Source organism: Salmo trutta, chromosome 3 (genome assembly GCF_901001165.1).
Source record: "Salmo trutta chromosome 3, fSalTru1.1, whole genome shotgun sequence".
NCBI classification, from domain to species: domain Eukaryota; kingdom Metazoa; phylum Chordata; class Actinopteri; order Salmoniformes; family Salmonidae; genus Salmo; species Salmo trutta.
The window spans coordinates 55,166,897-55,428,635 of NC_042959.1; the positions used below are offsets into that span (position 1 = coordinate 55,166,897).

The window sequence follows — 261,739 nt, forward strand, 5'->3', positions numbered from 1 at the left end:
CAGGACTTCTGGTGTCTGTGTTGGGTGAAGGTGCGGTGCTGAAGACGAGGCCCAGTCAGAAACTCCAGTAGAACAGCCAAGGAGTCGGACGTGCGACATCAAAGCCCTTCCCCTCCCTTCCTTCCAGTGGCAGCGTCTCGCAGTGGAACCCACAGCCCTGTGCGTCCTAACCACCCCGCTCTCGCCCCCTCGTGTGGCACCATGCCTTGCCAAAGCCACCCCCGCCTCAGGCTAAGAATAACCCCCGCGTTCCGTCCATCCCTCCGTATGTCCCCTCGGGTGAAACAAGGCCACTTTCGCCCCCCATCAACAGCTTTCAGCGCACAGAAGCAGGAAAACCATCAAACTGAGACAACAGCAGAGAAACGAAAAGGGGAGGGAATTCAAGCAGCCCTCATGATCGTTTGTGAGAACTTGCAGGAACATACTCAATCACGCACACCACAAACACAACAATAAAAACATGCACAACTATACATGCAAAAACACTAGCTAGCACCAGCACGTATTCTGCAACACACAGCCCTACATGCTCAGCAGTGTTTCCAGCCAGCCTCTGAGACGATAGGCCACCTTCTGTTAGAGGATTGCTGTGCCAGCCTGACCAATGGCAATCCAAACAGCTCTTTATGTCGCAATTGTACTGTACCCGTACGTCCTGTATGTGTGTGTTGTCTGTATGTGTCTGGAGGAATTTAGATGTGTATCGTTTCCTAACTCAGCTTAATGAATGTATTACAGCAAAGGTTTTGTACCATAATCAGCTATTTTGATGCACCAGGCACCTGTTCTCTGCCTGTTTTTATAGACAAAGCAGGGTGATTCAAGTTAGTGCTATGGAATTATTGTTTAATGTTTACTGTATCTCCTTAATCTCCCTCCGTATGTATGTCTTTAAGTCTGTCTCTTTTCACTCCTTGCTTACTGAGTATGTGGGACAGTGTATATGTTAGAGTATATAGGAATATTCACTGTTAAAATGGCTTTGTCCTTGGCCAGTGGCTTTAGGTTTGTTTTTTCCCTTACTATTGTGTAAACGGTCTGTGCAAATTTTCCTGAGCTCGGCACAAGGTCAATTTAAGATTGAGTAACTGTGAGACTCAGTGTTTAATTTGGCACGGGTCGTTTGTAGATGTTGCGTTAAAGTCACGTTGTGGAAGAAGATGGCGATGGACTCTGGCGGACTCTCCTCTCAGGTCTGTGTTATGTTATGTCTGTTTGACATCAGTGGGTTCTCTTTTTCGTACTATTCTCCTCAATAACTTGTGTCTTTGACTAAACACTTTGTGGCGCTCTGTGTTTCACAACATGAATGTTGTACAGGACAGGTTCAAGTGCAAAAAAATGATTGACATAGGACCAACATTGTTACATGCCCCACTGTGAAAAACGAACAGTGCCACACAGGTTTGAGAGAATGGAATAAAAAGCCCTTTGCATTAGCCTTTTACAAACAAATGGGTTGTCATTTTATTAGAGAAGCTGCCTTGTGAGAGGCTTAGGAGAAAATGTATATCTGATGTATATGCATGCTCTTGTCCAGAACAGTATGTAACGCTAATGTGTCTCTGAGAGGAGATGAACTGTTATCCCTACTTCCCTGTGAAAAGCTTGTAAAACGATGGAAAGTATTGAGTGTGATAGGTCCCAGCCGCAGACTAAATCTACAGCTCTCACGATGCTCTTTGATAAATGCCTCTCTTTTTCCTCTCCCCTGTCTTAAAGAGACACACTCACTTTCACTATGGATGTTTTTGTGCATGATAGTGTTTTCTGTGTCTGCGGTTCTATTCGAGTGTTCTGGTGTGTTTGTAGATGATGTGTGTCATTGTCTGTGTGTCTGTGTGTGTGTGTGTGTGTGTGTGTGTGTGTGTGTGTGTGTGTGTGTGTGTGTGTGTGTGTGTGTGTGTGTGCGTGCGTGCGTGCGTGTGTTTCTGTGAGCGAGTGTGTCGTCTCTGATCGGGGCCCAAATGAAGTCGCCTGTGAGTCGCCCGCTCACACAGCTGAAGCCCGCGGGTACCCGACCTCTCACCCTGCAGGGGTCAGAGTTCAGGCTCGTTTTAAGTTTGGATTGGAGCGAGGGTATCCCTGGGTCCACCATGGTGCTGCTGCCTGATCCAGGCTGGCGTGGGTCTGAGCCGGACGGAGGTCGCGCTCCAGTCTTGACACGACAGCTGAGTCTAACCCCTTACCCTCTGGACCCAGACCCACCGTCTGCCCGCAGTCTTAACCCTGGGCAGCTGAATCCCAGGGCTCTCTTAATGTCTGTGCAATGTCTACTCAACATCTGCCCCATGTCAATGAGATGTAGTAGTAGACACAATGCTCAAAAATGTTCTTCATACTGATTCCATACATACTGACTCAAGCAGGGACAGTGACACAAAAGCACAACACTATAATATATGATATAATAATATATACCATTTAGCAGATGCTTTTATCCAAATCGACTTAGTCATATTCACACAACAGCACAACACTATAACAAGGATGGACAACTCTTACCCCCTTTTGTAGGCCCGCGGACCAATTTCACCCCAAAATAATAGAATACACAAGGTGCATCTTCGAAATTTGGTTGTGCATCAGCAGCCACTCAATTAGCCCATGTCAGCTAAACCTTTTTTGGGTGGTAAATTAGTCTTGTGGCCAGCTATCTAAACATGTAGTAAGCATAACTAGTAGAAAGAGGAGGAAGGGAAGCGCTACTAAGGTACACAATAGTAAATGTTGGTAGACAGAAGGTGCTCTTTGGTAAAAGGGTTGAGTTGGTCTTCAAAAAGAAAGGAGGACCAAGGCACTCTTCATATAATTAATTAAAATGCCTTTATTAGTATGGCATGTTCAATAGAAACAATGTTTATAAAAAAACGACACGTTTCGGCTGCATGGCCTTCATCAGGGTGTACAAAGAAATAATATCATCAGGGTGTACAAAGAAATAATATCATCAGGGTGTACAAAGAAATAATATCATCAGGGTGTACAAAGAAATAATAATTATTTCTTTGTACACCCTGATGAAGGCCATGCAGCCGAAACGTGTCGTTTTTTTATAAACATTGTTTCTATTGAACATGCCATACTAATAAAGGCATTTTAATCAATTATATGAAGAGTGCCTTGGTCCTCCTTTCTTTTTGAAGACATGTAGTAAGCATGGTTGATCATCAGTTATCATATTAAAAATTTAATAGAAGGAAACAAATAATAGAAAATTGCAAAATCTTCTCTGTTCCCCATGGCAAAATGTGTAGAATTGCAGGAAACTTGTTTTAAATCTGCAACATTTTCTCTACACCCCATTGCAGAATTGCAGGAAATGTACTTTAAAACAAAAATATATATTCACTGTTACAGGGAGAGCCGCTTAAATGTTTTGTTTGCAAGGTGGGTATTCAGTGTGGGTATTCAGACCCACGAGCTACTGTAGCCCCTCTGATGAGTTCCGTTTTTTTGTGTCCCCCGCCACCATCAAAGTTGCCCATCCTTCCTTGCTCTATAATATAATAATACATGCCATTTAGCAGACGCTTTTTTTTGTACTTATGAGTCGTCCCGTGATTCAAACCCACTACCCTAGCATTACAAGCACCATGCGCTACCAACTGCGCTACAAAGGACCATACAATGGAATCTGAATTACGACAGCGCAATAGGGCTCTTTCGTTTTAGAGTGGAAGATGGTCATTTATGTCACAGTTAAATAAATAACTGTTCAAACTCGGCATCTGTAATAATCTTGCGACGAATTTGGGAATAGACACCTCTACTTTAAAAGGGGGCTCTTTGGCGCCATCAAGCGTTGAATATTAACACAATGTTCATCTGTACTGCTGAATGCACACACACTGTCGACACAAAGACAGTGACACACACTCCCTTTCTAACACACAGACACACACATTCCCTCGTGGCATGTTTACAATGCGAAGTAACAAGTGCAATGCAATTAGATAAAATAAAACATTGTTCCTTGACAGTTAAATGTTGTAAATACAGGGTTGGGTCATAATTGGTTCTTTGAAGAAATGCTTTTCCTTCCCATTTGAGGTTCTTCAGAAGCACAATGTTAAGGGTGCCAAACTGTTTTAAAAGTTGTAGATTTCTAAATCTGTTTCAAACAACAGTAACAGACACATCATGTCATGCAAGCTGGTTAATGTGGCCTAAACTAGATATGTGCCCTTATTATAGGCTATTGAAATGTTATAGATTATATACTGAATTGACACCATACCTTTGAAGTGGGGTCAAACAAAGAACATGCCTAATTTATGAAATAAGTGTTGCATTGAGGATATGACTGGAAAATGGAAAATGTATGATACTGAACAGACAGACATTGTGGTGCGCCCCGTCAATGCGGGTGGAAGGGGGGAAGATCAACAATTGTGGGATGACGCTTGATCCCCCAGCAGCTCGAGGGGCGCAGAAAACCCTCCTTGATACAAAGTGGACTGAATTAGGGATTTTTTGTTGTTTCATCCTGTTTTGCAGCGTGACAGTGTTGAGAGAGCGCAGCAGAGATTAACAGTAAGGACAGGTGGTACGCACGTTGTGTATCCAGGCTTGTTTGTAGTGAAACGAGATCCAGCCTCGAGATCCGATAGCAGTAGGTGGGTCTCTCCCGGCGCGGTATTGTACGGAGTGTTTCATTACCACAGCGGCAGCCAGCCAGGAGCAGCGGGCAAGATTGTACGTCAAATCACTCGGATTATTAAAACCCCCGGCAATTATTTAAATATTGAGGGGCCGTTCTCGTTTTGTTTGGAGGAGGTTCCTGCACCCTGCGGGGATGTTTAACTGGAGTAGTAGGGTTTCTATTACGCTGGCATCGCCGTGCGCCTCAGTAGGAGCAGTTTACTATAACTTTGGGCTGGAGGTGGTTCGCTTCTCGCGGAGCTCGGAGAGAGAGAGACCAGTGCCGGCTCGTGTAGCCTAACCTAAAGCCCGCTACTAAACCTGAGACAGTTGGACAGCATCTCGGCGCAAAACGGACCTACAATTCCGAACGCAACCGGTTTCTTTTAGCGCTTGACAACATCTGTATATTTTTGGTATTGCCAAACATGAGGATTTTTGAAGACATTTAATTGCGAGTATATCTTTAAGCTATTTGGGGAATTTATTTCCCAATAGTTTTATTTGTCATTTTTACTATACGCATCTGTTTTATTTTAATCTCTTATGAACTTTGTTTTTCACTTTTTTGGAAACATTGTCTACCCCTGCACTTGTTTTGGGAACACAAGAGCGCTCCTGGACGCGACATGAGGACTGTCGCCTGGCTGTCCGCACGGCATTGTCATTGTAATTTTCATGTGTCATGTCGATTGTCGGATGCCGGTGGACACGCGATGTCGTTTAGCATTTTGACAAACTGAAGGTTATGGGCTGGAAGAAAACTAATTGAGAGGGGCAATTATGCTGGAGTCCCATATATTCTAGGATTTTCAGTCGGACACCAACCCATGGGGATATAAATATATAAATATATATATATATATATTCTAGTATATCATTTTCTTTTTTTCGTTTTCCTTTTTTTTTTTACTGGACCAATCTTAGGATGATGTTGTATTGCTGCTCGAGCGCCTTGGAACTTTCTATTAAGTTCACCTGCAGCTTTTTATTCGTGTTTTTACTGTTCCAAATGCCACAGTCCTCCTCGCCTTTAATTACAGGTAAGATACATTGACTTGGCCTATTTAGTTTCAAAACATGTCCAGCAATTGTCAAAAACAAGAATATAGGCCAAAAGCTTTTCCCGTTATTTGCCACTGGGCACAGACGTCTGCTCAATGTCTAGTTTTGATTTACATTTGGTTGAACATAAATCAACAACAACTGTCACCATGTCATTGGATTGATGTTAAAAGTTGGGTGAAAAAAAATATGTTCTGTCGGGTAACTGGTACCCCCGGGCTCGTTTGAAACCTCATGACAGGCGCATTGGATCACCAGTATAATTTTCCCATCTACTGTTGTTTTGGAAACTCGAGTTGGGTCGTGCTGTCGAGGTCAGTCTCCAAGTCACCTGGCGCGTTATCGTTGTGCAAACATGATCATTTCTTTCAGGGGAAAGACAAACCTGCGTATCGGTATCAGCTGAGTAGGCTACCATTATAGTATAATCCCACCGGATCAAATTCCCATGGAGTGTCGCTACCTGGTATTCGAAATATGCGGTATATCATCTGTCTATTGTTTTCCCTGCAGGGCCGGGAGTTGAACACACCGTTTTCGTGGGAGAGGAAAGTTGTCTGGTTGTAGAAAGACAAATGCGCCCTGTCACTGTGCCCGGCTGCGAGAGGTGGATGAAGAGTAAACAACATTTCTAGGGCTATTCATTCATCTCTGCTTTATAAAAGAAGAAAAGCCTCATTGGATTGAGGCTAAAGTGTTGGGTTTCCCCACAATCACTTAAAGCTGTGTTGGTTTAATTACACGCGAAGGTGGTAGGGTACGCTACGGTCGTGGGGTAATTTCCCTGCTCCTGTAATTCTCACAGAAACCACTTTGTCACCAAATTCCCCCCCCAACACTTTTCCTGGCTGCCACTACTCTGCTCAACTTAAAATGTTATGTCTCATCTAAATTTAAATCACTGACAAAAATATTCTGATAAACTGATCTAATATTTCGTAATTTAGAAAAGGTTATAGGCTATAGCCTATGTAATCAAATTAAATTAGAAATATACATTTGTCGATAAAACTCAGACTATTAGGCCTACTTATTTTAACGTCTACAAAATATACCTCACCGTTATGGCATAGCCGGTGCAATTCCTGGTAAAGAAAAAGCACAATTCGAATATGGCGAGCCTGTCCATAACATAGGCGTCTTGTTTCGCTGTTTTATCACGTCAATGAAGATGAAAAGGCGCGAATTTATTGCCTCTCTCCTCGCGTCCTTCACAGGTACAGAAGCCATCTGCGAGAACGAAGGAGAGGTGCTCCACATACCCAACATAACGGACAACCCGTGCATCACCTGCGTCTGTCTGGTGAGAACAAATCCCAATTCTTGCTAAATAACTTTCAGATGGTGTTAGGGCAGGTAATTGTTAGTTGACATTGAGATTCCCTATTTGTTGTTGGCACGTAGGTTCCACAGAGGAGGAACAAAACGCAATTGTTGTGCGTAATTATTGCCTCTGCGCTTGACTGAATATTCTTAATATTCATATTGTGGCCTAATTATGTATTGTCTATAGCCGAGTTGTAGGCCTAACTGGGCAAATAGGCCTGTACTGTTTTTTCTAATAATCACAAAGAATTATGAATAATGTTGCTACCTTTTCAATAAGAGCAGTAGGCTAGCTATGTACTTATTTCCCTTCTAAGCCCACACTGGCTTTTAAACAAAATGGCATTGTTTGTTTAAAGACACCTTTGTCTTCGTGCTGTCTTTGCCCCGACTGCCTGTTAAATCCAGACTACAAATGTGAAAGGAGGTGTCTTTCCTGGAACATTTGCTCTTTGACCTCTGTCTCTCCTTGCTTTGAAGGTCATTGTTTTAGGGGTTGAGAACGCAAGTGAGAGGCTTTTCTGTCACCAGCAGCCTAATTCAATAATGCTCTCCCTCTCCTGTCTCTTTAGTCCCTCTTTAAAAGTGTCATGTGGTGAGGAAGTTTCTACAAATGTCGTGTTTGACTTGCAGGGTATTTGCCCTATGTGAAACAGAGAAACAGTGTGTGTGTGCAAGGTTATATATTTCTGTGTGCGCTGTGCACACTACTGGCCATGCTGCCTCGGCTGTCTCTAGCAGCTCTGATAGTCTCTTTGATATGTCTCCCTCTGCTAACCACCTCCTTATCGGGCTTCCATCACTAGGAGCCTCGCTGAATGCTATCAGTCATCAGAGGGCCACAGCTAGCCTTTCATCTTGGCCCATCCGTCATGTCACTGGCCCCAGAGTGCCTCGCAGGGGAGGGGGGCCAGCCTGAAAGACACTTGTGTCGCAATGCTGGCTTTTAGGGGGGGTTAGCAGATTTTAAAGGGTGGGGGGGGGCTGTCAGGGCTCTAGTGTCACTCACAGGCTCCCAGTTGCGGCGGAGTACCTGTTAATGGCCCTTCACTGGCGGAAACTGAGGCACACAGAGAAGCCATTATTTTCGCCAGCCGTCTCACAAGTCGCAGGAATCTGCCTCCCGCTCACTAAACATAATATACAGACAGCCAGGAGGCAGCTCTCGTTAACATGCTATCTACTATTCTCCCTATCTTTTTGCCCCCTCTCCTCTTTCTCGGTAGCAATGATTGATGAGCTCAGTGGGCTGACCAGTGATCTGCAAACATTTGGGAAGCCAAAGGTCCTTTCCTGTTCCAACCGCTCCACAAACATGGAGATCAATACTCACCATGTACCTTTATAGTCTTTACCTCTGCCACTGGCGTTGTCAGCAAACCACTAAACCAGCCAGCATGTCTGTCCAGGTACAGAGTAATAACATTGGATTTATGTGTGGAATTGGCATGTGAACGTCATTTTATGAAAAGGAGCAATAACTTGTACACCATTCTGTCTAAAGGGACAAGCAAACTCCAAAAAAGGAAAAGCATAAATGCTAGGATGAAATGAGAAACTTGGTATCTCTACACTCTTAGAAAAAAAGGTGCTATCTAAAACCTTAATGGGTTCTTCAGCTGTCCCCATAGGAGAACCTTAGAAGAAACCTTTTTGGTTCCAGGTAGAACCCTTTTGTGTTCCATGTAGAACCCTTTTTACAGAGGATTCTACATGGAACCCAAAAGGGTTTTACCTGGAACCAGAAAGGGTTCTCCTAAGAGTGTAGTCTAGAAGACTTAAAGAAGACAAAATCCTCCTTTATTTTCTGCTCTCTTTCTCCATCCCCCTCTTCCCCCCTTTCTGTCAGTGGACTGTGAGGCTAGTGGTACAGTTCTCCCAGTGGTCTATAGAGCAAATATGGTGTTAGAGAACCTTCAGGGCAGCATTGCTATTGGACCTCCCAGGATACTTCTAATGGAGGGGTAAAGACAAATATATGTATGGCCTCCCGAGTGGCGCAGCGGTCTAAGGCACTGTATCTCAGTGCTAGAGGGGTCACTACAGACCCTGGTTCGATCCCGGGCTGTATCATAACTGGCTGTGATTGGGAGTCCCTTTGGGAGGCACACAATTGGCCCAACGTTGTCCGGGTTAGGGGAGGGTTTGGCCGGGGTAGACCGTCATTGTAGAATAAGAATTTGTTCTTAACTGACTTGCCTAGTTAAATATAACAAATATACAGTACCAGTCAAAAGTTTGGACACACCTGTTAATTGAAATGCATTCCAGGTGACTACCTCATGAAGCTGGTTGAGAGAATGTCAACAGTGTGCAAAGCTGTCATCAAGGTGGCTACTTTGAAGAATCTAAAATCTAAATTATATTTTGATTTGTTTAACACTTTTTTTGTTACTACATGAATCCATTTGTGTTATTTCATAGTTTTGACGTCATCACTATTATTCTACAATGTAGAAAATTGTAAAAATAAAGAAAAACCCTGTATGAGTAGGTGTGTCCAAACTTTTGACTGGTACTGTATATATGTTTTATTGTCACACACCAGATAGGTGCAGTGAAATGTGTTATTTTACAGGGACAGCCATAGTAGTACGGCATAGGAGGTTGGTGGTACCTTAATTGGGGAGGATGGGCTCATGTTAATGGCTGGAGCGGAATCAGTGGAATGGTATACAAATACATCAAACACATGGTTTCTGTCCTCCCCTCAGCAGCCTCCACTGTAGTACAGCGCCCCTGGATTAAATTAGGGTTAAGTGCCTTGCTCAAGGGCACATCGACAGATTTTCACCTTATCAGATCATGTATTCCAACCGCTAGGCAACCTGCCAGGACATAAAGAAGGATAGGACAACAACCATCTGAATTCAGAGAAAAGTCATGGAGCTAATCTACCTACACATCGGAGCCAAAAGTTACATTCAGTTCATTCAGCTCCGTTCACTTTCTACCACTGGTGCAGGAATAGGCCTACTTCTTGGATAGGCTTGTGACTTCTCAGTGAAATGGAAATATTGTTGCCCTTATCTTTTTTCATCCAGTTTTAATCCACAACTGCTGCTCCTGTGGGGTCGTAACATGTTTGCTTTGGAGGGAGGTGAAGGGTCACAAGGGCAAGGAGTCCAGGTTTAAATAGGCCTTTGATTTGAGTGCTCCTCTGAAGAGCCTTTTAGTGATCTCTCCATCCTTCCATGAAAGACCGGCGGCACGGCGGCTGGCGGGTCTGGCAGCCTGTTTTGGCATGCCCTCTGAGGTCAGGCTGAGAGATAGATGGAGGAGAGAGAGGGATAGTGGAAACGATTGGGAGAGAGATTAGGAGGGAGGGAGAGAGAAATTATACATAGAAGATGGTTTGACTGAACACATTTTGATTCTCTGAAGTTGGCAAATGGAGATGGTGAAACTGACTGTGCTGTCGCCATCTAGTGGTCATCTTTCCACAGCACATGACCATCATGTCTGGATCACTACATCTTACATACTCTACATACTCACATTAACCTGTCAACATGTTATTACCCTTCAGGTCAAATATTTCTCTAGTTATTACACCAAAGACTAGCAGTAGTCCAATAACAATCCCCAGACCACCCGTTGGCCTATTAGAAGCCACGACATACCACCAGTAGACCAGTAAGAAGCCTCAGAAAGTGCACGGTATGTTGAGTGTTTATGAGGCGTGGTGACCTGATTTGACCCTTGACCATTGCTGAGAGAGGTCAAACCTCTTCACACCACTTAGTGTTAATGGCTGCCGAGTGGAATGGCTCCAAAGCCCAACTAGGAAAGCACAGGTGTGGAGAGACATAAAGATTCAAGGACAAATACGGGGCCTCTATGACACTACTGGAGATAACTGTGGTCGTCAGAAGACTAGACGCATAACTTATCACCACTATTTCTATTTCTCTCTCTTACTCTGTCATCCTCTCTCTGTCTACCTCTGTCTCTCTCTCGCTCTCTTTCTCTCTCTCTTTTTCTCTCTCTCTCTCCACCTGTCAGACTTTCCAGTCATCATGTCTGATGGTATCTGTCTGCCCTTCTCTCATTCCCTCAATCTCTTTTTCTCTCACTTTCAATCCATCTCTTTATCTATCTGGCATCCTATATCTCACTCTCAGACATATTTGTCTCAAACTGGCTGTTGAAAGTGCTCTGAAAACCTCTACGATTTAGGCCAGTGGTTTGGGGAGAGCTTTACAGAGATTATGTATGGATTCCATGTGCCTTCGCCTCTCGCCGCCTCTCCTCTCGCCTCCACTGATGACATCACCCAAACCAGCGTGGTTAGGGAACCAGTGAAGGCTCTCCGTAAATAAAACCGCCCAGTTTTATTTTAGTTATGTGGGCCACAGTCCGGCTTTGAAGTTGACTCATTATACAGTCCAGTTAGGTTGCACTGAGTAAATGGGGACTATATAAAGGGAGTGTATAAAGCTAGTGGCAAAGGGATCATGTTAAGCGAGTATATAAAGTGAGGTTGTATATAAATTGAGAAGAGAGAGAGAGTACGTCTGCGTAAAGTACATGTGTAACTCCAGTTCATTTTAGTCTGTAAAACGGGGAGTGTGTCGACAAAGAATGTGTCGGAGACTTTATAATCTTCTCTTTCTCTGCGTCCATCCCTCCGTCTCTCTCTTCCTCTCTCTCTTCCCCTCTCTTTCTCTCTCCTCCCCCTCTCTCTCTACCCTCCCTCCCTCCCCCATCCTCCCCCTCTCCATCAGGAGGGGAAGGCAGACTGTAAACAGGAGAAATGCCCCCTGGTGTCTGAGGACTGTGCTCTGGTGGTCAAACAGACGGGAGCCTGCTGTGAGAGATGCAAAGGTGAGCAGCACACACACTCTACTACTCTCATCACCGTGAAAACATGAGGTCAAAGGTTAGGGGATGCATGTACTGTTCTGTAGTCTCAGCGAGACCAATAGACTTGGAACTTTGTCTAGTGGAGTGAGTTAGGTCTATCTTTGGATCTCTTTAGTGTTGATGTATAGACCTTGCTGCAGCGACAGCTTGAGTCCCACAGTAGAAGATAGTCAGTCCAGCTGCACTGGTCAACCTACTTATTTAACCACTACTGCCTCCTTGTGGAGGAATGAGGAATAGTTGTTCTTCTAACAGCACAATAGTTACTGTGCGTGTGTAAGTGTACTGTATCAGACCAATAGATTCTGCTTGAGGGTAAATTGCTACATACACAAACACATATAGCTATTATTTTCCCTGCTTCTACTCACATACTCCCACAAACATGTGACAGGCCTACAGCGGTTCGTATTTAAGTCTTAATAACTATTCTTTCTCACACTGTTTGCCAGCATCTCTCTCTATCTCTCTCTCTCACACACACACACACACACACACACACACACACACACACACACACACACACACACACACACACACACACACACACACACACACACATACACATACACACACACACACACACACACACACACACACACACACACACACACACACACACACACACACACATACATACATACATACACAGCTGCAGTGGTGGACTTCTCCTCTCTGGGACGGGTTGGGACCCATTGGCGTTTGGGTTCAGCGTTCGGTTTACAGGGCACAGAAATAAACCTGGTTTACGAGCCACTGCGCCGCTCAGCCTCCCAGACTAGGACCGCACGCATTCGCCTCCCGGCCAGAACACACAGGGGTCGAGGATGGGGAGTGTTGGGGTCACCATGGACACGGTCCACAGCACTGACCACCTCATGGTCAGGGGCGCGGTCCTTTGTTTGCCGTCAAGATTATACGAGACTAGAGTTCATTCAAATGAGAAGAGGTGGAGCTCGCTTAAGTCGCCCATGGAAAGCCCCATGTTGTCATGGGGAACGGTATTAGTGCCTATTGTTCCTCCATTGTGGTTGACTTTGGGTTTTATTCATGACCATGTCTACATTTAGAACAGGAAGTTGCTCATGTCAGCATGAAAACCTCCCACTGTTCAAATACTTCATGCAGTGGTTTTATCATAGGAATGGTTGTGCTGTGTTTCCATAACCAGACAACCCTATATCTGCTGAAATTGAACAGCGTATTCATTTAGTCCCTTATTGACTGTGGGTGATGTATCTGGAGCGTTGTGATTGCTCATGGTGGATCTCAGGCCCATTTCACATGGTGTTTTTATCATGCCCTTGGATCTGGACAGTTCACAACAACATGTTCTGGTATCTTGATACATCTATATAATGGATTGGGATTGTCAGAGAGTTTGTGCATGCCTGTCTGTCTGTCTCCAGTGTCTGAATTACACATACACTACTGTTCAAAAGTTTGGAGTCACTTAGAAATGTCCTTGTTTTTGAAAGAAAAGCTAATTTCTTTGTCCATTAAAATAACAAAAAATGGATCACAAATACAGTGTAGACATTGCTAATGTTGTAAATGATTATTGTAGCTGGAAATGACAGATTTTTTATGGAATATCAACATAGGTGTACAGAGGCCCATTATCAGCAACCATCACTCCTGTGTTCCAATGGCACGTTGTGTTAGCTAATCCAAGTTTATAATTTTAAAAGGCTAATTGATCATTAGAAAACCCTTTTGCAATTATGTTAGCACAGCTGAAAACTGTTTTGCTGATTAAAGAAGCAATAAAAAACAAGGACATCTCTAAGTGACCCCAAACTTTTGAATGGTAGTGTATGTGGCAGTGTCGAGACTAGTAAACTTCACCATCACTATGCCAAATCAAGACAATGAAAGACAGGCCTTCCCTAGCCATAGGGGGCACTATAGCCAGCTGGCTCTGACGGTGGTGGCACACAGACTCCCTCCAGGCATCGCTTACAGTGGATTTGTAACCCTGTGTTCAATCTGTCTCAACACTTATGGTCTGGAGAGGCAAACAGCTCTATGTTCACACATGTAGTCCATTTAGTGCTCCCTGTAGACTATTAGTTTCCACGAACTAGTAAACATTCACATCCAGGTTTGGAGTGCCAACTCTCTCTCTCGCTCTCCCTCTCTCTCTATGTCTCTCTCTCTCCCCCACCCTCTCTCTCTATCCTCCCCTGTCTCTCTCTCCTTCTCTCTCCTCTAGGTTGTCAGCTGGATGGAGAGTCCTATAATAGTTCTGTGTCCTGGACCAGCTCCATCAAGCCCTGCATCTCTCGCCGCTGTCAGGTGAGTGTCTCACAGAGAAATGAAAGAGAGAAAGGGAGGGTAACAGACAGAGAGAGAGATGATGATGACAAAAGTAAGGAGAGGGAATGTAAAGTTAATGAAGGAGAGAGGGAGTACTAAGAGAGAGGCAGACAGGGAGAGGGAAAGAGAGAGGGAATCATAGAGGGGAGTGAGTGGAAAAGAGGCAAACCGACAGAGGAGTGAGTGAAAGAGAGAAGGGTGAAAAGGGAGAGATTTATGAAGAAAGGGAGAAATATAAATGAGGATCAAGAGAAAGATAGACATACTTTTAGAGTGGGAGGCTGAATGACGCAGACAGACACAGAGTTGGAGAGGGAACGAGAGATGTGAGGGAGAGAAAGAATGAGACAGTGGACAGATAGCCACGGGGTTGGAGGAAGAAGAGACATAAAGAGAAAGAAGGCAGATGAAGTTGGAGGGATGAGAGAGAGAGAGAGATAGAAAGATGAAGAGGGATGATATATGTCTCAATGTCTTTGGGAGAGGAGCCAGGTGAACTTGGCAGTACAGTCCACCCTTCTGGTTGCAAGCCTTCCCAACCCAGTGTCTACCTCACAAGACTAACCCCACACGTCTCCTCAAAACACACTCAAATCACACGTATACCCAACCTCATTTACTGTATACACACCACACACTCACATGGTCCCACAATACCACTTAAAATACAAAACACACGCACAGATCTGAACACTATAAGTCAATGGCAGTGGACACAGCTGTGTGAGGGAGTGTCAGCTCCAGCATTGGGGAGGTCCAGTCAAACTAGACTATGTGTTAGTCTGCGTGTTGAAGGGTGGCGTGCGAAAAAAGCAGAGCTCCACACACCACTCATTTACCCCAAGTTCTACTCCTAGTTCTAACACTTCTAGTTCTAACACTCCTAGTTCTAACACTCCTAGTTCTACTCCTAGTTCTAACACTCCTAGTTCTAACACTCCTAGTTCTAACACTCCTAGTTCTACTCCTAGTTCTAACACTTCTAGTTCTAACACTTCTAGTTCTAACACTCCTAGTTCTAACACTCCTAGTTCTAACACTTCTAGTTCTAACACTCCTAGTTCTACTCCTAGTTCTAACACTCCTAGTTCTAACACTCCTAGTTCTACTCCTAGTTCTAACACTTCTAGTTCTAACACTCCTAGTTCTAACACTCCTAGTTCTAACACTCCTAGTTCTAACACTCCTAGTTCTAACACTTCTAGTTCTAACACTCCTAGTTCTACTCCTAGTTCTAACACTCCTAGTTCTAACACTCCTAGTTCTACTCCTAGTTCTAACACTTCTAGTTCTAACACTCCTAGTTCTAACACTCCTAGTTCTAACACTTCTAGTTCTAACACTCCTAGTTCTAACACTCCTAGTTCTACTCCTAGTTCTAACACTTCTAGTTCTAACACTCCTAGTTCTAACACTTCTAGTTCTAACACTTCTAGTTCTAACACTCCTAGTTCTAACACTTCTAGTTCTAACACTTCTAGTTCTAACACTTCTAGTTCTAACACTCCTAGTTCTAACACTTCTAGTTCTAACACTCCTAGTTCTAACACTCCTAGTTCTAACACTCCTAGTTCTACTCCTAGTTCTAACACTTCTAGTTCTAACACTCCTAGTTCTAACACTCCTAGTTCTAACACTCCTAGTTCTAACACTTCTAGTTCTAACACTTCTAGTTCTAACACTTCTAGTTCTAACACTCCTAGTTCTAACACTCCTAGTTCTAACACTCCTAGTTCTACTCCTAGTTCTAACACTTCTGGTTCTAACACTCCTAGTTCTAACACTTCTAGTTCTAACACTTCTAGTTCTAACACTTCTAGTTCTAACACTTCTAGTTCTAACACTCCTAGTTCTAACACTCCTAGTTCTACTCCTAGTTCTAACACTCCTAGTTCTAACACTCCTAGTTCTAACACTCCTAGTTCTACTCCTAGTTCTAACACTTCTAGTTCTAACACTCCTAGTTCTAACACTCCTAGTTCTAACACTTCTAGTTCTAACACTCCTAGTTCTAACACTCCTAGTTCTAACACTCCTAGTTCTACTCCTAGTTCTAACACTTCTAGTTCTAACACTCCTAGTTCTAACACTTCTAGTTCTAACACTTCTAGTTCTAACACTCCTAGATCTAACACTTCTAGTTCTAACACTTCTAGTTCTAACACTCCTAGTTCTAACACTTCTAGTTCTAACACTTCTAGTTCTAACACTCCTAGTTCTAACACTTCTAGTTCTAACACTCCTGGTTCTAACACTCCTAGTTCTAACACTTCTAGTTCTAACACTTCTAGTTCTAACACTTCTAGTTCTAACACTCCTAGTTCTAACACTTCTAGTTCTAACACTCCTAGTTCTAACACTTCTAGTTCTAACACTCCTAGTTCTAACACTTCTAGTTCTAACACTTCTAGTTCTAACACTCCTAGTTCTAACACTTCTAGTTCTAACACTCCTAGTTCTAACACTCCTAGTTCTAACACTCCTAGTTCTAACACTAGGGACCACATATTTTTTTCAGGTACATTTTCAGTGAGTGATCAGGGGTGTCCCAGTGTGTAGAATAGATGCATGCATGTCTGAGATGCAGAATGGAATGTTACTATCTAATGGTATGTCCCTATCTAACGGTATGTCCCTATCTAATGGTATGTCCCTATCTAACGGTATGTCCCTATCTAATATCCTGCGTACATGGTACATGCCTTACATAACTGAAACGGGATTCGAATCGCTAAGCAACCGAGAGACAAGTTTGTTTAATACAGGAATGAGAGGTATGCAGCAGAATATTCACTAATGTACGTAGCCTAGGACTGGACAGGGATGCTCCCGAGAATTTGTCATTGTAAATTTGTTCGAACAATGATAAATAGATCACTGTTTTAATTGCTTCCTGGTTTTGACAGGAAGGTGTCGTAACTGAAGCGGAAGTACAATGTGTCGTCCACTGCAGGAACCCCAAGATTCACCCCAAGAAGTGCTGTCCAACGTGCCCGAGTGAGTGACTGTGTGTGTGTGTGTGAAGAAAGGAATACATCGATAATAAAGCTAACCTGTGTGTCTCTTCTGTCCCAGGCTGTATCTTGGAGGGCCGTCTGTACAAAGAGAGGGAAGAGTTTCACCCTGAGGGAAAACCCTGTATTAAATGCACCTGCACTGTGAGTATACACTGTATAGACATGCATGTCTCCAGTCCCCACAGTACAGTGACTGGCCCCTCTGTGGTCCAAATGAGTTTGTCTTGGCTCTCAGGGGACTCACAGTGGTAACGCTCCCCTTCCCCCCTCCTCCTCCCCTTAGTAAACAAGCAGGGGAGGTGAGTGAGTAAACACATTAATGTGAGTTGAGTCTGTCAACACATTAATGCCTCAGTGGGACTAGTGTACACTGTGCCCTGTACCAGACGTTAATGAGGGCACACTGCTACAAGGCCAGGGGGAACTGTTACAGCCGTCTGGCATCTAGAGTAGTTGTGTTTGTGAGCTGTTAAAGGTAGCAATCCGGGTTTCACAGGTGCAGACAAAGGGGCAAATGGTATTGTGTAATGGAAACAGTCATTAAGTGGAGATAAGTTGAGTAATGCATAAGAGAAGATGAATGCAGCATTGTTCTAACGTCTATGTATATAGCTTTCTTATTTTATTGTGGTATTTTGTTTAACTTTAGTTTATTTAGTAAATATTTTCTGAACTGTATTTTGTTAAAACTGCATTGTTGGTTAAGGGCTTGTAAGTAAGCATTTCACGGTAAGGTCTACACCTGCTGTATTCGGCGCGTGTGAGAAATAACATTTGGATTTGATTTGATATGCTGTGTTCTTCAGGGAGGGCGGACCCTCTGCGTCAGGGATGTGTGTCCTGTCCTCTCATGCCCCGCCCACCTGAGCCACACTCAGCCCGGACAGTGCTGTCCCAAGTGCCTCGGTAACACCCCACTCTCATCAAATACCTTATAGGACTCTCTGATAGACGTCTGGGGAACATATTCATATTTCATGAACTATCTTTAAAAAATCACACATCATTAAAACATCGTAACAGTCATAATAATTATCATCAAGCTGATCTCTTTTTTCTTTCTCTCTCCCTCCGTCAGGTCAGAGGAAAGTGTTTGACCTGTCGATGGGGAGTTGTCTGTTCCACAGTGAGGTCTATGAGAACGGCACCTCCTTCAAGCACGACAACTGCACCACCTGTACCTGCAAGGTAAGAACTGACCAGGGAACCAGACCCCAGAACTCTATTCAACTTATGTGCCATATCACCAAGTTACCATCAATAACTGACCCCTTCTCCTTCCCTCGTATCCCTCCACCTTCCCAGAATTCCACTGTGGTGTGCAGGAAGCGCTGCTCTCGGCCGGGCAGTTGCCATGGTGACCAGTGCTGTGGGGAGTGTCTATCCTTCGTGGAGGTAGCGGAAGTGAAGTACTGCCGGGTCAGGAACAAGATCTACCGGGTGAGACAGTCTGGGACAACAAGTCCTAATGCTGCATCCTTGATATCAACTGGGAAAATAGAACCTTACCATTGCCTCAACATTCAACACTGATACTTATCCACCGCAGTTGTCCTTATTCTGATATTTATATGCATATTTATACAGACATTAATACTTGTTTGATAAGCTGATTGATGTTGTGGTTGATTGGTTCTCTCTCTGCTTCTTCCTCCGCTCCAGGAGGGAGACATGTGGTCGTCTGTGAACTGCACCCTGTGTGCCTGTGTCAAGGGGGCCATCGAGTGCCAGCCAAAGCAGTGTGTGCCAATCACCAGCTGCCCCTCGGTGAGTGACAGGCTCAAGGCCCAATCACAAACTGTCTTGTGTTGCGCCTTTTCATTCCAGTAATCTTTCAATGAAGTGATGTGAATGACAACATCGATTAGAATAGACTTTAAAAAAGGTGCTCACTCACTTTACCTATCACCTTAAAGCTGGAATCCGTACTTGGTGAAACTGCCACATCCGTTTGCGATATTACAACAACAAAGAAGTTACTTCAAACCCAGTTTTGTTCTTCATTGGACCCGTGATAGAACAGCAGAGTATGTCCTGCAAATCATTTCTTACCACGATGCTGAATGCTCCTCTCCTCCGTTTCATCAACAAAATAAAAACTAGAACAAATGCGCTGGGGCGAACAGTGGCGCTGTTTCACCATATGCAGATTTCAGCTTTAAGCAATTTCCCATCTGCAACTTACATGCACTTATGTTATGAACACTGCCTATATCTATAGGACATAGCGCTGGGGTCCCTTTGTTCTCTCTGAATCATCAACATGAGACAGTCCCTTTCACACTTCATCACGTCCCCATCCATCTGGTCCCCCTCCCGCTGAGACAGACAGAGGCTGTCTACTGTCCAGAGTTACTGTCTGTGACTAACCGCCACATGTTAAATCCACATGCGTGACGTGTTGATGTCACAGCAGGCAGCTGGCTGGAAGCTGATTTAGCGGCGAGCGGTAAGGAGTCAAAACCCGGTTCACCTGGGCCAGAACAGTGTGAGTGGGCCAAGGCACAACCTTGGTAACTTACCACAGTAACCACACCTTCAGCGGTCAACTTTTCTGGGGCTGAGTCACGGTCCCAGGTCACACAGCGGTCACCTGTCTTGGGGTGATGTAGTAGATTCTTTGCATTCCAGCGACCAAATGATCAGTTACTTATTCACGCTGCCGGTGACCAGCGTTCACACGGTTACAATGGTTACCTAGCCTTCACCTGTTATGGTCACATAGCGGTTGCTTGTTGCGCGGTAATGTACTGGTCATCTGTTCTTTGATGCGTTCATATAGTCGACATTAATGGCTCGTTGTCGTTCTGTTTTAAGCTAGCACCCCACCACCATCACATATACACCACGCCCGTATGGTTATGGAGCAGATTATGGTCACATAGTAGCATAATGAACTGTCCTACGGTCATTAGTCAGACAGTACAATTACAGTCACATATGGCTGCCTCAGTTATGGATTCCTAGTGGTCACACAGCATTCACCTGTTATACAGTCATGTAGTATGTCCCCTAATGGCAATCTGTGTTTGTGTCTTGGTCACTGAGTCATGGTCATCTGTCGTAATAGTCACATAACAGCCAACTGAGACACGGTCACCTAGCGGTCAATTGTAATATAGATACGGTCACGTAGCGTTCACCTGTCATACAGTATCACAACATCCACTCATCATACCTTCCTGGTGGTCACGTAGCGTTCACCTGTCATACAGTATCACAACATCCACTCATCATACCTTCCTGGTGGTCACGTAACGTTCACCTGTCATACAGTATCACAACATCCACTCATCATACCTTCCTGGTGGTCACATAGCGTTCACCTGTCATACAGTATCACAACATCCACTCATCATACCTTCCTGGTGGTCACGTAGTGTTCACCTGTCATACAGTATCACAACATCCACTCATCATACCTTCCTGGTGGTCACGTAGCGTTCACCTGTCATACAGTATCACAACATCCACTCATCATACCTTCCTGGTGGTCACGTAGCGGTCACCTGTCATACAGTATCACAACATCCACTCATCATACCTTCCTGGTGGTCACGTAGCGGTCACCTGTCATACAGTATCACAACATCCACTCATCATACCTTCCTGGTGGTCACGTAGCGGTCACCTGTCATACAGTATCACAACATCCACTCATCATACCTTCCTGGTGGTCACGTAGCGTTCACCTGTCACGCGGTCACAGTGCGGTCACCCATGTGTCTGCCCCTCCGTCCCATAGGAGACACACAGTCTCCAGTCAGGTCTTTGGGTGATGTTTGAGTGACAGTAAAGAAGAGCTTCCCTATATTTAGACCCTGAAAGCCAATCTCTCCATCTCTCAAAGAGCTTCAAAGAGTGATGTGATGGGGGTCAGGTGGGACCAGGGTGTGTGTGTGTGTGTGTGTGTGTGTGTGTGTGTGTGTGTGTGTGTGTGTGTGTGTGTGTGTGTGTGTGTGTGTGTGTGTGTGTGTGTGTGTGTGTGTGTGTGTGTGTGAGAGAGAGAGGGAGAGAGAATCTGAAGTCAAATGTCTACTGTTTGCTGATGATCTGGTGCTTCTGTCACCTAGATCTTCTGCACAGATTCTGCCAGACCTGGGCCCTGACAGTAAAATAATGGTGTTCCAAAAAAAAGTCCAGTCGCCAGGACCACAAATACAAATTACATCTAGAAACCGTTGCACTAGAGCACACAAAAAACGAAACATACTTTGGCCTAAACATCAGCACCACAGGTAACTTCCACAAAGCTGTGAACGATCTGAGAGAAAAGGCAAGAAGGATATTCTATGCCATCAAAAGGAACATAAATTCAACATACCAATTAGGATCTGGCTAAAAATACTTGAATCAGTTATAGAACCCATTGCCCTTTATAGTTGTGAGGTCTGGAGTCCGCTCACTAACCAATAATTCACAGAATGGGACCATCACCAAATTGAGACTCTGCATGCAGAATTCTGCAATAATATCCTCTGTGTACAACGTAAAACACCAAATAATGCATGCAGATACCTGCTAGTTATCAAAATCCAGAAAAGAGCCATTAAATTCTACAAACATCTAAAATGAAGCGATTCCCAAACCTTCCATAACGAAGCCATCACCTACAGAGAGATGAACCTGGAGAAGAGTCCCCTAAGCAAGCTGGTCCTGGGGCTCTGTTCACAAACAAACCCCACAGACCCCACAGAGCCCCAGGACAGCAACACAATTAGACCCAACCAAATAATGAGAAAACAAAAAGATAATTACTCGACACATTGGAAAGAATTAACAAAAAAAAACTGAGCAAACTAGAATGCTATTTGGCCCTAAACAGAGAGTACACAGTGGCAGAATACCTGACCACTGTGACTGACCCAAACATAAGGAAAGCTTTGACTATGTACAGACTTCTGACTATGTACAGTGAGCATAGCCTTGCTATTGAGGTAGGCAGACCTGGCTCTCAAGAGAAGACAGGCTATGTGCACACTGCCCACAAAATGAGGTGGAAACTGAGCTGCACTTCCTAACCTCCTGCCAAATGTATGACCATATTAGAGACACATATTTCCCTCAGATTACACAGATCGGAGGGAAATTACACAGATCCACTAAGAATTCGAAAACAAACCCAATTTTGATAACCTCCCATATCTACTGGGTGAAATACCACAGTGTGCCATCACAGCAGCAAGATTTGTGACCTGTTGCTACAAGAAAAGGGCAACCAGTGAAGAACAAACACAATTGTAAATACAACCCATATTTATGTTTATTTATTTTCCCTTTTGTACTTTAACCATTTGCACATCGTTACAACACTGTATATAGACATAATATGACATTTGTAATGTCTTTATTCTTTTGGAACTTCTGCAAGTGTAATGTTTACTGTTCATTTTTATTGTTTATTTCACTTTTGTATATTATCTACTTCACTTGCTTTGGCAATGTTAACATATGTTTCCCATGCCAATAAAGCCCCTTGAATTGAATTGAATTGAAATTGAGAGAGAGAGAGAGAGAGAGAGTAAGGGATGAGGACTACCCTGGGGCAAAGGTAAGTGGGGGTTGAGGTGGATAGAGTTCTCAAATGTGCCCCTCTGATGGAAGTTGAAACGTCTCTCTAGCAAACACACACATACACCAGGCAGAGAGTAACAGTTGTCTGTAGCAGTGTCTGGCTGTCCACGTTTGACTGGTTGTATCTGTCTTTGTCTGTCTGTGTCTATGTGTGTGTATTAATGTGTAATGTGTCCAACTGTCCAGTTGACTGTCTGTCTCTTGCGCTCTGACTGGCTGCTGATCTCTCTCTATGTCTGTGTATCTAACGGTCTGTCTGTCTCTTGCGCTCTGACTGGCTGCTGATCTCTCTCTATGTCTGTGTATCTAACGGTCTGTCTGTCTCTTGCGCTCTGACTGGCTGCTGATCTCTCTCTATGTCTGTGTATCTAACGGTCTGTCTGTCTCTTGCGCTCTGACTGGCTGCTGATCTCTCTCTATGTCTGTGTATCTAACGGTCTGTCTGTCTCTTGCGCTCTGACTGGCTGCTGATCTCTCTCTATGTCTGTGTATCTAACGGTCTGTCTGTCTCTTGCGCTCTGACTGGCTGCTGATCTCTCTCTATGTCTGTGTATCTAACGGTCTGTCTGTCTCTTCTAGAATAAGATCCTGAACAGGACAGGCTGCTGCCCGGTTTGCACTGAAAGTGAGTAAGTTAATCCCCTCTTCCTCAGCTGGGTCCTCACACACCTTTGTGGGTTGCATTTTCCAGTTTTGTGGTGGTTGTTTCGTTCTTGGTCTTCTCTCAAATTGAAATGTAGTCATGTTGTATTAAGCACAGATTTCTCATGCAAAATACAGGAAAACAGGATGGATCAAATGAATGCCCATAATTAAACACACTCCCTCTTTCTCCTCCTTCCCTGCCTCTCTCTCTCTCTCCTATCACTCCTTCCAGAGCCAGGTGTGTGCACCGTATTCGGCGACCCCCACTACAACACCTTTGACGGGCGCACGTTTAACTTCCAAGGAACCTGCCAGTATGTTCTGACTCGAGACTGTGGTGGCGCCCCCTCTGGCGGGGGTGGAAACAGCGCCGGCTCTGACTCTGGCTTCACGGTTGTGGTGAGGAACGATGCGAGGCGAACCCGCTCCTACTCCTGGACCCAGTCAGTGGAGCTGAGGATAGGAGGGCTGAGTCTCAGCCTGCACCAGCACCTGACGGTGAGGAGGAACGGCACGCGCATCGCCCTGCCCTACCATGGCCCTGGGGTCCACATCGACCTGGATGGATACCTGCTCAAACTCACCACCATCGCAGGTTAGACAGGCTTCATGTTAACTTCATTGGAACCTAAAGAACACTGCTAAAGTGCATTTTAGCTCCTTTTTGAAGCATAACTCTCTGTCTCTTTCTCCCTCCTCCCTCAGGTCTGGAGATCACGTGGGACGGGGACAGCTTCGTGGAGGTGGTGGCTGCTCCTCACCTGCGCGGTCGTCTCTGCGGCCTCTGTGGGAACTACAATGGACACAAGCGGGATGACACCATGGGCAGCGACGGCCTCTTCAAGTTCGTGGTGGATGAGTTTGCAGATTCGTGGCGCGTGGAGGGGAACGAGGTTTGTGCCCAGCCCCTCAGAAGGCCCACCTCGTACCTCTGTCCCGGCAGTGTAAAGGTCAAGTTCCGCGCTCACAGGGAGTGTCAGAAGCTCAAGTCCTGGGAGTTCCAGAAGTGTCACCGGGTGGTGGACTTTGCCTCCTTCTATAGGTCAGTGGTTCTTGGGGTGTCTCAGGAACGTTGGGGAGCTTCATTTGTAATGAGATTTGTCCTAGAATCTGCAACATTTCCAACGCTCTTGTGACATTTTCTTCATATATCAAACGTGATATTTGATTGTCTCCGATGTGCATAGAATGTCCAATGTTGTTTTGGATATGGAACCCACTTAGTATGTAGATACATTCAACCCAGTCCATTCAATTTAATTCAACATTTATTTGTCTTATCTCTCTCTCTTTCTCCCTCTGTTTCTCTCAAGGTCCTGTGTAACAGACATGTGTGAGTGTCCGGTGCATAAGAACTGTTACTGTGAGTCCTTCATCGCCTACAGCCGGGCCTGTGAGAGGGAGGGAGCCCCCGTCTACTGGAAGCCAGAGGCTGCCTGCATGGGTGAGTGACAGTACACACAGCTTATCACTAAACTTCATGGAACAGGGGACTCCCCCCCCCCCCACATTAAATTTGCTCAACAGAATTGATCAACGTATCTCTGAAATCCATTCACGTTAGGCGATTTGCAGTTCTGTCTAACCAACCCCGTCTTCTCAGCGACCCAGTGTAAACACGGAGCGGTGTACAACACCTGTGGCCCGGGCTGCACCAAGACCTGTGACAACTGGAACGAGATCGGTCCCTGTCACAAGCCCTGCGTTGCCGGCTGCCACTGCCCAGCCAACCTGGTGCTGTTTCAGGGCCGCTGCATCAAGCCCACAGCCTGCCCTGGCCGGTGACCCTAGTGCCCCAGGGGAAGGGGGCTGAGAGGGCCAAACAACCAACACTGCCTAGCACTCAGGGTCCATACCTGGGGGAGTGAGGAGTGGGGGGAACATGGGGGTGAGTGTGGGGGGATGAATAGATGTGCAGACAGGCAACAATGGACTGAAGGGGTTCTTAGAAGACAGGTAGGTCAGGTAGAGGCCTCGTCCACTCTGAGGGAGATAGATACCGGCCATCACAGACTGGGGTTTGAAACTCCGCTGTCGGCTGCTCTTACTCGTCCAGCACTACCTTGTGTTTCCACAGGATGGCGCCCATGATGTCATTCAAATGGGATAGGAATCTGGAGGGAAACATCACCCTTGTAGATAAAAGAGGAAGAGACCCTTTGGGAAAGCCTTTGTGGCTACGCTTCTTTAGTTACTGGACCCTCAAGGGACATTCATCCAGACTGCCATGGACCTTCAGGAAAAGGGTGGGGCTGGCTCTGTGTTGAGCCAATATGGCCTCAGTGTTTCACTCTGTTGCAGCACACAGACATGAATAACCAGGAAACCAACCAATGCATCTTGAACAAGCATGTTCACCCTGCCAACATAAGGGATGAACTCTACAATGAACATATTGAACCCCCAGGTCTCACTTGCATAGGATTATTTTATACTGTAAACTAACAAGATTTGTATAAAAACAGATAGATTTTTGTATTATTATTATTGTTATTTGTTTGTTGTTGATATTGTTAATTTATATATCGATCAATTGATATGTTGTAGCAAGAGCCAGAATCATAAATCTAATTTCGTTATAAATGATTTAAAGGGAAAAAAAGCTATTTATGTATTTGTTGTTTAGTTTGTGTAATTGTGTCTTGTGTGAAGAGAAATGCCCAAATGTGACTTGGTTGTTGCACCATCGCAGGGAAGAAACGTACTGTATTTTGAAATGCTCAGTGTACAGGTTGCTGTATGTTGATTCTCAAACTGAAGGTGTTCCTGGAGACGTACATTTCACTTGACGTTGTAAGTTATTATTTAAGACCAGCAATATATCATTTCCATGAAACTCATCTCTGACTGTTTTCTTCCTTTATTTTGGTTGACTGATGTGAGGTCAACACATAAAAAAGTTAATTCAATTTAAATACATGTGCACACTTTAATACACCTCAAAGCATAAAACCTAGAGATAAACGCAATAAATCAACCACCTCGATAAATGTGGCAAGAGAGGTTGTACTGGAACAGTAACAGTATGGGTCAGAAATAACACTGGATGCCAGAGAGACACAAATTAGAAATAGCATCCAAGTACATGGTTCCAAACTGCAGTGAAAACAAAACATTATATTACATTTGTATACCCATCGCTTGCTTGATGTCCCAGACACACAACAGCACCAGTTAAATACCATTTAAGCACCTTATGAACACACATCCCACTGGGCACAAACTGGTTGAATCAACGTTGGTTCAACGTAAATTTGTCAATGTCTTGTGACATGGAATCTATGTGGAAAATATATTACATTTGAAAAAAGTAATCAAATGTAAACTTATTTTGAGGGTGAAATTTCAACCACAGGATTATGTCATTGTTGTAACCAATTTTCAACATAGACAAACCTTGTATAACATATGTTGAATTTGTACCTTTGAAACAACGCAGATCAACGACGTATCCACTATCAGAGAAAAACCAATAGGCTCAGCAGCACCTTCTGTTGGAGAGTTGATCTATATACAGCTATTCATTTGGTCTCCCATCCAGGGTTTTAACCAAGCCCAGCCCTGCTTAGCTTTGATATTTGTCACTGAGTAGCCTAGCACTAAGTTAATGAATAGGACTACATCAAAGTTTATGTAAAGTGCATTTAAAGTTTGACTAGATTTAGTACTATTCTTTAACTTAGATGTTTGATTGAGATGGAGACGCAAATCCAACATCAATTATTAATTTGTAGACAAACTGGATATTGAATTGTATTTGGTTGTCAACGCAACCAAATATCAACATTTGAAGGAGATGTATCTTCTGCTTGGATAGTTCCATCTGTCCCACTGAGTCTGGCTTTAATTCCAGTTTGTCTACAAATTAATTATTGATATGTTGGATTCATGTCTCCATCTCAACCAAAAACCTAAGTTAAAGAATAGGACTAATTCACATCTAACTTTAAATGCACTTAAACTTTTATTTAGTCATATTCTTTCATTTTGATTCTTGGTTGAGATGGAGACATTAATTCAACATATCAATTATTAATTTGTAGACAAATTGGAATTAAAGCCAGACTAAGTCAGTGGCACAGATGAAACCATCCAAGCGTTAGATATCCTTTAAAATGTTGATATTTGGCTGACTTTTGGAATACAGTAAATAGCCGAATGTTAAGGCTATTTTACAAACTAATGTAACAGTATTGATTCAACCTTAAAATGAGTAACACACATCCATGGCCACATGTTGAGGTTAGCCTACAGTAACTATACATGTCTTACGTAATAATAGAACGCGTGCATGTTCAAACACCGCAAGTCTGTGGAGATCTTCACAATTGCTATAATAATCTGCGCAGAATCTGGAACACTATTGATCACTTTGCACCATGTGATTTTAATGTAGTCTCAGTTGCAATCCAGGTCATTTGTTCGTGCTATTAAATTATGCAGTGATAGCACATCAAGTTGTTGTATAAATACTAATTATCTGACATTTTATTCCCATTTGAACCTTGTTGTGGTTTAAAATGGTTGAAAGCGCAGTGATAACATTTCGATTATAACTAAACTAGAAATCACCGTTTTTCGATTGGAATTTGATTATGCATTTAGATGGTTGAATGCATAGTGATAACACACCGGAAATTCAACAAACTTCTGGCTGTCTTTTTGAGTGGGTGAATAAAGGTTGAAATCTCATTGATCAACGTCTCAACCAAATATTACCCACATTTCCACGTTGAAATTACGTGGTGTGCCCACTGCGCAGTGGGATACTATGGCAGGGATACAGCCACGTCACATCTCTATGGGGGAAACATCAAGATATTTTGGATTAGGGATTGTTTTGTTATAGGGCACATGATATAGAGTATCAAATGATATTCACTGTCACAACCGTTGCTGAATTAAAAGATGTAATCCAACGTGACTGCTATCACTCCAAATCAGTTGAATCTATGGAACTGATTAAAAAAACATGTGGTCAATTTATATCAGCATTTACATTTGATGAATAACTCAAAATCTAGTGAAAATAGACTTTTATGTAAGTAAAAATAGAAGTTCGGTGTCTCTATTCTAAAAAACTGTTTTTGCTTCTTTGGTCCTTTTGAAAATGTCTACACTGGTCTGAAACTAGGCCACTGATATATGGTTGGGAACTTGAGACAGTGATATATGATTGGGATCTTGGGACACTGATATATGGTTGGGATCTTGGGACACTGATATACGGTTGGGAACTTGGGACACTGATATATGGTTGGGAATTTGGGACACTGATATACGGTTGGGAACTTGGGACACTGATATACGGTTGGGAACTTGGAACACTGATATATATGGTTGGGTATTTGGGACACTGATATACGGTTGGGCCAGTAACCAGGTTTCCATCCAACCTTTTTATGCGAGTAAAGTACATGTCGGATAAAACAATGCCACGACGGGCCTGGTGGAAACAGCACATTTTGTCGGTAAACTTTCCAAATTTCGACAAAACAAAACACAGTAGACAAGGTGGGATCTTTTTGTGTCTGTAAAATTAATTATGCGAGAAATGGCAGTGGAAACGCATTTATGTGCAAATATTGATATAATAACTATCATATAGCAGTAAATTGGGAGTCATGTGATGATATTGTGTGGTCCTCCCACTACGACTCGGGAAAGCATGCAGCTCATTAGGCTATATGAAATAAATGATAAACTTCACATGGTGGTGAAAGTGCACGGTGATGAGCTTGATGCGCCTTTCCAATAAATATCGAGGGTCTTATTCTGGTGACCTGATGATCGATGCTTGGCTGCCGCTTGACAAATAAAGAATAATCACGCTTTATCCATAATAATCTCATCATGTAGACTAGCCTACCTGCGAGCTGCTGGCTAGAGCGCACGTGCAAAGACCAGAGCTTCGCAATATAACGCAACATTAGTATAGTTTAAAATGCGTTGGAAACCCATTTAACTTGTATTTAATGGTAATTTAATCCCCAAAATTGTTTTTATATGCACTACGTCATCACGCACATACTGTTATCCGCAACAAGTCAATTTGATGGAAACATCTCTGGTGGGAATATGCACATGTTGTTTTAATGCGGATTTTAGAATGTTGGCATGAAAATCTGTCACCAATTGGATGGCAACCTAGTTATTGAGTGAGACAGAATCAGAAAGTCAAATGATAGATGTGGAAATAGTAGAATATTTGCTATAAAGGGTATGATGAACTGGTTGTTAGTTGCATTTAACTGTTAGGTCAGAAAGGTGCTGTTAAAAGCAATGCAACATATTTTAGGTGGAAACTGCTGAAAGTGATGATATTACAATTAAACTAAAGTGCTTTGACATGTAAAGGATTGACCCAGGCTCATTTACTACCATTTACCTGTTACTGATATTTACCTGTTCACCAGAACAGGTCAATATTCCAGCTAAAACCTTAAGTAAGTGGTCAATTGAAACTGATTTTACATGAAAAATATGAGTATGTCCTTTAGTATCCTCTATAGTTTAGATCGATGTGAGCTGTATCCTGGCCTCTTAAAAGACTGATTTTGAAAGTGTCATGATACTGATAAAAACATGGAATGGGTGAAATGCTTTCAGTGCCTTCTTGATTTCCAGATAAATAGGGAAGATGGGGGTGATATTGTCCAAATAAGCCCCTCCCCTTGTGATGAAACAAGAAAACAACAAAGACTTGTGATATAAGTTGATACAACTAGGAGCTCTAACTACAGAAAATATGTATATGCATTCTAATATATATTTTTTTGCATGTTTTCATATGTAAAAGGATTTAAAAATACAAAACAAAATATACAGCTAATCAAAAAATACACTATTAAATCTCTAGGTTGGCCGGTCTCTTAAGAGATATAACAAATACAATAAAACCAGACTTTACAGTTGGGTCGGTTACCACAGCAACAAAACAACGGAACCAGGCAAAGAGAAGAAAGAGGAGAGCAAGATGGTGTGATAATGAGAGGTAGATGGGGGCAGTTCAGTCGTCGTCACTGTCGCTGCCTGACTCGCTCAACTGGAGGTCATTCCCTGTGGAAACACCAACACACACATTGCTACATTGCAACCACCACCTACAGACTTCAATCGAGAGATAAATTATTAGTAGTCCCCCCAACGTAGAGTGCTACACTGGCCCTACCAGCCCTGGTACTCACTGAGCGTGTTCATCAGCTGGTTGCTGCCCTGTTGCCTGTCTGCTCCTCCGTTGGCCATGGGGTTACGGTTGGGGGAGGGCTGGATGTGGGGGAGAGGGAGTGGGACAGGTTGGGGGTGAGGGGCGTCATGCTCCCCATCACTGCTGGAGCTGTCATCCCCACTACCAGAGCCACTGGCCGAGTCAGATGAGCTGCTGCCGCTACTGCTGCTCATTTGTTCAATAACCTCCACCTCCGCTCGCAGCTCTGTGCCAGGCCAGGAGGGGGCGACAGAGGCAACAGAATCAGTACACAGACAAAGTCAATAGAGAAACAAGAATGATCACTTGGTAAAAGTGGTGGCAACACATGAAGAGGCTCACCTCTCTTGATGTCATCTAGTTGGGGCTCAGGGGAGGGATTGTCCTTGGAGGGGGAGGTCTTGGCCCCTGCACCAGGCTTAGTGGGGGCACGGAACTGCGCTGGAGGCTGGGTGGCAGTGGCACGCACCGACTGCTGCTCAATCCTGGCCTGGATCTTACTGCTGCCCTCCGCTCTGAAAAACAAAGTCAACAGCTGCACATCTACTGTCACAAATGATCTGCAAAACACATTTATCCTAAAGGTTCATTGTTACTATGCATTTTTGAGACAGTGTTTTGGTTAACCCCTCACCTGGTTTTCTTGACCTGGATACTGCTGCTCAACTTCTCCAGCATGTACTCCCCAGTGTCATGATTGATGATAAGAACACAGTCTTTCTGATATGGCCGCTTATTCCCTTTGAATACTGTCATGGGTGGTGTAGAGCCCTATGAACAACACAATAACAAGTATCATGATCAAGTACACCGTTTGCTTTCATCTTTCTGCAGTGGAGTTATCAGAAAAAACTTTTGTCATTGTACAGCACAGGCAAAAGACCACAGTTAACTAAAAAACACCCACTCTTACTGGAATGTGAGGTAATGTGATGGTGACTTCCTCTCCTTTACCGACTTGCAACTCTCCCTCGCAGCTTGTGTCAATTGAAGCTGGTTTGAAATCATCTACAAGTATGAAAGAGTGGGAAAGATAATTATAAGGTCAGAAATACTAATTACCTGTCCAAACTGTAATCAGTAACATAACTTTAAAATTACCCAAACTCAATAACGTAATCTGATTACTTTCCCCTTAAGAGGCATTAGAAGAAGTACAAAAAAAGGGCCCATCAAACGCATTTGGTGTGTCATCATAGTGGTCTCTGACTTGTGGTCAGACTAGTTCAGGTGGAACAACCTTAAACTTGCGCCTTTTTTCAGTACTGAATTGAATGTCATTGAGAAAACAGAAAGGTGTTAATGTATGTTTTTGCAAACATCCTTCCTGAATTTAAAAGTAATCACCTAGCTAATTTTACGCTACCTACGTTTTCAAAAGTATTTGTAATCTGATTACAATATTTTTGCTGGTAACGTACCGTACCTGATTACCGTTCGTTTTTTGTACTCAAGCTGGCTAACAGTAACAAGCTACATTGTTAGGTAACGTTAGCTAGCTGACGAAGATAGTTAGCTAACGTTATCGAACATTCCAACTTGTCAAAAGGCGTGATTTATACGTTAATCTCTAAAAATAGTCTGGCTACTAACATCTGATGGTGTGAAATGACGATTTTGGCCTCTTCTCAAAGCTCTCTCCGAGCTTCAAAACATGTTCTTCTTTGTCCAAAAGCGGATTTGTACTCCCATTCATGACTCTGCTGGAAGTTTAATATTCACATTTATTTAAATGATGCTGCGTTATAAAATGTAATGATGATTAGATACTTTAGCTAGCTATGCAGCTAGCTAAGATGTTTCGCGAAACAATCCATACGTCACATGACCACTCCTTTTCCTGTTTTGTTCCAGTGCTGAAATGTCACCGATAAGATCTGAGCACCCTAATTGGGTTGACCCCAAAATAAACACCCACAAATCAGCATATTTAGTACATTAGAATTAGTAACAATGTATTATTAGTAGTATAAGAATACGAATTTCCCTCATACGAATAAGTACAACGTTTTTACTGACTGATATAAACAGTCCGGAATCATCGTAACCAAACACTGTTCCCACACGGATGAAGAAGACTACATGCCACACAAGAAATCTTAAAACATTTCTGGAACGTTTGCGTTCATAAAAAATTTATGTGGAAATATTCCCTGCATTTTCATTAAGTCTATCACAATAATGTGTTAGTACCATCCATTAACATTAGCTGGATAATTGAATATGCATTGGTGAAATAATAGATTTGAGGATGTCAAGGAAGTGCTGCTATTAGCTACTACCGTTAACTACAGTAGTGCAAGTTATGGCACTATCAAAGCAAGACGACACCGCTGATGTTGTTCTCTCTGGAGAGGAACACAAAGACGGGTTGCCATGTCTTATCTCACCTGTCCAAAGAAAAACATCTACTGGCAGGACTTTGAATGAGAAAGAGATGGAGAAACTGACAGGTGACCAGACTTTGGTGTCTGACTTCAAGCAGATGAAGTTGGAAAAGGAGGCACAGAAAAACTGGGACTTGTTTTACAAAAGGAACACAACAAACTTTTTCAAGGATAGGCATTGGACCACCAGAGAGTTTGAAGAACTGAAAGTGTGCCTTGAGGTGAGAAGATGGCGTAGGAAGTTGTTGGGTTCCCTGCTAGGGGTGTAATCTCAATACATTTCTCTCCCTCAGTTTGAAGCCCGGAAGCTGGTCCTGCTTGAAGCTGGCTGTGGGGTTGGGAACTTCATCTTCCCACTACTGGAGGAAGACCTCAACATCTTTGTCTATGCCTGTGACTTCTCACCACGAGCTGTGGAGTTTGTGAAGGTAAGAAGATGTACCACTGATGACCAAGAGCCAGTGGGACTTTTAATAAAACAACACAGATATCTGGTGTCATTTTCATTTTGTCCTCAGGAACACTCCCTGTACTGCACTGAGCGCTGCAGTGTGACCTGACAAAGGATGACCTGAGGGGTAATGTCCCAGTGGGCAGTGTGGATGTGGCCACGCTCATATTTGTCCTCTCAGCCATCCACCCAGACAAGATGCAGCAGGCTCTGGACAACATTTACAGGGTGAGACAGGGCTGAGGAAAAGGATGAAACTGCAGTAAACACTTTAAACACCCTCAAAATAACTTGTGACTGAATTGACGTTCTCTGTGTCAGGTTCTGAAGCCAGGGGGCATCATTCTGTTCAGGGACTATGGCCTGTATGACCACGCCATGATGAGGTTTAAGGCGGGAAACAAACTGGGAGAGAACTTCTACGTCAGACAGGATGGCACCAGGTCTTATTTCTTTCCCTAAGGTCAGTCCATTCCTCTTTCTCTTTCCTCTCCTACATTTTCCCTCATAGTAGTTATTTTATCTTTTTTGTCTTTCTTTATTGTCTTTTTTGTCTTTTCGAATTACTCACAAGCAGTAAGCAGTCGGTCTGGTCTCTTCTATGGGACTCTTTCTCTGTTTATACATTTTTAATCTTGATTATTGTCTAATCTTGATTATTGTCCAGTCGTGTGGTCCAGTGCTGCAAGGAAAGACCTAGTTAAACAGCAGCTGGCCCAGAACAGAGCAGCATGTCTTGCTCTTACATTTACATTTACATTTAAGTCATTTAGCAGACGCTCTTATCCAGAGCGACTTACAAATTGGTGCATTCACCTTATGATATCCAGTGGAACAACCACTTTACAATAGTGCATCTAAATCTTGTAATCAGAGGGCTGATTATAAATACTATGCATGCCAGGCTCTCTTGGCTAAGAGTTGTGGAGAGACTGACTGCATCACTTCTTCTTTTTATAAGAAACATTAATGTATTGAAAATTCCAAATTATTTGCATAGTCAACTTACTCACAGCTCTGACACACACACTTACCCCACCAGACATGCCCCAAGGGGTCTTTTCACAGTCCCCAAATCCAGAACAAATTCAAGAAAGTGTACAGTATTATTAGAGCCATTATTGCATGGAACTCCGTTTCATCTCATATTGCTCAAATTAACAGCAAACCTGGTTTCAAAAAACAGATAAAGCAACCTTCCCCCTATTTGACTTAGTTTGTGTGTATGCGTTGATATGTAGGCTACTTGTGCCTTTAATTTTTTTTAATGTAGTTCTGTCCTTGAGTTGTTCTTGTCTATTAATGTTCTGTATTATGTTTCATGTTTTGTGTGAACCCCAGGAAGAGTAGCTGCTACTTTTGCAACAGCTAATGGGGATCCTAATAAAATAGCAAATCTGAACTGTCTGTTTCAGAGCTCCTAGCAGACCTGTTCAGAGTGGTGGGGTTCGAGAGTGTAACCAATGAGTACGTGCTACGAGAAACGGTCAATAAGAAGGAGGGGCTTTGTGTTCCCAGGGTGTTCCTTCAAAGCAAGTTCCGAAGGCCAGACCAATTACAGGGCTCCTGAAGTCCCTTTCCTCAACAAATGCTTGAAACCTTTAAAAGGCACAAATGGACTGAAACCTTCATATATAAATGGATATCATTGGACAAACGCCTACACTGCCGTATTGCTGATTAAGTGCCGTTTGTTTGATTATGCTTTTTTATCAATAAAAATGGTGGGAAAAGTACCCAATTGTCATACTTGAGTAAATGTAAAGATACCTTAATAGAAAATGACTCAAGTAACTGTCACCCACTAAAATACTACTTGAGTAAAAGTAAAAAATTGTGTGGATTTAAGTAGTAAAATCAAAAGTAAGTGTAATTGCTAAAATATACTTAAGTATCAAAAGTAAAAGTAAATGCTATACATAATTTCAAATACCTTATATTAAGCAAACCAGAAAGCACAATTTATGTTTTATTTACTGATAGCCAGGGACACACTCCAACACAGACATAATTTACAAACGAAGCATTTGTGTTTAGTGAAGTCTGCCAGATCAGAGGCAGTAGTGATGACTGTGTGTTCTCTTGATAAGTATGTAAATTTGACAATTTTCCTATCATGCCAAGCATTTGAAATGTAACAAGTACTTTTTCAGGGAAAATGTATAGGAGTAAAAAGTACATATTTTATTTAGCAATGTAAAAGTTGTAAAAAATTGAAGTTGGAAAGTACAAATACCCCAAAAAAACTACTTAAGTAGTACTTCAAAGTATTTGTACTTAGTTACTTTACACCAATGATACAACTATATGTGTATATGATGGAGAATTTCTTAGAGAGAATGGTTTGGTTGTGTAGTTTCAGAGTTGTTAAAGTTCCAATACTATTTTTTCCGCCATCTTTTCCAATCACGTAATACAATTATTTTATTTACCACAAGGGGGCAACAAAACCTGTAAAATAATATGTAACATCAAGTGCTCCTTGGTTACAGTCGAAATAAATATTGTCTCATATTTTTTACCCTGCTCAATTAGTTTTATATTTCCAGGTGATCATGTTTACCTAGCATTCATACACAATGTGCATAGTTGGCAAACCCATGTTGACCTCTAAAAATTTAAAAGTGATGTTTTAATGTAGATGTCATCCACCTATTCATTTCTTGTGGACAGATGCATGTAACATATCTGACACAATTATGCAAGATTGTAATTCTTGGTGTCCGAGATTATGCACCTAATGATTTTGAGTGGGCAGGATTTCTTTTAGTGCAACAGTAACAGTTCCTGATATTTTTAAGTTACCACTACATACGAGAATACCTCTGCTTTTATGTCTTTAGGCACTGAACAACGAGCATCTGGATTAGTTTTTGAGACCACCTCTTTTTTCTGTTCCCCCCCTCCAAATCCACCTTTCTGTGACACCACAAAGTGACCCTTGACCCTGTAGTAGGATGAGTCAGCAGCAAGCAACTGAAATTTTAATCACATGTAACCTTTTCAAAAACCTCTACAGGTGCTTGTCCTGTCTGGGTGTGTGTGTGTGTGTGCACGTTTCTGTGTATGTGCGTATGTGCAGGTGCACGTGCAGGTTTTTTGTGTGTATATTTGTTCATGAGGAACTGACCCCACCACGCGTTTGCCCTTTCCAGCAGTGGACTGGGTCAGTGTGGGTTTGTGCCATGTCACCTTTGGGAGATGAGACATGGGAACACGTGTCACTCCTCTCACACCATCAGGAACGTGAGGGAAGCTGGATCCACAGTACATGAGGAGTCTGACATTCAGTGAAATGCCACAACCCCACCAGACACTGTCTGCTGACACTTGGGGCTCAAAGGCCAGCTCCCTTCTGGCTTTTTATAGCCTGTTCTGGGTTTACTGATTCAGTCGATGATGGCAAAGCACTGCCGCTTTAAAAGGCTTCTTTATATCACCATGTAGGTTCACGTGGGTCTGGGCATCATTTCGGCAACCCAGAACCAAAATCTTGCATTTATTTAACTAGGCAAGTCAGTTAAGAACAAATTATTATTTACAATGACGGTCTACACCGGGCCAATTGTGCGCCGCCCTATGGGGCTCCCAATCACAGCCGGATGTGATTCAGCCTGGAATCAAACCAGGGACTGTAGTGACACCTTTTGCACTGAGATGCAGTGCCTTAGACCGCTGCGCTACTCGGGAGCCCATGTTAATATCTGTCCACAAGAGATTAGTCTGAGAAAGGCTTTGCACAGTTTCACTGACATTCATCTCTGACAGAGATCTATCATTTGTTTAGAAAAGGGGCTGATTAATAGATCAGATAATCAGTGCAGCGCCCATGTCAGACCGACCCTACCCACTGGGTACAGAACTTAATTCAACGTCTGTTCCACGTTCAATGAAATGACGTGGAAACAACGTTGGTTCAACCAGTGTGTGCCCAAGTGGATAGTGAATAAGCACAGTACCCGCCATTTCCATATCCTGTCAATAGGAAGTCTATAGCAACACAATGAGTTGTTGAGGGAGTACACAGGTGCTCCCAGTCCTATTCAAGGTCCCCATCATCACTCATTACTAATCACCTGTCACCATTATAACATTCGTGACACAGGTACACACCCTGATCCGGCCTGTACACACACACATAAACAAGTGGCGCCCGTCTTTCTATCGCGTGACCGAGTGGTCTTACTGATGGTCCAGGGGAATCATTATTGTGAGCCTCTACCCTCAACAATGTTCTCTTAATGTAACCCAGTCCACATTCACTCACTGCTATAACACTTAGCACTTTTCCCCTAAACATTTACAGCACTCTGATCCTTATCAGCCCTTAGGATCCTTTGTATATGAAGATGCTATAGGCACCTGGAATGTTTTGTGAAGTGGAGCCCCCATGAGTGTGATGATATTGCATAAGAGGAATGTTATAGGAGGGATTGCAGCGTATGATTACATATTTCTCCCCCCCCTCTCTTTTTCACTCTCTCCTTATTCAATTGGGAAGAATGTTCAGTGTGTCTCAGAGATCAAATATCGTACATATCTATCAGCGTTGTCCGTTCTACACAATCCATCTCTCTCCTCAATGTTCTGAACGTTCCGCCCTGCTAAACAGGACCATGCCAAGATCCTCCTCTCTTATATTGCTGTGTCTTTTCCTTTATAGAGAGGGCACTTCCTGTAGAAAAGACTCTCGCACAGGCTCAGGCTGAGGTCAGCTCTGCTCCACAAGAGCTCATAGCCTTCTAGTACTCTATATCTGGAGGGGTTTGACATATCCTGTTATTCAGACTAATTCCATTGGGTGGACAGGACATGCTGACTGCTGTAGATTACCTTGTGCTTTTGATAGTAGTTACAGTGATGTAATGTGGGAAGCTATAGGCTTGTGAGATAAGGCTAGTACACTGTTTCCTGTATAATTACCTAGGAAGGGATCCCTTCCTTAATGATATTGACTTATATTGATTTCAGTAAAATAAATAAATACATGTGTTTACAGTCCTAGATGTTGCTTTTTGGGGCTTATGGTTTTAAAAAAGCATTGGAGAAACACTGTAGTCTATGTAGTTATGAATGCCTATTGAAATACTAATCCTGATTTCACATTGATTGTTGATATACTGCATACTCCCGTTCCCCGCCTGATCACTGCCATCCTACATAAGAAGGCTGTATACAATATATTTGATTCTCCTCCTAAATGAGGCATGTTATTCTCTGTCTGTGAATGGGTAGTGGATGTATTCCAAGACGGTTTTCCAAACGCTACACGACCCAATCAGATTGGAGCCCTGTGGAAAAAGTCATTGAGGTTTTCCTGACTGGTTGATCTGCTTCCTCCCGTCGTCGTGTCTCATTATTGACACTGTCAGCGAACTGGGATTCTAACAGGCCCGCTCTAGCTGCTCTGTTCACTGGTTTTAAGGTGAGCAGCCAGACAGTCTGAGTTACATAACTGTCAAAACAATCACCCCCCCTCAATCTGCCTGTCTGCCTGCCAGCCATCCTCTGCTTCTCTCTTTTCCCCTCTGATGGGCGTGGGGAATGAAAACAAGGGTGTCTGGATGTGGGTATGAGAGAGGGAGAGAAAAAGAGAGAGCGAAAGAAGGAGTAAGTAAGCACCTGTGTTTGTGTTGACTGTACCTGTGTGAATACAAGTCCAAGTGGTGTGTGTTTGTATGTGTGGGAGAAAAAGAGGATGTAATACCTGGGTTTAGTCCCACACTGCAGAGATGCTATCCTCCTGTCCTAGCTATGGGAACAGCCCTAAAGGCAGCGCCGTGTCTGAGTACCCTGTACTTACGTACTGTAGCTCACCTTACTATCCGCGGCTGTCTAATCACAGACTGCAGCACCGATAAGGACCTCTTATATTCTGAGGTTAATGAACAAAAGGGTCTGTTGAACAGAACTGTGTCTGAGGATAAGGGTCCTTCACTGATGATGTGAATGTGCTATTTGCCTATCTAATCATAGGCAAATAGCAGATATAGCAGATATACTGTGACCCAGTATATCTGGGTCACATGGTGTCTGAATCAGGATGGGACAAACACAGCTAACAAGAAGTGAACCTAATGGAAGATTAGATTCTATGGGCTCAATAGCATTGATAGGTCTGTCTTGTCATCGTAGTGCACTGCAGTAAAATAACTGGAAATAAAACATTCTAAAGTTGAATGATAACCAAGCCTTATGTTCTAATGTCAAGCAATAGCACTTATAGGTGTCATTCAAAGCCTCTGTCGCTTCACAAACTCTTTATAACATTACCACCTACACATGACATTTACATACCAGGCACTCCATTACCTTAGATTGAAAGTGAGATTTAAAAAGATTTAGATCAAAAATGTCCATGAAAAAAGGGGACAGTTCCACTCAGATGTAAAAAGTCCCAAATGAGTCATGCCTAACATGATTGCTGTGTGTTTTACACAACAGCATCTCAACCTCTGAAACACAGATCGTATGGCTGGAAATAATGCATTTTTACATGATTTTTTAACATAAATGTGCCTCATTTTGGGTATAATTTCAACTTGAAGGAATTGTTATAAAAAGCTGGAAGCTATAAATCAATATAACAGAAGGTTTTGATTACATAGGCCATTTCCCATATTGATATTACTTGGGGTGAGTATTTATCTAATATAGGCCTACTGTACACTGGTGCATGATACCATAGAAATATAATTATATTTCTATGAACGATACATCCTCAGATTGTTCTTGAACTCTATTTCTTTGAATCCAGACCTAACAGACCAAAATAGCATGTTTAATCTATAGGATTTCCCCCATTCATTTACTGTATCATGCATTTCTTATGGTGTTACAATGCTCATTACTAGGCTACTTATGTTATGTTATGAGTATACAGTATATGGTATCTGATCATTGGAAAAGGTGAGTCTAGAATAGAGAGTATCTGGTATTTTGGAGTTGGCTAATAAAAAGAGGGTATCTGGTTGGGTATGGCTAACCTGCCTTTATGGAATGTAGGGGAAAATAATATCTGAGGGTATTCATTAAATACCAATTTCATTCATTATTATCTGAAATCTGGAACATTCTATTGTGGGAATAAATATATATTAAAGACATTTCTAAAAAGGTATTGAGTTTCCCCAATTGTATATTCAGCTTGTTATAACTGTTTTACCACACAGTAAGTAGTCTCTGATGGTACATAAATATATTAATGCATCCGTTTGGAGAGTAGAAGGGGCGTAACGTTACGCTGTAGAAACCCGTACACAAGTCATTTCATCATCACTGGCTCAGTGGCTCGGTATTGGACGCAGACAGAGCGCTGCTCTGTCAATTGACATATAAGACGAATATCAGTATTTTGTCTTTCAGTTTCCCGTATATATCGCTTTGATATACATATACATATTTCAAAAATCGTTTGTATCATTGCTAACGTTGCAGTGTGATTGAGAGTGTTCTAGAAATTCCCGTTTCGCCGTTAGAACGTCTCTTGGAAATTGGCTTTGTTCGCTCCGACAGCACACAGTCTGCTTTATCATCCAGAATGGACAATTTGGAGAAAGAAAATAGGTCTGACGAAGATTCGGAATACGAAGAAGAGGAGGTGGACCCAAGAATTCAGGTACGTTATAATAACAAGTGCTCTTTGTTTCAATTGAGACTAACTAATCAATTAATTTAACTGCATTTGATACATTCACTTTTCAATGGACATTTTACGAGTATGTATTATCACTGGCAGAAAGTCTATCTGATTTGGGGTATTTCATTTGTTTATTTTATTAATCTATTGATTTATCATGAGTGTCTGTCTACCTTGAACAAAATGTCTATATTGTACTTGACTTAGTTGCGATGTAGGCCAACTGGTTAAGTTTATGATGGGCTATGTTTTAGCCAAACTTGTTTCTGATTTAATGGAATGCTTGGGAGTAAAGGCCTGGCACTCAAATACTATGTTCATCTGTTCATACCTTCTGCTGTGTATTAGGCTATTCATTGGTTGAAAAATAACATTGTTTAACCTTAAAAACGATGTGCATTTAATATATCCATAAATCAAGAGAGTAGCTGATTCTTGTGTTTGTTCAAACCATCACTCTGGCTAACTTCTATTGTCCAGTCTAGTATTTCATACAAGTGTAACACATTCCAGATGTTGCAGACTTCCCAGATACTGTATCACATTCCTTTCTCTTGGTGTTGCTCAATATTGTCCTTTGCTCTCTTTCTTACAGGGAGAACTGGAGAAACTCAACCAGTCTACAGATGACATCAACAGATGTGAGACACAACTGGAGGTAAAACAGTACACACACACACACACACACACACACACACACACACACACACACACTTTCAAGTTTGACATACATTTTCCCTCCAAAGTGCACCACATGGCAGACACTGATTGACAATTACAAGGTGACCCACTATCAAAGAATTCCTTTCAAACGTTAGACATTGACCTCTGCATATGAAAGATGATTTGTTCAGGTCATTTGAGGTGGTTTATGTTGCAGGATGTTGATCTTTGGATGCTGTTAAATGTCAGTAAAGTAGTGGCACGCAGCTCTGTCAGTCATATACCTTTTTGGAACTGTATTAAGGTAAAAGTCTCTTTAGGACATCCGTTGGGGTCAAAGGAGGCATTCAGTCTATAAAATACCTGCCATTTCTAATGTTTACTGGATCCTCACTGACTTGAGCAGCATAAAGCTTAAAGAACTTAAAGTGCAATGTTTCCATTGATCTTGAGGTTCAATGAGTGCTTGTCGAATATTTACTTGTTTTTCGAGTTCAGATTTGCCCCCTCTGTGTTGTTGAGTCAGCGGATCATGGTCAAATCTGTTTATTTGTAGACCCAGTTTGATGTGGTCTCTCAGTGCACAGCTGTCTGCCGTTGGATTAAGTGGTGCGCCAATCGGTGAAGCGTGTCTATTTGACATGGACTTGAGTCCTTACCGATGGCTCCACCGATCTGTAAACAAAATTAATGTCTTAAAATATCAGATAAAGGCCTCTGTGGAAACCCTGCATCAGACACACACACAAACACAAACACAAACAAAATATTATCCACTATGGTTTTCTTCTGAGAGCAAGGATTGATGTCCAACTTTTTTAATGCATTTGACTTTAAAGGGGATAAACACACAGATGGACTGATTCACCATTTCTCTAACCACTTCTCAAGTACATACCCGAGGGACGTAGGGGTGCTGAGGGTGCTGCAGCACCCCCTAACTACTGCTCAGTGCAGATTTGGCAGACCTTCTGTTGTTGATGGAGTGATGGTAGTCAGCGGCAGAGCCCAGTGGATGAAGGCCTATTATAATGTCCTGGTAATGGACCATTGGCTGTAGTGTTTGTATTGATAAGATCAAGGAGCACGTGTGACTGCTTTTATGACAAGGGCAAAAGCAAAACAATAGCTGTAGTTCCATAACGTCTGTGAGCATTTTTTATTGAATTCCGAGGCCTTTCATTAATGCCAATATCAACATCCAAGCGGAATAAGCTGTATCTGGGTAAAGGGCAATACAGTTACACAAATGGATTGGATTGAATTTGAGTATTTTGAGGTATAGGACTGTGTGTTTGAGATGGTGTTCAGTGTATGAGGAGAATGTGACAGAGGAGATGAAATGCGTCACAAAAGCAACGCTCTGCTCGACCCTGAGGTGTGAGGGACAGAGAGACTGCACTGTACTGTAACCTCTGAGGTGTGAGGGACGGAGAGACTGCACTGTACTGTAACCTATGAGGTGTGAGGGACAGAGAGACTGCACTGTACTGTAACCTCTGAGGTGTGAGAGCCGGAGAGACTGCACTGTACTGTAACCTCTGAGGTGTGAGGGACAGAGAGACTGCACTGTACTGTAACCTCTGAGGTGTGAGGGACAGAGAGACTGCACTGTACTGTAACCTCTGAGGTGTGAGGGACAGAGAGACTGCACTGTACTGTAACCTCTGAGGTGTGAGAGCCAGAGAGACTGCACTGTACTGTAACCTCTGAGGTGTGAGGGACGGAGAGACTGCACTGTACTGTAACCTCTGAGGTGTGAGAGCCGGAGAGACTGCACTGTACTGTGACCTCTGAGGTGTGAGGGACGGAGAGACTGCACTGTACTGTAACCTCTGAGGTGTGAGGGACGGAGAGGCTGTACTGTACTGTAACCTCTGAGGTGTGAGGGACGGAGAGACTGTACTGTACTGTAACCTCTGAGGTGTGAGGGACGGAGAGACTGCACTGTACTGTAACCTCTGAGGTGTGAGGGACGGAGAGACTGGTACTGTACTGTAACCTCTGAGGTGTGAGGGACGGAGAGACTGCACTGTACTGTAACCTCTGAGGTGTGAGGGACAGAGAGACTGCACTGTACTGTAACCTCTGAGGTGTGAGGGACGGATAGACTGCACTGTACTGTAACCTCTGAGGTGTGAGGGACGGAGAGACTGCACTGTACTGTAACCTCTGAGGTGTGAGGGACGGAGAGACTGCAATGTACTGTAACCTCTGAGGTGTGAGGGACGGAGAGACTGCACTGTACTGTAACCTCTGAGGTGTGAGGGACGGAGAGACTGCAATGTACTGTAACCTCTGAGGTGTGAGGGACGGAGAGACTGCACTGTACTGTAACCTCTGAGGTGTGAGGGACGGAGAGACTGTACTGTAACCTCTGAGGTGTGAGGGATGGAGAGACTGCACTGTACTGTAACCTCTGCTGTATCAGCTAGAGGAGAAAAAGAGGGAGATGGTGGAAATGAGAACAGAAAAAAAGAGGAGGGAGTAGAGGGAGAGAGTGGGGGAGGAAATGCATTAGGAGGAGAGATGGAGCAAGGGGGGACCCCATCCTCTGAATTTTCTCTATTGAGAAATAGAGGGTTTACATGGCCTGTTCACACACGTTGTACAGTTTTCATACCCAACAACTCCCCCTTGTTGTTCTGAGACTGAAATAATGCATGGTGCCTCCCCGGCGGTGGCCTCTTGCTATGCAGGAGGTTGGGAGTTCATGTAAAGGCTGTTTTTCTCTCCAGGATGGCAGGTATCTGATAACCACGGCAGAATTCCAGTCTGACAGAGTACAGTAAACAACCATGTTGGGCCAGCAGAACAGCAAGTAACAAAGTGTAGCAAATGGCAAACAGCGGTGGTGGAGCCATCACTGTATTTGGTTCCTTGATCTGCATACACACTGAATATGAAGGAGCTAGGGTTCAGGGGCTAGGGGTTGCCTTCGGACATGGTGTTTGTCCTCAGATGCCAGCTTGTTGCAGGATGACTGATGATCTCACAGGAAGTGTGTGTCCCTGCCCTGTTCTCACAATAGGCCTTCTATCCCTCAGATTTGAAATGGTAACAGGAAGGACATCTTAGTCCAGAACACTGGTGCAGATTCATATAAAGTCTTTTTACATATTTAACCTTTCAAAGAATTGAAAACAATCCAATAAACTTATTGCATAAGTCCAATATATTTTTTCCACACTGACATCTCCAGGAATCTGTTTTAACGCTTGTTTTTGATTTCTGTCCACCATGATGTCTCCTTCTGGACGTCACACTTGACCCCACTTGCTTGTTCTCAGAAAAATCTCATCTGCCTTATCTAAAACGGTTTCAAGGCGAATTAATGTTTTGGACTAGATTAGATGAGGTTTGATATGATTGAATGGAGGCCTGTTATTGGCTTTATCAGCATGCTTAGCTGGGGGCTTTTACATCTGACCACCATGACCGATGCATAAACATTAACAGTAGCTGATGGTGTGTCGCATAAAAGGCTATTTCCTATGATAATTTTCAAATGGCCATTTATTTGTTAATTGCCTGTTTGCTTCTGTCTGAAGGTTACATTGACATAGCTGCCCATGTTAACTTGATAATAGACTAATGCAATTTTAGGACACTGGCCTTTTCAATTCTTAGAATCGAAGGAGGGGGGGCCCCGACTCGTACATCAAAATTAATTTAATGAATTTAATTACTTTCAGAGTCTGACTGAATACTCTGGTTTTGTGAAATCCTGTTGCGTCTAACTTAATATTTGCTGTCAATTGTTAACTGCGGTTGTAACGATCGTCAAAAGGAGTCGACCAAGGTGCAGCGTGGAATATGTTCATCTTGTGATTTATTAACTCAGAACACGATAAAAAGTAATGAACAAAGAAAATACGACCGTCACGTTCTGTAGGCACACAAAACAATACAAAAATAAGATCCCACAAACAGGTGGGAAAAAGGCTGCCTAAGTATGGTTCCTAATCAGAGACAACGATAGACAGCTGCCTCTGGTTAGGAACCATACCAGGCCCAACACAAAGAAATACAAAACATAGAATGCCCACCCCACACCCTGACCTAACCACATAGAGAAACAAACCCACTCTCTCAGGTCAGGGCGTGACAGCGGTTGGTTAAATGGTTAAGAACAATGACGTAATGATGTCATCGTCTTCTATTACCTTTGTGAATATTCATAGCAAACAAAGTGTTGGAAGTTCACTACAGTTCTAGTTAACCCTTTCTCCCGGTTTCTCTCCAGGATGCCAGGCAGAAGTTCCGCACGGTGCTGGTTGAGGCCACGGTGAAGCTGGATGAGCTGGTCAAGAAGATTGGGAAGGCGGTGGAGGAGTCCAAACCCTACTGGGAGGCCCGGAGAGTGGCCAGACAGGTGAGACATCACTGGGTGGACAGGGGGACTACGGGCTGGGGGTCTCTGCTCATATTGATCTAAGAAACAGTCCATAATCTTTTATATATTGGAACCGCTTTATTTGCCTAGTTCGCATTCTATTTGCCTAGTTTCTTTAGGATTCATTAAAACCAGCACCATTGCGTACTCTTTGATACCAGGTTGACCACCACAGCATTTCTAAATCACGGGGGTGGAGTGGCTCTGTGTGAAGCTGTGATCTTGGTTCCTTATTCTGCAAAGCCGTAGTTACTGTTAGAGGAGATCTGCTTCCACCTGCTCATCTAGATAAGAGCCCTGCAGCTGTAAACAGTCAGAGAGGAATCGCTGGGACCAAACCAGACGTGAAAAGGTTTTTAAAGGCCAACCGTTCTTCACTTCTTTTATTTTGTTCCCTGTGGTGTTCTTGGCTCTGCTTTGTTCCTCTCATTCAGGCAACCTCTATATGGCTTCTTAATGAGAATGCAGCTTTGTGAGGTTGTGATTTATGTTAATGCCCCTGACAACACAAATGAAGTTCCCTTATGGAAAAAGGAAGTTATTCTAAGTTTGAGGATATTGGATAGTATGAGTTCCTCTGTCTACCTTTCGCACATCTACTCAGGGGCGCAACTTTCACTGGGGACGGGGGGGACATAAACACCCCCCCCCCCCCCCCCCCCCCCCACACACACATATTGAAATATAAAAAAAACACAGAAGGGGACATATTTGCATATGTTATGATCTTGTAAAGGCTGGCTGAATTCTGGCAAAGAGTATGTTCTTTTATCTCAGCATGTCTACAGATTCTCCCTTCTCCCTGTTTTTGTTTGCTTGGAAATGTTGATACTGGAGACTGTTATCAGAAGAAACTGTGTAACCTAGCATTTGTAGCAGCTAAGAAATGCATTGCTATTAATTGGAAGTAGGGTTGCAAAGGGTCGGAATCTTTCCATGGGAAGTTAAGCCTGGGAATTTGGGAATTTTGCTTAATTTCATCAAAAAAGTTGGCTTATAACAGTGAACTTTTTTTGTGGGATACACATAAGACAATTCTAGGTCTTGTGGCATATTTTGGTTAAACTATCCCCAATTCAATAGAATTGCAACCCTCTGCATGCACAGTGCATTCTTCCATCACATGTGCAGTGCACTCTTCCATCACATGTACAGCTGATTCTCAAGATCTTGCACATTAATGAGATGCTATTGAGCCCACACTACTGCACTGTCTGAGCCAAGGACTACATGCTTTCTGGTAAGTTTTGATTACAATACTGGGTGGGGTGAATATATTTTATGACATACATGATTTTTTGTTAACTAGTAAGTAGTAGCCTACAGCAAAGTGTGTTTAAATCATTTCGAACTTGTTAACAATTTCTGCTAGTTAGTTTTTGCTACCATGTGGGTTTTAGCTTGCTTGAGCCTGCTAACTGAGGAGTGTTAATTCACCTGTTTCCATACATGTTTAATTTTAAAACATTTATCTTACAAAGGAGTTGTTTAATCTAACTGCTTAACTATTTATCTGTACATGGAATTGTATTTGTTTTTTGTTTTTTTTAAATTCCTAATCTTTACAGGAAAATGCCACAGGCACTATCTGACGTTTAGAGACATTTCACTGCAGCTAATGTAGAAAGAAAAGCTGTGTACATTTGCAAATATTGTGCCAAATCATATGTGAAGAATGCAACAAAGATGTGCATAAAGTTCCATCAGCGCTCACAACAAGCAACCTCTGACAAAAGTCCCTCTACTTCTATTCGAGGTGAAAATTATGAATCAGACACCTTATTGATAGCAACAGCTCATTATCCTCCTGGAATGAGAAGTCTTTTTGACTCAATGGAGGAATGTAGTCAGAGAAATGCTGATGAATGTCTTGTTCAAGCTGTGTATGCAACTGGTTCACCTCTGATGCTCACAGGCAATGTGTATTGGAAGAGATTTCTGAATGTTCTTCGTCCAGCATACACCCCTACCCCAGACATGCTTTATCTACTAATTTGCTGGATGCAGAGTTCAACAGAGTTCAATTGAAGGTCAAGCAAATCATAGAGAAAGCAGACTGAATTGCAATCATCTCTGATGGGTGGTCGGATTTGCGTGGGCAAGTAATAATTAACTACATCATCTCCACCCCTCAACCAGTATTCTACAAGAGCACAGACACAAGGGACAACAGACACACCAGTCTCTACATTGCAGAAGAGCTGAAGGCAGTCATCAATGACCTTGGACCACAGAAGGTATTTTCACTGGTGACAGACAATGCTGCGAACATGAAGGCTGCTTGGTCTAAAGTGGAGGAGTCCTACCCTCACATCACACCCATTGGCTGTGCTGCTCATGCATTAAATCTGCTCCTCAAGGACATCATCGCACTGAAAGCAATGGATACACTCTACAAGAGAGCCAAGGAAATGGTTTGGTATGTGAAGGGTCATCAAGTTATAGCAGCAATCTACCTGACCAAGCAAAGTGAGAAGAATAAGAGCACCACATTGAAGCTGCCCAGCAACACCCGTTGGGGTGGTGCTGTCATCAGAGTCTTTCCAAGAAATGGCCATATCACAGTCTGCCGATATGGAGCCAAGTAAGAGAAGAAATCCGTACTGCCCTGCCCACTTCATTGTTGCTCCAAGCAGAGGAAACTGCAGTTCTGAAATAAATCAAAAAGCGTAAAGACTTCTACCTGAAGCCCATACACGCCGCAGCATACATGTTGGACCCCAAGTATGCTGGCAAGAGCATCCTGTCTGGTACAGAGATCAACAAGGCCTATGGTGTCATCACTACCGTGTCTCGCCACCTTGGCCTGGATGAGGGCAAGGTTCTTGGCAGTCTAGCGAAGTACACTTCCAAGCAAGGGCTTTGGGAGGGAGATGCAATATGGCAGTTGTGCCAACATATCTCATCAGCCACCTGGTGGAAAGGACTTTGTGGATCTGAGGCTCTTTACTCTGTTGCCTCCATCATCCTCCAAATCCCACCAATATCAGCCGCCTCAGGTTGCAACTGGTCCTTGTTTGGGAACACACACACCAAAGCGCGCAACAGGCAGACCAATACATTTGTTGCCATCTGGGAAGATTTGAGGCTTTTTGAGCCTGACAACGAGCCATCCTCAACAAGGTTGGAAAGTGACAGTGAAGATGAGGCCTCAGTCTGATTTTCAAGAGGTGGTCCAGGGAGAAGCCTGAGAGGAAGACAACCAAAGCTTTAGTTTCTAGACTATAATTTTACAGATGTATGTTGAAAACGTTTTTGGGAGATGCGATGGATCATTGGGGATCATTCAATATTCCCTTTTGTTGTTCAGTGGAATCATCCCATGTGAAAAGTCAACTCATTTAATTAAAGTTAAATTCGTAACTAAATAGATTTTTTTATTTCTATTGGAAGGATTTAATCATTTGCAATTATGTCTACTTATGATAAGGTAAATATAACCAATGCAAAAAAATCTACATTTAAATGGTATTAATATTAATTTGCATATATTCCTGTAAATTCGCATATATTCCCGTTAATTCCCACGGAAAGTTTCCACCCCTGAATATTCCCCAAAATGTGCAACCCTAATTGGAAGGTTGGTTATCCTCCCAGAATGTCACAATGGATGGAAGAAATGTCAAGTTATGCATCACTAGATTTGATTTATTACAAGATTAAGGGTACACTGTGCAACTTTCATAAGGTTTGGGTGCCTTATATGGAATACTTTATGACAAAATGGGTCTGTATTGAAAACCCAAGATATTTTTTAGTCGAGCAGTTGCAAATAGATTATTTTTTTCATTGGCACACGAGACACCGGTCTGATTTGCGCCGGTCTCAGTGGACTAATCCATTGAGGAGGCCGCGGGGACGACACGGTCCAAGAATATGGGGATTGTGGCTCAGATGCACAAGGCACGTCTCTCTCCAGAATGCGCTCTCTTCCAGCCATTTCGTGGGTATTCATTGTTTCATAACTTCATTGTGTGCAATGTTTGCAGTGTCTATCGATTCCCCATTACATATATCACCAGTAGTAGACTACATTTACCGTTAATTCATATAATTTCTAATCTGCGATGTTTGTTTGTGGTAATTTCTGTTAAGGCATTGAATATATTTTAATTGCAGTCATTTATTGTTCTTATTTTCGGAGTGGATATGTGAACTCACAACCTTTGCTACACTTGTCAGAAACAAGTTTTTATTTCATTCCATTTACGAGTTTTGTCAATGTATTAATCGTCTTTCGTTTGAAACGCTCCTGTCAACTAAGGATGCACACCTGATTACGCATATAGAAGTAGGACTAATTTACCTGGCCTACACACAAATATAGGCTCATAAATGTTCCTATAATGAGCTGTGGAGCTTCTCCCAGTAATTATTCTTCACCTCAACAGCAAGTAAACAAAGTCTGTTTTTAGAATCAATTGAGAATGACAAAAGTTCCTCAAAGTATTTGAACAATATTTCCAGCTCTCTCCCATTCAATAAACACTTGACATGAAAGTGAAAAATGTAAAGCTTTGATCCAGTGGAAACGTCGTAAAATACCTGATTACTTGCACAAATGGCACAAATGGCCTACAGCTGTGTCTGTCCTGAGCTCACTGGTGCGGAAACTCTGAGGGCCCAGAATATTTTATACAGTGTTTCAAGTTTGCTAGCATGAGTTTCTGGGTGACCCAGTTGATAGTTGATACAATGTTTCAAGTTTGTTGCAGACAGGGCATGCATAGCCAATGTGATTTATAGGATATTTATTTTTATCAGGATATTTTCTACCTGCAGGCTGCAATGTTTTTATGTGTTGACTTTATGTACGCTATTTTTACATAGTTGGCAATGGCAATAAAAGTAACTTTTAGATTTGTATCATTTTCATTTAGATTTAGATAGAATGTAGATTAACCACAGACAAAGATTTTGACATTGAAAGACTTGTAAATGAAATTAAACTGTTCATAAGAAAATGTGCATATGAAAATCATAACTAGCACGCAGATTGGTAGAAAGGGTAAGATAAATTGGCCCTCCAAATGGAAAAGATTGCCGAGTGCTGGTGTAGCCTATTACCGGCAACTTCAGGAGCGTAATTCTGCGAAGCGGGAGCAGCAGGGAAAATAAATTGTTTCGTTTTTTTCTGGCTAGGCAATCTTGATCTCTGGCTCTCTCTTGAGTCATTTGTGTGTCTTAATTATTTAATCAAACAGTCTGCTTAAAGCATCAAACAAGTTCAGTACATATACAGTTGAAGTCAGAAGTTTACATACACTTAGTTGGTCATTAAAACTCGTTTTTCAACCACTCCACAAATTTCTTGTTAACAAACTATAGTTTTGGCAAGTTGGTTAGGACATCTACTTTGTGGATGACACAAGTAATTTTTCCAACAATTGTTTACAGAAAGATTATTTCACTTATCATTCACTGTATCATAATTCCAGTGGGTCAGAAGTTTAAATACACTAAATTGACTGTGCCTTTAAACAGCTTGGAAAATTACAGAAAATGATGTCATGGCTTTAGAAGCATCTGTTAGGCTAATTGACATCATTTGAGTCAATTGGAGGTGTACCTGTGGATGTATTTCAAGGCCTATCTTCAAACTCAGTGCCTCTTTGCTTGACATCATGGGGAAATCAAAAGAAATCAGCCAAGACCTCAGAAAAAAATTGTAGACCTCCACAAGTCTGGTTCATCCTTGGGAGCAATTTCCAAACGCCTGAAGGTACCATGTTCATCTGTACAAACAATAGTACGCAAGTATAAACACCATGGGACCACTTAGCCGTCATACCGCTCAGGAAGGAGACACGTTCTGTCTCCTAGAGATGAATGTACTTTGGTGTGAAAAGTGCAAATCAATCCCAGAACAACAGCAAAGAACCTTGTGAAGATGCTGGAGAAAACAGGTACAAAAGTATCTGTATCCACAATAAAACAAGTCCTATATCGACATAACCTGAAAGGCAGCTCAGCAAGGAAGAACCCACTGCTCCAAAACTGCCATAAAAAAAGCCATACTACGGTTTGCAACTGCACATAGTGACAAAGATCGTACTTTTTGGAGAAATGTCCTCTGGTCTGATGAAACAAAAATAGAACTATTTGACCATAATGACCATCGTTATGTTAGGAGGGAAAAGGGGGAGCCTTGCAAGCTGAAGAACACCATCCCAACCGTGAAGCACGGGGGTGGCAGCATCATGTTGTGGTGGTGTTTTGCTGCAGGAGGGACTGGTGCACTTCACAAAATAGATGGCATCATGTGGAAGGAAAAGTGCATGTATATATTGAAGCAACGTTTCGCAAATGGGTCTTCCAAATGGACAATGACCCCAAGCATACTTACAAAGTTGTGGCAAAATAGCTTAAGGACAACAAAGTCAAGGTATTGGAGTGGCCATCACAAAGCCCTGACCTCAATCCCATAGAAAATGTGTGGGCAGAACTGAAAAAGCATGAGGGAGCAAGGAGGCATACAAACCTGACTCAGTTACACCAGCTCTGTCAGGAGGAATGGGCCAACATTCACCCAACTTATTGTGGGAAGCTTGTGAAAGGCTACCCGAAACGTTTGACCCAAGTTAAACAATTTAAAGGCAATGCTACCGAATACTAATTAAGTGTATGAAAACTTCTGACCCACTGGGAATGTGATGAAAGAAATAAAAGCTGAAATAAATCCTTATCTCTACTATTATTCTGACATTTCACATTGTTAAAATAAAGTGGTGATCCTAACTGACCTAAGACAGGGAATTTTTACTAGGATTAAATGTCAGGAATTGTGAAAAACTGAGTTTAAATGTATTTGGCTAAGTTGTATGTAAACATAAGACTTCAACTGTAGCTGATTTTGTTAAAACACATAGGGTGTGTCTATATATAGAAAAATACAAATTTTAAAATGTCAACCAATCAATTGGTCGAAAGAAAAGACTACTCTCTACTCTTTTTTCTGTCGGTGACAGCCCTAGTAGAAATGCATAAAATTAGCTTCAGATGCCCAGGTTATGTCCCCCTCTCTAAAACCAAAGTTGCGCCCCTGCATCTACTGGCCCAGTTATTTCACTGAAAGCAATGGTATGAAGCCATGATGTGTTCAGGGGTTCAATAAGAGTTTGGCACATACTTGAAGGATTGTGACTTAACTCCGTGGCTCTTATTTCCAGACTAGGTTGGCAGGGATCTTAATTATGAAGAAGTGCAGGGCTCGCTTGTCTGTCATACTATGCTGAGCTCTGCAACAAGAAGTCAGTGGGACCTGACTGCATAGCGCGATTCTAGGGCACTGGTCTCACACACCACACACACACACACACACACACACACACACACACACATCACAGGTCTCATCGTTCGATGGTGTGGTTGGGAGCATTACAAAGCGGTTGAGGTTGAAATGAGTCAGTGGTACGGTAAATGGCTGCCTCTCTAACATGGTTGAGTTAATCAACCTCACAGTGGTGACTGGAGCAGAGCCCTTCTTAACACAGCAGTCCTGAATCAATTATGCAACATAAACACTCTTCCTCTCTTTCCCTATCTTCCGATTCCTCTGTACTCTATCTTCCTCTGTCTTCCTCCTCTTCTATTGAAATGCATCTCCACCTCCGTCTCTCCATTCTCTTTCAGTGGGTGAGCATGTACACAATGTTGAACTTGAATCATTGTTTGCCCAGAGGGGTGGAAATTCTCTATCTCTCTGTTTTGTTGAAGTAGCCTACATGAGCAATACATTATCATTTGCTTTAGATGGCTAATGATAAGGTACACAGGGAGGGGCGACGCTGTGGAAAAATGCTCTTGACCATAACTCAGGCTTTTGCATAACAAAACAATAGATGGTCACTTACCTTAGATGTTGAGAATACTTGCTAGTATATCCTGAGGTAGTAGGTGTCACAAGTTAATGGTTGACTGCGCTTGTAAGTGGATCAGAGACCGCTTGACTCGGCCAGAAAGTTTTTTACTGTATGTGTCCTGAGGGATCGCTTGGGCACCCTGCACTTTCTTTGACAGCTCCCATTTTTAAAGTGCTGAATCAGAGTGCCTCGATTGCTGCAGTCACCGGTAGTGTAAAATGATGAAAAGTGTTTTTCTTATACCTCATGAAATATGTATCGTTTCCTTCTCGTTAACCTCAGCTTTGAAGAGTGTGGCTTGACAAAAAGTATTCCAGTCAAAATTTGGAATTGGGATTTGGTTTACCTTCTGAATTAACTGGAATTGTTGGGGTCAAACATTGAAGTTAAACATTGAAGTCCTATTCCCCTTCCCCCTCAACTGCCCAATCTTGTCTAGAGAGTAGGTACAGCTTGTGGGAGGAAAGGTGGAACAATAGAGAGGAGGAGAGTGGTGATGTGTTGTGGCTGGTGCAAGGTTTGGGCACAGTCTACCTCCCCCCTCTATCTCGCCCCCCTCCCTCTCGCTCTCTCCTGCACGGCCCGTTACCGACAGTGATTACCACGCAGCTGAAGTGCACAGTCGAGATCGTCTCAGCCCCTGGCTGCCTCAGTTATCTAACCGCAGTGCGTCTGGAGGTGGGAAGAATGAAGGTGAGATGGATAATGAGAGAGAGGAGGGGAGATGCCTGAGGTCCAGAACAGAGGAGACAGACTGTGGATATGTCTGTGAGATTAGTTATGAACTGACCTCCATGATGGCCATAGATTGAACAGATGTGGGGCTTAGTGGTTGCTGGCTGGGGGAGGAAAGCAATGATAATCCTTCAGGCCTGGAGGAGATCATCCAGTAGATTGGTTAGATTTGAAACAGCTGGAATAGATTCAGACTGGGGGAGAGAGCTGTCTCTAGCTGATGTATGAGATTGTTCTCTGGCTCTGAGTCAAGGGCAGATGGATCACAGTTACAAAGGAGACTCTATAGGTCCCTGCACATCTTTGTCAGAGGCTGGGGCCTCTAATACATCAACCTGTCACCGTAGTGTCTGGGATAAAGAAAAAGGACTGGGAGAGAGTTTGTAGGAATTTATATGGTCTTGAGTTTTTGTCATACTGTAGTCATTGCATTTTATTACAATCCCAACATGCATTCTTGCCCTGGAAAGTTACTGGCTGTGGAAGAGTAGGGAACCTTGTCCCAGACAGTCTCCTTTACCGCCACAGTAACTCAGTTCCGTTTATTACAGAACAACTAGTATATCCCTGAGGGTATGGAGATTGGTTTAAGACGGTTAGTGTCATTTTGTAATCCTGAAAAGTCAAGAGACCATCTGTGGCCTGTCTCTTTCTCTGTCTCTTTCTCTCCTGTGGAGAGAGGTTTTGGCAGGCTTATAGCACAGAGAGGATGAGGGTCATGGGTAGAGGTCGACCGATTATGATTTTCCAACGCCGATACCGATTATTGGAGGGCCAAAAAAAGCCGATACCAACTAATCGGACGATTTATTTATATTTATTTATATATATATATATATGTAATAAGGACAATTTGCACAGTACTGAAAGAACACTTTTATTTTAACTTAATATAATACATAAATAACAATAAATTTAGTCTCAAATAAATAATGAAACATGTTCAATTTGGTTTAAATAATGCAAAAACACAGTGTTGGAGAAGAAAGTAAAATATGTGCCATGTAAGAAAGCTAATGTTTAAGTTCCTTGCTCAGAACATGAGAACATATGAAAGCTGGTGGTTCCTTTTAACATGAGTCTTCAATATTCCCAGGTAAGAAGTTTTAGGTTGTAGTTATTATAGGACTATTTCTCTCTATACCATTTGTATTTCATATACCTTTGACTATTGGATGTTCTTATAGGCACTATAGTATTGCCAGCCTAATCTCGGGAGTTGATAGGCTTGAAGTCATAAACAGCGCTGTGCTTCAAGCATTGTGAAGAGCTGCTGGATAACGCAGGAAAGTGCTGTTTGAATAAATGCTTACGAGCCTGCTGCTGCCTACCACCGCTCAGTCAGACTGCTCTATCAAATCATAGACTTGATTATAATATAATAACACACAGAAATACGAGCCTTAGGTCATTGATATGGTCAAATCCGGAAACGATCATTTCGAAAACAAAACGCTTATTTTTCTAACAACTTACCTCGCAGTCTCCTTGTGGAGTGCAATGTAATCGGCCATAATCGGCGTCCAAAAATGACTCAATATATCTCTCTCTCTCTCCGCCCCCTCTCTCTCTCTCTCTCCAGGATTAACTCTGACATATCTCACAATTTGTTTGAGTCTCACAGCAAAATGAACAGTCTCAATTGGGACACAATTAAGGCCAAGGCTAGCAAAGCGTGACTGACTGCAGAGATGCATGTTTACTATCTCATTGTAAATCATTGACCTCCAATTGAAAAGGCCCTTTTTACTCAATTTCACTCCCTTAACACCAAGATTAATTGCCCTGCTTAACTGAGGAGATAGATTAAATCAGTTAATTCTCGTGGAAAATAGCTGTGTCTGTGTTCTCTTTGAAGGCTGATACTTTTCCAGTGTTGATAGCCTGCTGAGAAATGTTTAGCTGAAACTCTCTGGTCTTTGAAGTCTTGGCACGTCTTGTCAAATGTATGCCGTGAAGATTATAGGAAAGCTTTATATTTCAAAGCTTCTCTTACATGCGTGCAGCCATGGAGGCAAGTGTGAATATGTAGCAAAGAGATGTTTATCTGAACATGTGCCGGTTAACCAAATTAATACTCTGTTAGGGCTCCGAAGAGCGCAAGCTCTGAATCATTTAAAGGCTGTGTAGAGCGGGATGCGATTTTCTTATGCACAAAGAGAAAGCGTGGTCTTATTATAAAGTTCTACTTTACTTACAGTTGAGTGTCCACGCGTTGGTGCTTGTTTGATTTAAAATATGAGTAGGGCTGTAATGGGAAATGATTTGATTCATTGTCGGGTATTTGAGTTACTGTGGATATGGATTGATATGTAATAAACATGATTGTATGTGGAGGATGAGGGCTGCAGTAGATTGTATGTGGAGGATGAGGGCTGCAGTAGATTGTATGTGGAGGATGAGGGCTGCAGTAGATTGTATGTGGAGGATGAGGGCTGCAGTAGATTGTATGTGGAGGATGAGGGCTGCAGTAGATTGTATGTGGAGGATGAGGGCTGCAGTAGATTGTATGTGGAGGATGAGGGCTGCAGTAGATTGTATGGGGAGGATGAGGGCTGCAGTAGATTGTATGTGGAGGATGAGGGCTGCAGTAGATTGTATGTGGAGGATGAGGGCTGCAGTAGATTGTATGTGGAGGATGAGGGCTGCAGTAGATTGTATGTGGAGGATGAGGGCTGCAGTAGATTGTATGGGGAGGATGAGGGCTGCAGTAGATTGTATGTGTGGGGAGACAGACAGAAGCATTCCCTTGGGGAAGGGAAAAAGGAGTTAACCATGAATGTTTAAGTACCATATTTAATGAAGTAGTTTGTCGCCTGTTACTCTATCATTAGCTGATGTAACTATGTACTGATGATCTTACCTTTTGACCACTATCAAACGTCTGCAATTGTTGAATGTTGCTTAAAGTTTGAGTCCAGACAGGATTCGAGGACACACTGATAATGGATCTGTGACACTGTGATTCTGTAGCATCCGATGTTGTGACTTCCTACAAGCCCCCTGGTGTTTACAGAACATTGGGTGCTGTGTGATTAATATAGTTAGACATTTTCTCTGCTCCTATTCTGGAGGTGTCTCCCTGATGCTACTTGTAATAAACCGGATTGATTTGATCAATGTCTGCTCTCCTTTTTGTTCACCTGGAGATTCCTGTTACAAGGACCTATGAAGTATCTGTGTGATGGAGAGAAGTAGTAGACCTTATGATCTAAAACAAATGTACACCATCACTGTGCAGCTGAAAATGAAGGGTAAAGATGGGATGAGTAAACTGAAAAGAATAGAATGATGGATAACGGTGGCAGCAGGACTGAACTGGTGATGGGGGAGAGGAGTAGGCAGAGGAGAGATGGATTAAGGAGAAGGGCTGGGTTGCCAATCATTTACAGTGGAGCAGGTGTACAGCAGTAGGCCTGCTGTGAGAAGTCTCTATTGGAATTCTATTAATCTGCAGTATACAGTAGGAACAGAACACTACTAAATACTAATACGTATATATTTATACAGTGCATTTGAAAAGTATTCAGATCCCTTGACTTTTTCCACATTTTGTTACGTTACAGCCTTATTCTAATATGTAATAACCCCCCCCCCCCATCCATCTATACTAGAGGTCGACCGATTATGATTTTTCGACGCCGATACCGATTATTGGCAGACCAAAAAAAGCGCTGCTGATTAATCGGCCGATTTAAAAAAATAATAAAAAAATAAATTAAAAAAATACATTTTTTATTTGTAATAATGACAATTACAACAATACTGAATGAACACTTATTTTAACTTAATATAAATACTATCGATTTAGCCTCAAATAAATAACGAAACATGTTCAATTTGGTTTAAATAATGCAAAAACAAAGTGTTGGAGAAGAAAGTAAAAGTGCAATATGTGCCATGTAAAAAAGCTAACGTTTAAGTTCCTTGCTCAGAACATGAGAACATATGAAAGCTGGTGGTTCCTTTTAACATGAGTCTTCAATATTCCCAGGTAAGACGTTTAAGGTTGTAGTTATTATAGGAATTATAGGACTATTTCTCTCTATACAATTTGTATTTCATATACCTTTGATTATTGGATGTTCTTATAGGCACTTTAGTATTGCCAGTGTAACAGTATAGCTTCCGTCCCTCTCCTCGCTCCTACCTGGGCTCGAACCAGGAACACATCGACAACAGCCACCCTCGAAGCAGCATTACCCATGCAGATTAAGGGGAACAACTACTCCAAGTCTCGAGTGACGTTTGAAACGCTATTAGCGCGCACCCCGCTAACTAGCTAGCAATTTCACATCGGTTACACCAGCCTAATCTTGAGAGTTGATAGGCTTGAAGTCATAAACAGCACAATGCTTGAAGCACAGCGAAGGGCTGCTGGCAAAACGCACGAAAGTGCTGTTTGAATGAATGCTTACGAGCCTGCTACTGCCTACCACCGCTCAGTCAGACTGCTCTATCAAATATCAAATCATAGACTTAATTATAATATAATAAACACACAGCAATACGAGCCTTAGGTCAATAATATGGTCGAATCCGGAAACTATCATCTCGAAAACAAAACGTTTATTTTTTCAGTGAAATACGGAACCGTTACGTATTTTATCTAACGGGTGGCATCCATAAGTCTAAATATTGCTGTTACATTGCACAACCTTCAATGTTATGTCATAATTACGTAAAATTCAGGCAAATTAGTTCGTAACGAGCCAGGCGGCCCAAACTGTTGCATATACCCTGACTCTGCGTGCAATGAACGCAAGAGAACTGACACAATTTCACCTGGTTAATATTGCCTGCTAACCTGGATTTCTTTTAGCTAAATATGCAGGTTTAAAAATATATACTTCTGTGTATTGATTTTAAGAAAGGCATTGATGTTTATGGTTAGGTACAGTCGTGCAACGATTGTGCTTTTTTCGCAAATGCGCTTTTGTTAAATCATCCCCCGTTTGGCGAAGTTGGCTGTCTTTGTTAGGAAGAAATAGTATTCACACAGTTCGCAACGAGCCAGGCGGCCCAAACTGCTGCATATACCCTGACTCTGTTGCAGAGGTGACACATTTTCCCTAGTTAAAAGAAATTCATGTTAGCAGGCAATAATAACTAAATATGCGGGTTTAAAAATATATACTTGTGTATTGATTTTAAGAAAGACATTGATGTTTATGGTTAGGTACACGTTAGAGCAACAACAGTCCTTTTTTGCGAATGCGCACCACATCGATTATATGCAACGCAGGACAGGCTAGATAAACTAGTAATATCATCAACCATGTGTAGTTAACTAGTGATTATGATTGATTGATTGCTTTTTATAAGATAAGTTTAATGCTAGCTAGCACCTTACCTTGGCTTCTTACTGCATTCGCGTAACAGGCAGGCTCCTCGAGGAGTGCAATGTAAAGCAGGTGGTTAGAGCGTTGGACTAGTTAACCGTAAGGTTGCAAGATTGAATCCCTGAGCTGACAAGGTAAAAATCTGTCGTTCTGCCCCTGAACAAGGCAGTTAACCCACCGTTCCTAGGCCGTCATTGAAAATAAGAATGTGTTCTTAACTGATTTGCCTAGTTAAAAAATATTATAAAAAATAAAAATCGGCAAATCGGTGGCCAAAAATACCGATTACAGATTATGAAAACTTGAAATCGGCCCTAATTAATCGGCCATTCCGAATAATCGGACGACCTCTAATCTATACACAATACCCCATAATGACAAAGCAAAAACAGACATCACATTTACCTAAGTATTCAGACCCTTTACTCAGCACTTTGTTGAAGCACCTTTGGGGATGTATTTGGGGAGTTTTTCCCATTCTTCTCTGCAGGTCCTCTCAAGCTTTGTCAGCTTGGATGGGGAGCGTTGCTGCACAGCTCTTTTCAGGTCTCTCCAGAGATATTCGATCAGGTACATGTCCGGGCTCTGGCTGGGCCACTCAAGGACATTCAGAGACTTGTTCCGAAACCACTCCTGTGTTGTCTTGGCTGTGTGCTTAGGGTCGTTGTCCTGTTGGAAGGTGAACCTTCACCCCAGTCTGAGGTCCTGAGCACTCTGGAGCAGGTTTTCATCAAGGATCTCTCTGTACTTTGCTCCATTCATCTTTCCCTCGATCCTGACTAGTCTCCCAGTCCCTGCCGCTGAAAAACATCCCCAAAGCATGATGCTGCCACCACCATGCTTCACCGTAGGGATGGTGCCAGGTTTCCTTCAGACGTGACGCTTGGCATTCAGTCCAAAGAGTTGGTTTCATCAGACCAGAGAATCTTGTTTCTCATGGTCTGAGAGTCGTTAGGTGCCTTTTAGCAAACTCCAAGCGGGCTGTCATTTGCCTTTTACTGAGGAGTGGCTTCTGTCTGGACACTCTACCATAAAGGCCTTGGTGGAGTGCTGCTGAGAAGGTTGTCCTTCTGGAAGGTTCTTCAATCTCCACAGAGGAACTCTAGAGCTCTGTCAAAGTGACCATTGGGTTCTTGGTCACCTCTCTGACTAAGGCCCTTCTCTCCCAATTGCTCAGTTTGGCCGGGCAGCCAGCTCTACGGACAATTCGTTCGACCTCATGGCTTGGTTTTTGCTCTGACATGCACTGTCAACTGTGGGACCTTATATAGACAGGTGTGTGCCTTTCCAAATCATGTCCAATCAATTTAATTTACCACAGGTGGACTGAAATCAAGTTGTAGAAACATCTTAAGGATGATCAATGGAAACAGGATGACTCTGAGCTCAATTTCAAGTCTCATAGCAAAGGGACTGAATACTTATGCAAATAAGGTATTTCTGTTTTTATTTTTAATACATTTGGAAACATCTCCCAAAAAAAGTTTTTTGCTTTAACATGGGGTATTGTGTGTAGATTGATGAGGGAAAACATGTATTTAATCCATTTTAGAATAAGGCAGTAAGTAACGTAACATTTTTGGGAAAAAGGGAAGGGGTCTGAATACTTTACGAATGCACTGTTAGTGTGCCACTAAATAGCCTCTGTATCTGCCAGTCTGCAGACTAGTCCTGTTGCCTTCCTTATGAATAGCCTGCTATCTAGGAGTGATTCCTGCTGTAGTAAATTAAAGACAGCGATAGATGCACAAAGAACATCGTGCTGTACAGTAGTATGCTTCAATGCAGTATTATTTCTATGAGCTGAGTCAGCCATTAGACTTTATCGTCTGGTGAACAATCCTTTTTCCTGAGATGATTCCTTCTGCATTAGATTAAGGGGACAACACTGGATGCACATAGTGTGTTCCTGGGAGTGGGACATGTTTTCTTAGCATGTAGTCTGCTTGTTGGGGTTAGTGGGAAAACCATGATGCAGAGTGATTTTAAAGTAGATCACTGAATGTGCTTACGGAGCGAGGGAGAAAGAGGGAGAGAGTTGTCCGAATGAGAGCATGCGTAGGTTGTAAGTCTTGTGAACAACATGCCAAACCATTTTGTGACAGAGAGGCCCCGGTTTAATTCCTAGGCATTCAAACTCATGACTCGTCCATACAGTGAAGTGATAGACATTGGTTAGCATGTGGTTGGACCCAACTCTCTATGTGCACGACATGCCCATCCATGTCATGACAAGGTCTGTGAAGGGGGTGTGTGATCACCACAAGGCAGAGGTTGTTTAGTTCGTGCTGAGTTGGCATTTGGAAGGCTAATCAAATTACCATAGAAGGTAATGGGATGTTGTTGTCTAAAAAATGGAATATCTTGGCTTGCAGATCCTTGTGCAGTAGGGTCTTGAGGCATACCACATAGGTCACGATCACTTCATTAAAGTTTGTTTTCTTTGTGGTGACTCAATGTGTTCCTCCCTTAAATTAGGTCAGAGGAATCCCTAGTCACATGAGATCCTGTTGGTCATTTGTCTCTGCTGTGACTTAATCATAAGTTGCTTGCAGCCAAGGAGACATGTCAGTGTATATCTACCTTCACTTCCTCCCAAACTAGTCAGACTACTTTAACTGAACAATAGTTCAGTTGGGATTTCGTTTTTGGCAGATCAGTAATGTTTTATCCTCCTTACTGTAAAACGTTGGAATGATATTTAACCTCTACAGGAAATGCACACACACTCGTGCCCACACAGATACAGTAAATCACCTTCCCTAGACACGCTATTGGTGGGTTTGGGGCAAAGTCTTGAGTTGACGCTTTACTAGTACCCACAGAGCAGAGAGGGGCTTAGGGTATTAGCGCTAGCTACAGGGGGTTTCTGTCAATTGCTATGACTGACAGATTAGAGAGGAAAAGTGGATAAATGAGAAAAGGATTAGCTTTGCAGCTATGGCAACAGAAACAAGAAGTCTAAGCTTCCGCTTTGTACTGTACCTTACCGTAACTGAGGCCGGATGAGGGAACTGTTTTGGAGTTTATCCGTTATTAAGTGACCCGGTTGGGCTAAAATATGCACCGAGAGTAAAGGGGTAATAATGTTCTCTCTGGCAGCAGTCTACGATGTTTTGGTTGACCTCAGAACAGAACATTCAGAGTGGGTAGGGAGGGATGTTTTAAAACAAATCTGGATGTTACTGATAGAACTAATAGATACCAATAGGAAAACAAGATGTGGAGCCTTGTTACACACCCACCCAAGCACAGACAGACCCACAGACACAGACAGACCCACAGACACAACCATACGTCATGACCTTTCTGTGTTTTCGCCGAAATTAGTCCTTTTGATGTTAGGAACATCTTATCTACAAGACAGTTTGGCGTGTTTCCATAGTCAGTCACAAGGACCTTTGGTGGCCTTGTTTGTTATTATGCCTAGTTGCTATTTTCCATGCTGATTCAACAGCTGATTTGGTTTATTCCTGTTAATGTTTGAGTTGAAGGTTTTGTGTGTCTCTTGTTTTTAAAAACAGCATTTTATGAGGAGAAGTGCTTACATTGTAGTTATATAGGGGCACTGGATATTGTCATTTCTTGACTAAAGAGCCCATCGTTAATTTCCTGCGAGAGGAAAGAGTTCTCTTGAGGTGTACAGATCAAGGATTTGGCCTAGTATGGGCATTGGCCAGCTGCCAGTAGGGGCAGGGGTTCAACCCCTATGGCCAGACATGGCCCGCATAATATTTTATGGTGACAGAGAACTTGGCTGGCGGCAGAGTGTCATGGCCTCTTCAGGTGCCCGTCTGGCAGGCTGTCACGCTACCCGTTGCACAGGCCCAGCTAGAGACCCAGTCATGAAGATTATTCTGCAGGAGACCCAGTGAAGGTCTGGTTCTGTGGCTGATCTCAGTGCATATCTGACATGTTGTCGCTCTACCCATTGTCCAGGCTCAGCTGGAGGCCCAGAGAGCCACCCAGGACTTCCAGAGGGCCACGGAGGTGCTGCGTGCGGCCAAGGAGACCATCGCCCTGGCAGAGCAGAGGCTCCTGGAGGAGGACACCAGGCAGTTTGACTCAGCCTGGCAGGAGATGCTCAACCACGCCACCCAGAGGGTGAGTACCGTACTGCATGGAGGGGGAGGAGGGAATGGGGTGCTGCGAATTGCATTAGTGCAACATGACTGTCTATCAAACCTACATTTGACACCTGAATGTTACTATTCAAAGGTTAAAGGCATAATGTGGATGGAAATTGATGCTTCGCAAGTCAGGAAGTCACGTTGTCACATTTCTGTGTAGCTGCCAGACTGAGTTCTGATTGGCTGTTGCAGGTGATGGAAGCGGAGCATACAAAGACGCGGAGTGAGCTGGTGCACAAGGAGACAGCAGCCAAGTACACGGCAGCCATGGGCCGCATGAAACAGCTGGAGAAGAAACTCAAACGCACCATCAACAAGTCCAAGTGAGTCCCATATGACTGTATTGCGACCACAACCCAACCGCACTGCAGTTAAAAGACTGAGAAGTCAAAGGGAATCTGATACGACCACTGCGTCAATTACCAAATGATCTGCGACTCACACATTCACACATCCATGTTTATTTGTCGACAGTGACCTTTTCCAAGACATTGATCTTTAATGACGTAGATTTTTCAGTAGCTTGAAAAAGGTCAATGAACAAAACAAATGAATATAAATCTGCAAAAGGTAAATGTGCGTGCACCAGTGGAGGCTGCTGAGGGGAGGACGACTCATAATAATGTCTGAAAAGAAACTAATGGAATGGCACCATGTTTTTAATGTATTTTTATACCATTCCACTGATTCTGCTCCAGACATTAACATGAGCTTGTCCTCCCCAATTAAGGTGCCACCAACCTCCTGTGGGTTGCAGGAGTCATTTTCGACCTTTGATGATGAAGTAGTGGCTGTTTTTATTCCGAGCATCACAAAGAGAGACAATGTGGTGGTGTGCTGGTTAGTATATGCTGTCAGGTTTTTACAAAACTCTATAGGCTGGAGGCCTGTTTTGGGGAGGGAGTGTAAGGTGTAGAGTAGGGTGGCTCCCCGCTGTGACTGAGATACTGAGGCTGTTGTGAATCCATACAGCCTTAAAAAGCTCCCTTGTCTCCTTTCGTGATATGTGTAATCAGTATGGTTGAAACCTAGCCGGTCCTCTTACCTATTAAGTGTCATGCAGATGAGATGAGAAAAGAGTTTGTTTTAGAGTGTTGGGGCTGAGCCTGTCTTGCTCTGTGTTGCCTCGGCTCTCTGTCTAATCCTTTCTCCACAGTTAGCTCATCTGTGATAGCTCTATATCGCACCCTGTTGCCTTGGTGATATGCACAGAGCTATTCCGAGTTGTTGTCATCGCCTCTAATCTTTCTCCTTCCCTCTTTTTCGCCCTCCTCCCTCCCGCAGACCTTACTTTGAGTTGAAGGCAAAGTACTACCTACAGCTTGAGGTATGTGTGCACTACACTACACTGTAAAGGTCTTTTAGATTTAAGGAGTCTTACTGTCTTGTTATTGTGGACTCTGCTCTGTGGTTAGATCTTTACTAATGTGACCTAGGTCAATAAACTTTGACCTTGAACATATTGCCATGTCATCTCAGGTCTAAACCATTTATGGCAATGATGGTTTCTTCTTCTGCCTTCGCGTGCGTGCGTGCGTGTACTTAACTGTGTATACCAAGCTAATGCTAACAATGACTCCCTTTCTGTTCGTCTGTAGCACCTAAAGAAGAACGTGGATGAGCTGCAGGCCAAGCTGAGCCAGGCTAAAGAAGGGTACAAGACGGCTCTGAGAAACCTGGAGGTGATCTCAGACGAGATCCACGAACGCCGACGCAACTCGGCCATGGGCCCCCGGGGGCGGGGCGTGGGCGCCGATGGCGACAGTGCCGCCGTGGATGACATCTCCAGCTTCAAGATGGAGTCGGATGGCATCTCCAGTGAGTACACTTACAGTGGCATGATGTTCTGGTCATTTCATTTCTGCGCTTGAAAACTGCAGAAACTGTTCTTGGATCAGCTGTCCTACATAGTGAGGCTAAACAGCCAGCCTTGCCTACTTTTCACCAGTAGTTGGGTACAGCACATAAACACCCTGTTGACTCCTTCTGACTTGTTCTTCAAAACCTTTGCAGGAATTCCTAGAAAACGTCATTATTGACATTGTGCAGGGAGGTCTTGATGTTTTTGAAGAAAAGTCATTAAGATTGTGTCCGGGTCCTGAGAGGGTTGCCTGTTTTCTTGGAATGTTTTCCTAGAGTTGGAACATTAAAGGTGCACAGAATGTTTGGAGTTTACTTTATTGCCCTGCGGTGGTGTCTAAATACAGTACAATACATGCTAAATGTGCTCTTTGAAAGAAGTCTGTTCATTCAATTTTCTTTCAAAGGAAATTCCAGTTTCATTTAAAATGCCTGTATTGACTTTGCAGAAGATCCCATGATCATTGGAAAGGCCATTGGAATCACAATGCTTCATTTGAAGGAGATACTTAACTCTTTCTTTATGCTGAAGGAATGGTTTTGGTCTTTCCTTCATGGCATCATTCATGGCACCCAAATTCTATGCATGCCTTAATAACAACTAGCCTAGAGACAGCTTTACTGTTTAAGCTCCTATGGTTAAGGTTAGGACTTGAGTAATGACAGCTGATCCCGAATCAGTTAAGTGCTGAAGATACACACTGTGATGAGATTGAGGCTCAACTGTAGTCAGATGAAAAGAGTGGATGTTCAGAGCAGTGCGTGTTACTCACTGATCCACTTCCCATTGTCCTGCGGGATGATGTTTCCATGGCAACCTCAGAGCCCTACTGCTGGCTGACCCACTCCGCCGCCATTGGCTAAGGTTATTGCTGTTGCGCGTTAACCCACATAAACAGCAATATGCAACAGTTGGTGATTTGTCTTTTAGTAGATATAAAGTGTGTCTGTTTCAAACTGTCCAATGGCAGTAAACAAAAGAATCAGCGATTGCCCATAGTTCAAGGTCATTAAAACATTCCTTAATTCGCCATCCATGTTGGAATTTGAGGACTTTGACCCCAACACAGAAAATGGATCTCATATTAGTCTTAAAGTACTGGTGTCTTTACACTCTCTCTTTCACTGTAAAGTACTGTGTCTTTACGCTCTCTCTCTCTTTCACTGTAAAGTACTGTGTCTTTACACTCTCTCTCTCTTTCACTGTAAAGTACTGTCTTTACACTCTCTCGCTCTCTTTCACTGTAAAGTACTGTCTTTACACTCTCTCTCTCTTTCACTGTAAAGTACTGTGTCTTTACACTCTCTCTCTCTCTCACTGTAAAGTACTGTGTCTTTACACTCTCTCACTGTAAAGTATGTGTCTGCAGTATTTCAAGCAGTCTCTCTCCCCTTTCTACCCACCGTCTGTCTCCCTCGTTTGCTTTTTCTTCCTACTCCCTTTCTCGGTCTCTCTCTCTCTCTGTGTATTTTTTTATTTTGTGGATGCCACATTGATGCTCTGCATGTACACTCCTCAGTTGTACAGTAAAGGCTTGTTACATTTCAACCACTCTTCCCCTCTCTCGGTCACTGCAGTGACGTCCGAGTCGTTTGAGGATGAGACCTGCAGCAGCAGTGCCATGTCAGAGGAGGACTCAGAGACCCGCTCCACCTGCAGCCTGGGCTCCTCCTCTCACTCCCCCAACAGCCCCCAGGACCTGCCCTCACCCTGCCCCTTTGCCAGCTCCTCTTCCCCTGCTCCCTCCTCCCGCCCCTGCAGTCTGGACCTTCCCAGCCCAGTCTCGCTGTCTGACTTTGGCCTTATCTCGCCTGTCCTGGGACCACGCAGCGAGTGTAGCGGGGCGTCATCACCTGAGTGTGACCTGGAGAGAGGTGTGTGTGTGTTCGGCCAAAAAAGTTAAAAAGGAGAGCTAGGTTTAGAGAGTGTGTTTGCATACTGTATGAGGTAGTGTTTAAATATGCAAACAAGTGAAACAGAAGAGAGATTGATGGTGTGTGTGTTTATTTTCAGTAAGACATATCGTCTTCTGCTTCCTGTCTGACTTGTACCTGAGCCAGATGAGAGACCTATTAGTCATAGTGACAGCTAGCCTAGTGTTTAGACCAGAGCAGGTGCAGAGGCATAGGTTAGCAGACCTGCTGGGGGATATATCCTAATCTCCACTGGGTCCCTAAGAGCCTGCAGAAAGTTTTGGACCAGTGAGAAAGGGTAACAGTGGGAACTTTTAGAAAAAGACTTGGGTATGACAGTCTACGGGTGTGTGTGCAGGGCTTCCTACACACAAAGGATATTCATGACTGGTTACGTGAGTTTTTTTTGAGGGGGGGGGCACTCCCAATATACTTTATCTATCTCAATCACCAGGCTCACACAGCATACCTCTCTGTGTGTTTCAGGTGACCGAGCAGAGGGAGCGGAGGGTGAGCTGGACAATACTGTAAACAACAACACCACCGTCCCAAACACCAACAAGACCACGGGCCTGGAGGTCCGCCTCAGCTTCCTGTCTCTTCGACGATCGCGCAACGACAGCACCAATAACACCAAGCGCGAACGTCAAAGCCGTTCCCAGACCCCCACCCAAACTGTGGTTCTGATCAACGGGCTGTGAAGTAGAAAGCTAATCCACACGCTAACCCCATCACTGGCTTTGTGTGCCAACATGCTCTGTTGCCAGTAACCACACACACATTCCATTCTACCCCATGAACTAATACTGGCTAAGTGAACAGAAAGTGGTTCAGTATGAGATACTATGAACTAAATGGTCAGTGTATATACAGTTCCTATGGATCATGATGATGAAGAGACTTAAGACCCAACCCAGGGTTGGTGATGTCATGAAACCACCACTTCCTATAGAAAGGACCTTTCACCTTTTGACCTCGCACCCATAGGTTCCTCAGTCAGATTGGCTTCCCATAATTCCCTACTGTACTCCACACACATTAAGGACAGTGCTGGCTAACGTCCTAAGGGTGGGGGCCCATGGTATGAGGGGAAATGGGACAAACAGTATTGTTTTTTTACTGTGATATACTCCCTGAGAGGGAGCTGCACTTCCAGACAAGACGTGATTCTGTTGTTTGTAAATGAAAGAATGCACTCCTAGCTTCGACTATTAGAAATGGGGGTTATTTATAAAACTTGATGTCACAGTGAATGTGCCACCTGTTTTACCAATACAGAAAATAGTAAAATACACATAAATTGACAGAAATCTGTGTTATGCTTTTGTAAACGAAGAGCACGCATGAGGCCAGGATTTAAAGTCAGGATTTCTAAAAAGGAACACGTACATTTACGGAGTTCAAGTTTTGTGAATAACCTTCATGACTTGTAATATTACTCTGCTATATCCTCTCACAGATAGTTGATTTTTTGAATACTCTCACTATTATGTAATGTAATGTGCACGGCATATAGAGCCTATGGCAACTGAGAACAAACACACACTACCAGCCCCTGGCTGGCATCTCTTCGGACCGCCCGTGCATTTGTCCAATAGGGGTCTTCAGAATTGGACTTAAAAGAACTGTTTTCTATTGCACAACTCATTTCCCAGTGATCCAACTGTGAATCCATCTCGCCGACAGTAGCATAAAACTGGACTTGGAATCTAGATTCCAAGAGTAGAATAATTGTGTGGGGTGAGGCTACAGTAGATATACCCTCCAGCCTAGCCCTCCTTCCATCCATCTCCCTGTCATGGCATCCCCAATGGCCCCGTACTGAGGGACAACGTCCACCCACGGACGGTAACACTAAGAACTGAGCAATAGCGCAAGGACAGAACAATATCTGCCCATGGACACTTTCACATAGAGTTCCCTGTAACGGAATGAAAATTGCCAGCCAGGTAATTCTCAGAATCTGAGGATGGTTTTGTCTTGGACCAATAGAGGAGAAAGTGAAACTGGATGAAACTGATGGTGAAGAATGATGAGGTCTTTTGTGGAAACTGACAGAATAATTGATAGTGTTGTGATTTCTGGTGGACAGTATCAGCTACTGTAAGTTGTAGATCCATATTGGCTAAAGTGGCACACAGTAGACTGTCGGGTGTTTGAGGTCTAGTCGTCCGTCTCAAATAGTGTTACATTGGCTTCCTCTCCTGGTCTCCTTATGCTCCATGGCCACATGGGAAAGATATTTGGTCACTGAGTTATGAGAAAAGCAAGCTATTGCACAAGACTATGCAGTCTATTTGTTATTGTGACCGCTCCAGTCCATGTATGTACTGTACCTGTACAAATGTAATGTTGTATCGATGTTTATCTGTCACCCTTCGCTGTGGAATATAAGGATATAACCATGACAGTCCGTCTCATAGCCGTCTTCCTCCAGTGGGTCTTGTTATGTTAGAGTCATTTTCCATTGTGTCTCCACAGTTTGTGCCTGTTTTCTGAAAAGAATCCATTAAAGTCCTGTTCAGTAAGCCTTTGGTCATTTCTTAAGATCTAACTGCAATGTAGATCAACTAACGTTTTGTCTTTTTCCCCTCACTAGCCTGAAATTAATCGGTCAACCAAACTCAAGATCTTATTTGGTAAGTGACCCATTGACCCAAATTCCAGGCAGAGATTTAAAAGTTATTCTACAAAAACAAGTCAAATAATTGTAGATGTCTGTCAGAACCCTATACGGTAATTGACTAGCCTGTAGCCATTCTGACTAACTGGGCTATACTGATATGTTCTTGGTCTAATCGCTGCAGATAGCCTATTGCAACAACAACAACAATCAGATCATTGCTTTCTTGCGGGTTGTTTACATCACCCTGGATCCTCATTGGCAAACCTTAACATGATTAACCACAGTAGAAAAGTACCATTCATCTGTGCTGGGATTCCCCATTGACGTATAAACTGTGTGCTGCAGACTGTAGGGCGACAGGATTCAGAATGTTAGCAGGTTTGACAGTCACGGCAGCACAGAACTAGATTATAGGATCTTGTTCACAATAACAAAAGTTGAACTGGTTTTCAGATTTCTCGTCATATTTGCTTTCCTCTCGTTTGTCAGACACTTGACTTAGCAGTATTTGTCAAATCTGCCTCTGGGGTTAAATTCCTGCCTTTCACCTAAACAATTGTTTTGTTCTCTCCCTCTACTGCACTTCTCTGTTTCTCCTCTACCTCTCCAGATCCCTCCTTCAGGCCTGGTAGTTTGTCTCTGCCCTGTGATTCTCCTTAGAGGTTGTGACCAGCTGCTGCAAACGCAACACGCTCTGTTTTCAAATGCTCTCAGACAGGAGAGAGGCCAGATCTTCACCAACACAGACAAAACATTTTCTGATTTCCATCAATGCTATGTTTGAATACATCATTCCACATTTAGTGCAAAATTTGAGCAAAATCATACCAGACTATTGCATTTGACATAAGTGGCAACAGCAGCAATAGTTGCCTTTTAACAGTCACTGGAAGAAAACCTAAATGTAATGTAAAGAATAATGAAACGACAAAGAGCAGCCATTTTGCTAATGCAAAATAAGTCTACATGGTACAGGTGACTCCGCTCTTCTAGCAAGTCCACACTTTCCTTAGTAAAAATAAAGTATGTTTGAGGAGTGGGTCTTGTCCACAAGACTGTATAGCATTGACACGTTACAGTAATTGTCCAGAAAATGACAAAGCCACTAGCAGTCTTGCCTCTGACAAAATGTTAACAGAGAAGAAAACCGCTGTGAAGCGTTCAAGTCCTTGCTGAAGCGTAAACAAGAGACTGAAGATTGCAGATACGTTTCAAATGTTGTTTTCCACATGAGTACCCACACACAGTTGCAAAATTCCAGGAACTTATAATAAATTCCTTGGTTTTCCCTAAATCCTGGTCAGATGATTCCAGGAATCTGGAAAACCAGGGAATTTATTGAAAGTTACTAGAATTTTGCAACCACACACACACACAGGTCCTGCATGCCTGTGTCACACATCCTTATAAATGCCAGAGATTAGTCTTCATTCCTGTGCAACAGAGAGATCCCTGTCGTGGTGCCGTCTCCTGAGAAAGACAGTTGCAGTTGAGAACGTCACCCTTCGTTCTTGGTAAATACCAGCACTGCCTCTTGAGTACCTAGACTGGCGGGGAACAAGCGCCAAGTAATTGAACATTGAAAATCAGAAGGGCCATAGGTTGTTGTGACATCATTTACTGTATCTGTCATTATGGCAAAGGAGGAAGGAAGCACCTCCAACATTAGCTCTGATAGTTATTACTCAGTCAGTTTACATTTTTTGGTACATGTTCTTGCACACCTCAGCACATAGAGGGCTATGTTCCATACCAAAAACATGTCCCTTTCCAAATAACCTTGATAATGATCAATAAAGTAATCAGTCTCTTTTGGGTCCTCCTGCAATCGTAACAAGTTCCACCCAAAGTTTAGGAAATAGTGAGTGTCCATGCTGTGTGCAAGTTATTCCTGGTGTCACCCCTGAATCCTTCCCCCCCCCTCTCCTTACTGGAGTTGGGAGACCTTTAGGGGCGTGGCACTGCTGAAGTCCAGGAAGAAGGGTCCTTCCTGTTTGGGCAGGAAGGTAGTGGGGATGACATTGTAGATGCCAGCAGGGACATGGTCTGCCTCCATGTAGCAGAAACCACACCTACAGAGAGAGAGGAAGGGGGTCACTATGGCTGTGTCTCAATAGTCTCAAATAGCACCCTTTCTAATCTCCATTCCTTCATAACATGTTACAATGCAGTCCACCACCATTCCTGGACATTTTCTGTTTCATAACCCACTAAAAATGCATACAATGTGTTCAATAGCAGAGCAGATTATCTGAATAATTTATAGAGATTATCTGTTATTAAATACAAATTTAACCTGCTTTAACCTCATCCACAGGATAATCTAAAATCATGGTCTAAATGTGAGGAAAATGTTATTAATATCTTTAGTTCAATCAATTATTTCTGAAAAATCATTTCAGACACACACGTTGTCAAAAGATCTAACTCAAAAGGCATTCCTTTATGCCAATTTCAGTACACCCTCAATCTTTGAACCAGGCTAACTCAATTAGCATAGACATCCCAGAGGTTAGAGACGAGGTCCTCAGATGTGACCTTTTGACCTATGGGGAATGTATAGAATGTTCCCTCAGTGTTGTGACTGTAGCCACCACATTTAGGCAGCATGTCATCAGGTCAAGGGCTTTGGCGAATCATGTGTCCCCAATATATGTTCCAACACTGAACTTTAACCTGTGCATAACATTTTATGATGGATGCATTCAAGTGGTCACCCCGTCTCTGTTTTAGTAAAAAGCTGAGGGATGGGCCTGGAGAAATGTAACCACTTTCAAATTCATAGACGGAAAGGGGATACCTAGTCAGTTGAGCCATGAATGCAACCATAGATATCAAAATAATCGTTTCAACCATGTTGAGGCTATATAGTGTTTGTTTACCAACATTGGAGTTAAACAAGCTCAGAGTTTCACAGTAGGAAAATTACACTCATACACGGGTTGAAAGTGGCCGATTTGGACACTGATAAGCGCCTATATTGGAACGCAGTAGCTGTACAGTAACATGAGGTCAGAGTCTCCGCTTCACAGCTCTGTATGGGTTTTGACTGAGCCGTTTGGACCTTGAGCCCCCGCACGCGACAAGAAGTTGCCCCCATTCTATCCGCTAATTGGGCAAAACATTTTGTTGTCGGAGTGAGGAAAGTGCTGTAAGTTAAGAGGACTTGATGTATTTTGAAAGATGAAACGTCGAGGATTATAATAAATACCGCTGATGTCATACAAGCCAAACACCCGCGAGCCCAAATGTGCACTTCTCATTACCATATGAAACTCATGTGATATACAGTGTCAACGTTTATGATCGCTATGTTTAATGTACAGTTACAAGATGTCATGGAGTTATACCTCGGGATGTCCTGAACAGAATGAGCTTGTTTGTTGTATTGTGATTTATTTTTTGGGGGGGGGGGGGGGGGGGGGGGGCTGCAGACCACACATTTGAATGCACTCATGCCTCCATTCTATGCGCACCAAAATTCCGATCTTCTCTGAATTGGCTTGTGAAAGCCTATTGTAAAATCCTATTTTATCATTTAATGATGTCCACCTGAGCCAGATTGGGATTTATAATGGACCGTTTTGGATTGTGTAAACAGTAATTTTGTGATGGCGGGGACGCAGGGCTGTGTTCCAAACAAAACAACTACCATCACGCTTGCTCGGCACAGCTAGGAGAGCTCAGAAAAAGCACCTTGTAGTTGAAGACTCGTCTTTTAGTCATAAAAGTGCATTGAAGTTACTTAGAGGTGTGGAGACAATTGGAGACACCAGTTTGACCTCGCACTCAAACCCTTCATTTTTTTGTCTTATGTTGGACCTACCCCAAATCCACTAATATTGTTATGTTACTGAATGAGTATTTTCAGATTTCGTTATCAACAAATATGGTAAAATTACAGTGAATGTAAAATGCACATCAAATCAACAGTATAATGTTTGAATTCAGTCGTGTCAGGTGAACTGTTATTACCTCACCTTTAGTCTAATCATTTCCCCATAATCTCCAAACTGGTCCCTTTTAATTGCTACCATTGCTATGCATATGCTTTCCATATCTCTTCTGTAATAAATATTTCAATTTAGCCTTATCTACATAGGCCAATTCCCACGAGTGTGAAGGGTTAATATTAGGATTGATTCTGAACTCATCTGGAACTCAACACCTCGATGAGCTGATCTCCTGTGTATCCTGGGTGAGTACCTGTAGTCTCCACTGTTCTTCTTCGGGACGCCTGCAGGTCCTGGCTCTACTACAGTGGACACGGTCACCATCTCAAAGCCCACACTGTACTGCCTAGAGAGGGTGAGACCGAGACACGATAACAACACAAGCAATCAGAACCTGCGCTATGCTGCCTACAGACAGACACAGAGAGACAGAGAGAGTATTTAGTTAGCGGTGCTAATGACTGCAGACTGTGGAGGGAGAGAGCGAGTCATCTCGTTTTAATTAGGAGCACCAGATGAACTATTAAAGATGACCCCTACAGGATGACGTAAGGGAGTGTATTAACACTGGAAACTGACTGTTAGTCTGTCTGGTCACATTTACACCTGGCAATCGTATTCTGTGACGGCTCAAATTTTCTGGACATTTCATGACAAAGTCTCATTGGAGTCAGACTGTCAGACAATGCAGACCATGCATACTATTTCAGTTTTGCATTGTCATCTTGTAGTCATTTTGCAGTCATTCTGTAGTCCCCTCGGATTAGAGAAGGTTTGACGGACAGGATGAACACTCAAGTATTAAAAGTGCTGTGTTACAAGAGGACATTCATTTCAATGGAACCCATTTTATATCCATCAATTGTGATTGGGCCATAAAGTGTCCCCACTGGGTGTAGTGCCCCCAGTGGTGTGGAGGGCCCATGCAGGCCTCAGTGAGTCTTACCTGGAGCCTCGTAGCTCTATGAGCATGGGTCCTGGGCGCTCCAGGTTAAACTGGTAGATTGGGTTGTGCTTGTACGAGTCCTTGTAGTTCCCACAACCCCCTGCACTCGGCCCCTTCCACTGGCCATTGATCTGCACAGGGAGAGAGAGGGGGCTTTCGCAATGTAAGATGGTGATTTTGTTATCATGCCAATAGAGAATGTGAACAAAGAGACAAGTGGAAGTAAATGTTACCCGTTTGGTATGAGTGAAGGGTGTTGGGATCTTGGTGAAGGAGAACTTGCATCCAGAGTACACCTGTTGGAGGGAAACGTCTATTACTCTGTTGGAACTGAATGAGCAGGGATGTGATCAGCACAACATAGAAACATCGGGAAGAAACTCAAGGAAGAATACTGGGCAGCTCTTATACAGATGGAAGAAATCATGTTCAATCCATACCTCACCAAAACTCTTCCGAGTATGAGACTGAACGTCAATTCGCTAATTCTCCAGATGATTTTTAAGGAAGTGAGAGTGCAGGAATTGATTTCACAGCCAGTTTGCTGCTTGCTAAGTCAAGGCTAGAGATATTCCTCTGGCGATTGGCTTTTCTCTTTCATTCTCAGAAAGACACACATGCAACTACTCTCAGGGTTTCTTCTCTTCTACGGAGGCCAAACATGTTTTTGTGAGGCTCCTCAAAGACTTCAGCTCAGTTGGTAAGGGGAGTTTATGAAATATAAATGACCAAAAAAAGGTTTGGGTCACATACTCACACACAAAACCTTTTACTCATTCATATACAAACCAACAAAGTCTCACTCTCTCCATCTCTCTTTCACACACAGCAATTCATTGCAGACAAACTCACAAGCTCTCTTTCAACTGATTTCACAATTCTGCAAGTGGGTTCTGATACAGAGCTGTTTCTAATTAAATAATTAGCACACTTCATTTAAGACTCAATCTGCATGGATATGAACACACAGTCAGAATACAGGACAAAGGAGGCTGCTTCATGTATATTTATACATTCTGAAACAACTCAGATCTAGTTTAATATACCTTGTGTGTACAGTATATGTACACCACCGTTTAGAAGTTTGGGGTCACTTAGAAATGTCCTTGTTTTTGAAAGAAAAGCTTTTTTGTCCATTAAAATAACATCAAATTGATCCGAAATACAGTGTAGACATTGCTAATGTTGTAAATGATTATTGTAGCTGGAAACGGCAGATTTTTAATGGAATATCTACATAGGCGTAAAGAGGCCCATTATCAGCAACCATCACTCCTGTGTTCCAATGGCACGTTGTGTTAGCTAATCCAAGTTTATCATTTTAAAAAGCTAATTGATCATTAGAAAACCCTTTCGCAATTATGTTAGCACAGCTGAAAACTGTTGTGCTCATTAAAGAAGCATTAAACTGGCCTTCTTTAGACTAGTTGAGCATCTGGATCATCAGCATTTGTGGGTTCGATTACAGGCAAAAAAATGTCCAGAAACAAATAACGTCTTCTGAAACACATCAGTCTATTCTTGTTCTGAGAATTGAAGGCTATTCCATGTGAGAAATTGCCAAGAAACTGAAGATCTTGTACAACGCTGTGTACTACTCCCTCACAGAACAGCACAAACTGGCTCGAACCAGAATAGAAAGAGGAGTGGGAGGCCCCGGTGCACAACTGAGCAAGAGGACAAGTAAATTAGAGTGTCTAGTTTGAGAAACAGACACCTCACAAGTACTCAACTGGCAGCTTCATTAAATAATACCCGCAAAACACCAGTCTCAACGTCAACAGTGAAGAGACGACTCCGGGAGGCTGGCCTTTTGAACTGTAGTGTATGTACACTTGACACTCATTAAGTGGAACAAGACTCTTCTCTCTTCTCCTCTTTCCTTCATCTCATGTGCCCTCACTCCATCTTCCCCCACTCCCTCTTCTTCTTCACCCCCACCATCCCACTCTCTTTTCTCACGCTCTATTGTGAGATGCTTGAGGCGTGCTATATGGTCACTTCTGCACCGCAGAACAACAGGATCGCAGTGTTTACCTGCCAGCGACAGATCTGACACTCAGGAGATGTATATGACACAATGTGTGTGTGTGTGTCTCACCCTCAGGGTGTAGTTGATGGTGTTCTGCTTCTCGTACTGTGACACCACCAGTGTGAAGGTGTGTGTTCCAGAGCTGGTTAGTCTCATCTTGGTCAGGTAGTGGGGGCTGTTGATCCTGATCCCATCTATGTAGGGGGGAGGGTCCGCTGAGGAGGAACATATGAGACAGTCAGAGGAAATGCACACAGATACACACAGATTTCCATGAGAAACTCACCAGGGTAGTAAACTTTCTTTCCCTCCGTCTTGTAAACCACCAAGGTGATGAACTCCCTGTTTTGTGCAAAGTCATCCTGAATATCAAAAGGACAAAAACAGAGTGATTATTGTTTCTATTGGAGAAAATGAGACATTGTCTGATACTGTGTGGTGGTGAACAGCCAGACAGATGGTGTGCACCTTGTCAGTGATGTGTCTGGTCAGCAGCACCCAGACAGCGGTGCCCCCTGCAGGACAGGTCACCTCCAGCCGGTACTGAGGGTTGTTGGCCAGGCTGTAGGCATCCTTCACCGGGCCCTGCTTCCCATCCCAGCTACTGCAGGGACACACACAACCAGAAATATACTTCACATATCAAATATATTCACATATATTTTTTATACACATACAGTGCATTCGGAAAGTATTCAGACCCCTTTTGACTTTAACATTTTGTTACGTTACAGCCTTATTCTAAAATGTAATAAATAAATAAAAAATCCTCAATCTACACACAATAGCCCATAATGACAAAGCAAAAACAGGTTTTTAGAACGTTTGGCAAAAAAAAATGAAATACCTTATTTACATAAGTATTTAGACCCTTTGCTGTGAGACTCGAAATTGAACTCAGGTCCATCCTGTTTCCATTGATCATCCTTGAGATTACAACTTGATTTCAGTCCACCTGTGGTAAATTCAATTGATTGGACATGATTTAGAAAGGCACACACCTGTCTATATAAGGTCCCACAGTTGACAGTGCATGTCAGAGAAAAAAACAAGTAATGAGGTCAAAGGAATTGTCCGTAGAGCGCCGAGACAGGATTGTGTTGAGGCACAGATCTGGGGAAGGCTAGCAAAAAAATTCTGCAGCATTGAAGGTCTCCAAGAACACAGTGGCCTCCATCATTCTTTAATGGAAGGAGTTTGGAAACACCAAGTCTCTTCCTAGAGCTCGCCGCCCAATCAAACTGGGCAATCGGGGGAGAAGGGCCTTCGTCAGGGAGGTGACCAAGAAGCTCCAGAGTTCTTTGTGTGGAGATGGGAGAACCTTCCAGAAGGACAACCATCTCTGCAGCACTCCACCAATCATGCCTTTATGGTAGAGTGGCCAGACAGAAGCCACTTCTCAGTAACAGGCACATTGACAGCCCGCTTGGAGTTTGCCAAAAGGCACCTAAAGTACTCTCAGACCATGAGAAACAAGATTCTCTTGTCTGATGAAACCAAGACTGAACTCTTTGGCCTGAATGCCAAGTGTCACGCCTAGAGGAAACCTGGCACCATCCTTACGGTGAAGCATGGTGGCTTCGGGACTGGTCAATGAATGTCCTTGACTGGCCCAGCCAGAGCCGGAACCTGATCAAACATCTCTGGAGAGTCCTGAAAATAGTTGTGCAGCAACGCTCCCCATCCAACCTGACAGAGCTTGAGAGGATCTGCAGAGAAGAATGGGAGAAATTCCCCAAATACAGGTGTGCCAACCTTGTAGCGTCATACCCAAGAAGACTCGAGGCTGTAATAGCTACCAAAGGTGCTTCAACAAAGTACTGAGTAAAGGATCTCAATTACTTCTGCAAATGTGATATCTGGTTTTTATTTGTATTAAATTTGCAAAAATGTCTAAAAACCTGTTTTTGCTTTGTCTTTATGGGATATTGTGTGTAGATTAAATCGTTTTTTTTTTCTCATCAATCACGTAACAAAACGTAACAAAATGTGGGAAAAGTGAAGTTGGTCTGAATACTTTCCGAGAGCCCTGTATCGTAGTTAGTTATAGGTATAGCAGACCCTTGTGGGAGATATAAGAGGGCTGTTGTTGACAGACCTGTGGATACAGGAAGACTCTCTAAACAGGGCGGGGCTCCAGCTCAGGTAGATGACATCATAGTACTGGCACAGGTCCTCAAATGTGATCCAGAACACGCCGTTATCAAACTTCTGTGCAGTCTTGGGGTCAAAGTTGAGGTATTTGAGAAGTTCTGGGGTCCAGTTTTTCTCGTCCCGTTCACTGAAGCGCCCTTTCCACCTCAGGTGGCTCCACGGGTTCTTCAGCTGCAGGAACCGCTTCCCCTGAGAGCCAGATCAAATGGCACAGAAGCTTAGCATGCAGGCAGAACACTACTAATGATGCGCAAAGTTACAAAGTTATAGTTTTGTCTTATCTTGATTATTGTCAAGTCGTGTGGTCGAGTGCTGCAAGGAAAGACCTAGTTAAACTGTAGCTTGCCCAGAACAGAGCAGCACGTCTTACTCTTCCTTGGGGGGCTGATATAAATACTATGCATGCCAGTCTCTCACGGCACAATGCCTCTCCTCTCTTTTGACCTAGATAGTTTGTGTGCATGTATTGATATGTAGGCTACATGTGCCTTTAAAAATATATATGTAGTTCTGTCCTTGAGCTGTTCTTGTCTATTAATGTTCTGTATTATGTTTCATGTTTCATGTTTTGTGTGGACCCCAGGAAGAGTAGCTGCTGCTTTTGCAACAGCTAATGGGGATCCTTATAAAATACCAAAGACATAAATGGAATTGACGAGATACAAATAAAACACAGCATGCTATACTATGAGTGGTTATGCTAACAAGCTACTGTAACAACCATGAGTGGTTATGCTAACCAAGCTACTGTAACAACCATGAGTGGTTATGCTAACCAAGCTACTGTAACAACCATGAGTGGTTATGCTAACCAAGCTACTGTAACAACTGAGTGGTTATGCTAACAAGCTACTGTAACAACCATGAGTGGTTATGCTAACAAGCTACTGTTATAACCATGAGTGGTTATGCTAACAAACTACTGTAACAACCATGAGTGGTTATGCTAACAAGCTACTTTAACAACCATGAGTGGTTATGCTAACAAGCTACTGTAACAACCATGAGTGGTTATGCTAACAAGCTACTGTAACAACCATGAGTGGTTATGCTAACAAGCTACTGTAACAGCTATGAGTGGTTATGCTAACAAGCTACTGTAACAGCTATGAGTGGTTATGCTAACAAGCTACTGTAACAGCTATGAGTGGTTATGCTAACAAGCTACTGTAACAACTATGAGTGGTTATGCTAACAAGCTACTGTAACAACTATGAGTGGTTATGCTAACAAGCTACTGTAACAACTATGAGTGGTTATGCTAAGTTAACGCTAACACTTACTTTGTGCTCCCGGATATCCAGGACAGCGTAGGCATGCGTTGGCACAAGGCCCCACCTCTCGCCTTCCTCCTCTGTCATCACCCCCGTTGCCGTGGTGATTAAGACGTCGCCCCGGTGAAACCTGTCATCAGAGGAGGGGGATGTGAGAGTAGTAGGTCAGCTATCTTGGCTAGGAGACAAATCTCTGTGGTATTGATAACCATGACTATTATCATCTGGCAGCAAAGGTAATCATGAAAAATCAATACCTGACTGGAGGATGGATTAGTGGCATTACTCAGTGTGTGTGTGTGTGTATATTTTTGCAGATGTAATATGATTTGTGGATTCAAATAAAGTATTTAAACTGTGTAAGAATCTGAATTCTATATCTCTTAGTGTGAATTCTACAGAACAGATGGATTATGTAGGCCCTTAAGTGTGTGCATGGGTGAATTAATGAGTGTGTGTTTGTGTCTGCGTGTCTCACCTCTGGTAGAGCATGCGGAAGGTGTCATCCTTGATGAATGACTGATTGTCTGAATGCATGGCGATACGCTCTGGGATCCAGCCAGTGAGTGCGTGCAGATCGATGTTCTACAATACAATAAGACAGAAAGAATAGACATCACACTTTAGAGAACAGCAATAACAAGGTGGCGAACAGAACCAACTGTCCAATCACGCACGATGGATGAAATGTGGAATTTAGCACACGGTGTGAATGAGGGAACTCGTTAGCTCTGAAACATTCTCCAAAGTGAAACCTTCGCTATTGGACAGAGCCCAGTACAGGGGGTAGTACTAGTACTTTCACAGGGGGAACTCCCTCACCGAGTTGGAGCCGGGGAAGTCGTAGCCTCCCATGACCTTCATGTAGGCCTTCTCTATGAGGGAGACCCACAGCTCGTTCCTGTTGCTGGAGTAGGAACACAGCAGCTCTCCATTCTGACCACATGGCAGGAAGTCATCTATAATGACCTGCAGGGAACAGGAGGGGGAGCACTTACAACAATACAACCCATTGGTAGACTCGGTCAGCGACATGGCAGCTTTACAGTGACAGTCTAGTCATTTAGAGAGTAAGGTTTGCTAGCTTATCTCACAATGACATTGAGCACCAGTGGACCCAGCTCCCAGGTTTTGCAGTGCGTTACCTTCCTGGGCACACCGTTGATGTGAAGCTTCACCATGTACTTCCCACAGGGGTTATACTCTGGCTCCCCGCGCCGGTTCTGGGGGTAGATGATGCTGGTGATGAGCTTCTTGTTGTAGCGTCGCTCATAGGCAGCGCTGATGGCTAACGACGCCACGAACGAGCAGTCAGACACCACCGTCTAACGGGAGAGAGTAGGTGATTAACAATAAAAGTATGAGACTGACATCCGACCACCAGGATGGGAGGTAAATCTGTCAGTTTTATCCATCACATTGAAAGGTATTCAGTTTAGAGCAGATAGGTTTTATCAGTCAAAACATACGTACAAGTGGCGCCATCTGATGATGAGTCAATTCCAATACACCTTAAATAATTCTGTATTTTACAGGGTACATTTGGGGACATTTTTGGTCTTGATTATTGATATTGAATATTGACGGCTGTGTGTGTGGCCTGACCTGTTTGATGCTGAAGCTGGATACAGATAAGATCATGGTGGGGTTATTGCAGATCTCGTCAGGGCGAACCCAGCGGGAGAAGATGGTTTTCTGCTTGGGAGACAGGGCCAGCTTGCCTAGTTTGTCCCTGGGAAACATCCACAGAGAATAAAAAGTCTGATGTTTATCACAAATTAAAAAGTAATGCAATCAAGTGGCACTCCATCTAGTACTATCTAGTCCATCTGCTTTCTGGTTGCAGGTAGAAATGTATTACGTGTGTATTCTACAATCCGCACACCCACTTACTAAGGAACAAGAATATCCTGACTTACGAGAATGGAACAGGAAAGGCAAATCTCTCCTTCAGGTCCACACTCATGAAGGGGACGAAGGGTATGCCGTTGATCTTGGACGTGCTCCTATGTGGAAAAGCAGAGAGGAGAATCAGGAGAAATGTAACGTGTGTACCTTACCCAGCAGGTGAAAATGTAGATGAGAGTCAAACCTGAACCTTTACCAAACAAAGGTGTGTTACTGCCTAACCTTTAGAAAAACCAGTCACACACTGGCATTATGCTCCTAGGGAAATGGGGATTATTATGGAACCACAGACAATTGCTTCTTGGGAGCCTAAACTCAATGTGTTGACTATGTTCTATGATTCTCCAGAGTCCAAATAGATCCCAGCCTGCTCACCTGAGCACCTCGATCTCTTCTGAGGTGTAGCGCTGGCCCTGAGGCTCACTGGACTGGACCGGCCTGACTGGCTGGGGCCGGTCCTGGAGAGAGAAGTCAGGCCCCAGGGGGAAGAACTGTCTGACAGGGCAAGGCCCCCCACTGGGTTTGGCCCCTGAGGGCCCCGGCCTGTCCTGTGGCGACTGGGCTAAGGGACTGGCGGACTGGGACTCCTTCAGCCCCTCCGCCCTGGAGAGAAACAAAGGGCTTGGTTGGTTGGTCGGTCGGGTTGGTGTTCCTTGATCAACAGTGCATTCGGAAAGTATACAGACCCCTTGACTTTTTCCAGATTTTGTTAAGATACAGCTTTATTCTAAAATTATATTTTTTGAAATCCTTATCAATCTACTCACAATACCCCATAAAGACAAAGCAAAAACAGGTTTAGACATTTTTGCAAATGTAATACAAATAAAAAACAGAAATTATCACATTTACATAAGTATTCAGACCCTTAACTCACTATTTTGTCAAAGCCCATTTGGCAGCGATTAGAGCCTCAAGTCTTCTTGGGTATGACGCTACAAGCTTGGCACATCTGTATTTGGGGAGTTTCTCCTATTCTTCTCTGCAGATCCTCTCAAGCTCTGTCAGGTTGGATGGGGAGAGTCGCTGCACAGCTATTTTCAGGTCTCTCCAGAGATGTTCGATCAAGGTTCAAGTCCGGGCTCTGGCTGGGCCAGTCAAGGACATTCAAAGATTTGTCCCGAAGCCACTCCTGTGTTGTCTTGGCTGTGTGCTTAGGGTCGTTGTCTTGTTGGAAGGTGAACCTTCGCCCCAGTCTGAAGTCATGAGCACTCTGGAGCAGGTTTTCATCAAGGACCTCTCTGTACTTTGATCCGTTCATCTTTCCCTCAATCCTGACCTGTCTCCCAGTCCCTGCCACTGAAAAACATCCCCACGGCATGATGCTGCCACCACCATGCTTCCCCGTAGGTGCCTTTTAGCAAATTCCAAGCTGGCTGTCATGTGCCTTTTACTGAGGAGTGGCTTCTGTCTGGCCATTCTACCATAAAGGCATGGTTGGTGGAGTGCTACAGAGATGGATGTTCTTCTGGAAGGTTCTCCCATCTCCACAGAGGAACTCTAGAGCTCTGTCAGCGTGACCATCGGGTTCTCGGTCACCTCCTAACCAAGGCCCTTCTCCCCCGATTGCTCAGTTTAGCCAGGCGGCCAGCTCTAGGAAGAGTCTTGGGGGTTCCAAATGTCTTCCATTTAAGAATGATGGAAGCCACTGTGTTCTTGGAGACCTTCAATGCTACAGAAATTTTTTGGTACCCTTACCCAGATCTGTGCCTCAACATAATCCTGTCTCGGAGCTCTACGGACAATTCCTTCGACCTCATGGCTTAGTTTTTGCTCTGACATGCACTAGCAACTGTGGGACCTTATATAGACAGGTGTGTGCCTTTCCAAATCATGTCCAATCAATTGAATTTACCACAGGTGGACTCCAATCAAGTTATAGAACCATCAAGGATTATCAATGGAAACAGGATGCACCTGAGCTCAATTTCAGGTCTCACAGCAAAGGTTCTGAATACTTATGTAAATAAGGTATTTCTGTTTTTTGTAATCCATTGGAAAAATCACTTTGTCATTATGGGGTATTGTGATGAGAATTTGTATTTATTTAATCCATTTAAAAATAAGGCTGTTACGTAACAAAATGTGGAAAAAGTCAAGGGGTCTGAATACTTTCCAAATGTATACAACACTAGAAATGTAGAAATATTACACTATAGACAGGGGGGGAGAGTGACCTCCTTACCTATCGAGGGCCTGACGAGCCAGCTGCTTCAGTTTGCCCTGCAGCCCCTGGTCTGTCGTATCATGAGACTATGAGAAAAGAAAGCCGGAGAAAAGGAGTGGGGGGGGGAGTTACACTTGACACCTGCCACACATTATGTACCCTAGAGACTAGGTCAAGAGGGATGTCAATAGATACAATGAAGACTAGTGGGGCATCAGTCTGTTCATGTCCTAATCCAAATAAACTGTTCTTATACTCATTCCTGACTACACCTCCATTGGACCTGGTGATGACCCAGGAATTGACATCCTGTATAATGTTTGATACAGTGGTCTGAATAGCAGAGAGTACAGCTCATTTTGTTGTTGTTGATTTGCTCAATACAAGAGCATTGGTGGTGAAAGTTGCCCCTGTAGTCACACAGCAGGCCTAAAAGAAGCCTGGGCCTTTCCTGAGCAGCCCCTACCGTCTGGATGCAGAGTTCCACGGCCTGTGTGTAGAGCTCGATAGCCTCGTCCCCATTGCCCTTCTCATCCTCCTCAAAGGCCTGGGTGACCAGGAAGTGGGCCCGCTCTAGATCCACCTGCTGCTTGCTCTTCAGAGGGTCGCTACTTTGAGCTTGAACTGTATGGGATAGGACACAATGGAACATTAAAAATATATATTTTCAAATACACTGGATAGGTGCAGTGAGATGTTGTTTTACAGCCATAGTAGTACGGTACCCCTGGAGCAAATAAGGGTTAAGTGCATTGCTCAAGGGCACCAACCATTTTTTCACCTTGCCAGCACAGGTATTCAAACCAGCAACCTTTCGGTTACCGGCCCAACGCTATAACCACTAGGCTATCCTCAATGAGAGGCTGACTATGAAAATAACAACTGGATGAGGGAAAAAATAGGTGTTATATATATTTGAGGTGATGTGGATATGTTAGGATAGCTACTGCCAACTACAGCATTGAGAAACGCTGGAAACAATGAAAGAGGTTTCCTTTCATTGTGCCTCATATCAACTTGAATACAGTAACATGACCCTCAACATCGACAGGGATATTAAAAGAGGCGAGGCACGATGCCATGTTGACACACTTCGAGGCCCGGGCCACCGTACAGTGTGAACCAGAGTCACACCCACTCTCCAACTTAACGGGACACACCCACAAACACTTTATTGCTTTTTCATATTTTGTTTTGTTGCTTTTTGTGCTATTGCTCTGTCTGCTATGTGTTGCTTGTCCTATGTTGCTCCGCATGTGCTCACTGCTCATTGTTTGTATTGTTATTGTAATTGTTTTTAATAACCTGCCCAGGAACTGTGGTTGAAAATTTGCAGGCTGGCTAAAACTGGCACTTTTACTGAAATGTTGATTAATGTGCACTGTCCCTATAAAAATAAACTCAAACTCATAAACACAAACGAAGGCCCTCAAATCTCGCACAAACATGTGAAGTGAACTATAAGCTGTTCCGTAGGTCATGGAAAGAATGACTCAGAAGGAAACTCGCTGTAAGTACTATGAACCAACATTAGACAGGCTAAGGACTAGATACACTGCATTCAGAAAGTATTCAGACCCCTTTACTTTTTCAACATTTTGTTACGTTACAGCCTTATTCAAAAATGTATTCAATTGTTTTTTCCCCTCAAATCGACACACAATACCCCATAAAGACGAAGCACAAATAGGTTTTTAGACATTTTTGCAAATGTATTAAAAATAAAAACTGAAATATGACATTTACATAAGTATCCAGATCCTTTACTCAGTACTTTGTCTTAGCACCTTTGGCAGCGATTACAGCCTCAAGTCTTCTTGGGACACCTGTATTTGGGGAGTTTCTCCCATTCTTCTCTGCAGATCCTCTCAAGCTCTGTCAGGTTGGATGGGGAGCGTCGCTGCACAGCTATTTTCAGGTGTCTCCAGAGATGGCTCTGGCTGGGCCACTTAAGGACATTCAGAGACTTGTCCCGAAGCCACTCCTGCGGCCAGCTCTATGAAGAGTCTTGGTGGTTACAAACTTCTTCCATTTCAGAATGATGGAGGCCACTGTGTTCTTGGGGACCTTCAATGCTGCAGAAATGTTTTAATACCCTTCCCCAGATCTGTGCCTCGACACAATCATGTCTGGTTTTTGCTCTGACATGCACTGTCAACTGTGGGACCTTATATAGTCAGGTGTGTGCCTTTCCAAATCATGTCCAATCAATTGAATTTACCACAGGTGGACTCCAAACAAGTTTTAGAAACATCTCAAGGATGATCAATGGAAACAGGATGCACCGGAGCTCAATTTCAAGTCTTATTGCGAAGGGACTGAATACTTACGTAAAGAAGCTATTTCTGTTGTTTTTTCAAATAAATTTGCAAACATTTCTAAAAACCTGTTTTTGCTTTGTCACTATAGGGTAGTGTGTAGATTGCTGAATTTTGTATTTTTTTTATTCATTTTAGAATAAGGCTGTACCGTAACAAAATGTGGAAAAAGTCAAGGGGTCTGAATACTTAAGGAATGCACTGTAGGCTACTCACTGCTATGCTTTATGAATATGGATCCACTCATTCTGGATGGAGTATGAGAGTGAATGAAGTTGGATCAGAAGTGGTTATGGAGGATCACCAGTTATCCTACGCTGTTGAGGTGGACTCACCAGCATTGTGCAGGGCCTGAACTCGGTCCAGGTACTCATTGACTTTATCCTGGATGCCCTCCAGTTTAGACCCTGCCATGCCGGCGTAGATCAGGGCTTGTGCCGCCTCCTAATATCACATACAACACCAACATTATTGCTTTCAAAATGACAAATGTATTTTTATGAAGCAAAATACAAGCGTGTCTTAACCATGGGTCAAGTACCTCTAAGATAGTAACCCTATATTATTTGAGATTCTGGATATCCCTTATTAAAGGCTGAATACATACCGTTTGTTACACAGGTGTAAACACTGGAATGCCACTTCTAAAGGCTAAAAGTGCATCAGTGATCAAGTAGTCTATTCCACAATGGTGACCATAAGATGCAGGTGAAAGTAAAAGCCAATTTGGAGTACGGCAAATTATTCCACAACATCCATTTCAGAGTCCTTAACGTTACCTTATAATAGAAGACAGCCTCGTTGTATTTTCCATTCTGATCGCAGATGACAGCAGTTTTAGCAAATTTAATTGCATCGTGCTCCAGTGCCGTGCAATCCATTTTGTTCTAGCGTTTTTTCATACGCCTTCATACAGCCCGGAAAATATGACTGTCCCTGTCATTCGTAACTAACGTTAACTAGCTAGCTGCGTTAGCTAGCAAGCCGAACTTGACAGAACGTCCGATAGCTAAATCAAAGCAATGAGTTACAGTTCCAAAATATGGGTTTTTAAAATAAGATTATCAAATGAATTAAATGCAAACAACCACCTTGACAATATCCGTATAACATTATGATATACAGCTAGCAAGTAGACGAGCTACTTTCTGCCCGATAACAACAACATAAGTCATTTCCATGATTTAGCTTCCGGGTAGCTCCAACGATGACGAGAGATTTTACCCTCCAATCCAGTTGGTGGCAGTATTGCGCCATTGATCGATGTAAATCTTCAGTCCACATTGAAGGGTATTCATGATCGAAGCGTAATACAAAACAACTCGACGTGCAACACATGTCCATCGTGAGTTTTACGCACATTGGCGTTGTTAACTAATGTTTTGACTGTGTCCTTCGTGAGATGGCGGTGTGTGGATTTGAAAGATTGTCCTTAATTAAATAGTTTGTCGAAGTTCAATTTCCTCCATGTGTGTGAAACGCATAGACTTGCATTTCCTATTCAATCAAACTGTGTGCATGCTTACTTTGTTGTTCCTTCAGTCAACACTTTTCTACCTAAATGTATCAGTCTTGTGAAAAGCTGTAGTTTTGACAGATTTTGACATAACCTAATCTGTTATTTTTCGGTCTGGTGAAAGACTTCAGGATGAAACAAGAATATCAGGACCTTATTCTGCAGGAGTGTGGTGCAAAGGCTCTGCGAGTTGGTGACAAAATCCAGACGCTGTGGAGCGGCTATGGCCAGATTGCCAGGGTCCATTTAGATGGCTGTGACCGCCCCTCTGTCGTTGTCAAACATGTCATGTTCCCAAAGGAGGCCGAGCACCCTGGAGGCTGGAACACAGACCTGTCTCACATGCGCAAGGTGAGGTCCTACCAAGTGGAGACGCACTGGTACCAGAACTACTCCACCAATGATGGCTGTCGAATGCCAGCCTGTCTGGCTGCTTGTTCATACGGGGACGAACAGCTGATAGTTCTGGAGGACCTGGATGTGGTGGGCTTCGACCAGAGAAGAACCAGCGTTAGGGATGCAGAGATGAGGGCCTGCCTCAGCTGGCTGGCCCACTTCCATGGCCTCTTCCTGGGGGTGGTGCCAGAGGGGCTGTGGCCCATAGGTACCTATTGGCACCTGGAAACACGCCCTGACGAGCTGAATGCCATGGACGACGCCCAGCTCAAAGCAGCTGCCGGGGAGATTGACAGGATCCTCAATGATTGCCGCTTCAAGACCATTGTTCACGGAGATGCCAAACTAGCCAACTTCTGCTTCTCTGGGAGTGGGCAGGGTGTGGCGGCAGTGGACTTTCAGTATGTGGGCGGAGGCTGTGGGATGAAGGATGTTGTCTACCTCCTGGAGGAAATAGAGGAGAAACAGCTTGAAAAGAGGGTTCCCGGCCTGCTGGACTACTACTTCACAGAACTGAGGGCATCAGTGACCAAGCAGGTGGACTTTGCTGCCCTGGAGAAAGAGTGGAGGGAGATGTTTGCCTTTGCCTGGACAGACTTCCATCGCTTTCTCCTGGGATGGATGCCAGGACACCGGAAGATCAACAGATACACTAAGCAGCTGACTAAAGAGGTGCTGAGGAAACTGAAACGGTGACTTAAGCCGCTGCCATTTAGGCTCATCAATCACCTGCTGATTGGACTGGGTTTTATTAAGGGATGTAGATCAGAAAAACTGATTTGCTGTGTGTTGTTGGGAGGAGAGCAGAAGATTGATTTATTAGGCAGACTTTGAGCCCAATTATTGGTATACAATCAATGCACTGAAAAAGTTTTCCTTACAAGCTAGAATGTTTTAAATTACATTTTAACTTACTTTAGCGGTTGTCTGTGCGACTGGTTCTTCAGCTGCTCGAAATTTTAGACAATATCCACTGGAAAGTTGTTTACCCGACTATTTAGAGCACAGGTACTGAAGTTGACATTTCTATCACCCATATACACAAAACCATGTAAACACCCGTTAGTATGCATAACGTGCATGTACTTAAATCGGTTTAATAATACTTTCCTGTGGATATGTACAACAAAAAATGACCAGTTGACGGACCAACACCACAGACAATCGGCAGTTCAAATATAGTTTTATTCAACATTTGTGACAGACAAGGGACGTTTAGTTTTTTTTCTGTTAGTGTGTATGGCGTTGCCTACACAATTTAAGGAATTGCCACGTTTTGTGACTAAGCTCCAATTTAATATCTGCAGATAGACTAATAAAGCACTTTTGATTCCCACCTTGCAGTGTTTTGGTTCTGCATAGCTTAAGATAATTTGACAACTTTTAACGATCTTTTCCATTGTATCCATATTATTTACCACAAAGAATGACCCATTCACTATGCTTTCTCTATGGGGACAAGTTAACGAAAACAGACAACCAAAATGTAGTACCACAGTGCATCAAGTGTGAAGTGTATTTCTCTTTCCTTTATCTGCACGGATGTAAAATAGGTGCTGGATAGTTGAAGGCAACTCAATGATAGCGACCCACAATAGTACTTTCATCTATTTGGAATTTTCACATCATAGCAGATGTGTTGGAGTCAGATCCAGCCAAAATAACTATAGTTAGCGACATATAGTAATCAGCTGATCCCCTAAAAACGCCACCTAGATACAGCTACGACCAAAAGTGACTTTTCGTAGCAGGTTAGGAGAGGATTTTCCCTAACCCTTTTCCTGACCTTAACCTAATTCTCCTAACCTAGTAAGTTTAGGGAAAGGGTTAAGGTTAGTGAGAATGCTCTCCTAACCTGCATCGAAAAGGCGTGTTTTTAGGGAGTCCCCAAGTGTATCCTACTGCAGAACAGTTTTGACATCTGCCACACCCCCTTTGGATCAGCTGTTGTAGAGCGCAATAGTAATGGCGTCTTTTTGTAGGCACTAACTCCGGCATGGCTCGTTGGCCAAAGCCTATGGGGAAATTAGTTTTTTTTTTAGATAAACTGTGAAAAAGTCTATGGTAAACACAAGCTTCGATTTTACACGTTTTATTCTATGAGATCATGTTCATCCGCTAACGTCACTTTTTGAACTTTGAAGCATTCATGTAATCGCAACAAGCACAAAAGGCATTCATAAAGGTCATTTTAACTGACTATCTCAGAACAAAAACGTATAAAATCTCCTTAGCCTGTGTTAATCTATATTCGAGTGACCACTAACAATGAAAATACATGTTCTCAAAGATGGAAGGCAGGTGGGAGGAGGCGAGATCAGGTGGGACCATTCTAGCCAATGAGAGGGCAGATGTGTGACAACAGGCCATAGAAAGAGGACTCATTTTTGTATCTGATATTAAAGAACCGCAGGTTGAGTCTTCATACCCATAAAACCTAGCGGTCAAACAAGGTTCCAATCTCGACTATGCATTTTTCCCCATAGGGGTTTTAGAAAATAATAAGGGCCGTGTTTCATGTAGGTTTATCCTGGAGTGACATTATTATAAACATGTACATTTCTCTAGTCTATGACAAGGTGGCTTTTATCAATGCATTCGCCTATATTTAACCGCTAGAAATTAAACGCTAATGTGGCCATCATAAAGAACTACAAATGCCACGATGATCTGAACGAGACTGCCGAATAGTGGCAAAGGTAAGAATCTCTGGATTAACTAATGTTAGCTAAATTTAGTAATGAATAAATGTCTTTACAATTGACACTTCTGTGAGCTGTCTTGTGCAAGTTTTAAATTGACACAATACCTGTTAGCAAATGTGTCAGCTAGCGATGACGTGCAGGATCTTGCAGGGATTTGTAGTCTTGCATGATGTCTAATTAGCATTTTAGAATCAGAGTAAATAGAGCCGAATATATTGATAAATCACCTTGCATGATATCAAAACGTACGACCAGGTTAAGGCTACACGAAACACAACCCTTATTTTAAGTGTTTCTAAAATTCCGTATGGGAAAATTGAATGGTGGACAAATGATTACCATTACCTTGTTTGACCACTAGGGTATTATGACACCTCCGCTGTGGGGCTAGAGCATCTGACTGCATGGGCAGCGCCATAGTGGCCATCTCCATTTTAAAGTAGTACATTTTTCTTCATTGGCGGAATGCTCCCAACTCAGGTATCCCACCCAGTTGACTACTTTAAAAATGGTGGTAGTCCTCAATGGCAATGTCCATGCTAAAACGGGTTATATCCATGATGAGTTCGCTCTGACAGGCTCAACTTCAAAAGTTGCTGAAATGCCATGTGCTTCCACTTATCAGTGCATTTGTAACAACCTAGCCATTATGAAACTTCTACTCGATCAAAATATATTATAGAATTACACTTACTTTACTTTTATGCTCTTTTAGAGTTAAGGCACTCACAACATACTATTTTTGTAATATCTTTATTTTTTATTAAAACATCACAAGATTGAAGCTAGACGAGTGGTAGAGATATGACTAATATACAGTTCTTTCTGGTTCCTCTATGGAACCACTCGAAATGAGGTGTCAATAACTGGCGTTGAAAAACCACATTACACAACCAGGCTACAGAAGCTGAAGGATGTTCATCCATTCCTTGCATTTACACTCCTACCCCAGTACTGAAGACGCTCTGGGTGAAGATTCCCCTAGGTACAGAACTAGGATCAGCTTCCCCTCCCCCAATCCTTCCTTCATACTGGATGCAGACATAAAAATGGTATCCATGAATGAGTTTCTCTGACTAGGGAAGTAGACAAAAGGCTTAATTGCCAAAATTCCAAAGTATTACTTTAACCATCAGTGGGGAAAATTGACCCAAGATCAGCATCTAGGGGCAATTTCACCCTACTCCACTGCAGCCCAACAGATTATGCTTAAACAGAGGATTATTCCATTCCATTGGTAGGCCGAAAAGTTATTACACTGGTCTTTAAGAGTCATATCAATTTAAAAATCAGTCATCCTGCGGCGCCCCTTTCAGACTGGACCTCTGACTCCTCTTCTCCTTCTGGCCCATCATACGGTAAAGCTTCTTCTTCGCCTCTTTCTGCCTCTTGAGCTTGTCCTCCTCCGCCTTGTCCCGCTGCCGCAGGAAGTCCTTGTGCTTAGCGTGCTGCGCCACGTGCGCTTTCTTGCTCTTGTAGTTGTGCACCGTGCTCAGTGCGTTGAGCAGCGCCGCCACCTGGTGAACAAGAGGGCACATGCTCAGATTTCAAATGCAGTGTCGTGTGTGTGTGTGTGTGTGTGTGTGTGTGTGTGTGTGTGTCAGAGGCAGTCATTGAAGCCACAAATGTTCAAGGCTGATTGCGGTACTGCAGGCATTGTTGGCAGAAAACAGAACCCTCCATCATAGTGAATGAAAAAATGTCAGTCTTCATCTTACTGTAAAAAAAAATAATTCTAAGACAATCATGGTACCAATAATTACTTCAATACACCAGTTGTATGTCCTTGAAACTATTTTAAAATATCACACAGAAGTTAAGGATAATTAGTTGCTAATGGCAGCCTGCAGTACCTGGGTCATCCTTCAACTGGAGTTACTCAATGAGGGAGCAGCACTGAGCCTGTAACGTCACCTAACTGACTTACATTTGGCGTCAATGTGCTATGGAGTCTTCACATAGGAATGAATGGCGTCCCGTGATCACTGGCTTTGTCCATTCAAATATACAGTTATTGGTGTGTGTGCGTGCCCACCACATTATGGGGAGGCGACAGTATGTAGGTTTTTGTTACAGCCCAGCTTTTACACAGATTTAGACCACCATTTCATGAATCAAATGTGTTAGTGCTGGGCTAGAACAAAATTCTGCAACTCGGCCAGTCCGGTTTCTGATAAAATAAGGTGATTTGTTTTTCGCTTTCACAGCATATTAGTACATCAGAGATAAAGAGAATGAGTAAATCTGACAAACATCATGGGATTTTTCATTATCGTTTCCGTAAGGAGACCCATACCTTCCTCTCGTGGGGCTCCCGTATGACAGCGGGCCTCTGAAGGTCCTTGGGTGTCTTGCCCTTGGGCTGGTCCTGTTTTGGCTTGCTCTTGAAGGGCAACGCCTTCTGCAGCTGCCTGGGGATGTGCAGCTTGTTGAAGTGGCGCTGCGCTCGCACAACCGGCTGCCAATGGGGGGAGAAAGGGTCAAGGGTTAGGTCAAAGGTTCAGAATCCAAATCAGGCCAGTAGTCTGGCTTCAGCAGATACCTTTTCATACTACAGACACTGTGACATTGGAGCTGAGGACAGATGTCAAATGGTGCCAGAGAAGATGGAGCGTAAACGCCACCAACAGCACGGGTGGTGAAATTAGATTTAGAAAAACTTTACTGTCCACGCAATGTGGAAAGTTGCCTTCGGTTTCACATTCGTAAAACAGACATTAAATGCTGGGCGCTAGTTAAAAGAGATGTTTATTCTAATGGGCGAGTGAGAAATAAACTTGTAATATTGGTCACCATGGATGTCACAGTGACATGCCTTGGGATGCACGATGACAAGCCTGTGCCGAATGACCGGTGTTGTATCGAGGTGCCTGCCAACCAGAGGTGCCTCCTACTGGGCAGCTGTATCACAGTGTTGCTGGTGTTAGCTAACGTAGCCAAATGTTTTGCTCCAAGTTTTTTTTTATTCCAAGTAGGATAGCAGCCTTTATGAGAAATAACTTATATTGGTAACCACCTGGATGTCACCGCGTGATAGTCTAGTGGGGAGAGCACGCAGGGCAAGCAGGTGTTTCACAACACCAGGACAGTGTCCTTCGCCCCCGCCTACCGAGCACAGCTTTCCCATAGATCCTTTAACCTTACAGCGAGGGAAGTAGTCAGCTAGCTAGCGTAGCCAATATATCAAGGTGGAAGCTAACGCACGAGCAACAGTGGTTGCTTGGTTGTACATTTTCGGTGAAAAATCACTACAAGTAGGAAATTAACATCGGCCACGATACGTAGTGGCTCAGATGATATGCGTGCGGCGCACTAACGTCCTGGACCAGAGCTAATGTGCAGACTGATGTGTGTGCAGTGCACTAACATCCTGGACCAGAGCTAGTGATATAGTATAGCTCTGGTCCAGGGTGTTAATGCACTGCGCACATGCCATCTGAGATGCAAAAACACCATCAGACGCACGCACATGACTTTTGCAGACCCGGCGCCTTCAGTGCCCAGCTGGATGCTTCTCGAATTGGCAGGAAGTAGGAAATGTACCCATAAATGAATCTGTGTGGTATGTTTTGCTATGCGCCATTTTTACTTACGAAATGGCTTACATTATTCACCCCAAATACCTAATAAAAACGCCCCTTTTGTGAACAATAAATGGTGGATAGTCTAACTGCCTCCATATTTAATAAATTGAGCTTCATCAAAAGATCAGGTCACACTATTTGGATAGTCCCCTATCGATCATCTACAGATGGTCAAACTATCTGTTGATATGCAACTGCTTGCTAGGGTTACGGTTAGGTTAAGAATTAGGGTCATGTTTGAGAGCAGCAAAACAGTGAGCGGACATTCCTTTATGTATTCTGGCTGCCACCTCGGTCTGGCCTTACCTTGTACAGTGAGTCTGTGTTGGGCTTGTTGCGGACCCCCAGGTCGTGTTTCAGCTGGCCCACCGTCCTCATGCCCGACCAACTGTCCTTCTGGCCCGCTGGCATCAGCAGGGAGGTCACGGGGTTGTAGAGCTGAGGGACTGACACCGGGTACCAGGAGCGCAGGAACACAATGTCTACACACATGAACAAGGGTAATTAATAACATTAGGCTGACCCCAATTATTTGACTGGTCGATTTTTTGTTGTTGTCGAACAGTAGCAAATATAGATATTTCTCAGTGAACTAATCCATTGGAGGCCGAGACTAATCATTGTCAGAGTGAACACTGTTTTCAGAACGCACAACCTTTGCTACACTTGAGAAACAAGTTTTGGTTTATTTCATTCCATTTATGAGTTTTGTCAATTTAGTCACTCTTTTGTTTGGAGCTCTCCTGTCAATGTTGAGTAAGGACACACACAAGTAGGCATATTGGCTACCTGGCCTGATCAAATGTTGACACATATAAATGTGCCCATTTGGGGATCTGATAGAATTTCTGATTGGCTTAACGCACCACCACCAATGAGCTGTGGAGCTTCTCAAAGTAATGTTTTGTTCACCTCAGTCTGTTTTTACATCCATTGAGAATGACAATTCCTGTGCAGAGCTCACTGGCGCAGGAAACTCTGGTCGTGTCTACACTTGACACGTACATGTGACTTCTGCTATCAGAATACAAAAGACCACATTGAAAAGACTGGTCTAGATGCACAAAAGTTGCTTTGTGGTCCCATTGTGTTCAGATCAAACTGACCACTTCAGAAGGTGGTCAGTCTGCGGATTTCTCCTCAGTCTGGACGCAATCAGGCAACGGAAAGCGTATACAGTGGGTACAGTCTCAAGAATACTTCTGTTCTGGGACCGAGGCACCTTTTCATTATAACGTTGGCGTTATGCTAACCCGTTTGCAATCCCTTTAGCGTTACTTGCTAGCTAGAGGTTAGCTGGCTACTTAGCAACAGTAGTTATCTACTGCCATCAGTTGTGGTGCTACCATATTTTGCCGATTCCACCGTTTGTAGAATGCATACGGGCATTTGAATATAGCGCGGGAATAGGGAATCCGGACACGTTTTAAATGTAGGCGTAGATGCACACGTACGGAATTCCGTTAACAGAACTCTGATCAGAATACGTCAACATCACAACGTCATTTAGCAACAAATCAACCTGCCTCTAGCAACTTACCCTGAAAATTAGTTGGCAACATTGGGCCGGACCTAAGTTAATACAATGCTTCAAGTTCGTTGCAGAAAGGCCACGCGTAGCCAATGTGATTTATAGGATATTTATTTTTAATCAGGATATTTTCTACCTGCAGGCTGCAAGGTTTTTATTTGTTAGCCTCATAGGCTATTTTTACATAATTGGCAATGGCAGAAGTTACTTTTTAGGTTCATCATTTTCATTTGGATAGAATTTTGATTAACCACATGACAATGATTTAGAGATACAAAGACATTATTATAAATAAAATGAAACTGTTCCACGAAAATGTACAAACGAAAAACATAACTGGCATGCAGATCAGTAGAAATGGTAAGATACATTTGCATTCCACATGAGAAAGTTTGCTAACTCCTCCTACAGCTTATTACCGGAAACTTCAGATGAGTAACAGCAGAATCTATAAAAGCCAGTAGGAGCGGGAGGAGGATGGTCAGGACAGGTTAAGGTTTTTTTCTTCTGGTTATCTTGATCTCTGGCTCCCTCAGTCATGTGTCTTATTTTAAAGCATCAGACAAGCTCAATGCATATATAGTTGATTTTATTAAAAGCACATAGGGTGTGTCTATATATGGAAAAATACACGGTTTCAAATTTTGACCAGTCGATTGGTGAAAAGAACAGACGACTTTCGGTCTACCAATATTTTTTTTTAGTCGGGGACAGCCCTAAATAACATATACCAGGAGCACAGGTAACCAATATCTACAAACACACAATTAAATATCTACACAAGAGTAATGAACAACATGTACCAGGAGCACAGGGACACAATGTGTAAACACCCCCAGAAGTACTAGCTAGGAATATAAAGGCAGTATTCCTTGCAAATTACTGTTACGTCCATAGAAGTTTCCATGAAATGTGCAACCAAAACAGTAGGAGCAATCTGCTGCAGGCAATACATTAATTTGTCAAATTGTGTAAATCCTACTACTCCTGGAATTTTCACCATATTACTTTCTCCTATCCAAGCCTTCAGATATCCACAAGCACATAGAGGGTAGGGTGAGGGGGCTAAGGGTTGTTTTTGGGACTATGAAATGCTCTAGACTGTGCCAGTTGCTCACCACTCATCAGCAGCCTGTCTTCAAACGTGGCTCTGTAGGCTCCAGCCGGCGTTGACAGGGCCTTCTTAATTTGACCTCTGACCCCACTGACAGTTCGGATGGAAGCCCCTTCGAATTTCGCCACCTCCAGCACGGTGTTGAACATCCCCTGGGAACAAAACAGGTGTAAAGCTCATGTTTTTCTTAATTTTTTGGGGTGGACCTGAGTCTCATTCATACTCAAGAGTAGTAGGGCTGATCTGACTTTATATTCACACAACTAATAAGGACATATACATAAGGTTTACATACCAAATTTCATGGCCCCATGTTCATCGGTTCAGTTATCACACCAGGGCTATAAGGGCCATCTAGTGGTGTAGTGTGGTCGACTTTGAATGCAGCAACTAATCATTCTCAAATTCATTAGAGGCTAATTCATTAGATAGTTTTCATGATGTTGTCAGCTAACCCATGTGCACGCATCAATGGGGCAGAAGCCTGAGTTGTGATTCTGGATGGCCAGATAGCTACCACAATGTCAAGAAACTGCCATGTGGGGAATCGTAAGTGACTCGTTTCAGCTAGTTTAATCTTGTTATTGATACCCTGTCTTGTTTTGAGGTGTTTGGACTGATTTCAAGTCAATACTAATATGGCTAAAATTGACTAGCTAGCTAACCAACAACTATAACAATGTTTTTGAGAGACTAAACATTGGAGAAGAAATATAGTTTACATGTTGTCGACAATCTAATCCAACCCAGTCTGTTTTGCCCCATAGCAGTGCATGTGTCAGTTTTGGTGCTAAACAACCAACCCGTCTATATACCAAATCTGGAGTCAATCTGATTTATGGTTCATAAGAAGATTTGTAAAGTATTTTTAGCATTAGCATATGTGCTAACGTGTGTTTATTGGTACAGTGCAGCCATATGAATGCAGCAACAAAAATTCTAACCCATTGAAGACTGATGTAATGAGTCGAAATACAAAATCTGGAGTGAATCTGATGCATGGTTCATGAGGAGAAGATGATTGCAGGGGATTAAGTATTAGCGTTACATATGCAAATAATAAGTAAATAGCTTCCTTGTTTTTTGAGATATCAATACCAAATACAGTGTGTTTAATCTTAGGGAAGTCCATGATAGCGATTACAAGTTTCAAGTTGATAGCCCACTGCGGAGTGGATTTACAGTGGTTAAAATGGACACGTAAAATGTCATTCATGAAAATAAAAAAAGTATTTTAGTATATTAGTGCTAATATGCATCTACTGGTATAGTGTGGCCATCTTTGAATGCATCAACATTATTTTCTCATTCTTTAGGGACTATTGTGATCGGTCCAAAGACCACATTTGGAGTGAATCTGATTTTAGTCCATTAAGATTTTTTCTGATTAAGCATAGTTAAAAAAGTTAATTGTTAAATGAGATCTTAAAAAAATAAGGAAACTAATTCCAAACATGGTTCATCATGGTAATGAACATAAAAGGTTTAAAGTATTTCCTAATTTATCAATAACCCAGCCATTTCTTAACCAATCCCTTAGCTTTTCTCAAACTAAGTTAAGAGATGTACTATGGGCATACATACATCGTTTGTTGTTATTTGGATTTAAGGTTTATGAGAATACGTTTTTCCAAAATGTCCAAGATGGAGGGAAATCTATCCCGACAGACCTTAATAATAATAATTATATATTAATACATTCATAAACCATTACTTACACACAGTTGGTCCATAGTGTTAGATTATTTCTGTTATCCTGTTCTACAACAAATTAACAAATGTCTACCACAAAAAGTAAATATATTGTCGCTGAACTACGGTATGTCAGTAGTGCTATGAGGTGCATCCTACCTTGATGAAGGATGTGTTCTTGTAGATCTTGTATGGGTAGCCAATCAGCTTGAGCTTTTTGACTATGGTCACAGATTTGTCCAGGTCAAGGACAACTCCTGTAGCTGCGATGCGGAAACTGGTCTGTAAGAGAGAATGGAAAACTTAAAGATCCTACTAGAAGTAACCCATACTGTGTACTGGTGCATTGTTGTAGGTTACTCTTGACAAATGCAAATGAGCCATCTTTGGTGTAACAGGTGTACGTACGTATTGTGCTAATAAATGAATACAAATATCCAGTTCACTATTTACCGGGTATTTACATAATATGGTAACATTTTAAAGAGGAGCTGAACTCAAAACAACTTCTCTGGTTGAAAAAGATATTGCATCGATATGAGTTGTAAACAATTGTACTAGATGCAAAATTGACTGAAGTGTAAGTGGTAGAAAGTCAATATTTTCCAAAACCGAGATTTCAGGCTGGCAGCACCCAAGTAATTATTGATTCGGAGCACAGCTACATGTGACCCGATCGTAGCGGCAGAATCAACCTACAACCCGCTCTTTTCTTTAGACAGCAGAGTTGACCAATTGAGGCATTAGCACACAGCGTCTCAGAATGAGACATGCAGTGCCTTTAGAAAGTATTCATACCCCTTGACTTATTAAAAAAAAAAAATTGTGTTACAGCCTGAACTCAAAATGGATTAAATATATTTATTTTCTACACACAATACCCTATAATGACAAAGTGAAAACATTTTTTGAAATTTCTGCAAATGCGATACAGAAATCTCTCATTTAGATAAGTATTCACATCCGAGTCAATACTTTGTAGAAGCACCTTTGGCAGCGATTACAGCTGTGAGTCTTTCTGGGTAAGCTTTCCACACATGGATAGTGCAACATTTGCCCATTATTCTTTTCAAAGTGCTGTCAAATTGGCTGTTGATCATTGCTAGACAACCATTTTCAGGTCTTGCAATAGATTCTAGTAGATTTAAGTCAAATATGTAACTCAGCCACTCAGGAACATTCCCAGTCTTCTTGGAAAGCAACTCCAGTATAGATTTTGACCTTGTGGTTTAGGTTATTGTCCTGCTGAAAGGTGAATTAATCTCCCAGTGTCTGGTGTAAAACAGACTGAACAAGGTTTTCTTGTAGGATTTTGCCTGTGCTTAGCTCTATTCAGTTAATTTTTTTATCCGGAAAAACTCCAGTCCTTAACAATGACAGGCATACAACACAGCATGATTCAGTCACCACCATGCTTGCAAAATGTGATGAATTGCTTTGCCACATTTTTTGCAGTATTACTTAAGTGCCAAGCTGCAAACAGGATGCATGTTTTGGAATATTTTGTTTTTCTTCTGTACAGGCTTCCTTTATTTTCACTCTGTCATTTAGTTTAGTAATGTGGAGTAACTACAATGTTGTTGATCCAGCCTCAGTTCTCATATCCCAACCATTACTCTTTCAAAATCACGATTGGGCTCATGATGAAATCCCTGAGCAGTTTCCTTCCTCTCCTGCAACCGAGTTAGGAGGACACCTGTATATTTGTAGTGACTGGGTGTATTGATACACCATCCAAATGATAATTAATAATTTCACCATACTCAAAGGGATATTTAGCATCTGCTTTTTGTACAGAGATTGGGTAGTCGTTCAAAAATCATGTTAACCCATGCAATTTATGAGATTTGTTACGCACGTTTCTACTCCTGAACTTATTTAGGCTTGTCATAAAAGGGTTTGAATACTTATTGACTCAAAACATTTCAGCTACAAAGATTCCACTTTGACATTATGGGGTATTGTGTGTAGATCAAATGACAAATCTAAATTTGATCAATTTTAAATTCAGGCTGTAACAACAAAATGTGGAAAAAGTAAAGGAGTGTGAATACTTTGAAGGCACTGTACATGTAAACAGGGCTGAAAAGTACCTGGTAGCAGGAATATATAAATACTTATGGTAATATACTAGTGGCAATATATACATGTAAACAAGAGTAATTGTAACCGGTAGCAGGATAAAATAGATAGATAAAAGGTAGTGGCAATCAATAATCAATGAACAGCGGGGAGGGGGGGGGTAGTTGTTCAGCCATTTAACAGTCTTATGGCCAGGATATAGAAGCTGTTAAGTCTGTTGGTCTGAGCCTTAATTCACCGATACTGTCTACCGGACGTGAGCATGGAGAACAGTCCATGTCTCGGGTGATTGGAGTCGTTTGCAATTTTTCAGGCCTTTCTCAGACACTGCCAGGCATGCATGTTCTTCCAGTGATGCGCTGGGCCTTTCGCACCACCCACTGTAGGGCCTTCCGGTCAAGGCCGGTGCAGTTGCCATACCAGAGTGATACAACCAGTCAGGATGCTCTCCATGGAACAGCTGTAAAAGGTAAGAATCTGAGGGGCCTTGCAAAATCATTTCTGCCTCCTGAGGGAGAAGAGGCAATGCTGTTCATTCTCCACTATTGTGCTGGTGTGAGAGGACCAAGTTAAGTCCTCAGTGATGTGGACACCGAGCTCTTGACCCTCTACTGCGGCTCCGTCAATGTGGATCTGCACCCACCCCTCCTTCCTGAAGTCCACGATCAGCCTCTTGGTCTTGCTGACGTTGACGGAGAGGTTCTTGTCCTGGTCCCACACGGACAGGTCTCTGACCACCTCCCTGTAGGCTGTCTCATCGCTTCATTGCAGAGGGGGGTGTTCAGTTCCAAGGTCCTGAGCTTGGAGGGCACTATGATGTTGAACGCTGAGCTGTAGTCAATGAACAGCGTCCTCACATAGTATGCATTCCTTTTTTCTAGGTGGGAGAGGGCAAAATGGAGTGCAATTGACATTGCGTTGTAAGTTGATCTGTTGTGGCACTATGCAAATTGTAATGCGTCCAGGGTGTCTGGGATGATTGAGTTAATGTGTGCAATGACCAGCCTTTCAAAGTACTTCATTACTACAGATGTGAGTGCTACAGGGCGGTAGTCATTGTGGTAGGATGCCTTAGAGTTTTTGGGAACAGGAATGATGGCAGTTGGTTTGAAACATGTGGGGATTACTGACTGGGACAAAGAGAGAATGAAAATGTTAGTGAAGACGCCTGCTAGCTGGTCTGCGCATGCCCTGAGGACATGCCCCGGAATACTGTCTGGCCCAGGGCCTTAAGAGTGTTGACCCGTTTAAAAACCTTACGTCAGCCCGAGAGAGAGATCACCCAGTCCTCTGGATTAGTGTGGGCTCTGTGTTGTTTTTGTTGAAGCCTGTATAAAATGCATTGAGTTTGTCTTGTAGAAAGACATCGTTGGATAGATCACGGCTAGGGCTTCCTTTGTAGTCTGTAATGTACTGTAGCCCCTGTCACATGTATTGGAGCTGGTATAATGGATTCCACCCTGTTCCCGATATTGTCCTTTTGCCAAGTTGATGGCTCTGCGGAGGTCGTAGCAGGACTACTTGTACGCGTTTGTGTCCTCAGCTGTAGCTTCGGGGTTGACTGCTGTTGTGCATCCAAGTCAGGGATGTTAACCCTCTACCCGTATATGGGTCATAAAATGTTAGATTTGGACACCGATAAGACTTAATTGTAACACAGTGGCTGTACAGTAATATGCTATACATGACGTCAGAGTTCAGGGTCTCCGCTTTAGGGGATTCACCTGACAGATGTTCAAAACTTGAGCACCACCTGAAACAAGATGCCCCTATCCCTGCAGCTAACTGGGCTACTTTTGCACACAAAATAATTGTCTGAGTGAGGATACTGTAAATGAAGGGGACTCTATCTGTTCTAAAAGACATTGAGGGTTATAATAAATACCACACTGATGTCATACAAGCCAATCACACTCCCGTGAGTCCAAATGTGCACTTCACATTCCCATATTATAAAACTCATATAATTTACATTACAAACGTCAATGATCGCCATCTTTGATGTACAGTTACAAGAATGACAAGGCATCAATACCATGAGTTGTTTGGAACAGAATGAGCCTGTTTGTCATATTGTGAAGAAAATTTGTCGCGGAACACGCACCCAACTCCATTATACTCACCAAAATGACTGCTTCTCTGAAGTGCCTTGTGAAAGCCTAAAACTGAGATCGTATCTTAGCCAGTCATGTTGGCAAGAGAAGAAGCTTTCAAATGATGCCCAGCAGACTCAGATTGGGATTTATAAAATGGACCATTTTTGGACTGCGTAAACAGTAATTGTGTGATGGTTAGGATCCAAGGCTGTGTTCCAAACAAAAAACTACAAGTGTGCTTACTTCACTTCCTCAACAGCACAGCTAGGAGAGCTCAAAAAAGCACCTAATAGTTTAACCTGTTTGGGATAGGGGGCAGTATTTTCACGGCCGGATAAAAAACGTACCCGATTTAATCTGGTTACTACTCCTGCCCAGTAACTAGAATATGCATATAATTAGTAGATTTGGATAGAAAACATTCTAAAGTTTCTAAAACTGTTTGAATGGTGTCTGAGTATAACAGAACTCATATGGCAGGCCAAAACCTGAGAAGATTCTATACGGGAAGTGCCCTGTCTGACCATTTCTTGTCCTTCTTTAGCCTCTTTATCGAAAACACAGCCTCTGTGCTGTAACGTGACATTTTCTAAGGCTTTCATTGGCTCTAGGAAGGCGTCAGAACGTGGAATGATAGCTCTGCAGTCTCTGGGTGAAAAACAGCAGGGGTTTTGGAGAGTGGTCCTTCTGAGGACAATGACACTGGCGCGTGCATGCATGTGACGACTCCATGTTTTTCTTTCTCTCTTTGAACGAATACGTCATCGCCCGGTTGGAATATTATCGCTATTTTACGAGAAAAATAGCATAAAAATTGATTTTAAACAGCGTTTGACATGCTTCGAAGTACGGTAATGGAATATTGACATTTTTTTGTCACGAAACGCGCCGGCGCGTCACCCTTCGGATAGTTACCTGAACGCACGAACAAAACGGAGCTATTTGGATATAACTATGGATTATTTCGAACCAAAACAATATTTGTTGTTGAAGTAGAAGTCTTGAGTGCATTCTGACGAAGAACAAAGGTAATCCAATTTTTCTTATAGTAAATCTGAGTTTGGTGAGGGCCAAACTTGGTGGGTGTCAAAATAGCTAGCCGTGATATCTACTCAGAATATTGCAAAATGTGCTTTCACCGAAAAGCTATTTTAAAATCGGACACCGCGATTGCATAAAGGAGTTCTGTATCTATAATTCTTAAAATAATTGTTTTTTGTCAGCGATTATCGTGAGTAATTTAGTAAATTCACCGGAGGTTTTCGGTGGGTATGCTAGTTCTGAACAAAACATGCTAATGTAAAAAGCTGGTTTTTGATATAAATATGAACTTGATTGAACAAAACAGGCATGTATTGTATAACATAATGTCCTAGGAGTGTCATCTGATGAAGATCATCAAAGGTTAGTGCTGCATTTAGCTGTGGTTTTGGTTTTTGTGACATATATGCTAGCTTGAAAAATGGGTGTGTGATTATTTCTGGCTGGGTCCTCTCCTGACATAATCTAATGTTTTGCTTTCGCTGTAAAGCCTTTTTGAAATCGGACAATGTGGTTAGATAAAGGAGAGTTATCTTTCAAATGGTGTAAAATAGTCATATGTTTGAGAAATTGAAATTATAGCATTAAGGTTTTTCGTATTTCGCGCCAGGCGCTACCATTGAATATTGGCGAGGCGTTCCGCTAAGGCTATTTCCTTGAGTAATGAAAGTGCATTGAAATTACTTAGGAACTGTGCACACTTTGGAGAGGTGTGTAGACACTTGGAGACACCAGTTACACCTCTCACTCAAACCCTCGTCATTGTTTTGACTAACAGTGCATTCAGAAAGTATTCAGACCCATTGACTTTTTCCAAATTTTGTTACATTACAGCCTCATTCTAAAATGGATTAAACAAAACATTACTCAATCTACATACAATAACCCATAATGACAAAGTGAACAGGTTATCGGAAATGTTTGCAAATGTATAAAAAAAAAACATCAATACCTTATTTACACAAGTATTCAGACCGTTTGCTATGAGACTCGAAATTGAGTTCAGGTGCATCCTGTTTCCATTGATCATCCTTGAGATGTTTCTCCAACTTGATAAGAGTCTACCTGTGGTAAATTCAATTGATTGGACATGATTTGGAAAGGCACACACCTGTCTATATAAGGTCCCACAGTTGACAGTGCATGTCAGAGCAAAAACCAAGCCATGAGGTTGACGGAATGGTCCATAGAGCCCAAAGACAGGATTGTGTCGAGGCACAGATCTGGAGAAGAGTACCAAAAAACAGTGGCCTCCATCATTCTTAAATGGAAGAAGTTTGGAACCACCAAGACTCTTCCTAGAGCTGGCCACCTGGCCAAACTGATCAATCGGGGAGAAGGGCTTTGGTCAGGGAGGTGATGGTACCGGTGAACCTGATGGTTACTCTGACAGAGCTCCAGAGTTCCTCTGTGGTGATGGGAGAACCTTCCAGAAGGACAACCATCTCTGCAGCACTCCACCAATCAGGCCTCTACTTAGTAAAAGGCACATGACAGCCGCTTGGACTCTGACCATGAGAAACAAGATTCTCTGGTCTGATGAAAGCAACACTTTGGCCTGAATGCCAAGAGTCACGTCTGGAGGAAACCTGGCACCATCCCTAAGGTGAAGCATGGTGGTGGCAGCATCATGCTGTGGGGATGTTTTTCAGTGGCAGGGACTGGAAGACTAGTCAGGATTGAGGAAAAGATTAACAGAGCAAAGTACAGATTGATCCTTGATGAAAACCTGCTCAGGATGTCAGACTGGGGTGAAGGTTCACCTTCCAACAGGACAACGACCCTAAGCACACAGCCAAGACAATGCAGGAGTGGTTTCGGGACAAGTCTCTGAATATCCTTGAGTGGCCCAGCCAGAGCCTAGACTTGAACCCGATCGAACATCTCTGGAGAAACCTGAAAATAGCTGTGCAGCAACGCTCCACATCCAACCTGACAGAGCTTGAGAGGATCTGCAGAGAAGAATGGGAGAAACTCCCCAAATACAGGTGTTCCAAGCTTGTAGCGTCATTTCCAAGAAGACTTGAGGCTGTAATCGCTGCTAAAGGTGCTTTAACAAAGTACTGAGTAAAGAGTCTGAATACTTATGTAATTGTGTCATTTCATTTATTTTTTTAAATGTCTAAAATAACGTTTTTTTTTGTCATTATGGGGTATTGTGTGTAGACTGATGGGCATTTTACATAATAATATGTGGAAAAAGTCAAAGGGCCTGAATACTTTCCGAATGCACTGTATGTGGCTGATAAGAGTATTCATGGTCAATTTGGGTTATTATGTTACTGAATGCATGCCGAGTATTTTCAGATTTCATTATCAACAAATGCTGTAAAAAGTACAGTACATGTAAAATGAACATAGTATTGATGGGTTCTGACTTCTAAACTTGAAAATATGAAATATCCTTAACCGTATCACAAGGAGAGAGGGGAATGTAGAGCGTTTACATTCTGTCAGGATATGTTATTGTTAGCCATCAGGGATCCTATGGGAGAAGAGCCACGGTCTGGTACAAGTCAACATGTCAGCCGTGAGTTGGGGAGGAGTGAGGAATTTGGGCAGAGGTCAGGTTAGATGAAGTGAGGAAGAATCTTCTGGATAGCAACAGAGGTGTATTGGCTGTTCATATGTGTAAGGAGGGGCTCAGCATAGGAGAAAAAGTTATATACCAGTGCGGTGTGAATGTTATTTGTCTTATGCAGCTGTATGACCCAGTGGGTGAATAAACTTGGTTTGAGCTTTACTAAGTGTCCGTGAATTTCTTTACTCTGTTTATTTAGAACCTAACAGTATCAACAAAGTAATGTTTGGATTCAGTCTTGTGTCAGGTAACTGTTGTTCTCACCTTTTGGTCTAATAAATTCCACAATCTCCAACCTGTTCCCTTTCAATTTCTACCATGGTTATGCATCTTATATTTCTTCTATAAGAAACATTTCAATTTAGCCCTATACATATAGCCCAATTCCCACAAATGTAAAAGGATTACATGTAATTATTTCCTTTGTGGCCTGCCTCTGTGATTCTTACCTTAGTTCCTGCGACTGACTGCACAGCCAGGAAGCCAGTGCCCTGAGGTGTGATGGGACCTGGGAACACAGCAGAGAAGGACCGGGTTCACATTTTATTCATTATTTGACAATATTCTAACAGGTAAGTTGATTTAGGATCCATGTAATTCTGACCAGGGGGACATGTCATTTAGTAAGTTAACTGAAATAACTTAATATTTCTGACTTCATAGAGATGTAGTTCTATAGGCATGGTATAACCGGATCAACGCTGTCAACATTTTACAACTTGTCTTCTTTAAGGAACCAGGTAATTAAGAGCTATATCTGAATGTGCATCAAATTTAGCTGGTTAACATAGCGATCCTGCTATGTGATACAGCCCTCTGATGAATAGTTGCAATGGAGGAAAAAGGTGCCACCTGAATCAAATAACTAACAGATACTAAAACTACAGCCGCATTACTGCTCTCACCCCAGATGGTGGCACCACAGTGCATGTGCTGCGGTGTGTACTTGAGCAGGCGGTGGCGCCCGTTGTGGTCCTCGATGTGGTACAGGGGGATGGTCTGGAAGCGACGCCAGCCCAGGGACAGGATGAGAGGGTCGCGCGTTTTTAGGATACGGTTGTGCCACCGATGTTTCTTTAACCGCATCTGGGACAAGAGAAAGATCACCTTGAGGCACTTGGAAAAGTTCTATACTCATTATCAATTAGTCTCAATGACACTTTCAGGGTTTTGAGCAATAGTTTGTCATTTGTTTCGATCTTCATTTATATGGGACAGATGCAAATAAATAAAAAATATCAATCAAATAAATCAACAATGGGATGTGTTGCACCATATTGCTTTCTGACAAATTCTGAACATAGGAAAGTTCAGTATGCATGACGAAGCGTGGTTCTTGGCCCATTACTTAGGCCCAGTCTGTTAAGCAGCTTAGCTGACCCCCAAAAAAATCTGAGGGGATTTACATCTACTATTCAACAAACAAGACCTTCCATTACATTTAGTGCTCTCAAAAGGACTGAATCACCATTTAAAGTGTTGGGGTCAAGTCCATTCAAATTCAGAAGACAATTACTTAAGTCAAAAGAGTTGGAAACAAGGGATGTGTCCGAAATGCACCTTATTCTAGGGATGGGAATTTTAAATAATTTCTCGATTCAAATATCATGACATTTCTTCAAATATCCGAAGACAAAATACATGTACACTTTTTTTTTATTTTTTATAATTGTTTCAACTTGGGAACTAGCTTGCTGCACGACTTAGGTGCCGCTTGATTGCAGCAGTATGATGGGCAGGAGTCTGAGTTTTACATGGGAGGGAGAGAGTGGCTATACAGACTGGTGCTAGTTAGATAAACTTGTAGATTCCATAGGTCATCTATCATCCCATCTGGTAGTGCCTGTCTTGACTGCATCAAATCGATGTAAAGAAGCTAGCTGAGATGGTCACCGTGGTTTCAGAAAATATTCATACCCCTTGACATATCCCCCCAAACAATTCTGCCTGAATGTAGCCCAGGTGCATCCAAATTCCTTTGATCATACTTGAGATATCACTACAACTTGGAGTCCACCTGTGGCCAATTGAATTGTTTGGACATGATTTAGAATCACAGCTGTCTATATAAGTTCCTACAGTTGACAGTGCATGTCAGAGCAGAAACTATACCATGAAGTCCAAGGAACTCTCCGTAGAGCTCCGTGATAAACTCAGCAAAAAAAGAAATGTCCTCTCACTGTCAACTGCGTTTATTTTCAGCAAACTTAACGTGTAAATATTTGTATGAACATAACAAGATTCATAAACTGAACAAGTTCCACAGACATGTGACTAACAAATGGAATAATGTGTCCCTGAACAAAGGAGGGGGTCAAAAATCACAATTAACACTCAGTATCTGGTGTAGCCACCAGCTGCATTAAGTACAGCAGTGCATCTCCTCCTCATGGACTGCACCATATTTGCCAGTCCTTGCTGTGAGATGTTACCCTACTCTTCCACCAAGGCACCTGCAAGTTCCCGGACATTTCTGTGAGGAATGGCCCTAGCCCTCACCCTCTGATCCAACAGGTCCCAGACGTGCTTAATAGGATTGAGATCTGGGCTCTTCACTGGCCATGGCAGAACACTGACATTCCTGTCTTGCAGGAAATCACGCACAGAACGAGCAGTATGGCTGGTGGCATTGTCATGCTGGAGGGTCATGTCAGGATGGCATGAGGGAGGAGGATGTCTTCCCTGTAACGCACAGCGTTGAGATTGCCTGCAATGACAACAAGCTCAGTCCGATGATGCTGTGACACACCGCCCCAGACCAAGACAGACCCTCCACCTCCAAATCGATCCTGCTCCAGAGTACAGGCCTCGGTGTAATGCTCATTCCTTCGACAATAAATGCAAATCCGATCATCACCCCTGGTGAGACAAAACCACGACTCGTCAGTGAAGAGCACTTTTTGCCAGTCCTTTCTGGTCCAGCAACGATGGGTTTGTGCCCATAGGCGACGTTGTTGCCGGTGATGTCTGGTGAGGACCTGCCTTACAACAGGCCTACAAGCCCTCAGTCCAGCCTCTCTCAGCCTATTGCGGACAGTCTGAGCACTGGAGGGATTGTGCGTTCCTGGTGTAACTCGGGCAGTTGTTGTTGCCATCCTGTACCTGTCCCGCAGGTGTGATGTTCAGATGTACCGATCCTGTGCAGGTGTTATTACACGTGGGCTGACACTGCGAGGACGATCAGCTGTCCTTCCTGTAGCGCTGTCTTAGGCGTCTCACTGTACGGACATTGCAATTTATTGCCCTGGCCACATCTGCAGTTCTCATGCCTCCTTGCAGCATGCCTAAGGCACATTCACGCAGATGAGCAGGGACCCTGTGCATCTTTCTTGTGGTGTTTTTCAGAGTCAGTAGAAAGGCCTCTTTAGTGGCCTTAATTGCCTACCGTCTGTAAGCTGTTAGTGTCTTAACGACTGTTCCACAGGTGCATGTTTATTAATTGTTTATGGTTCATTGAACAAGCATGGGAAACAGTGTTTAAACCCTTTACAATAAAGACCTGTAAAGTTATTTGGATTTTTACAAATTATCTTTGAAAGACAGGGTCCTGAAAATGGGATGTTTCTTTTTTTGCTGTGTTTAGAAGTGTGATGAGGCATATACAGTGCCTACGGAAAGTATTCAGACCCTTTTTTCAAATGTTACGTTACAGCCTTATTCTAAATTCAAAAGGCAGTCGCACATCTGAGCAATCATTTTTGCAGGTGCATGGCAACAGTTGAAAAAGGAAACCGCACACTGCTCTTGATAGTATCACTGATCTTTAATAAGCTTACGTATCGGCCTTCATCAGAGCTTTTGTGAATTTCTTAAAATTAGCACCCTTATGTAGACCTAGCCACATCCATTCCACGCATCGAAAGGGGTTGGAGGCGAAGAAAAAACAAATAAGTGCTACCAAATATAATAATATGCATTTCATAAATATTCGAATAAAGTGTGTAATAAAGACGTATAAAACACGTCTGTAGAACCACAATTAGGACATAGCAAGTTTTCATTAATCATTGGGTACATCGTACGAAAAATCTTAAATAGGGACATAATTCATGTTCAAATTCACAACATACATAGGCATGTCATCATTAAGTCCTTTAGGAAATAATGTCTGGAGGGTGAAAATCCAAAAACATTATCTTTTACTCAGAGTATTATTAATATCGCCTCCCCTGTCTGATATCTTAACTTTCTCTATGCCACAAAATCTAAAAAAGGTAGAAATGTCATGTTTTAGGTCATTAAAATGTACTGTGACTGGATAATCCCTGTCGTTTCTCCTGATTGAACTTTTATGTTCACTAATTCTCTGAGAGAACGAGAGGTTTTACCGACATAGCAGAGCCCACATGGACAATTTAATAATGTAAATAACATGGGTGATGGAACACGTAATAATGTCATTTATTTGGAACCGTTTTCCTGTGTGTGGGTGGCAGAAATATTCACACTTCATCATATTGTTGCACTGTGCGCATCCTCTGCATTTATAGCTACCATTTGGAAGAGGGAGTAAAATACCTCTTTTACGTAACATGTGGAAAAAGTAAAGGGGTCTGAATACTTTCCGAAGGCACTATATCTGGAGAAAGGTATAAAACTGTTAAATGTGTTTAATGTTTCCAGGAGCACAGCGGCCTCCATCATTGGGAAATTGAAAAAAATATGGAAATACTCTGCTTAGAGCTGAACGTTCAACCAAACTGAGCAACCAGACAAGAAAGACCTTTGTCAGAGTGGTGACCAAGACCCTAATATAAAACTATAATTATTACAAGTTATTTTTCATTTTAGTCGACAAAAATGTGACGAGACGAGAATTCCATGTGAGACTAAAGGACATTTTAATTTGACGTGAAGCTCCTTTTCATGTTTTTTGTCCAAACAGAAGGATGCTTGCAGAATATTTTATGCCATCTTCTCATTAGCAGAATTTACATCTTTCAGTTGCGCAATCTGACTGAGCTGATCTGTGCGGCTCTCCCACACAGCTCTTAGGTGGTCTCTTCAGTCACTCGTCAATCTTTTGAACTGATGCGAAGCCAGGACACTTCATTTGTCACTAACCTCAACTAGAAACAATGATGTTGATTCTCCCTCTTACTTCCATTTAGCTAGTTAGCTTCTTTACATCGATGTGATGCAGTAGAGGCACTATCAGAAGGGATGAGAAATTTAGAAGGAGGGGAGATCTAAAGATGCAACAACTAACAGGGGTTGCTAATATGACTAAGATAATGCTTTTGGCTGCAAAACAATGAAAGAAAGTTGATTTTAAAACCAATACCACAGGAGAGCGAAGTCTTTAAAATAATTGCCTCCACGTTTCTATAGTGGGTTTGGGGCTCCCGAGTGACACAGCAGTGTAAGGCACTGCATCTTAGTGCTAGAGGCATTACTACAGACACCCTGGTTCGAATCCAGGCTGTATCACAACCGGCCGTGATTGGTAGTCCCATAGGGCGGCGCACAATTGGCCCAACTCGTCCAGGTTTGGCCGTTGTAGGCCATCATTGTAAATAAGAATTTGTTCTTAACTGACTTGCCTAGTTAAATAAAGGCAAAAAATATTTTTTCAATGTTTTGGCTATACGCGACTTTGAAGCAAAGTACTTAATAAAACTTAAAGGTTTCAAACAATTAAGGAACAGGAAAAAGTTTGCGACCCTAATGATGGGCCTAACCATCTTCTGCTAGATGGAAAGGTTTTCCCAAAAACATTCAATTAAATGTTAACTAGCTACAAAGTAGCCTATGCCTACCCGGCAGAATAATATCATGATATCAATCCAGTGGCCATTTGTTTTGCAAACTCCATCTCATGTGCAATACAGAAACACCGCTAACCAAACAGTGCTAGATGCCTGCAGTTGAATTAAATGGTAACTACACTCAAAATGTAACATTTCTTAGATTTTTCCCCAGACCTCAAAAGTGGTCTCCTGATATGGTTTAAGCATTGTTGTGGACTTAAAACATTCTGTTTAAAAGAAAGTGTGAGGGCAAGTTTAGGCCTATGTACTCACTTCTCCAGGCACCACTATATCACTGATTTACAGCCAATACTATTCCCCCTGTACATAAACGATATTGGTTCCTTAGTGAAAACCTGTAAGCTACACTTATGCTGATGACATTGTGCTGTTCTCTGCCTCCTCTTCAAACCAGGCTATAGCTGATCTGCAGACTGCTTTAAAATGTCATACAAAAAGCACTTGTTGACCACGAACTGGTACTGAATGCAGATAAAACAAAGTATATTCTGTTCTCCAGAGCTCAGACATATCTGCACGCTGAATGGAGCAAGTCCACTCATAAATACCTTGGCATTTGGATCGATGACAAGTAGTCATTTAAAACATGTAGATGAGCTAACGAAGAAACAGAATTAAGATGGGCTTCTTCTACAGAAACAGATTGTGCCTTTCGCTTGATAGAATAAATAGTTCAGTTGACTTTCCGTCACTGTGATCTGTATCAGGAAGTAGGCTGGCCATCATTGGCAACGCAGAGAACATTGCCTTCTGTTAATTTATAAAGCGCTCGTGCAGAAACTACCATACTACATCGCTCCTGGCCTACAGACGTACAAATACCTTCCTCGCTCACAGTAATTCGTGAAATTCCTGTTCTCATTACTGATTTAGGTAAAACAGCCTTTAGTTTTTACATGCCACATACATGGAACACATTTCAGAATACCCTACAATTGGACGCACCATTGCCTTTCAGACATTTCAGGGTATTGGTAAATTACCTTTTTACAGAGGAATGCATGTGTTTTTCAAAATAGTATTTTTGTGTGTTTCATGCTCCCGTCTTGGATTGTTATAATTGTATCAGGCATTTTTGTGACTCAGGGCTCCCTTGCAAAAGAGACATTGGTCTCAATGAGACGTCCCTGTATTTAATAGGGTGATATTTCAGACCCAGCCAAGGAGTTTGTTCTTGAACTGAAAGTCCAATTCACTATTTCAATTTAAATGAAACGGAGTCTGACTCGTTAACCCTTCACTTACCTGCAGGTAGCCTACATTCCCCTCACTGGCACCTAGAGCCCCGAGGATGATGGGATAGTGGGGGTCAAAGTTGGTGACAAACTCGCAGGGCAGGAAGGGGATCTCCAGACGGACATACATGCCAGGCCGGAAGCCCTCGTACTGGACCCGTGTCTCGTCATCCACGTCCTCAAACTCAGCCCGGTTCAGCTAGGAAGAGGAGAAAGGTTTAGAGATTGTGGTGTAATGAAAGGCTCAGTGGGTTAGAACATGGTGCTGTCAACATCAGGGTTGTTGGTTTGAATCCCACACGGGCCACATACTGAATATACTTTGTCAGTGCCAAGGTTGACAGTCCTGTAAGTGGATAAAAAAAAAAAAGAGCATGCACAATTTTGTTTTGCATTTTAAGACTGATTTTCCCTCATTGTGCCTGATGAACATGACCCAATGTCTGATCGGAATGCCACTGACAACTTTGGTTTCCTTTTGGGTATAATAAGATGTTACCTTGACCCTGTTTGAATAATTTCCAAATACATCCTTCCTTGTTTCTTAAGACGTAAGCACAGATCTGGTGGTTGGGTAGGTGCAAGCAAGTTTACCACCCTGTTCACGCCCCAATCCAGTCAATTCAGATCTGTGATTACACGCAGTGGTTGAGTGGTAACACTCCCTCCCGCCATGTCACACATGCGAAGCTCCCCACTGGAAACAATACCTGGCATCCAATGTTCCCTCTAAGCTGTGTGTGTGCCCAGCCGCGCAGAAGAAATATGAGCGCGCTTCCAGAAGCTTGAGATTGAACGTCACTCAACTTTCTACAGTTGTCACCTTTAGTTAACACTATCAACGTTTCGCTCTACTGTGGCAATCATGAACGCATTAACGCAATACTAGCCACTTTCAATGTAATGTACCGAAACAAAACTAACTATGCAAGATTTTGTATGCAAAACTAAACGTGCAAGAGATTTTCTTGGAGTAGGATTCTATTGCATTGACAGGCATGACTCCGCAGTATTCAACACGGACCGGTGCGCCATAACCAATCAGAGCTGCAGTAGGCCTATATGCAAATAGCCATATGGATCTGTGCCATTCACTTTGAACTGGACAGTGTTTAGGCTACAGTATGAGCGGTCTTGAGTAGATGAGCTTGTTTTGAGATCAAAGTGAGAGCTGCATGTTGCCACGTGTTCACAGTTGTTCATATTCTTGGCTACTTAGTGAGATATTAGCCCAGTTATAGCTCATTTCTAGTCAACAATGGGGGAGGGGTTGCTTCCAACAAGAGCACAATGTGTACATTTCTAGCCATCTTTGAAAAGCAAGTCAGGTACTGAGCTTTTTAATCTCCTTAGGAGGAAGTGTATTTTGAGACGGTCTTGAATAAGTAGCCAATAAGCAGAGTGTAGCATAATTTGTCTGATTCTCTGTAATAATGGTATGGGAATAATAATTAATTTTGGTTTCTTGCATCAAACAACATTTTTCAGTCACCTCCTTGGATAAACAGGTTCATTTCAAGCCTGCATGTAAAAAAAAAATATATATATATAGAGTTGAAGTCGGAAGTTTACATACACTTAGGTTGGAGTCATTAAAACTCGTTTTTCAACCACTCCACAAATGTCTTGTTAACAAACTATAGTTTTGGCAAGTTGGTTATGACATCTACTTTGTGCATGACACAAGTAATTTTTCCAACAATTGTTTATAGATAGATTATTTCACTTATAATTCACTGTATCACAATTCCAGTGGGTCAGAAGTTTACATATACTAAGTTGATTGTACCTTTAAATAGCAAGGAAGAAGCCACTGCTCCAAAACCGCCATAAAAAAGCCAGACTACAGCTTGCAACGCACATGGGGACAAAGATCGTACTTTTTGGAGAAATGTCCTCTGGTCTGATGAAACAAAAATGGAACTGTTTGGCTATAATGACTATCGTTATGTTTGGAGGAAAAAGGGGGAGGCTTGCAAGCCGAAGAACACCATCCCAACTGTGAAGCACAGGGGTGGCAGCATCATGTTGTGGGGGTGCTTTGCTGCAGGAGGGACTGGTGCACTTCACAAAATAGATGGCATCATGAGAGAGGAAAATTCTGTGGATATATTGAAGCAACATCTCAAGACATCAGTCAGGAAGTTAAAGCTTGGTCGCAAATGGGTCTTCCAAATGGACAATGACCCCAAGCATACTTCCAAAGTTGTGGCAAAATGGCTTAAGGACAACAAAGTCAAGGTATTGGAGTGGCCATCACAAAGCCCTGACCTCAAAACTATAGAAAATGTGTGGGCAGAACTGAAAAAACGTGTGCGATCCAGGAGGCCTACAAACCTGACTCAGTTACACCAGCTCTGTCAGGAGGAATGGGCCAAAACTCACACAACTTATTGTGGGAAGCTTGTGGAAGGCTACCTGAAACATTTGACCCAAGATAAACAATTTAAAGGCAATGCTACCAAATACTAATTGAATGTATGTAAACTTCTGACCCACTGGGAATGTGATGAAAGAAGTACAAACTGAGAAATCATTATCTCTACTATTATTCTGACATTTCACATTCTTAAAATAAAGTGGTGATCCTAACTGACCTAAGACAGTGAATTTTTACTAGGATTAAATGTCAGGAATTGTGAAAAACTGAGTTTAAATGTATTTGGTTAAAGTGTATGTAAACTTCCGACTTCAAAAGTATTTTTTTTATAAAGTAATGGAATGTAGGCATGGAACACCACATATTGGCTGCTACTATAGGCTGAATGATAGAACAGCTATTTCCATGTTAAAATGTTCTGGGATGCGTTTTCTCCATTATTTTTATATGGCCTACATTATGATCAAATAGCCACAGTAGGCTACTTGGCCACTGTTAAAACAAACTTAAAGCGGGTACAGCTTCAGTGTGCACAGTAAACGTGTACCGGAAGTTCAAAGTTCAAGTTTGCGCTCAGTGACTACATTTGTTAGGGAACACTGCCTGCATCCACCCTTCACACTGTTTCTCCCACCTGACTGTAACCCCCACTCATTTCATAACTGTCAAAATAACCACAAAACAGATTTTTTAAAATCTGTAATTACGTCAAGAAAGGACAAAGGAGGCATTTCTGAAGTACTCGAACAGGGCCTATGACCCCATAACCCCTCACCTCTGCCTGTTTTTGCATCTCCTCCTTGAGGTCGTCAAAGTAGGTGGCGTCTCCGTCGTCGTACTCCGTGTCGAAACGCTCCTTCAGCCGCCGTTTCTTCTCCAAACGCTTGTTCTTCTGGGTTTCGTCGTCCACCTTCATCAGCTTCTCCTCCTCCTCCCCCTCATCTTCATCATCATCACTTTCTTCCTTGGCTTGGTCCTTTTGCTTGCCAGCTTTCCCCTTGTGCACTGCCCCCGTCTCCAAGTCCTCAAAGTCGCCATACAGCTCCTCTAAAAGAGAAAAGAAGAGCGAGCTAGCAAGGGGGTGATAATGAACAGTGGACTTGTGATATACAGTACATAGCCCTGATGGATTGGGACTACTCTGTTGGGAATATGAGCCCATATGAACATATGAACATGAAAATAATTAGAATTGGGGAAGATGAATTTCAATTGCTCTCTGTTTACCATATTCGATGTGAACACAGGAGTCGACCTTTACAGATTGCATTTAAAATAGGACAGATTGCAGTTATAAAGCACTTAAGGATAAGACCAAGAAAGTCATGAAAACAATCCCAACATTATTGAGCAACGAGCAGCAACTCCTTACCATCCTCTTTCAGCAATGTAGCAGCATCTTGATCGTCTTCCCATTTCCCCGTCACAAAACAGTCCCGTATCGAGTCCAGCATCTGAGGAAACAATATATGTCAATTAGTAAAGAATATTCTCAATAAGTTTAATTCATCTCTTGAATTGATGGAAACGAAATTGTATTGACCCCAACCCAGGTAAGAATATGAAATGTAAGGATGCCTCCATCTATAGCTCCTTCTAACGTCTTACTTAATGCCTTTCTTCCAACTGTTGGTCTTTCCACACTTTAAAATGTCCAGTACCAAATAAGGTGTGCTAGTGCTGGGTTAAAACAAAAATGTGTAACCCTTGGGGTCCCAGAGGAAGATAAACCCTGTAGTAAAAGAGATGGGACAAAGGAAAGGGGAGCTACAATATGGTTTTGTAGATTTATTTTACCTCTTCCAGGTCCCAATTGCGAGAGGCATCGGGGTCAAAACGGGAGCAGTCCACACCGTCCGCACGATGCTTCTTGCCCTTCTCAGGGCGGCTGACTCGAAACAGACCTCCCAGCTCCTCCTCATCCTCCTCCCCATCACCATCATCCTCTGCCACTGAAGGAGACAAGCGTAGTCAGTCAGAAATCAAGGCTAGGCACAAACAGAAGCAAATGGGGCAAAATAGTCCAATAACAAATTATCATTTTCATTGCCAAACGTTTTGCTATAGTGTGCATTAATGAATACACTAGTGCTCAACAAACAAGACCGCCATGACATTAAGATGAAAGGGAAAATGTCAGTAAAATTAATAGCAAAAATATTCCTTTAGAACAAAAAAGTATAATCTTGTTACTGAAACCCAGGAGGAGACATTACCTGTGCCGTACACCAGTTTACGCAGGTTGGGGGCGGCGCGCTGTTGCCGTAGAAATGCCTCTGACGCTTTCTGTTGCAGACCCTCCTTCCACCGCAGTGCCCCTGAGAAACATGAGGTGGGTTAGGGTCAAAGGTCATATTAATTATTGATTCCAACTTAAGTTCTTGTTCCATTTGACCACTTCCCCTCCCCATCAGTATTCACAAGGTGAAAGCAATATGGCAGACAGAAGCACGCATTCTGAATGCTAAATCGACCCTTAGCTCCTAGGCACTCCTGTAAATTTAATACGATTGGATAGGTCATTAGATGATCCTATCACAAGGCAAGAAACCTACCCAGTCCTGTCAGATCTACAGGAGTGCCTAGAGAGTAAGGGCTAGGTTGGTTTTGAATTCAACAGACAACAGTTGGGGTAAGGTGCATCCATCACAATATTGCTTACACCAGTGTGTGCAGGTTTTTGTTCCAGCCTGCCACTAACACACCTGATTCAAGTACTCAACTTGGTATTCAATTCAGAGCAGCATTATTGAACAAAAATCTGTGGACCCTGAAGAGGTATTATAGACAAGGGGGAGGGGCCACAATGGAACTGCGCTGAATAGACAGAATATTACCTGCACTTTCATAGCACAGCTCTCCTCCCTCCATCTCCTCATCTTCCTCTTCCATTTTGGAGGTGGCATTTGATTTCTCGCTTTCTTTGCCCGAGATATTGATTTCACAGTCGTCTTCTATTGAATCACTCGCATCCTCCTCCTCCGAGCAATGACCCGAGTCTATTGGTTTGAGATCACCCTTTTCCACTGCACCGTCTTCTTCATCTTCTTCCCCCTCCGAATCACTTTCCTCTCCTTCACTCTCACACTCTCCCTTCCCCCCTTCTCCTTCCTCCTCCCCACTCATTTCCAGCTCATCCTCACTGTCTGCAAAGGCAGGTACCTCCACCACTGGCTCTTTCTCCTCTTTCCTTTCCTCCATCTTCTGTCTCTTCACCGGAGGGACGGTCTTTATTCCTTGCTTCTCTTTTGGTTCCGTTTTGTCCTTTGCCTCTTTCTTCAAAACAGTTTCTTCTTCTTCCCCTTTGTTTCCCCCCTCATCCTCTTCTTCAGACTCTCCTTCCTCATCCCCCTCTTCGTCACTGCTACCCTCGCTGTCATCATCGTCATCATCTTCCTCTTCAGTGAAGATAGCCTTCCTCCTCTCTCTCTGTGTCTCAGGGTCCCAGACTCGGCTCTCCTGGGGTCCTGACGTCAGCCTGTAAGACAAGATGGAGACCAACACAAGTCAGAGGCAAAAATGTATATCATTTTCTTTATTCCTTTATTTAAGGGTCGACTTTTTATTTCATAAAAAGAACAAAACGGCAGCCACTTGGTTTGCTATAAAGCTGAGGATTAGGACTAGAGAAATGTAGCAACTCTCAAATTGCAAGGACTGACAGATTTTAGGGCTGCGACTCTTGACAATTAGTCTTTAACCAATTTTAACAATGAGGCTCTGTCTCAAATGATTCCATAGTGGCTTTCAAAAGTAGCGCACAATATATGGAATAGGGTATCATTTGAGATTTCCAAGACGTTGTTGCGTGAGCGTCACTCACCCGTTCTCCTCCTCCTCCACTTCCCCGGGGGTCAGGGCAGCCGCCCCTGTGAATAGTGACACTTTGCTGGCGGCCATCTTGGCATCCAGGGTGGTGTGTGTACCGATGAGGGATTGGACCAACTCTGTGGTGGGACGGACCTCCTCCTAGTGGACACGGGACAGAAATAACTGATTATAGGAGCGTGTGCACACATGACCAAAATCCTCTGGACATTATCTAGGTTCAGGGGAGAGGGAATTTTCAATGGCCCATGACACTTTTGGTTTAGTACACTCATTACAACAGTCTCAAGCCATTGTATATAACAGGAGTCAATTATATTCAGGAGGACTTCCATATCACATCCATCAACTATCTGACTTTGACCAATAAAAAGACAGTTTTTTTGTTAAATGTTTCAAAGCATTTTCCTTTTTTGTGTCTTACTGAACATGGCCCAGGGGTTGGAACTGACCTGTTCTTGATTGACGTGGCCGCCGGGCAGGTCGATGTACACTGCGTCCTTATCGTACACGACCCCCCCGACCCCCGCCATGGGAGCGTAGAGCAGCCGCTCCTTCTCGTTCAGCGCCCTCTTCTTCTGCGCTTCAGGCAGAGCGCACGGGTCTGGCAAGAAGCTGATGTCTGCCACCGCAAAGTCCCCCACACCTGCAGAGGGTGCCATCATGTGTTAGGTTTCAAACCAAATTGACCAATGTTAAGACAATATAGCTTTCAGAATCAATGTTTTCAAAACCCCACTTTTGTACAACTGTGTAGGAGTGAAACATTTCCCAAACACACCACCGCAGTAACCACATGCTATGTTTATTTGCAAAATACATTGGTGAATAGTGCATGTCAATATGTACTAGGTTTGAGAGTATTGATGCAGTATTAAATTATTCTCTTCTCTACAAGTTAATGTTCCTCAAAAGGGCTCAGATTCTTATTTGCTCTTAACCCAATGAGCATACTTACCAGGGATATGGACCTGGCCTTTATTCTTCAAGTATGTCCCCCTCAGGTAGCCATAGAGAGATACAGTACGATCACACTTGGGGTCCACCCTCACCATCTCGGGGTCCGTCAAATCCTCCATGCTGTGTAGATGGCGAGTGCGATCGAGGAACAGTGAAACAAGAACATTTGAAAACGGAAGCAGGGTGCTAAGATCCATCGTTCACAGGCACGCAAGTGTGCACAACACACACGCGCCCGCACAAACCATAAACATTCTTTCTATAAGAAAACAGCTCTGTTACACACAATAACCATACATGGCACCATTCAACAGCAGCATAGCATTTACAAAACAATAATAGCAACATACAGTACACACCATTTGCCCAAAGTCCAGGTACTGCTTCTCCCTGGTAGTTAATTGATTTGATCCATGTCACTTTCCCTACTCTGAATCAGTTCTGGCTACGTTCCATTGCAAACACATTGCTCTAAAAAGGTCTGGACACTCACCGGTCGGCCACGACGTAGGGATGAGATTGCTGCCACACCAGCGGGCGGAACTTCATGACGGAGATGAAGCGACCCAGGTTCTTGACCTCCTGGGTCTGGTACTCTCCGTACACCATACCGGACAGGTAGAAGAGTTTGGCACCCTGTGGGAACAAAGAGGGAACGTGGAACACTGTTCAGGAAAGGGACTTGTGTTGGATTAGGTTCAGAGAATAACCGTATGCCATGTTCATGAGATTGTTAGCCTTTATAACTATAACACATTTACAAGCTCTGCTAGATAGTGTACACTTTTTTAATCGTCTTATCAAGACAAACCTAAGAAAATCACAAGTCAACTTGTCACTTCGATAGCACAAGAGAACAAAGCTGAGTTGCAGGATGTATGAAGGGGACGTGCAGGGTTGGCACAGACTGGCCAACTCTCCTAATTTACCTCCAAGGTTTATCTAGCACATCAGAAATATCTCAGCTCTTGCCAAGAAATTAAATATGAAATGTGCTAGCTATAGATTGAATATATATTTAGTTATAGTATGGTGTTCAGTTGTTGTTGCTTTTGGTATTATCCATGCTCTGTACCGTTTGAATATACACTGCTCAAAAAAATAAAGGGAACACTAAAATAACACATCCTAGATCTGAATGAAATCATCTTATTAAATACTTTTTTCTTTACATAGTTGAATGTGCTGACAACAAAATCACACAAAAATAATCAATGGAAATCCAATTTATCAACCCATGGAGGTCGGGATTTGGAGTCACACTCAAAATGAAAGTGGAAAACCACACTACAGGCTGATCCAACTTTGATGTAATGTCCTTAAAACAAGTCAAAATGAGGCTCAGTAGTGTGTGTGGCCTCCACGTGCCTGTATGACCTCCCTACAATGTATGAAATGTATGCATTCACTACTGTAAGTCGCTCTGGATAAGAGCGTCTGCTAAATGACGTAAATGTGGCGGATGGTCTCCTGAGGGATCTCCTCCCAGACCTGGACTAAAGCATCTGCCAACTCCTGGACAGTCTGTGGTGCAACGTGGCGTTGGTGGATGGAGCGAGACATGATGTCCCAGATGTGTTCAATTGGATTCAGGTCTGGGGAACGGGCGGGCCAGTCCATAGCATCAATGCCTTCCTCTTGCAGGAACTGCTGACACACTCCAGCCACATGAGGTCTAGCATTGTCTTGCATTAGGAGGAACCCAGGGCCAACCGCACCAGCATATGGTCTCACAAGGAGTCTGAGGATCTCATCTCGGTACCTAATGGCAGTCAGGCTACCTCTGGCGAGCACATGGAGGGCTGTGCGGCCCCCCAAAGAAATGCCACCCCACACCATGACTGACCCACCGCCAAACCGGTCATGCAGGAGGATGTTGCAGGCAGCAGAACGTTCACCACGGCGTCTCCAGACTCTGTCACGTCTGTCACATGTGCTCAGTGTGAACCTGCTTTCATCTGTGAAGAGCACAGGGCGCCAGTGGCGAATTTGCCAATCTTGGTGTTCTCTGGCAAATGCCAAACGTCCTGCACGGTGTTGGGCTGTAAGCACAACCCCCACCTGTGGACGTCGGGCCCTCATACCACCCTCATGGAGTCTGTTTCTGACCGTTTGAGCATACACATTTGTGGCCTGCTAGAGGTCATTTTGCAGGGCTCTGGCAGTGCTCCTCCTGCTGCTCCTCCTTGCACAAAGGCGGAGGTAGCGGTCCTGCTGCTGGGTTGTTGCCCTCCTACGGCCTCCTCCACATCTCCTGATGTACTGGCCTGTCTCCTGGTAGCGCCTCTATGCTCTGGACACTACGCTGACAGACACAACAAAGCTTCTTGCCACAGCTCGCATTGATGTGCCATCCTCGATGAGCTGCACTACCTGCGCCACTTGTGTGGGTTGTAGACTCCATCTCATGCTACCACTAGAGTGAAAGCACCGCCAGCATTCAAAAGTGACCAAAACATCAGCCAGGAAGCATAGGAACTGAGAAGTGTCTATTCCATTTGCACAACAGCATGTGAAATTTATTGTCAATCAGTGTTGCTTCCTAAGTGGACAGTTTGATTTCACAGAAGTGTGATTGGCTTGGAGTTACATTGTGTTGTTTAAGTGTTCCCTTTATTTTTTTGAGCAGTGTATTTGTGAAAACCAATAAAAAATACTTCACAAAAAAACCTGCCAAACCAACTCCATCATCAAGTTTGCTGACGACACGACGATGATAGGGCTGATCACCGACAATGACGAGAAAGCCTACAGAAAGGTGGTTAGACCCCTGGCAAAGTGGTGCCAGGACAATAACCTCTCTCTCAACCTCAGAAAAACCAAGGAGATGATCGTAGACTACAGGACGGCTGAAGAGGTTTGGCTTGGCCCCTCAGATCCTCAGGGACCTTTACAGGTGCACCATTGAGAGCATTCTGTCTGGCTGCATCACCGCCTGGTACGGCAACTACCCGGCCTGAACCACAAGGCTCTACAGAGGGTGGTGAAGACTGCCCAGTCATTTAGGAAGCAGGACATCTACACCAGGTGGTCTCTGAGGAAGTTAGGAAGATCGCCAAGGATTCTAGCCACGGACTGCTCTCGGCGCTACCTTCCAGCAGGCGGTACCTGAGCATCAGGTCTCGGACTAACAGGTTCCGAGACAGATTCTACCTCTAGTCCATAAGACTGTTGAGCAGCTAACCCTAAGCTGTCTACCTGTACAGACCCATCTACCTGTACTCACCTGCATTTTAAGAGACTATTTGCACGGACTCACTCACTCTTACACACAATTGCTAATACGATTTATGGTGTGAAGCCAAAGATAAAACGTTTCTCATTCAAATTCGGTGCTGACCTGGTAGACCTCAGTCCAGAAGCGATGCTTGAGCCGCTTCTTGGTCTTGCGAAGGGCCTTGTTATTGCGGAACGAGTCCAGGTGGGTGAGCACACCCATGATGCGCGGGAAGCCGTGCACCTGGCAGATGTTGAGGAACTCAAAAGTCTCCATCTCAAAGCCGAAGCTGGCGTCAATGAGCATCAGCACCTGGTGGACCACAGGGATGTCAGTCTTTAGCTCATTGATAGCCTCACGTCAAGTCTATTTTTATTGTCTGGTAGGGAAGTCTGGGTTCAATTCAACTGTCTCAGATATGTGCATCTCAAATGGCACCCTACTTGCTATATAGTGCACTACTTTTGACCAGAGCCCTATGGGTCCTGGTCAAAAGTAGTGCACCATGGGCCCTGGTCAAAAGTAGTGCATTAAGGGCCCTGGTCAAAAGTAGTGTACTTGATAGTGAATAGGATATCATTTGGGACTCACAAATAGTGTTTATGCCAACATTGCATTTTTGTAGCATGATAAAATATACTTAAAAGCCAACAATAAGGCATCAAAACAGACACTGTACATACTCCAATATCATAAGTACAATTCTATCTTGTCAGAATTTTAAAGGGATTGATAACATTTTGGCTTTAACCACCATACACAAATTAACTTACCAGGTCAGCAACCTTTGCCAAGTCAATCATTGTATTGATGTCATTGCTACACTCGATGAAGGTAAGACGCCTCTTCTTTCCTGAAAGGAAAATTAAGATGGTGGTGCGGCGGCGTTAGCACACAAGGTAAACAACACATTAAATGACAGCTCTGTGGTCACGCAAGGTTGTATTCACTAGGAACTAAATGGAAGCAAACGTGAGAAAACGGGGAGGGACTACCTTAACTTGTCCAATAAGAAGTGCTTGTTTTCATTTTCGGTTGCAAATTGCATTGCTATGGTGTGCACTAATGAATACGACCTAACTGATCGTAATACAGTAAGAAACATCCAAGCTCAGCTCACCAGAGACGATGGTCACAGGCCCGCAGATGTCCCCTAGTTTCTGCCGTGTGAAGTTTTTGATCAGGCAGCGGATGAGGGTGCTCTTGCCCACCTTGGGGGGTCCTACCACCACCACCACTATCGGGGGAGGCTCTAAAGGGGTGCGGTCCACCAGGGGTATGTGATGTTTCTTGGCCTTTAGGTCCTGGGCTCTGGGAGAGGGGGAAAGAACAGTGTTTATAGTTTCCTACAATGTTGAACTTTTCTGTCTGCACTTTGTGTGCTGCCTCCTCTACAATGCTTTTCTAAATCTCAATGTCTGTCCTTCTGTCTGAACCACTCATGATACATGTTAACAGCATTCACTCCTATGGTTATTTCTATGAACTTGTAAACCACAGATTAGTGTCACAGTAACTAAAATGACAACATTATACTATGTAAACCTTGTGAAACAAAATAAATTCTAAAAACACAAACATGAACGCTGATGGTGGGATGATTTTAATGTAGTGTAGTGGGGCATGTATATGAATGCTGCTGACCTGTGGAAGGTTTTGGCCATGCGCACTGCTGACTGGACCGCAAACGCTTTGGGGTTCCTCTTGCGCTCATCATCTCCGGCTGGAGTTCCCAGCTGCTTCCTACTCTTCTTCCTCTCCGCCTTGGGCCCGCTGTGCTTCTGCTGGTGCCGCTTCTGTTCCTTCTTTGGCTCCTTCCCCTCCATCTTCTCCTTTCTGAGAATCACACAGGTCAGAAACTGAAGATTGTAGGATCAAATGTAGCTTTGCCTTACGCACATCCCACTTAATTAGGTGCTTCATGTAACAATCACTTAGATAGTGCCAACTACCTCCGTGTATGGGAGTGAACTACCTACAGTATCTCAAGAAACTTGCCCATAATGGTTGTAGTTAATTTGCTAGTAACAACAGGTTCACTCAACTCATGGAAATCTGAAATAAGCATCAGTAAGAGGTGATGGCTTTGTCTGACAATATAAAAGTAACTGCAGCAACTTGGTCTATGCTACACATTGTACAAGCATTTTCCACAGCTCACAACATAGCTAGTAGGACCAGGACGATACCAGTATATCAATACTCAGTATCGTAGCAAGGAAACAAAACAAAGCCGATTTAACTTGTTTCGGAAAACAGTCCTAATGTTGGAAACAAACATGTTGTCATCCAGTCATATTTATGTATTTTCCAAGCTATAGCACACTATTTTACATACAGCAGGTTTTTAAAGGACCAAAGAGTAACCAGCTTCATGTTTTCATTTTTGCCATGGAAAAAAGATTGAGATACTGGTATCGTCCCGGCCCTAAGAGAGTGGGTGTTTTGTGAGCACCACTACCTACAATCAACTACATGTAACAACATTATCATAAATTGTTTGCCTCATTTGACGACCATTAAGTTAGTCATCTTTGTATTATGACATTAACTCAAGTGTTGAGGAGTCTCTTTTTGTACTTCTTAAAGAAAACCTGACTGTTAATACACTAACTGCATGTCCAGCTAGCTACCATGCAAACAGATTTAGCTTGGAGCTCATTTCAACCTAAGCTACAGTTTGTACGCCAGATAACGTGATATAACTTAATAATACGTTTCCATTACTGGGCATTACATGCTGACCAAACCGTGCGTCCGTCCGCCATTGCGGGCAAGTTGATTTTGTTCATCCACGCCAGACGCGATCAGGACACAAAGGTTGAAATATCAAAACACATTGAACCAATTAAATTATAGAATTTGGGGACAGGTCAAAAAGCATTAAACAATAATGGCAATTTAGCTAGCTAGCTTGCTGTTGCAAGCTACTTTGTCTTGGGATATCAACATTGGGTTGTTATTTTACCTGAAATGAACAAGGTCCTCTACTCCGACAATTAATTCACATAAAATGGTAAGCCGAATTAGTTTCTCATCATCTCTCCTCCTTCCTTCAGGATTCTTTTTCTTCTTTGGACTTTGGCAAACAACTTTACAGTGCATTACCACAAAGATGAACTGAGTGTGGACCTCAGTTCATCTTTCAATCACCCACGTGGGTATATGCTCCTAAAAACCAATGAGGAGATGGGAGAGGCAAGACTTGGAGCGCGTTGAGCATCACAAATAGAACCAAGTTCTATTTTAGCGCCTGGCCACGCAGATGCCCGAGCAGTGTGGGTGCAATGATTGAATCAAATTGATGTTGTTTATGTACATTTATTTTGCAACGCACGCGACGCGAGCGGTGTGGTCAGCATGTTACTCCAGACAAAACGTCACCATAGAGTTTTCAACTTACCCGTCCTTGGCGATACTTTCTTTGTTCTCGTTTCAGTGAAAAAAGTATCTTAGAAATGTCCGTGTCCGGTTACAGATGGTTCTCCAAAAAAACGAGAATATTCAGAAAGATATTACATCTAGAGGTCAACCGATTATGATTTTTCAACGCCGATACCGATTATTGGCGGACCCAACAAAAGCCGATACCGATTAATCTGCAATTATTATTATTTTTTTAATAATGACAATTACAACAATACTGAATGAACACTTATTTTAACTTAATATAATACATCAATAAAATCAATTTAGTCTCAAATAAATAATGAAACATGTTCAATTTGGTTTAAATAATGCAAAAACAAAGTGTTGGAGAAGAAAGTAAAAGTGCAATATGTGCCATGTAAGAAAGCTAACGTTTAAGTTCCTTGCTCAGAACATGAGAACATATGAAAGCTGGTGGTTCCTTTTAACATGAGTCTTCAATATTCCCAGGTAAGAAGTTTTAGGTTGTAGTTATTATAGGAATTATAGGACTATTTCTCTCTAAACGATTTGTATTTCATATACCTTTGATTATTGGATGTTCTTATAGGCACTTTAGTATTGCCAGTGTAACAGTATAGCTTTCGTCCCTCTCCTCGCTCCTACCTGGGCTCGAACCAGGAACACATCGACAACAGCCACCCTCGAAGCAGCGTTACCCATGCAGAGCAAGGGGAACAACTACTCCAAGTCTCAGAGCGAGTGACGTTTGAAACGCTATTAGCGCACACCCCGCTAACTAGCTAGCCATTTCACATCGGTTACACCAGCCTAATCTCGGGAGTTGATAGGCTTGAAGTCATAAACAGCGCAATGCTTGAAGCATTGCGAAGAGCTTCTGGCAAAACGCACGAAAGTGCTGTTTGAATGAATGCTTACGAGCCTGCTGCTGCCTACCATCGCTCAATCAGACTGCGCTATCAAATCATAGACTTAATTATAACATAATAACACACAGAAATACGAGCCTTAGGTCATTAATATGGTCGAATCCAGAAACTATAATCTCAAAAACAAAACGTTTATTCTTTCAGTGAAATACGGAACCGGTACGTATTTTATCTAACGGGTGGCATCCCTAAGTCTAAATATTCCTGTTACATTGCACAACCTTCAATGTTATGTCATAATTACGTAAAATTCTGGCAAATTAGTTCGCAAAGAGCCAGGCGGCCCAAACTGTTGCATATACTCTGACTCTGCGTGCAATGAACGCAAGAGAAGTGACACAATTTCACCTGGTTGATATTGCCTGCTAACCTGGATTTCCTTTAGCTAAATATGCAGGTTTAAAAATATATACTTCTGTGTATTGATTTTAAGAAAGGCATTGATGTTTATGGTTAGGTACAGTCGTGCAACGATTGTTCTTTTTTCGCAAATGCGCTTTTGTTAAATCATCCCCCGTTTGGCGAAGTTGGCTGTCTTTGTTAGGAAGAAATAGTATTCACAGTTCTCAACGAGCCAGGCGGCCAAAACTGCTGCATATACCCTGACTCTGTTGCAAGAGAAGTGACACAATTTTCCTAGTTAAAAGAAATTCATGTTAGCAGGCAATATTAACTAAATATGCAGGTTTAAAAATATATACTTGTGTATTGATTTTAAGAAAGGCATTGATGTTTGTGGTTAGGTACACGTTGGAGCAAAGACAGTCCTTTTTCGCGAATGCGCACCGCATCGATTATATGCAATGCAGGACACGCTAGATAAACTAGTAATATCATCAACCATGTGTAGTTAACTAGTGATTATGATTGATTGATTGTTTTTTTATAAGATAAGTTTAATGCTAGCTAGCAACTTACCCTGGCTTCTTACTGCATTTGCGTAACAGGCAGGCTCCTCGTGGAGTGCAATGTAAAGCAGGTGGTTAGAGCGTTGGACTAGTTAACCGTAAGGTTGCAAGATTGAATCCCTGAGCTGACAAGGTAAAAATCTGTCGTTCTGCCCCTGAACAAGGCAGTTAACCCACCGTTCCTAGGCCGTCATTGAAAATAATGTGTTCCTAACTGACTTGCCTAGTTAAATAAAGGTGTCCAAAAATACCGATGACCGATTGTTATGAAAACTTGAAATCGGCCCTAATTAAATCGGCCATTCCGATTAATCGGTCGACCTCTAATTACATCCATGTTTTATATAGAGTGAGAAATGCATCTTGCATGTGTGTACATCTTTGTTTTGGTCGCAATGTATGATGCGCTGCCATCTACCTCTACAAGTGACCACTGCACATAGAAATGACTGGGAGATGTTGGGAAAATCAAGATGTCTGGCAGCTAAAATGGCAAGGGAACACCTCACTCGGTGCAAAATGTGGATTTAATATATTTCTGAATATGGTAATCTGTTTTTTGGAGAACCACCTGCAACTGGACAGGCTAAGATCATTTCTTTGTTCTTGATTCAGTGAAAAAAGTAGCGTTAAGAAAAATCTGACTATGGCAATGTTTTGTATAAGCTAAACTGTAACGCCCAGTAATGGAAACACATTATTAAGATATAACATCTGGCATACAAATTGTAGCCAATTGTTGCCAAGTACCTCAACATAGTTGAGAGCAGACAATAGTTTTTTAAATGAACCTATGTGCATCCTCTGTTGTTGTGTACCATTGCTGGCTGAAATCCATACATTTTAGTAAAACGTTAATCAAATACAACCACTGACTGAGAAATACTAAGAAAGGCACGCAACTTAGGACAAACATAGGTACACAGGAAAGATTTAAGAATGTAAATTTTTTAAGTATTGACGCATAGCGACAAAGGAGTCGGAGGTTCATTTCAAAAACTCAAGCCTGCTGTCAACTCTAGCCCAACCGGCTGGCAGATGGCGCTATTGTTCCTTTTACGTTGTTTTTGTCAACTGTGTCCAACTGGAATCTATGCAACTGGCTTAGCCAGCAGATTTCGACTATTACACTTGTTTACACTGAGTTGCACTGGAGTCGGAACGCCATCATGGTTAGATTTAGACACTGTAGAGCCGGCGAGAGATGGGTTGGAAAACATACCTCAAAGGGATGGGATATGCCACTACCCAGGCTTCCATCCAACCTTTTATGCACGTAAAGTACATGTAGGATAGAAAACAAAGTCACGATATGCCTGATGGAAACAGCAAATTTGTCGGTAAACGTTCCAAATGTCGACAAAACACGCTACACTTTTCCAAATCAGGAAGTAGCAATAGTGACTAGCATGGTGGTGGAATTATTTTATTTTTTAACAGTACGCCAATTTTACCTTCTTTTTTTTACGGCTCGCCATTAAAGCTACGTAAGAAGGAAATCGACACCCTTGCAGCCTGAATGGAGGATGTTTTATGTACGAGCCGGTCACCGGGGGACATGACAAGTGTATCGCCGACTGCATAGATTACAGTTGGATGCAGTTGAAAAACAACCTAAAAGGAATATTAGCGCCATCAGCCGGCAGGTGGGCTACTCTCAACTCTGAAGGAGTTGAGGCAAAGCTGGTGAATAAATGATGTTTTACTCAGGTAGTTTACCATTGAAAGAAATGGGCACAGTTCCAGTCTACTTAAGGTATGGCTCACCCATAGATTCCAATCTCATCATGGACAACTTCAGCATTTTAGCAATGTTTCAACTACTTACTACTTTTTAGCTACTTTGCAAATATTTAGCATGTTAACCTAACTCCTAACCTTTACCCCTAGCCTAGAAGGTTGTAAGTTCAGCAAATTCGTAAGCTATAATACGAATTGTAATTCGTAATATATCATACAAAATGGACATTCACAAATTAATACATATGAAATGTAACACATACACTGAATAAAAATATAAACACTGGGGCCAATAAAAGGCCACTCTTAAATGTGCAGTTGTGTCACATAACACAATGCCACAGAAGTCTCAAGTTTTAGGGGAGCATGCAATTGGCATGCTGACTGCAGCAATGTCCACCAGAGCTGTTGCCAGGTAATTGAGAATGTTAATTTCTCTACCATAAGCCGACTCCAATGTCATTTTTGAGAATTTGGCAGTACGTCCAACCGGCCTCAGAACACGTGTGACCACGCCAGCCCTGGACCTCCACACGCGGCTCTTCACCTGCGGGATCTGAGACCAGCCACCCGGACAGCTGATGAAACAGAAGTATTTCTGTCTGTAACAAAGCCCTTTCGTGGGGTTAAAACTCATTCTGATTGGCTGGGCCTGGCTCCCAAGTGGGTGGGCCTATGCTATTCCAAGCCCACCCATGGCTGCGCCCCTGCCAAGTAATGTGAAACCATTGATTAGGGTCTAATTAAAATTGACTGATTTCCTTATATGAACTGTAACTCAGTAAAATCGTTGAAATAGTTTCATGTTGAGTTTATATTTTTGTTCAGTATACATGGAGTGTGTCGGATTTACATACAGAATAATACGAAATATTCTTAGACCAGTTTTCTGTACTTGTCAAAGCTAATTGCAATTTATATAGGCAGGGAGAAATAAAGCCACATTACCTGCGAGATAGCTACGTCAAAGGACTTGATTTCCAGTCAGTTAATGAAGTGCATTTGTTTACTTCATCTGGACAAATACAAAAGTTGCAAAACAAACGTGTTTCCAACTGTCTCACATGCGTACAGAGAATCCGGAAGTGATGGCCCATCTGTATTTCCAGGCGTCTAGGAAACATCACACCAATTTAAACGTTCCGCCTCCTAACACGTTCCGCCATTTGGTTGCAGTCTAATATCTATCTATCAATGACAAAGAGTGATTTAAAAGCCTTCTAAATTAGATGGGAATCACATGCTACTTACCGGACACTTGACTCAAATTACTGCGGGTATGGTAGTCCTATTTCATTGTCAATTATGAGAGAATAAAATATCAAAACAGCAGTTCACAAAGTAGGTGTTTATTTGGAATAAATAGTGATACATTATGTAAAATAAATTGTCAATGTATTATTCTACTCATATTATACACCCTTTATAGCCAGTAAATATGCGCTTTTCTTAACTGACTCGCCTGGTTAAATACATGTTTTAAAAATAAATAGATTAACCCTATATTATAGTAGTAATGTACCTCCCTACATAACGCAGCAGCTATGTTCATTCATGCAACAGTCCTATTGTACATGGCTAATACATTCAGGTCTGCCTTAATGTTGCCGAACTCATTCTGGGATTGATTATAAGGCCATCGACATAATTAAAATGTTCATTATTTGTTTCATTGAAACCGTCCACTACTTCCCACAAGAGCTAGACCTATTCAAACCTGGAGTGTTGGCAACTTAGAATATTGTAGGGGTGTTTACTGGTCCTGCCACTGAACTCTACTCCATCTGCTCAAAGAAGTCTTCCACACACTGGGAAGACAGTTCAGGTTGTGGGGCTTCTTGCATAGCATCAAAGAGCCCAGAAGGACTTGAGTACTCATCGGAGACTTCCCTGTACGGGAAACCCCGGTCGATGGGATAGAGGTTCTCAAGTCCTATGTCCCAGCTGGCTGAGTCCGGTGTGGCAGGGCAACTGGAGAACGGGTCGAAGGTGCTGCTGGCACGAACGGACTGGAGTCCGCCGTGGGCGTACTGGGGATGAAGAAGTCCAGATGGAGGTGAGTAGCGGAAGGCCTGGCCCTCCCCCTGGGAGCAGAACGTGAACTCCTGGGCAACGTTGCACCATTGAGCTTCTGGCAAAGCACCTGGAGAGATAGTACCCAGGAACCTGTCGTGTCTCACTCCCACACTGAATGAGGGACTGCTGTATCCGGCATCCCCTGGAGAGAGCAGGAAGGTGGGGGGACAAGATGAGGGACCGTAGAAGCAGTCCTCCTCGTGCATCTGGCTGTGGCTCAGCGGCTGGTAATAAGAGACTTCCTCTATGTCGACCTGGTGGGTCACATCTTTGATCCCATGGAGGAGTTTGGAGACAGACTGTGTAGGTAGAAAGGGACTGGGGATAGGGTGAGCTGACTCTGGCTGAGGGGAGAGTTTGTGGTCCCTGTGCGTCATTGTTCTGGCTCTCCTGTTCTGAAACCACACCTGAAACAGATTGGGATAGCTAGATGAGAATGTGCTTTTTACAACGTAATTGAATGGGAAAGGTGTGTGCGTGTGCAACCACTTACCTGAATGCGGGATTCTGTTAGGCCAGTGGCCTGGGATAGGCGCTCCCTCACGGCAATGCTTGGGTAGGGATCAACATCAAAATCCACCCGCAGAAGCTTCAGGTGCTCTTTGGTGAAGACAGTTCTCTTCTTGCGCCCCATGGTCCTAGCACCCGTCTGTGCAGCATTGTCTTGACCTGCAGAACAGTACCAATGTTACTCACATTGATTTAGATATTGTATTTTGAATAATAGAACGAAACGGCCACTACAGCTCCAAATACCTCTGGCATCCCAATGATTACATCAATGCGGGAGCCAATGGAAATGGGACAAAGGGAAGTGTATCAGGGAGGGAAATATCCTCTTCCTCACTGCCCAATCTCCTACTGGTATAGACGCACACTTCAAACAGTACAAAGAGATAACAAAACAAACATACAGACAAAAAGGTAAAGGATGAATGAATCACAAGTATAAGACAAACAGTGGTAAGTGTCAAACATTGAAAAACATGTCGAGACAGTTGATACATACAATTCACTGAGGACAGTTCACATGTTAAGTATGTAATACTACGGATAGACAGAAACACAAACACTTGGATAGTGTGAATACTATGTCATACTATCTGTTGATAAGCAACTGCTTGCTAAGGTTACGATTAGGTTTAGAATAAGGGTAAGGGTTAAGTTTAGCGCTAGGGTTAGTAGAAATGTTACTGATAGGCTGTAGATGGATTGTAGAGCATCTACAGACAGACTAGCCAAATAAAGTCTTCCCAATGACATTTTTTATACCTTTATTTAACTAGGCAAGTCAGTTAAGAACAAATCCTTATTTTTCAAGCACGGCCTAGGAGCACGGCCTAGGAGCACGGCCTAGGAGCACGGCCTAGGAGCACGGCCTTGTTCAGGGGCAGAACAACAGATTTGTACCTTGTCAGCTCAGGGATTTGAACTTGCAACCTTTTGGTTACAAGTCCAACGCTCTAACTACTAGGCTATGCTGCTGCACATAGATGCATGCAACAAAGCAAACCTGATTGTAACTAGACTATAAAAAAAATATTAGAGAATGTAGGTAAAAACAGCACAACTGTGATCTTAAAAGTAAAAAGCTTAAATCCAGAAGCCCAAAATCCATTGATTTTATCCTCACCAATGCTGCAGTCCATCGACATTTCTGTTGTTTAGCTTTGTGTCGGTTGCTCTAGTCTTGGTCTAGTCCTCAGTCTCTGTGACTGAATAACTTATGGATCTAAGATATGTTTCTTGCTATAGAGCTCTGACACTGGAGGTCAGCAGTGCCGTTTTTATACCAAACTCTAAAGAGAAAGTTGGAATAGTGGGGCGTGGTGTTCCCTTGGAAGACAAGACATTTTCATCTCTCAAGGAGGTCATTTGTAACACACTTCCCCCCTCCCCTGGCCTAATCACCTTAACCATGTGACACACATACAAAATTAACACTTACCCCACCCTCTCCTCAACACAATCATTGCATCATTAATGTTTTTTTATTGCAGGTACTGTCCATACGTTTACAGCTCATTGACTTTATGAAAGAGACAATAAAACAGATTAAAACAGCTAACAGGTGTGAATGGTGCCTTCTTGTTTCGAGACAATGTAATCTTGATTTGATCATTTTGTGTGTAGCGCATGTACAGTATGCAAAGTATGGTTTGAAATATATTTGATTGAAAACAAATGAAAATCAGTTGTGTAAAGTAACGAAGTTGAAATACTTTGTTACTGTACTTAAGTCGTTTTTGGGGGTATCTGTACTTTACTATTTCTGTCGACTTTTACTTTACTTCCCTACATAAAAAACACAAAAAGCCTAATTTTACTCCGATTCATTTCCCATGACATCTTCGTTACTCGCAACAAAATCAAATCAATCTGAAACTGGAAGAAAAAAACGAATAATGTTGAAAAAAAGATGCAAGCAACATCGGCGAATCGGCACACTAATGGGTGAACTTGTTTTGCTAGGCAGCAGGCGACGACATGCAGAGTTGATCCAATCCTCATCAGTTTGGCAAATCCAAGGGTCCTAAAAGTGTAAACCCTACCCACCGAGAGCCTGTCACTTGCAAAACAGTCATCAACGCACAATCATGTCTGACATCGCTCTACCACTACCTCCTGGTGAGGACGAACACCCTTGACTGTATCTACAACAAATGTTTTCTCAGCAGCACTTTGTCCAAGCGTGTCCGACATCGCTCTACCACCACCTCCTGATGAGGACGAACACCCTTGGCTGTATCTACAATAAATGTTGTTTTATTTTCTCGGAATGAAAGATTCATCCTACCGGATAAAATGTATGTTATGTTTACCAAAATTTCAGGAAATACTAGCGTTCAAGAACTCGCCGTCGAACCTAAAAAACACATTGAGCTAAGTCTACTGTTAGTTAATGTTTTTTTATATATTTTTTAAAGTCTACTGTTAGCTTGCTAGCTAGCTAGAATAACGTTTGCATGCTAATCCACATTGGCTAATGCAACAAGCAGTGTTAGTTGATGCTAACTAATCCTATACCTAACTAGATCACTAGTTAGTAGCTACCTACTTTAGCTGGCTAAAATGTGACCAGATTCGAAAGCTTTGCTAGCTAACGCAATATAACTAAACTGACACGCGCTAACTTGTTAACAAGCTGGCTAACTGGTAGTTTCAGAATCTGGGCACATTTTAGCCAGTTAACATTAGTCTAGCCAAATACATTTTCTCTAAACACCTGATCAAGTTAGCTAGCTAACTAATATTGGCTTTTGAATGTTAGCTAACACCCAGTTAGCTGGCCATTTTATTCCTTGTGTTGATAAAGTTGTTCTTACCTTGCTAAATCAATTAACATCGTTTTTTCTCATTGTAATATTAAATGGTGGTCACAAACTCTCACTTAACTGTTTATAACTTTAAAATTAGGCTTCTAAACCTTAAGTGTTCAGTGATGGTAGTTATCTAGCTAAGTAATTGTCTCTCTTTTCCTTTTCTTATTTCAGAGAAAGCATGTATACAATCTTAAGAAGTATACAGAACTGACTACAAACACACTGAAGAGAGAACATGCCCCTAAGACTCCTTCCACCATCAAGCAGAGCACATTACTGAAGACAGTGTCACAAGAATCCATCGACAAAGCTGTGGTGAAGTATGTGGTCCAAGGGCTCCAACCATTCGATGTTGTAGAACACGAACCATAGTTTGTCCATTATCTGCAGCCTAACTCAAATATCTTATCAAGGCCCCCCCTGCGCTTCAGGATTGAAGCCTCCAAGGAAATGAAGAAGAAGGTGACTGAGGGCATGAGAGGAGTTGACCAAATCGCCACCACCAACTGCTGGTCTGCAAGAAGCCAGAGTTTCATTGGTGTTGCAGCCCACAAGATAGACCCTGACAGTCTCAACACATGCTCTGCAGCCCTGGCCTGTAAACGGTTGAGAGGATTGCACACCTTTGATGTGTTAGCAGGTGCCCTAAATGACATCCATTTTGAGTTTGAAATCTGAGTTAAGATTGTGAGAACAACAACAGACAACGGCTCTAACTTCTTGAAAGCTTTCCCAGTTTTTGGAGAAGATGAAAACAACGAGGCAGTGTGTGGTGAAGCAGCTCAGCCAGGACAGGAAGATGGTGAAGAGGAAGAAGTGGAGTTTGTTGATGTGGCAATGATCCTGAATGAAGATGATGGTTTTGAGTACCAGCTGCCGAAGCACCAGCTCTGTGCTTGCCACCTACTCAACTTAGTGTCTACAGTCGATGCCCTGAAAGCAACATCCAGTGAGGCTTACAAAAAAGTGTCCCGTTCAACATTTGGCAAGTGCCAGCACTTTGGAACAAATGCGGAAGATCCACACTTGCAGCCGAAAAGGTTGAAGATGCTAGCGACCTCCAGCTGCTGCGCCTAAATGCTACAAGGTGGAACTCCTGGTTCATGACTGTAGAAAGACTCCTGAGGATCGTCAAAGACAAAGGAGAGGCGGCCGTCAGTATTCTCTGCAAAGACTTCGAGGTTCCAATGTAAGGATTATGTATTATTTTTGTCATAATTTAAGGTCTTGAATGTTGTTTAAATCTGTTGGTGTTTCCTGACCCTTTGCTTGGGGACTAATAACTGTTTCACATGTTGTAGCCATACACTATCATCGATCCATTTAGTCAACTACTCATCCAGCCATTGATTACTGTCGTTAAATCAGGTGAAATGGTTAGTGATCCTGTTTGTATAGGGTTAGGAAACACAGTATTATTATATGTGTATTTTTTTCATAGGTTCAATCCAGCTGAACTCGCCTTCCTCACAGAGTATGCTGCCACCATGAGCCCAGTCGCAAAGGCCATCAACATCCTGCAGGCTGAAACCAATGTCCAGATGGGGTGGCTTCTTTCAACTATCAACCTGCTGATCACAAAACTTGACCGACTCAAGTTGTCCCTGAAGTACTGTAAGCCTCTGGTGAATGCACTACAACTGGGACAGAAGAAGCGCTTCGGCCACATGTTTCATGACCCTGAGCTGATACCAGCTGCAATCCTTCTCCCCAAATTCAAAACAACATGGACAAAGGATGACGCCACCATTAGAATGGGTAAGACAACATGTGGTTAATTAACAGTATTTTATTATTCATAAACAACTGTGTATAGTGTACAATGACTCTTCATAGATTTGAGAACCACCCATTTAAACTAAATTCCTGACTTTGTGGTTCAGTCCAATGGGTAGCCTATTTAGCCCTGTTGCCTGGTTTATATAGATGGGGATGGATTAATGTAGGCTCATAACAGCATGATTTCCGTTGTCATCTTCCTTGTATTTCAGGAATGGACTACATCAAGGACCACCTGGAAGAACCCTTGCTGCAGCTAGGTTATGGCACCAGTTCATCAGATGAGGACGACTTCTCTGCCATGAAAACATCTCAAGCATAAGAAAGCTCCAAACAGCTGGACGGATACCTAGCCTGTTCAGCTGATCATACGAAGTTGCTCAAGTCCTTCCCGGCAGTCTGTAAGCTGTCTCTGAGGTTAAACGCACCCTTACCTGTATCAGCTGCCTGTGAAAGGCTGTTCAGCATTGCATGACTTGTTTTCAGCCCCAGAAGAGCAAGGCTGGATTCCAGAAACTTTGAAAACAATATTTTACTGAAGATGAACCGTAAATTCTTCAACTTCAAGTAATGACAGCTTAACACTAACAAGCCCAAGGACACGGATGCCTTATGCGTTTTGTTAATTTATGTATAAAATTCACAAGTTATAGGTGTCCTTGTTAAAGGCATGACCTGACACACTGATTTCTAATACAGTTCCATCAGTGGTGATGTCCTCATATTCCTACAGTGAGGTTGTGTGTACTTTGGATGAGCTAAACATTTTATTTTTATGTATAGGGTTCTATTATAGGATGTTTTTTGTAACGCAAAGTGTCAGTGATTGTAAGTGCTTATGTGTACTGGCTATATTCCTTCATTATTAAGGCATAATTCTATTTTGTCTGTAAGAGATGTATTTTGAAGTGTTTCCTATTTGAGAATCCACTTTTTTTTAAATCTGAGCTCTTGCATCCGTAAGTAAGACTGTTACCTTTAGAAAAGCTCAAAATGAATAAAAGGTCTTGTCTTTTTTGCTTTTTGTGTTTACGGCTCTAACGTTTCATACTTTTGATACTTAAGTACATCCACCACTGCTTAATATAAGGAATTAAATGTATAACATTTTTACTTTTACAAAAGTATGATGATTGAGTACTTTTTACTCCACTGTACTTAAGTACATTTAAAACCAGATACTTTTAGACTTTTACTCAAGTAGTATTTTACTTGGTGACTTTTACTTGAGTAATTTTCTATTAAGATATGTTTACTCAATTGTCATACTTGAGTAAAATTTGTTTTTCTACGACTGAAAATGTTGGTCAATATCTGTGTGTTCCAGAATCTGAATGAATTCACAATCAGAATACATTTTTAAATGCCCAGCACTGTGGCATTGTTTAACTAGCTAACGTTAGCTGGCTGGCTCGTTAGCTAATATTATGTGACGTGTGTACAACACCCTTTGAATATGGCCGGTGTCAGTAAACGTCTGCAAAAAAATGTAATGAAATTGTTGCCAGCAGAGCCGGTTAGGCTGTGTTCATGTTATCCATAGGTAAACAAATCATCGCCAGAGCGTCAAGTGTGTGCTCCGAGAGTGGAGCTAGATGGGTGTGAACGATGCTGAATGGGTGTAGACAAAGAAGAGCTCTTCACTAGATACCAAAACATTGAAGGCCAATTTCTCAAAAGTGAGTTTGCAAGTTGATCAACTTTCAAAGCAGAATCATTTACCCATTGTTCCTCAAATGTAGTGTATGATATACCATTTTGTAGCTCTACTTTTAATCCATGTAAAAAACACAATTTCAAATTTTGCTACATAAAGACCGAATCCAGGTGGTGAGTCACATAGGCACAATGGTAAATAAGTCAGTCATAAACAACATTTATAAAACACATTCAGGAATTGAGATAATTAAAAAAAAATAATACTGAATCTCACACAAGTAGTACAATTGTTATTAATTCAAACTATAGTAATTGTGACATAAAAAAAGGGCAAACTTGTTTTATGTGGCTATTTAGTTATTTATTGGAACAGAAAAATGGCAGAAATTGATTTGGAAAATGCACAGATACATGTGCATATGTATACTTTATATTTACTCACCTCACTTGTATGTAGAATTCATTAGATTAAAGTTGAACAAGATTCCAAAATCATATGAACTTGTAAACCTTTTTGATGCATTTCCAGTAGCCAGATGACATCAATTGAAGATAGTTATCACCTCACAAGAGGTGTAATGCGACCTGGATTTGAACCCTATTGATTAGAGACCCTATCGATCACATTTTATTGACAGCTATTATCGATCACATGTTGCATTGTGTGTGCCAGAAACGGGGGCCATTTGAGGTGTTATATAGCCTAGTAGTGTATTCTTTATGTTTTGGAAGTACCCTTAATACTTAAACCATTAAACACACCTATAATATCACTAGGTATCACTCGGTTCTTATCGCAGTGGTTAGGCTCTTCCTACTCTTGCTACAACAAAAGCGGTATCGGCTGCGAATCGCCCCCGTAGCGACAAATCTACCAATTCTACTTGTAGAATAGGCGCAAACAACTTGACTTTGAGCCAATCAGAGAGCACGAACCCAGACGTGGGGGAGCCAACACAAAAAGTAAAAAAAGAGGGCATTTTCTACATCAATGGATGAGCCAGTCACACTTCATATGCAATGTAGGCTATGGGATGGTAGCTTTTTGCCAGTTGTGTAAAGTATTTAAGTAAAAATATTTGAAAATACTACTTAAGTAGTTTTTTTGGGCTATGTGTACTTTACTATTTATATTTTTGACAACTTTTACTTCACTACATTCCTAAAGACAATAATGTACTTTCTACACCATACATTTTCCCTGACATCCAAAAGTACTCGTTATACACAAAAATGGTCTAATTCACACACTTATCAAGAGAACATTCCTGGTCATCCCTACTGCCCCTGAATAGGTGGACTCACTCAACACATGCATTGTTTGTAAATGATGCCTGAGTGTTGGAGCGTGCCCCATAGCGATCCGTAAAAAATAAATGGTGCTGTATGTTTTGCTGAATGTAAAGAATTTTAAATGATTTTTACTTTTGATACTTAATTATATTTTAGCAATTACATTTGCGTTTGATACTTAAGTATATTTAAAACCCAATACTTTTAGACATTTACTCAAGTAGTATTTTACTGGGTGAATTTCACTTTTACGTGAGTCATTTTCTATTAAAGTATCTTTGCTTTTACTCTAGTATGACAATTGAGTACTTTTACCACCACTGCTTTTTGCCTAATGACTTTTACATTTTTTGGTATTCTATCAAAAAAAGGTCATGTTTGACTCTCAGAAAAACATATTGGTCAAGCTCAGGAAATTTGGAGCCTAAATTAGCCGTAGCTCTGCGAATGGGCAAGATTGAGCTAGCATAATGGTGAACACTTAAACATCATTTTAATTTCTCTATCAAACATATTTTAACATTTTTAAATGTTGTTAATTTTATCTATACTTTAGCCAAGCAGGGTGGAAATGAATGAGTGGGACATACAAACAACATGAAACATGGTCAAATAGATGAAACTGAGGGTTTGTATTTATTTAGCTTTGCACCATTGTTTTTACACCAAATAAATTATGACACTTCCTGAATGTGGTGTCATTTTAGGAAGTGGTTGTTTTCTTAAATGGAGAACAACAAACTAACAGGGTGGGAAGTGATATCAGGGACACACAGAGTCTTAAATCTAATAATAAATACAATAATCATGAAAAAACTTTATTGAATATAACTAGGACTATAAAATAATGAAGATTGTAAATATTTTATGGATTATATTTCTTGTGGAAGTTGACACAGACACAATACACACAACACTCCCACTATGGACATTCCCCCCCACCCCCTCAACGGTTTTTCCTCTGCCTCCACCCCAAAGGACATTTATTCATTCACCACTGCCACAGTTATGTATATAGTGTTATTTCTATTGCTGTTTTTTATTACAATTTTCATTATTTTAGTCCACTTAGAGATCGAAGCCTAAGATTTTCACTGTACCCTACAATCACACCTGCAACCATGTGCATGTGACTATTAAACACTCTGAAACTGAATCTGAACTAAATACTTCCTCCAAGCTAGCAAACCACTATGGCTAGTATTGACATTATAATTACATCACTATTATTTAGCTAGTTTCCATGAAACAGCTGCCTGTGTTAGATGCCAAGTTAGTGGTGTCATTTATGTTGTGATAGCTAGTGAATATGCTAATGTTAGCTAGCTAGCTAAACATTTGGCTATGGACTGGCAGTATGGGATTATGGAGAATGAATTAAATTATTTCTTCATCATCTTGCTAGGTAGTTATCTAGCTGTGGCCATCTGGCTAGTATAAACAAGGCTTTCTACAAAATAGCAAAATTAGCTCAATCTAAACCATAAACAAAACACACAGACATGCATTGCCATACAATGCTACTGCCACCTTCTGGTTTGGAGTATTTTAACAAGGTGGCTGATGAATTCAAGGTCTTTGCTGTGTGAACACAGAAGGTATTGACTGCTGACACTGTTCAGAGGTGCTAAGAACTGTGGGCAGGCAAACGTTTGACAATCCTACCAGTGTGTCTGAGCTATAAGTGTCACATTAGCACAGAGTCACGTGGACTATTTCACAAGCTTAGAAGATTAGTGCATTTAATTTAAGTGATGTTTTGTCAGTCATTCGCACGACATTAGCATGACAAGCAGGTGGATTCACCTCATCGGTAGGTCACAGGTCACATGACTTTTGTTTTTATTCATTTTGATCTTATTACAAAACTTGTTCAAGTTATAAACATGTTAAATTAAACCCCCAAAGAGGCATAATAGTGTCGACAAGATACGACACCGGTAAGGAATGTATAAAAGAGTGCCAAGATACATTACATAAGACATGGGTAAAAAGGAATAATTAAATACATAAAAATAATTGAGTTGAACTTAATTGCTTATTTGAAGGACATTTTTATTCAGTTTAGCCAACGCTTGAATTTTTACATTTCTTTCAGAAAAAAGTGGGTTTGGAAAAGTTTGGATTAATATTATATAATATAAAATGACCAAGCAGTATAAACAACTTTGCAAGAAGACTTGTCAGTATCATAACTTAAATCTAAGCACAAGTGTTTTCATGACATTCCAAAAATTACTTTGTAAGCTTGTTTGCCAGGATACATCTGGGCTACTTTATTGATTAAATGCTTGTAACATAGATGCAGGGAGTCAGAAAGCAAGTGCAGTTAGTGAGTTTATTGACTAAAACCATGGCACAGTACAAAACAAGAGATGCATATAACGTGGAAAAATAAACAACATTGCCTGGTGGGTGATAACAATGGAGTACTAGATAAATAGGATAATCAAGGAGGTGATAATGTCCAGGTGTGCCTAATGATGAGGCGCAGCTGTGCGTAATGAAGGTTGACAGATGTGCATATAGATGGGTTGCCAGGACCGGTGGAGAGAGCAGGTGTAGACATGACAATTCTAAACAAACAAAGTGAATGATGTCTTAATCATAACAAATGGATTAACTCCTATGATTGGTGTACGATGAATCCACATGGTTTTCCTTCTGCATTTCTTACATCACAACAATGCAGCACAATATTGCCATTCACCTATGAACCAACATCTCCCAGCTTCCTCCTTCCTTCCTCTCTCTTTGTTCGACGTCATTATGACATCCTTTGAACCAGTTTTGCCCACTGGGTAAGGAGTCATGGGTCTATTCAGTGAGGTGAAATGTTTTGAACGTTTCAGGTAGAACGGTAATGGATAGAGCTAATATGATTCCCTATTCTACCTGAAAGATAATCATGTATCTCCACACAAAATATTTGAATCTGAATATTATTTTTTTATTATTTTTTTCTCTGAACATTCTGTAACATTGCTCTCTCCTGAACACACCCCTTGGTTCTCAACAATATTCACATGAGCCCTACTCTTCTGCCATCACTAGACATCAGACAAACGTATATTTGTGCATGTATGTCTGTGTACGTTTTTGCATATGTGTAGTGTAGGCCTACTAGTTCTTAATTAGCCTATATAGGACCACTTTGAAAGGCACTGATACCCACCCTTGACAGTACACTCCCAAGAAGATACACATGGAAATTACTGTAATCTGGCCCTATAACTACAGATATAAGCTCATAGCTGGCTCTCTTTCTCTCTGTAGGCATCATCTCTTGCCAGGAGTCTGAGTCTTTGCTGATGAATGCTTCAGAGAGATGCTTCCTGGTTCGAACCAGGGAGCAGATCTGGGGTTACACCATAGAGATAGATAGAAGACTCATCTTTGCATACCTGCTCTTATAACGTATGCAACAGCATGGGCAGCGCCATTGACACGATCTCAATTTTAAAGTAATCAATTTTCTTCTTATTTTGTGTTTAAATAAAGTGTAAAGCTAATATTGCTGATTTAGTCCTGAAACCAAATCTTGTGTGTCATTCATTTATTGTGGCCACTATATAGTGGTTATATAGTTTAAAACCATTTACAAACCATAGCACCCAATTTAAATTGGAAGTCATTGGCTGATTGCTCCCAACCCGAAGGAACCCCCAGCCAGTTGACTACTTTAAAATGGTGGACGCCCTCAATGGCAATGTCTATGCGAAAATGAGTTATAAGTGAGGGCTCCTGAGTGGTGCAGTGGTCTAAGGCACTGCATCTCAGTGCAAGAGGTATTACTACAGTCCCTGGTTCAAATCCAGGCTGTTTCACATCTGGCTGTGATTGGGAGTCCCATAGGGCACCACATAATTGTCCCAGTGTCATCCAGGTTTCCCTGTGGTAGGCTGTCATTGTAAATAAGAATTTGTTCTTAACTGACTTGCCTGGTTAAATATAAAAACAAAATAAATATCTATGTTGAGTCCTCTATCAATCTCTATGGGTTACACCCTGAGCTACTGCACCACCTGTAGCTTCAAACACTTCCTGGTGGATGTCTCTGGAGAAAGCTGACCAGAACAGGTTTGTCACTGGCCAACCTCATTGAATTCCACAAGGTCTTTATTTTTAGTCTGTCTTTCTTTTCTTGTCTGTCTGTGGTCTCTGTCTATCGGTCTGTCATGTCTGCCTGTCTGGGCTTGATTTAGCTCTCACTTGTCTATGCGAATTTGCTGTGTCTGCTCTAAATTAATCTGTGTAAATCTCCAATATCCAATATCTACTCTTCACTGCTGTGTTATTTTCCCTAGTATGAGGTCATCACTACATCGGGAGGAGAGCTCCTGCAGAAGTCACGTTGACCAACAAACTTTTCCACTAACTACAGGGGTCTATTTCAGTAATACCCCCTCCACCCCTCCTGACAAACATACCTGTCCTCCATGACACCCGGTGAAGGCAAATTTAAATTCTAGTTCCAAAATGAAAAACTTTCTCATTGATACATTTCAATTTATCTCCTGACTTGATGGAATTTAAATTTAATTTCAGCCCCTGGAAAGAGAGCACTGTCACACAAAAACAACAGAGTGAATTTATGGCCCTATTCAGCTATTCAGTCAAAACATTGTCATAGTAAAAAAATCTGTAAATCACAAACAACATTGCTGTATAGAATTCTATAAGATATTTCATTTATGCTGAGGATAATAGCTCCGAGACAGGATTGTGTCGAGTCACAGGTCTGGGGAAGGGTACCAAAAAAAATGTCTGCCACCATCCGTTCACCTCCAACAGAACAACTACCCTAAACACACAGCTAAGACATCACAGGAGTGGCTTCAGGACAAGTCTCTGAATATCCTTGAGTGGCCCAGACCGAGCCCGGACTTGAACCCAATCGAACATCTCTGGAGAGACCTGGAATTAGCTGACAGAGCTTGAGAGGATCTGCAGAGAAGAATGGGAGAAACTCCCCAAAAACAGGTGTGCCAAGATTGTAGCGTCCTACCCAAGAAGACTCAAGATTGTAATCACTTCCAAAGGTGCTTCAACAAAGTACTGAGTAAAGGGTCTGAATAATGTAAATGTATATTTCATTAAAAAAAATAAAAAATTCTACATTTGCAAAAATTTCTAAAAACCTGTTTCTGTTTTGCCATTATGGGGTATTGTGTGTAGATTGGGGGGGGGGACGACAATTTAATCAATTTAAGAAGAATTAGTAAGAATTATAATCAATTCATCACATACTTGTCGTTAGTTGAGAAACTATCAAAAACAAAAATAACAGCACAAGCTTGCAGATGGATGTCCCTCCCAAATCAGAAGATCCACCCAGAACATGTCTTATACACACCTTGGAAAAACAAATGCTCAAGTGATTATTTCCCAGATTGACAAAATGTACATTTCTCATCAATATTTCTAATATATTTACAAGTATTTTCGTTGGACGACTAACACCTGTGAGTTATTATAGTGCCCTCTATCTATCTCTACGATTGGTACCCACTAGCTGTCAGTGGAATATTATGACGTAGTTTCCGGTATCACGCCCCGACTCACCAAAAAAAAACTGTCGAACTGGGAAGGAGCAGTCGAAAGGGGTCAAAAATACTCAAATAATCTACAGTAAGTTAACGTTGTGTATGAATAAACCTCCTGTCCCGGATACTGTCACGTCGTTCGTATTAATCAAGAGAAGTAGTATGCCAACATTTCATGATATGCTAACGTAATGTTAGCTTGGCTAATAGGTAGCTAGCTAACTAGCAACACTAATCTCTGGAGCTTTGATAGCACAGCACTCGTAAAACGAACGTCTATTTGTCAGATATGCCAAAGTAGTTAACATCATACAATTACTTTCTACATAGACTAGTTTTGGTGGTTAGTGTAAACAATAAACAAGTAGCTCGCTAACTAGTCTCTGGCTGGATGGCTCGTTTTGACAGCTGTATGACGCAACGCGACAGGTGTTCTGAAGACTCGAATGTCTCCCCCTGAATTGTTGCTCGCTAGGTCAGGGGTGTCAGAGGTCCAGTGTCTGTGTTTATGTTTATCCGTGACTTGTCTGTTGAATATAGTCATGCTGACTAAGCTCTTGAGCAATAATATTTTCTTCAACTGGCCATACATAGGATTAAATGGTGATCATCAGGACTGGCTGTGCCTCACTCATTAATTACATTATAAAAGCATTTAAAAGTATTAGCTAGCTAGCCAATATCCCAGTGTCTTTTTAAATGATAAATTAACATAAACAATTCCAGAGACTGTCAATCTGTGCATGTCAATATATTTGAGTAGCCTAGTTAGTACCACAAGTAAGGACATTCAAAACGTTAAGATTCATAACTGTTTGAGAAGCATTGTCTTAATCACTTTCTCTATTTGACAGAACCCCAAGAAACATAGCTGCTTCACTCTCCACCAGGATTACATTGTGATTGGACACAGAACCATCTCCCCGCCAATGACAGCTCTTTAGAGGGGATAATACCCTGTCCACCACAGTCATTGGCTGAGCTGGACTTGAGATCACAATGATGAAGAGGATCTGAGGGAGTCTTCCTCCTCAGGTGTAGGAGGCGTGCTGTCCTTTCCCATCCCCTTGACACACCCATTAATATGAACCATGGACCCAGGAGCAGTTGACAGTCCCGTCACCTTAGTCATCAAGGCCCCCAACCAGAAGTATGACGACCAGACAATAAACTGTTTTCTCAACTGGACGGTAGAGAAACTGAAGAGTCACATCTCGAATGTGTACCCAAGCAAGCCGGTGAGTTGGTACTGCCATTTTTTGGTTTCCTCATCCCCACCATTCCATTAACTAAGGGGAGTGGATAGGGCAGGGGGAACCGTCTGCCTGGAGAGCTACTGGGTGTGCAGGCTTTTGCTCCAGCTCAGCTCTAGGTCTAACTCTCAAAGGAATAACTACAGTAAAAGTATCTGCAAAGTATACTGAACAAAACTATAAACGCAACAATTTCAAATATTTTACTGAGTTGCAGTTCACATAATCAGTCAATTGAAATAAATAAATTTGGCCCTAATCTATGGATTTTACATGACTGGGAATACAGATACCTTAAAAAAAAAAAGTAGGGGGGTGGATCAGAAAACTAGTCAGTATTTGGTGTGACCACCATTTGCCTCATGCAGCAAGGCACATCTCCTTTTCGTAGAGTTGATCAGGCTGTTGATTATGGCCTGTGGAATGTTGTCCAACTCCTCTTCAATGGCTGTGCGAAGTTGCTGGATATTGGTGGGAACTGGAACATGCAATAATACATGTCGATCCAGAGCATCTCAAACACTATTACGGACAACAAAGGGAAACACAGACGTGAGCTGCCCAGTGACGCGAGCCTACCAGACAAGCTAAATGCCTTTTATGCTCGCTTCGAGGCAAGCAACACTGAAGCATGCACGAGAGCACCAGCTGTTTTGGATGACTGTGTGATAACACTCTCGGTAGCCGATGTGAACAAAGCCTTTAAACAGGTCAACATTCACAAAGCCTCTGGGCCAGACAAATTACCAGGACGTGTACTCAAAGCATGCGCGGACCAACTGTCAAGTGTCTTCACTCACATTTTCAACATCTCCCTGACTGAGTCTGTAATACCTACACGTTTCAAGCAGAACACCATAGTCCCTGTGCCCAAGGAAACTAAGGTAACCTGCCTAAATGATTACCGCCCCCTGGCACTCACGTCGGTAGCCATGAGGTGCTTTGAAAGGCTTTTCATGGCTCACATCAACAGCATCCTCCCGGACACCCTAGACCCACTCCAATTGGCATACCGCTCCAACAGATCCACAGATGACGCAATCGCACTCCACATTGCCCTTTCTCACCTGGACAAAAGGAACACCTATGTGAGAATGCTGTTCATCGACTACAGCTCAGCGTTCAACACCATCGTGCCCACGAAGCTCATCACTAAGCTAAGGACTCTGGGACTAAATACCTCCCTCTGCAACTGGATCCTGGACTTCCTGACGGGCCACCCCCAGGTGGGAAGAGTAGGCAACAACACGTCTGCCACGCTGATCCTTAACACTGGGGTCTCTCAGGAGTATGTACTTAGTCCCCTCCTGTATTCCCTGTTCACCCATGACTGGGTGGCCAAACACGACTCCAACGCCATCATTAAGTTTGCTGACGACACAACTGTGGTAGGCCTGATCACCGACAACGATGAGACGGCCTATAGGGAGGAGGTCAGAGAACTGGCAGTGTGGTGCCAGGACAACAACCTATCTCTCAACGTGAGCAAGACAAAGGAGCTGATCGTGGACTACAGGAAAAGGCGGGCCGAACAGGCCCCCATTTAGTGGAGCGGGTCGAGAGTTTCAAGTTCCTTGGTGTCCACATCACCAATGAACTATCATGGTCCAAACATACCAAGACAGTCGTGAAGAGGGCACGACAAAACCATTTCCCCTCAGGAGACTGAAAAGATTTGGCATGGGCCCCCAGATCCTCAAAAGGTTCTACAGCTGCACTATCGAGAGCATCCTGACCGGTTGCATCACCGCCTGGTATGGCAACTGCTTGGCATCTGACCGTGAGGCACTACAGAGGGTAGTGCGAACGGCCCAGTACATCACTGGGGCATAACTTCCTGCCATCCAGGACCTATAAATAGGCAGTGTCAGAGGAAAGCCCATAAAATTGTCAGAGACTCCAGTCACCCTCATCCAGTCACCAAAAGGCTCCTCAAAAGCTTCTACCCCCCAAGCCATTACTGTTGAACAATTCATAAAAATCGCCACCGGACAATTTACATTGACCCCCCCCCCTGTACACTGCTGCTACTCGCTGTTTGTTTGTTACCTATGCATAGTCACTAAACCCCCACCTACAGTTGAAGTCGGAAGTTTACGTACACTTAGGTTGGCGTCATTAAAACTCATTTTTCAACCACTCCACAAATGTCTTGTTAACCTACTTGCCAAAATTATAGTTTGTTATGACATCTACTTTGTGCATGACACAAGTCATTTTTCCATCAATTGTTTACAGACAGATTATTTCACTTAGAATTCACTGTATCACAATTCCAGTGGGTCAGAAGTTTACATACACTAAGTTGACTGTGCCTTTAAATAGCTTGGAAAATTCCAGAAAATTATGTCATGGCTTTAGAAGCTTCTGATAGGCTAATTGACAGAATTTGAGTCAATTGGAGGTTTACCTGTGGATGTATTTCAAGGCCTACCTTCAAACTCAGTGGCTCTTTGCATGACATCATGGGAAAATTAGAAGAAATCAACCAAAACCTCAGAAAAAAAATTGTAGACCTCCACAAGTCTGGTTCATCCTTAGGAGCAATTTCCTAACGCCTGAAGGTACCACGTTCATCTGTACAAGCAATATCACGCAAGTATAAACACCATGGGACCACGCAGCCGTCATACCGCTCAGGAAGGAGACGCGTTCTGTCTCCTAGAGAACGTACTTTGGTGCGAAAAGTGCAAATCAATCCCAGAACAACAGCAAAGGACCTTGTGAAGATGCTGGAGGAAACGGGTACAAAAGTATCTATATCCACAGTAAAACGAGTCCTATATCGACTTAACCTGCTCCAAAACCGGCATAAAAAAGCCAGACTACGGTTTGCAACTGCACATGGGGACAAAGATCGTACTTTTTGGAGAAATGTCCTCTGGTCTGATTAAACAAAAATTGAACTGTTTGGCCATAATGACCATCGTTATGTTTGGAGGGAAAAGGGGGAGGCCTGTAAGCCAAGGAACACCATCCCAACCGTGAAGCACGGGGGTGGCAGCATCATGTTGTTAGAGTGCTTTGCTGCAGGAGGGACTGGTGCACATCACAAAATAGATGGCATCATGAGGAGGGAAAATTATGTGGGTATATTGAAGCAACATCTCAAGACATCAGTCAGGAAGTTAAAGCTTGCTCTGGCAACAGCTCTGGTGGACATTCCTGCAGTCAGCATTCCAATTGCAAGCTCCTTCATAACTTGAGATTTGTGGCATTGTGTTGTGTGACAACTGCACATTTTAGAGTGGCCTTATGAAACATTTCTGCGACCTTTTTATTTCAGCTCATGAAACATGGGTCAAACACTTTACATGTTGCGTTTTATATTTTTGTTCAATATAGTATTGAAGTAGACTTCTTAAGAATTTGAGTAAGAAACAAGCCCTGATTTTTCATGTTATACATTTGTGAGGTAATTGCGTTGTTCATCTTAGCACTTTCTATAACCAGAGGAAGCTGTAGACAGTCTAATTGTTTCCTAGCTGAGCTCCATAAACTGAAAGATGTCACAGCTGTTAAGTAAATCTCAAAACTGGACATCCACCTGGGAAAGCAGAACAAAACTGTGTAACCACAGCAACCAACCAAGCATCCTAATTGAAGGGATTAATTAAGGGATATTATCTTAATAGTTCATTTGTAAGGGTAAGGTTTTCCAAAATGAATGACACATTGGGTTCTCTGCCACGTTGTTTATCTGTGAGCTCTATCTTGCTGCGTCTTGACCACAAAACAAAACATAACAGAAACCCAACTATCACTTCTGAGCATAGACTACGTTTTGGGGATTTGAAATGCTTGCTTTTACATGTGCGTAGGTCCACATTTACATATAGTACTAGTCAAAAGTTTGGACACCTACTCATTCAAGGGTTTTTATTTATTTTTACTATTTCCTACATTGTAGAATAATAGTGAAGACATCAAAACTATGAAATAACACATATGGAATCATGTAGTAACCAAAAAGGTGTTAAGCAAATCAAAATATATTTGAGATTCTTCAAAGTAGGCACCCTTTGCCTTGATGACAGCTTTGCATGCTCTTGGCATTCTCTCAACCAGCTTCATGAGGTAGTCACCTGGAATGTATTTCAATTAACCTGTTTGGGCTAGGGGGCAGTATTGAGAATTTTGGAAAAAATATGTGCCCATTTTTAACTGCCTCCTACACCAACTCAGAAGCTAGAATATGCATATTATTGTTCAGGTTTGGATAGAAAACACCCTAAAGTTTCTAAAACTGTTTGAATGGTGTCTGTGAGTATAACAGAACTCCTATGGCAGGCAAAAACCTGACAAGGTTTCATGCAGGAAGTGGCCTGTCTGACAAGGAGTCGTGCGTCTTGCATCTGTTTATTGAAAAGTAAGGATCTTAGCTGTAACGTGACAATTCCCAGGGCTCCAATAGGCTCTCAGAACCCGGGAAATACCTGAAGGTTGACGAGGCGGCCTCTGGCTGAAACAGATTATCGCCTTTGGTAAGTGGCCGATCAGAGGACCATTGAATGAGGCGCGTGCACGATTCGCCCCCGTGGAGAAATTTAATTCGGCTGTTTAGGCTCATTGCAGATTCCCGGTCGGAATATTATCGCTTTTCTACGAGATAAATGGCATAAAAATTGGTTTTAAACAGCGGTTGACATGCTTCGAAGTACGGTAATGGAATATTTAGACATTTTTTGTCACGCCATGCGCGAGACCGTGATGTAGCATTCTGATAGTGTCTAGAACTCACGAACAAAACGTCGCTGTTTGGATATAACGATGGATTATTTGGGACCAAACCTACATTTGTTATTGAAGTAGAAGTCCTGGCAGTGTATTCTGACGAAGAACAAAAAAGGTAAGAACATTTTTCTTATAGGAAATGTGATTTTGGTGAAGGCTGAACTGGGTGGGTGTCTAAATAGCTAGCCCTGTGATGCCGGGCTATGTACTTAGATTATTGCAAAATGTGCTTCATCTGAAAAGCTATTTTAAAATCGGACATATCGAGTGCATAGAGGAGTTCTGTATCTATAATTCTTAAAATAATTGTTATGCTTTTTGTGAACGTTTATCGTGAGTAATTTAGCAAACTGTTAGTAAATTCCCCGGAAGTTTGCGGGGGGTATGCTTTTTTTGAACGTCACATGCTAATGTAAAAAGCTGGTTTTTGATATAAATATGAACTTGATTGAACAGACATGCATGTATTGTATAACATAATGTCCTAGGTGTGTCATCTGATGAAGATCATAAAAGGTTAGTGCTGCATTTAGCTGTGGTTTGGATTTATGTGACATGATATGCTAGCTTGAAAAATGGGTGTCTGATTATTTCTGGCTGGGCACTCTCCTGACATAATCTAATGTTTTGCTTTCGTTGTAAAGCCTTTTTGAAATCGGACAGTGTGGTTAGATTAACGAGATTCTTGTCTTTAAATAGCTGTAAAATAGTCATATGTTTGAGAAATTGAAGTAATAGTATTTAAAACGATTCAAAAATCGCGCCACTGGATTGAAGTGGCTGTTACGTAGGTGGGACGAATTCGTCCCACATGCGCCAGAGAGGTTAACAGGTGTGCCTTGTTTTAAAGTGAATATGTGACATGTATTTCCTTAATGCATTTGAGCCAATCAGTTGTATTGACAAGGTAGGGGTGGTATACAGAAGAGAGCCCTATTTGGTAAAATACCAAGTTCATATTATGGCAAGAACTGCTCAAATAAGCAAAGAGAAACAACAGTTCATCATTACTTTAAGACATCGATGTCGGTCAATACGGAACATTTCAAGAACTTTTAAAGTTTCTTCAAGTGCAGTCGCAAAAACCATCAAGCGTTATGATAAAACTGGCTCTCATGAGAACCGCCAGAGGAAAGGAAGACCCAGAGTTACCTCTGTTGCCGAGGATAAGTTCATTAGAGTTAACTGCACCTCAGATTGCAGCCCAAATAAATGCTTCACAGAGTTCAAGTAACAGACACATCTCAACATCAACTGTTCAGGGGAGACTGTGTGAATCAGGCCTTCGTTGTGAAATTGCTGCAAAGAAACCACTAAAGGGCCCCAATAAGGGGCTTGGGCCAAGAAACATGAGCAATGGACATTAGACCAGTCTGATGAGTCCAAATTTGAGATTTTTGCTTCCAACCGCTGTGTCTTTGTGAGATGCAGAGAAGGTGAACGGATGATCTTCACATGTGTGGTTCCCACCGTGAAGCAAGGAAGAGGTGTGATGGTGTGGGGGTGCTTTGCTGGTGACGCTGTTGGTGATTTATTTAGAATTCAAGGCACACTAACCAGCATGGCTACCACAGCATTCTGCAGTGATACGCCATCCCATCTGGTTTGCACTTAGTCCCTCTATCATTTGTTTTTCAACAGGGCAATGACCCAAAACACACCTCCAGGCTGTGTAAGGGCTATTTTACCAAGAAGGGGAGTGATGGTGCTGCATCAGATGACCTGGCCTCCACAATCACCCGACCTCAACCCAATTGAGGTGGTTTGGGATGAGTTGGACCGCAGAGTGAAGGAAAAGCAGCCAACAAGTGCTCAGCATATGTGGGAACTCTTTCAAGTCACATGTGCCGAATCCTAGTCACATGTGCCGAATCCAACCGGTTTAGACCTTACAGTGAAATTATTACTTACGAGCCCCTAACCGACAGTGCCGTTTCAAAAAATATGGATAAGAATAAGAGATAAAAGTAACAAGTAATTAGAGGAGCAGTAAAAAAAATAACAATATATATTGGGGGGGTGCCGGTTCGTAGTCAATGTGTGGGGGCACCAGTTAGTTGAGGTAGTATGTACATGTAGGTAGAGTTAATTCAAGTGACAATACATAGATGACAACAAAAGTTGCAGGGGGGGGGCAGCAATGTGAATAGTCTGTAGTATTCCCAGGTGGATGTCCAATAGTATTCCTCATGAAGCTGGTTGAGAGAATGCCAAGAGTATGCAAAGCTGTCATCAAAGCAAAGAGTGGCTACTTTGAAGGATCTCAAATATAAAATGTATTTTGATTTGTTTAACCCTTTTTTGGTTACTACATGATTCCATATGTGTTATTTCATAGTTTTGATGTCTACACTATTATTCTACAAAGTAAAAAATTAAGAAAAAGTTTGTGTCCCAACTTTTGACTGGTACTGTACATCATGTGAAATAATTCTAAATAGACTATTATGGCATCCGACCATTGTCTCTCAAAATATCCCTTTAAAGCATCCCCCCAATAAGGCATTAACTTGTGACCCTGCAGGTATGCTTTCAGGTGTGTAATCTACCCATATCTAATGTAATCTAATCTGAAGATGCTTAGTCTCTTCTGGAACACAAGCTAGGTTTCCATCCAATTGGTACCAGATTTTCATGCAAATATTCTAAAATCTACATAAAAACAATGTGCACGTTTTCCAACGAGAGATATTACTAATGTCCTGTCACTGTATCAGATCAATCAAACATTTAGGTCTATGGTTGCAATAGTACTTCTGTATTAATAAATGTAATATTGCTCTACCACCTTGTTGATATACTTTCAGCACCATTGTTCTTGCATGTAACATTTCCATAATTTTGGCGTTTAGGGCTTATCAACCCAAACTATGTGATTTGTAAATGATCTAGTTCTGTATTCTGCAACATAGGCTTTCTCAGAATGACAGTTGTGTTGTCTTAGTCATCCAAGGATCAGCGGCTGGTATACTCGGGCCATCTCCTCCAGGACCACCTGCAGCTGAGGGATGTCCTCAGGAAGGTAAAGACCACTCTCAACCTTGTCTCTGTTTTTCTGCTGTGGCATATGGTCGAGAAGTTTGGAGTATGGTGGACTAACACTATATCTGAAATGTTAGAATTGGTATGCAATATCACAGAAACCTCACTCAACATAACAGGCAACTGACTGCTGAGCCTTTATTGAATAGGGCCCACCCCCTTGTGTGTCTGAGAGAGAGGATGAGCGTGAGGCAGAGACTGACGATATAACAATAGCTGATCTGATGTAGTAAGCAACATTGTTGAGGTTGGCTTTGTCCCTGAATTCTAGCCTGTTCCCTGAAATTCCTCCCTCGCGCTCGCTCGCTCTCACGCCCTCTAATCACCAAAACAGAATCAAATGATTAATTCTCCTTTTCCCCCACATCCAACCCTCTATTTCCGCCTACAGCAGGAGGGTTATCACATGATGCACCTGGTGTGTGCCTCCCGTAGCCCACCAGCCTCGCCCACGCCCCACTGCTCCAGCCCTGTGACCTCTGACCCCAGCTCTGGGGTACGTCTAATGGTGTGGAGTCATTCTGTGGAGCTCAACAATTCAATCAGATAGAAATTAAATGTCTAGAACACATAACAGAATGCTCTGTCATTTGGAATGTAGAGTGGAGTGTGGTCTATACGTTACATTTCTACTCAGTGACTTGGAACGTATCCGTTTGGTGTCTTTGCGGTAGGGCTGGGCGACATGACCAAAATATATCACAATATTTTTCACATTTCTTAGGTATTTGAGTTTTTTAACATTACAAGTTCTAAATATGCTTTATTAGTAGTGCATGACCCTGGGGTGGCAACACATACATTCTAAGGGTTTTTAATAGGGCTTTGGACATTCAATGAAACTTCAACCAAAAGTTGGAATATAGTGGGCACTTTGAATCCAGTGATTGACACAATGAATGAAAAGGCGAGGGAGAGGTTATTGTGACAGGGTAGGAACCAACCGACATTACACACAGAGTGGCATAACACATTTAACAAACCAAACATTGAAATACTGTTATACAAGGTAAAGTAAAAACCCAAGCTTGTCTGTGCATCAATACCGGTGTGTGTATGTTGTAAAATACTCTATACCGCCCAGCCCTACTTTGCAGCTGTCCTTATTCCCATAGTAGCATTGTTTTTTTTACCAATGTATATGTTAACGCTTTTATTCCTCTTTCCTTTGCTGGTTTATGATTGGTGTATGTCTTGTCACTCAGAGTTCAGACAGTGCTGGCTCCACCCCCCAAGCCACAACACCAAATCAGGACGGTCTGTCCGCCGCCTCGTCAGTAGCAGGAAGTTATGATGGACTAAGGAATCGTGGAGGCTTCCCCCAATTTAACCCTCAAAATCCTACCTCTACTGGTATAATGCAATGGTAAGCACTGTTCTCGTGTATTGGGATCAATTCTACTTCAGTTTCTACCTAGTCAGGAAAATAAGTGAAATTCAATTTAGAACAAAAAAAAATGGTGGGAAAAATGCAGAAAATATTGTGTGCGCATGATTTTTGATTGCATGTGTGACTGTTTTTCCTCCATAGGCCAGATGGGATGCAGGTCCCGGTACAAGGGGGTATGGCTGCAGGTGTGCCCCCCCACCCCATGTACATGCCCATGCAGGTCCTCTGGTGGCAGCAGATGTATGCACGCCACTACTACATGCAATAGTAAGTCAGAGTCGTCTGCACTTAGCACCCAATCCTAACAACTCATAAGGACCACAGACTTCTCTACGTTGGAATGAGTTACATTCACTGGCTTCTAACCGCTAATACTTATTTATGTCTTTCTTTCTCTCCCTCTTCCAGTCAAGCAGCAGTGGCAGCCTCACAGCCCCCCTCCACACCTCCCTCCTCCCCCAGTCCCACCCACTCCCCCCAACCCGCACAGCCCAATGAAGCTCCACCTCCCCTGGGGCCTAACCCCGCCCCTAACCCCATCCAAGAGGACAGGCCGGCCAATCCCAATATCCAGATGAATGCCCAGGGCGGGGCCGTGCTAAATGAGGACGAACTGAACCGTGATTGGCTGGACTGGATGTACGCGGTCTGTCGTGCCGCCATCTTGCTCAGCATTGTGTATTTCTACTCCTCCTTTGGCCGCTTCGTCATGGTGATAGGCGCCATGCTGCTCGTCTTTTTGTGAGTTCTCATCTGTACACTATCAGTTTGACATTAGAATGGATACTTTTCAAGGACCCGGTTTACTTTGTACAGTGTGCTCCAAAATTACTGGCAACCCTGACTGGCAATGCACAAACAATACTTGAAAAAATATAAACAATATAATTATAGAGAAACTCAAAATACCAACATGTGAGAAATACTGTACTTTATTAATGTTTCAATGGAACCCACCAAAATCATTTATTGATTTAATAAAAAATCAATGCCAAGGTTTCACAATTAATGGCACCCTTAAAGATTGTAAATAACATCTACCAAAATTTAACCAGGAATTAAATTCCACTTATTTAAGTTTATCTTAGTCTTAAGGAACTATATTGAGCCATTACATCACTTCTTGTCTCACTCGGGTGTAAAAATGAGGTAAAAGGCATGCAATATCCCTTTTTCATCCAACACTATGAAGAAAACAAAAGAACTGGCAGTTCAAAAGAGACAGATGGTCATAGACCTTCATAAAGCAAATCAACGTTTATTTGTCACATGCGCCGAATACAACCTTACAGTGAAATGCTTACTTACAGGCCCTAACCAACAGTGCAATTTTTAAGTAAAAAATAGGTATTAGGTGAACAATAGATAAGCAAAGAAATAAAAACAACAGTAAAAAGGTCAGTAGCTATAACAACAGTAGCGAGGCTATAACAGTAGCGGACTAATTGAGGTAATATGTATATGTAGGTATAGTTAAAATGACTATGCATAGATAATAAACAGAGTAGCAGCAGCGTAAAAGAGGTGGCGGGACACAATGGAAATAGTACGGGTAGCCATTTTATTACCTGTTCAGGAGTCTTATGGCTTGGGGGTAAAAGCTGTTGAGAAGCCTTTTGGTCTTAGACTTGGCAGTCCTTTACCGCTTGCCATGCGGTAGTAGAGAGAACAGTCTATGATTAGGGTGGCTGGGGTCTTTGTCAATTTTTAGGGCCTTACTCTGACACCGCCTGGTGTAGAGGTCCTGGATGGCAGAAAGCTTGGCCTCAGTGATGTACTGAGCCGTACACACTACCCTATGTGGTGCCTTGCGGTCAGTGATGCAACCAGTCAGGATGCTCTCAATGTTGCACCTGTAGAACCTTTTGAGGATCTGCGGACCCATGCCAAATCTTTTTAGTTTCCTGAGGGGGAATAAGCTTTGTTGTGCCCTCTTCACGACTGTCTTGGTGTGTTTGGACCATTCTCATTTGTTGGTGATGTGGACACCAAGGAACTTGAAGCTCTCAACCTGCTCCACTACAGCCCCGTCAATGAGAATGGTGGCGTGCTCAGTCCTCCTTTTCCTGTAGTCCACAATCATCATCTTTGTCTTGATTACGTTGAGGGATAGGTTGTTATTCTGGCACCACCCGGCCAGGTCTCCGACCTCCTCCCTATAGACTGTCTCGTCGTTGTCGGTGATCAGGCCTACCATTGTTGTGTCGTCTGCAAAGGTATTGATGGTGTTGGAGTCACGCTTGGCCACGCAGTCGAGTGTGAACAGGGAGTACAGGAGGGGACTGAGCACGCACCCCTGAGGGGCTCCAGTGTTGAGGATCAGAGTGGCGGATGTGTTGCTACCTACCCTCACCACCTGGGGGCGGCCCGTCAGGAAGTCCAGGATCTAATTGCAGAGGAAGGTGTTTAGTCCTAGGATCCTTAGCTTAGTGATGAGCTTTGAATCTGTTAATGGCTACAAGAAGATCCACAAACAATTTAATATACCACTGAGCACTGTCAGGGCAATTATTAAACAATTCAAAAGATATGGAACAGTTGAAAACCTCACGGGTAGAGGACGCAAATGCATTTTGCCCCCCCAGGATAGGGAGGAGGATGGTGAGAGAAGCAACAAAATCCCCAAGAATCACTGTGAATGAATTGCAGGCCTTGGTGGCGTCTTGGGGTCACCAGGTTTCAAAAAGCACCATCAGACGCCACCTCCACAACCATAGGCTCTTTGGAAGGGTTGCCATAAGAAAGCCCTTTCTGACCCCAAGACACAGACGCAAGTGCTTGGAGCCAAACATAATTTAAACTATGACTGGAAGAAGGTGCTCTGGTCAGATGAGACCAAAATTGAAGGTTTTGGTCAGATACAGCATCGTCATGTTTGGTGTCGGAACAGAGATGCATACAAGGTGAGGCACCTCATACTCACGTTGAAATATGGTGGCGGGTCAGTGATGTTTTGGGGCTGTTTTAATTCCAGAGGTCCAGAGGTTAAGATTGATGGCATAATGAATTCCACCAAGTATCAGGCCATTTTGGCTGACATTCTGGTTGCCTCTGCCAGAAGGCTTGGACTTGGACATAGGTGGACTTTACAACAAGACAATGACCCAAAACATACCTCGAGATCCACACAGAAATGCTTCTGTGACAGCAAAATCAATGTTCTGCCATGGCCATCTCAGTCGCCGGACCTCAATCCAATCGAAAACCTGTGGGCTTAGTTGAAGAGGGAAGTTGATAAGTGCAAACCCAAGAATGTGAAGGATCTTGAAAGGATCTGCATAGAGGAATGGTCCAAAATCCCTCCAAATGTGTTCCTTAACCTTGTCAAACATTACAGGAAGAGACTCCATGCTGTTATCCTTGCCAGAGGTGGATGCACTAAGTACTAAATGAGGAGGGCCAATAATTATGAAACCTTGATTTTGATGAAATGTATTTGTATTAAATAATTGTATGATTTTGGTTGGTTCCATTGAAACATTAATAAAGTACAGTATTTCTTACATTTTGGTATTTTGAGTTTATCTCTATAATTATATTGTTTAAGTATTGTTTGTACATTGCCAGTCGGGGGTGACAGTAATTTTGGAGCCCACTGTATCTGTGTGTGAGATACTAATTTTATGGTGTTAACTAGGCACAGGGCTGGTTGGTTCCCCTTTAGGCCAGAGCTGCAGAACCCCGGAGGAGAAGGAGCGGGGTTAGCTCATCAGGATGAGGCAGAGAGACACCAGGACATCCAGGAGATGGTGGGTGCTTCTTGTTTAAGATGGACTCCATCTCTGTTTGTGTGGTTATGTTTTTCTGTCTCTATCTGTGTGGTTGTTTTTCTGTCTGTGTCCAAGCTGCTCCTTTCTCTCTGCCACATTCTCTCCATCTCTGCTTTTTAAACCGATGGTCCTTCTCTTATTCTCTCGTTTTCTCGTCCTGTTTCTCTCCATCTCAGGAGCGGATCATGGATGAAGGGCTGGAGGATGAGGAGGGCGACAGTGGAGAGGAAGGCCCAGAGGACCAGGCAGCTCCCGCTGCCCCCCGCCACCACGGCTTCTTGGCCGCCTCCTGGTCCTTCATCAGCACTTTCTTCACCTCCCTCATCCCAGAGGGACCCCCCCACCCCGCCAACTAAATCAGGGAGGGAGTCCCCCCCCCTCCCCAGCAAGAACCTCCCATGCTGCCAACTACCAGACTGTAAAAAGTGCTGCAGTGTGGGGGAAGTCTTGAATAAATCAATGAACATCGAACAAACTAACATGTTATGCCATGTTAAACAAGCTAACAATGCTTTATATTACAGAGGCTTCTCTGATTTCATCATACAAACTGGTACACACACACTTTATTTCCTTTGATCATGTCTGCTCATTCAGATTTTGGTGGCATTGAAAGGCTTCGAAGGGTCGTCCATTTTAAGCAGTGATTCAGCCATTGCATTTATCGTTTTTGTTTTGGAGAATAGATGAAAGGACATACACACCTAAATGTGTATGAATATTGCAATGACTCTAGCACATGTTTCTCTCTGTGTATATGAACATTATCTTAATTCCTGACAATGCGTTTTTGAATAAAAGCCTTGTGGTTTCATGTGTTTGTGAACTGTCTTCTATAATTGGTTCAATTGAAGGACAAGTGAGATGTTCTCTATTTGACCTACTGTATTTGGGAGTCACTAAGTGGAAGTTAGTGCTCTTTTTCATCTGGTGCAGTTGACATAGTGGAATTGAATTATCATTTCAAAGCCCTGTAACCATAGATATCCTATAATGAGTATTCTATGCATGATACAGCTTAGATAACTCAGGAATTCTACTTCATTCTCCAAGATTGCTGCTTGATGACTACTCAAATCAAAATCAAATCTAAGTTTATTGGTCGTGCACACAGGTTTGCAGATGTTATCGCAGGTGCAGAGAAATGCTTGAGTTTCTTTCTCCAACAGTGCAGTAATACCTAGTAATAAACTTCATACCCAACGGGCACTATGATGTTAAAGTAGAGGAGCAGCAGCAGGAGGAACGTGAGAACCTATGGCTTGATGGTGGTTACTTCAACCTATAATCCCTAATGGATTCTGAGGCCTTTTTTGAGACCACTGCCTGGGTCTCGAAACTGAAGAAACCTCTAGCCACCTTAACCTCTATGACAGGGGTAGGCAACCCTGTTCCTGGAGTGCTGCAGGTACTGCAGGATTTTGTTCCAACTAGGCACCACACCTGACCAACTGAGCTAATTGATCTGTTCAGAGATTAGATGCTTGAAAAACATTTTTGCCCGCATTACAGATGGCTATATCGGTCTGCTAATACAGGACTAGCAAAGGCCCAGTGCACTACTTTGGTGAATAAAAATTATTATTCAATTCTGCTTATTCAGGGGGTGCAGCAGCACCCCTACTTCCCGTGGCTATGCTTGTGACGTGTTCTAAATTCTGAGGGTGATAGTTGATTTTGAGAAATAAATATTTTCAGATGACAAATGATACTGTTTCGGAGTTATTACATTTTGTGACAGGCAGGCTATTTTAAGTTTTGATTGTGTTAGTGCATTTTGCAAGAGAAGTGTGTTGTTTCTCAACTACTATGTGATGGATACATTTCTATAGGCAATGTTGGTAATCTCCAAATAAAACAACTTCGACCCGTAGCACTCACGTCTGTAGGCATGAAGTGCTTTGAAAGGCTGGTCATGGCTCACATCAACACCATCATCCCAGAAACCCTAGACCCACTCCAATTTGCATACCGCCCCAACAGATCCACAGATGATGCAGTCACTATTGCACTCCACACTGCCCTTTCCCACCTGGACAAAAGGAACACCTATGTGAGAATGCTATTCATTGACTACAGCTCAGCGTTCAACACCATAGTGCCCTCAAAGCTCATCAATAAGCTAAGGACCCTGGGACTAAACACCTCCCTCTGCAAGTGAATCCTGGACTTCCTGCTTAGCAGGACAGGAATATGGTCTAATTCCCACACTTATCAAGAGACTATCCCTGGTCATAACTACTGCCTCTGATCTCACTAAACACATGCTTTGTTTGTAAATTATGTCTGAGTGTTGGAGTGTGCCCCTGGCTATCTGTAAATAACTAGAAAATGTGTCTGTCTGCTTTGCTTAAACACAAGGGCGGGTCATTTTGACCCAAGGACAACGGGAGGGTTAACCCTCGCAAGGCTCAGACGGTATCCTTAGCCACTTCACAGAGCATGCTCAGACCAGCTGGCTGGAGTCGTTACGGACATATTCAATCTCTCCCTATCCCAGTCTGCTGTCCCCACTTGCGTCAAGATGTTCACCATAGTTCCTGTACTCAAGAAAGCAAAGGTAACTGAACTAAATGACTATCGTAGCACTCACTTCTGTCATCATGAAGTGCTTTGAGAGGCTAGTTAAGGATCATATCACCTCCATCTTACCTGACACCCTAGACCCACTTTAATTTGCATACTGCCCCAATAGATCCACAGATGATGCAATTGCCATTGCACTACACACTGCCCTATCCCATCTGGACAAGAGGAATATCTATGTAAGAATGCTGTTCATTGACTATAACTCAGCCTTCAACACCATAGTACCTCCAAGCTCATCATTAAGCTCGGGGCCCAGGGTCTGAACCCCGCCCTGTGCAACTGGGTCCTGAAATTCCTGATGGGCCGACCCCAGGTGGTGAAGGTAGGAAACAACACCTCCACTACGCTGATCCTCAACACAGGGGACCCACACGGGTGGGTGCTCAGCCCCCTCCTGTACTCCCTGTTCAACCATGACCCCGTGGCAACGCACGCCTCTAACTCAATCATCAAGTTTGCAGACGACACAACAGTATTAGGCCTGATTACCAACAATGACGAGACAGCCTACAGGGAGGAGGTGAGGGCCCTGGCGGAGTGGTGCCAGGAAAATAACCTCTCCCTCAACAAAACGAAGGAGCTGATCGTTGACTTCAGGAGACAACAGAGAGAGCACGCCCCTATTCACATCGACGGGACGGCAGTGGAGAAGACAGTGTGGTGAAGAAGGCGCAACAGCGCCTCTTCAACCTCAGGAGGCTGAAGAAATTTGAATTTGCAATTTACAACTTGTTGTGTAATGTTTATATCTAATGGCCAATAAGCACCGATTCGTTTTATCTATAATTTCTCTTCATATGACTACGATTGAAAAGGATTTGCCAGTAGACTGTCGACTTGATTCATGATAATGACTTCTAGCTAAGATTTTGAAAATATGATGTTGACATGATCAGTCCAATCAAAGCTACTATACATATAACGAGATTTGACGTCATTTTATCTGTGGCCAATGACCTTGAGCCTTCTTGGATGGGCAATTCTAATGTATCTCTTTGTCAATACCCAAAGGGCTAGAATTTTCGAGGTCTCCCCTTAGACTATGCGGTGACGTAGTTTCCTCATGAGTGACAGAACACTGAGCCAATCACGGCGCAAAGCTCCATATTTTCTGCTGGCTTGCCCCACCATCACAGAAAGCATTGAGCTGGGCTGAAACACCTGTATTTTGGAGCTGCCTTACTCAAGAAAACAAAAAAGAGACCGTGTTTGTATGCGGCTTTATTAACTCAAGGATTTATATATTTTTTAAATTGTTTGCAAACTGATACGTGACACATATTAATGCCAAAATAACATGCAAAATCTAAATGACTGGTCGCCACTGGGTATGTCCAATGCATCACCGGGGACACTGCCTGCCCTGCAGGACACCTACAGCACCCGATGTAACAGGAAGACCAAAAAGACATCAACCACTCGAGCCACTGCCTGTTCACCCCGTTATCATCCAGATGGCAAGGTCAGTACAGGTGCATCAAAGCTGGGACCAAGAGACTGAAAAACAGCTTCTACAGTATCTCAAGGCCATCAGACTGTTAAATAGCCATGACTAGCCGGCTACCACCCGGTTACTCAACCCTGCACCTTAGAGGCTGCTGCCCTATGTACTACATAGACATGGAATCACTGGTCACTTTAAATTGAACACTAGTCACTATAATAATGTTTACATACTGTTTAACTCATTTCATATAATGTATTCTACTGTATTTTAGTCAATGCCACTCAGACATTGCTCATCCTAATATTTATTTATTTATTAATTCCATTCTTTTACTTTTAGATTTGTGTGTATTATTTTGAATTGTTAGATACTACTGCACTGTTGGAGCTAGTAACACAAGCATTTCGCTACACCCGCAATAACGTCTGCTAAATATGTGTACGTGACCAACAAAATTTGATTTGATCATCCTTGGAAGCTGAAAATGTAAAATTTTTTCAATGGTCTGCATACTCACCAGACATGTTATCCATTGAACGTGTTTGGGATGTTCTGGATCTACGTGTACAACAGCGTGTTCCAGTTTCCGCCGCTATCCAGGAAGTCCGCACAGACATCCAAGAAGAGCGGGACAACATTCCACAGGCCACAATCAACAGACTGATCAACTGTATGCGAAGGAGATGTGTTGCGCTGCACACCAGATACTGATAGGTTCTGGTACATGCCCTACCTTTTTTTTAAGGTATCTGTGACCAACAGATGTATATCTGTATTCCCAGTCATGTGAAATCCATAGATTAGGGCCTAATGATTTCCTTACATGAACTGTAACTCAGTAAAATCTTTGAAATTGTTGCATGTTGCATTTATATTTTTGTTCAGTGTAATTTAAATATTTCTGTGTAGGCCTATCTATTATTTAGTGTTTATCTAAATATTTACAATTGATTTTTTTTTTATCCTGTTATTCTGAACTTCATCATTTCCGACTGGTCAATGTCAGTTTAATAAAATGTTCAGTTGACATATTTCAAACTTTAATTCATTTATCATAGTTTTCACATTGTTTCCAAAATCTATTTCATAATTTTTTCACCATAGTAATTACTGACTTAACAAAAAGCCTCAAACATGTATACCGGTAGTCTCTCAGGGGTTATATCGCTCTTATTTGAATATTGACTTGTAATAAATAAGTCAGTTGACCTTGTTTCCCTTTTCTTCTTCTCTCTACCCGCTGTCTTTTCAGACCTGTGATGATGGAAGTGCTGGTAGTCGGGCCATCATTGGGAGGTAGGGATGGAGGGGAAGAGGGGCAGGGATAGGGTCGGTGTATTCGCTGCACTTTCATCGGTGTCGTCTTCATCTCTCTCATGTTCTCTTTTGGCCTCGCTCTCACTGCTGTCACTTTCTTCTTCACTGTCGCTCGGGATGGAGTTGGCAGACTATGGGGTGACGTCTACTTCAGCACTCTGGTGGACGACCTTACTAGTTCCATTTCTTATGCCGTCTCGACTCTCTCTCCCGGGCTCACTCTCTGTCACAGGTCCTGGAGAAGCAGCGGTGACGGCACACAGCGCGAGTTGTAGTCTTGCTGACGGTCTAGGGTGCTGGGTCTAATGCTGCGGGCTCACTTTCTCTATCTCTTTTCGTCAAGCTTTGGATTAGAGGCAGGACCTCTTCTTACCATGCCCGCATAGGACACTGGACATTGGAAGGTGTGACCTTCACCTCCACATAGGCTGTACATGGCTTCTTCAGTAAAGTCTTTTAATTTGCGGCCCAGTCCAGCGCATTTCCAACATTTAACATTATGACAATCTCTGACCTGATGGTCCAGACTCTGACAGATGTAGCAGCGATGGGTCTGACCTTGATAACTGACTTTCCCAATGTAGGGACCCATTGCGGTTGAGTTAAGGATCTGTACTGGAAATCTGCTGATTTTCCACAAATGTACTTTGTACCTTCTGACCCCAGAACAGATCCCAAACTTGTCTAGTGGCTTGAAGACAGGCGGTATAATTTCGCAGTACCAGTTTAGGAAAAGCTCTACATCTTGGTCTGCAATTTCTCCTGTAAAGAACTCAACAAAAATGGTCTTTACATCTAGCTCAATAGAGGACCCAGTCTTTCCACTTTGGATGTGAGGAGTGGGCAGACTGGACCTCTAGGAAACGACCGGGTGGAGGTTCCTGCTCAAGTCATAGCCTCCTCAGTCTCTCTCCAAGTGGACAAGAGTGATGGTTAGAAGTGAGTGATGTTGACATTTTAGAAACCATAAAACCACTCGTAAGTTAAATCAATTATTTTCTGGATTCATACCTTGTTCTAGTACTCTTGTTTTCCCATGGAGAGTGCATGTGGACCTTCAGTGTGAAATGCTGACCATGCTCACTAGGTTTTATTGAACTGTCACCAAGCCCTACTAAGAAAACAGATCAGAGGTGTATTCAACATATATGGTCGTGTTTATTACTCTCTTTCACATACAGACAAGATTACTCCCAGCTATATTTAGGGATATCTTGATTATCATGATTAATAGTAAAGACTTTCAACAGTGACATAACATGCAGATTTACGGGTTTATAGGCACACCTAGTGGTTCAAGTTGGCTAATATTCCAGTTTCCTAAGGTAATGTTACGATTTTATAGTAACTTCCTATTTCAAAACCATTAATGTGGAATGAGACAATTAGGTTTTAGTCATGTTTGTATAAAAGCAATCAAAAAAAGCAAGTGATTTGTGAGTATCAAAAATACATGTCAGAATTAATTTTTACACACGCTAAATTGTAAATATTATGGGAGTTAATAGGTAGGTAGTCCCTCAGATTTTTTTCTGCTCTGTCTCTTCATGTGCTCATCGTGCACTGGATGAACTGAGAGAGAGAGAGAGAAACAGAGTGATTATAATACTTTACACTTATGGGGCCATTTACAGTAAGTGCTTACAACAAGGAAGAGGATCTGAAAAAAAAATGTTGTAAGAGATTTGAAAGACTTACATCATCGTATGGAAATGTGGCCATTCCCTGTCCAGCTTGGTCCCGCTTTCGGAACAAATCTGTAGCAAACATACAGAGATAAACTATTACCAAACAACCACACATAAAATAGTCATACTGATAATGGACAAAGTGATCAAAACAGTCCACTCACCAGTCAGGGTTCTGAGTTTCACACAACAAGCTACGTAGTCATCAAAGGTGATCTTCCCGTGAGAACTGAATCTCTTGATGATGCAGTTCATGGCTTGTGGGCTCAGTCTGTAGCCTGTAACACAAAAAACATACATGTCAAATGAACATTTCTCTCTCATATTGACTATCGATCATCACTTATTGTGTATACACATATAAACAAATACACCCTTTGTGCTTGTACGTACCCATGGAAGTGACTGCCTGGTGCATCTCCTGGGGGTCCACGGTCCCACTCTGGTCACGGTCAATGGACATGAAGTGCTGCTTCCAGCCATTGAGCACGGTCCACAGCTCCTTGAACTCGTTGAAGCCCATAGTACATGACATGTCTCTCTGAGGGGTCGCTTCAGTCAAGGAACAGGAACAGCAGTGACCTCACAACCTTACCTCAAACATGAATATAGACAGCTAAAGGTTTTCTGAATAATTTCAATATTTAGATTTTGTTGTCCTGATATATCTAGTTGTTTTTTCCCATTCAAGAAAAATCCATGGAACACAATCATACAATGTGAGAGGACTTTCTGCAAACTCTCAATGCACAAAAAACAGTCACTTACGCATATTCCATCTCATGTTATTGTACTGGTAGCTAGTGGGACCATAATATTTAAAAAACCTGTGTGTCTGTACTGACTGGTTAGTCAAGGATACATCCAGCATGTTGATCATCAGTCTGCAGGTCTCCAGGTTAAAAGCTGTCGGAGATAAGTTAACAGTTAATCAAACCACAGTCAGCTCTCCATACAGTGTAAAGAATAGAATAAAACAAAATACTGCATTGAAAAATGGCTGGGAGTTTGCGGTTCCCGTCGGTCTTGTACATGGTGTCACTCTTACGTTTGTAGCCACCAGAGAAGTTAGCCTGTGTGAGGCATTGTTGGAGCTCTTCCGCTGATATGTGCCCATCCTTCCAATGTCAAAAGATGGAGGGGAAAAAATACTTATTGAGACCGAAACAATGCTATACATTTTTAGACGACAGTAAGCTGTTTTGATTGTGTTGAGACTAGCAGATAGCTCAATATGTCAAGCTGTAAGTCTTATTACCTGGCCTGCAACAGCAGCAAAATATCCATAGAGAGGGTCTTGCTGCTGACCAGGGTATCCTCCAAAGCCGGGGCCACCAGGAGGGTGGCCACCAGCAGGGGCACCTCCATACTGCGAAACAGACAGTAAATGATTTATAGAGAAACAGACAGACTATGATTTAGAGAGAGAGAAACAGTAAACACCATAAGGTTACTATGAAACAGTTAGTGACAACATGGGTCAAGTGCCATGAAAGTGACCAAAGTTGAACATAACAATGACTCACTCTGAACCACCTAACCAATAGTCTATAAACAACAGACAATTATGTCTCAAATCAGTGCAAGGTGCTGAGAATTATTTCATATAGATTATTTATTCCAATCAGCAAGAGTGTCACACTGTACTTCGGTCAGCAAAACCCAGCTATTATGTGAACCTGACCACTCCCAGGGTTGGGTGAACCGAGTTAATTCAAAACCAGTACTTATATAGACCTATACGCTACTGAACTTTTTATACAAAGTATAGGCCCTATAATCCATCATAGTAGAACTAACATTTGCACTTTATGTTATCTTTTGATCAGCTCAGAATGTTACATTGTAAGAGTGCCTCTGTTGTAGCCAACAAGCCTCTTCATTCCGGGAACAACAGGCCTCCCTGGAGGCTAAAGCGACTAAAGCATAAAAGCTCTGCTACGGCTTGCCAATGGTAGAGGTTCGTTGGCAGGCAGGCCTACAAATTGTATTAGATACAACAAATACTCTACTGTATTCGGAAAACACTGTGCAATATACGCTTGTTACATTATGTAGGATATTATGTCGATTTGCAGTTCTACTTCCGGACAACTAAACGGTCCTGCCGATACCCATTTATTTTAATATTTGTGTAGAAGACACTTGTCTGTAAGATCTTACCCCTCCTGGGTATCCGCCTGCGGGTGCACCATATCCAGGATAACTCATTTCTATGAATGAAAAGAAGAACACTGTGATACCAACTGGCAACAAATTATCCCTTCCCTGACTCGCCCTTCGTGACACAAGGGGAGTGTCCTGCTTTACTATAAGCAATGGGAGGGATGAATTTGCGTTTTAGGCTGTTGTCTTCGGGAACCTTTATTTGGAGTAAAAGAGTGGATGTAGTTGAACAGAAGTCAAAGTATAAACGTTTACCAGAGTATCTTTTGCTAAAATGAAATGAACACTCGAGGAAGTAAATGGTATATGCCAGGCACATTCCAGTGTTTTATGTTTCATTCACGCTCATCACCTCAACGCACTAGTCCCTGATTGGCCTTGCATTAACATGTGACCATCTGCCTGCCAATCATGTGACAATAATACTTGTCAACGAAGATAAATGCAACGCTGACAAAGAAAGTAATACAATAGATAGTAGTAGTACTTATAGTAATAGATTTGCATATAGATTTTTTCTCACATTTTTAAACAAGTGAATATGATGCCAAATTGTGAGTTGTCTCAATTGTTACTGTGTCTTACTATTGTGCTAAACATTACTTTTACCAGGCATTGTATTTTACATTTTAGTCATTTAGCAGACGCTCTTATCCAGAGCGACATACAGTAGTGAATACATACATTTCATGATTTTGCTTTTTTTGTTCTGGCCCCCCGTGGCAATCGAACCCACAACCCTGGCGTTGCACACACCATGCTGGCGTTGCAAACACCATGCTCTACCAACTGAGCCACAGGGAAGGCTTTTGTGTATATATTATGCGTGAGTGTGGATGTTCCTAATGCTACTGCACAGCATTAACTGTCCCACAGGCTAATAATGTTGTATTTGTGTTGTATTGTAAAACAGTAAGACCACCAAGAGTCATCATTACATCATTACACAAGATCAGAAACACTCTCATCTCAGAACCATTAGGGTGAACTTCCTTTCTGGACAGGAAACGCTGAATCGTGCCTCCACTGAAAAGCTGTTCTGCGGCTGACAGGATCAGAGGGCACTGCTGCGGAGCCCATGCAGCTCCAGTCCATGGACAAATCTGGCTCATCTCTAGCCAATAGACCTGCTATTATCGACAAGGGAATCAAACACGCAAAGTGATTATTCTTTGCCTTGGTATACAGTAGAAGCCCTGACTGAGATGTATGGACAGAACCCTAACTGGTTGTGGTCGAACGGGGTGCCTCTACGCCACCAAGGGCACCTGGGCAGACTTGGCTCAGCAACCCTGAGGCAATGGGAGGATGAGGAAGAAAGAAAAGAGGAAGAACATGCAATTTGGACCAGGGAGCATCCAGCAATCTGTTGCTATACTACAAGTAAGAGTGAGGTGTATGAGGTAACTGTGAGAGAATATTGCAGGCTCATTGCAAAATAGTACAGGGGACTCTTTCATTGCTTGTCTGTTTCAACCCTGTTTTTCCTGTTTTAGGTTTGTTTTCAAGTGGCATGCCTTGTTGTTTTGGGGTAAACAGGGTTTATGCTGGTTTGTATCAATTAACATTGTTTTCCCATTGCTGCTATTCTGGTTTTGCTTACCTACCACTCCCTCAGTGCTTGCCAGTGTGGCCAGATGACTTGTGACTAAGAGCCTTGCCCAAACTCAGCAGGCCCATTGGCAGGCCAAAGAGACAGCAGGACCAAACACGTGATACAATGACAGACTGCAACAGAACAGCACCCAACCTTCCATCCTACCTTACGTCATCCCTTCTCACCACACCTCACTGTTATCGCTCCTCCATCTCATCCCTTCCCCTCCTCTCTCAGCCTTCCATCTCCTCTCCTTGCATCTCTTTATCCACGTTTCAGTCTTCATCTCCCCTATTCCCATTTCTTTGTATGCTCATTGAAGTGCCATCCAACATATAGACATAATGCCATTTGCTTGGTTTCTCCATTCACATGAATCCCTTTAGACATCATCAATGGTATGAACAGAATAGTTTTTTGTCAAATGTTCTTATGTTCTCTCCTCTGTCCCCTGTGTCTTCAGATGGCCATGGCCTCACCCAAGAGTGTGCTCAGAACCACTGGGGCTGGGCTGGTACTGAGAGTCCCTTTGGCCCTGTCTACACAGACCTAGTTAGCATCCAAAGCCAGAGTGACACAGGGCTAGATGCCCCTGAAATGTGGATGGATGTCCCCCCACACCAGCCCTCCTTGGCTGGTGCTGATGGAGAAGAATCATCCCAGCATTGTTTAGACAGTCAATGGGGGAGCCACAGGACAGAGGGCCATGGCTGTGTTTGTGTGCATGGACCAAGTGAACCAGGAAGATGTTGCCACAGTTGGGCTGGTTCCCCTTTCTTCAATTTCAGAAGTAAGAGTATGTGTCTGTTTATGTGAAAGAGGGTAATTCTCTATGGTGATCCAGTATGGCTGCTATGTAGTATTTTTCTCTAATCAAATACTTCTGTTTCCCAGTGAGGAAGACAATAATGGTAGGAGTCGAGGTGGAAATAGTGGAGGAAGTAGCCTATGAGGACACAGAGACACTTGAAGTAATGTAAGTAGTTAAATGATTCAAGGTCATGGTTTATTTACACATTGCTGAAGCACATAAACAAAGTAGGGCTATGCAGAAGATAATGTTTGTATGTCTTTCTTTTTAGATCAGAAGGAGTCTATCCAAATTATTTGATGGAAAACATATTGCTGCACGATGACCAGCTTTTCCCCACCTAAACCTGCATTCCTTCAAAAGTTGTTTGCAAGGGAACTTTCTGTGTTTTTAAATGTCAGCCTTGTTGTTTGAATGTATTTTAAATGTATTGAAATGTAGTTTAAATATTAAAATGTATTTTAAATACCATTTAAAGGCCTTTTATATGTTCGTGTTATGTAAGTGACGTTACATTAATTTTAAAAAAAATTACCCAATAAAATAAGAAAACCTTTGCTTGTTGTCTTGATTTGAACTTCTAATGAAGATATAGTGTATGTAACTTCCAAGACCTTCTGACAGTCTACACCTGCTTTGTCCGTCCAGTGTTCCAGTATGGCACCCAGGTCTCACAGCCCACCAACACAACCAACTTAAGAAGATCCAACCAAAATCATCATGGGCACCACCTACACCTTCTGCATGCAATGACCTGGGCTTGCAGTCCTTGGAGTCCCACCGCACGCACCACTGCAGATCCTTTGTCAAGAAGCTTGCAAAATCCCAGCACCAAATAACGTTAGCTGCCTCAGACGATAGGACATGTCTGTGTCAGATCTACCCATCGAGTCCTTCCCCCTATTCGGACTGACAGATACTACAACAGCCCAATGCCTTACTTTGTGAAGCTGCTTAACTGTAATATTGTATACTACATCTCATATGTTTTATTTGAGTTACTTACTTACGTAGGCCTATGTATGCTGCAATTCAGCGTTTAGCGACAAATGTGTACAATTCAAAACTAAACCATAAATGTATTTTTAATTCTTCAATTACCAGAATGCACCTCAGTCAGGCTTACGTCATCTACATGCGCCACTCAGCCTACGCTATTAAAATGCGACAGTGGTGCTGAACAGCGTTCAAAATCTGCATATCCAATATGGGTTGGACATTAACTAGTAAAATGTAAGGAAGCCCCTTTTAATGTAGACACAATTTAGATTTTACCTGACTAGGACATGTGCGACTCAGCAGAAAATCACCAGGCTCGTCTGCAAAGTTTGGAAGAGTTGACGGAGTTCACCGAGAACTGCCAGAGACAACTGAATGAGCTGTTCGAGACGCTGGGATGGAGACAGGACCAGGACAACGGCTCAGTTCAGGTAGGTCAGGAAGCTAGTTAGTTATATTTATTCAACTCCTCAGATACGATGGGTGGTTCTCCTAGCCCTGAAAGCGCGGCGTTCTTTATAGGACTAGTTCACCCCATAATCAATGTTTTCATAACGTTACCTGAGCTAATATCCATATATCCATATTTAAAATGTGCACCATCTGTTATGTATGTGTAGCTAGCTAGATATGAGGCCTCCAAATAAATGGGAAAACCCTAGATGATGGACGATTCATTAAGTCTCTGTATACATGACATGCATACTACAACAAGCAGAGATGAGATTATAACTTGTAAATGACCTTCCACAGGAGCCAATGGAGGTGTGCCCCTATGACCCGAACCACAGAGTGCCAAGCAGGAGCATGGAGAGACACAAAGCCACCTGCCAACTCAGCCAGATTGGATACTCCCATGAGGAACAGGTTAAAGATCTATACAGTATCACATACGCGCACACATACTCGACTGAAATATCAACTGAGCCATCAACACTTTTTGGTGTAGCTTGTCATTAGGGTAAGGAGTTTTTCCTGACCATAGGGCCAGACCTAGAAAAACTGGACCCTATAACTAGAGGGGACCAAACTGGTAAGGTCAAATGATCAGGAAAAACTCTCCACCCTAGTTATACAACAACCTTATCTGTTATTATGTTCTTAAAAGATTTTATAAAAAGTAAACTCCTTTCCCAAGGCTGAGATGTATGACCCCTCTCTGTGTTATGAGAATGCCAGCATTACCAGCTTCACAATGGGTGAGTGTCACACTATTCCACTGCAAAGTGAATCTCAACTTCATGTAGTAGTCAAAATTCCCTGGACTGACCCTGGGTTGGGGAAGCCCACTGCGTGTCTCACATCTTTCTTTGTGTTTTGCCTCACCTGTAGACAAACACACACAGCAACAAGTGATTCTTCAAGCAAGAGCAAGTGCACCGCCAATTAGGACAGAGGGACAGTACAGCCAAGGTAAGATCTTTACACCCTTACATTAGTGTTAGGTCACTGATAAAACCCTATGCTTCATGGCCATCAGCATTAGTTTGACTCTGTGGTAGACATACCCCACAAAATATTTCAGCTTTTATTTTGGAGAAGCAATTAATGGTCATTTCACCAAAGAGCAACCAATGTTTAGATTTTTTTTTTACCAAGCTCGTAGGTCTTCAGTGCCTTGCCCATGTCTAAAAAGGTCTCAATTAACATGCATTAATTCATTATAAACACAGCTAAATATGGTGGCTATGGGTTTTTTATTTTAGGATCTAGTTTCTTTGAGTTTGTCATCTGTACGTGTTCTGTGTTTTGTTTTCAGTGACAGGGGTGAGTAATTACAGGAGGTTCTTCCCTCGTTCAGGCTTACTGATTACGTGCAGTATCCTTTTAATGCCATATCCTTTCAAACATGCTGCCTCTGTTGGCGGCATTACACACACGTTTTCCCTGTACGTGTTGGGGAAAGACCTTTACTCTTTTTTTTAACCCTTTCATACTGAAGGTGTGAGTGATCATCTCAATGTGATCAATGTGTTCTTAAAAGCTTTTGAATTAAGGACTTCTCATGACTCTACTCTGTGTGATACTGTTGTAGCATGTGAGTGTGTGTAAAGCCCTTTTCATTGTGCTGCAGGTGAATACTCCACAGACCCTTCAGAAGTTCCTCAGAACCAGAAGCGAGCTATCTGTGACCTTACTGTGGCAGACCGATTGGCTCTTTTTGATCACGTGACAAGGGAGGGCATCAAACAGAAGGATCAAGCTGTTGCAACCAACAACGAGGACCTTTATGTTGACTTGGTGGCCAAGCTCAAAAAGGGTAGGCCTATAAACATGAACTATTGAAATCAGTAGTGTGGTTTAAGCCACTTTTCTTAAGAATTGCTTCTCTAAATCCATTCCAGTGAGTCTGTTATGTTTATTTCTGTTCTTCAGGTAACGATCAGAACGAGCACAAGTCTCACCTGGAGCTGATGGCTGAGATGAGGGACTACAAGAGACGGCGGCAGTCTTACAGAGCCAAGAACGTCCACAACACCAAGAAGTCCTACACTGAGGTGTGTGGGGGTGAGACTGTTTCAATAGAATGTTAATGGATGTACTTTACTTTGATGTGTGTGTGTTATATCTGGATGTTTTTCATGAATCCTGCAGGTGATTCGGGAGGTGATTAATGTCCACTCTGTTGAACTGTCCAGTCAATGGAAAGAGGAGGAGAGGAAGGAAGAGGTTAGAGAGTCCAAACACGCCCCTCACAGGTAATCCAACCATTTTCTTACCTACATGATGGCTCATACAAAATCCAGTTAGTACTGTAATACTTATTTAAGGAGCATGTAAAAAATAAAATAAAAACGGACTCCCCTGAACCGTTTGTCTCTCAGAAGATCTGAGGACAGGCGGTCTGCCTCTATAGAGTCCCGCCAATCTCACGTCAGCTCCAGGGATGGACACGTCTCCCACCACAAACGCCACCACAGCGAAGAGCGCAGCAAAGACCCCAGCCCAGAGCAGAGCCAGGGGCGCAGCCGAGAGAAGGAGCGCAAGAAGAAGAGAAAGAGGTGAGTCGGAGAGTAGTGGATTGACTGAATATCATTGTCTCATGCATTCAAATCTGACATTGTTTAATTGTATGAAGTCACCATCAAGGCTGGTTGCAGACATTTAGTGGTTGATGAATGCTTTGGCTGTATACATGTTTGGTGAATTGAATGTGTGTGGACATTCACAGGGATTCCTGCTCGCCGGATGAGAGACCTCATGATCGAAAGAAGAAAAAGAAGAAGAAAAAGGAAGAGAAGTGATTTTCAAGTTTAGTACTTTAGCTTGGAAAACCAGAGATTAGGTCAAGGAGCCAACCAAAGCTACGTTCCAATGTCCATAAGTGTACCACTTAGAATGCACGCCTTCATACTAAGTGCCCAATTCATGGCTTCATACTAAGTGGTATGCGTGTGTAGAAATTGTAGTTTGACTCACAGACGAATCTTTCTTTGATGTAATCTAATGATGATATTTTAAAGCAACAGTGCAGCTTTAAACATTGGTCTTAAACTGAGAGGTTATTAAATGCCTGTTGTATTCGATTACAGAATGTAAATAAACTGTTAGAACATGATTCTGAATTCTGTTGTACATTCAGAATTACCCCTGTATTTGATTCACTTCCAAAAGAACGGTTTGTTGTTTAAAGTTAAAACAGCATTGTGTTTGAACTTTGAATAGAGAATAAAAGCTTCATATGTGTACTTTAATGATCATGGTCATAATCTGTGTAAAAGCTTTCATGTGTATGATGGCCCTTATTTAGAAGTATTCAGAGAAAAGTCTTACTTCAGTAAGGTTACCTTTCATTCTCACAAAAATGACTTATGTTGTAAAGCCACAATTACTTTAGAATTCATGGATTACTTCCTTTTTTAACAAGAACTCTGCATAAACAATTGTCATTGTCTTTCCATGTTGCGACTAGAAATGGTCAGAAATATCTACACATTTCTATCAGATAAGTATATTAATGTAATCATTTAGGTGTAAATGGCCCCTCCCAGACCAACCCTATTGGTTGAGACCCCTCAGGGCAGTTTGTGCATTTCTCAGTGTGTACTGTATTGAATGTTGGACAGGAGTGTCCATAGTTGGCACACTTTTACCAGCAGGTCAAAAGGACACAAAAGGTCAGGCCTGGGGTCAATGTGCATCTGCAGTCTTTTAATGATGGGATAAAAATACTTTTCAATATCTGTCACAACACTATTCAATTGGTACTAAGGTTGATCACCTGTTAAACCGTTACTTTAAATGGGTATTCAATTCATGATCAGAATGTAAATTGATTTTTTTGGACTGAATGACTATAGAATTGACCTTAACTGTACTACTTGAACAGCTCCAAATGTCAACGTTTGAATGTTATTAGGGTATTCACGACCTGCACAACTGTGTCAGTATACTGAAATGCTCACAACAAAATGGACCCTGCACTAGTCTCATCTGTTTTAAACCCTCCCTCTCTAATTCTGTATTTAGCATTTTCTCCTTACTCGCTCATCCCTCTCTTCTGTCTGGGTCTCTGCCCCTGTGTGTATTTGGGGTTAGGGTTAGACTCAGGTATTTCTCACCCTGTCGAGGAGAAGAGGGAGCCGAGCCCGTGGCTGCCTGAGAACCTTATGGATCCCTGAGCGAGGGAGAGAGAGAGAGGAAGGGGGACCAGTGCTGTGAGTGGGGAGCAAGAATGCTGTAAGGAGTACAGTTCAGGGAGGAAATAAACTGTACTTTTCTGTCTTTATTTTAAAAAAACCTGTGGACTATCCGATACGTTGAGGGTCTGGTCTCAGTGGATTATACAGAACCAAACAGACAGAACCAGCACCATGGGAGCCCCCAGGGTGAAGGTAAGCAAGTACTGCAGGCATGGTCTAAGAAGGTTTCTGAGATGTTGCTACGCCAGATTATGGATGTGAACTCTGTGTTTGGTCCAATAGTGTAGTGTGGTTCTTGGGCCTAGGTTCTCTGGTCCGCAGGTGGTGTACTCAGTGATGCTGGATTGAGGAACCTAATCTAACTATTGGTTGTGTAATGATGCGGTAATGAGGGTTTATTTTTGGTACTGTGTGAGAGTGTATTTGACATGGACTGATTTAGCTGGTGTGTTGTGACCATAAAGAAACCTAAATATACATTGGCGTTTAAATTAAATACTATGTGACCTATTTTCAGGAGGATTAGCCTAGTGGTTCACATGCAGCCCCTAACAGTGTTTGAGTTCCCTCTGAATTAAGGGTAGTTAGGAGGTAATTACTTTAGAATGTACGTTTCTCAGGAATGTGCCGATTTGACTTTATCTTACAGAGCACTCCACTACACACAACAACAAGTCAACCGACATGCTTGAAACATTGCACTTTACAACTTTGAGAGGTGATTTTGTTGTTTGACAGTTTGGGTAAATGTATGTTTTTTGTTTGTTAACGGTAGCTAAATATAAATGAACAATATCAAATTTGCATCAATCAAGAAGTCCAGGATCTCAGTTTACACTCTGGGTACAGATGGAAGCAGTTACATTTCTTATTTTTTGCAGCAATTCTTTGTGGATAGTGTATTACTATTTAATGAATAGTGATTATATTGGAGAATTAGTCTAAGTAAGGAAGCTTTTTCATGACTACTAACTGTTCAAATGGAAGGATTAGGGTTAGTGGAGGTGCGCAGTCCATATCCCACACTGCACCTCAGTGTCCCAGGGGGCCTGGAGGTCGGTGGGGGATCACCGATTTACACCACCAGGCAGACGTATGGCGTCAACTCTACATTCTGGGTACTTGCCCAGGTAATGTATTGAATACTCCAAATCAATTGGTTTATTTCAACAGATAACGCAGATAATTGAGTCTATCATTGAGCACCATTTGTCATGTATACACTGACATTTATTTATTGCTCATGTGCTCTTATTCATTGTCTTTTAATCATTTATTTAAGTCCATTATAGACTACTGCACAAGTGTTTTATTGATGTCCTCTGGAGTTTTGAATAAAAAGCTGGAAATGGCATGGATGAAAAGTGGTGGACTCATGGTGGACAGACAGCTGCTTGACATCACAGCAAACAGAGAAAAGGCCTTTTATCATCTCAGAGGAGTGGGATGTGGCTCAGTTGGTAGAGCATGGTGTTTGCAATGCCAGGGTTGTGGGTTTGATTCCCACGGGGGACCAATATGATTTTTTTTTTTAATGAAATGTATGCATTCACTACTGTAAGTCGCTCTGGATAAGAGCGTCTGCTAAATGACTAAAATGTAAATGGATGAAGAGAGCCTTTAGAGTACAGAGAAAGTGCCCTGGAATGTGAGAAGGGCCTGAGAATTGCTGTGGCTCACCTTGTGGTTTTACCCTAACAAAGAGCTTTTTGAGCCTGTATTTCTCATCTCTATCTTGTTCAAGGCACAGATGAGCTCTTGCCTAAATCTACAGAGCATAATACAACCCTATCACCTGGGTGGCTGATCCCTGCAGAATCTCCTCCCACATGTCTCATGTCATGTGACATCCAATAGGCTGCTGTTAATCCAAGGATGTGACTTCAGTTTATTGGCCCATTTTCTCTCTAGAAAATAAAAAGAAGCTACTCTATTTTTGGACATGATTTAGCCATATGGCGCAATACCAGAAATGTAGGCTTCGTGACATGTCCAGCGTGTCTTTTAACAAATATTGACCAAATATTCCGGCCAACTACCCAACCACAGACTATCTTTGGTCATCTCCCCTAATAACATATAGCCTTTTCTAGTGATGGTCTGATAGGCCACCTTGCAGCCCAATTTTTATTTCAACAACCCCAAGCAACAACTCCACAAATTCTTGCTTTTTGTGAATTCATTTTGAAGTAGGATACACACACTTGCTGCTTGTCATACAGTATATACAGTTTTATGAAAATAAAGTTAGCATTTTTCCTATTTAGCAGATTAATCATCGGCCTAATTGGCGATTCCTAAATGTAGTCATTTAGCCTACTCCAACTGTAGCTTAGGCTTACTGCAGGCCTCATGATATGACTATAGACCTATGATCTTACAGATGTCATATTATGATTGATATGAAATCTGATGTTTGTCAAGGAATTAGTCAAATATAGACCATATAAATGTTGAATATTATTCATAGCCTGCAAGTGGGCAATTAATACATGTCTGGAATGCCTAGACAAGAAAACATGGGCTCGAGTTGAATGAGTTGTTATAATGTGCGTAACCACCACCAGAGGGAGATATATCTGACATTTTAAAAGGGCCATGATTATTGGGTATAAAATGTTCTTAGTGATACATTAGCCTTCATTAGCCTAGACGTCTACAGTCACCAAATTTTTCGTCCTCAAAACAGTTATTAATTTATTAAGGAGTTAAAAGTGTAACGAAATAAGAACGCCTGCAGGCTATTCATTTTGAGCTGAGAGGTCTTCCATCTTCCAACAAAGGTAGGTCTTCCAACCTTTACCTTGTGTTTATCGTTATAGCGGCGAAGAAATAGGCTACAGCCTACATGGTCGTTTTAACCTTGCTTTGTTTTCCCGCCTTTTCTACAGGTGTCCGTTATCTCGCAGCTGCTCGTGCTCCTATTGTGTATCCTCCCCTCCCACGCGCAGGACGAGTACTCTGGTTACCACTCAGGTGAGCTGCCTGACGTGCATTGTTAGCGCCTTTAGCCTTCGCGCGAATAGCTACTGTTTGATGTTAGCTAATTATCCACATTTCTAGAGGTAAGCTAAAACAGTAGGCTATATCTTGATTTTATTTCAGTTGACCTAGATTGCGTTTAAAATGTATAGACCTATATTCTCATGTCACCACAATGAAACATTTTTGATATTTGCTTACAAACATTAAATTGGTTTATCTATCTAATAACAGGCTATTTTGTTTTGTAAACAGACTGTCATTTTACTGGGAAGGTTTCAGGCTTGTTGAATTATTGTTTCAGGCTTGTTCAATTATTGTTTTGTGTCATTAGGTGATGAACACACCTATGAGGGCTCCTTGGTCGACAACTATGAGCATTCAGGATACCCACAACCAGGTAATAACTACAACATAGCAAAGTCCCTCCCGCTAATCAAAAGCCAGAATGCAAACATTTCCCTCACTTAAACCCCTCCACCTCCACATTCTTCGCTGGCAGAGGAATACCCACCGGAGCCCACTCACAGCTATGAGGAGCAGCAACCCTCATCTGGATATGACCCCTATGCACCAGCCCCCACCAGTGTGAGCATGATCACAGAGGACTCCTACCCCTACACCACCACCACACAGGTGAGGGAAAGTCAAGGGGGAAAGTATGTTATGTGTAATATTTAGTAATGGCATGTCATGTAACATTGTGTTCGTTCTGTCATGTAAGTTGATATCATGTTATAACTGTAGGTACCATACGAGCAGGAGCCCTACGAAGAGTCGCTCCAGGTCCCTGGTGGTGGGGAGGCTTCTCTGGGGGAGGAAGGGCCAACAGACTGTAACTGTGAGCCTGGAGAGCCAGGGTTCGCTGGGTTTGCAGGGCCCAAGGTAGGACGAAGGTGCAAATGTAATTTAGAACCTTATAAACAGCAAACATCAATTTACTTTGCTGATTAATACTGATTAAATGTCATTTATATAGCATTCACTGGGTCCTTAAGTGATTTGGGTTGTATGGGGGTAACTCACCCCATCCACCACCATCCTGTGGTATCCTTCTGTTTTCTGGCCTAAACAAAATATCTGTCTGTCTATCTATCTGTCTGTCCATCTAGGGAGCCAGAGGACTGCAAGGTAGAGATGGCTTCCCTGGGGCTCAGGGACGGGAGGTAAGTGTTAATCACTGTATAGTCACTATATCAAATTCATAGTGCTCATATCCTTATTGGAGTAATGCTGTTGATATTGTTCCTGTGTGTTGTGTTTAGGGGTACAAAGGATTCAAAGGAGTTCTAGGAAGAGGAGGAGACACAGGGCCTGAGGTGAGGAAGTGAAAAAAGTAAAATAAAAGACCTCACCCAAATCAGCCTTAGACACTATCCAACTCCCTAAGCGAGGCTTGAACCCAGGTTGCCCAACCCCACTGCAAACAGGCTTGCCACAACCTCAAAAGAGAAACAGTATCTCCCTGGGAGGAATGTTTGTAACTTAAAAAGTATGGCATCAACATTACCCTTGAACTTGACTCAACAGCTGTATTGACCTTTGCCATCTCTACAGGGTGACTCTGGGCCTAATGGGGAGGACGGTGCCTCTGGTTTCTCTGGAGCCCAGGTAATAATAGGCCTCCAAAGGATATCACAGATGTAATGTATCTCTCTTTCATTGTTTTGCTCTGATCTGTTTCTATGCTCTAGTCTAAATTCTGCGACATGGCACAGGCAATGTAACGTTTTTCTATATTGATTATGGCCAGTAGATGGCGATCTCTTTATTATTCAGAACTGGAGAGTGGCTATGATGTGTAGTTGAGGTGAAAGGCTGAGCTTCAACAACTAGGATCGCCCTTTTTCTTTCTCATTCTCTCTCTTGGTCTATATTTTATTCCATTCTTTTGCACCTTGTCTCTCATTCTTTCTCTCTCCTACAGGGCTTGCCTGGTCTTCCTGGAGATCCAGGTGAGACAGGGGTGCTAGGACTGAAGGTAAAGACCCTTCCTCAAAACCAGTCCGGCATCCTACAAAATATGTATCACATCAAACAAAATCACTCTTTACCTAAAAAGCCATTATAACCCCATATCAAAAACAGTGTGACCCTTCACAAAATCTTATTTGAATGTTCACTAATAACAGCCCAAGCCACCATAATGTTCGTCTAAAGTTTAAACCTACAAGAAACAGCATGACATCACATAAAACCCCTGCTGTACCACCGAGAACCAATATGACATCACATAGGACCAGTATGACATCACAGGGAACCAGTGTGACATTACAGAGAACCAGTATTGCCACGGTCAAGACAACTCGGAACTCAGAAACTCTTAAAAAGGTATTGTAGAAAGATGGGGCCCGAGTTTTCCACTTGGAAAATAGCAGAATTGACCAACAGGAAGCTCTACGCAAAAAACGTAGGTACATTTTAAATCAGAGGTTCTGAGTCTCCGAGTTGTATTGAAAGACACCACAGATATGGTCAATGGAACGGTCTGCGTTTCATTGACTCCTTTACCGCATCCATCAGGTAGACCCCAAAACCCGCAAAAAGGTATGACATTATAAACCCCCACTGTTCCACAGAGACATCACAGAGTACCAGCATGGCATCATAGAATACCACTATGCCATCACAAGTATCCGCTAATTACACCCCAAAAATCTTAATTGACAATTTGAAGCTGTCTATGCCTGAGTGTGTTCCTTATCCTCAACAGGGTGACATCGGTATGGAGGGGCCACGCGGAGGAGTGGGGGTAACGGGTGAGACTGTGAGTATTGACACAATGTAGCTGTTATGTTTTGTAGGTAACCATATTTGGTTTGATAGCAGGGATTTTATTTCAATTAATCTCAAAGAAACAATCCATAGGTTATTATTGTGTAATTACCAATTACCGTTGGATTTTCTAAGGAAATCCACTACCTGGTCATTTTTGTAGCATAAAATAAAGTTATTCCTCAAATGAGTGTAAGGAAATGTGATACTAAATCCCCAGCATGTTTCAGTCTGGCCCTACTCATGTGTTTAGTTCTTTGTCTTTTTCTAGGGTCCAATTGGTGAGGCAGGGCCTGGTGGGCCTGATGGAACTGGAGGTATCAAGGTAAACATGGCGCCTCCCACAACTCAACACTGTCCACTCACAACAGTTGCCACCGCTCAGTGTTGCTACCACAACTCACCACATTCTCAACATGCTCAAATCAATTATTCACTCAGCTCCTTACACAGCTCTAACTAGAAGCAATACTTTATGATGTGAAAGCCTCAAACAGGCTATGTGATGTGATAATTTCCATTTAACATATAAACAACATACAAATTATTGTAATTTGTTCTGGCCATGTTGAGACATATTTTTTTCCGACCTTCTCAGGGATCAACTGGAGCAGAAGGGAAACAGGGTCCTGAGGGAACAGAAGGGGAAAAGGTAGCGCCTTTCAACCTTGCTTTGTGACCATGGTTAATTAAACCGGGGTTGAATAACTCATTATTTAAAACAAATCGTATAACTTCTATTTCCTGTCTAAAATGTCTTCCATCTCATCCGTTCTCTTCCACAGGGTCAGATTGGAGCACCTGGATTCTCAGGAGACCATGGGGAGATGGGCTATAATGTAAGATGGATGTCTGTCTATCCGTCACACCATTCATCTCTCCATTTGGACCTCTTGTTTGTCCTTATCTACTAAGACTATGCTATTCCCTACATGGAGAGAGACCATTAATCCTAACTTGCTTTTTCTTTCTGTGTTTGATAGGGGTATCCTGGAGAGCCAGGAGGCAGAGGAGAGACCGGTCACAAGGTATGTTTAGGGGACAGGAGTTATGTTGTTTTCACAGAAAGTACTCTAGTTGCGCTCAAAAGTCATTGGCCCTTACTCTTCACAGAAACTACTCTGGTTCCCCCAAGATGTATGTGTGTTCATGGGTGTTTTCCCTAAACTGCATACTATTATTTTCACTGAAGGTTTTGCTATTGTTGATTTTGTGAGTCATGTGGCTGTTAAACACTTTTGGCCACAACGATAGCACCTTCTCCACGTGGGAGATTAGATTGATACTGTAGTGTCAATGTCTCCCTTGCTCTCTTCTTTTCCACTTTCTGTTTTCTCTGTATCTCTCTCTTTCCTCTCTCTCAGGGTGACCAAGGCCCAGGGGGCATGCCAGGCAGTGATGGGGAGCCTGGAGAGGATGTGAGTATCAGTATGATAACCACTAAATTAGTAATAAATAGATAAGGAATCTGTTGATGGGATTTCTCCTAACAAACTACATTTACTGTTTATTTTTCAGGGTCCTCTTGGAGTTCCTGGGGTGATCGGCTTTCCTGGAGAGTTTGGACAAAAGGTAAAGTGAAGGAGAATTGCATGCTGGATATCAGGATGACATCATCACAATGGCTGTGAAATGCTTTCTTACAAGCACTTAACGAACAATGCAGTTTTAAGAAAATATTTACTAAATAAACTAAAAGTGGACATGTACTTTTAATACTTAAATGAATACTTTGTGAATAATGGCCAGTCTTCCCTCCTAGGGCGCGAGAGGGGATCGTGGTGTGAGGGGACCTCCTGGGAGAGTAGGAGCTGGGGTAAGACAGGCTTTATAACCACTATATGAGGTGCTCTAATCTCAATCACATGTGCACAGTAGACTACAGATCACAATACAGACACTGCCACTCCCACATTCCTCAGTAAAGTCCCCTCAGTGTTGTTAATCAGATGTAAATGCCATGTTGCTTAAGGGTTTCGTGTGGGTGGACAGACACCCATGTGATATTGTTGACAGTCAAAACAAGGAAGATAACAGATATGTTAGTAAAGTCCCTGAAAACATCAGATCTGTTGGTAAAGTCCCTGAAAAGGTTTCAGTGCCAGTTAAAAACACAGATGGTCATTCTGGTTTTAGTTAAAAAAGACAGCTTAACTGTCAGACATGTTGTGGCAAGAGTACCATGTATCTTGCTATAAGTTTAGACAATTAAAAATGATCTGTCATTGGAATTGAACTAAATTCCTCTTTTTGAACAAGGGTTCTCATTCTAAAGTGTGTGTGTATGTGTGTATTTGCAGCAGTTTACCTATGTGTGTGTTTCATATTACAGGGGCCTCAAGGAGCGAGAGGAGATGCAGGAGTTCCAGGGAAACCAGGGCCTAAAGGCCTGCAGGCCCAGCCTGTGTGTATATGTCATTACACAAAATTGTCATTACCACTACAGTTATCATCATTGTCTTTTGATGATTATGCAATTGTTGATTTAATGCGTTGTTTCTAGGGAGCCAAAGGGGAGACAGGACCTGATGGTGAGAAGGTAACCTTTGATTTACATTCCCCATCACACTGCTAAATTACCAGTCAATTTCTCACAGTTAATCAAGCACACACACACACACCAGTACGTGAAAGTGGATGTGTATTGGTCATCTGCTGTTTATGTTTGGGTCTTTCCTTTGTGACTGATAAACTGTAATAAGCAGTCCTATCATTGCCATGGCATCTTACTGACTCATCTCATGTGCTGATTGTTCCTTCCTCAGGGTGGTGTTGGAAGAACTGGTGTGAAGGGAAAGAAAGAGGACAAGGTAAATCATATGACAAGGCCGAGCCGACGTCACTCTCTCATCTATCTACTTCCTGTTTCCATTGATGTAGTGGGTCTGTTTTTCTTACCAAAAATGTTTCTGTTCCTCTTTCCAAACAGGGAAGCTTTGGAGAGCGTGGTGACAAAGGACAGGTTTGTATATTCCATTCTGTGAAAGTATGTGTTTTTTTCACCCTCACCCATTCTAGGTCACATAAAAACCATAGGTTGTTCCTAGATGACAGCAGACACAACAGCACATACTGTAGAGAGTTGAGTTCCTGTTATGTCATAAAATCCTAACAGAACTGTTTTAATTAGGTAAAAGTATTGATAATTAAATGATTTAATTAGGTAGAAGTATTGAGAATTAAATGATTTGATTAGGTAGAAGTATTGAGATTGAGTTTAAATTGTGACTTTTTGTGTTCAGTGACTGAACAGTGTCCCCCCTCTGTCTGTCTCTCTCCTTCCTTCCCCTCATTTCTGAATGGTAGCAAGGAGAGAGAGGTACCATCGGCCCTGATGGCATTGTTGGACGAAATGGACCCCCCGGCATCCCAGGCTCCAGAGGAGAGCCAGGTCCAGGCGGTGACCTGGGCGTCAAAGGTGGCTCTGGACCTAAAGGAGTGCCAGGTGCCCCTGTGCGTATCAGGAGCCAACTCCAGTCTGCCTGGAGGAAGGGTCTCCCCCTTATTTTACATTGACCCATATCTAGCAAGAACGTTTGCTGACTGATTGATTGATTATTTACTTGCTTGCTTGGTTGATTGATTGCCAGCTTTTTGACCTCAGGGCCCTGGGCTGACAGATGAGCAGGTATTACAGCTGTGTAAAGGAGTGGTGATAGCCCAGATCTCCCAGTATGCAGCTTCCATCCGGGCCAAGTGTTCCCAAGGCTGCCCCATCAACAACCGCACACTTATTGGGCCGCCCGGAACCAGGGGACCAACTGGAGAATCAGGCAAACCCGTGAGTCACACATCCCCCAAACCAACTCATATCTACTAAGGAAGGCCTTTATTCCAAAATATGATAAGTTCTGTTGACCTCTCTCTCTCTCAGGGTAAAGCGGGCAAAGCTGGAGTCAAAGGAGGCAGGGGCATCCAAGGGGACACAGGAGTGGATGGTCAGAAGGGGGCAGAGGGTGAAAGAGGTATGTAATCCAAATGTCTTCGTTCAACCAAACTTGATTACAGGTAAACTAAACCCTGATCAGTAAAGCTCATTTCAAGTGAAAATTAGTGGAGCTCGTTTGTAGTGGCATAGCTTCAGAGTGCACCCCCAAGCTCTCTGTTCTACTCCACAGGAACAAAAGGTCTGAAAGGAAAGGGGGGTGAGCCTGGTAAAGGTCTACCAGGACACGATGGGCATCAAGGTCTCAGAGGTAGGACACTGTTTCCACTGGTGTGAAACTCTCAGGTCTACCTCAAAATTGCTTGTCTTAGAATTGTTGGAAAGTATCCAGATTCACTGGAATAGGCATTGTGTGGTTTTATTCAACATTGATGTTAGCAGGAAGTCTTTTCAAGTGAACTTTTAAGACGCCACTCCAATTGTTAAAAACATTTCCCCACAGGGCTGCCAGGCCACCCAGCAGAGCCAAAGAACGGTATGGCAGGTCCCAGAGGGCCCCGTGGTTTCACAGGCGCTTTGGGCCAGCCTGGCATGGCAGGCAACGCAGGAGTGCCCGGCTTCTGTGAGGCACGGGACTGCAGCATTCACGCGCCTGTGATGCGCAAGGAGCAGGGCCTAGTGAAGGGACCCCGCGATCTAAGCCCCAAGATTTAACCCCAACAAGGAGCTTCAGGAAAAGGTGAAGGAATGGTCCACGACGAGGGGTCACTCTGGACGGTCGCTCCATGGCAACATTGAAGTTAATTCCATTCACATCTCAGCCAAACCAGCAATTGACATTGAGTTTTGAACTGGGAAATTACCAATGTGTACAGCATTGATCTTTTGGATTTTCATGCCTAATTCAATTCAATTCCTGTATTGACTGGTATTGAAATGGAATTAATTTGAGCACTGTTCAATGGGGCTCACCAGTGATGGAAGGGTTTGGTGGGACACGCTGGACTCTGCACAGAGATGAAACCAGCCTTGACGCATTTCATCTGAGCCAAGCAAGGCTCCAAATGAACTCTGTTTAGGCATAATTGATACCTTTTTTTGTTAGGCCAAAATGTATTTTTTATGCAGAAACAAAAAATAAAATTGTCTTCCTCCATGCAAACCATAAGTAAAGGGTCTTGAGAAACTGGCTAAAAGAAATTGGCAGAAAATGAAACTTGCAGGAGTCTCTGGCTACCAGTCAGGTTTTGTTTTTGATATGATCAACAATGCTGTGTATACATTGAAAATAAAAAGTGATGTAAATAATTTTGTAAAGTATCGCAAGTACATGTCCTGTGTTTTCTGAAATATCACTGTTTTAGATAAATTCTGTCTTACTTTTTCTTAAGATGAGTCCTCACTTTTTTAGTCGCCAGAGTTTGAGCGTGTTTCTGAGCATGTGTGGTCTCTTTCAGTCATCTCATATTTGGGTTAAATCTAAATAACTTAATTCCCCCCCCCCCCCATTAACAGATGTTCACAGTCAAGATAACATTGATCAATATAAAATAAAAAATAACATACTATTTGATATTATTTCATATTAAAAATAATACATTGAAATGTGTTATACAGTATATTGTATTTGGAATTTCTATAGTTAAATAATCTGGCAATGATTTATTTGTAGGACAGCACAAAATGTCTGTCGATTAAATGAATTTACTATATTCATTGGATGGCGATTTTGATTTTTAAATAATTTTCATGTACATGATTTATTTTGCATAAATAACTTTCACATGAACAGGATGTTAAACTCTATCACCTCTTAATTTATATTTTTGTAATTGTCAATCATTCCAACACATTACAAGGCGGAAACATAGCCCTGTAAACTCAAGTATATCACACACGTGTTGTTAACATTTGTACTTTTGTGTACATGTGTTGGCAATCAGAACCCTGATACAAAAGCGTCACAATGTTTGGAGACAATTATTTTTAATGCATCACCACCACATCACAGGACAGATTAGAAAATGAGCAGAGCATGAAAATGGGTGATTATCTCTCATCAAAAGCATGCTAAACATTATGGTATACAACTATGCTACAAAAGTACACATGCATGAAATCAACATAAGATAATAAACCTTATTAAAATGTTTAACGCTGCTCGTGTTCAAAAGGGCTCCTCTTAATGTGTGTAAAATGATGGTTGTCAGTTCATATAAAAGTGTTTGGTTTTATGGACTGGAGGGAGGTAAGAAGTATTATTATTACCAAGTGTTAAACACTATTGTACAGTACATCTGGTGAAATCAATCGAGTCACTTGTCTCTAAGCTTATTGTTTGATCTAGGGGTGAGTAGGAGTACCTATATAAGACTAGTTTAAAATATATATTCTTAAAATGTGGCACTGGTTCCAAAGCATCTTGATGAAGTACAACCATTGCGTGCCTTAAATTGTCCAAGGGAGAGATGGCAATGTAATAATGAATTTATTGTAACGGACAAGTTCACAGCTTGTTTTCCTAGCTAATTGTACATTCATACTTGCATTTTATATTCACTAGGTAATACATAGCTTAATAAATATTTAATAAATAACTCTGGCTACATGGCCCTGCATGTAGCCAGCAATGAGAAATGTTCTGTTGAATTTTCATTTAAAACAAAACAATGTCTTTGTTTCTTCCTCTCTTAGGTAAAAAAGATGTGAACTTCACCCATCATACTGGTTTACTTGGTTGAGTTTTACTATGTTCTGTACAGGTAAAAAAAAATTGGGTGGTCATAAAAAAGGTAAGAAAGTAACGTTGCGTAGAAGACAGTAATGAGACAAAAACCATACAACTAAAGCTGTAGAAGTCATACGTTTCCCTTAGATTAATTACATCATGCTTATAGTAGATTAACTTTGAAAAAGTGGGCCTAATTGTTCTTTATCGGCTGGATCGATGTCAAGGGGTGTCATCTGGGTGAGACCAACATCGTTGGAGTCACCTTGCTTCAGCTTCCTTCAGATTACATTTAAAGTACGATCAAAAAGACCAAAAGCATCACCAATGCCCAAAGTCCTAAAAATTTTTAAATAAGAAAATAGTTTTAAAATTAATTACTTGCATTATTTGAAAAATGCTGATTGTCTAACACTCATTTCAAAATCTCTCATTGTAATAAAATTAAAAGAACAAGAATTTCCCTGTGGCAACAAAACTAGAAATGAATCATCTGCAGTTGTAACGTATATTTTATTTTGATAATAGTACAATCAAAATATAATGCATGGTCTAAAAAAAGCAGAATTTACCATAATGAGCAATTTGAGCGTTTGCAGTGGCAGCGATAGCGTTTGCCCCTAAGTAGCAAAAAGAGTGATATGAGCAATGATGATGACAACAATGCTTAATAGTTATATCAATGTGTTGTGTAATACACCAATAACTTCAGGGGAAACCATACCTAAGAAGTGGATCCTGGTCTCTTCATGTAACCCATCCTGTTTTATAAAAAATGAAGGGGTGAATATAAAAAAATGTTGTACTACGTTGGTACTTGGCAGACACTAACAGAGGAAAGGTGAATTGTATTCATAAAGTTGACCTACCTTGGTGCAACCAATAGTTAATGTGACACTGGCACATTTACTAAGGATGACTTTTCCAAAGAACACGTCCTTGCATGGAGGAATGTATTCCTTTATCTTTACTTTACCCCTGTCGTTTTTATAAATGGCAATGGGCTGCAGAAAGAAAAATATCTTATCACAAGTCATGTCTAAATTAAAATGGCCCCTGCCCATCTGCATACTGTTGATGATACTATCAATGGTGAGATGTGAAAAAAGAATAAAGGTAATAGAAAATGCCTGACTTCACATTGCATCTACTTGTCATAAGCATATATGCAATAGTTTACCACTTTGCCAATGGTCCAGCTCTCCTCACATTGGGTATCCAAATCTTTAAACGGTGCTTCAAGTGTGACATTACCCTCCTGACATATGTAGGCAATTTGAATATCCTCTAGAGGGGCTGCGGACACTGAGACTGAAATGTGAACAATGAAAAGGACGAGTGGGATTGGAAATCCATTTAACACCAAGAAAGGATTTCAACCTAAATCCACTGTATTATGAAGTATACTAGGGAGAGTGTCAGTTTAATGGATGTGGTCACAATAGTGTGATGACCTTTCCTGAGACCTAAAACTTGAGTTAGAGCCCTAAAGCTAAGCTTTAAAATACATTTTCCAGAATGGCTGAAATTATAAAAACAATAGTTTTGAAATTAGCTCTCACGAGCGAAAATGAATTCCTGAAAACTGTGCACAACTGTGTACAACGTTATCACATTATTGTTCTCGGGTTTGGTCAAAGAGAATACATTTTAAAAACTGGCGTTCATGTTGGGCTCACCCCGCAACCTCATTGGACAATACCTAATCCCGCCTCTCACTTTAACTTTGCAACCTCATTGGACATAATTCCACATGTCAATCAACATTGTCCATCCGTTTGGTTGTTTCAGGTTAGTTCCCGTAGTTGCTATATGGTCTCATCAGACTAGTATGGCAAACGAGCAAGCGAATGTGATAATTTCATATAATAGAAAAGTTATAGTTAGTTATAGGTTTGTATCAACTGTCCTACTCCTCAAAAGTCATGTATTGGTTATATACACTACCAGTCAAAAGTTTTAGAACACATACTTATTCAAGGGTTTCTCTTTATTTTGTACTATTTTCTGTAGAATAATAGAATAATAGTGAAGACATCAAAACTATGAAATAACACATATGGAATCATGTGTAGAAACCGAAAAAGTGTTAAACAAATCAAAATAGATTTTAGATTCTTCAAATAGACACCCTTTGCCTTGAAGACAGCTTTGCACCCTTTTGGCATTCTCTCAACCACCTTCATGAGGTAACCACCTGGAATGCATTTCAATTAACAGGTGTGTCTTCTAAAAGTTAATTTATGGAATTTCTTTCCTTCTTAATGTGTTTGAGACAATCAGTTGTGTTGTGACAAGGTAGGGGGTATACAGAAGATGGTCTTTTACCAAATAGGGCTAAGTCCATATTATGGCAAGAACAGCTCAAATATGTAAAGAGAAATGACAGTCCATCATTACTTTAAGACATGAAGGTCAGTCGACAGGACAATGACCCAACACACCTCCAGGCTGTGTTAGGGATATTTTACCAAGGAGTAGAGAGATGGAGTGCTGCATCAGATGACCTGGCCTCCACAATCCCACGACCTCAACCAAATTGAGATGGTTTGGGATGAGTCGGACCATAGAGTGAAGGAAAAGCAGCCAATAAGTGCTCAGCATATGTGGGAACTCCTTCAACACTGTTGGAAAAGCATTCCAGGTGAAGCTGGTTGAGAGAATGCCAAGACTGTGCAAAGCTGTCTTCAAGGCAAAGGGTGTCTATTTGAAGAATCTCAAATATATTTTGATTTGTTTAACACTTGTTTGGTTACTTCACATGATTCCATATGTGTTATTTCATAGTTTTGATGTCTTCACTATTATTCTACAATGTAGAAAATAGTACAAAATAAAGAAAAACCCTTGAATAAGTAGGTGTTCTAAAACTTTTGACTGGTAGTGTATACCATTTGCCTACATGATGAATGATGATCACTGGCAATCAACTGCAGTGTTGGATTATTTCCCCATATCATGGAATACCTGTTTGAACATTTACATTTTAGTCATTTAGCAGACATTCTTATCCAGAGCGACTTACAGGAACAATAAGGGTTAAGTGCCTTGCTAAAGGGAATTTCAATAGATGTTTCACCTAGTCAGCTCAGGAATTCAAAAAGCCTATTGTGCAATATATTCCAAGATTCACCAGCAACACCATTTAGGAGCTAAAGGTTGTCAGCATAGTGTTTCTGATTGGGTTGACAATTATCTTCTAATGTATTTGTGTGGCTACAACGCCATCTTTAGCACAACATTTTCTGGTTTGCAGAGAAATCCATTGAAAGGGAGAAACACAACTACTACCGAGGTCTAATAGATTTCGGATGCTTTTTAACTTCTGATGCTTGGGTTTGATCGGATGTATTGTTGCATTTTTGCTGTAATCAAAATAATGCATGCAGCCACTCATCCAACTTGTTTCAGAGTGTGCATTCACTACATGACAGGAATGAGCACATAGATCTCACACACTATTTTATTTAACTAGGCAAGTCCGTTAAGAACAAATTCTTATTTACAATGACGGCCTACACCGGACGACACTGGACCAATTGTGCGCCGCCCTATGGGACTCTCAATCACAGCCAGTTCTGATACAGCCTTGAACCAGGGTGTCTGTAGTGTCGCCTCAAGCACTGAGATGCAGTGCCTTAGACCGCTGCGCCACTCGGGAGCCCAAAATGAAATAATGGCTGGTTAAAATGTAAAGATTGTGCCTTTTTCCGCTGGGAGAGGACTGTAGATTTATTATGCCGGTATAAGTAATATTGACACTGAGTCCAAAACGGGAGGCTTAAAAAATAACAAAGTCTTTTTCAATCCTCCAGAAAATCTCTTCAAGGTCAGCAGACTAACAGAGTTTTTTGGTCATGTCACACGACTCACTTAAAAACAAAGTTAAAATCCAGTTGGTCAGATCACATGGTATGGCACCGAATAGTGACACACTTCACACCGCTTCGATACAGCTACGACCAGAAGTGATTTTTGTAGCAGGTTAGGAGAGCATATTCGCTAACATTAACCTCAGAGAAATAGATTTTGTTTAACAAGTAATTCAATTTTTTTGTCAAAAAGGTAGGGGTAAAAATTTGACACCCCTAAAGATTCTCATAAAGTAGTCAAAGGTTTAGTATTTGGTCCCATAATCCAAGCACGCAATCACTACTAGCTTGTGGCTCTAAACTTGTTGGATGCATTTGCAATTTGGTTTGGATGTGTTTCAGATTAGGGATTGATACAGGGATTGAAATAGATGTAATTGTACTTTCTTGACATTGATCTACACAAAGTACTCCATAACGTCAAAGTGAAAAGAAAATTCTACACATTTTTACAAATGAATAAATATTTAATAACTGCCTTCTTATTTTCAAGCATGGTGGTGGCTGCATCGTGGTATGGGTATGCTTGACATCGGCAAAGACTGGGGAGTTTTTCAGGATGAAAAGAAATGGGATGGAGCTAAGCACAGGCTGCTTTACACCAGACACTAGCAGAGGAATTCACCTTTCAGCAGGACAATAACCTACAACACAAAGCCAAATCTACACTGGAGTTGCTTACCAAGAAGACACTGAATGTCCCCGAGTTGCCAAGTTACAATTTTAACTTAAATCTGCTTGAAAATCTATGGCAAGACTTAAATTGCTGGTCTGGCCATGATCCCCAAAACCTTGACAGAGCTTGAAGAATTTGAAAATAATAAATGGTCAATATTGCACAATACAGGTGTGCAAAGCTCTTATGAGACTTACCCAAAAAGACTCACAGCTGTAATTGCTGCTAAAGGTGTTTCTAACATGTATTGATTTAAGGGGGTGAATACCTATCTAATCAACGTATGTGAGTGTTTTATTTTTCATTCATCTTTAAGAAATGTTACACATTTTCTTCCACTTTAACATTACAGTATTTTGAGTAGATCATTGACAAAAAAGACAATTAAATCTATTTTAAGTCACACTTTGTAACACAAAATGTGAAGAAATCTAAGGGGGTGTAGACTTTCTATAGGAACTGTATTTTGTCATATTATAAATAAGAATAAAATATGTTTCTAAACACTTCAACATTAATGTGCATGCTACTATGATTACAGATCATTTTGACCCCTACCTTTGAGAGAAAAACCTATTACTTATACAATTGGTCAGAGAGATATTTTGTTCTAGTACAAAATATTATTTTTATATTATTTTTTGCATACAATTTAGCTCAGTATTTGAATTATTTATAATTAGTCATTATTGCTCATTTTTATCAAATACAACTACAACCACTGACTGATTCCTCATTGCTGTTGCTCTAAGATGGCAACTTATGATGTGCCAATTGAATCTCAACAAGGAAACAGTCAAGACTAGGTGCCCTAAAAAACCGATAACTATTACAAATTACTTTTCACGTGAGACTAATGGACATTTAATGACGAAGGTGCGTAAAGATGTCAGATTTCAGATATGACGTCACTGTTTTAGCAATATCCACAGAGTTTTGAAACTACAGCAACACTTTTGGTTTTTTAAACATGCCAGTGTTTTAGCTAAAATTGAGATCCTGTGCTAATGACAATACAAAAAAAAAGAGTAAAAGAGAGGAATGTACAATACTGTGAATTTAGCAAACGAGGAATTTGTGGTAAGTGCATGGGAGCCACCACCTTTATTTAACTAGGGAAGTCAGTCAAGAATAAATTCTTATTTACAATGACGGCCTAGGAACAGTGGGTTCAGGGGCAGAACGCCAGATTTTGACCTTGTCAACTCGGGGATTAAATCTAGCAACCTTTCAGTTACTGGCCCAATGCTCTAACCACTAGGCTACCTGCCGCCGCACCAACAATGCCGTTAAGAAAATGATATGTGTTAAAACCTGTTTGGGCTATTTTGGAAAAAATATGTGCCCATTTTTAACTGCCTCTTACACCAACTCAGAAGCTAGAATATGCATATTATTGTTCAGGTTTGGATAGAAAACACTCTTAATTTTCTAAAACTGTTTGAATGGTGTCTGTGAGTATAACAGAACTCCTATGGCAGGCAAAAACCTGACAAGGTTTCATGCAGGAAGTACCCTGTCTGACAAGGAGTTGTGCGTCTTGCATCTGTTTATTGAAAAGTAAGGATCTTAGCTGTAACGTGACAATTCCCAGGGCTCCGATAGGCTCTCAGAACCCGGGAAATACCTGAAGGTTGACGAGGCAGCCTCAGGCTGAAACACATTATCGCCTTTGGTAAGTGGCGGATCAGAGGACCTTTGAATGAGGCGCGTGCACGATTCGCTCCTGAGGAGAAATTTAATTCGGCTGTTTAGGCTCAATGCATATTCCCGGTCGGAATATTATCGCTTTTCTACGAGATAAATGGCATAAAAATTGGTTTTAAACAGCGGTTGACATGCTTCGAAGTACGGTAATGGAATATTTAGAATTTTTTTGTCACGCCAATGCGCCATGCGCGAGACCGTGATGTAGCATTCTGATAGTGTCTAGAACTCACGAACAAAACGTCGCTGTTTGGATATAACGATGGATTATTTGGGACCAAACCAACATTTGTTATTGAAGTAGAAGTCCTGGCAGTGTATTCTGACGAAGAACAAGCAAGGTAAGAACATTTTTCTTATAGGAAATGTGATTTTGGTGGTGGCTGACCTGGGTGGGTGTCTAAATAGCTAGCCCTGTGATGCCGGGCTATGTACTTAGATTATTGCAAAATGTGCTTCATCCGAAAAGCTATTTTAAAATCGGACATATCGAGTGCATAGAGGAGTAATGTATCTATAATTCTTAAAATAATTGTTATGCTTTTTGTGAACGTTTATCGTGAGTAATTTAGCAAACTGTTAGTAAATTCCCCGGAAGTTTGCGGGGGTTATGCTTTTTCTGAACGTCACATGCTAATGTAAAAAGCTGTTTTTTGATATAAATATGAACTTGATTGAACAGACATGCATGTATTGTATAACACAATGTCCTAGGTGTGTCATCTGATGAAGATCATAAAAGGTTAGTGCTGCATTTAGCTGTGGTTTGGGTTTATGTGACATGATATGCTAGCTTGAAAAATGGGTGTCTGATTATTTCTGGATGGGCACTCTGCTGACATAATCTAATGTTTTGCTTTCGTTGTAAAGCCTTTTTGAAATCGGACAGTGTGGTTAGATTAACGAGATTCTTGTCTTTAAATAGCTGTAAAATAGTCATATGTTTGAGAAATTGAAGTAATAGTATTTCTAACGATTCAAAAATCGCGCCACTGGATTTCAGTGGCTGTTACGTAGGTGGGACGAGTTCGTCCCACATGCGCCAGAGAGGTTAAGTTAACAATAAGAAATAAAAGTAACAAATAATTAAAGAGCAGCGGTAAAATAACAATAGCGAGGCTATATACAGGGGTCACCGGTACAGAGTCAATGTGCGGGCGGGGGCACCAGTTAGTCAAGGTAATATGTACATGTAGGTAGAGATAAAGTGACTATGCATATTGTCACTCCTGCTCCTGCCAGGCTGCCCTGCATTACGCACTCCTGCCACCATCATTACGCACACCTGCCTTCCCTCGTCACGCGCATCAGTGATCTATTGGAATCACCTCTTTATTACCTCGCCTATATTTGTCAGTTCCCCGCTGCTGCATTAACTTTCGTATGTCATTTGTTACCTGGTTCTGACACTGTTCTTGTCCTGTTCCCATGTCTGTCCTACATTAAATGTTCAACTTCCTGTACCTGCTTCTCATCTCCGGCGTTGGTTCTTACAGAATGCAGCAGCCAGCAAATGAAGCATTGGGGAGTGCTGGCTTTCCGGTTGGTGGTGACGGGTACGTGGCCAACGCTGATGGAACCGGGGTTGCCTAAGCCGGCTCGCCGGGCTCCCATGCCTCGCAAGGCTCCCATGCCTCGTCTGGATTTTACACCCAGCCGGCCGGCTTGTCCAGCGCCCGTGCCCAGGTGGGGGGGGGGGGGGGGGGGGGGGGAACTGTCACGCCTGCTCCCGCTCTTCCCCCTGGTGATCGGGGGCGCCAGGGTGCCCTGCATTACGCACTCCTGCCACCATTACGCACACCTGCCTTCCCTCGTCATGCGCATCAGAAATCTAATCTATTGGGCTCAATCCCCTGTTTATTACCTCCCCTATATTTGTCAGTTCCCCAGCTCTGTTCCCCGCTGCTGCATTAATGTTCGTATGTCATGTGTTACCTGGTTCGGACGCTGTTCTTGTCCTGTTCCATGTCTGTCCTACTTTAAAATGTTCAAAGGGTGGCTGGAGTCTTCGACAATTTTCAGGGCCTTCCTCTTGACACCGCCTGGTATAGAGGTCCTGGATGGCAGGAAGGTTTCCCCCTGTGATTTACTGGGCTGTACGCACTACCCTCTGTAGTGACTTGCGGTCGGAGGCAGAGCAGTTGCCATACCAGGCAGTGATGTAACCAGTCAGGATGCTCTCGATGGTGCAGCTATAGAACTTTGAGTATCTGAGGACCCATGCCAAATCTTTTCAGTCTCCTGAGGGGGAATAGGTTTTGCCGTGCCCTCTTCACGACTGTCTTGGTGTGCTTGAACCATGCTAGTTTGTTGTTGATGTGGACACCAAGGAACTTGAATCTCTCAAACTGCTCCACTACAGCCCCGTCGAGGAGAATGGGGGCGTGCTCGGTCCTCCTTTTCCTGTAGTCCACAATCATCTCCTTTGTCTTGATCACGTTGAGAAAGAGATTGTTGTCCTGGCACCACACGGTCAGGTCTCTGACCTCCCTATAGGCTGTCTCATTGTTGTTGGTGATCAGGCCTACCACTGTTGTGTCATCAGCATGATAATGATGGTGTTGGAGTCGTGCCTGGCCATGCAGCCATGACTGAACAGGGAATACAGGAGGACTGAGCACGCACCCCTGAGGGGCCCCCAGTGTTGAGGATCAGCGTGGCGGATGTGTTGTTACCTACCCTTACCACCTGGGGGCGGCCCGTCAGGAAGTCCAGGATCCAGTTGCAGAGGGAGGTGTTTAAGTCCCAGGGTCCTTAGCTTAGTGATGAGCTTTGAGGGCACTATGGTGTTCAAAGCTGAGCTGTAGTCAATGAATAGCATTCTCACATAGGCGTTCCTTTTGTCCAGGTGGGAAAGGGCAGTGTGGAGTGCAATAGAGATTGCATCATCTGTGGATCTGTTGGGGCGATATGCAAATTGGAGTGGGTCTCGGGTTTCTAGGATAATGGTGTTGATGTGGGCCATGACCAGCCTTTCAAAGCACGTCATGGCTACAGATGTGAGTGCTACGGGTCGGTAGTCATTTAGGCAGGTTACCTTAGTGTTCTTGGGCACAGGGACTATGGTGGTCGGCTTGAAACTTTGTTATTACACTCACAGGGAGAGGTTGAAAATGTCAGTTGGTCAGCGCATGCTCGGAGTAGACGTGCTGGTAATCCATCTGGCCCTGCGGCCTTGTGAATGTTGACCTGTTTAAAAGGTATAACTCACATCGGCTGCAAAGAGCGTGATGACAGTCGTCCGGAACAGCTGATGCTCTCATGCATGTTTCAGTGTTACTTGCCTCGAAGCGAGTATAGAAGTTATTAAGCTTGACTGGTAGGCTTGGGTCACTGAGTAGCTCGTGGCTGTGCTTCCCTTTGTAGTCTAATAGTTTGCAAGCCCTGCCACATCCGACGATTGTCGGAGCCGGTGTAGTACGATTCGATCTTAATCCTGTATTGATGCTTTGCCTGTTTGACAGTTTGTCGGAGGGCATAGCGGGATTTCTTATAAGCTTCTGGGTTAGAGTCTTGCTCCTTGAAAGCAGCAGCTATACCCTTTAGCTCAGTGTGGATGTTGCCTGTAATCCATGGCTTCTAGTTGGGGTATGTACGTACAGTCACTGTGGGGACGACGTCGTCGGTGCACTTATTGATGAAGCTAGTGACTGATGTGGTGTACTCCTCACTGCCATCGGAAGAATCCTGGAACATATTCCAGTCTGTGCTAGCAAAACAGTCCTGTAGCTTAGCATCTGCTTAATTTGACCGATTCACTGGTGCTTCCTGCATTAGTTTTTGCTTGTAAGCAGGAATCAGGAGAATAGAATTACGGTCAGATTTGCCAAATGGAGGGCTAGGGAGAGCTTTGTATGCGTCTCTGTGTGAGGAGGAAAGGTGGTCAAGAGTTTTTTTCTCTCTGGTTGCACATTTAACATGCTGGTAGAAATTAGCTAAAACGGATTTAAGTTTCCCTGCATTAAAGTTCCCGGCCAATAGGAGCACCGCCTTTGGATTAGCGATTTCCTTTACGGCTAATGGCCGTATACAGCTCATTGAGTGCCGTCTTAGTGCCATTGAGTGCCGTCTTCTTCTACGAAGAATATAGATGAAAACTCTCTTGGTAAATAGTGTGGTCTACAGCATATCATGAGATACTCTCAGGCAAGCGAAACCTCGAGACTTCCTTAGATATTGTGCACCAGCTGTTGTTTACAAAAATACATAGACCGCCACCCATGGTCTTATCAGAGGCTACTGTTCTATCCTGCCGATATTTTGTATAACCCGCCAGCTGTATGTTATTCATGTCGTCGTTCAGCCACGACTTAGTGAAACATAAGATATTACAGTTTCTAATGTCCTATTGGTAGGATATACGTGCTTGTAGTTCGTCTATTTTATTATCCAATGATTGTACGTCGGCTAATAAGACCAATGGTAAAGACAAATTACCCACTCGCCACCGGATCCTTACAAGGCACCCCAATCTTCGTTCTCAATATCGCTGTCTCTTTTTCCTGCGAATGACGGGGATGAGGGCCTTGTCGGGTGTCTGGAGTAAATCCCTCTCGTCCGACTCGTTAAAGAAAAAATTGTCTTTCAATATGAGGTGAGTAATAGCTGTCCTGATTTCGGTCATAAGAGACGGTGGCAGAAACTTTATGTACAAAATAAGTTACAAATAACGCAAAAATAACAATAGCACAATTGGTTAGGAGACTGTAAAACGGCAGCCATTCTCTCCGGAGCCATTCATATTCCTCAGCTTTTCGTGTCACGGTAGGCACTTTGTTGATTTTTGATGTTCAGTTGTAGAACTTTTTATCTGTTTTCACTATTGTATCTAAGCTATTTATTTTAACATACATTGGTTAAAAGGACAAAACAGAAGAACGGAAGAAAAAAAACTAAAATACAAACAACTATTGGTCAAAAAGTACATGATATCACCATGTACCAGGAGTGAACTGTACTACACGGCCGAAAGTATGAGGACACCCTTTCAAATTAGTGGATTCGGCTATTTCAGTCACACATGTTGCGAAAAGGTGTATAAAATCGAGCACACAGCCATGCAATCTCCATAGACAAACACTGGCAGTAGAATAGCCCGACTGAAGAGCTCAGTGACTTTCAACGTAGCACCGTCATAGGAGGCCACCTTTCCAACAAGTCAGTTCGTCAAATTTCTGCCCTGCTAGAGCTGACACGTTCAACTGTAAGTGCTGGAAACGTCTAGGAGCAACAACAGCTCAGCCGCAAAGTGGTAGGCCACAAAACCTCACAGAATGGGACAGCCGAGTGCAGACGCACGTAGTGCATAAAAATCGTCTGTCCTCGGTTTCAACACTCACTACCGAGTTCCAAACTGCCTTTGGAAGCAAAGTCAGCACAATAACTATTCGTCAGGCACTTCATGAAATGGGTTTCAGTGGCAGAGCAGCCACACACAAGCCTAAGATCGCAATGCCAAGCGTCGGCTGGAGTTGTGTAAAGCTCGCCGCCATTGGACTCTGGAGCAGTGGAAACATGTTCCCGCGAGTGATGAATCACGCTTCACCATCTGGCAGTCTGACGGAAGAATCTGGGTTTGGTGGATGCCAAAAGAACGCTACCTTCCCCAATGCATAGTGCCACCTGTAAAGTTTGGTGGAGGAGGAATAATGGTCTGGGGCTGTTTTTCATGGATTGGGCTCGGCTCCTTAGTTCCAGTGAAGGGAAATCTTACCGCTACACAATACAATAACATTCTAGACAATTTGTGGCAACAGTTTGGGGAAGGCCCTTTCCTGTTTCAGCATGACAAGGCCTAAGTGCACAAAGCGAGGTCCATAAATAAATGGTTTGTTGAGATCGTTGTGGAAGAACTTGGCTGGCCTGCACAGAGCAGCTCAACCCCATCTAACACCTTTGGGATGAATTGGAACGCAGACTGCGAGCCAGGCCTAATCCCTAACATCAGTGCCTGACCTCACTAATGCTCTTGTGACTGAATGTAAGCAAGTCCTCTCAGCAATGTTCCAACATCTTGTGGAAAGCCTATAGCAGAAACAGGGGTACCAACTCCATATTAATGGCCATGATTTTGGAATGAGGTGTTCGATGAGCAGGTGCCCACATACTTGTCAATGAAGTGTGTATTTCCATAATTGTCTTTTAACTGAAATAACCAATACACTATAAGAGATGTTATTTAATCTGACACAGACAGCTACAATTACTCCAACGACCCACTCAAAACGTTTCGAGTAAACCAAATCTAATTAAGGAAGTCTGATCGCGGAATTCACTGGGAATTCCCCCACCCCAAACATTCACTTTCATGTAGCAAAAACAAGTCCAAAGGTTAATATAGTGTAGACCTATCTTAATATTTAGCCTATATTGTAATGTTGTATTTCTATTTATTTTAACACCTTCAACAGAAAGAAAAGCATATGCACGACACTAACGTTACTGCCATACATTACAAGCGCGTGCGTAAAATTGGCTTCTACAGGATATGATGCAATCATATAGGCAACAACTAATAAACTTCGGAATAAAGTATTGAGTTAACGTTCAGAAATAACAACCACTCCCAGTAACTATAATTCCGGTTTATCTTCAATTTAACGCAAGATTCATTGAAAAAAAACATACCCAAACACATCTGGAGAGTGAGCCAACGCATCGCCATCATATCTTCAGTGACTCAATCTGACGTAACTGGCGCGCTCGTCCATCCACACCAGACTCGATCAGGACACGCACGTGGAAATATCAAAACGAACTCTGAACCAACTATATTAATTTGGAGACAGGTCAAAACGCCTGAAACATTCATGCCAATTTAGCTACCTAATTTGCCCTGGGATATAAACATTGGGTTTTTATTTTATCTGAAATGCACAAGGACCTCAACTCGACAATTAAACTACAGATGGAAGGGTTTATAAACTAAGTACATTTCTAAGAATCTCTTCTTATTTTTTGACTTTATATGGCGGTTGGCAACCACCTTTAAGGTGCATTACCATCACCGACTGGTGGTGTGGACCTCAGTTCATCTTTCAATCACCCACGTGGGTATATTGTGTACATTTATTTTGCAGCGAGCGGTGGTCAGCATGTCTCATGTCTGCAGATTCGCAATCGGTCATGTGGGTGGAGGGAGTGAATGTGACGCAGTAGGGGAAATCCCAGTTTAACTTCTCTTTTCGGAAGTATATAAACTGCTACCTTCCTGTTCTAAATCGTCATCTTCATTGCTGTGTACTACAATTATGCTTTTTCAACTCGTCTGCATATTAGGTATGTTGTCATTTATTTTTAACAATGAATTTGATATTCCAATGAGGCAGGCTCACCTGAAATAATGATTTACCTTGTGTTTGTCTAAAGCTGCCTCTGTGCAAGGTGGCCTCACACAGGATAGGCCTACAGAAGAGGTGAAGTCAGTTTGTGGAGAGGACTCAATTCTGAAATGTAAAGCAATATGTAAGCCTGGGGTCCAATACCGGGCAGTGAGGTGGTACAAGGTAAGCTTTCAATTATTGTGATGGTACAAAACACAGTTTGTGCTATCTGACCAAATTCTATACAAGTGCAATATAAGCAAAAAATATACCGCACTGGTCCCAGACCAGCTGTTAAGGACATATAGTAACCTCACACCCTCTTCTCCCAGCTGGGTGAGGAGCCCTCTAATAAGGAGTCTGGTCTATTGATGAAGAGGCTATCACCTAACAGCACCACCCTATGGTACGCCGGTCTGGAGCGGGAAGTGGAACTTTTGGCTGATGATTCTTTCGATATCTTGCTGCCCAATGTAACGGCTGTTGATAGCGGGAGGTACAAGTGTCTCCTGGCAGCACCTGTAGGAGAGCAGAACCAGGAGGGGCAGGTTCACCTCAGAGTGACAGGTGAGTGTGTTCTACTCTCATTGTGTGCTTGTTTTGATATGTAAACAAACTGTATACTGCATGTGGATGTTTTAAATTGGACCCAGAGAGAGTTCATCTATGCTGCTAAATATGATTTTTTTAAATTCCAGTGACGCTCAAAGATTTGTGGATCATTTTTTTTGTAGGTTGCCTTGAGTCCACAGACCAATCAGAAGAAAGGGATACCATCCTAGTTCTTTCCATTGTGGGGCTTGTGGCGGCATTGCTGATATTCACCATCAGCTATGTGAGTTCCAACACTACCAACTGTTCCTCTATTATATTTTTAACAGATAAAAGAAACAAACATTTTATGGTGATGGTTTTCATGTATTCCATGTATTTAATTTTCTTTTAAATGTCTTCATATTATTTACTCAATAATCCTCATCTTTACCATAGGTCATCCTAAGGAATATGTTATTGCAAAGGAGTAAGAAGTATCCACAAGAACCACTTCTAGATGCACCCCTTGAGAAGAAAGATTTAATGTTGATTTACACTCCCGGGCCAAACTGGTCGAGACAGGGTTCCATAAAACATGTCTGTGTGTGAGAGCCTGTTCTGCTCATTGTATATTTGAATGTGAAGAGCAAATGCAGGGAAAGACTAGGGCACATTTGAAGCTGAGCAACGAGTCTATCATGCTGACCACACCGCTTGCGTTATGTGCGTGAGCGTGGCAAAATAAATGTACACATACCTGTTATTCAACAATTTCATCCAAACTGCTCGCGCGCATCAACGAGCGCCTGCGTAGCCAGGCTCTAAAATAGACGCTTTATGCGCTGCAAGTCCACTTTCTCCCATCTCCTCATTGGGTTTTCAGAGCATATACCCACATGGGTGATTGAAAGATGAACTGCGATCCACACTCTAGCCCAGTTGGTGGTGGTAATGCACCTTAAAGTTGGTTGTCAAACGCCATATAAAGTCAGAAGAAGACTGACGGAGGAGAGATTACTAGAAACAAACTAAGTTTACCCTTTTATCTGTGGATTAATTGTCAGAGTAGAGGACCTTGTGTATTTCAGGTAAAATAACAACCCAATACTTATACTTTCCAGGAGAAGAGTTCACCTCTAGAGCAGATGGAGGCAGACAACCCTCTGGGTTAGAACCAATATGTGTAGGCTTTTCAAAGAAATGAAACAGAAACAGTAGCCTACACCCTTTCACTCAGGCAGCCAAACAGCAGTACAGCCAGGCTAGAACAGCAGTTCTCCAGCAATGATTGCTCGTCTGCAGCGTTCACACGCCTGTGATGCGCAAGCAGCAGGGCCTGGTGAAGGGACCCCGCGATCTAAGCCCCAAGATCTAACCTCAATAAGGAGCTTCAGGAAGGGGTGCAGGAATGGCCTACAATGAGGGGTCATTCTGGAGGGTTGCTCCATGGCAACGTGGGGGTTAATTTCATTTACATTTGAGTCAACCCAGAATTGAAGTCGACATTGACTTTGAACTGGGAAATGACCAATGTGTACAGCATTGATCTTTTAGAATTGCATGCCTAATTCAATTCCTGTACTGACTGGTATTGAAATAAAATTGATTTAATTGCCTCCAAGCAAAATGAAAGTGGGCTTTGGTGAAAAGTATCTATCAGGTTTTTAAAATATTATCAGCAATTCTGTGGACACATTGAAAATAAAGAAGCCTTGTAAATAATTTTGTAACCAACTGTATCTGGTGTATGTGGTTTGAGGTGCTAAATGGCTTTTAACAAATCTCTACCTATTTCACAAGACACATTCTGTCATTTTTTATTTTAGTTATATACTGTACCTTGACTTTACAACATTGACAGGTGACGTAAATGACTAACATGCACATTTTGAGCCGGATGATCACAATTATCCTCAATTATATTTTTGGATAGCTGTTTTAATAGTTAAATACATAAATACCTCTTTGCTAATAATCTTTTGAGTGACAAACAATTGTGTGAGGTCTCTGTCATTGTCAAACACATTACAAAGTAACATCACACAGCATAAAATGGAAGCCAGGTTAAGCCATGTGATCTAAACAACATTGAACATTTTAATCCTTTACAAGCATGAAATTCCATGTAGCTTAAAAAATGTAATACTATAGAACTAAATATGTTTTTTATTGCATCACCATATCACAGGACTGATTTGACATGAGGAGTGCATGGATATGGGTCATATACAATAACAGTGACATTTTTGACACCTGTGTGATCCTAGCACACAACACATTATTGCACAATAATAATAATAATAATAAGATTGATATTAACATATTCATGTAGTCACTTGTCTCTAAGCTTATTGTCTGATCTAGGGATAAGTGTAGCTTGTAACTTCAACAAAAAATGTATTTCCGTACCAATAATAAATTACAGAGTAGATAGTGGACACTAAAAAATAAGTAATTTTTTTTAATCCTTGTTCATTTTGACACTGGTCCCACAGGCTAAGTGAGTGCCTTCCTCATGGGCACAATATCATTAGGATTTCAGACCAGTAACTCTTCAATTGCCAGTTAATTTCATCACTTCCAAGCCCAAAATGAACTGATGAACCTTGAGCACTTTCTGTTATTGCTCGGCATCTCTAACATCTACTGTAGCTAACTGTTATATTAACATTGTTTTTTCCACAAATATGTAAGAGAGAAATGGCAATGTACAGTGTAACAATTACTAAATTGAAATGTTGGACAAAATACCTAGAAATACCATACCTTTCTCATTTTACACTCATACATCTGTCATATTCACATGAACTGAGCAATAAGTAGATTGGAAATACTTGTTACTACATTAATACTACAACACTAGCTATATGTCCCAGCATTGTGATGCAGTACAGTTTCAAATGTTAGCAGCAAGAACACATTTTCACACAAAACAAATCATCGTCTCCTGCATCACTGGTAAACAAGTTTAGGGGGTTATTAGAGTATTGCAATTAAAAGAGAATGCAGGAAAGTGCATAACATTGAGTGCTTCACAGAACTACATCATTTTAATTTGTCTGCAATGAAACTAATAAGCTACATGGTCTAAAAGCTGATTTTCTTTCCCTTTTGAGAGGTATAGCAGCAGTCCCGAAAGGAATAACCTGTCAATAATCCTACTGGCTCAATATTAAGATAATGCCTCATTCAGTGTTCTTCATTGGCAGGATAGACGTCCCAACAGGATGTCATCTAGGTCATTTGGGGGGACTACAACACCATGGATGAAGCCTCCTCACCTTCCTTTGGACGAGATCTGCAGTAACAGCCGATGATCACGCTGATCACAATAACCAGAGGTGACAGGACCAACAATATAATTAATCCTGAAATATAAACAAAGCATAACATTTCTCAATAAATGAATGGGAAATAGAACTGGAGAGGCTTCAAGAGAGGAAGTTCACCTCCAAATAATGTAACATTGCGCTTTGAGCATAGTGTATGAAAAGCACTTAAATGCAAGTTATTATTTTTATTATAATGAAAGTACAAACATTATTCCAAAAAGGCTTCTTGTATATGGTATTTTAAATGTCTCCTTTTAATACATCCATGTGAGGAACATCAAGAATTTCAGAGATATTGGAGTGGGACAGATTCATGACACACAATACAGTCAAAGAGAGTAGACGGTTTTAAAACTGTGATACATTTACATCATTGTTGCATTCCACATATATTTACATAATAGTTCCGCATGTTTGTGCTATGAATCTATCCCCAATGGTGTAAAACGGGGGTCTCCAACCTTTTTTAGCATGTGAGCAACTTGAAAAAAATAAAACATGACGTGACCTACTCATTTTTTTCAAGCTTTCAAATAGGCACATTCTTCACCTCTACCCTGCAACTCTTCCCCGGCTCCTTAGTGTACAAGAGAAAGTAGTGCACTATATTTTACGGTCACTATACCTGGTAAAATAATGGTTAGTAAACAACTTTAATAGTTATAAAATTTGTGATTTCCCCCCCAAGTTCTGTTTTATATTTTCCCAAATGATGTTTTCTCAGTTTTATTTTTCTTGGTTTTAGAATGTATTAGCCTTTTCACTCTTAAAATTACAATCGCTCATAGAGAAACAACGAAATTGGGTGTTCTGAGTACATGTCAATGCTTAAATTACATCAGAAGACATTTTTTTGTGTGCGTAATTCCCCTTTAATCTGTCTGGGCTAGGGGGCAGTATTTTCACGGCCGGATGAAAAACGTACCCAATTTAAACAGGTTACTACTCTGGCCCAGGAACTAGAATATGCATATTATTAGTAGATTTGGATAGAAAACATTCTGAAGTTTCTAAAACTGTTTGAATGGTGTCTGTGAGTATAACAGAACTCATATGGCAGGCAAAAACCAGAGAAAAATCCAAGCAGGAAGTGAAAAGTCTGAGAATTGTAGTTCTTCTTTTGATTCTCAATCGAAGCTCCAGTGTCTGTGGGGTGACGTTGCACTTCCTACGGCTTCCATTGGCTGTCTAAAGCCTTCAGAAAGTAGTTTGAGCATTTTCCTGTCACTGGGCAGATAATAGGAGTTCAGTTACTGAGTGGTCTGCCTGGCAACAAAGGGATTGGATATGCTTGGTCCCGCGAGCACGCCGTTCCTTCTTTTTCTTCTTGAATGAATATGCTATTGTCCGGTTGGAATATTATTGCAATTTTACGTTAAAACTACCATAAAGATTGATTTTAAACAGCGTTTGACATGCTTCTAAGTATGGTAATGGAACATTTTGACTTTTCGTCTCTCGTTCCGCGCTCGCGTGTTATGCCTTTGGATAAGTGATCTGTACGCATGAACAAAACAAAGGTATTTGTACATAAATATGGATTATTTCGAACAAAAACAACATTTCTTGTGGAAGTAGCAGTCCTGGGAGTGCATTCTGACGAAGATCAGCAAAGGTAAGAGCATATTTCTAATACTAATTCTGAGTTTAGGTTGCCCCGAACTTGGCGGGTGTCTGAATAGCTCACCGTGATGGCTGAGCTATGTACTCAGAATATTGAAAAATGTGCTTTCTCCGTAAAGCTATTTTAAAATCTGACACAGCGGTTGCATCCAGGGGTAGTCTATCTATAATTTTTAAAATAATTGTTATATATTTTGTCAACATTTATGATGAGTGTTTTTGTAAATTGATGTGCACATTCACCGGCCGTTTTGGTGGGAATACATTTTCTGAACATCATGCGCCAATGTAAAATGCTGTTTTTGGATATAAATATGAAGTTTATCGAACAAAACATACATGTATTGTGTAACATAATGTCCTAGGAGTGTCATCTGATCAAGATCGTCAAAGGTTAATGCTTCATTTAGCTGTGTTTTGGGTTTTATTGACACATGTCCTTGCTTGGAAAATGGCTGTGTGATTATTTTTGTCTATGTACTCTCCTAACATAATCTAATGTTTTGCTTTCGCTGTAAAGCCTTTTTGAAATCGGACAATGTGGTTAGATTAACGAGAAGTTTATTTTTAAAATGGTGTAAAATTGTGCATATAGCAAGTGAGGAATGTGCTATCTAATGTGCTGGTCTAGCAATGGTTCAGTACTGCTGCTGCTCATTTCATGGTAAAGTTAGCAAATAACAAATAATAGATACAAATTATATACTTACTCATGATATAGGCTAGTCTGCCAGGTAAGTTAAAATGTTAAAATGTGATTGAAGAAGGTTTTGGGGAATGTATTTCTGTATCACATCCACTGGCTACACACTGTGTGATAGACAAAGTCTCGCATCACATAGACAGGGGCTAAATTGCTGGGAAGAAATAGGTAGATATTGTATTAGGTTAAGTGGTAATTTTAGCATGTACAGTTGAAGTCGGAAGTTTACATACACCTTAGCCAAATACAGTTCAAGTCGGAAGTTTACATACACCTTGTAATATTCATATGTGAATACATACTGAATTATAATTGGATGCATTTTACCGCCGTATCCTACTGTTCAGTGATTGGTTAAGACCACCCAGACGGTTAGGGCATGGTCAGTTGATCGTGGTTGGAGATAGGCGAACATGTAGTTGTAGCTAGTTAATAAAGAGTTATGTTAAGAAACATCCTGTAGTTCTGCGTTTTATTATTTGTACAAAGCGTACAAAACAAGACATGGTGTCAGAGTAAATGGTCTTAAAAGATGGATTTTTCTGGAGTTCCTTCACCTCGAATGGACTGGGAGTCTACAAACTTACCCGATGCATGGCGTAAGTACAAACAGCATGTGGAGCTAATGTTCACGGGTCCTCTGAAGGAAAGAGGAGAAGAGGAAAAATGTAGCTACCTGCTCCTCTGGATCGGTGAAAAAGGGAGAGATATTTACAACACATGGACACTTACCGAGGCTGAATCAAAGGTACTGAAAACATACTACGATCGTTTTGAAGCATATGTTGTGCCGAAGACTAATACAATTTTCGCTAGGTACAAATTCCATGAGAAAGTACAGGGAGCTAGCGAGTCTTTTGAACCGTTTGTGACTGGGCTGCGTCTGCTTGTGAAAGACTGTGATTATGCAAACAAGGATGAGATGGTCAGGGACCGTATTGTATTTGGAATACACTCACCGCGAGTGAGAGAGAAACTTTTGAATTTTGGGTCTGAGCTAACGCTGGACAAAGCTATCGACATAGCCAGATCTCACGAGCTAGCACAGGCTCAGATGAAAACCATTTCGCGCAGACATCAAAGCACACCTCCGGTGCCCAGAGAGCGCGTTTCAGAACGGAGAGAGACATAACTCCAAAACAGAGCGACACAGACTCAAAACGCCCCAAAACATGTGGATATTGTGGATACAAAGTGCATGGCGAACAAGGAAATTGCCCAGCTAAAGGCAAACAGTGTACTAAATGTGGTAAATGGAATCACTTTGCAAAAGTGTGCAGAGCTTACCGTGGAAAAACAGTACACACAGTGAGTGAAGATGAAATGTCAATCAAAGAGTCAAATGATGATGAACTGTTTATTGATTCAGTGACAGGAAAAAGTCACATATCAGAGACAGAGCAAGCCTTTGCTGACATTGAGATAGGAACACAAGGCACAAAGCTAAAGTTCAAACTAGACACTGGTGCACAAGTAAACATTATTCCTCTGAATAAGTACCGCAGCTTGACATCTGAGTGTGAGCTACAGCCCACCATGCGCAGACTGACTGGTTATGGTGGTGAACAGCTCCCAGTAAAAGGCACATGCACTTTCAAATGCAAATACAAGGAAAGTGACATGATGTTGGACTTTTACATTGTTGACACTAGAGCACCTGCAGTGCTAGGTCTTAAAGCATGCTTAGACATGGACCTCATCAAGCTAGTTTTATCAGTAACAGCACCAGTAGAGACAGGAAATGTACTGGAGGAGTTTGCTGATGTCTTTACAGGAATAGGATTATTCCCAGGAGAATGTACCATTCACCTTGACCCAGACGCAACCCCTGTGGTCTACCCCCCGAGAAAGATTCCCCTTGCTCTCCGTGCCCGTCTGAAGAAAGAGTTGGAGAGCATGGAACAATCTGACATAGTCACCAAGGTTACAGAACCGACCGACTGGGTAAACGCGTTAGTGGTGGTGGAGAAACCACGCACAGGCAAGCTCCGAGTATGCCTCGACCCAAGAGACTTGAACAAGGCTATCAAACGGCCCCATTACCCTTTACCAACGCTAGATGGCATCACACACAAGCTAGCGGGAGCACACTACTTCAGCGTCATGGACGCTAGATCAGGCTACTGGGCTATCAAGCTCACAGAAGAGTCATCTAAGCTCACAACATTCAACACACCGTTTGGACGCTACAGGTTCCGTCGCCTGCCTTTTGGGATTATCTCAGCCCAAGACGAGTTTCAGCGAAAGATCGACGAAGTGTACGAAGGCCTCGACGGAGTTGTGGCAATTGTGGATGACATCCTTGTCTATGGTCGAACCAAAGAGGAGCACGACCGAAACCTCCGCGCGATGCTGCAAAGATCCCGCGAGAGAGGAGTCCGGCTCAACCCAGAGAAGAGCACAGTCGGCGCTACAGAGGTCAGCTACTTCGGACATCTTCTCACAGCGAATGGAATCAAGCCAGATCCACAGAAGATCTCAGCCATAAAAGAAATGGAGCCACCAAAAAACCGTGCAGAGCTGGAAACAGTGCTTGGCATGGTCAACTACTTATCCAAGTTCGCACCCAGCCTCTCCAATGCTAATGCACCCCTGCGTCAACTGCTAAAGCAGTCCAGTGAGTTTCTTTGGGACAAGCAACACGACATTGCTTTCCAGAATGTGAAAGACTTGATCACGAGAGAACCAGGACCAATCCTTGCCTACTACGACCCCAACAAAGAGCTCAGACTCCAAGTGGACGCGTCGAAGTATGGACTAGGTGCAGTGCTACTGCAAGAAGGAAAGCCCATCGGCTACGCTTCCAAATCTCTCACAGACTGTGAAATCAACTACGCTCAAATTGAAAAGGAGCTCTATGCCATTCTATTCGGATGTAAACGTTTCCATCAGTACGTATATGGACGACAAGTCATTGTGGAATCCGACCACAAGCCCCTTGAGTCAATCATGAGGAAACCACTAGCTGCAGCCCCGCCAAGGCTACAGAGAATGATCCTTCAACTACAAAAATACGACTTCACAATCACTCACCGTCCAGGCAAAGACATCCCTGTCGCAGACACACTCTCCAGGAAGTTTCTTACCTACAAGGACAGCAGCCTCAGTGAAGGCATGGACATGCAAGTACACACTGTGTACAGCAACTTACCAGTTAGTGACACAAAACTGAAGGAGATCCAAGCAGAAACAGGAAAGGACTCTCAACTCACACAGCTGAGGGAAGTCATACAGGATGGATGGCCTGAGGAGAGGAGAAAATGCCCTCAGAGCGTCTCAGAATTCTGGAACCATCGTGATGAACTATCACAGATCAACGGAATCATTTTCAAAGGAGAGAAAATCATTATTCCTACCAGTCTCAGAGAAGAGATTTTGACAAAGATCCATGCTGGACACATGGGCATGGAAAAGTGCAAACAGAGAGCACGGGACATTATGTTTTGGCCTGGAATGTGCAAACAAATAGAGGACATTGTTGGTAGATGCACCATCTGTCTTGAAAGACGCCCCTCAAACACCAAAGAGCCAATGTTACCTCACTGTATCCCAGACCGACCCTGGCAGGTCGTGGCAACCGATCTGTTCATCTGGAACAACGAGGACTACATCGTAACAGTGGACTACTACAGCAGATACTTCGAACTCGACAAGCTTCACAGTACCACATCTGCAGCTGTGATACACAAGCTAAAAGCAGCCTTTGCCAGGCATGGCATTGTAGAGACTTTAATATCTGACAATGGGCCCTGTTACAAATCAAATGAGTTTGAATCCTTCACAAAAGCATGGGAGTTCACACATGTCACCACAAGCCCACATTACCCTCAAAGTAATGGCCTTGCTGAAAAATCTGTGCAGATTGCTAAATCACTCATGGACAAAGCAAAAGCAGACAAGAGAGACCCCTACCTCAGTCTCCTTGAATACCGCAACACTCCAGTTGACAACTTCAAATCACCAGCCCAGCTGTTGATGAGCCGCAGACTTCGCTCAACCCTTCCCAGCACCAACCAGCAGCTGCAACCTGAGGTCGTCAGCTACAATGAAATGCATGGAAAACGTGCACAGAGACAACAACAACAAAAGCGATACTACGACAGGTCAGCTAGACCACTGCCACCACTGATCGACGGAGAGTCAGTTAGAATCCAAGAGCATGGCCTCTGGAAACCAGCAGTCGTCATCCAGCCAGCTGACACTGAACGTTCATATTACGTCCGCACAGCAGAAGGAGCAGTGTACCGCCGCAATCGTCGTCACTTACTGAACACAAAAGAACAACACACTGATGAGATGAACTGTTCCCCTGAAAGAGAACGTGATGGACTAAACACACACACAGCACAACATACACCATACTTACCTGCAACACCACAAGAGCTGTTGACTGACACAGAAGCATGCTCAACATCATATCGCACAAGGTCAGGAAGAGAGGTCAAGCCCAGAGCTGTCCTCGACCTGTGAAATGTCAAAGGGTGTAGGCGGATCGCTGCCCTAAAAGAGTTCCAGACTGTAAACTTGTTATTGAAAGTTCACTTGAAATGCTTTAGTATTGTATTTGTTTGAAATGTTAAGATGTCATTTCTACAGTGAAAGCTGAGTTGCTGAGAATCCCTTGTTCTAAAAGTAACAGTATGTTGGATCATTGTTTCAGAGTCTATGTTGATTCAGTTGGTGTATTATGCAATATAAATGGTTACTTACCTTGAGTTCAAACTACAGAGCATGTATTCAAAAGAAAAGCTTAGAATATGTAAACATTTGTATTTTGTTTTAAAAGAAGGGGGATGTAATATTCATATGTGAATACATACTGAATTATAATTGGATGCATTTTACCGCCGTATCCTACTGTTCAGTGATTGGTTAAGACCACCCAGACGGTTAGGGCATGGTCAGTTGATCGTGGTTGGAGATAGGCGAACATGTAGTTGTAGCTAGTTAATAAAGAGTTATGTTAAGAAACATCCTGTAGTTCTGCGTTTTATTATTTGTACAAAGCGTACAAAACAAGACACACCTTAGCCAAATACATTTAAACTCAGTTTTTCACAATTCCTGACATTTAATTCAAATAAAAATTCCCTGTCTTAGGTCAGTTAGATCACCACTTTATTTTAAAAATATGAAATGTCAGAATAATAGTAGAGAGAATGATTTATTTCAGCTTTTATTTCTTTCTTCACATTCCCAGTGGGTCAGAGGTTTACATACACTCAATTAGTATTTGGTAGCATTGCCTTTAAATTGTTTAACTTGGGTCAAATGTTTCGGGAAGCCTTCCACAAGCTTCCCACAATAAGTTGGGTGAATGTTGGCCCATGCCTCCTGACAGAGATGGTGTAACTGAGTCAAGTTAGTAGGCCTCCTTGCTCGCACAAACTTTTCTTTGCTGCCCACAAATGTTCTATAGGATTGAGGTCCTCCACTCCAATACCTTGACTTTGTTGTCCACCCCCACAACATGATGCTGCTACCCCCGTGCTTCACGGTTGGGATGGTGTTCTTTGGCTTGCAAGCCTCCCCCTTTTTCCTCCAAACATAACGATGGTCATTATGGCCAAACAGTTCTATTTTTGTTTCATCAGACCAGAGGACATTTCTCCAAAAAGTACAATCTTTGTCCCCATGTGCAGTTGCAAACCGTAGTCTGGCTTTTTTATGGTGGTTTTGGAGCAGTGGCTTCTTCCTTGCTGAGCAACCTTTCAGGTTATGTTGATATAGGACTCGTTTTACTGTGGATACAAATACTTTTGTCCCTGTTTCCTGCAGCATCTTCACAATGTCCTTTGCTGTTGTTTTGGGGTTGAGTTGCACTTTTCGCACCAAAGTACGTTCATCTCTAGGAGACAGAACGTGTCTCCTTCCTGAGCAGTATGACGGCTGCGTGGTCCCATGGTGTTTATACATGCGTACTATTGTTTGTACAGATGAACGTGGTACCTTCAGGCGTTTGGAAATTGCTCCCAAGGATGAACCAGACTTGTGGAGGTCTACAATTATTTTTTTGAGGTCTTGGCTGATTTCTTCTGATTTTCCCATGATGTCAAGCAAAGAGGCACTGAGCTTGAAGGTAGGCATTGAAATACATCCACAGGTACACCTCCAATTGACTCAAATGTCAATTAGCCTATCAGAACATCTAAAGCCAAGACATTATTTTCTGGAATTTTCCAAGCTGTTTAAAGACACAGTCAACTTAGTGTATGTAAACTTCTGACCCACTGAAATTGTGACACAGTGAATTATAAGTGAAATAATCTGTCTGTAAACAATTGTTGGAAAAATGACTTGTGTCATGCACAAAGTAGATGTCCTAACCGACTTGCCAAAACTATAGTTTGTTAACAAGAAATTTGTGGAGTGGTTGAAAAACGAGTTTTAATGACTCCAACCTAAGTGTGTAAACTTCCGACTTCAACTGTAAATTAATACTTTGTGAATAATGGCCAGTCTTCCGTCCTAGGGCGCGAGAGGGACTCGTGGTGTGGGAGAGTAGGAGCTTGTCACGTTGTACAATGATAGGAGACAAGCGCAGGAATATGAAATCGTTTTTTTTATTTCACTACCCAAAATAGAGTACGTCATGAACATTACGGGGACGAAGCCCAAAACAAACACATAATATATATAACACAGGGCTGTTACCCAAACCAAATAGCGAAGTGTTAACCTCTAATAAATACACGGGATGAGACCCGTAATAACAAGTGCACACTAACACGTAAGCCGATACAACAGAACACAGGTCTTCACAAGACCAACGGACATGGAACAATAATCAACAAGGACAATGGGGAACGGAGGGCACATATATACACATACTAATCAGGGGGAATTGGAACCAGGTGTGAGTAATGAGTCAAGACAGTCCGGGATTGGTGGTAATGTTGCTTGAGGGTTTCGTGTGGGTGGACAGACGCCCATGTGATATTGTTGACATTTAAACATGGTAGGTAACAGATATGTTAGTAAAGTCCCTGAAAACATCAGATATGTTAGTAAAGTCCCTGAAAAGGTTTCAGTGTCATGTAAAACCACAGACGGTCATGCTGGTTTTAGTATTTTTTTTAAAGAGCATAACTGTCAGAGATGTTATGGCATTCATTGACATTTAACTAAATTCCTCTTTTTGAACAAAGGTTCTCATTATAAAGTGTGTATGTGTGTATTTGCAGCAGTTTACCTATGTGTGTGTTTCATATTACAGGGGCCTCAAGGAGCGAGAGGAGATGCAGGAGTTCCAGGGAAACCAGGGCCTAAAGGCCTGCAGGCCCAGCCTGTGTGTATATGTCATTACACAAAATTGTCATTACCACTACAGTTATCATCATTGTCTTTTGATGATTATGCAATTGTTGATTTAATGCGTTGTTTCTAGGGAGCCAAAGGGGAGACAGGACCTGATGGTGAGAAGGTAACCTTTTATTTACATTCCCCATCACACTGCTAAATTACCAGTCAATTTCTCACAGTTAATCAAGCACACACACACACCAGTACGTGAAAGTGGATGTGTATTGGTCATCTGCTGTTTATGTTTGGGTCTTTCCTTTGTGACTGATAAACTGTAATAAGCAGTCCTATCATTGCCATGGCATCTTACTGACTCATTTCATGTGCTGATTGTTCCTTCCTCAGGGTGGTGTTGGAAGAACTGGTGTGAAGGGAAAGAAAGAGGACAAGGTAAATCATATGACAAGGCCGAGCCGACGTCACTCTCTCATCTATCTACTTCCTGTTTCCAGTGATGTAGTGGGTCTGTTTTTCTTACCAAAAATGTTTCTGTTCCTCGTTCAAAACAGGGAAGTTTTGGAGAGCGTGGTGACAAAGGTCAGGTTTGTACACTCCATTTTGTGAAAGTATGAGTTTTTTCACCCAACTCATTTTATGTCATGTAAAAACCACAATACTGACACTTTATGCTGTTCCTAGATGACAGCAGACACAACAGCACATACTGTAGTGTTGAGTTCCTGTTATATCATAATATCCTAATAGAACTATTTTAATCAAGTAGAAGTATTGATAATTAAATGATTTAATTAGGTAGAAGTATTGATAATTAAATGATTTAATTAGGTAAAAGTATTGAGAATTAAATGATTTGATTAGGTAGAAGTATTGAGATTGAGTTTAAATTGTGACTTTTTGTGTTCAGTGACTGAACAGTGTCCCCCATCTGTCTGTCTCTCTCCTTCCTTCCCCTCATCTCTGAATGGTAGCAAGGAGAGAGAGGTACCATCGGCCCTGATGGCATTGTTGGACGAAATGGACCCCCGGCATCCCAGGCTCCAGAGGAGAGCCAGGTCCAGGTGGTGACCTGGGCGTCAAAGGTGGCTCTGGACCTAAAGGAGTGCCAGGTGCCCCTGTTCGTATCAGGAGCCAACTCCAGTCTGTCTGGAGGAAGGATTTCCCCCTTATTTTACATTGACCCATATCTAGCAAGAACTTTTACTGACTGATTGATCGATTGATTACTTGCTTGGTTGATTGCCAGCTTTTTTACCTCAGGGACCTGGGCTGACAGATGAGCAGGTATTGCAGCTGTGTAAAGGAGTGGTGATAGCCCAGATCTCCCAGTATGCAGCTTCCATCCGGGCCAAGTGTTCCCAAGGCTGCCTCATCAACAACCACACACTTCGTGGGCAGCCCGGAACCAGGGGACCAACTGGAACATCATGGAAACCCGTGAGTCACACATCCCCCAAACCAACCCATATCTACTAAGGAAGGCCTTTATTCCAAAATATGATAAGTTCTGTTGACCTCTCTCTCTCTCAGGGTAAAGCGGGCAAAGCTGGAGTCAAAGGAGGCAGGGGCATCCAAGGGGACACAGGAGTGGATGGTCAGAAGGGGGCAGAGGGTGAAAGAGGTATGTAATCCAAATGTCTTAGTTCAACCAAACTTGATTACAGGTAAACTAAACCCTGATCACTAAGGCTAATTCAAGTGAAAATGAGTGGAGCACCTTTGTAGTGGCATAGCTTCAGAGTTGAATTAGGTATGATCTCTGTTCTACTCCACAGGAACAAAAGGTCTGAAAGGAAAGGGGGGTGAGCCTGGTAAAGGTCTACCAGGACACGATGGGCATCAAGGTCTCAGAGGTAGGACACTGTTTCCACTGGTGTGAAACTCTCAGGTCTACCTCAAAATTGCTTGTCTTAGAATTGTTGGAAAGTATCTGTAATTCACTTCCAGATTCCCTTGACATTGCTCCATTCCCAGATCAAAACTCAATGTGTACAGCATTGATCTTTTTGAATTTCATGCCTAATTTAATTCCTGTATTGACTGGTATTGAAATGGAATTGATCCGAGCACTGTTCCATGGCGCTCACCAGTGTTGGAACGGTTTGGTGAATCACGCTGGACTCTGTACAGAGAGATGAAACCAACCTTGCCTGCATTCCAGCTGAGCCAAGCAAGGCTCTCAATGAACTCTGTTTAGGCATATTTTATAACCTTTTTTGCTTGCCAAAATCAATACATTGATTTTTTTTATGCAGAAACAAAAAAGAAAATAGTCTTCCTCCAACCAAAACTATAAGGGTCTTGAGAAACTGGCTCAAAGAATTTGGCAGAAAATTCAACTAGCAGGAGTCTCTGGCTACCAGTCAGGTTTTGTTTTTGATATAATCAACAATGCTGTGTATACATTGAAAATAAAAAGTGATGTAAATAATTTAAGTATCACTGTTTTAGATAAAATGTTCACAGACACAATCAATATAAAAGTTTAAAAAGTTCATATTAAAAATAACACATTGAAATGTGTTATACTGTTTGATAAATAATCTGGCAATGATTTGTAGGACAGCACAAAATGTCTGTCAATTAAATGAATGAACTATATTCATAAATAATAACTCACATGAACAGGATGTTAAACTCTATCACCTCTTAATTTATATTTTTGTCATTGTCAATCATTCCAACACATTACAAGGCGGAAACATAGCCCTGTAAACTCAAGTATATCACACACGTGTTGTTAACATTTGTACTTTTGTGTACATGTGTTGGCAATCAGAACCCTGATACAAAAGCGTCACAATGTTTGGAGACAATTCTTTTTAATGCATCACCACCACATCACAGGACAGATTAGAAAATGAGCAGAGCATGAAAATGGGTGATTATCTCTCATCAAAAGCATGCTAAACATTATGGTATACAACTATGCTACGAAAGTACACATGCATGAAATCAACACAAGATAATAAACCTTATTAAAATGTTTAACGCTGCTCGTGTTCAAAAGGGCTCCTCTTAATGTGTGTAAAATGATGGTTGTCAGTTCATATAAAAGTGTTTGGTTTTATGGACTGGAGGGAGGTAAGAAGTATTATTAGCAAGTGTTAAACAATATTGTACAGTACATCTGGTGAAATCAATCGAGTCACTTGTCTCTAAGCTTATTGTCTGATCTAGGGGTGAGTAGGTGTAGCTATATTTGTATCAATACAAAATGGTCCAAGGCAAAGTATTATTATTATTATTATTTTTTGTTTTTTTAAAGGACACTACTTTAAAATATATATTCTTAAACTTGCAAAATATATTCCTTAATTTGATGGGGCATAAGAACACATCCAATTTGACATTGTTTCCAAGGCATAGTGAAGTACTGCCATTTTGTGACAACAAATGTTCCATGGGAGAGATGATTGGCTTGTAACGGACAAGTTCACAGCTTGTTTTTCTAGCTAATTGTACATTCATACTTCGTCATTTGTGCTTCATAGAATTAATAGGTAATAAATAGCTTAATAAATATATTTCATAAACAACACCGTCTATATGGCACAGCATGATGAGGCAGTGCAGTTTATACTGTAGGTGGTCAGCAGCAAGAAACATTTTCTGTGGAATTTTGTGTTCTGTCAAAAAACACTATGGCTTTCTTTGTTTCTCTCTTAGGTGAAACTACATGATGTAAACATCACCAATCCTACAGGTACACTTGGTTTAGTTAGCAGAGTATTGAGACAAAAAGGTAGAAAAGTGCATAGAAGACATCAATGAGACTAAAACATGCAATTAGAGTCTCGACATGGCGGCAGAAGTCATATTCTTCCTTTAAAAAGCAATAAAGGTCCTGAGTAGATAGATGTCTATAATACTACTTGCTTAACTTTGATGTTAGCTGGTGTAGTGTGTCCCACCAACTACAAATTCCCAACTGTTCTTCATTGGAAGGATAAAGGATGTCATCTGGGTTCTTTGTTGGTTCTAGATTGTTGGTCCCCAATGTGAGCGCCCCATCAGACCACATCTACAGTACAAATTGTATGATCATAGTGACCATATGGATCAGGAATGTCCAAAGTCCTAAAATATAAACAGAAGACAGTTGTTAAGTAATAAGTTATTTTGTTTATTTAAAAATCTCTCATTGTAGTTAGAACATCAGGCATTTTCCTGTAGCATCAAAACTTGTTTTTGATAGTAATAGAGCTCTGATCTATATTATAATAAGCTAATGATTCTAAGCATCAAAAGAAGTGCATCGTCCTCCCACATGATATTGTCCACTTTATATTCCGCTGTGTTTTGTATTTTTGTTAAGTAGTTCCAAACAGAGTCTGGTCTCAAGACCACATACAGATGTAGGATGTTAATTTGAGCCAGTTTGCAATAGCAGTAAAATAATCCTGCAGCAACAGGAAATGTGGATTATAATTAATGGACATTTTTCGTTAGGGCAAATCAAATCTGGAAATAACAAACTTTAGAATACTTGTTAAATCTTGAATACACAAGTTCGCATGTCCTGCTGTGCAAATACATTCTCAGCAACAAAGGAGTGATCAAATTAAGATCCTACATCTGTATTGAGAGTCTTGGTGTCACATTCATTTTTACTTCGTCTTGATTCTGTCTCGGACAGTCAGGACTCATCATTTCTTGCTGAGACCAACGGAGACCAGCAGAGTGAAAAACTGTGATAAATAATTATCAGCTCCCATTCGCCAGGCCAAATAACCACACTCCTTTCATGACACATTAATATCTTATTGCCTATTGAAACCTGGGCTTTCTACTTTACTCATAACACTAATGTCCTTTACTTTCATAGAAATGTATCCTCAAATATTGTTGCGCTTGTCAGAAATTATTCGCTGGTTGGGAAGAGTATGGGACATTGTTTGAAAGTTGCATGCTCACTATTAGTAAGGGGAAACTGAGGGAAGTTGTAACAAATTTTGTCTTCATCTATTATAGACCTGTTTGGTTTGTGATAATTTGTAAAGTGGCTCTATTTGCCGTCAGCCTACATTTTTTCACCATTCTGAATGTCTAAAGAATACATATCAACACAGAAATACTGGACATTTTCAGCTTTTATTATGGTAGAGATTTGACACAATTAATGGTCTTGAATTGGACTCGCATTTTTCTGGTCTTGGTATCGAACCCCTTAATCCCCCTCCTGGTCCCGGGCTTGACTTGGTCTCGCCTCACTTCTGGTCTTGGTCTTGACTCGGACTCGATTTGAATTGGTCTCGCTTTAGTTGGTATTTAGGTGGTATCAAACACAACTATTGCATCTTGTCAATGCAATTATGATGTCATTTCACAGCTAAGGCAAAGCCTAGGCCTATAAAAGTGCAGGTCCAGCTATTCAGTGGGTATAACAATAAGAGGCCACTAAAGGGACACCCAAGAGAAGATGACAGTGATGAGGAGGTAAGTCGTAAGATGCGTACTGTGCGCAAGGCTGCCACCACGGCCGTGTCCAAACACAGAGTCTCACGCCTACGGACTGGACATTCCAAATTACCATGGCAATTATGCGTCACAATACTAATATTAATGCAACATGCAGCCAGCAATCTCTGGTATCCAAGGTACAGTCAGTCTATGGAAGGCCCGTGTGGAAAATCTTCAACAGCATATCTCATGACCCGTAGTCCTGTTTTTCCCAACTCTTAAACTAAGCCTCAAATCCTTTGAAATAATGGAGGTCAAATAAAGCAAGGTACATCATTATGAATCACAAAATTCATTTTCTATTGTAGGCTACTGTTTAAACAGATATGGATAACATGGTTTAAGCCTGACGAAACATGTGCCAGCGACACAAGCAACAGCGGGCATATCGCACATCTCGCTGACTTTTGTAACGGTCCAGAAAGCAAGTGCCTACAAAAACAGTAGCCTCCAACAAGTTTCTCCGGAGTTGAAGGTTGATAGCCTATACATTGGCTATTTGTTTTGCAGGAGGGGGGAATTGCATTAAATCAATATACTAATTTGCAATGATTTACCGCCCTTAAGGGCAGGGTGCCGCTAGTATGTATATTTTGATAACAGTGGCACTTATTTGTGCAATCAAAATGTAATCCATTATATTAAAAAAATATATACTTTACCATAATGTGCAAATTGACCGTTTGCAGTGTTAGTGGTTGTCATAGAGACAGCTGGTCTGCTTATCGCTAATGGAGCAAAAAGAGTGACATGAGCAATATGATGACAACAACGCTTTATATGAACATCAATGGTAGGTTGTGTTATACACCAATAACATCAGGAGCAACCATACCTGAGAAGTGCAGCCTGGTCTCTTTATATACCCCATCCTGTGAAAGAGAAAGGTGTAAATATTTAGAAATGTTTACTAGGTTGGCACTTCGCAGGCAGAGGAGAGGAAGGTGAATTGTATGAGTTGACCTACCTTGGTGGTGCAACCAGTAGTTAATGTGACATCGGCACAGTCACTGAGGAGGACTTTGCCAGAGAACACGTCCATACATGGAAAACTGCATTCACCATTTCCCTTTTCATAGTAGGCAATAGGCTGTAGTGAAAAAATAATCTTTCACATGTCATGTTTCAATTGAAATGGTCCCTGCCCCACTGCATACTGTTGATGATACTATCAATGGTGATATGTAAAAAAATTGTGCTAATAAAAATGTCTGACTTCACATTGTATCTACTTGTCATAACCACATATACAGTACCAGTCAAAAGTTTGGTCACACCTACTCATTCAATTTTTTTTTTTTTTTTTTACTATTTTCTACATAGTAGAATAATTTAAAAACTATGAAATAACCCATATGGAATCATGTAGTAACCAGAAGTGTTAAACACTTTATATTTATATTAAACACTTTAAATTGGAGATTCTTCAAAGTGCCACCCTTCGCCTTGACAGCGTTACACAGTCGTGGCACTCTCAACAAGCTTCATGAGGTAGTCACCTGGAATGCATTTCAATTATCAGGTGTGGCTTGTTAAGTTAATTTGTGGAATTTCTTTCCTTCTTAATGCGTTTTAGCCAATCAGTTGTGTTGTGACATGGTAGGGGTGGTATACAGAAGATGGTCTTTTACCAAATAGGACTAAGTCCATATTATGGCAAGAACAGCTCAAATAAGCAAAGATAAACAACAGTTCATCATTACTTTAAGACAGGATGGTCAGTCAATACCGAAAATTTCAAGAACTTTTAAAGTTTCTTCAAGTGCAGTCACAAAAACCATCAAGCGCTATGATGAAACTGGCTCTGATGAGGACTGCCACAGGAAAGGAAGACCCAGAGTTACCTCTGCTGCAGAGGATAAGTTCATTAGAGTTACCAGCCTCAGAAATCGGCAATTAACTGCACCTCAGATTGCAGCCCAAATAAATGCTTCACAGAGTTCAAGTAACAGACATCTCAACATCAACTGTTCAGAGGAGACGACGTGAATCAGGCCTTCATGGTCGAATTGCTGCAAAGAAACCACTACTAAAGGACACCAATAAGAAGAAGACTTGCTTGGGCCAAGAAACACGAGTGTCTTTGTGAGACACAGAGTAGGTGAACGGATTATCTCTGCAGGTGTGGTTCCCACGGTGAAGCATGGAGGAGGTGGTGTGATGGTGTGGGGGTGTTTTGCTGGTGACAGTGATTTATTTAGAATTCATGGCACACTTAACCAGCATGGCTACCACAGCATCCTGCAGTGATACACCATCCCATCTGGTTTGCACTTAGTGGGACTATCATTTGTTTTTCAACAGGACAATGACCCAACACACCTCCAGGCTTGGTAAGGGTTATTTGACCAAGGAGGGGAGTGGTGGAATGCTGCATCAAATGACCTGGCCTCCATGATGACCTGACCTCAACCTAATTGAGATGGCTTTGAATGAGTTGGACCGCAGAGTGAAGGAAAAGCAGTTAACCTGTAATGGCTTGATCCCGTTAGTGGGATCGATGACGACAGCCAGTGAAAGTGCACGGCGGCAAATTCAAAACAACAAAAATCTCATAATTAAAATTTCTGAAACATACAAGTATTGTACACCATTTTAAAGATAAGATTCTCCTTTTTTTTCTTCATTTTAATGGTAGGTTTATTTGAACAGTGAGAGACAGAACAACAAAAAAATCCAGAAAAACGCATGTAAAAAATGTTATAAATTGATTTGCATTTTACTTGTAACAGTATTTTTTATTGGAGTTTCACAATTTTCACCCATATTAAGAGATACAACAACAAAGACAAGGCAAAAAAAAACAGCACTCACTTACACATATCTGTATGTATGCACGCACGTACACACACACACACACACACACCATTTTCCTCTCCCCGCTCAGCGCTTCTCTCACCCCATCCCCCTCATTGCGTCTCTCAATACATACATTTTAAACAAACAGAAACAGAAATAAAAAAATAAATTAAATTAAATAAAAAGCTCAGTTTAAACCAAGAAGTTGAGTTCCCCACATGGACCGTACAGTGTAATTCTGAAATACATAGATCACCATTCTAAGAGAATCCTTGCAGCATAATAGCTGATACTTCAGGTTCTAGGTAATTTAGGTAAGGTTCCCATACTTTGTAGAACTAATCTGTCTTAGAATGCAATGTACATGTCAGATATTCCAGCGGCACCCATTCAAATAGTATCTTATGCCAATCTTTAATAGAGGGGACCTTATCACTAATCCACTGTAAAAGTATGTTTTTCCTCGCTGCGAAGGTGAGGATGTTGTAAAGCCTCCTCTTACCCACAGAAGTTACATGCCTACTAGGGAGACCTAACAGTAGAGAAACTGGGTCCAATTCTAGATCGACCCCTAGGATCTTTTCAATTTCTTGCAGAACACCAGACCAGTATCTTTGTATTTTGGTACATGACCATAAACAATGTGTTAGGGTGCCTGTATCAGTTTTACATTTGAGACACTGAGGAGATGAGGAAGAGGGGCTAAATGCATGTCTGCGATTTGGGGATATATGCAATCTGTGTATTATTCTTAATTGAATTGCTCTAGTACGATTACATATAGATATTGTTTTTGCATATTTCCAAATGTCCTCCCACATCTCTTCGTCAATAGTAACAGACAGTTCTTTCTCCCACACTTGTTTCACCCTCTGTGTGTCGACAGCGGAAAAGGACCATAAAACAGTATCATAAAACAGACTTACAGACATTTTCCTTTGTGGGGAAAAAAGCATTCTTTCAATGACAGACATATCAGGGTTGCCAATTAAGGTGGTGCTCTTCAGAATATAATGTCTTACTTGTAAGAAACGGAAAAAGTCCTGCTTTGGGAGTTGATATTTCTCGACCATCTCCTCAAATGACAATAAAATCTTATCCGCAATTAGTCATTTAGTCTGCGTATGCCCTTATTAAGCCAAACGTTTAAGCCAGCATCCAGCAATCCTGGGGCAAAATCTGGGTTGTTAAGAATTGGGGTAAGAGCAGAGGTTAGTTTGGACCTTCCCAGGAAACGTTGAACTGACCTCCATACTTTGAGTGTGTTAAGTGTAATAGGGTTGTTACAGTGATCTTTTACAGACTTGAAACTTGTGAAAAACAAAAGGTCCTGTAAAGGGTATTTTGAAAGAGAAGTCTCAATGTCTAACCAAATAGAGGAGTCATCGTTTGTGATCCAGTCTGAAATATAACATAGGTGGGCACACCACTGATAGAACCTGATATTGGGCAGATCTAAGCCACCTATAGAACTTGGCAGCTGCAATATTGCCATCTTAAGTCTTGGCTTGCGTTTACTCCATATAAAGGAACTTAGTCATCCATTTACATCCTTTATTACCTTATTGGAGAGTAATACTGGGATCATTTGGATTGGGTAAAGTAGCCTAGGTAAAATGTTCATTTTCAAGAGGGATATTCTACCCAACCATGAAATCGGAAGAGAGTTCCAGCGCTCCAGATCCTGTCTTATTGTGTCAAACAAGGGAACAAAATTGGCTTTGTACATTTGTTGGAATTTAGGAGTTACAAATATACCCAGATACGTAAAACCTGAGGGAGACCATTTAAAAGGGAAGGGGGAGAAGTATTAGGTACAGAGTGAAGGTTACCAAGTGGCATAGCCTCTGATTTAGTTAGGTTAATCTTGAAGCCTGAGAATTCGCTGAATAACTCAATAATATTAATAAGAGATGTGATTGAAGTCTCGGGATTAGAAATGAATATCAGGACATCATCAGCATACAAGCTTATTTTATGGTGAACATCACCAATGAGCAGCCCCTGTATAGCAGGCGTTACCCTGATGGCCTCGGCCAGTGGTTCCATAACAAGTGCAAATAGGAGGGGGGACAAAGGACAGCCCTGTCTGGTACCTCTGTGTATAGAGAAGCTATTTGACCGTAGTCCATTAGTAAGGACAGCAGCCTGAGGATCATCATATAAAACTTTCACCCATTTTTTAAAGTTGTCCCCCAGACCAAATTTATTTAGAGCAAAGAATAGGTAAGACCACTCCACACGATCAAATGCTTTCTCAGCATCTAGGGAGAGCACAAGACCATCCATAGCACTTTGTTGGTAGACTTCAATTACATTAAGGAGCCGTCTGACATTGTTACATGACCTACGTCCCTTAATGAAGCCAGTTTGGTCTCCTTTCACAATTAGTGGCAGTGAGTCCTCTAATCTTGTGGCTAGAATTTTAGAAAGCAATTTTCTATCCACATTCAGAAGGGAAATTGGTCTGTACGAGGAACAAGACTCCGGACATTTTCCCTTTTTGAGAATAAGTGATATGTTGGCTTCTCGCAGCGTTTGGGGGGGGGCTGGTCATTTGAAAATGAGTGGTTAAACATATCACGCTCAAGGATCAGGCCATGGAACTCTTTATAGAACTCACTACAAAACCCGTCCGGTCCTGGGGCCTTACCATTTTGCAGATTCTTAATTGCGGACATTATCTCTTCCTCAGTAATAGGGGCATTAAGGAGAGACTTCTGTTCTTCGGAGATAGTAGGGAGCTCAATCTTAGAAAATAAGTTCTCCATTAACTTGGGTGCGTCATTTGGGAGTTCTGAGGCGTAAAGATTTGCATAAAATTTCTTAAATGAGTAATTTATCAATTTATTTTCATATAAATGATTGCCATCAGAATCAGTAATAGCCGCAATTGACTGAGTCAGCTCTCTTTTTAGCTAGGTACGCCAAGTACTTTCCTGGCTTATCGCCATGGTCATATAGCTTTTGCTTGACAAATCTCATTTTCTTTTCAGCGTCCTGTGTTAGGAGGGAGTCCAGCGTTGATCTAATGACTGATATTTCCTTTAATAGGGCAGGAGTGGGAGTTTTAATGTAGTCCTTCTCTTTAGTTCCTAATTCACCCTCTAGTGTTTTTTGTTTTTCACGCTTTTTCCGCCTCTTAGTGGCTGCGTATGACATAATCAGACCCCTGGCGTACACCTTACAGGTTTCCCAAAGGAGTGAGGGGTTATCTGTTGATTGAGAGTTAATAGAGAAAAATGCTTTAAACTCTGTAATGAAATATGATGTGAATGTATGGTCTTTAAGAATGGTTGTATTCAACCTCCAATGTCTTGACTGATCGAATGCCCCGTTGAGTTTTATGTCCAGGATCACCTCCGCATGATCAGATATGACTATGCTTCCTATCCTAGCGGATAAAACAGACTGCAGCGACGTCCTGGGCATAAAAAAGTAATCTATTCTAGTCTAAAAACCATGAGGTGCAGAGAAAAAAGTGAACTCTGTTGGAGGGATGAAAAGCTCTCCAAACATCAGCATACCCCAGATCATCACAAATAGCTGTAAGTGACTTAGCTTGAGGAGAGAGTGAGGCTATACCACTGGGAAGTTTTCAAAAAGGACAGTACCTTCTTCCTTTTAATGGGGTTATGGCTCCCTCTAATGTTCCATGTACATACACGTAGTCTGTTACCTGCCATTGCGCTTTGACCATTCAATATCCAGACTGAATCCTACTGTAAAAATGGGGTGGTACCTTTTTCCATGTGTTGAACTCTCCTCTATCTCACTGAGCGTAAACAAACGATTTGAACCCTGAACTCTAACTATACTAAAACCAAAAATTAAACATGTAAAGATCCAAAAGGGGGTTTTCCCACTAGCTAACATGCAGGGGATTTCAACTTTCCAATGTAGACTCTTAAGTCCGCATTGCCACTCAATAGCCTCATCCTTTATATATGTGGAAATTAAAATCAATAGAAGAAGATTGAGGCTCTTCCACCTAAAACCAAGCCTGGGCACCAATATAGGTTCACACATATCTCAGTCTGAGCGGCAGTTACTTTAGCAAGAAAAATAACACCGATACGAATATTACTGAACAGGAGCACATGAGAACTTACACCACTGTTTCATGATCAGATTCAAAGTAAAATAAGACGTTATCCAATGCTGCGGAGGTGCAGCTTAAGGTTATTTACCCGAGAGAGTCAATAAACGCAGCAGCCTCTTCAGATGTGTAGAGTTTTTTAGGCGATCCGTTGACCATAATCTTCAATGTGGCCGGGTACAGCAGTGCGTAGTCGATCTTCATTGTCGAGTCGAGCCTTCACCTCATCAAACGCTTTACGCCTTCGTACAACCGCTGTGGAATAATCATTGAAGAATGAGACCTTTGGACCTTTACGTTGACTACCGTCAGAACCGATGTTTCTAGCCGCATCCATGACGCGCTGCTTGTTGGTAAAATTGTGGAACTTTATAACCACTGGTCGTGGGCGCTGATTGGGACCGGGTATCGGTGCTTGAGAGCGATGTGCTCTGTCTAGCTTCACACGACCAGCCTTAGTGTCCATTTGTAGGTAGCCAGGGATCCCTTCAGAATTTTCCGGGAGTCCCACAACACGCATATTGCATCTGCGTCCTCGATTATCCAAGTCGTCAATGTGCTCCGCCATTTCGCGCACCTGCTTCTCAAGTGCTTTTATCTTAGTGTCCATGGATGTAGTTGAAGTTTCCACAGAAGCAATTCTTCCTTCCGCCTCATCAACACGTTTGACAACCCTCTGTAGTTCAGCTGAATGGCCTGCTATTGCTTCCAGGACCGTTCTTATCTTAACATCGATCACTTTAGTAATGTTATCTGTCATCCTTTGAATCACCAGGTCCATTGTGCCTGGATCCGCAATGTTGTTAGATTCGCTAACGTTAGCTAGCTCCTCCTGCACATCTACAGGGATGGCGGTTTTGGTCGACTTCTTAGTAGCTCTGTTGGGCATGTTGTCGGAGATTTTTGAGAAATAGTCGCCAAGACTCATTGTAGGGTAACTTATTTAGCCAATTCTACCACTTTTTCAAGCTAGGAGATTAATGTAAGAACATAAATTTACGAATACCGCGTGAGCTCGCTGAAACACCGTGTTCTCTCTACGGCGCCATTTTGTTCCCCTCCGATAAGATTCTCCTTAATCTAACCACAGTGTCCGATTTCAAAAAGGCTTTACGGCGAAAGCAAAACATTAGATTATGTTAGGACAGCACCAAAACAAGAAAAACCACACAGCCATTTTCCAAGCAAGCAGAGGCATCACAAAAAACAGAAAGTCAGCTCAAATCAATTACTAACCTTTGATGATCTTCATCAGATGACACTCCCAGGACTCAATGTTACAAAATACATGTATGTTTTGTTCGATAAAGTTCATATTTATATCCATAAACCCCATTTTACATTGGCGCGTGATATTCAGAAAATATATTCCCACCAAACCTCCGGTGAATGAACACATCAATTTCCAAAAAAACTCATCATAAACGTTGATAAAATTTACAACAGTTATTGAAAAAATTATAGATATACTACTCCTTAATGCTACCTCTCTGTCAGATTTTAAAATAGCTTTTCGGCGAAAGCATATTTGTCAATATTCTGAGTACAGAGCTCAACCATCAAAGCAAGCTATACAGATACCAGCAAAGTTCTGGAGTCAACTAAACTCAGAATTAGTATTAGAAATATTCCCTTACCTTTGCTGATCTTGGTCGGGATGCACTACCAGGTCTCCTACTTCCACAAGAAATGTTATTTTTGTTCGAAATACTCCATATTTATGTCCAAATACCTCCGTTTTGTTCGTGCGTACAGATCACTATCCAAAGGCATAACGCGTGTGCGTAAAATAAGAGACAAAAAGTCAAATAGTTCCATTACCGTTCGTAGAAACATGTCAAACGATGTTTACAATCAATCCTTAGGGTCTTTTAAAAATAAAATGTTGATAATATTCTAACCGGACAATAGCGCATTCATTACAGAAGAAAAAGAATGAGCGGCGCGCCAGCGTGAATGCGCAGTAAACAACTCACAGCTCCCAGGCAGTCCACTGATAGACTGAGCTCCTATTCTCTGCCCAGTAACAGGAGACGCATGAAACAAGTTTCTAAAGGCTGTTGACAGCCAATGGAAGCCTTAGGAAGTGCAAAATGACTCCACAGATACTGTAGTTTGAACAGGGATTAGATAGAAGAACTACAGATCACTTACTGGTTGGATTCTTTCCTCAGGTTTTTGCCTGCCATATGAGTTGTGTTATACTCACAGACATCATTCAAACAGTTTTAGAAACTTCAGAGTGTTTTCTATCCAAATCTACTAATAATATGCATATCTTAGTTTCTGGGAGTGAGTAGGAGGCAGTTTACATCAGTCATCCAAGAGACTCAATACTGCCACCATCCATAAGAAGTTAACAAGTGCTCAGCATATGTGGGAAGTCCTTCAATACTGTTGGAAAATCATTCCAGGTGAAGCTGGTTGAGAAAATGCCAAGAGTGTGCAAAGCTGTCAAGGCAAAGGGTGGCTAATTGAAGAATCTAAAATATATTTAGATTTGTTCAACACGTTTTTGGTTACTACATGATTGCATGTGTTATTTCATAGTTTTGATGTCTTCACTATTATTCAACAATGTAGAAAATAGTAAAAATAAAACCCTTGATTGAGTAGGTCTCCAAACTTTTGACTGGTACTGTATAATAGATGACCTTTTTGCCAATGGTCCAGCTCTGATCACATTGGGGATCCACTGCTCCAAATGGTGCTTCAAGTGTGTTTGTACCCTCTTGACATGGGTAGGCAATTTTCTTCTCCACTACAGGGGCTGTGAACACGGCGACTGAAAAGTGAATAAATAAAGACACGAGTGAGATTGGGAATCCACTTTACGCCAAGAAAGGATGTCAACCTAGATCCACTGTATTATGCAGCATACTAGGCAAAGTGTCAGTTTAAAGGTCCAGTGCAGTGAAAAACATGATTCACCTGTGCTTTATATGTATTTCCATACGATGAGGTTGGAATAATACTGTGAAATTGTGAAAAGTATGATAATGCCCTTTTAATGTTTGAAAATACGGACTGAAATAGGTGGGATGGCGTTTTGGCCTGGCTGGTGACATCTAGGCCCTAAATTAATGACTAGACCATTAAGAAAGAGAGTTCCAAACCTCTCGGCCAATAACAGCTAGTTTTCCACTCCCCACTCAGACCACTCCCAGAAATTGCTCTTTGCTAAGAAGCTATTTTTGTTTCTTTTTGGCCCTTTTAATGGAAAATAATCACAGTAAGGTACTTAATTGTTACCCAGAAATGATTTGATATTGAGATAAAAACAGCTGCATTGGACATTCAGAGATGGTCACTATAGTGTGATGACCTTTCCTGAGACCTTAAAATATGTGTTAGCTCCCCCAAGCTAACACATTCCGTTAGGAACCATAGGCCTAGTTATTGAAATTAGGAGTATCTCCATTTAACGTTGCCATTGTAAGGTCTTCGAAAGCCAAGTTAAACAGATTACCGACCATTTCGAATCCCACCGTACCTTATCCACTATGCAATCTGGTTGCAGAGCTGGTCATGAGTGCACCTCAGCCACGCTCAAGGTCCTAAACGATATCTTAACCTCCATCGATAAGAAACAATACTGTGCAGCCGTATTCATTGACCTGGCCAAGGCTTTCGACTCTGTCAATCACCACATCCTCATCAGCAGACTCAACAGCCTCGGTTTCTCAAATGATTCTCGCCTGGTTCACCAACTACTTTTCCGATAGAGTTTAGTGTGTCAAATCGGAGGGCCTGTTGTCCGGGCCTCTGGCAGTCTATGGGGGTGCCACAGGGTTAAATTCTCGGGCCAACTCTTTTCTCTGTATACATCAATGATGTTGCTCTTGCTGCTGGTGAGTCTCTGATCCACCTCTACGCAGATGACACCATTCTGTATACTTCTGGCCCCTCTTTGGACACTTAACTACCCTCCAGACGAGCTTCAATGCCATACAACTCTCCTTCCGTAGCCTCCAACTGCTCTTAAATACAAGTAAAACTAAATGCATGCTCTTCAACTGATCGCTGCCTACACCTGCCCGCCCGCCCAGCATCACTACTCTGGACAGTTCTGACTTAGAATATGTGGACAACTACAAATACCTAGGTGTCTGGTTAGACTGTAAACTCTCCTTCCAGACTCACATCAAACATCTCCAATCCAAAGTTAAATCTAGAATTGGCTTCCTATTTCGCAACAAAGCATCCTTCACTCATGCTGCCAAACATACCCTCGTAAAATTGACCATCCTACCGATCCTCGACTTTGGCGATGTCATTTACAAAATAGCCTCCAACACCCTACTCAACAAATTGGATGCAGTCTATCACAGTGCCATCTGTTTTGTCACCAAAGCCCCATATACTACCCACCACTGCGACCTGTACGCTCTCGTTGGCTGGCCCTCGCTTCATTCTCGTCACCAAACCCACTAGTTCCAGGTCATCTACAAGACCCTGCTAGGTAAAGTCCCGCCTTATCTCAGCTCGCTGGTCACCATAGCAGCACCCGCCCGTTGCACCCGCTCCAGCAGGTGTATTTCATTGGTCACCCCCAGGGCCAATTCCTACTTTGGCCGCCTCTCCTTACAGTTCTCTGCTGCCAATGACTGAAACGAACTACAAAAATCTCTGAAACTGGAAACATTTATCTCCCTCACCAGCTGTCAGAGCAGCTCACAGATCACTGCACATAGCCCATCTATAAATAGCCCAAACAATTACCTCATCCCCTACTGTATTTATTTATTTTGCTCCCTTGCACCCCAGTATTTCTACTTTGCACATTCACCTAATGCAAATCTACAATTCCAGTGTTTTTAATTGCTATATTGTATTTACTTCGCCACCGTGGCCTTTTTATTGCCTTTACCTCCCTTATCTCACCTCATTTGCTCACATTGTATATAGACTTGTTTTTGTACTGTATTATTGACTGTATGTTTGTTTTACTCCATGTGTAACTCTGTGTTGTTGTATGTGTCGAACTGCTTTGCTTTATCTTGGCCAGGTCGCAGTTGTAAATGAGAACTTGTTCTCAACTTGCCTACCTGGTTAAATAAAGGTAAAATAAATAAATAAATTGTAGTAGTCCTTGCGAACAAAAATGTGATAACTTTTTTTTGAAAAACGCATCACACGGAGAGGAAGTGGTTAATAGCTGACAATCTTTTGTGATGTTTTTGCTTAAACTGATATTTGTATAATTTGTATCAGTGAATGTCTCTAAATGTAACCAAACATATCCAAAATGGGGACATGATGACACCCACTTTGCACTGCTTGACAAGACACATACCAACCATGTCTGTTGACATCTTGTAATGAAAAAAAATTTGTACTTCCAAAAAAGGTCTAAATAAAAAGTTCGATGCAACCGAAAAAATGCCTCTTCGGCACCTCATGTATTTTTCGGATGCTTATACCTTGTTATGGAGGTGCCAAATAGCCATTTTTTCGGTTGCTTGTGTTTTTGGATGTTACATACCGGCCGTGTCTGCAGCCTTCAGTAGGCATAAATGACAATAGTTGCTAATCGAAACTCCATATTTGGTGAGTAACGATCGTATTTTTACATGATTAAACTTGAAAGGCTGGTGAATGCCAAGTTGAATGGCTGCTTCCTGGGTATAAAGGAGATTTGCCATATAAACAATGTAACTCTGGTTCAGGGGATTCCTGGCTCTCGCTCGGGGATTTCCTATAATATTTTATGATGCGCAATCAGCCAGGGGAGTTTAGGGGATTTTCAGGCAATGGCCAACCGTGAATTTCTCTTTCAGTTTGCAAAAATAAGTTATATCTTTATATGTAGGCTATTATGTATTTTTTCTAATCAAATTTTAACGCCTTCTCTTCTACACTACAGATAAACCCGCTTAACGCCAGCAGGCAGACACATAATAAAAAGCGTTACACAGGGATGCTGGCCCATGCTGACTCTAATGCGTCCCACAGTTGTCAAATTGGCTGGATGTCCTTTGGGTGGTCGACCATTCTTCAAACACATGGGAAACTGTTGAGCGTGAAAAACTCAGTAGCTTTGCTGTTCTTGACAAAACCCGGTGCACCTACTACCATATGCTGTTCAGAGGCACTTAGTCTTGGCCATTCACCCTCTAAATGGCACACATACACAATTCAAGACTCAATTGTCTCAAGGCTTAAAAAAAAACGTATTTGACCAGTCACCTCCCCTTCATCTACACTGATTGAAGAGGATTTAACAAGTGGCATCAATGAGGAATCATAGCTTTCACCTGGTCAGTCTGTCATGGAAAGAGCAGGTGTTCATAATGTTTTGTACACTCGGTGTAAAGTCTTGCAGTGACAACTGTAATTTTACGTTTGCTTAAGTTGAACAATGTATGAGAAACATAGCCTACCTAAACACATCAGGAGAGTGCCGCGACGTATCAGCATGATGATCAAGATAACAAATTGCAGTCGAGCCTGGGAAGAGAGTACACGCGCAACTGAGAGGCTCGCCCCTTTTTCCAAATGATATGCCCACACTTACTGTGACCTTGCACCTTCAATTTAGCGAAATGTCGGGGATCCGTTCAGTACGAAAGAACGATGTTCAACGTACTGTACTGAACGGCATGATTATGGTGACCCAGAGGCAGATTGTATGGTGCTACGAGTTTGCGATTTCAAATGGTCACACCCACCAAACGGGACGGCACTCGCTATGGGAAATCCCCACCGTTTCACTTTAATTTGGCTTTATAAACTGCCACTGTTCTGTTCTCGATCATCGTCTTCATTGCTGTAGTTCCACAAATATGTTTTTTCAACTCGTCTGCATTCTAGGTATGTTGTCATTTCTTTTTTTAAACGAGTTTGATATTATTCCAGCTGGGCAGGCTCACTTGAAATTATAATTTATTTTGTGTTTTTCTATAGCTGCCTCCGTGCAATGTGGGCTCACACAGAATATGCCTACCCAGGAAGTGAAGTCAATTTGTGGAGAGGACTCAATTCTGAAATGTAAAGCAATATGTAAGCCTGGGGTCCAGTACCGGGCAGTGAGGTGGTACAAGGTAAGCTTTCAATTATTGTGATAGCACAAACTGTGTTTTGTACCATCTGACCAAATTCTATACAAGTGCAATATAAGCAAAAAATATACAGCACTGGTCCCAGACCAGCTGTTAAGGACATATAGTAACCTCAAACCCTCTTCTCCCAGCTGGGTGAGGAGCCCTCTAATAAGGAGTCTGGTCTATTGATGAAGAGGCTATCACCTAACAGCACCACCCTATGGTACGCCGGTCTGGAGCGGGAAGTGGAACTTTTGGCTGATGATTCTTTCGATATCTTGCTGCCCAATGTAACGGCTGTTGATAGCGGGAGGTACAAGTGTCTCCTGGCAGCACCTGTAGGAGAGCAGAACCAGGTGGGGCAGGTTCACCTCAGAGTGACAGGTGAGTGTGTTCTACTCTCATTGTGTGCTTGTTTTGGTATGTAGACCTACTGTTTAATGTATGTGAGTGTTTGAAATTGGACCCAGAGGGTTCATCTTTTAAAACATTTCCAGTGATGCTCAAAGATTTGTGGATACTTGTTTTGCAGGTTGCCTTGAGTCCACAGACCAATCAGAAGAAAGGGATACCATCCTAGTTCTTTCCATTGTGGGGCTTGTGGCGGCATTGCTGATATTCACCATCAGCTATGTGAGTTACAACACTGCCAGCTGTTCCTCTGACTTATTTGTTTTTTTAACAGATAAAAGAAACAAACATTTTATGGTGATGGTTTTCATGTATTGCATGTATTTCATTTTCTTTGAAATGTTAGTTATTTACTCAATAATCCTCATCTTTACCATAGGTCATCCTAAGGAATATGTTATTGCAAAGGGGTAAGAAGTATCCACAAGAACCACTTCTAGATGCACCCCTTGAGAAGAAAGATTTAATGTTGATTTACACTCCGGGGCCAAACTGGTCGAGACAGGGTTCCATAAAACATGTCTGTGTGTGAGACGCTGTTCTGCTAGTTTGGGCTCATTGTATACTTGAATGAGGAAATGCAGAGAAAGCATAGGGCACGTTTCGAAGCTGTGCAAGGAGCCTAAGAGTTATGTCTTCTTTCCAGGAGAATAATTCATCTTTAGAGCAGATGGAGGCAGACAACCCTCTGGCCGGTCCTGTAGAACTAAGATGTTTAGGCTTTTCAAAGAAATGAAACAGAAACAGTAGCCTACACCCTTTCACTCAGGCAGCCAAACAGCAGTACAGCCAGGCTAGGGCATCAGTTCTCCAGCAACGAGTGCCTGTCTGCAGCATCTACACACCTGTGATGCGCAAGGAGCAGGGCCTGGTGAAGGGACCCCGCGATCTAAGCCCCAACAAGGAACTTCAGGAAAGGGAGAAGGAATAATGAATGTTAAGGGGCCATTCTGCAGGGTCGCTCCATGGCAATGTTGGGGTTAATTCCATTTGCATTTCAGTCAACCCAGTCAATTGAAGTTGACATTGATGTTGAACTGGAAAATGACCAATGTGTACTGCATGGCATTTCATGCCTAATTAAAGTCCTGTATTGAAATGGAATTGAACTGAGCACTGTTTCATGGGGCTCACCTGTGTTGGAAGGGTTTGGTGGGACACGCTGGACTCTGCAAAGAGAGATGAAACCAACCAAGACTGCATTCCATCTGAGCCAAGCAAATCTCTCAATGAACTCTATAATGTTCAGGCATTATTGATAAGTTTTTGTTATTTTGTGGGGCCAAAACAGTATTTCATTAATCTTGTAAGCAGAACCAAAAAATATTATTTTCCTCCAAAGCAATATGAAAATGGGCTTTGGTGAATATTTGGTTTGTGAACATGATCAGCAATTCTGTGTATACATTGAAAATAAAGAAGTCGTAAATAATTTTGTAACCTACTGTATCTGATGTACATGCGCTATGGTTCTTAGATAAATGTTCTTTAACTTTTTCTTAAGAAGAGTCCTCACTTTTTTAGTCACCACAGAAGTGATGTTTCTCTTAGAAATGTTGATTGTTACTCAGAATAGTTCATGTTATTAAGATAAATTACTTACCCTAGCATTTTACAGAGGCTTACAAACTAGATACATAACTATTTTTCTGTATGGAGTAAAAAGCACAATACTTTCTTTAAAGTATTTTACTCAAGGCCGACAACACAGGCAAAAATTGTGATTTTGCTTTCATCTGTCAATTTTCAGATTTTGGGATATTTTGCAACTATAACTTCCATACTTTCATAACATGTACAAATAAATAGGCAATAATATATATAAATACTTTATTTGTATCATTTTATCCCAACTCCGTCAACTACACCTACCATAAATGTCGTTCTTGATAGGATGTTTTCATGACGAACTTCAATCGCTATTTTTAAAACTCTCCATGTTGAATCATATATCGTTCAAAGCTTATCGTTAGCTAGTCTATACATGGCTATATCATTTGTAGACGTAGTGCTTCGTGCTGAAAGATGAGTAATTTCCTGACATCCGATTGGTTACTGGCATTTAAAGGCCCTTTCCGGCAACCTGATTGGTTGAAATGCCTCACGTGCCCCGCTGCACTTCCTTGTTTGAAAATATCTCCCGCGAAGAATCCATGTAAAGAGAGACAAAATGAGAAAATCTCGAAGAATATACCTACAGTATGTGAATACAAATAGGCGATATCAGTTAGCCAATGCGAGAACAGTAGTGAATGAAAGACAAAAATAGCCTGATCAGCCGATCGAGGCAGTGGCCGTACAGGAAAAGGATGTAACAGGTGTTGTGCCGAAAAGCTCCCCCCTGCCAGATCCCCCCCCCCTCTTCGCGTGAACGCGCTCGCACTCAATTCTTCATTGCTGTGACTTGCTTGCTAGTTGAGATTTCTGATCACGTTAGGCTGCGTTTCATTTGATTTTTTATTTCGGTTTGATCGTGGGGGGAGGCACTAGTAATGTCTGCAGTTTTCAGTTTGGCTATTTGTTTCAAGTGTATTAGTCTATAAATACATCTCTTTGCCAAAATTCGTCATCTCGCCCATGTCTTATTCGACTAGTAGTTGTACCGAGATCAACCAGACAGCAGCCAGCCAATAAAAAAGCCAGTGGCCAGTGGCTTTTATTTTTATGTCACCAATAAACTAACTTGTACATGATTTGATTTGCGCTAAGTGTCTAAACACTGGACTGAAAATCACCATAGACCCCACCAACCAGTGATTCTGTAATTATGTAATGATAGAATGCGCAGACTGTGAAGTTGATCGTGATGCATTTAGGAGTGTTTACACTTCCTCCAGGCTCCAGGAGTGCTCCAGGGGAGATGTGGCATTTGATATAAATGTGAGGATGGTTCTTCTAGCCCATGAACTTGTACTTAGTTATGCAGCTCTAAAGAAAATAAGCAAAGACCTAGGGATTCCTTTCTTGCTTCTCAGCTCATATCAGACATAACAGAATGACAGGTAAATAAAAAGGGAGTTGCTCAATATTGTCAGGTGACTTGTTGTGTATAAATAATATTTATTTCCTTGCTCCAGCAAATGTATTCAAAGTTAATAAAACAGAGTGATAGGATAACATAACTATACAATGAGACTGTAATATAGGCCTACAGTGTCATAGGGCTGTAGCCTAATGTGATTAGTGAGAAATTAGCTTTACATAAAGTAAATACATGCTGATACGCTAATATTTACATAGGGTAACATGTTGATATTTAGTCTTGCAGTTATGACTGTAATGTCGACAGACATAAGTAATTTTCCCCCCACTTTAGTTTCAGAGATTCAGAGGGCTACAGTCAATGGAGAGTGCTGCAAAGATAATTAGAAGAGCATACGCAGATATAGACCCAGACATAGCAGAGTTGCTGAAGGAGGATGAGGATGCCATCATAGATATTCATGTATCCTTCGATGGCACTTGGCACAAGAGAGGATTCACTTCCAACCAAAGGGATAGGTGTGTGCATTGGTGCTGGTACCAGCGAGCCATAGAAAATGGAGAAGATCCACCCTGTCACAAAAACCTTGGGAGGGCATACATTTCTTAATAGAGAGGCTGCACAGAAAATGGTACCTGTATATCATAGGATGTCAAATGATAACGTCCTCAAAAGAATGTAGCACGGAGGAACCCAGAATTCAAATGAATGTCTGAACTCTGTAATATGGTCGCGATGCCCCAAAATTGTCTTTGTGAGCAAAAGTCACATTGACGGAGCAGCCAGTATTGCAGTAGCCACGTTCAATGAGGGAGCCACTGCTAAAACAAATGTGATGAAAAAATTGTGGCTTGACAGCACTTTGGTGACACTAGAAGCAATCAGAGAGGAGTTGTGAGAGCTGATGCTGCTTCAATGGGAGTGTGCCAAGCGTAGGCGCAGGTCCCATGACACAGTCAAGAAAGTAAAGCGGCACCAGCAACAACTCAAAGAGGGCCTTAGATATGGGGCAGGCATATCTCATTTCAACAGCCATACAAAAGCCTTGTATGTGAGAAATTGAGCAAAGATATATGAGAATTTGCCCAAAACTGCATATTTGCCCAACACACCAGTATTCAAAGGATATGCTCTATTGCTTGAAACATATGTATTAAATGTGCTAATGTATTTGTAAAAGGTATATTTGGTTTATTTGTCAGTTTAGAAGTGAATAAGAGTTTAATTAATGTGACATGATTATATTTATGGAAAGTACATTTTTATTCCATTAGCCTATCTTTATCGGCCATTTTCTCAAAATTACATGTTCCTGGTGCGTCAATTCATTTTTCTCAGTCTTCAAAGTACGTACATTCACATTATTCCACACACAGGTTCCACTGACAAAGAAATTATCAGTCTATATTTTTAATGGTAGGTTTATTTGAACAGTGAGACAGAATAACAACAAAAAAATCCAGAAAAACGCATGTCAAAAATGTTATAAATTGATTTGCATTTTAATGAGGGAAATAAGTATTTGACCCCCTCTCAATCAGAAAGATTTCTGGCTCCCTGGTGTCTTTTATACAGGTAACGAGCTGAGATTAGGAGCACACTCTTAAAGGGAGTGCTCCTAATCTCAGCTTGTTACCTGTATAAAAGACAACTGTCCACAGAAGCAATCAATCAGATTCCAAACTCTCCACCATGGCCAAAACCAAAGAGCTCTCCAAGGATGTCATGGACAAGATTGTAGACCTACACAAGGCTGGAATGGGCTACAAGACCATCGCCAAGCAGCTTGGTGAGAAGGTGACAACAGTTGGTGCGATTATTCGCAAATGGAAGGAACACAAAAGAACTGTCAATCTTCCTCGGCCTGGGACTCCATGCAAGATCTCACCTCGTGGAGTTGCAATGATCATGAGAACAGTGAGGAATCAGCCCAGAACTACATGGGAGGATCTTGTCAATGATCAAGGCAGCTGGGACCATAGTCACCAAGAAAACAATTGGTAACACACTAGGCCGTGAAGGACTGAAATCCTGCAGCACCCGCAAGGTCCCCCTGCTCAAGAAAGCACATATACATGCCCGTCTGAAGTTTGCCAATGAACATCTGAATGATTCAGAGGACAACTGGGTGAAAGTGTTGTGGTCAGATGAGACCAAAATGGAACTCTTTGGCATCAACTCAACTCGCCGTGTTTGGAAGAGGAGGAATGCTGCCTATGACCCCAAGAACACCATCCCCACCGTCAAACATGGAGGTGGAAACATTATGCTTTGGGGTGTTGTTCTGCTAAGGGGACAGGACAACTTCACCGCATCAAAGAGACGATGGACGGGGCCATGTACCGTCAAATCTTGGGTGAGAACCTCCTTCCCTCAGCCAGGGCATTGAAAATGAATCGTGGATGGGTATTCCAGCATGACAATTACCCAAAACACACAGCCAATGCAACAAAGGAGTGGCTCAAGAAGAAGCACATTAAGTCCTGGAGTGGCCTAGCAAGTCTCCAGACCTTAATCCCATAGAAAATCTGTGGAGGGAGCTGAAGGTTCGAGTTGCCAAATGTCAGCCTCGAAACCTTAATGACTTGAAGAAGATCTGCAAAGAGGAGTGGGACAAAATCCCTCCTGAGATGTGTGCAAACCTGGTGGCCAACTACAAGAAACGTCTGACCTCTGTGATTGTCAACAAGGGTTTTGCCACCAAGTACTAAGTCATGTTTTGCAGAGGGGTCAAATACTTATTTCCCTCATTAAAATGCAAATCATTTTATAACATTTTTGACATGCGTTTTTCTGGATTTTTTTGTTGTTATTCTGTCTCGCACTGTTCAAATAAACCTACCATTAAAATTCTAGACTGATCATTTCTTTGTCAGTGGGCAAACATACAAAATCAGCAGGGGATCAAATACTTTTTGCCCTCACTGTATATGCAAAATATTCACCCGTCATACATGAAGTGTTTAAAGAATTCCATGAAGTTACAATATTTTGATGAACTGATCTGTAAAAGTCTGACCATTGAATGTCTTACCACAATAATTTAAAAAAACACATTCTACCTTGAAGCAATGTGTTGAAAAACGGATTCTTGTAATATGCAAATTAGTGCATATTTAAGGACGGTTTGCCTCATTTGCATATTTTTATTTTAAAATAAGTAAAACTTGTAATACAATAATATCTTGTATTTATGTATACTTTCAACTGGTAAAGTTTCAGTCTGATGAGACTAAAGAATAAAAAAATCCCTATTAACCTGTGGTGCCTGGCCTAAAGTACTTTACACCACAAATCTAAACATTGAAAACGAAAATCTTTTACAAACATGAAATTCCATGTAGCTTAAAAAATGTAATACTATAGAACTAAATATGTTTTTTATTGCATCACCATATCACAGGACTGATTTGACATGAGGAGTGCATGGATATGGGTCATATACAATAACAGTGACATTTTTGACACCTGTGTGATCCTAGCACACAACACATTATTGCACAATAATAATAATCTTAACAAAATTAAATCAAATCAAATGTTATTGGTCACATGGTTAGCAGTTAATGCATACAAATGCAAAGCAACAGACCTAAAAAAGAAATAGAGCTTATTTGCAGCTAGCGTGTAATACTAGCTAATACTAGCGTGTATCAAATTCAGTTTGTCAGTTAATATAAGAGGAATTAGAATAACAGATGTTTGGTAAGTCTCCATGAAATGTGATATCAACCAACAAGAAATGTATTTCCTTACCAATAATAAAATGCTTTTAACATTTTTATCCTTGCTAATTTTGACACTGGTCCCACAGTACCTTTCTCATGCCACAATATCATTAGGATTTCAGACCAGTTATTCTCCAATTGCCAGCTCATTTCATCACTTCCAAGCCCAAGATGAACGATTAACCTTGAGCACTTTCTGTTACTGCATCTCTAAAATCGATAGTGCCTAAAGTATTCATAGCCGTCAACTTATTCCACATTATTATGACAGCCTGATTTTTTTCTCTCACCCATCTACACACAATACCCCACAGTGACAAATTTAAAACCTGTTTTTAGAATAAATAAATACAGAAATATCTAATTTACATAAGTATATGTTAGCTTCACCTCTGGCAGCGATTTCAGCTGTGAGTCTTTCTGGGTAAGTCTCTTAAGAGCTTTGCACGGCTGGATTGTACAATATTTGCACATTATTCTTTAAGCTCTGTCAAGTTGGTTGTTGATCATGGCTAGACAGCCATTTTCAAGTCTTGCCATAGACACTGGTCCCACAGGTTGAGTACCTTACTCAATAGCATTAGGATTTCAGACGAGTAAGTTGCCAATTGCTGGTTCATTTCAGCACTTCCAAGCCCAAGGTGAACTGATGAACATTGAGTGCTTTCTGTTACTGCTTGGCATCGCTAACATCTACTGTAGCTAACTGTCATATTAACATGTTTTTTTCCCAGAAATATGTAAGAGAGAAATGGCAATGTACAGTGTAACAATGACTTACTGTTAGCAAAAATGCCTAGAAATACCATACCTTCCTCATTTTATACATCTGTCAGCAATAAATAGATTGAAAATACTTGTTACTACATTAATACTACAACACTAGCTATATGTCCCAGCATTGTGATGCAGTGTAGTTTCAAATGTTAGCAGCAAGAACACATTTTCACAAAAAAAAAATCATTGTCTCCTGCATCACTGGTAAACAAGTTTAGGGGGTTATTAGAGTATTGCAATTAAAAGAGAATGCAGGAAAGTGCATAACATTGAGTGCTTCACAGAACTACATCATTTTAATTTGTCTGCAATGAAACTAATAAGCTACATGGTCTAAAAGCTGATTTTCTTTCCCTTTTGAGAGGTATAGCAGCAGTCCCGAAAGGGATAACCTGTCAATAATCCTACTGGCTCAATATTAAGATAATGACTCATTCAGTGTTCTTCATTGGCAGGATAGACGTCCCAACAGGATGTCATCTAGGTCATTTGGGGGGACTACAACACCATGGATGAAGCCTCCTCACCTTCCTTTGGACGAGATCTGCAGTAACAGCCGATGATCACGCTGATCACAATAACCAGAGGTGACAGGACCAAGAATATAATTAATCCTGAAATATAAACAGAGCATAACATTTCTCAATAAATGAATGGGAAATGGAACTGGAGATGCTTCAAGAGAGGAAGTTCACCTCCAAATAAGATAACATTGCGATTTGAGCATAGTGTATGAAAAGCACTTAAATACAAGTTATTATTATGACAGTACAACATTTTTCCAAAAAGGCTTCTTGTATGGTATTTAAAAACATCTCATTTTAATATATCCATGTGAGGAACATCAAGAATTTCTGAGATATTGGAGTGGGACAGATTCATGATACACAATACAGTCAAAGAGAGTAGACGGTTTTAAAAATGATACAGTCACATTGTTGCATTCCACTTATATTTACATAACAGTCCCACATGTTTGTGCTATCAATCTATCCCCAAATGTGTAAAGCATGGGTCTCCAAACATGTCATGAGCGTCTCATTTTGTCTAGCTTTCAAATATAGGCACATTATTTTCCTCTACCCTGCAACTCTTCCCCAGGTCCTTAGTGTACAAGAGAAAGTACTGCACTGTTTTTCTGTTAATATACATGGTAAAATAATGGTTAATAAACAACCGTAAGGGGGGCCCTACAAAATGTGTGATTTCCTGGAGTGGCCTAGCCAGTCTCCAGACCTTAATCCCATAGAAAATCTGTGGAGGGAGCTGAAGGTTCGAGTTGCCAAATGTCAGCCTTAACCTTAATGACTTGGAGAAGATCTGCAAAGAGGAGTGAGACAAAATCCCTCCTGAGATGTGTGCAAACCTGGTGGCCAACTACAAGAAACGTCTGACCTCTGTGATTGCCAACAAGGGTTTTGCCACCAAGTACTAAGTCATGTTTTGCAGAGGGGTCAAATACTTATTTCCCTCATTAAAATGCAAATCATTTTATAACATTTTTGACATGCGTTTTTCTGGATTTTGTTGTTGTTATTCTGTCTCTCACTGTTCAAATAAACCTACCATTAAAATTATAGACTGATCATTTCTTTGTCAGTGGACGAACGTACAAAATCAGCAGGGGATCAAATACTTTTTTCCCTCACTGTACACACAATACCCCATAATCACAAAGCAAAAACAGGTTTTTAGAAATTTTAACAAATTTATTAAAAATAAAAAACTGAAATATCACATTTACATGAGTATTCAGACACTATGCTCAGTCATTTGTTGAAGTACCTTTGGCAGCGATTACAGCATCAAGTCTTCTTGGGTATGACGCTTCAAGCTAGGCACGTCTGTATTTGGGGAGTTTCTCCCATTCTTCTCTGCAGATCCTCTCAAGCTCTGTCAGGTTGGATGGGGAATGTCGCTATTTTCAGGTCTCACCAGAGATGTTCAAATCGGGGTCAAGTCCAGGCTCTGGCTGGGCCACTCAAGGACATTCAGAGACTTGTCCCGAAGTCACTCTTGCGTTGTCTTGGCTGTGTGCTTAGGGTCGTTGTCCTGTTGGAAGATGAACCTTCGCCCCAGTCTGAGGTCCTGAGCTCTCTGGAGCAGGTTTTCATCAAGGATCTCTCTGTACTTTGCTCCGTTCATCTCTCCCTCGATCCTTTACTAGTCTCCCAGTCCCTGCCGCTGATGCTGCAACCACCATGCTTCACCATAGGGATGGTGCCAGGTTTCCTCCAGACGTGACGGTTGGCATTCAGGCCAAAGAGTTACATCTTGGTTTCATCAGACCAGAGAATGTTGTTTCTCATGGTCCGAGAGTCTTTAGGTGCCTTTTGGCAAACTCCAAGGGGGCAGTCATATGCCTTTTACTGAGGAGTGGCTTCCGTCTAGCCAATACCATAAAAAGCCTGATTGGTAGAGTGCTGCAGAGATGGTTGTCCTTCTGGAAGGTTCTCCAAACTTCTTCCATTTAAGAATGAAGGCCACTGTGTTCTTGGGGACCTTCAATGCTGCTGACATTTTTTGGTACCCTTCCCCAGATCTGTGCCTCGACAAAATCCTATCTCGGAGCTCTACGGACAATTCCTTTGACCTCATGGCTTGGTTTTTGCTCCGACATGCACTCTCAAATGTGGGACCATATATAGACAGGTGTGTTCCTTTCCAAATCCTGTCCAATCAATTGAATTTACCACATGTGGACGCCAATAAATTTGTAGAAACATCAAGGATTATCAATGGAAACAGGATGCACAGGAGCTCAATTTCGGGTCTCATAGGAAAAGGATACGTACGTAAATCTTTTTTTTTTAATATAAATTATCAAACATTTCCAAAAACCTGTTTTTGCTTTGTCATTATGAGGTATTGTTTGCAGATTGATGAGGGGGAAAAAATATTTAATCCATTTTAGAATAAAAAAATGTATAAACACTTTACAGCCTTAAAGTCAAGGCGTCTGAATACTTTCCGAATGCACTCTACTTACTCATGGTATAGACTAGTCTGCCAGGTAAGCCTACTTTGCAGTTAAAATTTAATTGAGAATGTTTTGGGGAAAGTATTTCTGTATCACATCCACTGACTACACACAGCGTCATAGACAAACTCGAGCACCAAATAGACAGACTGGGGCTAAGGTAATAGGCATATATTGGAAATTAATAGGCATATATTAATAGGTATATATATATATATTAATAGGTATATATATATATAGTGTTAGGTTTGGCTTTTTAAGACAATAGTGGATAACCAGGGGTGGGATAATGTCAATGTTGCATTGATTAGATAGTAAGTAGCTGGGAGTTTGCAGTGTCTGATACTTGTGAGATTTGTTTATGACAATTTGCCGTGGAACACGTGAAAATTGCATGTACTTTCAGAATTGTTTGGCGAGCTACTCATAGGTGGGCTGCGAGCTACTGGCAGCTCGCGATCAACCTCTTGGGAGACCCCTGGTGTAACGAATAAAATAAAACTCTATACTTAACCATAATGAGCATGTTGAACGTTTGCAGAGGCAGTGCTGGCAGTTTTCGGAGGCAAAGCTTGGTTGCTGACACTTATCCCTATAAAAAGGAGAAAATAAATAATATGAGCAATATGATAAAATAATGGCTATGAAGACTTATGGTATAAGGCACTGAAATCAAAGGAAACCTTACCAGAGAAGTGGAGCCAATTTTATTTCCCTCCACAACCCTCGGGCATTATTGCTTAAATAGGCTAATGATTCTAAACTGTGGTCTCCTCGTACAATCTTTCTTAATTTTAAACTCAAAAGAAGTGTCGTCCTCCCACCTGGTATTGTCCACTTTATATCCCACTGTGTTTTGTATATTTGGTTTTTGTGTTTGGAACAGGGTACTACTTGAGTCTGGTCTGGAGACCACAAAGATGTAGGATCTTAAATTTGAGCCAGTTTGCTACAGCAGGAAAATAATTCTGAATTAAGAGGAAATTTGAACTATGTGGATTATAAATGTCGATTATAATTAATGGACATTTTCTGTAGGGGTTTATACATGTTTTGTTAGGGAAAATGAAGTTTACATTTTAAAAGTGGAAATTACAAGCTGTGCATGCAAATCCTCTGCAAAAAAAAAAGTGATACAATTAAGATTCTACATCTCTATAGACCTGTTTGGGTTCGTGATCATTTGTAGAGTGACTCGTGAGAGCGAAATTACAAGATTGTTATAAAACTGTTATTGCATCAAATGGTTGTTTTATGCAACAGAATAGGAGTCTCTTAGAACTGTATTGCGTCTGTGTGAAGTGAGAGTGGGCCTCTGGGGCTTAATGCTGACAGTAGATGTACGATGCCTTAAGCCACATTCCATTCATGTGAGGGAGATTGCTCCGGTTTGACTGGAAGGTACCAGGGAGAGATGCTTCGGGTATGGATAATTATGAGAGGAACCTTGTTTTGGGGGCCTGGTTTCTACACAATGGTTTCTACACAATGAGAACAGTCTTTACAGCAGATGTCTGTTATGAAAGATACTAATAATTCACACGAATCCTAACCTTGTGATCCATTCCACACATCTGTTGTTTGTCATGTAGATTAAGGGGGTGTATCTAAAAAGTGTTTGTATTCTTTGTCTCATGGCTCTCAACAAATCATCTAAGTGTGGTTTGTCGACCAGCCATCGTTATTGTAGAGCACTCACATCATTCACTTGTTTCTGTGGTGTGACATGCTCTCCTTATTTTTAATTAAAAAAATTTTCTCCCCAATTTCGTGGTATCCAATTGGTAGTAGTTACAGTCTTGTCTCATCGCTGCAACTCCCGTACGGACTCGGGAGAGGCGAAGGTCAAGAGCCATGCGTCCTCTGAAACACAACCCAACATAGCCGCACTGCTTCTTGACACAATGCACATCCAACCCGGAAGCCAGCCGCACCAATGTGTCGGAGGAAACACCGTACACCAAGAAAGGTCAGCATACCTTTCTTGGCGCCCGGCCCGCCACAGGAGACGCTAGTGCGCTATGAGACAAGGATATCCCTGCCGGCCAAACCCTCCCTAACCCGGACGACGCTGGGCCAATTGTGCGTTGCCCCATGGGCCTCCCGGTCGCGGCCGGCTGCGACAGAGCCTGGGCTCAAACCCAGAATCTCTGGTGGCACAACTAGCACTGCGATGCAGTGCCTTAGACCACTGCGCCACCCGGGAGGCCTGACATGCTCTCCTTATTAACAAGTGAATAAAGATTTAGTTTAAGTATAACTGACTTGTGTGATAAGTTTGTCTCTCCTCATTTGATAGTAAAGAAATAACCACCACACTATTTACCCTCAGCATAATTATTTTCACCATTCTGAATGTGTAAAATATATTCTGGGTGTCAAATTCATTCCATGAAGGGCCTAGTGTCTGCAGGTTTTTGGTTTATCCTTTCAATTAAGACCTAGACAACCAGGTTAGGGGAGTTATTAATTAATTAGTGCCCTTAAGTCAACGATCAAGTACAAGGGAGGAGCGAAAACCTGCAGACTCTCAGCCCTTTGTGGAATGAGTTTGACAAGTGGTCTAAAGAATCCATATGTTCTTCTGAAATATGAACATAGAAATACGGGACATGTTGAACTCTTATTATGGTGTTGAATTGGTCTTGAAAGCAAGTGCCTACAAATACAGTAGCCTACAAGTTTTTGTAAATGCTCCAGAGTTGAGAAGGTTGGTAGCCTAGGCTATTTGTTTTGCGGGGGGGGGGGGGGGGGGGGGGGGGGGAATTTCATTGAATCGAAATATACATTTCCAATGATTTCCTGCCCGTAAGGGTGGGGTGTCGCTAGTAATGTATATTTTGATAACAGTGCCACTTATTTGTGCAATCAAAATGTAATCCATTATATTAAAAAACCATACTTTACCATAATGTGCGAATTGACCATTTGCAGTGTTAGTGGTTGTCATAGAGACAGCTGGTCTGCTTATCGCTAATGGAGCAAAAAGAGTGACATGAGCAATATGATGACAACAACGCTTTATATGAACATCAATGGTAGGTTGTGTTATACACCAATAACATCAGGAGCAACCATACCTGAGAAGTGCAGCCTGGTCTCTTTATATACCCCATCCTGTGAAAGAGAAAGGTGTAAATATTTAGAAATGTTTACTAGGTTGGCACTTCGCAGGCAGAGGAGAGGAAGGTGAATTGTATGAGTTGACCTACCTTGGTGGTGCAACCAGTAGTTAATGTGACATCGGCACAGTCACTGAGGAGGACTTTGCCAGAGAACACGTCCATACATGGAAAACTGCATTCACCTTTGCCCTTTTCATAGTAGGCAATAGGCTGTAGTGAAAAAAATAATCTTTCACATGTCATGTCTCAATTGACATGGCCCCTGCCATAACATTTGTGTCATTTAGCAGACGCTGTTATCCAGAGTGAATTACAGTAGTGAGTGCAGCAATTTTCGTACTGTCAATGGTGATATGTAAAAAATAAAATTGCTCTAATAAAGATATCTGAGTTCACATTGTATCTACTTGTCATGACCACATACTGTAGAAAATAGATTACCTTTTTGCCAGTTGTCCAGCTCTGATCACATTGGGGATCCACTGCTCCATATGGTGCTTGAAGTGTGTTTGTACCCTCTTGACATGTGTAGGAAATTAGCTTCTCCGCTACTGAGGCTGCGGACACTGAGAATGAAAAGTGAATAAAGAAAAAGGACATGAGGGATTGGGAATCCACCTAACACCAAGAAAGGATAATGTCGACCTAAATCCACTGTATTATGCAGCATACTAGGCAGTGTCAGCTTAACAGAGGTGGTCACTATAGTCTAATTTGTATTTATTCTGGATCCACATTAGCGGCTGCCAAGGCAGCAGCTACTCTTCCTGGGGTCCAATCACAAATACATACAACACACTACTCTATCATAACATATCTACAATACAAAATCCATAATACAGCAAAATAACAATATTCTAATGTATGTGTAGAGTGCCCGTGTTAGCATGTGTTTGTGAATGCTGTGTGTGTGCCTGTGTCTCTTCACAGCGCTGTTCCATAAAGTGTTGTTTTATCTGTTTTTTAAAATCTAATTTTACTGCTTGACTCAGTTATATGATGTGGAATAGAGTTCCATGTAGTCATGACTATGTAGTACTGTTAGTTTCCCGGAGTCTGTTCTGTTCTTGGGGACTGTGAAGAAACCTCTGGTGTGGCATGTCTTGTGGGGTATGTATGGGTGTGCGCTAGTCGGTTAAACAGACAGCTCAGTGATTTAAACATGTCAATACCTCTTACAAAAACAAGCATTGATGCAGTCAATCTCGCCTCCACCCTGAGCCAGGAGAGATTGACATGCATATTATCAATGCTGGCTCTCCGTGTACATCTAAGGGCCTGCCGTGCTACTCTGTTCTGGCCCAATTGTCAAGAAAGCGGAGCACTTGTGTTAGCTCCTCCAAGCGAAGCCATAAGTTCAGAGGGCTAAAAGAGTCTTGTGAAAACAACCTAGGCTCAAATCCAGTTGGTTACATCAGTACATAGGACTACTGTATACTTATTGAAATGACAGGTGGTCCTTGTGGGCACACTGCAATGATTGACAAGACACTTGACATAACAAGATGTCAGTCATGTCAGGTATTGAAATACAGAATAAGAATGAGAGTATTTACATTATAAACTTGTCCCCAGGTTATTGCGCACAGAACATATAAGCCTAGGACATCAATGACTCAAAGTTGGCCTTATTGGGAATGACAATAGAATTCTAATGTGGGTGACTTTACTGAGTAAAGTAGTTGTCATCATTGAATTTTTGCAAATCACAAACTGAAGGTTTGTCTAGATAGCAGGTTAGGAGAACTAACGTGGCAGGTTAAGATAATTAACATAGCAGGTTAGGAGAATGAGGTTAAGGTTAGGAAAAGAGTTGGGGTTAGGCATAGTTAAAAATGCTACAGTTGTCAAGAACTGGTACTGGTAGCAACAACCATACAAACCATCAGTATCATTACACCGGGCAGGAACTTGTGGTGCGCACAAGATGTGTACATTAGGGGGAAGGTGTTGTAGGAGATGATTGGTTGGTGGATTAAGCCAACTAAACCGATGCCTATGTGTCAGGAGTTTCTCGCAATCTTTCTGTATTGGCTAATGAAGGCCAAGCTTGACGCGTTGGTCCACCAGACTCTTCGCGCATTTGGGCGGAAGTGTCTGGGAATGAGATTATTTACATTACAATGCAAACGGCATGTCCTAAATTAGGTATGATTAGGCGGCTGTTGATATCCCCATTCAGCAAGCGTGAACTATTTTTGGGATGTATTTTTTTAGGAAATTGCCTACCAACACGCACGCGTGAGATGTAACCTAATCTGACACAGCCCAATTACTCGAGCGACCACAGTCACACACTAAGAAACTGGGTGATGGTTCTGTGTGGAACCATAATGACAAATAACCCTTTGAGCCCTTCAATGGTTCTTTGCAGTTCACAAAAAGTGTTTTTGCTCTTTTAGTGATAACAGATCTGTTAATAATGGCGAGATGCTCATGTTTCCACCCTAACAATGGGAGTCGTTGTCCCAAAGGTGGGAAGGCAGGCGACAAGTTTAGGTCCAAAATAAGACCATAGAAACGCATTGGGCTTATTTTGGACAGATTTTGGTGAGTGAAACCTCTAGCTTTGCCTCTTCCTCTCTGTAGGGGCGGCAGCTCATTCAAATATTTTGGGGTGTGGTTTGCTCAGATCTCTTTTTGTGCAACCGTGAGTGAAAGTGTCATTCCAATTCATCTAATCTGTTGTGTTATGCTATAATATGTTAAATATGGTCAGTAGCCTCCTGAGTGGCGCTGTGGTCGAGTCCAGGCTCTGTCGCAGCCGGCCGTGACCGGGAGGCACATGGGGCGGCGCACAGTTGGCCCAGCGTCGTCCGGGTTTGGCCGGCAGGGATATCCTTGTCTCATCGCGCACTAGTGACTCCTGTGGCGGTAGCCAGGTGTACGATGGCTCTCGACCTTCGCCTCTCCCGAGTCCGTACGGGAGTTGCAGCGATGAGACAAGACTGTAACTACTACCAATTGGATACCACAAAATTGGGGAGAAAATAAAAAAATATGGCCAGTGAAGGTGTCTTGTGACAGACACCTAAATCAGTTGTTCTCAAACCACTCCTCAGGATCCCTCAGCTGTTCCAAGTTTGCACACCTGATTTAAATCAATTAACACAACAGAACTTAAGGAAATGTAACAATATAATAGCTAACCAGAAAAAACTCTATAGGTTATTTCTACATTGAGAAAGTATCTATTAAAAAAAAGGTCCACAAAGACTCTAAAGAACCATAACATTTGTTTGTATACCCCTTTTGAGGCGATTGACATAAGTGTGACTATTAGCATATTTAATCTAACAAGTGATTTCATTAGCTAATTGACTTGTCATGTGATTATAGCTTCATGTATTTAACCCCGATGTGTGTTTCTTGGCAGCTGCCCACAGGATGTGAATGTTGTCTGGAGGCATAGTGGAGCTGAGTGGGCAGAGAGCTTATAGTTATGTTTGGTGAGAGCACATGGCTAATGATGTTTGAGCTTTAATGGAGAACTGGAGAAAATGGACACCTGCCTCCTGGGCTGCACCACTTCCTATGCCCCCCTTTTTTCTTTAGTTTGTTGGTGTTTGTGAATTTTAATTTAAATTTTTTAACTATCCTGGTTTAAAAAGTGAAATGTAAGAGGAAATTATATTTATGAAATGTTTGGAAACTGAAACTTGATAACTGACAACTTGAAACTGATTGAAAACTATGCCTTACAAAATCAATGTTAAATTGTCATTTGTTGTCTGCCTCTGCTTTCACACTGCCTGCTCAAACCAGACCTAGAACCTGTCACTTTCCACCTTGTGACACTATATACATATTTTTTAATAGTTATTTAAAGAACAAAGGCGGCAGGCAGCCTAGTGGTTTAGAGCATTGGGCCAGTAACTGAAAATGTAGCTGGTTTGAACACCACATCAATCACTGGCTTTATCAATAAGTGCATCGAGGACATCGTCCCCACAGTGACTGTACGTACATACCCCAACCAGAAGCCATGGATTACAGGCAACATTCAAACTGAGCTAAAGAGTAGAGCTGCCGCTTTCAAGGTGCGGGACTCTAACCCGGAAGCTTATAAGAAATCTTTCTATGCCCGGCAACGAACCATCAAACAGGCAAAGCGTCAATACAGGGCTAAGATTGAATCATACTACACCGGCTCCGACGCTCGTCTTATGTGGCAGGGCTTGACACGTGTGAGCGTGCGTAAAATGCATCTGATGCCTGGAATGGTGACTGAGTTTATCAGGAAGTGTATAGGAGATGTTGTACTCGCTATTAAAACCTACCCTAACCAGAAACTATGGATAGATGACAGCACTTGCGCAAAACTGAAAATGCAAACCACCGCATTAAACCATGGTAAGGGGACTGGGAATATGGCCGAATACAAACAGTGTAGTTATTCCCTCTGTAAGGCTATCAAACAGGCAAAACATCAGTATAGAGACAAAGTGGTAGAGGTCAACCGATTAATCGGAATGGCCGATTAATTAGGGCCGATTTGAAGTTTTCATAACAATCGGTAATCGGTATTTTTGGCCACCGATTAGCCTATTTATTTATTTTTTTTACACCTTTATTTAACTAGGCAAGTCAGATTAAGAACACATTCTTATTTTCAATGACGGCCTAGGAGGGTTAACTGCCTTGTTCAGGGGGGATTCGGGGATTCGTTTTTGCAACCTTCTGGTTACTAGCCCAACGCTCTAACCACCTGCCTTACATTGCACTCCACGAGGACCCTGCATGGCTGGCTGACTACCTGTTACGCGAGGGCAGCAAGAAGCCAAGGTAAATTGCTAGCTAGCATTAAACTTATCTTATAAAAAACTATCAATCTTAACATAATCACTAGTTAACTACACATGGTTGATGATATTACTAGTTTATCTAACGTGTCCTGCGTTGCATATAATCGATGCGGTACCTGTTAATTTCTCATTGAATCACAGCCTACTTCAACAAACGGGTGTTGATTCAACAAGCGCATTTGCGAAAAAAGCACTGTCGTTGCACCAATGTACCTAACCATAAACATCAATGCCTTTCTTTAAAACCAATACACAAGTATATATTTTTAAACCTGCATATTTAGTTAATATTGCCTGCTAACATGAAATTGTGTCACTTATCTTGCGTTCATTGCACACAGTCAGGGTATATGCAACAGTTTGGGCAGCCTGGCTCGTTGCGAACTAATTTAACAGAATTTTACGTAATTATGACATAACATTGAAGGTTGTGCAATGTAACAGGAATATTTAGACTTAGGGATGCCACCCATTAGATAAAATACGGAACGGTTCCGTATTTTACTGAAAGAAAAAAACTTTTGTTTTCGAGATGATAGTTTCCGGATTCGACCATATTAATGACCTAAGGCTTGTATTTCTGTGTGTTATTATGTTATAATTAAGTCTATGATTTGATATTTGATAGAGCAGTCTGACTCAGCAGTGGTAGGCACCAGCAGGCTCGTAAGCGCCTTCGTGCGTTTTGCCAGCAGCTCTTCACTGTGCTTCAAGGTGTTTATGACTTCAAGCCGGGTGGGTATAATTTGTGGAACGTTCCAACAGGAATCTATTCCAAAAACTTCGTAAATAACAAGGGTGCCAAAAAACAATGCATACAAAGTTGTATAGCGGCAGAATAAGATACAGGGTAGAGAGTGGTCTATTTCATTGCGTTTTTCACTCATCACGTTAATTCCGAAAAATGTCTGTCCTCACTCTGGCTGCCTATGGACAAACATTAAGAATAAGCTACGTGGTGAGTTGATGCCTATTCGGCAGCTAGTTAGCTAGGTTTGTATGCGTTGCTACTTTGTATGCGTTGTTGGTTGGCAACCTTTTACTTTACGTTTTTTGGAACAGATTCCTGTTGGAACGTTCCACAAATTATACCCACCCCTTCAAGCCTATCAATTCCCAAGATTAGGCTGGTGTAACCGATGTGAAATGGCTAGCTAGTTAGCCGGGTGCGCGCTAATAGCGTTTCAAACGTCACTCGCTCTGAGACTTGGAGTAGTTGTTCCCCTTGCTCTGCATGGGTAACGCTGCTTCGAGGGTGGCTGTTGTTGATGTGTTCCTGGTTCGAGCCCAGGTAGGAGCGAGGAGAGGGACGGAAGCTATACTGTTACCCTGGCAATACTAAAGTGCCTATAAGAACATCCAATAGTCAAAGGTATATGAAATACAAATCGTATAGAGAGAAATAGTCCTATAATAACTACAACCTAAAACTTCTTACCTGGGAATATTGAAGACTCATGTTAAAAGGAACCACCAGCTTTCATATGTTCCCATGTTCTGAGCAAGGCACTTAAACGTTAGCTTTCTTACATGGCACATATTGCACTTTTACTTTCTTCTCCAACACTTTGTTTTGCATTATTTAAACCAAATTGAACATGTTTCATTATTTATTTGAGGCTAAATTGATTTTATTGATGTATTATATTAAGTTAAAATAAGTGTTCATTCAGTATTGTTGTAATTGTCATTAATACAATAAATATATATATTTTTTTATAATTCTTTTAAATGGTTTTATTTTTATATTTTTTACATTTTTCTTTCTTATTATTTTTTAAATCGGCCGATTAATCGGTAGCGGGGTTTTTTTTTTTGGGTCCTCCAATAATCGGTATCGGCGTTGAAAAATCATAACCGGTCGACCTCTACAAAGTGGAGTGGCAATTCAACGGGCTCAGACCCGAGAGGTATGTGGCAGGGTCTACAGACAATCACGGACTACAAAGGGAAAACCAGCCACGCCGCAGACACCGACATCTTGCTTCTGGACAAGCTAAACACCTTCGCCCGCTTTGAGGATAAGTCAGTGCGGCCCGCTACCAAGGACTGTGGGCTCTCCTTCTCCGTGGCCGACGTGAGTAAAACATTCCAGGAAAATAACCTCTCACTCAACGTCAACAAATGTTTCTGCCAACATCTCATGACCGAAAAAAGCTTCTGGATATCAGAACAGCGATTACTCACCTCGTAGTGAACAAAGATGTTTTCTTTAACGAGTTGGACACGAAGGATTTACTTCAGACACCAGACAAGGCCCAAATCCCCATCATTTGCATGAAGAAGAGAGATATAGGAACGTAGGTCAGGGTGCCTTGTAAGAATCCGACAGCTAGTGGGTAACCTGCCTCTACAATCAGTCCTATTAGCCAACGTGCAATCATTGGACAATAAACTGTATGAGCTCTGATCAAGACTATCCTACCAACGTGGCATTAAAAACTGTTGTTTCACTGAGTCGTGGCTGAACGACGACATGGATAACATACAGCTAGCTGGGTTTTCCATGCATCGGCAAGATAGAACAGCTGCCTCCGGTAAGACAAGGGGTGGCTGTATCTATTTGTCAATAACAGCTGGTGCACGAAATCTAATATTAAGGGTATCGAATGATAAGTTGTACACCACACTATTTACCAAGAGAGTTTATCTTTATTTTTCGCAGCTGTCTATTTACCACCACAAACCGATGCTGGCACTAAGACCGCACTCAACAAGCTGTATAAGGCCAAAAGCAAACAAGAAAATTCTCATCTAGGAGGCGGCATTCCTAGTGGCCGGGGACTTTAATGCAGGGAAACTTCAATCTGTTATACCTCATTTCTACCAGCAGGTTACATGTGCAATGAGAGGAGAAAAAAAGTAAAAATACCCTAGACCACCTTTACTCCACACACAGACTTGTACAAAGCCTTCCCTCGCCCTCTATTTGGCAAATCTGACCATAACTCTATCCTCCTGGTTCCTGCTTACAAGCAAAGACTAAAGCAGGAAGTACCAGTGACTCGCTCAATACGGAAGTGGTCAGATGATGCAGATGCTAAGCTACAGGACTGTTTTGCTAGCATAGACTGGAATATGTTCCGGGATTCTTCAGATGGCATTGAAGAGCACACCACATCCGTCACTGGCTTCATCAATAAGTGCATTGATGACCTTGTCCCCAGTGACCATACGTACATACCCCAACCAGAAGCCATGGACTACAGGCAACGTCCGCACTGAGCTGAAGGGTAGAGCTGCCGCTTTCAAGGAGCGGGGCTCCAACCAGGACTCTTATAAGAAATCCCGGCTATGCCCTCCGACGAACCATCAAACAGGCAAAACGTCAATACAGGACTAAGATTGAATCCTACTACACCAGCTCCAATGCTCGTCAGATGTAGCAAGGCTTGCAAACTATTACGGACTACAAAGGGAAGCACAACCGCGAGCTGCCCAGTGACACGAGCCTACCAGATGTGTGCTTTGAGGCAAGCAACACTGAAGCATGCATGAGCACCAGCTGTTCTGGACGACTGTGTGATCACACTCTCCGTAGCCGAAGTAATACTTTTAAACAGGTCAACATTCACAAGGCCAGATGGATTACCAGGACATGTATTCCCGAGCTTGCGCTGACCACCTGGCAAGTGTCTTCACTGACATTTTCAACCTGTCCCTGACCATGTCTGTAATACCAACATGTTTCAAGTAGACCACCATAGTCCCTGTGCCCAAGAACACCAATGTAACCTGCCTAAACAACTACCGACCTGTAGCACTCACATCTGTATCCATGAAGTGCTTTGAAAGGCTGGTCATGGCTCACATCATCGTGTCAGGGAGGTCCAAAATGTCCTTTACAGAAAAGCCCGTCTGTGTTGGCCAACAACATAGTCTGGGGAAATGTATGCAGGAAAGTCATTGCACCAGTTTGGCAATGCACTGTTTTAAAAGACAAAACACAAGCTAATCGACAACGATGAGACAGCCTATAGGAAGCAGGTCAGAGACCTGGCAGTGTGGTGCCAAGACAACAACCTCTCCCACAATGTGAGCAAGACAAAGGACCTGATCGTGGACTACAGGAAAAGGCGAGCTGAAAAGGCCCCCCATTATCATTGACAGGGCTGTTGACGAGCGGGTCGAGATTGAAGTTCCTTGGTGTCCACATCAACAAACTATCATGGTCCAAACACATCAAGACAGTCTTGAAGAGGGCACGACAACACCTTTTCCCCCTCAGGAGGAAAACGCTGCTTCGAGGGTGGCTGTTGTCGATGTGTTCCTGGTTTGAGCCCAGGTAGGAGCGAGGAGAGAGACGGAAGCAATACTGTTACACTGGCAATATTAAAGTGTCTATAAGAACATCCAATAGTCAAAGGTGTATGAAATACAAATCGTATAGAGAGAAATAGTCCTATAATAACGACAACCTAAAACATCTTACCTGGGAATATTGAAGACTCATGTTAAAAGGAACCACTAGCTTTCATATGTTCTCATGTTCTGAGCAAGGCACTTAAACATTAGCTTTCTTACATGGCACATATTGCACTTTTACTTTCTTCTCCAACACTTTGTTTTGCATTATTTAAACCAAATTGAACATGTTTCATTATTTATTTGAGGCTAAATTGATTTTATTGATGTATTATATTAAGTTCAAATAAGTGTTCATTCAGTATTGTTGTAATTGTCATTAAAAACAATCGGCCGATTAATCGGTATCGGGTTTTTTGACCCTCCAATAATCGGTATCGGCGCTGAAAAAAACAACATAATCAGACTACTTCTAGTTTATATAATAGTGTAATGAAACAGCAGAGAGCAGGCCTCGCGCACTATCAACGGATTCGCGTAGAGTGCCGTCTGCGAAGGATTAAAAAGACTTCACCTCGTG

General features: G+C 42.1%; 14 protein-coding genes, 2 long non-coding RNA genes and 1 pseudogene across 29 annotated transcripts; 12 read left to right on the forward strand and 5 right to left on the reverse strand.

Moving 5' to 3' along the window:
• The first annotated feature begins 4,397 nt into the window (after nucleotides 1–4,397).
• On the forward strand, nucleotides 4,398–26,299 carry bmper (BMP binding endothelial regulator). Of its 2 annotated transcripts, none has more exons than XM_029740748.1 (15): nucleotides 4,398–5,690; nucleotides 6,930–7,015; nucleotides 11,766–11,865; nucleotides 14,120–14,202; nucleotides 17,130–17,220; nucleotides 17,299–17,381; nucleotides 18,047–18,146; nucleotides 18,319–18,428; nucleotides 18,546–18,680; nucleotides 18,903–19,007; nucleotides 23,394–23,439; nucleotides 23,692–24,054; nucleotides 24,165–24,501; nucleotides 24,773–24,903; nucleotides 25,063–26,299. In XM_029740748.1, the coding sequence occupies exons 1-15, from the start codon at nucleotides 5,576–5,578 to the stop codon at nucleotides 25,242–25,244; spliced, it is 2,067 nt and encodes a 688-aa protein (XP_029596608.1). In that variant the 5' UTR covers nucleotides 4,398–5,575; the 3' UTR covers nucleotides 25,245–26,299. The 2 variants fall into 2 exon arrangements, with proteins under 2 accessions (XP_029596608.1, XP_029596616.1); XM_029740756.1 differs by lacking the exon at nucleotides 4,398–5,690 and adding an exon at nucleotides 5,719–6,330.
• Nucleotides 26,300–29,415: 3,116 nt separating this feature from the next.
• eaf1 (ELL associated factor 1) lies at nucleotides 29,416–32,518 on the reverse strand. The gene is made up of 6 exons (XM_029740781.1): nucleotides 32,260–32,518; nucleotides 31,580–31,674; nucleotides 31,301–31,437; nucleotides 31,009–31,181; nucleotides 30,647–30,892; nucleotides 29,416–30,518 (listed from the first exon to the last, which is right to left on the reverse strand). Exons 1-6 carry the CDS (start codon nucleotides 32,360–32,362, stop codon nucleotides 30,469–30,471), a joined length of 804 nt encoding a protein of 267 aa, XP_029596641.1. The 5' UTR covers nucleotides 32,363–32,518; the 3' UTR covers nucleotides 29,416–30,468.
• Nucleotides 32,469–35,240, forward strand: LOC115179341 (methyltransferase-like protein 6; annotated as a pseudogene).
• Nucleotides 35,241–40,769: 5,529 nt separating this feature from the next.
• On the forward strand, nucleotides 40,770–70,573 carry LOC115179361 (SH3 domain-binding protein 5-like). Its single transcript, XM_029740800.1, has 9 exons — nucleotides 40,770–41,122; nucleotides 41,739–41,801; nucleotides 46,053–46,181; nucleotides 64,081–64,245; nucleotides 64,464–64,594; nucleotides 65,556–65,598; nucleotides 65,870–66,089; nucleotides 67,710–68,006; nucleotides 68,532–70,573. Exons 1-9 carry the CDS (start codon nucleotides 41,045–41,047, stop codon nucleotides 68,744–68,746), a joined length of 1,341 nt encoding a protein of 446 aa, XP_029596660.1. The 5' UTR covers nucleotides 40,770–41,044; the 3' UTR covers nucleotides 68,747–70,573.
• Nucleotides 70,574–71,430: 857 nt separating this feature from the next.
• LOC115179351 (calpain-7) lies at nucleotides 71,431–88,621 on the reverse strand. Its single transcript, XM_029740788.1, has 19 exons — nucleotides 88,203–88,621; nucleotides 87,759–87,867; nucleotides 85,572–85,729; nucleotides 85,124–85,191; nucleotides 83,314–83,541; nucleotides 82,950–83,036; nucleotides 82,636–82,762; nucleotides 82,176–82,355; nucleotides 81,853–81,999; nucleotides 81,509–81,615; nucleotides 81,040–81,160; nucleotides 79,701–79,945; nucleotides 78,071–78,206; nucleotides 77,889–77,964; nucleotides 77,672–77,817; nucleotides 75,804–75,866; nucleotides 75,571–75,701; nucleotides 74,878–74,970; nucleotides 71,431–72,743 (listed from the first exon to the last, which is right to left on the reverse strand). Exons 1-19 carry the CDS (start codon nucleotides 88,302–88,304, stop codon nucleotides 72,599–72,601), a joined length of 2,469 nt encoding a protein of 822 aa, XP_029596648.1. The 5' UTR covers nucleotides 88,305–88,621; the 3' UTR covers nucleotides 71,431–72,598.
• A 43-nt stretch (nucleotides 88,622–88,664) lies between these two features.
• Nucleotides 88,665–90,671, forward strand: pkdc (protein kinase-like domain containing). Of its 3 annotated transcripts, none has more exons than XM_029740813.1 (2): nucleotides 88,665–88,768; nucleotides 89,064–90,671. In XM_029740813.1, the coding sequence occupies exon 2, from the start codon at nucleotides 89,072–89,074 to the stop codon at nucleotides 90,029–90,031; it is 960 nt and encodes a 319-aa protein (XP_029596673.1). In that variant the 5' UTR covers nucleotides 88,665–88,768; nucleotides 89,064–89,071; the 3' UTR covers nucleotides 90,032–90,671. The 3 variants fall into 3 exon arrangements, with proteins under 3 accessions (XP_029596673.1, XP_029596690.1, XP_029596680.1); XM_029740830.1 differs by having other exon boundaries at nucleotides 88,692–88,831; XM_029740820.1 differs by lacking the exon at nucleotides 88,665–88,768 and adding an exon at nucleotides 88,779–88,892.
• A 2,106-nt stretch (nucleotides 90,672–92,777) lies between these two features.
• Nucleotides 92,778–133,234, reverse strand: LOC115179378 (ribosome biogenesis protein BMS1 homolog). Of its 3 annotated transcripts, XM_029740854.1 has the most exons (23): nucleotides 133,068–133,234; nucleotides 132,561–132,697; nucleotides 126,797–126,988; nucleotides 126,273–126,463; nucleotides 125,926–126,005; nucleotides 125,276–125,464; nucleotides 122,429–122,571; nucleotides 121,934–122,055; nucleotides 121,428–121,621; nucleotides 120,971–121,116; nucleotides 119,985–120,625; nucleotides 119,364–119,465; nucleotides 118,945–119,099; nucleotides 118,520–118,601; nucleotides 117,923–118,194; nucleotides 114,778–114,966; nucleotides 108,667–108,847; nucleotides 108,211–108,269; nucleotides 100,121–100,243; nucleotides 98,274–98,421; nucleotides 95,931–96,106; nucleotides 94,337–94,498; nucleotides 92,778–93,557 (listed from the first exon to the last, which is right to left on the reverse strand). In XM_029740854.1, the coding sequence occupies exons 3-23, from the start codon at nucleotides 126,976–126,978 to the stop codon at nucleotides 93,330–93,332; spliced, it is 3,765 nt and encodes a 1,254-aa protein (XP_029596714.1). In that variant the 5' UTR covers nucleotides 126,979–126,988; nucleotides 132,561–132,697; nucleotides 133,068–133,234; the 3' UTR covers nucleotides 92,778–93,329. The 3 variants fall into 3 exon arrangements, with proteins under 3 accessions (XP_029596714.1, XP_029596706.1, XP_029596722.1); XM_029740846.1 differs by lacking the exon at nucleotides 132,561–132,697; XM_029740862.1 differs by lacking the exons at nucleotides 132,561–132,697; nucleotides 133,068–133,234 and adding an exon at nucleotides 128,556–128,613.
• Nucleotides 133,235–133,894: 660 nt separating this feature from the next.
• On the reverse strand, nucleotides 133,895–135,971 carry mxtx2 (mix-type homeobox gene 2). Its single transcript, XM_029718842.1, has 3 exons — nucleotides 135,829–135,971; nucleotides 134,689–134,864; nucleotides 133,895–134,602 (listed from the first exon to the last, which is right to left on the reverse strand). The coding sequence occupies exons 1-3, from the start codon at nucleotides 135,848–135,850 to the stop codon at nucleotides 133,895–133,897; spliced, it is 906 nt and encodes a 301-aa protein (XP_029574702.1). The 5' UTR covers nucleotides 135,851–135,971.
• An 11,783-nt stretch (nucleotides 135,972–147,754) lies between these two features.
• LOC115179409 (homocysteine-responsive endoplasmic reticulum-resident ubiquitin-like domain member 2 protein) lies at nucleotides 147,755–162,798 on the forward strand. Of its 4 annotated transcripts, none has more exons than XM_029740906.1 (9): nucleotides 147,755–147,880; nucleotides 148,650–149,033; nucleotides 156,727–156,804; nucleotides 157,216–157,320; nucleotides 158,030–158,190; nucleotides 158,356–158,481; nucleotides 158,623–158,955; nucleotides 161,852–161,963; nucleotides 162,161–162,798. In XM_029740906.1, the coding sequence occupies exons 2-9, from the start codon at nucleotides 148,887–148,889 to the stop codon at nucleotides 162,338–162,340; spliced, it is 1,242 nt and encodes a 413-aa protein (XP_029596766.1). In that variant the 5' UTR covers nucleotides 147,755–147,880; nucleotides 148,650–148,886; the 3' UTR covers nucleotides 162,341–162,798. The 4 variants fall into 4 exon arrangements, with proteins under 4 accessions (XP_029596766.1, XP_029596774.1, XP_029596783.1 ...); XM_029740914.1 differs by having other exon boundaries at nucleotides 161,858–161,963; XM_029740923.1 differs by having other exon boundaries at nucleotides 161,879–161,963.
• A 5,677-nt stretch (nucleotides 162,799–168,475) lies between these two features.
• Nucleotides 168,476–171,332, reverse strand: sri (sorcin). The gene is made up of 8 exons (XM_029741022.1): nucleotides 171,189–171,332; nucleotides 170,284–170,394; nucleotides 170,074–170,143; nucleotides 169,888–169,931; nucleotides 169,419–169,566; nucleotides 169,190–169,303; nucleotides 169,036–169,094; nucleotides 168,476–168,909 (listed from the first exon to the last, which is right to left on the reverse strand). The coding sequence occupies exons 1-8, from the start codon at nucleotides 171,234–171,236 to the stop codon at nucleotides 168,883–168,885; spliced, it is 621 nt and encodes a 206-aa protein (XP_029596882.1). The 5' UTR covers nucleotides 171,237–171,332; the 3' UTR covers nucleotides 168,476–168,882.
• A 694-nt stretch (nucleotides 171,333–172,026) lies between these two features.
• Nucleotides 172,027–174,156, forward strand: LOC115179442 (uncharacterized). 5 transcript variants are annotated; one of them, XR_003872896.1, is made up of 4 exons: nucleotides 172,027–172,574; nucleotides 172,810–173,578; nucleotides 173,683–173,764; nucleotides 173,871–174,156. XR_003872896.1 is itself a non-coding variant. In XM_029741000.1 (4 exons), exons 1-4 carry the CDS (start codon nucleotides 172,397–172,399, stop codon nucleotides 173,922–173,924), a joined length of 642 nt encoding a protein of 213 aa, XP_029596860.1. In that variant the 5' UTR covers nucleotides 172,031–172,396; the 3' UTR covers nucleotides 173,925–174,156. The 5 variants fall into 5 exon arrangements, 3 of the variants coding, with proteins under 3 accessions (XP_029596860.1, XP_029596842.1, XP_029596851.1); XM_029741000.1 differs by having other exon boundaries at nucleotides 172,031–172,574; nucleotides 173,252–173,584; nucleotides 173,876–174,156; XM_029740982.1 differs by having other exon boundaries at nucleotides 172,041–172,574; nucleotides 173,252–173,584; nucleotides 173,871–174,155.
• Nucleotides 174,157–174,770: 614 nt separating this feature from the next.
• LOC115179437 (U11/U12 small nuclear ribonucleoprotein 48 kDa protein) lies at nucleotides 174,771–178,293 on the forward strand. 2 transcript variants are annotated; one of them, XM_029740959.1, is made up of 9 exons: nucleotides 174,771–175,029; nucleotides 175,352–175,465; nucleotides 175,737–175,797; nucleotides 175,931–176,011; nucleotides 176,673–176,858; nucleotides 176,975–177,096; nucleotides 177,194–177,297; nucleotides 177,424–177,600; nucleotides 177,771–178,293. In XM_029740959.1, exons 1-9 carry the CDS (start codon nucleotides 174,886–174,888, stop codon nucleotides 177,841–177,843), a joined length of 1,062 nt encoding a protein of 353 aa, XP_029596819.1. In that variant the 5' UTR covers nucleotides 174,771–174,885; the 3' UTR covers nucleotides 177,844–178,293. The 2 variants fall into 2 exon arrangements, with proteins under 2 accessions (XP_029596819.1, XP_029596828.1); XM_029740968.1 differs by having other exon boundaries at nucleotides 177,427–177,600.
• An 825-nt stretch (nucleotides 178,294–179,118) lies between these two features.
• LOC115179429 (collagen alpha-1(XXVII) chain) lies at nucleotides 179,119–190,594 on the forward strand. The gene is made up of 26 exons (XM_029740945.1): nucleotides 179,119–179,433; nucleotides 182,133–182,217; nucleotides 182,558–182,623; nucleotides 182,726–182,859; nucleotides 182,971–183,108; nucleotides 183,336–183,389; nucleotides 183,489–183,542; nucleotides 183,781–183,834; nucleotides 184,151–184,204; nucleotides 184,937–184,990; nucleotides 185,270–185,323; nucleotides 185,597–185,650; nucleotides 185,784–185,837; nucleotides 185,982–186,026; nucleotides 186,363–186,416; nucleotides 186,517–186,570; nucleotides 186,761–186,814; nucleotides 187,331–187,402; nucleotides 187,502–187,537; nucleotides 187,764–187,808; nucleotides 187,928–187,960; nucleotides 188,305–188,451; nucleotides 188,603–188,779; nucleotides 188,873–188,963; nucleotides 189,117–189,194; nucleotides 189,387–190,594. The coding sequence occupies exons 1-26, from the start codon at nucleotides 179,413–179,415 to the stop codon at nucleotides 189,596–189,598; spliced, it is 1,974 nt and encodes a 657-aa protein (XP_029596805.1). The 5' UTR covers nucleotides 179,119–179,412; the 3' UTR covers nucleotides 189,599–190,594.
• A 14,315-nt stretch (nucleotides 190,595–204,909) lies between these two features.
• Nucleotides 204,910–207,450, forward strand: LOC115179464 (CD83 antigen). Its single transcript, XM_029741019.1, has 5 exons — nucleotides 204,910–205,145; nucleotides 205,236–205,372; nucleotides 205,522–205,756; nucleotides 205,924–206,024; nucleotides 206,180–207,450. Exons 1-5 carry the CDS (start codon nucleotides 205,118–205,120, stop codon nucleotides 206,330–206,332), a joined length of 654 nt encoding a protein of 217 aa, XP_029596879.1. The 5' UTR covers nucleotides 204,910–205,117; the 3' UTR covers nucleotides 206,333–207,450.
• Nucleotides 207,451–218,506: 11,056 nt separating this feature from the next.
• LOC115179492 (uncharacterized) lies at nucleotides 218,507–219,078 on the forward strand. The gene is made up of 3 exons (XR_003872911.1): nucleotides 218,507–218,669; nucleotides 218,769–218,804; nucleotides 219,029–219,078. It is a non-coding gene; the product is annotated as an uncharacterized LOC115179492 (long non-coding RNA).
• A 790-nt stretch (nucleotides 219,079–219,868) lies between these two features.
• On the forward strand, nucleotides 219,869–221,072 carry LOC115179508 (uncharacterized). Its single transcript, XR_003872927.1, has 2 exons — nucleotides 219,869–220,262; nucleotides 220,417–221,072. It is a non-coding gene; the product is annotated as an uncharacterized LOC115179508 (long non-coding RNA).
• A 16,550-nt stretch (nucleotides 221,073–237,622) lies between these two features.
• Nucleotides 237,623–239,896, forward strand: LOC115179495 (CD83 antigen-like). The gene is made up of 5 exons (XM_029741060.1): nucleotides 237,623–237,815; nucleotides 237,909–238,045; nucleotides 238,195–238,429; nucleotides 238,578–238,678; nucleotides 238,836–239,896. The coding sequence occupies exons 1-5, from the start codon at nucleotides 237,788–237,790 to the stop codon at nucleotides 238,986–238,988; spliced, it is 654 nt and encodes a 217-aa protein (XP_029596920.1). The 5' UTR covers nucleotides 237,623–237,787; the 3' UTR covers nucleotides 238,989–239,896.
• Nucleotides 239,897–261,739: the final 21,843 nt, after the last annotated feature.

Bases quoted from the DNA above. Each gene is read 5' to 3' on its own strand.
- bmper (XM_029740748.1), top strand. From the start codon at position 5,576: ATGATGTTGTATTGCTGCTCGAGCGCCTTGGAACTTTCTATTAAGTTC. The intron at 18,147-18,318 runs GTAACACCCCAC...TCCCTCCGTCAG, and splicing joins GTGCTGTCCCAAGTGCCTCG to GTCAGAGGAAAGTGTTTGAC. The intron at 18,681-18,902 runs GTGAGACAGTCT...CCTCCGCTCCAG, and splicing joins TCAGGAACAAGATCTACCGG to GAGGGAGACATGTGGTCGTC.
- eaf1 (XM_029740781.1), bottom strand. From the start codon at position 32,362: ATGAATGGGAGTACAAATCCGCTTTTGGACAAAGAAGAACATGTTTTG. The intron at 31,438-31,579 runs GTAAGAGTGGGT...TGTTGTTCATAG, and splicing joins TCACATTACCTCACATTCCA to GGCTCTACACCACCCATGAC. The intron at 30,519-30,646 runs GTGAGTACCAGG...GTGTTTCCACAG, and splicing joins CCAGCTGATGAACACGCTCA to GGAATGACCTCCAGTTGAGC.
- LOC115179361 (XM_029740800.1), top strand. From the start codon at position 41,045: ATGGACAATTTGGAGAAAGAAAATAGGTCTGACGAAGATTCGGAATAC. The intron at 41,123-41,738 runs GTACGTTATAAT...TCTTTCTTACAG, and splicing joins AGGTGGACCCAAGAATTCAG to GGAGAACTGGAGAAACTCAA. The intron at 41,802-46,052 runs GTAAAACAGTAC...GTTTCTCTCCAG, and splicing joins GATGTGAGACACAACTGGAG to GATGCCAGGCAGAAGTTCCG.
- LOC115179351 (XM_029740788.1), bottom strand. From the start codon at position 88,304: ATGGATTGCACGGCACTGGAGCACGATGCAATTAAATTTGCTAAAACT. The intron at 81,161-81,508 runs GTGAGACACGCA...CTCTGATGACAG, and splicing joins TTCCGCATGCTCTACCAGAG to GTTTCACCGGGGCGACGTCT. The intron at 78,207-79,700 runs GTCTGTCAACAA...GTGTCCCTGCAG, and splicing joins GAGTCTTCCTGTATCCACAG to TAGCTGGGATGGGAAGCAGG.
- pkdc (XM_029740813.1), top strand. From the start codon at position 89,072: ATGAAACAAGAATATCAGGACCTTATTCTGCAGGAGTGTGGTGCAAAG.
- LOC115179378 (XM_029740846.1), bottom strand. From the start codon at position 126,978: ATGGAGGGGAAGGAGCCAAAGAAGGAACAGAAGCGGCACCAGCAGAAG. The intron at 126,006-126,272 runs GTGAGCTGAGCT...TTTTCCTTTCAG, and splicing joins GCCTGTGACCATCGTCTCTG to GAAAGAAGAGGCGTCTTACC. The intron at 94,499-95,930 runs GTAAGGCCAGAC...CCCCATTGGCAG, and splicing joins ACACAGACTCACTGTACAAG to CCGGTTGTGCGAGCGCAGCG.
- mxtx2 (XM_029718842.1), bottom strand. From the start codon at position 135,850: ATGTCGATGGACTGCAGCATTG. The intron at 134,865-135,828 runs GTGAGGATAAAA...ACTGTTCTGCAG, and splicing joins GTCGATGGACTGCAGCATTG to GTCAAGACAATGCTGCACAG. The intron at 134,603-134,688 runs GTAAGTGGTTGC...AATCTGTTTCAG, and splicing joins TAACAGAATCCCGCATTCAG to GTGTGGTTTCAGAACAGGAG.
- LOC115179409 (XM_029740906.1), top strand. From the start codon at position 148,887: ATGGACCCAGGAGCAGTTGACAGTCCCGTCACCTTAGTCATCAAGGCC. The intron at 149,034-156,726 runs GTGAGTTGGTAC...GTGTTGTCTTAG, and splicing joins ATGTGTACCCAAGCAAGCCG to TCATCCAAGGATCAGCGGCT. The intron at 157,321-158,029 runs GTACGTCTAATG...CTTGTCACTCAG, and splicing joins CCTCTGACCCCAGCTCTGGG to AGTTCAGACAGTGCTGGCTC.
- sri (XM_029741022.1), bottom strand. From the start codon at position 171,236: ATGAGTTATCCTGGATATGGTGCACCCGCAGGCGGATACCCAGGAGGG. The intron at 170,144-170,283 runs GTAATAAGACTT...TGACATTGGAAG, and splicing joins TTGCTGCTGTTGCAGGCCAG to GATGGGCACATATCAGCGGA. The intron at 168,910-169,035 runs GTAAGTCTTTCA...TCTCTCTCTCAG, and splicing joins CCACATTTCCATACGATGAT to TTCATCCAGTGCACGATGAG.
- LOC115179442 (XM_029740982.1), top strand. From the start codon at position 172,397: ATGTATGGACAGAACCCTAACTGGTTGTGGTCGAACGGGGTGCCTCTA. The intron at 172,575-173,251 runs GTAAGAGTGAGG...CTGTGTCTTCAG, and splicing joins AATCTGTTGCTATACTACAA to ATGGCCATGGCCTCACCCAA. The intron at 173,765-173,870 runs GTAAGTAGTTAA...CTTTCTTTTTAG, and splicing joins ACAGAGACACTTGAAGTAAT to ATCAGAAGGAGTCTATCCAA.
- LOC115179437 (XM_029740959.1), top strand. From the start codon at position 174,886: ATGTGCGACTCAGCAGAAAATCACCAGGCTCGTCTGCAAAGTTTGGAA. The intron at 176,859-176,974 runs GTAGGCCTATAA...TCTGTTCTTCAG, and splicing joins GGTGGCCAAGCTCAAAAAGG to GTAACGATCAGAACGAGCAC. The intron at 177,298-177,423 runs GTAATCCAACCA...TTTGTCTCTCAG, and splicing joins TCCAAACACGCCCCTCACAG to AAGATCTGAGGACAGGCGGT.
- LOC115179429 (XM_029740945.1), top strand. From the start codon at position 179,413: ATGGGAGCCCCCAGGGTGAAG. The intron at 182,860-182,970 runs GTGAGGGAAAGT...TTATAACTGTAG, and splicing joins CCTACACCACCACCACACAG to GTACCATACGAGCAGGAGCC. The intron at 186,027-186,362 runs GTATGTTTAGGG...CCTCTCTCTCAG, and splicing joins GAGGAGAGACCGGTCACAAG to GGTGACCAAGGCCCAGGGGG.
- LOC115179464 (XM_029741019.1), top strand. From the start codon at position 205,118: ATGCTTTTTCAACTCGTCTGCATATTAG. The intron at 205,373-205,521 runs GTAAGCTTTCAA...CTCTTCTCCCAG, and splicing joins GGGCAGTGAGGTGGTACAAG to CTGGGTGAGGAGCCCTCTAA. The intron at 206,025-206,179 runs GTGAGTTCCAAC...TCTTTACCATAG, and splicing joins TGATATTCACCATCAGCTAT to GTCATCCTAAGGAATATGTT.
- LOC115179495 (XM_029741060.1), top strand. From the start codon at position 237,788: ATGTTTTTTCAACTCGTCTGCATTCTAG. The intron at 238,430-238,577 runs GTGAGTGTGTTC...CTTGTTTTGCAG, and splicing joins GGTTCACCTCAGAGTGACAG to GTTGCCTTGAGTCCACAGAC. The intron at 238,679-238,835 runs GTGAGTTACAAC...TCTTTACCATAG, and splicing joins TGATATTCACCATCAGCTAT to GTCATCCTAAGGAATATGTT.